This window comes from Lepidochelys kempii, chromosome 6 (assembly GCF_965140265.1).
Source record: "Lepidochelys kempii isolate rLepKem1 chromosome 6, rLepKem1.hap2, whole genome shotgun sequence".
NCBI lineage: Eukaryota > Metazoa > Chordata > Testudines > Cheloniidae > Lepidochelys > Lepidochelys kempii.
The window spans coordinates 70,686,713-70,894,084 of record NC_133261.1 but is presented as its reverse complement, the minus strand read 5'-3'; the positions used below and the strand labels follow the sequence as shown (position 1 = coordinate 70,894,084).

Here is a 207,372-nt window from a genome sequence, read left to right as displayed (position 1 = left end):
ATGTATGAGTTTATGCATTGTCTGTTGGATTGTTGCCATCTTGGTGGAGGCTGCAGCCTCATGGTATGTGGCATGCAATTTAATGTCCATCACATTCATATTTTGGTTACAATTATCTTTTAATCAGAGTTCATTGTACACTAGATGCATGCATCAGTATGTGATGTTTGATTATTACTACCTTCTTTTCTTCAAGCACTTTTGTTGCTTGTGAATAATACATGAGTGTTTACAGAGGTAGATAAATGATCTTGTGTAGAAAACTCAGATTCATGTGTATCATTATAGCTGCTTTTTGATTTTTCAAGTGTGCTCCATCTCCTATTTCATGCTTACGCACACATCATTTAATGTACTCACAGGCAGGGTATTGACTCAACTGTTCTTCGCTAAATGCAGTTTAGTTGTGATCACGGTTTAAAACACATTGTTTTGACAGTGTTATGAAAATTAATTGTCACTGCTTTTATTTTACAGAAGTCTCCTCAGCTGTTTCATTGCACATGCTCTGTGTCAGTCTACTGGATCAGCAGCTAGTCAATGACATATAGGACAGTATAATTATCAAGCTGTCATTTAATTATATACCAGTACACTTAGTAGCTGCATTTGATATTACATGATTGTATAGCAGCTAACCCTCCTGGTGCAGTCCACAGCTTACTGGTATTTTACTCCTTTCCCCTCTTGTGTATATGCATTAAGATATGTTCTTGAAGTAAAATGAACACATACTAGTTGTTGCCATAAGATTCCTGCTTCTCTCACTGTGCTGAACAAGAGCTAAGATGAGGTTGATCAAATTTCACTTTGGGCGGATACCTTCAGCACACACCCACATGAACAGGAAAAGAGAGACGCTGTCGGAGGCTGATGGTCTTCTTCAAACATCACAAGACTGGTCTGACTAATAAGCATGGGCGTAATTATAAACTTAAAGGCCACCATCAAACAAAACATTCATAAAAACAACAGGTGAAGGGCAACGTGCTGATGAAACTGTGAGGAAAGTGAATCTCCTTGATGCTCTATGCTACATTGAGTATAGCAATTCATGAAAGAATACACTTGACAGAGCTGTTTTTAAAAGGCTGGATATTATTTAATTCATGTGATAGGGAGACCAAAACTGAAACAAATGAATTTAATCAATAATGTCATATGATCCTCTTATGAATGGCGAGGATTTTATGGATTTTGTTAACATGGATGCCAGTGAAACAACAGGAGATTTTATAGCTGACAAGGTACTAGGCACTCTAAAGAGAACAGTTGCTGAAAATAGACAGATAGATGAGGAGGAGTTACACTGATTGCCCTATGCACACAGCAGTATCTTTGCATTTTCTCCATAACAGTGAAATGGAGCCAGAAAAGTAGACTAGTCAGTGTGTGGGTAAAACTATTTGACAGAGAGTCAATTCACAGAGCCGACATTCCTGACTTAAACCAGAATTACTGAGGTTTTAAAAGATTATTTAAATGCTCGTTTACTGTGCTGTCATTTTTATTATGGCTTTTAAATGTGTATATTATGTATAGTATTTCATAAAATACCATGAACTGTCCTTTACTTAAAACAAATACCTAGGTCATGACTCAATTGACTCTATTTCCAGGGATGGCTACTTAATTGGAATGAATCAGAATCCACCAAAGCATCCCAAGTTAAACATCTATTGGTCTGGCCAAACTTTAGAAAGCTTTAGCCACTCCCAAGTTGCAGAAGATAGAGCATTCAGGAGGATTAGAGCAACAAGGTGGGTGAGGTAATATTTTTTTACTGGACCAACTTCTGTTGGTGAGAGAGAAGTTTTCAAGCTTACACAGCGCTCTTCTTCAGGTCAGGGAAATGTACTCAGTATCACAGTAAACACAAGGCGGAACATATTGTTTAGCATCGGTAGTTGACACATATTTCAAGGGATCATTCAAGGTAAAGTAACCTGTTAGCACCTTACCAGTCAGAGGGGGGAAAGTGGCAGCGGGGGGAAGCTGGAGGGGAGAAGGATAGTGAGTTATAGATTGTTGTAATAAGCCATAAATCCAGTATTCAGTCCTTGACATTTACTGTCTAGCAAAGTTATGAATTTAAGCTCCCAGGCTCATCTTTCAAAGGAATTGTGCAGGTTTCCTTTGAGGATGAGGGCTGAGAGATCAGATATGGAATGATCACTTTGTGAAAAGTGTTCACCACAGGTGATCGGGTATTTTTGTCTTTATAATTTTTCTGTGTGAGCTCATTCAAAAGTATAGTGATTGTCTGGTTTCACCCACAAAGTTGTTATTGGGGCATTTAGTGCACTGGATAAGGTACATCACATATTGTGACAGGTATGTGTAGAACCCATGGATCTTGAAAGAAGTGTTGAGGGGGTGTTGATCATTGTAGCAGTGGAGATATGTCTGCAGGTTTTTCATCTGTTGTTCTGGCAGGGTCTGGTGCTGCTTTGAGTTAGTGTGTCCTGGTCCATGAGGATGATGATCTTGGAGAGATTGGGGGGTTGTTTGAAAGCCAGAAAAGGGGTTTCAGGAAAGATGTCTTTCAGGAGGATGACTGTGCTTGGGATGGGGACTGGGTCTGAGATTGTTTTCTCCTCCTCACCGCTGCATGCAAGGCCTGAAGAATCAAGTTTTCATTGTTCTGGATGTTGTAATTAGTCAGTTTCAGCAGCTTGTTGAAATCTTGTGCCTTCAGTGAGACCTCCCTTGTCGAATATGGGGAATAGAAACTGGAGACATCAACTTTGCCCAGTTCTATTTCTGATGCACTGCGTTCCACACCTGGGGAATGAAAAAAACAAAAACAATGGGTTTCACTACTGAGGCCCTGTTATACCCTATGGTATAGATCCATTTAATACACTGTGTCAAGAACAGCCCAGAGGGTGCTGACAGATTTAATTGCCAATCCAGTACTTTGATCTCTGGAACATCAGTCTCAAATCTGAAACCTAATGTGATGAGTGAGAGAATGAAGGTGACTGCATTGCTGTCAGCACCTCCTACTGTCCATGGAAAGTCATTTATAGGGGCCTTACAGGGGACTGCATGTCCACCACCCCATCTGGAGAGGAAGAGGTTTCAATGACAGTGAGGAAAAAATAAAACGGGACGTTGAGAGCAGGAAGAAGTAGAAAACTGGTATCTCCAGAAATTATCACAAAAAGAAAAATTGTGATTCATCCAGTAGTTTTGCAACACAAACAACCACCTCCTCAAACAGCCCACAGTATAAAGGACAAACAGCCTCCTCCCATGTCTGCTTCACCCCATAAGAAAAACCTTCCCAACAATCATCTGAAATCAATTTAAAAGATATGCTTTGCACTGCACTCTGAAGGCTGTTAAACTTGGACTTTGGAAGATGTCAACAAGGAGCACTTTTTCTCCAGACCTCAGTTGTGTGTGTAGAACCCACAGCCAGATCCTAAAGTCCTCAAGGTTTTATAAATGAAACCCTACACCTTAAATTTCTCCCACAGTGCACAGGAAGTGAGTACAATTCACAGACCACAGGTATAATGTGCTCACGTGAGCTCACTCCACCAAGCAGATGGCCCACTACATTTTGTACTTGCTGAAGTTTTTGAGTGGTCTGCAAAAGTATCCCTGAGCACAGCACAGTGCATTAGACTGAGCAGGAAATGACAAAGTCATGGATGATGGTCAGAGAAAGGCCACGTCATCTTAGCTAACTACAGACACAAAAAATAGTGGTACATACCCACATTCATATGATTAACATATCCTTTTTCAACATGACACAGTTACCACTACTCCCTCATAATCCATGAGTAGATGACAGTCCAAAAGTATCCTAAAACTGTGAATTGTTGTGGCCAATAGAAGGAGCCGTGGAGATTAGTATAGGAACCAAATTTTGTTTAAGGGGAAAAATTGTGAAGGCATACAATTGTTTTCTATGTCATCACTTGACACTTTATACCAGTTATACAGCAAGGTGAACAAAAAAAAAAATTTTCAAATGCTTAATCAAGTCTAATGATTCTGAATTTGCTCTGGTTTCCGAGTGGTAGCCATGTTAGTCGATATCAGCAAAAACAACGAGGAGTACTTGTGGCACCTTAGAGACTAACAAATTTATTTGGGCATAAGCTTTCGTGGGCTAACACCCACTTCATCAATTCCTTGGATCTATTGCAAACTCTGCTAATCAGTTTCACCTCCTTCTTATCCAGATCCCTGTCGGAGGTAAACCCTGGAAAAACAAGAAAACTGCAGTACCCAAATCTGATGAAAAAAGTTACGTAAAGCTGAGTAACACCAACACATGGAGAGAATACAACCTCAACTGCCTCACCTTTTCCCACAGCTGCCTCAAGTAACTTACATGTTGAACACATGGTTTATACTGAAAGCCTAGCTCTCAGCCATCCAAGACTTAAATAACTTGTGCTGGCATTCCAACTTGTTCAACAAAGGCCTAAAAAACAAGTCATGGAATTAAAAAATATTGTAGAGGTGCCTGAACTTATATTAAACTGAATGTTTTCGTTAACCTTAATGGTAAACTTTTGTGGTCTTGATTTATTTACACTAATACTTGGTGAGATAACACCAAGTTTGAGTCAGACTGAGGTAAATGTGAGACTAAAATAAGGGTGGTTATATGGGACAAATGAGGAGAGCTGGGTGAAATTTTGCAAAGAACCTTTTTTTCAGTGAAAAATTCAGACTATAACACAGAAACATGTCATGAATTCGCATCAAATTCGCTGAATTGTTCATATGGGGGGGGAAGTTTTGATATTTTTGAACGGAAACATTTTGATTCAAAACCATTTTTATTTTAAATGTCCTTTATTTTCATTTTTTAAAATTTTAAAATAAAAAAGCTTGAAATTGAAACAAAACATTTCATTTCAGATGAAACATTTCATTCAGCTTGCTTTTTTTTTTAAAAAAAAAAAACTTTTCAATTTGTCACAAATTTTGAAAAAAATTGGTTTTGGTTGAATCCAAAACCAATTTTTATTTTTGCTTTCTGTGGAATTGCCAGAATTCTGAAAATTTTTGCCCAAACTCTATAAATGAGTGATATTACTGGCTGAAAGTGATCATTTAGAAGTAGTGATGTTGAAAGTAGAAAAAGGGACCCAGCCAAGAGACATGTTTATTAGTATGAAATAAAACACAAAGTTCTAGAGAGTGAGCAGGCTGCTCATGCTCACTGTAATGCAGTGACTGACTGCTGTTTACTTACCAGGTGCTATGTATCTTTGGAAGCTGTCATTCACGAGGGGGAAATAAAGCAGTATGGGAGCACCTGGGTTCTCTGCATCTTCAAACATATAACACTCCTTTAGATTCTTCCTTTCTTCCTCATTCAACACAGGCTTAGGAAATGGGATACCTTGCTCTGAGAAGTACGTAGAGGCCCGGTCCAGAGGCTAGATCACCGCAGAACAGAACATACATTAGAACCAACAACAAGACAAAAGTCAGGACAGGATTGTACTGGTCTGCCAATAGGAATGCAAGTGACTGGAGACACATGGGTTACATTAAACGGGTTGCTGACAATACATTTTACTTTGTTCCTTGGAGGGCTGTCCAAAAATAATCTTACTGCACAAAACAGGAAACGTTTAGTATAGATTGTAAAGACCGTTCAAAATTATACTATTCATTTAAAGACACTAGTGGCCAAGAGAGTTGTAAAACAGGAATTTGACTGGGAACAACACAGCAAGAATTCAAAGGAAAGAATGGTGTTACCAAAGATAATGTCTGCGTTCAATTATAGATGGGTCAGGGAGGTGGCCTGCAGATCTGGTTTAGACTCCGTTTCAGAGTTTGTGTTTGAGGACAAATCAGAAGTAGGACTCTCAGTCAGAATCTGATTCTAATGCACTGAAATCTAGTGAGCTGTTCTCATAAAACAAGTCTGACATTTAAATGGGAACACAAACAAGCATGTGAAGAATTTCTCCATTCATTAAATCACCCTTGGATAACTCAGGAAGTAAATAAATAAAAAAGACCAAATAAAGTTTTATCAACCACATGTGGACTGAAAATGAACATTCAAACCCTAATGGCTGTCAGAGAGGTGAATTTATTCCTTAAAATACAGGACAGGTTTCTGTCATCTCAACCATCACTACCCCTTAGTGTCATGCCACACAATGCCTTAATTAAATGTGGCGCATAGACCATTGTTCCCAAAACAGGGATGCATGCCACTATCTACAAAGTAGTTCAAATTAGATCAAGATTTTTCCTCCTGGAATCACCTTTCTCTTCTAATGTTTAAAAGTAGGAAATTACTAACATTGGCTAATAAAGACTTACAGACAAATGGCCATTACTGAAGAAAACAAAGGAGAAGCTGACCGCTCTTACCATTGTCTGTGATCCTCCACTGTAGTTTAAATGCAGAATGACGTCCACTTTCCTCTCTGGTCTCATAAGTGGTGGGTAACTGGTATCAAAGAAGAATGCAGTATCTACCAGCTCCAGATGCTCTGCAGTGTGTCTCAGTTGATTAGGCAAAGAGTCTAGCATAGTGTCTGAAAGGTAAGTATTTCTTATAAATGAACCACTGCAGGAGCAGATCTGCTACCTCTTGAATTTCAAGGGTCAGAGAGAAAAGAGAAATACAGCTTCCTTCCCTCCCAAGAAATGCACAATTTCTTTTGCTTGTGACAGCTATACCACTATAGCTTGTCCGTAGTTCTCAACATTTTTTGCACTTTGACCCCATGTTACAAGAGGGGAGAGTTTCAGGACCCCACCTCCTATCATTTCGGGACCCATTTTTATCTAGGCATAAAGAAAAGAAAAGCTGTTAAAATCTACCTGGAGCTATGGAACTCCCTTTCCCACTCTCCCAAAGGGCCATGACCCTCAGACTGAGGATCCATGCCTTGACATGGGTCCTCTCTGACATAGATGGTCATTCCATTTCTGGCATCCTCCTATTACTTCACTCTAGTAGCCAGCCTCTCCTAGGTTGAGAAGGCATTCCTTCTGACTGTCCATTCAGTCTCTTCTGTCTGGTCATCAAAATCGATGAATCATGCCAAACCTGAGAGAGCTTTTCCATGTGACCTACAACAAAATGAGTGGGGTCCCACCACACCAATTCCACTAAGCACTTTCAGCCCCAAACAATTCAATAGATGAATTGAATAGTTCTGTTAAAAATTAGCTTCAAGTTTTGCGATTTGGGGTGAAGGGATTAAAAAAATGAAGCTAATTAATTCTCCCTGTCCTATTCAGGAAAAAATAATGCGTGAATTAAACATAAAGCCCATTCAGTTCCCTCCAAGACAAACAGGTTTCCCTCACTAAATTTCAGACCCCCAAATTATCTCAAAGGAAGCCTCTCAAAATTGAGTGGCAGGACTATACCTTTCCATTTAGAAAACTGCTCATGCTGTGTGTACTCATTGTGCATCTGGAAACCCCTTAAGAAACTGTGGTACTTTGATACCGCTGGGCGATCCGTTAAAATATCTCGAAGTGCATTGGAAATGCCTCCTGCAGGAGTGTACATGCAAGTAGCCATCTCATGTGGCCTCTCAGGTAGATCAGGCTCTTCCTCTGAAGAAAGGTGGTAGAAATATCATAAATTATTCATGTTTTCAGGGCAGGTGAACGGGGAGATGTGGAATAGTCTTCTGCAATAGTAGTAATAATAATAATTTATTATTTATATAGTTTTCTAAATATGCACCTAAGGTCTGGATTCAAAGCCTGCTGAAGTCAATGGGAGTCTTTCAACAATGGGATTTAGATCAGGCTCTTCATGCACCTTCAGAATAAGGGCCGAGATTCAAATTAGACAACATTGTCATGATATTCTTTTCCTTGGGGGAAGCAATTGAAAGAACTGGCCCCGATTATTTCATCTCCCTTGATCTGGGTTTTCCGAGGACCCTTCGTGACACAGTTTCACTGCCTGTGGCGTATACTGGATCCTCAGACAGCTTCTGGGTGCTCAGGTAGCAGCAGCAGCCAAGAATACTTTTTCCCGTCTACACTTGGCTCTAAGGATATGACTTTTCTTTTGGATCTGGAGCTCTCTATTGGTACCCATTTTGTCAGCTCAGTACTGGATTATTGTAATGTATCTACATGGGACTACATTTCAAATTGATTCATAAAATTTGTTTAGTACAGAATTTGGCAACCTTGAGCTTAGCAGTCTTTCCGACAGGGGTACATTACTCCTGTGCTCTGCATAGATTACCAATTTATCTTCTGTTTCAATTTAATGTGTTGATTTTAACCCTATAAAGACTAGATTTTAAAAAGTATCTCGGTGTCTAACTCTCATTTCAAAATCTGGCCCCAAATGGCTGTGTTTACCAGAGAGATTGCCAGTTTCTTAATAAGATAATTCTGCAGTGAGATCAGTGGAGACCCTTGAGTTTAACCATGAAGGAGCTGCAGGCAAAGCATGATCGGTAAAGGGCCTTTAACTTTGGAACTTGCTTCCTCCCTTGGTCTAGTAAAGCTGGTGAACACTGCAAAACCTGTCTGTGTCCAAGCTTTTTAGAAGGGAGAATGCTGGGGAGATTGAAGGTTGGTTTAATAGGGGTGGAATCATTATTATTACTATTAGACTGTTGAGTAAGGAATGTTCAAAATTTGTTTTTGGTTTATGTCTGGGATTATTGTTCTCTTTAACATACATGCACACAAAACTGTAGAAGGGCTCATCTGTAAAGGTCCAAATAAAATAGATATCTATACATTACAAAAAATAAAACAACAACATTCAAATCCAGTAGGCCTAATGCCCATATTAATAGTTTCCTGGACCCAGTAAAACTAACATTTCCCTCACCTGCTCTACTTACTCCCACAGAACCCCAACACTAAGGGCAAGTCTACACTTAAAAAGCTGGACCATCACAGCTGTAGCACTTCAGTGAAGGCACTGCTGACACCAACGGGAAAGGGTCTCCTAGTGGCATAGGTACTTCACCTCCACCTTCACAAGAGGTAGTAACTATGTCAACAGGAGAAGCCCTGCCATCAACATAGCGCTGTCTTCACCGGGGGTTATGTCAGTTTAATTGGATAGCTTGGGGGTGGATTTCATATGCTCATGAACAACATAGTTATAATGACAATTCCCTAGCGTAAAACCTGGCTTAGGAAAACTGGGGAAATAGACTGACTTTGTAACATGATCTCAAAGCCAGCAAATGCAGAGAAAAGGGGAGGCAAATTGTAGCATCAAAGACCCCTCATTGAAAATGCCCTGCTATCAGCCCCACCCATTTACACCCAAAGGTGTTAGCTTGTGCAGTCCAGCTGACCTTAGTTGCTGCTGTTTCACACAAGGAATAAGGTAGTGTCCAAGGTAGTCCTGGGAAAATGTTTAGAGTAAAAACCAACATTTTGAATTGTATCCGGAAACAAACTTGGGGGGCTAGCAGAGATTCCAGAACAGAGGCAAAATATGCTTTATGTGGGAAGCACCACTAAGTGCTTTCCTGCACGAACACTAAGTCCAGTAGAGGAAATTCTTCTTCCCAGTCCTTCGAGACTGCCTCATTTTCATTAGGCCCTACACTATGGCAACTCTCCTTCACCTAAAGAGTATCTTATTATTGCTGCTTCAAGATCAACCAAAGAGAGTGCTGCTCCGCAACACCAGGCACGGCTTACCCTTCCCGGTCCTGCCCTGGCCCTGAGACTGAGCACACTGCCAATGTGGGTATAGTGCTCACATCAGATGAGCATGCAGGACCAATCAAAACAAAATGGAAGGAAAAACCAGATGTACCTATTTCAGTCACTCTGTCTTGGGTCCATCTGTGCCAGAAGTCCTCTGAATTGTCAGCTGCATGCCATGCATCCAAGAGATTCTTGGAAAATACACTACTCCACATTCCTATCAAGGGGAAGAGATTTAATAGCAACTTATGAGTCCAAGTGAAGACTGAAGCATTTGTAGTGAACACGACCTTTTGTCCCTCCCCACAAATCTGTTCTAATTTGCTTTCTCATTTCTTTCTAATTTTAACATATAGCCCAGGCTTCTACAACTAGATTCCTGGAGCAGGAAAAGAAGAATGTAAAGCAAGTCTTTCCTGAGGGTACAAAGTCTGCAGATCTTGTATGAGTGAAATTTGCAAAGCTGATTTGCACCCATATTTATAATCACTGCAAATTATCAAAATAAGACACCTCTGAAATTGGACTATCCCCTAGATCCAAATATTGGCACATTCCTCAATCCAGCTTTTGCTCCTCAGCTGTTGGAACTCTGTATTTCAATGAGAGAGATGGTTCAAAATTGGTAAAAACTACACAGGATATTTCAAAGTTGTTTCCACTTCATAGGGTTTGACCTGGAACAATTGCTTTTCTTTTTCCCTGAAATATATCTTTGACAAACTTTGAATTTTAATTTGTCCCCTTTCTCTTCTTTTTCTCCCTTTTTGTCACTGAATGCAATAGAATAAAAAATCTTCAAAGTCAGGGTCTCCCATTCCCAACTTATTTTGTTTTTTTTCCTTTTGCCATTCTGTAACTTTTCCAAAGTGGAAAAAGTCTTGAAAAGTTACAGTGTGGCCAAAGGAAACATAGAAAAGTAAAAAAAGTGTGTGGGGTGAGGGAAGACCCTAGATATCAGTCATTCTACTGAATTCAGTAGCAAACAGAAATGGGAGGGTGGAAAAGTGGGAGGGAACATAGTTCAAAATATTTAGTTTGATAAAAACCCAGAAAATTTAAAATCACCTTTTTTCAAAAGTCTTTATTTTAATAGAAAGGCATTTTAATAAAAAAAAATTCAAATAAAAACTCTCTCTAATCAGCACTAATTCATGGAATCAGCCACAGAGGTTGTCATTAGAGCTCGGTGGGACATAGTTTTCCCATCCAACAAATATTTTTGAAAGTTCACATTTTTTTTCCCATTTCTGAACGTCAAAGATCTAAAAAATATTTACAAACCAAAATTTCAAATTTTCCCCCACTTTAGGTCAATCGAAACATTTTGTTTTGATAATTTTGAAATTTTTCATTTTGATTTCAACTTTTTTCTATTATTAAACTTTCTTTTATTTCCCCCCCACCGAATTAGATTACATTTCAAAACAAAAATCATTCTGAAGCAGAGAACCAGCATGTTTTGTTTAAAAAAAATGACAAAACGCTTTCCCATTTTGACAATTTCCACCTTCCCCCCCCCCCCCCTTGAGTCAGGAAAGTTGTCAAAACTGACCCTTTTTCACAGTTTCAGTTTGGACAAATCAGTATTATTCAATGAAAGCAATTTGTCAAAAAAATTCTGAGGTGCTCTTGTTCTTATCTCTCTAACTGCCAGAAAATGGCAGACTTTCTATATCTCTATTTATTCTCTTTTTTCAAATTTCTGTGGATATATAGTTTTCTTTTATACCTTGCTTCTCCAACTTCTTTCATAACCCCCCTTTGCTACTATATGTTGTTTATTCATGTAACTATTCTTTAAATTCTTGAAGAGCTGTTGGCATACAGTTTGCGTAAAAGACATTACTACTGGGTTTAGATATGCTGCTAGTTATTGGGCTAAATTTTCAATATTATTGTGCTGTATTCCTCAGGGTTATAAATTAACAATAGAACTATGCCCTAAAGGGCTGAACCTCAGAGATTTGGAATATAAAAGTGTGTGATGTTTTCTGCAAACTCAGGTGTTAAAGATGTATAAAATCTCACATCTACTCTGAATCTATCATTTGGAATCACAAGAAAATGAAACCAAGTGCAACTGTTTAGAACTATTAGGAAAATTTAGAATCACATTTAACTTTATCTGCTGCTCATTAAGATATAAAAACATTTTCTTCAGTTGATACTGCACCACTGCTGCCAGTCACAGAACAGTGGCTTGCCAGGCACTGATTTCCATAGCTATTAGTATTCTTATTAGGTAAACACTTTCCCAAGTGAATAAGACACCTTGCATGAAGCAGATCCGAGATTCTGGGAGCTTCTTCATCAGCCGGCCCATGAAGAACTCACTTCCAAAATCCTCTGCACGAATAAAGGCTCCATATTTCAGGAATCCCACCTCATAGGGAGTGAACTCCACCCACTCTGCAAACAGAGTCACAAAAACCTATTTAACTGCAGTGGGTAACTAGTCGTGGTGTTAGCTAGCAGGTAAAGAGAGTTAAAAGTAGAATAAACCTTCTGAGCTTCAGCTTTTCAAGGTGAATTATGTTATAGGAACCACCACTGTTTGTGACTAGCCATTTTTATTTACTATGAGTGCCACTGAAGGACATGGAGAGTGACTTGGGACTTAACAAATGGAGGGGGTAGCTCTGTCCTCAAAATGGACCACACAGTGGCCTTAATTCATTTTCAATTTACATGAGCTTTGTCACTGAAGGCACAAGGTCCACCCAGTTTGGGGGTTGGCAGTTCAAGGAACCCCAAACCCCTCCACGGGGGAGCCTGCAGTCAGTCACCCAAAGTAGCAGAAGAGAAGCATGGCTAGGAGCAATGGGGAGGAGTAATGAGTCAGCATGTCCCCATGGCAGCCTATAGTGACAGGGCTCCTATGCAGCTCCAACTGACAATTGAAGTAGCTCTCCCCTGACAGGACCTGAAGGTGGGCAGCATTGCAAACACTGGGGAGCATCTCCTGGGGCATAGCCACCCTTGCAAAGAGAATGGATGGGAACTGTCAGTGGAATGGGATTAGTGCTCTGTGGATATAAACATTTTATTTCTAATGGGTAAAAGGTATATTTACAATTAATCTGGCAATGGTCAGAACAAACACTCATGTACCAAGTAAATGAGAGAGATACATATAGGGTGATATTTGTCCCCATACAAGGGCCAGCAAGAGGTCTATGCATCACTTCAATCCCATGTACAGCCTCTAAATCAGAATTATGAATGTGTCAAATGAAGACCGAGAATAGCGTAACACCACTTTATTTTCCACTTCCTGTCCATTTCAGATTAATTGATGGAGCAATACTGGATCTGAAAGAGAACATAGATTCAACTTCCTTTTCACCAAGGAAAGGGTTTGTTCCTCCAATGAAAGGGAGACCAGGATGTAATTTGGCTTCTATTCCTTTTGATTTGTCATGCAAAAGAAGCACTGAACTAGTGATAAGTGATCTCCAAAAGGTTCAGAGAATTAGTTTCTTTAAGGGCCTATAAGTTTAGATACGTAACTGAATATCCAGACCTCTGAGGTCTGCAAGTTGTGTCTGGAAATCTCATGAGAATGGGCTCTTACAATATTTCAGCACTCCCTGCTTCCAATTAGGCTGAGGGAGAAATACTGGGAGAACATCTTATTTCATCATAATCCTGCACATTTAACTTCAGGTCCTGGCTAGATCCTAGTGTAGACGTGCACACACAAAAGGAAACACAATAATATATGTACGTTAAAGTATGCAAACTTTGTTAACCCTCCTAATAGGATTGTTTCAGTCACAGGGTGAAAGTTTGGAAGGTTCCTGTGTTATCTAATTGGTTTGTCCAAGCCTAAGTAGGACCTTCTTAGATTTAAACTCAGCTGTAATTCTGGAATATAGTCATTACCTCTAAAATCTTTAGTGGTAATGTTGTCCTTGACATTGAGAGCCAGGTAGATGGGCAGTGGGTTCTGACCCCAATTCACTGCCTGTTGCTGATCTGAGAGTTTATGCTCCTCTTTCTGTTTTTGAAGAAAAAATGGTTAACTGAGAAACAACAAAAATGACACAGGAACCTACTGTAATACTCACTTACAGAATCACAAAGCTCTATTGGGATACTGCAGGTACCGACTCCGGCACACACTGACAGGACTGAACTTTCTGCCAACCCCCACTCCTCCCTCAGGTCAGATCAACAACATAACACACAAGACAACAACTTAACACTAAGATAAGGCTATAGCTCCATGTACTGGTGGAGGTGCTGCCTACACTAATCATTGCACAACTATAACATCTTAGTTCAGAAGTCACTGAAATGTCTGAATTCCCTCCTAGGTTCTCCTCTATGTACTTCACTCACAGGAAGAGAGATTTGGGAAGAAGTCAGGGGCCTCTCAATGGTCTTGGTGAAGGTGGATCCTACTAACCAGCCTACACTCTATTTCAATGTGTGATACTAGAATTTGAAGACTACACAGTATATCTGTAGCATGGCATTTTCATGTATTGTGCAAAAAATAGGAGAGACAATGCTATTTCTACTGTTCTCCTATATTTTAATGTCATCTTTTTAAAATATGATTTTGTCAAGCCACCATGTCAATGACACTCTGCCTAAATTAATTCCAAAGTTTGGGTTTTTTTAGAAAAAGCCAATATTGAGTTACAGTAGAACCTCAGAGTTACGAACACCAGAGTTATGAATTATGTTATGGTTGACTAGTTATGAACTAGTCAACCAAACACCTCATTGGGAACCGGAAGTACACAATCAGACAGCACCAGAGACAAAAATAAAAAAGCAAATACAGTACAATATTGTGTTAAACTAAGAAATAAAGGGATAGCAGACCTTTTCTTCTGCATAGTAAAGTTTCAAAGCTGTATTAAGTTAATGTTTAGTTGTAAACTTTTGAAAGAACCACCATAAAGTTTTGTTCAGAGTTACAAACATTTCAGAGTTATGAACAACCTCTGTTCCCAAGGTGTTCGTAACTCTGGGGTTCTACTGTACCTATAGTGAAAAAAAAAGATCTGAAATGAAGTATATTTTTGAAATGATCTCTCAAAACAGCGAAACAGATTTTTATCAAATTTTATAAAATAACTTCTGGCCCGAGAAGAAGAATGAAAAATGTCACATGAAAAAGGGGCTTGGTTTTGCCCATTTAGTTTGAAAGGGCTTCTTTCACCATTAGTGTGGCAATACCACTGAGATTTTTCAAGCTTTGCTTGTGCACATCTTATGATAACTTTCAAAGTTAGCCACAGAAACACCTGCTTGAGATAAAATCCAAAACCACTGCCACAAGCTGACGAACAGCAATTTTAAAGGTCCTGTAAGTTTAAGGTCTGACAGAGCAATAGATCCACTATATTTTTTTAATGACTGTATTGAACATACAATGTATTTTAATACAGTTGAACCTCACTAACACACACCTTGCTAAATCACACCCCTTATAACCTCCACAAAAATTGACAGTCTTGCTCCAGTTCTCAGCAAAGATTTAATAGCCGATGCTGTAGGGGAACTTCAGGGCACTAAAATTTGTTTTTTGGGTTTTTTTTACAAAATATGTTACAGAACATTTACTAGTATATGCAGTGTTGTTGTGGCTGTGTCAATCCCAGGATATTTGAGAGACAAGGTGGGTGAGGTGAGCTCTGGCTAACTGTCTCACTAACAGAAGTTGGTCCAATAAAAAATATTACCTCAGCCACCTTATCTCTTTAATTTACGAATATACTCTGGATTATTAGCCTATCAGTGGTTCTCAATCTTCTCTATACTGATACTCCTTTTCCACAACAAAAACTTACCCACCCACATCTGAATTCCCCTTTAATTTAGTCAGGATCTAGCCAGGTTGCCCTCTGCCATTTCGCTGCGTGAGAAGGGCAAGAGGGTTGCAACCCTTCAGGTTGTGAATCCCTGTCCTAAATAATTAACCTGAAACCACAGTTGAGAAAATACATGAAAATGCAGTACGTGTTTCATTGCCCTTGATTTGTTATTCTTCTGTTTGTTCATTTATTCACTAAGTCACAAAATTTAGTAACTCACTCTGTATCTCTCTGTCATTAGCATGTGATCGTAAAGTCCTATTCTGTGCATGAGGTATTGATTTGCCATCAATCCAGTGGAATTTCTTTGAGTGAATAACTATAAAGATATTGAATGGCTCTCTCTTCCTAGGGTTTAATTTTCTCCTAATTTTTAGAAAGAGAACATAATCCTTACTGAAAAGAGGGATGTATACAGTACCTCATCATTCAACATGGATTCAATCATGAGCCCCCAGAGATCTATAAAAGATGTCTTGTATCCTGCTTGGGTGCGCTGACTCAGCTCCCTATGATAATTCTTCAGACTTTCCAAGGAAAAAGCACTCATTTTGGATTTGGATGCTTGCTTCCGAGCTTCAATGATTAGCTCCCCTAGATCCTTCTGTGACCAATCATCATCTTCATACAAGTTTGTCATGGTCCTGGGAACAGGAAATACCATGTTAAAGACAACAGCGAATTAGAATTAGGAGACTGTGAAACTCAAAGGATCTATGTGGCAGAGCTTCATGCAACCTTTTTTCAGATTCACTTCACTTAAGCTAACTCACACCATTGATGTTTTGTTTAGAGTTTCAGAGATGAACAAATTCCAAAGCCCAGAGGGAAACTCATCTGACAACACTGGGTTTTGGGTCAAAGATGTGCAAAGCCACATGATTTCCAAGTTTCAACATGGTTTCCACCCAATGCAAAAAAAATTCAGTTGAGGTTCACTGTCAAAACTCAACACAGGTTTGCTTGAAACTTTACCCAGGATTGAGGAAATGTTCACAAATCTCTGGTAAACTCTCCTTGTTTCATCTGGTAATTTTTACTCCACTCCATTCAGAATATATACTGTATGGTAGGCTATCCAGTGACTCCCCACTGATATTCATGAATGGGGTTAGATTACCTAAAACGATCATTATTTTTGCTAGCTGAAATCTAAGTGCCAGGAAAAGAACTATTAGCTAGAAAATAAGAAAAATTTAGGTGAAAATGTTCTGAAGTATCTATAGGAGCCTAAGTCTCATTTTCAAAGGTGACATGGGAGCCTAAATCTCATTGATTTTCAATGAGACTTAAGGTCCCAAGTGCCTAAATCATTTTTTAAAATGGGACTTAGGCAACTTTGAAAATTTTACCCTTAGGCCGTGTCTACAGGAACTGTAGCTGAATAGCTAGGATGCTGTAGCTATGCTGGCATAACGCTGTAGTGTATTTCCAATCAAGATAACCTATTCCTTGAGCACTTCTCTCTCCCCCAGAAGCTTATAGAAGGATCAAATAAAATCTTATAAAATGAGCTCCTTACCATGTTGTCCCAGATGAGCCAGTGATGTATGAAACACAGTCGAGAACATTCAGTTTCTGAAGACCCAAAATGCTGCCATACATGGCTGTCAAAGCTCTTATCCCACCTCCTGTTGTTGTCACAGCCACAACTGGCACCTGTTCAACACACAATGGCAGAAAGTTGGTGACAAACAACACTGAGGAGCATTAATGGTTAAAAAGGAGAAAGATAAACAAAAGGTGAGCAAAAAATAAATCTGATCTGTGAGTGGTTACAGCATTCCCATAAATTGTGGCACAGCAAAATAATACAAGAAGGGCGGCCCTGCATATGCTTCATTCTAAATTGTTTGATACTCTCCTTGCTGCTGAATACAGTGAAGTTCAGATTCTTCCATTGTCAAAGTGGGTTGTTTTTTTAAAAATATGTATGGTAATTGGGGTCAAACTCACAGATCTGGGATTCTCCTAAACAGGGTATTCACCCGGAGGCCAACATAGGAATATAGGATTTGCCAGTCCAGACTAGAACACTGGTCTGTCAAATTTGAGACCTCCTTGGCCTGAACAGGACCTGGAGAGAAGACTTCCTCATGGAATGCCCTTCTCCTGGGCTGAATGGGGGACTGAAGGGGGTAGAACACTCATGTGCCTATTGTCCTGGCCTGGGGAAAGGAGAGAGAAGGATCCCCTAGGTATTGCCTTTCTACACAGGACACACACTACTTTCTCAGTCCCCCTCCAACAGCACATCACTCATTGTAACCAGCACCAACAGTGACTCCCACTGAAAGACCATGAAAGACTCCCCATTGATTTCAGTGGGCTTTGGACCAGGCTTTTGGTACCCAACAGGACTCAGCATTCATCTGGGGCAATACAGGACACAAGATTCTTCTGCCTCAACTACCTCATGGTCCTTCAGATCCTCCTCTAGCCGAAGAACCTTCTTCAGAGCAGCAGCAACCAGTTTCTTCCGATTCTTCAGAAAATTCTGTTCCTCTGTGCACAGGTCAAATCCCAAACGTACATCTAGTTTTCTTGAGCTGTTAAACAGGCCCTGAGTCCTGAAGCCAAGGAAAACCCACAAATTATTATCTGTTGTAGTCAATTTCAAGTCTCTCTCTCTCTCTCTCTCTCTATATATATATATATATAACCTTGGATATGTTTACAGAAAAGACATTCCAACACCTCTGTATAGACAGACTAATGTAAGAAATGAGATAGAGAAAGCAATATGTGCTTAAATTTAATTCAATAAGTGATCAATGGGACTAGAAGCATGTTTAAAGTTAAGCATGGGTTTATGTGCTTTGCTGGATCGGGGCCAAAAAGCTCAGCACCTTGCTGGGTAGAGCCCTAATCTGTGTACCATATAAGAACAAGGCTGTGGGAAGGGAGATGACGCCAGACCAGCCAGTGTGTGTACAGATTTCTAATTGCTAGTTTGACTGGTGCTTCTATGGCATCTAATGAAAGAGTTGCATTAAAATGATTAGCCTATTCGCAATGTGCTGCGTTTCATGACATATTCTCATCTGCTGTTGAAATCAACTACAGGTTATTCTGTTTTGTTAAATGATTGCAGCAAGACATTATTCCCCAGCAAGGAAAGGGAAAAGCTCTGCTGACATTATCCACTTCCAAAGAATAAGTGCCCTTCTCTTGCAATTGACAGATCCCCATGCCTGTATGGAGCTCTACTGATTTCAGTTGGGCCCTGTGGGGATCTATCCACACAGATCCAAAAGCAAGATTGGGACTCTCTTACCATTCTTTTGTCTTCACATGCAAATCAAACGTTCTGGTCTGAAAACCAAGAAAGCAAAAATTATAAGAGTCATCATATTTTTAGGCTTGTGTGTCCTCTCAGCCTTGGGATGAGTTTTACCTGCACCACAATTAGCACTGAAGCCACAGAGCCTGACCATCAATAATTCGAGAAATACAGTTATAGACAGACTCAAAACTAGAGCTGTGCGAATAACTGATTTTTCAGTTTACTGGACAATGCAAAACAAAAAATGGAGGGGGGGAGGGGAATTGTTTCAAATAGACCCGAAATGAATTTTTTTCCAGTTTTTTGGCTAACTGAAAAGTTTTTAAAAATTGTTTTGGATTGAATTAAATGTTACAGTCAATCCAAAATAATACGTTTCACTTCCAAGTTTTTAAATCTTTTTTTACAACTAAAATTGAGGCAAATTTGGAAACAAAAAGTTATTTTGAATTGAAAAAATCAAAAGCCTTTCATTTCAAAAATGTATTTTTCATTTTTTTTTTAATTTATTGCGGGGGAGGATTTCAACTGAAACAACACAGCATATTCAACACAAATTTGTGAAAAGTCTTCATCGACTCAAATCTGTATTTTTCATAAAAAAAGTTTCATCTGAAAAATTTCACACAGTTCTACTCAACACCACTAGTTAATCCTCAGCCTACTATTTTAACTCAATCTTTCCAATGTTTTCAGGCACCTGTACCAGTTTAAAAGACATAAGGCCTCAGCCAGTAATTGCCACCTTTAATTAAACTACGCATATCAATGTATGCTCTAAATACCAGACTAATTAGCCATGGACATGGGTTAATAATGGGCCAGAGCTTCAGCTATTATAAATCAGCGTAGTTCCATTGAGGTCAATGAGACTATGCTAATTTAGGCCATCTGAGATTCCAACCCTCTAGGTGCAAACTGATTTTTTACATTCATTTAGTGTGTGTGTGTGTGTGTGTGTGTGTGTGTGTGTGTGTGTGTGTGTGTGTGGATTTCACTCTGGTTTGTGGTTTTAATTTGAACTCCATTTCTCTTGTCTTCACTGATGAAAAAGGAGGGAGTGGAAGAAGGAAGTAAATCCCTCCCCGAAGCAGGTAGAGTTAAGCTGATGCACAGAGCACAAAGAAATTCTCCTGTTACAGGAAAGTCTGGTAGCACCACCTTCTATTAAGGTTGCCCAAACTTCCCATTATAGACCCTGTGTTTTCAGTTGTTTGTAACTTTGCCAGGTTTTAATGTTTGAGCTAAAAATTTTCCATGCTGGGTTTCTGCCTCAGGATGAATATTTTTGGAAAGCTTCAGACAGTGCGGTTCAGCCATTTCCAGGAATGAGTTTAAGGAAAAATTATTTTTTTTGTTCATGTTAGAAAAATTCTTATAATATTTTCATTGGAAGTTGCAGTGCCCCCATGCTTTGGAGCAGGGACTTGAAATTTGGCTTTTCTGTCAAGGATGTGCCATTTGTTATTCCCATGAAAATGCACCCAAATTTGACTAAATTCTAATTCTGTGAAACAAAAGCCAGACCAAGAAGAAAGACAAAAGTGGGATTTATGGGGGTGGGGGGTGAGACTAGAACTGACTGGGCAAGGATACTGGGACTGGAAGGTGGGCCAGGGGAGACTGGGAGGCAGTGGGACACTCAAACTGACTGATTGCAGGAAGATTGGTTTTGAGGCTCTGAGTGGGTGGAGAATGGGACTGAGAGTTGGGGTGAAGATTGGGACTGGCTAGGCAAGGAGATTGGGATTGAAATGTGAAGACAGGGTGTGGAAAAGAGGGGACTAGGCCATGGACAGGTGGAAAGAGATGGAGGAGAAGGGATCAATCTTGGGGGGAATGGACAGAAGGATCTGTGACCACTAGACATGCTAACCTGCAGAGCTTGGAATGGAACCCAGCATTCCTGAATCTCTAAATTCCTCTGCTCTCAGTAAATATCTGTGAAACCCACTAGCAAAGGGCATGTGTCACATCCCCTTCTAGTGCTGTTCCATATAGAGGATGACAACCATTATTTTTCAGTTTGCCATTTTTAAAACATTGGAAATTACAATTACAAAAAAATCAGTAAAAGAATATTAAGTTTTCACTGTCAACCATTCACAAGTTAGGAAATGCCACAATTAAGGTTACCTGTGCAACCTTAATTTGGCCTTTTGTGCATCCACATTATGATACAGTCTTTAATTTTTGATTAAACTATTTTTCCCCACAGGACCCCTGGTTCATTCAGTGCTCAGAATGGATCTGCTCTGGGGATGCATCTGGGTAGTAAACTAAAGACAACCCCTCTGTGGGACCCCTGTCTCATTTGTTGCAGAAGCTGGAAGTGTAGTGAATGGTGTACAGAAGATTAGAAGATGAGAAAGGATAGTCTCATGGTTAAGGCAGTTGAATGCTGTCCTGAAGAACTGGATTCTAATCCCTGCCTGTTCTACAGAATTCCTATGTGTTGCTGAGCAATTAATTTAAACCAGATTTTTCACAGGTGGTCATGAATTGAGGTCCACCTTAAGACCTTGTGATCTGATTTGCAGAAGTGGGGACACTTTGGACTTCAACTCCACTCTATCTCAGTTCTCCATCTGTAAAATGGGGATAATAATAGCTGTTCCTCTTGCAGGGCTGTTGGGAACATAGGCGCCGACTCCATGGGTGCTCTGGGGCTGGAGCACCCATGGGGAAAAATTAATGGGTGCTCTGCACCCACCGGCAGCCAAGCTCGCTCCCCCCGCCCGCCCCACCTCACCTCACCTCCGCTCCACCTCCTCCCCTGAGCGCACCATGTTCTCGCTCCCCCCGCCCGCCCCACCTCACCTCACCTCCGCTCCACCTCCTCCCCTGAGCGCACCATGTTCCCGGTCCTCCGCCTACCTCCCAGCACTTGCCGCCGGCAAACTAGCAAGCTCTGGGAGGGATGGGGAGGAACAGGAATGTGGCACACTTCGGGGAGGAGGCGGGGCTGGGGCAGGGATTTGGGGAAGGAGTTGGAATGGGGGCAGGGCAGGGGTGGGAGGGGTGGGGCAGAGGTGGAGTTGGGCTGGGGCTGGGGACAGAGCGGGGTCAAGCACCCACCGGCATGATCAGAAGTCAGCGCATATGGTTGGGAGGATAAATTAATCAGTGTTTCTGAAACACTCAGATACTATTATGATGAGTAAGGCTACGTTTTAGACGCGGATATTTTTAGTAAAAGTCATGGACAGATCATGGGCAGTAAACAAAAATTCATGGCCCATGACTTGTACTATACCCCTGACTAAATCTTGGGAGTGCTATGGGTGGGCGTCCCAGAGGGTGAGGGGGGCCACAGGTGCTCGGGGGGCAGTCTAGGGAGCATCGCGAGTGCTGGGGGGAGGTCCAGGGGCACCACGGTTGCTCAGGTGGGAGCAGCCCGGGACCCCCACTGGTGCTGGGGCGGGGGTGTGGTTGGCGGGGCTTGCAGGCTCCCTACCCGGCTTCTTGGAAGTGGCAATATATGCCTCTCTATGCTCCTAGAACTGCAGCCAATGGGAGCTGCGGGGACGGTGCCTGTATGCAGAGGCAGCATGCTGAGCTAGGACATGCAAAGGGGATGTTGCCACTTGCGGGGAGCCCTCTCAAAGTAAGCACCGCACAGAGCCCTCACCCCCTTCCACGCCCCCAACCCCCAGCCCTGAGCCCCCCCACCAAAACTTCTCCTGCTGCTGCTAGGGTGGGCGGGGCGTGGCGTGGCGTGGCCCAAGGTTGCCCCAGCAACGGCCGGTGCAACTGGCCCAGAGGCTGCCTGAGCTGCTCAGACAGCTCCGGAGCCATCCGCACCAGCTGCTGCAGAAGGCACGGAGGTCACAGAAAGTCCATGACCTCCTTGACAAACTTGCAGTCTTAGTGATGAGCACCATACAAAATCCCATGAGGAAATTAATAATTGTGTCTTTGGAGCAGGGTTTGAATAGTGGGGAGTAGATGAGGCCACAAATTTAAAGAGGAGAGATCAAAATATTGAACAACTGCTTATTAAATGAGCACCATCCATCCTGTGAGCTGAATGAGGCAAAGGTCCTGTGGGAAAAAATAGCATGTAGTCATATAATTAAAAATGGTATTATAATGCATCTGCTCAACGGAACTGAACTGAAGTTATACAGGCAATCTTAATTCTGGTATCTCTTAACTTTCCAGTGCTTGACTTTGCAACCTTCATGTTCTTTTAACAAGTGAATGTGTCTGTGTGTAAGCAACAACATGTAAACTGACTGGAGTTTAATGACAATGCAAAGTTATTTCCCTGTAAGTTGAAAGCATCCTGGTTTGGTATTTATTCTATAAAGATTGGTGGGTCAACACTCACCTCTCCTATTGTTACTTTATCTTGAATGGGAAGTGAATTCAGAGCTAGAGTCAGGGACTCACTTTCATCTTGACTTGAGGAAGACTAAAAAGAAAATGGTAGGGGAGGTTAATTGTAATACAACAAGGAGGAAATGGTTAAACATTTTGCCCCCATACTTCCAAGTCCCCAGAAAAGATAAACCAATGAGCTGTGTTCATAAAGGTCTGTAATGATAACGTACCACAGAGAGCTGTCTCATCTTTGGTAGTGCAATGCCCAGCTCTGAGTGATTATACTTGATATAGTGAAATCTGGCAGGAGAAGCAGGACAAAGGTAGGAGCTCAGTGAAAGGTTCTGGGTTCCTTCATAGGATCCTTCCATTGTAAATGCGAATTTTCTTTCTAAACAGGTGACAAAACAAACATTGAACCCATGATTATCACATCTTTAACTAATTTAAAACAACATTTCAGAGTTCTCTACATTAAGTTCATAATGTGGATGCTGCTTAATAAGCCAACAATGTTCCAAGACACCATATAAACCATGTATCCATAATGTTTTATAGCCATAATAAACATTGTCTAGGGGCCCAGTCCTATGAGCACCATCAACTCCCAGTGAAATCAATGAGGGGACTTGGCATCTCTCACAATCAGGCCATAAGGCATTTACACTGTAGAGTACAAGGGAGTTCCATATAAAAGGGATTCATGTAACTGGGAGGATTGCCCTATAAGAGAGTCATATTACACTCCAATACAGAAAAGCTCTTCTACTATACACTACACTCATTTTGACAGCCAGTGGTTTAGGTGACATAAACAATTATACTGATTTATCTGTGCATCTTGACTTCAGTTTTAGTTCCTTTATGAAACAATCTCGTTATATTCTAACGATCTGCACTATAATTCTTGCTTGGAGTGTTAGAGCATTGCAGTAGCAGTTCTTTCACTGCTGGTGAGATACCAGACATTCAAAACCCCTGGTTTCAGTTGATTATAACTTTATCTGGAAATTCCTGTTTCTGGAAGGGTGGGATTTTCAAACCAGCTCAGTGCTGGCATACCTCAGTTCACAGTGAAATCAAAGAGAATCCAACCCTTCATCTACTTGATTATTCTTCAGTTAGCTAGGGAGTGTTAAAACATTTTTAGCTCTTATGCAATGTTTTAGACACTTTTGGCACTCAGAGAATTCAAAAGTTTGTCTGTATAAACTTAAAAATTGGTATTTACAGTAGATAGGTTTGGTTTGGGCCAAACCTCTCCATTCTCTATGAACAACAGGAAAAGTACCACATCAATCCACATATTTAAGACTATATAGGCCAACCATGGAATCCCTAAAAGAATTTTCTCAGTCAAGGAACTTGGCTCTGATCTAGCATGAGAGCAAGTGTCCCTGACTTCAGTGTGAAGATCCACATGCTTACATGTTTTGTTGGATCAGGGACCAACACATGATATTTTAAAAGTTGCATTACAAATCCATAAGGCTATGGATATAGAGGAAACAAAATGGCTATGCACAGCCGAAGATGTGCAATTATCTCAGGTAATATAGAGTATATTTCAGGTCTCAAACTGCTGGTATTTTTGTCTGAAAAGGGCAATTAGAAATTTTTAAATTGAGAAAAGAGCTTTGTTTCTCACCCCACTTACTCCCATCTTCTCTGAACTCAAACACCTGGAGGCATTTCGCTCCAACTCTTGGAATAGATCAGGCATGGAAAATTTCCTCTCCATATATGAATGTTTCAGAAAACCATGAGCATCCGGCAACAGGATGCTGTGATGGAAACTATTCTGTTTAATTAACTACAGTTGGTGTTCAATTGTGAATGCTGTAATACTCCCTATAGGTTGTCTGATCATTTAGAACCTGATCCAAAGCCCATAGGACTCGATGGGAATTTCTCCTTTCCTTTAAAACACCAAATGCCCTTACTGTAATGCATATCAACAAATCACCCCAGAAATGGTAGATACTGTTCTGTTGAAATTTTGCTATAAAATTTTAACCAGTTTCATCCAACTCTACCAGTTAAGGAGGTACTAACCTGTGGATTCCTTCTTTATCCTCCCCTCATCCACCTGAACTTCCAAACAGGAAACTTCACGAGACTGTACCAGAGACAACGAATAAAAGATAGATAAAATGACACAAACAAAACTAAATCTGATTCCCCTGCTAGTCTCTTGCTATCCAGATGGGAAGGAGGTGGGGGTGTTGTGCAGACTGCAAGATCAGCCCCTGGGAGGACTAATTACTCCATGATGCTTTGCAACAGCTTCCAATGAAAGTCTCTGGAGAGACTCGTGTCTAGTCCTCAGCTGAAGGGATGGTGGGTTGAGACTTACTATATGACTTCTAGGATGGGTGTATATGGATGGAGAAAACAGAAGTATCCTCAGGCCTGCACCAAGGAGGCAATAGATTCCCCAGGAAAAAAAAAGAGAGAAAGCTACTGAAATAACAGCTGTAATTGAAAGGACCAGCCACAGAAGAAGCTTTACAGTTATATAGATATATTGCTACCTCATACCAGCCACACTATCGGTAATGGTGTATGGGAAATCTCACAGCTAGTCCAATTTTAGCTTCTCCCAACAGGAGTCACTCTAGATAATGGAGCAGGAACACTGGCTGTGAGGATGCTCACAGCTGTACCACTTCTAGTCTTTGCCATTCGGTGACACTCTGTGGGACTGTGGAGGAGCGCGGCTTGGGGCAGTTCACAGCTCTTCCAGTTTCTCCTAACATGGGAGATGTGCGGGAGAGCGGACTGTCATGTTCACTGATTTTAGAGTAACAGCCGTGTTAGTCTGTATTTGCAAAAAGAAAAGGAGGACTTGTGGCACCTTAGAGACTAATCAATTTATTTGAGCATAAGCTTTCGTGAGCTACAGCTCACTTCATCCGATGCATCCGATGAAGTGAGCTGTAGCTCACGAAAGCTTATGCTCAAATAAATTGGTTAGTCTCTAAAGTGCCACAAGTCCTCCTTTTCTTTTTGTCATGGTCACTGGGATCCAATGCCAGCCTATTTCTCAGAAGAGATTTTGTGTTGGAAGGATAACTGTGGGGCAACTCGTTCTCTGTTCAAAGCAGTATGATGTGCATTACTATACAGTAGAGGAAAGATAATAGAAAATAAAAATTACCACTAATACACCATTGGTAGCAATGTTTTCAGGAAGATCTGGACTAAAAAGAAAGAAATAAATATATTCAGTTCATAACTAGTATTTAAATAATAATTTAAGGACATGAATTGCCATTTTTGTTCTTTATTTGTATTTTGCTTATTTTAATTTTTATGTCACTCTTGGAAGTGTTGGGTCTGACAGCACAGGCTAGCAACAGGAGTAATTCTCAATGTGTGTTCCAGTTTTCCTCATATTCCTGTGAAACTCTAAAGAGATCTGGCTTTTTAAAGCTCCTGCTATTCCAGTACTAGAGCTGTGCTGAGCAGAGACTGCTGATTGTGCGAAAAGAGGGTAGTTTTCAAATGTACATCAAGCTGAATTTGCTGACAGGTAGAAACCACTGAATATACTCCATTGGCCAAAAATATCCACACTTGACTCTGGAGGACCAGAGCTGAAAGGCTAATGAATTAGTCCAACATGTCATAATAAGCATAAGGAGACAATTTTTCCCCATTCACTCTGAACATCAATAGCAAAACTAAATTTAAAACTGAGATATACATGCCCATCTTATTATTTCACAGAAATGGGTTAGAAGCCTTTTTAGTACTTAAATCTGTTTTAAATGCCAAATACAGACCAACTGGTGGGGGAAATCAGCAGACATTCCTGCACTTCCCTCAATTTTCATTTTAGCTTTAAAATTCACCTGGATGCCTAAGTGTGACCTCATTAAAACAACATTGCCAACTATTTCACTACTCAATGCCATTCAGAAACATCCAGCTAATGTACTTGTCCAGTAAGGCTGAACATACACTATCAACTACATCCACATGGGTCTGGCCACGTGGCTTTAGGTGAAAGCAAGTGTACAAATCATGTTCCTTGTTGTTAATTGATCTGATGCCTCTATCAATTATGTTATTTGACAACACTTGGATTTTTCTCACCTGCTCTCCATTGTGAATTCAACCTCTAGCTCTTCCTTTCCCTAAAAATGGAAATGAATTAAGTCATTACATGATTACTCTTCTCCATAAAGATACTGTATAAATCTGACCCCTTGATATGCATAGAACTTCCGCAAAGTAACTTTTCCCTCGTCTTGGTGCAAATGCAATGTGCTTCATTTTCTTCAGTTTCAATCTAATTTATATTATATCCATTATATTATTCTGCTTTCCAGTAGCTGATTTTCCCATTACCAGGAGAGGCTTTTGAAATAAGTCACACCTGTCACTCTCTTTTCCCTCTTTGGGGAATGATGAAGAGAGAGAAATATTTCTGAATGAGCAATAGACAGCTTCACCTGTCTTTGAAAACTTTCCTTACCTTAGCAGCAACAGTACCTAACCTGCTTGGTCACAATACACCACATAAGTCATCAGACATTAAACTTTCCTTTCAACTGACCTTACATTCTACTGACAATAATTTGTCACTTAAGAAAACATGAAATACGGGGCCCAATTTTCTGATATATGTACCCAAATCTGAATTTGGAGACTTAAATTATAAAATTGGCATTAATATTTCTCAGAGCACCCCAGCATAGAATCAGTTTGTATTTACCACAAAGATGTGGATTTAAGTCCTATTTAGACATTCATGTTTGAACATTGGGCTCACAGTACATAACTGCTGCATCAGTTGTTTCTGTGTCAGTGCAAAATAGATCCACAGATCAGAACCACTAGCTCCAACTGCAAAAGAGCCTCTAATGCCATTAGGGGTGAAACTACAGTCTTTGGCTGGTTCAGCCTTGCTATGAAGATCAGCAATAAGACAGACTTGGTCAACAGTGTCAGATTCTCACCAACATCCTTTAAACAACTGTGTGAAGGTGCTTGTCCACACTTTTATTTTAAATACAGAAACAATGTTGTGGTGTCTTACAATGAGGCAAGCTGAGAAGTTGATATGGGGAGATGGCTAATACTGTAAGTACACAGCAAGGAAAAAATAAGTTTGAACATTTACGGGGAAAACTGAGATAAGTGTATCCTTCTTATCAAGTTCTGCCTTTGATTTCAGTCCTCACCTGTGGATTCACCAGAAAGTTCAGCCGAACTGTTTCTCCAAGTTGGATTTTAGATACATCAAAAAAAACAGTGAGGAGATGGTCATCTGGAGTGTGTTCATCTTCATCACAGACTTTCAGCTCCAGGATATTCTAGAAACAAAAGTAAGATAAATCTTAAAAGTGTAGGAAACAGAAGTTCCAGCCCTCACAAGTGGGGAAATGAACTGCAGAATTCATAGAATCATAGACCTTAAGGTCAGAAGGGACCATTTTGATCATCTAGTCTGACCTCCTGCACAACACAGACCACAGAATTTCACCCACCCACTCCTGTAACAAACCCCTAACCTATGTCTGAGCTACTGAAGTCCTCAAACCGTGGTTTAAAGTCTTCAAGGTGCAGAGAATCCTCCAGCAAGTGACCTGTGCCCCATGCTGCAGAGGAAGGCAAAAACCCCCCAAGGCCTCTGCCAATATGCCCTGGAGGAAAATTCCTTCCCGACGCCAAATATGGCAATCAGCTAAACTCTGAGCATGTGAGCAAGACTCACCAGCCAGATACCCAGGAAAGAATTCTCTGTTGTAACTCAGATCCCACCCCAGCTAACATCCCATCACAGGCTATTGGGCATATTTACCGCTAATAGTCAACGATCAATTAATTGCCAAAATTAGGCTATCCCATCATTCCATTTCCTCCATAAACTCATCAAGCTTAGTCTTGAAGCCAGATAGGTCTTTTGCCCCCACTACTCCCCTTGGAAGGCTGTTCCAGAACTTCACTCCTCTGATGGTTAAAAACCTTTGTCTAATTTCAAGTCTAAACTTGCTGGTGGCCAGTTTATATCCATTTGTTCTTGTGTCCACATTGGTACTGAGCTTAAATAATTCCTCTCCCTCCCTGGTATTTATCCCTCTGATATATTTATAGAGAGCAATCATATCTCCCCTCTACCTTCTTTTAGTTAGGCTAAACAAGCCAAGCTCTTTGAGTCTCCTTTCATAAGACAGGTTTTCCATTCCTTGGATCATCCTAATAGCCCTTCTCTGTACCTGTTTCAGTTTGAATTCATCCTTCTTAAACACGGGAGACCAGAACTGCACACAGTATTCCAGATGAGTGCCTTGTATAATGGTACTAACACCTCCTTATCTCTACTGGAAATACCTCGCCTGATGCATCCCAAGACCACATTAGCTTTTTTCACAGCCGTATCACATTGGCGGCTCATAGTCATCCTGTGATCGACCAATACTCCGAGGTTCTTCTCCTCCTCTGTTACTTCCAAGTGATGCGTCCCCAACTTATAATAAAACGTTTTGTTATTAATCCCTAAATGCATGACCTTGCACTTATCACTATTAAATTTCATTCTATTACTATTACTCCAGTTTACAAGGTCATCCAGATGTTCCTGTATGATATCCCCATCCTTCTCTGTATTGGCAATACCTCCCAGCTTTGTGTCATTGGCAAACTTTATTAGCACATTCCCACTTTTTGTGCCAAGGTCAGTAAAAAAAAAAGATTAAATAAGAATGGTCCCAAAACCAATCCCTGAGGAACTCCACTAGTAACCTCCTTCCAGCCTGACAGTTCACCTTTCAGTGTGACCCGTCGTAGTCTCCCCTTTAACCAGTTCCTTAGCCACCTTTCAGTTTTCATGTTGATTCCCATCTTTTCCAATTTAATTAATAATTCCCCATGTGAAACCATATCAAATGCCTTACTGAAATCAAGGTAAATTAGATCCACTGCATTTCCTTTGTCTAAAAAATCTGTTACCTTCTCAAAGAAGGAGATCGGGTTGGTTTGGCACGAAATACCTTTTGTAAAACCATGTTGTATTTTGTCCCAATTACCATTGACCTCAATGTACTTAACTACTTCCTCCTTCAAATTTTTTTCCAAGACCTTGCATATTACAGATGTCAAACTAACAGGCCTGTAGTTATCTGGAACACCTTTTTTCCCTTTCTTAAAAATAGGAACTATGTTAGCAATTCTCCAATCATACGGTACAACCCCTGAGTTTACATTAAAAAAATCTTGCTAATGGGCTTGCAATTTCGTGTGCCAGTTCCTTTAATATACTTGGATGAAGATTAACTGGGCCCCCCGATTTAGTCCCATTAAACTGTTCGAGTTTGGCTTCTACCTCGGATGTGGTAATATCTACCTCCATATCCTCACTCCCATTTGTCAACCTAGCATTATCCCTAACTTCCTCATTAGCCTCATTAAAGACTGAGGCAAAGTATTTGTTTAGATATTAGGCCATGCCTAGTTTATCCTTAACCTCCACTCCATCCTCAGTGTTTAGCGGTCCCACTTCTTCTTTCTTTGTTTTCTTCTTATTTATATGACTATAGAACCTTTTACTATTGGTTTTAATTGCCTTTGCAAGGTCCAAACTCTACATGGCTTTTGGCCTTTCTCACTTTATCCCTACAAGTTCTGACCTCAATAAAGTAGCTTTCCTTGCTAATCCCTCCCATCTTCCACTCCTGGTAGGCTTTCTGCTTTTTCTTGGTCACCTCTCTGAGAAGAATTAAAAGGTGAGTGATAAAATGAGACAGAGAAAACAGGAAAGGGGATGTTTGGCAGTGACCCAGCTGTGAATAAGTATATTTAAAGTCTAAATAAAATATTGCTTTGTTGCCTGCCCACTTTTAGTGTCAAAGGCTAGAAGTGTGGTCAAATAATACTCAGCTACCTTTACATGAATTAAGACATGCAACCTCTACTGAGTTGGCTCAAAGATTTATCTACAGTAATCCCTGCTATCCAAAAAACTATTCTTATCCCCTCTGTGAGAAAGAAATGGAAGATGTAATGTTACATAGTATACATATTATGGTAACCATTATATGGTTATTGCCAGGTATATCCACCCCAAGTACTATAGTGGGGCAGGGAAATTACTGTTAAGCTCCTGGTGATTACAGGATCAATCCATATTTATTTATTTCCAGTAATCAACACTGCAGGTCAGCTGGTGATTATTTTTATACCCAATAAATGTAATAGCTTATAATATAAAACGAACTAGTATAATTACTGCATAATTATATATGCCTTGTGCTCCTGCCTGCTGTGAGATGAAGAGGGAAGCAAAACTGCACAAAAATGTGTGATGGGGCTGTGCAGAGGGGAAAATAGTTACCCTAAATATTCTCCCTTTCTGCAAAACAATATGAGGCTTGCTAACCAGTTCGGAAGTGTAATTCAATTTGCCATCAGCGAGCAATGGTAGCTAGGTGGAGATACGTGTCCTCACATCTTGTACACAAAGGTATAAAAAACTCTCTAGAGGCAGCAAAGTAGCTGAGTAGAAATGTGACATCTTGTGCAATACTAGTTGCTGCTCAAGTGTGGCCACGCATCTTTTCCAGTATAACCAGCCTTTCCACATTACTTTGTTTGGTGTTCATGTGCTATGTGAGTTCTAGTGTGCACAGTTCAACAGCCTAGGCCTTGCAACTCAGCATCCAGGTTGGGCTGAGGGGTTTCCTAGTTTGAGGCTGCGGCACATAGCTGGGATACAAAGCAGCACTTTCATTGCTGTGAAAAGTCTCGTTTTACTATTTCAGAAATGGTCAGGGTGCAAGGGTCATTTGAGGAGTTTGGTTGGCAGGACTAGAGATCTACCAGCCCCTGACAACAAGGAGTTCACGGTGTCTTACCTTGACCTGACTCTGAATCCTGAAGTGGAAGGTTTCATTCCACACTGGGTTTTTGGAGTTCTTGACAGTTTTGGTCCGGGCCTTTTTGACTGAAGCAGTCGGTAGCCATAGGCTCACATAGCAATCAGACTGGGTTACTGTGTAAGAAAGGAACAGATTAAATGGAAATGAAGTAATATACTATATCTAGGGCTAATTTATTTATTGAATTTACTCTATGTATACATGGCGATCTAGATAATTCAGTACACTAAGGTAGCTGATGTTCCATCATGCCTGTCCAATATGGCGCCATTTGCCCCAACCAATTTTCTCTTTTTGCAAAACTATTAGCATTTTTAATTATTGGAAAAATAATGAATGAACTTAAACCTGTTCAAAATGCATAGCTATATTGTACTCTCTACCAAGGAGATAGAGAATCAAGTTTGTATGCTTTGCATTATCTGGGGCTTCAGAAAGGGTTAATAGTCTACAAATCATTGTGTATCAGAAAAGCTCTGCCCTGAACTGGTCTAGGAATCATCTCATGTTTGGCTCTCACTCTGAAGGAGAAAGGAAGGTGTAAGGATCCTCTTTTCTTTCACCAGCCACACGAGAGGATTTCTCCCCGAGTGCTTGCCAGAATTGGGAGGAAATGCATGGGCAGCATGGTCATCTATGCACCATGCCCCGCTCCCAATGTGCTTTGCTCTCTAAGCGGGTGCTCGTCTGGTCAGCCAGCTAGCATATTTTCTGCTGTCAGCAGTGTGTGCTGCTCCTAATCAAAGTAGCAGCATGTACACTTGGCAGTGCACTTCACTAGCCCCCTCTGCAACCATAGGATGCATGATCAGCACCACTATCACCATTCCCCTAAGATCAGGGCAGGATTGTGACTAAGAATCTCCCAATGCCAACTGGCAAGGGGATTACAAAAACTATCCTGGTCCTGGTATGTACATTCTAGTTCACCAACATATATCACGAGAAATCTTAAATGAAAGCCAGGGTCACACTGGTCATTAATATTGTTGTAAAAGGTAAGGAGTTATGTATCTATAGGGAAAATATGTTCCTAAAGTCTGTTTCAGGGCATAGCTGACAAACAGGTTTCCTGCCAAAAGATGCGTATTCACTTGTCTCTGTTGACATTTAAATTAAGTGTTGTAAGCCAACACAATGGAAGCTCAGTTTACATTCAAAGTCAACAGGGGGATGTGAAATCAACAGGGAGGCAGTACACCAGAGAATAGGCTGCAGGGGGTTATTTGATTCTGGGTACAAACAATGAACTCTGGGGGAAATGAGCAGAAGGCAGGAAGACACCACTTTATCCTGCACCTAGGAAGTAATCAGGCAGTACACTTACAAATGGGATCACAAGCTGCCCTGGTTGAAATGCTGCAAAGGTCATTTGGGGTGAGATAAACTTCTTTAGATAGGAGGCTAACCTGTTAAGTTTAGTCTCTAGATATCATATTATGATTTTATTTGATACATAACCTTTTGTTGTACTTTGCAAGTGGCTTTATTAATCTTCATCTTGTTGATTTCAGACCAATTCTCTAATTTGTCAAGGTCCTTTTGAATTCTAATCCTATCCTCCAAAGGGTTTACAACCACTCCCAGGTTGGTGTCATCTGCAAATTGTATAAGATTTCTCTTCATTCCATTGTCCAAGTCATTAATGAAAATATTTACTAGTATCTGATCCAGGACAGATGCCTGGGGGAACCCACTCGACTCTTTCTCCTAGTTTGACAGCAAATCCCTGATAACTACTCTTTGAATACAGTTTTTCAACCAGTTTTGCACACGCTTTATGGTAATTTCCTCTAAACCACATCTCCTTAGTTTGCATATGAGAATGTCATGGGGGCCTCTATCAAAACCCTTACTAAAACCAAGATATATCATGTCTACAGCTTTCCCCTACCCTCTACGAGGCCAGTAATACTGTCAAAGGAGGAAATTAGGTTTGTTTGGCATGATTTGTTCTTGACAAATCCATGCTGGCTATTATTTGTAACCCTATTATCCGCTAGGTGCTTACAAATTGTTTAATGATTTGTTCCAGTATCTTTCCAGATTTGGAAATTAGACTGACTGGTCTGTTGCTCCCTGGTTCCTCTTTCTTCCACTTTTCAAAGATAGGAACTATGCCCTTCTCCAGTCCTCCGGGACCATACCAATTCTCCATGAGTTCTCAAAAGTCATAGCTAACAGCTCCGAGATTCGCAAAAAGAAAAGGAGTACTTGTGGCACCTTAGAGACTAACCAATTTATTTGAGCATGAGCTTTTGTGAGCTACAGCTCACTTCATTCCTTACGTACACTAAGCTGAACTTCATCAGGCCCTGGTGACTTGAATACATTTAATTTATCTAAATATTCTTTAACCTAGTCTTTCCCTATTTTGGTTTGCATTCTTTCCCCCTGGTTGTTAATATTGTGTGTTAGGTATCTGGTTCACAATTAACTTTTTTAGCGTAGACTGAAGCAAAACAGGCATTAAACACTTAATGCTTCTTGACAGCTTTTTGTTGTAAGAGTACAGGATGACTGATTTAGCAAGACAAAGAATCCAATTCTAGATTGATAGAGCTTTCCACAGGTTGGCAAGGAAATGTGTTAGTGCTTGGTATGGTAATTGTGACCGATTCCTGCTCCTTTTGCTTACTGAGTATCCTTTTTTCTTACTAATACATCTGGCTTCACAACTTTCTGCAACGGGAACTCACCAAACTGATGGATTTGCTTCTGCAGGGTCTGTCAGAATGGAGAAGTCTCAGCTTTGAATCTTTATCCCTGCCGGCTCTTGATTTTTGCAAAAAAATTTAAAAATACTATAGAATAGACCCGATCAACATATTTTGCCCATGTTTTGAATTTTTTGGGAAAAAAATTACCACTCCATAAGCTGGTGAATAAAACAGCAATCAAAAAACCCCACCAAAGTCATTGACATTTTTAACATTCTTGAACAGTTTGACTATGTAACATTTGCCTTGGGAACCTGCCATCCTAGGGATGAGTCTAAGTCAGCAAAAGTACACTTTTATAAACCTAGTTTTATTACGGTTTGCATAATTTCATTGTTTGCAATTTTATATTGTCACCTGATTTCCATATGAGTCCAAAAGTGTAGCTGGATGAAATCTGTAAAACTCTGCTATGTGACTGAAAATGTGCCCAAGTTTCAAAGCAGCAGAGTAAGACGAGGGTGCTCTTTTGCATGGCATTGTGTTGGTTTCAATCTGGTTGTTTTAATTAGAGATGGGCTGATGCCACAACCTTCACATCTGGATTTGAATTTGCCCAAAATTCAGGGGTATTTGGTGTGGGGTTTTGCTTCAGTCAGTTATAGAATTATAGGCCAGCTATGAAATTTGGCTTCAGAACTGAGCTCCTTTATAGCTGAGGGATGTTCAGATCCAAGATTTCAGTATGGGATGATTTCTAGCACTACTCTGCTATATCCCGATCATTCCCGAGCACTTTAGCTCCTTCCGGAGCGATGAGGTCCTCTCTACCTGGTAAAAGAATCAAAATTCTTTTTTTGATTGGGTTTATATGCACAGTGCTTTACAAATATGACTTTGGCCCTTTTCACCATCATGACCATCCCAGGTCTTTTCCTAAAAAAGGCCATGTTAAAGCAGCTGTATGCTTGACACAGTCTAAGGGAAGTTGTATATGGATAAGAATAATCCTGTGGCAAAATTATACCCAAGTGTGAATGCATTTTGTTTCAGACAATAGGACACAAAGGTTAAATGTGAATCATAGGGTTACACTGTCCATTGTGCCCCACCCCTAAAACTGTATGAAGTGTACCCTAAAGAAAGAAGGTCTATTACTAATGGATGACTAGCCAGAGGAGACTGCTGCAAGTGGCATGGAGGAAACTGGTCATAAGTACAAATCACTATATATTGTTTATGAAGCTATTTGGAAAACTTTTCCATTTGAAATATACACCCACTCAAGTATTCAAGCTACAGTACAATGGACACACCCAAATCTGGATAAGCTGTGTCTTGTCTTATTTGGTTTTGCTTGTGCCTTTAAACTGTATATTCTATGGGTAGCCCTGACCTTTGGGAATCACAAGGTCAATGGTTTTACTCTTCCTTTCCTCAGTATTTGGAACTTGGAAGTGACAAAGCTATCTTGGGTCTGTTTGGTTTTTTGGTTTTTGTTTGCTGCCCTTTCCCTCATACAGATAGACAGGAAAGTGTAAACCCATTGCTATGGTTTAGCATTTCTGTGTAAGGCTCTTGCATTCTAAACCCTGCTCTGATTCTGATTCCTTCTGTGGTTCTTAGTCAAGTCATGTAACCTCTCTGCCTCAGTTCCCCGTCTGTAAAATGGGAAGAATAATATTTATCTCTCTTCCTCATAGGGGATGAAGGAGGTTGTGATGATGAATATGTCAGTGCTTGTAAAGTCTCACACATCCCAACACCTCCTCCAATGGTCCCAGTAGCTCCCATACCTGAGCTTATTTGGGGAACCAGACCAAGAAAAAAAATTAAATATTGGAAACAGCACAGAGGTTCCAGCACAAGTAGCTAAGCTCCTTATACCCTGCGGCAGGAGACCTGGAAGGGGCAAGGTGAAGCTGTCCTTGCCCCCTTTTTAATGTAAAAGGAGACATTTCATTTTTCAGTAACCCAAAGGATCACTTCATTGACCCTCCCCAAAATTCTCAGTCCAGCCTTGTCTATAGTGGTGTGATCATGCTTGGAGTTTGTGGAGAGCAATATATTGTTTCACAGGCCCACCCAAAAATATTTAGGGGCAGAGTTCTGTTATCTGTGTGGTCTTTACAGGCTACTGTACAGTGTTGTGCATATCTGCAGCTTTATATTCATGATAAACAATAGTAATTACATGTAATAGACGAGGGTCAGGAGATCTAGGTTCTATTCTTAGCTCTACCACAGTCCCTCTGGGTGACTTTAGACAGGTCACTAAACCTCTTTGTATTTCATTTCCCATCTGTAAAATATATCTCATAATACTTTCCTACTTCCCAGGAGTGTCATGAGGCTTAATGCATTCGTGCTTGTGAGGTACTTTGAGATCCTCAGGTGGAAGGCACTATAGACATGCCAAGAATTGCTGTTATTACATTTTCTGCATAGCTTTCTTTTGTATTCTACCATGCTAGATCCAGGAACTCACCAAAAGGAAAAATCAGTTATTCACTCAGCTCTAATCATGGTATATCCAGTCCCTAAAAGTGTGCGTGATGTGTCAGCCCTAGGATCAGTGTTGGGCAATATACTTTATTAGGCTATTAAACAAGTTACTAATTATCTTTTGGTATAGAAGCAGGGCTGGGTCTTAATTGCACGGTACCATCAGAGATCATTACAGCAACATGATCCAAGTCTGAAAATATCACATCAACACATATTGCTCAAGCCAATAATACCAATACTGGAGCAAGGAACCAAGTCTGATGTCCCCATAATAGGTATCACACAGAAACACACCTCATCAAACAAGTAATGATAAATAATAGTACTTGGCACTTTTATATCTTTCATTCAAGGATCTCAAAGCACTTGACATGATAGGTCAACAAACCCCCTTTTTACAGATGGGGAACCCGAGGCAGAGTCATGAATAGAAAACAGGCTTCCATGCTTTTGTATACCCCTGCAAGTAGATATCTGTGCAATGTCACAACACCTCAAGCACAGCGTGCACCGCAGGAAACAATGCCTACCACTCTGGAATCTTATGTTTTTAGAACACTACAACAGTGTACAAGACCAGCATGTAAACTAAAAAAAAAAAAAAAATCAAACATTGGAGGCCATATTTCTTCAAAGATTTCCAGTCACTCTGTAATTTTAAATTGGAGGTGATTCAGCTGCTGATCTAAGACAAACAGCATGGCAACAAATTATTATTATTGATGACCTTAGGCAATAATGTACTGCACACTGTATGAACCAGTACATAATGGTGGACAGCAGGACATTCCCCCAGTATGGCATGGATCAAGTGTAATTATAAAGTATGTATATATATTTCCATTTAATCTTCCATAGTGCTCATTTGCATGGATGCTATAAATAAGCAAATAGTGAATGTGCCTAAACACCCCAAAGTCAACCCATCAGGCCCAAAGGGACTGGTGCACCCAGCCCCTAATCAAGACCATGTGCCATTGTACAACCCCTTGCTTTAAAACCAGATCAGTTTTGTTGTGCCCAGATAACCCCACTCTCGCCCTCTTCCTGCTCCTAATCCCATGTGATCAATGAGCTGACAGAGAAATATTGAAATGTCAGTGACTTGCTGTATAAGTGATGTGCTTACTGCTTGTGGCTGCACACACCCAGTGTCCAAAGTTCACTGCCCTAGGATGATTCAAACAGCATGACAGACAGCTGCATCTTTGCACTACACAACTTTGTGTGCTGTGCGTAAGAGCTGAATGTTAATCCTATAGCTAATATAGTGGGGAACCGTTCGAGGAGCAATAATGTGTACCAGTGTATGCCATTAGTACGGAATCATAGAAATGTTGGTCTGGAAGGGACTTGGAGAAATTCCTCAAGTCCAGCCCCCAGTGCTGAGTCAGGACCAAGTAAACCGAAACCATCCCTGACAGGTGTTTGTCTAGTCTGTTCTTCAAAATCTCCCATGACGGGCATTCCACAACCTCCCTTGGAAGCCCATTCCAGAGCATAACTACCCTTAGAAAGTTTTTCCTAATATCTAACCTAAATCTCCCTTGCTGCAGATTAAGCCCATTATTTTTTGTCCTACCTTCAGGGGACATGGAGAACAACTGATCACCGTCCTCTTTATAAGAGCCCTTAACATATTTGAAGCCTGTTTTCAGGTCTTTTTTCAGGACTAAACATGGCCAGTTTTTTTAACCTTTCCTCATAGGTCAGGTTTTCTAAACTTTTTGTCATTTTTGTTATTCTCCTCTGGACTTTCTCCAATTTGTCCACATCTTTCTTAATGTACTGGACACGGTACTCCAGTTAAGGTCTCATCACTGCCAGTTAGAATACTTTCCATGTCTTCCATAGGACTCTTCTTTTGATACCCTCCAAAATAATGCTAGCGCTTTTTTTTTTCTTTTTTTGTAACTGCATCACACTGTTGTCTCACATTCAATTTGTGATCCACTATAAATCCCGGATCCTTTTCCAGCAGTCGCACCGCCTCGTCAGTTGTTCCCCATGTTGTAGCTGTGCCCCTCATTTCTCCTTCCTAACTGAAGTACTTTTCACTCAGTCTTTACTGAGTTTCATCTTGTTGAATTTAGACCAATTCTCCAATTTGTCAAGGTCCTTTTAAATTCTAATTCTGCTCTCCAAAGTGCTAGCAATCCCACCCGGCTTGGTGTCATCTACAGATTTTATAAGCACACTCTCCATTCCATTATACAAGTCATTAATAAAAATATTGACTAATGCTAGTCCCAGGGCAGACCTCTGCAGGCCCCCAGTAGATAGGCCGTGGCAGTTTGACAGCAAACCACTGATAACTATTCTTTGAGTATGGTCCTTCAAGCAGTTGTGCACCCACCTTATAATAATTTTTCTAAACCATATATCCCTAGTTTGCTTATGAGAATGTCATCTCGGACTCTGTCAAAAGCCTTACTAAAATCAAGATATCTCATGTCTACTGCTGCCCCCCACCCTCCATCCACTGGCCAGTAACCTTGTCAAAGAAGAAAATTAGGTTAGTTTGGCATGATTAGTTCTTGACAAATCCATGCTGGTGATTCCTTATAAACCTGTTGTCCTCTAGGTACTTACAAATTGATTGATCAAAAATTGGTTCAAGTATCTTTTCAGTATCAAAGTTGGGCTGACTTGTCTATAATTCCCTGGTTCCTTTTTGTTCCACTTTTAAAAGATTGGTACTAAGATGCCAGTATACCTATGTTTTGTTTATTATACTGCCAGCAACTGGGTCTCTGATTTTCCTAAATACTCACACCACTGGCAATAACAGCAGTGGTATTTTTGTGATATTTTCTGGGCAATGTTTATAGTGAGGTCTGGAGGGCCAGTGAATCCCATAAGGATTAAAATAATCTGCATTAATATCTAGTTATAAGCAACCAAGCCCCAGACATGGTCTAAAACAAGTTATATGGCTGTAATGTGGGGGCAGAGAGTATCTAGGGCACAGACAATGGGCCAAATTCACAGATGGTCAATGGTGTTGTCAGTTATATATTGGTAAACAGTTGCAAATTGGTATAAATAGGTGTAGCTTACATACCAATGGGACAGTGGAGGGTGTAGCAGGAGAGGGCATGAAGATGCAAGACAAAAAGTCTAAATAAAGACTTCAAATTGTCTTGGACAAAAGCTCTTCTATGCGGAATGAATACTCATTAAAACAACCATAAACAAATAGTGATTATAACTGCAATGTATATACTTGGTGGGAGTGCTAGTGAGCTATTGAGGGACAGGTGGTAGGAAAGGCCTTATTTAACATCTTCATTAAGAATCTGGAAGAAAGAGTAATCAGATGCTATTCTATTGGGAGGAGTTCTAAACACCAGCTGAGACAGATAAATGATACGAAGAGATTAGAAACCTGAGCTGAAAATAACAAAATGAGATTCATCATGGAAAAATGCAGAGTAAAATACCTGGGAAAAAATAACCTTAAATACAGATATTCAGTGGGAGAAAATAGGCTGGAAAGCTCTGATGAATAAAGCCACCTGCAAGTGAAAATGGACTGAACAGGAGAAGTAGCAGTCCCTCACTATCTGGCTCTTGTGCAATGACCTCTGGAACAGTCTGTTCACTTCTGGACACCACATTTCCCAAAAGACACCGACAAACTGAAGGGTGTTCCGAGAAGAGGAACAAAAATGGCAAAAGGGGGCAAGGACTGATTTATGAAGAATGATTTTAAAAGCTAAATACATACAGGTTGGTTCAGCAATAAGTAAGATAGATGTTTTATCTGCAAGTATCCATAGGAGAGAGAATTACTTATGGTCATACACCAGGGTTTAACTTGGATGAATGAGATGAACCTAAGAGAAGAAAATGTAATCTCAATATTAGGAAACTGACACTGTGGAGAAATCTCCACATTGACACTGCGGAGAAATCACGGACAGTGGTGGAGCCTTATCCTTCCAGAATGTCAAAACTAGACCAATCAAAACACTAGGAAAATGTACTGTAGGCAGATGACTTGGTGATCTAATGAAGTCTTCCATCTTTCTATGATTCTATGAAAACTTGTGAGGCTTGTGTTATTTTACATCTTCCTATTAATTTACTTATCCTGCTACACCCTCCCCTTTTGTTTCTTCACAGCATAAGTTACACCCAGCTGCCAACATGTAATTTACATCACCCTTTGTCACCTCTGAATTTGGCCCAAAGGGTTTAAACATTTTTTTTAAAAGACAGACATATTTTAGTGAAAACCTGTTTAATTATAATAGTCTACCAATTTTTATGCATTTCATAGGGGCAGTTGTATTTTTGTCATAAGAGATCCCATTAGTACATACAAATTAGATGCAGTGAATTACAGAAAGCAAATATTACTGAAATTAAATAGCAGTCATTTAGGCCCTGATTCTTCAGCTAGATCCATGCAGGTGAACCCATGGATTTAGTAGGAGCCCTGAGAACTTCAACAAGGCTCTGCACAGGGTCTGTCCTCATCGTTCTAGTTGCAAGATTGGGGCTCAATACAGAAATACTTCACAGAGGATTTTTTCAGGGCAATGTCTGTAGTATTGAGTACTAGGGATGGTGAGTGGGGAGTTCTGTGAATGTGGGCATGGAAGTCAGAATCACAAGTGCCACCATTTTTACTGTCCACATTTCAACCCTGTGGATTAGTCAGTTTTACTCACTCATCAGTAAACACAGATTATCTGCAACTCCTACTTGCAAAATGCTCTCAATACATCTCAAAACATCCTGAATCAGATACCAAAGGATGCCAAACCAATTTGTTTACAGCAGTAGCTTCCTGCATATTAATATCTGCCTCAGAAGAGGTGATGCTTTTTGTTTTCAAAACTTTGTTTCTTTTCCTTCTTGATCTTTTGCACCTTGGAAATTTTTCGCTGGGAGCCCGGTGTTCCCCATTTGAAGGATGTACCCAGTCCACCAAAGCTCTCCTTTCACAAGCATCATTTCAGTGTTGTTTGTGCAACTTCTCATTATTCATGATTTCATCTTGCCACTTTGTGTGAATAATAGCTTAGAGGTGTTGTTGATTAAATGCTTTCAGCATTTATTTGCAGGCAATAACTTGTCTATGTTTCACAGAGTAAGGTAGAAAGGCTGCAGCATGGTAAACACACCTTGTGTCCAATACTGTTTTGGTTCCAGACTCCAGATTGCATTCTGTTATTGTGTGAATATGCCTTTTATATTCAAGCAATGACTTTAACAGGCAGCATGATCTAGTACAATAAGTATAGGACTGGGAACCTGGAACTCCTGACTTCTAATCCTGGCTCTTCCACTGCCGAGTCCTTTATCCAAAGATCTTCTTGAACTAGGAAGGGCAGTAATCCAACTTTAGGCAACTCCCACAAAAAAGAAAATCAGATGTGAGGAAGGGATAAAAAGCATTGGCTTCCCTCCCTGAAGACATTTACGGAAAGGAAAAGAAAAGAGCTGGTGAAGGGGTATGGTAAAGTCAATTTCAGGCAAGTGGCCAGTGCCCATTAGAGGGGAATTGTGTGGAGATAAGGACCCAGAATTAGCTTGACAGGGTGAGATAGTCTTCAGGCCCATAGGCCATTTCAATCTCCTCAAACAGGATTGAGATGGGGGAGGAAGATCCTTTTCTGCTCTGAGAGAGGTCCTGAAGGCTTCTATTCAGACTCCTGCACTGGGCCATTGGGAGAAGGGGCCTGGGAACTCACATAGGAGTCCTCCTCCTTACACTGAGCAACAGGAAAAGGGTCTTCAGGTAAAATTTCATGTTCCTGATTACTTCACTCTCCTTCCACAATGAGAGGGGAATCAGAAGGCTCTTCTTCACATCCATTTGTCAGTGGGGAAGCCTATGGGGACTCAAACAAAACACCAGTATTGGGAAACTAAAACTTCTGGATGGTTGCAATCCTGCATCATTTTATCTGAACCAAGGTAGTTCGGGCTGGTTCATGTAAAGGCATTTTGATTTTAGCCTCTCTATTTAAAATAGATTTACCAATACAAGACAAATCACCCCCTACTGTTTTCTGAAGAAGAGAAATCATCATTGTTCACAGCACTTTCTATTGTACTATGAATCGTATGTATTCTTCAAGAATATGACTAAAGTACTAATTTGCATAGTTATAACCTTCTGGGGCTTCTAGGAGAGTAACTGGGAATAAAAACAATTAGCCAAGTGAGGGCTCAATTATGCCTTGAAGGCACAGACCACACTGGGGGAAGGGCAGTGCCACACTGCCCAGTGGGAACTGCGGGAGGTAGTGTGTCTCCTAAAGAGAATGGTGCCTTTTCACTGAGGGTGACCAGAAAGTCCTGGAGATTGTCATTATGGACAACTCTCATAAATATAAAGGGAAGGGTAACCACCTTGCTGTATACAGTGCTATAAAATCCCTCCTGGCCAGAGGCAAAACCCTTTCACCTGTAAAGGGTTAAGAAGCTAAGATAACCTCGCTGGTACCTGACCAAAATGACCAATGAGAGGACAAGATACTTTCAAATCTGGAGGGTGGGGAACAAAGGGTTTGTCTGTCTGGGTGATGCTTTTGCCGGGAACAGATCAGGAATGGAGCCTTACAACTCCTGTTAAGTTAGTAAGTAATCTAGCTAGAAATGCGTTAGATTTCCTTTTGTTTAATGGTTGGTAAAATAAGCTGTGGTGGATGGAATGTATATTCCTGGTTTTGTGTCTTTTTGTAACTTAAGGTTTTGCCGAGAGGGATTCTCTATGTTTTGAATCTGATTACCCTGTAAGGTATTTACCATCCTGATTTTACAGAGGTGATTCTTTTACCTTTTCTTTAATTACAATTCTTCTTTTAAGAACCTGATTGATTTTTCATTGTTCTTAAGATCCAAGACTTTGGGTCTGTATTCACCTGTACAAATTGGTGAGGATTCTTATCAACCCTTCCCCAGGAAAGGGGGTGTAGGGCTTGGGGGGATATTTTGGGGGAAGATATCTCCAAGTGGGCTCTTTCCCTGTTCTTTGTTTAAAATGCTTGGTGGTGGCAGCATAGGGTTCAAGAACAAGGCAAAGTTTGAACCTTGAGGAAGTTTTTAACCTAAGCTGGTAAGAATAAGCTTAGGGGGTCTTTCATGCAGGTCCCCACATCTGTACCCTAGAGTTCAGAGTGGGGAAGGAACCTTGACAACAACAGAAACTGTCCTCTCAGTACACAAACAAGAAACGTATAAACAAATTTATACCAACTGCTGGACTCTTTGAGAAAACACACAACACACGATACTGGAAGAAATGTGAAATTAAATCTTAGCATTTTTCATTTAGTCATGTAATCTGTCTTAACCTATTTTGAACAACCTATTCTGAGCAGCTTCCATAATAGGAAGGTAAAGCACAAGATGCTGTTTTTATTAAAGCCATGAGTAAATTATTCCTACACATTTGCAGTAAGAAAATCACATAAGAGAAGAGAAAAGTGAATTAGATTCCTTTTCCTTCTCCTCTGGCAAAGTATCATCTATTCTCTTTAAACTAAGGTTATCTCAGAGGGAGGAAACGCCTCTGGGCAGAAACAGAAAGGAACCAGAAAGCTTTGCAAGGTTCCCCTCATTATTTTCCTCTGCATTATTTTGTCAAAGGCTGGGTTTTGCCCCCCTGAGGAAGATACTGGAGGTCTGACCCATAAGTCCTCTAGGATCTACTGTGGACACATGTCTATTCACATGAAGGCCTTGTGCCTCTGCATTGGCTTTGGACTCCCTGAAGCTCTACCGAGGCTTCCTGACATTGTCTCTCCTTGGAAGCCAGAAAGCAAGGGACCCTGAAGCTGGTGCCTCTCCTTCTGACCCCCATCTTCCTTAAAAGGGGTTCCTCAATCCAAAGAGCTTGTCACAGAAAGGGAAATAGTGCCTTTGGCTGTATTGTATTTCACAGTACACAGGAGATGAACATCCCCCCTCTCTACTCATGAATCCCTGGACCTGCAGACACCACTCTGTGCTCTTCAGAGGAATGGGGGTAGGGGGTGGAGAGGGACAGCACTGTGAGGGTGCTTGACCCTTCAACCATCTGCCTGGGGAGAGCCACACACAGAAGTTCCTGTCATGCATGGATCCTAAGGGCAGAGTATGGACTTTGGTTCTCTGGTGTGTTCCAAGGTACTTTTGAATCTGACAGTGCTATATGGTTTCGGTGGGACAAGACATTCTGCCAAAGCTTCTTCTGTACAATATGGTAACTGGATTTTAGAATTTCACTGACAAAGGCTCTTATAATATACAATGTCCTCCAAGTGTACACCTGGGATCTAGGTACAGCATAGGGATTCATCTTTTCTTTTTTGTAATCTGTATGGTGTTTATGTTGCTTAGTTATACACCCAGTATTTTCACATCTATGAAGAAGCTCTGGGAACGGGAGAGATACTCACGCAGGTCAGCCTTCCGCAGATTTTTCATTCTGATAACTTTTACGCTGAGCAAGTTGCAAGGAGAGGGCTCCATCTGTTGAACAATGACAAACAAAAGACATGGAATGAACATACACAGAGAGAGAAATGAAATCCAGAGTAAGCTGAGTCTGCTATTGTGTCATCTTAAATATTTCAATACTAATCACCAAAGAGTTTCTGGATGAAATTCTTCCTTGTGACATATTCAGCTTCTTTCTCTGTGCAGGTTTAGGGCCATGTAGATCTGTGCTGTGCAGATTCTTCCCTTTTTTATTCTGTTAGAGCTAGGGGAGGCTCCACTTTAGAGGTGTGAGGTTATTTATTATAACTTATTCCACTCACTAATTGTCAATAAAAAGAGCTGGGGAGAAAATTGTATTAACCAATCAATATGACAGGTGTGACGTAACATCTTATGATCCAATGACATGGAGACATATGATGGCTCATAAATTTATTTTGTTTTATCAATACCAGTTAATATATATAAAATAAAGATATCAGTTCCACTGATCTGTGCAAATTCAAAGGAAGTCATTTCACATCCACCATAACTTTAACAACAAATTAAATTCCAGCAGACTCTATTACTAACTCACTGAACAGCATTCCTTTTGTTTTGGGTTTTATGTAATCATTCACAGCTAATCTGGTGGATTCCATGCAGAAGAAGCATAGTCTGTATAGGAATGAACAATATGTCTATTCCTTATTAAATCTTAAGTGATATTTTAAATATACTCTATATGGAGCTACAACTGAAAACCACATGGAAACTTCAACTATTTGAAAAATCTGCTGCCTCTCTTTTAGTTGAGCTTCTCCTAAGAAGCATATTGCATATCTTTCAGAGTCTGCAATGTCTGGCAGTTCATACCTAGGTGCAGCAATTCCAGGGACCTCCAAAGCTGAAAGCATTTTAATCTAAAGCTCTGATGCTAGTGGCTGTAAAAACTCATTCTCTGTGGATTGGCACAGAAGGGGGAACTGTAACACACACTAAACAGTGGGCTACACCCAAGTAGAGAATCTCCACAGAAACCATCACATTCTGACATGATGCAACTATTTGCATATTGTACAGTCAACAGGAGCTAATGTAGCAGGACCAAAAATGCTAACATCAATACTGTTGACATTCTGCACCAGAACCTCAGCTGATTCAAATCACCATAACTCCATTGATTTAAATAAAGCTATGCCAACTTACACCCTCTGAGGATCTGGCCCAGAATATTAACTAAAATGGGTCTCAAAGACTCAGACCCCTGTAGAACACAGGAAGTGAAACTGACATCTCTAGAATTCTCTCCCTCAGTATCCTTGGTTGGGCAACTTTTTCTTCAAAGAAGAAGCCAGAAAGAATATTTATCCTGGAAACACAGGGAAATCACTGGAAAACTGAATGGCACTTAACAATCCTGTCAGGAATGTGAGACATAAGGCTGACTTGGGAAAACTCTTATCTTGGGTAGGGATCAGAGAAACATGGCACCTGTCCACAAGCATGGGGGGGTGGAGGGTAGGGTGTTCCGTAAATGAATTTACTTTTAAAGGAATTACGATAGAAAATAATAAAAGTTCCATGCTCCAATCCACACACACACACACACAAAGGAACTTCACAGTGAATAAAGGATAGAGGAAGGGATTCAAAGCAGAAACAAAAGGACATTTCACCTATGAAGCAGGGAATGCTGCTATCACTAATTAGTTGTTCAACTTTTTGGTGATGAGCAAATTCAATCCCACCCTCCACCCCCACTAAAAACACACAGAAACCTAACCTGGTTTGTTCTCCTGGTACTTTTTGCATAAGATCAATTTTTTGCACCGTACTTGTGCACTGATTCATCTGATTTCTATTTACCTTTCACAATGGATTTCTTTGCTTGCTTCCTTTTTAAAGGAAGCAAGAGGAGACAGTGGCAACATTTAAAAGGAAACATCTTTTCAGTTTCAGTTGTTGGTATAAATCATTATTGCAGGGTCACATGTGGACCCCCAAATTTAGAGGCATTTATTAACCCCTTAAGTGTTTTAACCTTTCCCACAGTTCCCCCTGTATATCACCACATGATAATGAAAAACATGAAAATGAAATGCATGAAAAACAGGGTCATTTTTGATTACATAATTTCTTAAACTGTTCCCATCACCACGTCATCTGACTATCTATTTGACATAGAGCTACTGTATTAATTGATCAAGCTGGAGGTATAGAGCAAACACAAAACCCATCCAAGTGCCTTCGTTGCTATGAAAGATGGCATGGTAGGACAAAGGTTTCTCACAGCTGTAGCTAGAGAATAGTAGGTCTGCCTACCATCGATTGCTTCTGTAGTTAAAGCAAAACTCTGAAAGCAGCACAAACTGCAGAAGCTGCGTGCACATCTGAATCTCAAATACTCTTATTTTGTTCTTTCTTACCTGGTACGAACTGGTAGATGACCCCATTGTGATCTTTGATGCATTCAAGTCAGAGGCTAAAGGTGGCCCTTGAGCGTAGGTCGCAGAGCTGACAGTGACTCCCAAAGCAGGTTTATACTCTTTAAACAGGTAGAAGTGAATGAGCAGGTGTTTTATAAACTGACTCAGAGCCCCACCCTTCCATGACTTCCAAAAATTAAGTAAGTCCCATCTCCTTTCTCTCATTAGGTGTGGGAACTGGAAAGATTTCCTTTGTAGGTTTAGTGATTGGCGGGGAAGGGACAATACAGCAAAAAAGGGCCCTATCCTTCCAATTATGGGTGCATAGCATATAAATAATGAATAAGATTTTATATTTATACAACCCCTTTGATTATAAATGATGCCAGAGTGCTTTTCAAAGTAAAAAGTGGGGGGGGGAGGTGCAATGTCATGGTAGTAGACTACTGTAGACCACCAAAACAAGAGGGGATGGAGGATGAGGCATTTCTAGAAGAGAAAACAAAAATAACCAAAACACAATACCTGGTAGTAATGGGGGACTCAAACTACACAGGTATCTGTAGGAAAAATAATATGGCAAAACACAAAATGCCCAATAAGTTTTGATAATGTACTGGGAACAACTTCTGGTTTCAGAAGGTGCAGGAGGTAACCAGAAGGACTGCCATTTTACGCTTAATAGAAAGGAATGCACTGAGAATCTGAAGGTTGAAGGCAATTTGGGTGAAAGTAATCATGAAATGATAAAATTCTTGATCCTAAAGAAAAGAAGGAGAGAAAGCACCAGAACAAAGACAATGGACTTCAAAAAAGCAGAAACTTAGAGAACTGGTAGGTAAGGTCCAATGAGAAGAAAATCTATGGGATAAAGGAGTTCAGAATTGCTGGCAGCTTCTCAAGGAGACAATATTAAAGGTACAACAGCAAACTATCCCACATAAAGTAGAAACATAGACAAAATGCTAAGGAAGAGTACAAAAGAATATAACAAGCATATAGGGACAAAATCAGAAAGGCTAAGGCACAAAAGGAGTTACACCGGGCAAGGGACATGAAAGGAAATAAGGAGAAGTTCTATTCAAAGAAAAATGTAGGTCCTCTACTTAGAGGGAAAGGAGAGCTAATAACGGATGACATTAAGAAGGCTGCTGTATTTAATGCCTATTTTGCTTCAGTCTTCCCTAAAAAAGTAAATTGTGACCAGATACTTAACACAATTATTAACAGCAACAAGGGAGAAAGAATACAAGCCAAAATAGAGAAAGAACAGGTTAAAGAATATTTATATAAGTCAGATGTAGGCAAGTCAGCAGGACCTGATGAAATTCACTCTAGGGTACAAAAAGAACTAGCTGAAGCAATCTCAGAACAGCTAGTGATTATCTTTGGGGACTTATGGGTGAGGTCCCAGAGAACTGGAGAAGGCAAAACATAGTACCTACCTCTAAAATAGGGAACAAAAAGGAACCAGGGAACTATAGGCCAGTCGATCTCACTTCCAGATCTAGAAAGATATTGGAACAAATTATTAAAAAATTAATTTGTAAGCATCTAGAGCTTAATAGGGTTATAAAGAATAGTCCCCATGGATTTATCAAGAACAAATCATGGCAAACCTATCTAATTTCCTTCTTTGATAAGATTACTGGGCTAATGGATAGGGAGGAAGTTGCAGACATGATGTATCTTGATTTTAGTAAGGCTTTTGACACAGTCCCATGTGATATTCTCATAACCAAAATAGGGAAATATGGTCAAGGTGAAATAACTATAAGGTGAGTATAAAACAGGTTGGAAGACTATCTCAAAGAGTAGCTATCAATGGTTCTCTGTCAAACTGGGAGGGCTTATCTGGCAGGGTTCTACAGGGGTCTGTCCTGGGTCCAGTATGTAGTGCGAGGACAGAAACACAAAAACCCATGCTGTAAGCAGGAACTAGGGCACTTCCTAACTAAGACGTTCCTATTTTTATTAAGCTCCTCACTGCAACACATCTGTCTCTTCTCTGGTAATTGCGAAGGACTAGGAACTCTATAACCACTCCACACCTCCCTTTCTTTATATTAAAAGATTAAAGCTTAATTGTACACCAATGGATATACACACAACAATTCAAAATAAACTTCAAATTCTTTAACATTATTTACACTACTATGTCCCTTCATCAGTTGCATTTAAATAGTCTTGAACAGCATTCTAAAGACAAAGTCTTTGAGGGGAATCTGATCTGTCTTCCACACCACGTTATCACTTCTCTTGAGTTTGTGCATGGAGTTCCCCACAGAGGGGGCTCGCTTCCTGATAGAGTACCTGCAGGTCCCAGATCCTCTCTTCATTGTGTTTGGAAAATATTGAAGATGAACCCAATTCCTCCAAAGAAATCCTCTTGGAATCTCCACTAGGTAGGATCTGGGAGTTTCCACCAACTTCTGAACAGTTCCAAATGTCTGGGCACTCTTGAGCCAAACTTTGTTCCCTGGTCTCAGTTCAGGTAGTGCTTTTGTTTCTGTGTGGAACACTAAAGTTTTGTTGTGGCAGGATTTTTATTTCAGCATCCTGTTTTCAAAATTCCTTCAGATCAGGCCATTTAGGTTTACGCTGTATTGGCCCCACATATCAAAGTGTCCTTAGTCATCTTCCTGTCAGAATTCTGCTGGACATGGTCTGGACACAAGCTGAATTGACGGATATGCCAGGGGTACTTTATCGGGGTCCACTGATTTTTGTAGAAGTCTTTTTAAAGTTTTCACTGCTCTCTCTGCCTCCCTGTTGCTCTGTAGGTAATGTGGTCTACTAGTACAATGTTCAAAATCAAAGTCCTATGAAAATGCTAGGAATATTTCAGAGGTAAATTGAGGTTCATTATCAGATATAACTACAGGAACTCCATGTCTTGCAAATATTTTATTTAGTTTCTGTATGACTTGTGCTGATTAAGTCTGTGTAAGTAGAGCCAATTCAATACATCTGGAGCAGTAACTAACTACATAATGTATGTGTGTCCTTTCTAGAAAAACAAATCTGTGGTTTTACACTACCAAGAATGTGCGGTCCTTTCAGAAGCAAGCCATCACTCATTTGAATGTCATTTTGGTCCTACCAATAGGTTTCTTGGAAGTTGACTCCTTCAACCCCACCCTCTTTGGCAGAGTTGAGTCAGTTTCTGGCAAGTGTCATCCTTTAGTTGCTCATTTCTAATTTGCTGAAGTCAGCTGTCAATTCATGCTGGAATTGCTGCAACAACAAAGTAAACATAGATGGACATCTTTCTCTAAAGCCTTTTCTTCTTCCATTCGTAGCTGAACTATTGGGGGTCTAGATAGAGTGTCTGCTGCTTTGAGTGCTCTCCCTAGTACACTCAGTGTTGAAGGACATTTCATCAGATGCAGCTGAAATCTTTGAATCCTAGGTGGAAGATCATCCAGCTTTTGAATCCAATAATGCCACTAAGGGCTTGTTCCTATATTAAAATTCCAGTCAGACAGACATGCAGTGAACCATTCATAGGTGCAAGTGACTGCTACAACTTTCTTTTCCACTCAAGAATATAGCTGCCTGGTTTCTGTGAGGCTTCTCGATATGAACGCAACAGGCCTGCTTTTGTGTGAGTACTGCTCCTGAACCATGTAAAAATACGTCCACTGCTATCATTGTTGAATAGTTTACCAAATATTGTCCCAAAATAGATGGAGATGTCAGTAGTTCTTTTATGTTATTAAATGTGTTTTGTTGTGGGCTAGCCCAGATCCACATATTGTGACCGTTAAAGAAATATCTTAAGATTTCTTGGAAAGAATCTTGCAAAATGATTTGTCATGCCTAGAAACATTTTTGGGTTCAGTATGCCTGAATCCGGCTGAAGTACCTGTTTGCTAATTATGTGTCTGACAAATTTTATCTGCTCCTTTCCAAATTCACATTTCTCATTCAGAGTGAGGCCAGCTTGTTGGACGCATGTCAAAACTGCATGTAATCATTTTTCTCTCTCCTATATACCAACACATCATCTACATAGCAAAGGATGCCAGGCAAACCTGATATGATCTGAGTGATTCTCTTTTGGAAATGTTCTGGTGCTGAAGACATGCCAAATGGAAGATGATTAAAACAGTACCTTCCAAACGGGGTGATGAATGTAGTTAATGGTATTGATTCTTTTGCCTGGGGAATTTGCCAGAAGCATGTTATAGCATCTAACTTTGAGAAGATTTTGGCTTCTGATAACTGAGTTAATGTCTGGTCAACTGTAGGAAGCATGTCTTTCTCTGTACATAGAATCATAGAATATCAGGGTTGGAAGGGACCTCAAGCCAGGGCTTTGTCAAGCCTGACCTTAAAAACTTCTAAGGAAGGAGATTCTACCACCTCCCTAGGTAACGCATTCCAGTGTTTCACCACCCTCCTAGTGAAAAAGTTTTTCCTAATATCCAACCTAAACCTCCCCCACTGCAACTTGAGACCATTACTCCTTGTCCTGTCCTCTTCTACCACTGAGAATAGTCTAGAACCATCCTCTCTGGAACCACCTCTCAGGTAGTTGAAAGCAGCTATCAAATCCCCCCTCATTCTTCTCTTCTGCAGTCTAAACAATCCCAGTTCCCTCAGCCTCTCCTCATAAGTCATGTGTTCCAGACCCCTAATCATTTTTGTTGCCCTTCGCTGGACTCTCTCCAATTTATCCACATCCTTCTTGTAGTGTGGGGCCCAAAACTGGACACAGTACTCCAGATGAGGCCTCACCAATGCCGAATAGAGGGGGACGATCACGTCCCTCGATCTGCTCGCTATGCCCCTACTTATACATCCCAAAATGCCATTGGCCTTCTTGGCAACAAGGGCACACTGCTGACTCATATCCAGCTTCTCGTCCACTGTCACCCCTAGGTCCTTTTCCGCAGAACTGCTGCCTAGCCATTCGGTCCCTAGTCGGTAGCTGTGCATTGGGTTCTTCCGTCCTAAGTGCAGGACCCTACACTTATCCTTATTGAACCTCATCAGATTTCTTTTGGCCCAATCCTCCAATTTGTCAACATGCTTTTATTAAGTTGTGCAAGATCCACATTTGCATTTTGCCATTGTGCTTTCGTATTACAACCATCCCTGCACACCAGTCTCCTATCTGGGAAATAATCCCCATATCTTCCATTCTCTTTAATTTTTCTTTGACTTTCCCTAGCAAAGATATAGGGATATGACATGGGCTGTGAGAGCAAAGGGAGTCAATGATGGAACCAGTTTTATTTTGTACTCTCCTGGCGGCTTTCCTAGGCCTGTGAAAACGTGTGGCTACAACTTCAGTACAACTTGTGTTGTTGTGGTTGTTGTTGGATGTGGGTTTTGGGTTTGTCAAGGTTTCTTCCCCACTCTGAACTCTAGGGTACAGATGTGGGGACCTGCATGAAAACCTCCTAAGCTTACTTTTACCAGCTTAGGTTAAAACTTCCCCAAGGTACAAACTATTTTACCCTTTGCCCTTGGACTTCCACTGCCACCAACAAACTTTATCTGGGTTCCTGAAAAAACATAGTTTGGAAACGTCTTTCCCCCCAAAATCCTCCCAACCCTTGCACCCCACTTCCTGGGGAAGGTTTGGTAAAAATCCTCATCAATTTGCATAGGTGACCACAGACCCAAACCCTTGAATCTTAGAACAATGAAAAAGCATTCAGTTTTCTTACAAGAAGACTTTTAAGAGAAGTAAAAAAGAATCACCTCTGTAAAATCAAGATAGTAAATACCTTACAGGGTAATTAGATTCAAAACATAGAGAATCCCTCTAGGCAAAAACTTTAAGTTACAAAAAAGACACACAGACAGGAATATTCATTCTATTCAGCACAGCTATTTTCTCAGCCATTTAAAGAAATCATAATCTAACACATACCGAGCTAGATTACTTACTAAGTTCTAAGACTCCATTCCTGTTCTGTCCCCGGCCAAAGCATCACACCGACAGACACAGACCCTCTGTTTTTCTCCCTCCTCCCAGCTTTTGAAAGTATTTTGTCTCCTCATTGGTCATTGTACTGGTGCCAGCGAGGTTACCTTTAGCTTCTTAACCCTTTACAGGTGAAAGGATTTTTCCTCTGGCCAGGAGGGATTTTAAAGGTGATTACCCTTCCCTTTATATTTATGACAGGGTTGTTTTTTGTTTCTTTTGTTTTTTTGCCATTAATGCTTTCCAGTTTCTCTGCTTGGTATAGTCCTTGTATTGCCGGCAACCCTAGTACAGGAGTCGTTTGTCCTTGTATTACATATTATTATTATTATTTTCTGCTTTCCCCACTCACTCACCACTCTGTTAGTCTGGATGGAGGGGTCTCTTTTCTTTCCTTTATTCCTTTAGAAAAAGGGATTCACTCATTCCTGACACCATGTAGCATAAGGATATAAACACAAAAAGCCACTCTAAGCAGCAACTCAAAAAATTCCTAATCAGAAAATTACCACATTTATTAAGCACTTCTGGAAAATTAGACTGGTTGGGGTTGTGTTATCTTTTGTTCTGGGAGGAGGGATGGTCCACTCATAACTCAAAATTAAATAAATCCAAAAATGTCAGACTTATTCTACATACTAAACTTCATCAAGGCTAGCAGACAAGACTTAACTTTTTGCACACCAATTTAGTATAATCTTATTAGAGGGGGGTCTCTAAATGTATTAGAACTTCCACAAGAGGTCTGGTGAATGTTACAAGCTCTTCTTTGATTTTTGTCTCCCTTTGCCTTTAAGTTTATCTCAGTGAATTTTCTGAAAAAATCATAATTGTTCCCACCTTCATTCCCACCTGCCAACCTTGTAGGCCGCCAGCCACCAGAGCTCTTCCTTTGAGTTTTGCTCCTGACAGCTTCACCCTCCCATGCACTCCATCTGGAATCACTGCTCTCTGCCTCAGCAGCAGTGCCCTCACTGCCAAAGGGAAGGAAATGGTAGTCCCCCTGCCCTCTGCACATGAACTACAATTGTTTGCCACCATAGTGGCTATTGGAACCAGGGTCCAAACTGAAGCAGTCCTGAAGCTAGCCCTCAGCAGCTCCTGAATAGCTCCTGTGTCCATGTGCTTGCCCTCACGCTGGTACAAGGATGAATTCTGAAAGCTGTGGCGGATACAACATTCCCCAACAGCAACTTTGTCTTGACGGAGTCCCCTCAGAGGCAGCAGGGACTGAATGGTACCGAGATTCTTTCTTCCAGAAGTGAAATCTTCACCCTTTCACAAGGGAACACAGCACTATAGGAAATGCCACACTGGATTCTATTTTCAACAGTGGCCAGTACCTGAAGTTTATGGGGGCATTGTAAAATTGAACTGGATGAGGAAAGAGGTTCTGTTTTGTGGAAGAGTTTGATATTTCAAAATTTGGATTCATTCTGAATGAAAACCAAAAACTTAATCATTCTCCACAAAAGAGAATACAGCCCCAGGGCTGTCCTCCTGTGGGGCTGCCCCAGAGTCACACTGGAAGCACTAAGGTTGCCCTGTCTGTGGCAGTCTCCTGGTGGACTATCCTAGGGCCATAGACCCTGCAAGCACTGGGATTCATGACCCCGAGGCAGTCTGGATGGAGAGCTGAGCTGCCACAAAGTCATGGACCCTGGTGGTCCAAGCTCCCAGGGAGCTTGACAGGTAAGCATCTAGGAAAACGGTCAGGTTTCCAATAGACCCATCAGAAATTCAGCCAGATTGAACCTTCTCCACAAAATGATTCAATTTTGCTGAATCAACAAATTCAGACAAAAAATATTGTAGAAAAATTTTCCCCGTGTAAAACCCCCATATAGTACAATTTTGCAATAGTACGCTTGTGGGAAAAGATCCTTCCTAATTCCAGGCAGTGAGATATTGGCTTGTGCCCTGAAGCATGAGGATTGCTATCCGCATATGTTTATCCTATCTAGTATAACAATGGATGACATTCATAGTATTCACATAAATGTCCAGTCCCTTTCTAACTCATAATAAGCATTTTGTCTCAACAACATCTGTGGGAATGGGCACCACAGGTTATTTGTGAGTTTTGCAAGGTTCCCCTTGCTCTGGTGTTATGAAAAGGATAAATAGGAGCATCCAACTGATCTCTATATTGTACCATTTATTAATTTATATTCCTCTATGATGTGTTCTCTTATTCATCTGCTCCCTAAATTAGAAACGGTGCTAATCTTTCAAATCTCTATTCATAGATGTAACTAAGTATTGAAAGGTAGCTGGCAAAATTATATAATAATAAATGAAGAGCATTCTGCCTATGCCATTGAAATAACTTCAACCTGAATCTTTCTGCAGTCTGTATTCCCCCATATGCAAAGAGTAAAACATGTACCTTCAGTCTGAATGTGTTTTATTTCCAATTAAGAAACAAACAACAAAAGTACATATACAGATTTCCATGAGAGAGTGAGCAACTGTTGCTGACTCTGTTACGTACCGAGTCTGTCCTGAAACACACAATTATGGCTGTCTCACAACCATCCCTGTCGCAGGCAGGGAGACTCCCCTACTTTTAAAGGCGCAGAACACAAAAAAAACAGGATTACATCATACCCTTTCAAATCCATACCTACTGCATAACCACTACAATATGTAAATATTATGGCCCACTTCTCATCCAATATTCAAGTAGTTCCAATTGACTGCCCCCCACTGTTTCTCTGAGCGAACAGACTTGTTTTTTGCCGTACCCAGAAAAGTCTTCTGGGTGAGCTAGAAGTAACCTGTCCATCCTGCCTGAGCATGAGCAAACACTCCCATTCTCACTGTCAGTTCTGACACACTGGCTCTGGGTTGGAAATATATAGCAAGAGTATGAGCCCGTAAGCTGCAGCTAGAAAATGCCTCTGGTTTCCTTAGAGGCTCTGACAAGGCCTTATGGGCACCTCAGTCCTGTTGTCTAGTGCTAGCACTGGCTGCAGGAATAATTCATGATCTAGCCGCTGCAGGATTGTGGAAAGGTCGTCACAAGCAACTGTCAACCCACAAAATGTTTCTAGGATAGGTGAGGGAGAGGAACCACCCAGAGCAGCCCCCTAGAAGACCATTTATATCAAGGGTTGTGGCTACTTACCACCTCCTGAATATCAGGAAGAAGTTGCGGGGCCATCCAGCTCCAAAAGAGGTTAGACTGGTGGGGAGGGGTATTTTAGGCCACTTGGGGAAGGGGAATAAAGGTGTTTCTACCTGACGGCTGGGCAAGTTGAACACTTGGGACCCATATATTTCTAGTCAACGTTTGGTCACACAAACAACATATCTTGAAAATCACTATCAAAGTTGGACTTTCCTAACAATCTGCATGCTGCCTTATGCATGGCACCCTTTGAAAAGATACACCTTGAAGTACTCCTTTAATAATGTCAGATTTCAGAGTAGCAGCCGTGTCAGTCTGTATTCGCAAAAAGAAAAGGCGTACTTGCGGCACCTTAGAGACTAACACATTTATTTGAGCATAAGCTTTCGTGAGCTACAGCTCACTTCATCTAAGGTGCCACAAGTACTCCTTTTCTTTTTGTGAATACAGACTAACATGGCTGCTACTCTGAAACCTGTCATTATGCAAGGAACGGAATTTAGCAGTATGGAGTGGAAATCTATCAACTTCATGAAAAAACTTGTACAGATACAGACAGACATCTTCCTTTCCAAATGCAAACAGATGGAGGCATCCGATGAAGTGAGCTGTAGCTCATGAAAGCTTATGCTCAAATAAATTTGTTAGTCTCTAAAGCACCACAAGTACTCCTTTTCTTTAATAATGTGTTATTTAATAATGTGTGTGGCAGTGAAAATGAGTTGAAACAAAAATTACTGAACCCAGTGGTGTTGTTTATGGACAGTGACGATTTTACAGATTTTATTTAAAGAACGCCAAAGAGTATTCAAACTGAAGTGCTAAGTGCAGCAGAGAGAGCCAACCGAAAAAAACAGACAAGAGACAAATAATCAGATCAATGATGACAGACTCTTCTCCTGTGTGTCCACGACAATGAAATAGTGCCTGAAAAATGGATTCGCTATGTGCTATAAAGACTCCAATTCACAAAGCAGCATTTCTGACAGAAAACAAAGCAGAATTACTGACTTTTTAAAAGGATGATTTAGATACTGTTGTATTTTTGTGTGAGCATGTTAAAATACTTTTTAATGGGTTATGTATTTTATTAACATGGTGAAGTGCACTTCTTCAACTTTAAATGAATGTATCTCTGTGGATAAACTGATAAGGTAAGAAAACCTAAAATTTAACCTTGATAGTGTGAAATTTGGTTGCAACTGAACCAGCTGTAAAGTCTTGGTCATGACATTATTTAGCAAACTCTGTTTATTTGAACTGTCACTTAAATGGAATGAACTGGAGTCCACTGAGGCATCACAATGAGGCTACTACTAGATATATAACATTAGCAAGCCATCAGAAGGCTTTGGTCTCTCTACATAGTAGAAGACACAAGAAATATAATCCCAGGAGATTAAGTCTATTGGATAGTGACTATTTTATTTGCAGTTTCCTCCAGTCCACTACTGTGCGCAAGGCCCGAATAATCAAGTTTTCATTATTCAGGATATTGTAGTCAATCATTTTCACCAGAATGTCAAAATTCTCTTTGCTGAATGAGAGCTCCCTTGTAGTATTTGGGAGCTTGCTGTTTCCTCCGTTCCACTGCTGTGCGCAAGGCCTGAACAATCAAGTTCTCATTATTCAGGATATTATAGTCAGTCATTTTCACCAGATTGTCAAAATTCTCTTCACTGAATGAGAGCTCCCTTGTAGTATATGGGGAAAGGGGACTAGAGACATCAACTTTCCCCTCCTCCATCTCTGTGGGGCTGCGTTCCACACCTAAGAAAAAAATGTTGCAAGTTTTACCAGTGAAACATTATTGCAGTTTGGAGCTTATATCAATTAACAAGGTGATAATTGGCCAGGGAGGGAGATTTCTCTCTAGCGAGATAGTTTGCAAAGTTAATTGCCATAGGGATGTGCAAGTTTCTCTAGCAAAATCAAGTTTTTCAATCTCTACATTACCACTCTCCAGAACTGACAAAAACCATATTGCTGATAGGGTCAGGATAGGGAAGAACCCATTGTAACAACACTTACTACAGGTCAGCCCTATGAGTATCATTTACAGGAGACCTACATGACCTGCATATCTGCTTCCCCAATCTAGAAAGGAAGATGTCTCAATGGTAGTGAGCAAAAACAAAATGGAATACTGAGAGCAGGAGAGAATGTAAAAGACAGGTGGCCACTCAAAAATGAATTATAATCCGTGAATCAATGATGACCCAGCCAACACTGGCTGGCCATACTGAAGGAAAAATGATGACCCATTCAGTGAGAAGATTGTTGATACTGTTGACTAATGTATGCTGGCTAGCATATATACATCTATTAATAATAGGTATTAGTAAGTATTCAGCACAAATAGCATTAAGCACAAATAGCATTAAGCACAAATATTATAGCAGTTATATGGCCTAAATTGGCCTATGATTTTTATATAACGCTGGTCACTTATGCTAAGAATGTCTCATAATACATTGCATCCCCTGAAGTAAGTTTTGGCTTGAGCAATTAAGAAAGCTGTCAAGATCAGGACAGAGGAGTGCTTTACCATAGCAACAGAAAGGGAGTTAGTCTCACAGGCCTGTACTGGAATGTCCCAAAGGAAAGAGAAGACATATGATTTGTCTACCCTAATACAAACCTAGGAGATGCCTTCATGCCTGAAATGCAGGTGTTCAGAACAAAGAGAAAGGGGTACATCATAGTACCAGAAAAACAAGGTAGAAAGCTGATTGGTTAAATCTAGTTCTAGATGATGTACACAGTATCTTTTACTTGTAAACCGTCAGGGTATAAAAATACGGCTCATGGGGTGTAACTTTGGGAGCACACCTTCTGCATAAGGTGAATGTAACACTATTGCACAAGATGGCTTCTCTGAGAGTGGTATCACATAGAACCTATTTCCTGTACTATATTATTATTATTATTATTATTGAGTTATAGCAATAAACCTGACTGACATTGGTTATTTCGTCTCTTGAGTATATTTCATAACAAACCAGAGAGTGGTCAAGCAACTGACTATACAATTTATCAACAATGCTGAAAGAAAAGTTCTCAACCCCTCAAGACCCAAGTGTGTGACACAGGCCTTTAAATGTGTGTAAAAAACCCCCCGTTGATGTCAATGAAGCATGTAGTGGTGGCTGGGCTTTGCTTCAACAATATAGTGTTTCTCATAGCCTCCATTTTAAGGATCTGCATTTTTGATTCAGTTAATTTACATTTATACACAGCAAGACAACACTGTGTGTGAGAGATCAAAATAATTGTGTGGCCAAAATGAGCACTGTGCCTTATAATGATGGATGGTTGAGTGGCATTAACTCAGAGTGAAAATGGTATTTCTTGTCTGTGGAAAGGTTGATCGTATTGAAATGAGAAAGGAGGATACAGCCAGCAGAGTCTCATCAGATATGAAATGTGCAGGACAGGCTGATCAAGGAGATAACGTTACTGTCTGCTGATAACTTACCAGGAGCTTTGTATTTTTTGAAGGTGTCATTTACTAATGGGAAAAAAAGCACTAAAGGAGCTCTTGGACTCTCAGCATCTTCAAACAGATAGCACTCCTTTGGATTTTTCCTGTCTTCCTCACTCATCTCGATTCTGGGGAATGGGATTCCCTGCTCCGAGCAGTACTTCTCAATTAGGTCCAGAGGCTGAATCATCACAGAACAAAGATTTTAGAACTCAAAGAAGGGACAAAGACCAGGATTTCCTGAAACACAGTAACTAATGTTAAACTGCCTTTCAATATCTAAGGGGTTACACAGGAATTCCTATGGGAACACATGAGGATGGAGAAAGACTATATCATAGAATACTGATGTTGCAGTTTATTTTGCTCCCTGTAGCACTTTAAACAAAATGAGAAAGCAGTTACAGTAGTATAGATTCCACAGGCAGCTGAAAACTAAAGTATTAATTTAAATCTACTGCTGAGTAAGAGGATTCCATAAATAGATTTTGAAATGGAACATCAGAGAGAAAAGCAGAAAGAGTGTATGTATCTTTCTAAGATACTAATATGGGCCCCATCACCAAAGTATCTGAGCACCTCACAAGTTTTAATGTATTTAGCTTCACATCACCCCTCTGAGGTAGGGAAGTGCAATTATTCCCATCTTCACAGATCAGAGGATGAAGCACAGAAAAGCTAAGTGACCTGCCCAATGTATCACAAAGTCTGTGGGGAAGCAGGGAATTGAACCTGGACTTCCCAAAGCCTGGGCTAGTGCTCCAACTACCAGTCCATCCTTCATCAGGATAATTTATAACATGAAAAATTAGTTACTGAAAGACCTTGTAGAAATTTGAGTCCAAAGGTATTGAATTGTCCCATCTACCACAGAGTCAGCTGCCAGAAAACCTCAAATCATCTAATCAAAAAGGAAGTAATAGCCATATAATTACATGTAATTTTGTGATGAACACTCTCGCTATTAGAACTAGTCAGAAAACAGAAATTTTTCCTGTAAGCAATTTTGAATGACAAAAAAAAAAATCTTCATCTGAAATGTTTTAGTAAAAAAAAAATTCTGTTTTCTATATAGAAATGTTTGAACTGATTAAAAGTGTTTTTTTTTTGTTTCAAATCAACATTTCAAAATGAAACAATATTTTTCATTTCATTTAGACAACTTCACTCCTATGTGACAATGGAACTCTCCACAATAAGAGCAAAGCTTGTCTGTGCAGGAGATACAACCTTCTCCGGGGTGATCCGAGACAGTGAAATGAACTCCCCCACAAACAGAGGACCCTCCACAAACAGTATGGAAACCTCACCACTTTCTGCTCCAAGTGCAAGAAGAATTTCTTTGATCTTGCCTTCTCTAATATGAATACAAATCAACAGGTACATTTCTTTAACAACCACCACCTACCAAACAAGACACACCATGCACTTCTCCCTCTGGGGATAAAATGAGAGAACAAACAGCATGTGACAGATGTGTAGTCACATTGCTTAATGCAATACTGGAACGCACTCAGATACTATGGTGATGAGCACAGTATGAAAACCTATATAGAATAGAACTTAAAATGTTATTTTGTTTCAAGTTTTTGAGTTTCAGAAACCCAAAATGAAACATTTTAAGTCCAAAATTAAAACTGTCATTTCAAGTCACCATTTTGAAATAAAATGTTGTTTTGTTATGGTTTTTTATCAATCAAAAAGTTGAAATGACACAACTGTGTAAGTTGAAATAAAATGAAAAAATGAGTTTCATTTCAAAATGTTGATTTGTCATCAGAGATTTCATGTAGCAAAATCTAATTTTTGTTGGAATTGACATTTCCCCCCACAAAAAATTCAGTTTCAACAAAACTGCACTTTTTGGTAGGTATATTTTCTTCACAAGAAATTTTCATCAGCCTTAATAACTACTTTTTCTTATTGTGTGCACCTGCCAACTTCTTTTCCTAGTTTTCCTAGAAAATTACTGAGGAACACTGAGAATATCTGCATAAATTATCTTCCGTGAATTTGTTGGAATAGGATAGCTTCATAGATTTCAAGGACAATTGTCATAAACTATTATCTGACCTCCTGCATAACACAGGCTGTAGGACTTCCCTGAATTAAGTCCTGCTTCAAAAATACAATACACAGAATAGAAATATTTTCCAAACACCTCTATTGTTCAGCATTATTATTAACAATTCTACGATTTTGAACTAGTAATGGACCAATGCGTTTGTTAGGATTCCTTGTCTTTCCAATATACTTTTAAAAACTCCTCCTTATTGTCCTTAATTCTGAAGGCCATAGAGTTCTCCCTATCAGATCAGCCATTAATAGACTTAGGAATTAAAACAGAGAATTAGAAGCACAGATAGATTCAATTAAATAGAGAATTTAGGCCACAATGTCTGAAACAAGGAGGTGTGCCATTGTCGAACTAGTAGTGTAAACTAAATGAAGTTTCATTCTTCTGGAATCAATTTCCTCTTCTACTATTGGAAAGTTAGTAATTTTGGCCACAGGTGCCGGCTTCTAATTTTCCCTAGGGGTGCTCAACCCATGCTCAGCCCCAGGTGATGATGGGGCCCACTGCAACCCTTCCCTCAAGGCCCCACCCCATCTCTTCCCTCCCCCGCTCCACCCCCACCGTGCCTCTTCCCCACCTCTTTCCACCCCCTCCTCTGAGCACGCCCCATACCTGCTCCTTCTCCTCCCTCCCAGAGCCTCCTACACGTCACAGAACCGCTGTTCCGCCATGTGCAGGAGGTGCTGGGAGGGAGGGGAGGAGCTGATTGGCGGGGGCCATCGACAGGTGGGAGTGGGAGGGAAGGGGGAGCTTGGCTGCCACTGGGTGCTAAGCACCAGCTAATTTTTCTTCATGGGTACTTCTGCCCTGGAGCACCCACAGAGTAGGTGCCTATGATTTTGGCTACTAAATGCTAAAAGCTTTGAGGCAAATGGCCATAATGGAAAAACCAAAGGATAATTTGACTCTTCTCACCAACGTCTGTGATCCTCCACTGTAATTTAAATGCAGGATGACGTCCACTTTCCTCTGAGGTACCAAGAGTGGTGGGTAACTGGTATTGATAAAAAATCCAGTATCTGCCAGGGATAGAGGGTGCTGTGCTGTTTCAATTAGTTTGTTAGGGCAAGTGTCTATCACCGTGTCTGAAATACAAACATGTCCGGTTATAACTACCATAAGAATAGATGAGCTGCTTTCCTGATGATGATAATAAATGGGTCAAAGAGAAGAAAGGAGATCAAAGAAATGGGTCAAAGAGAAGAAATTCTGCCCCTACCCCATTGCTTTCTTTGGGTGTTGACACATTGTTGTACCACAGCAGTTCAGCCTTGACTTAGAGGAACAAGTCTCTTGTTGTTCATTCCCTTCTTAGACTCCTCACATTGTTTTCAGCCTTTTTGTCTATCTATTTTGCCCTTCCCCCTAACTTTGCAGTCACTGTGCCTGGTGACATGCAACCCAACAAAAAATTAACTAAGACCCACCAAAGCAATTTCATTATGAACATTCAGCCCTGCGCAAGCCAACAGACTGAACTTTAGTTCAAACTTCAGAGCTTAAGGAAGGGGAGGTGGAATTTAAACATGAAATCTACATATTCTCCACAGCATGCAGCTCTCCTTGCTGCATTCCAAACCATCTCAAAATATACCACTGCAAATCATGCTTTATTACTGTGCCTTTCCATGTAGAAAAATGCTCATTCTCCAGGTACTCATTGTGAAACTGGAAGCCCCTTAGGAAATTGGGGAATTCTGCAATTGTTGGGCGCCCTGTTAAGACATCTCGGAAAGCAGTAGAAAGGGCGCCTGCAGGAGTCGACAGGCGAGTCACTGTCTCATGAGGCCTTATGTGTAGAACAGGATCTTCCTCTGCAGAAAGGAGAAAAAAAAATCTAAAATTCTTAGTTTGCCTAGATTAATTTGAGGGAGAGGGTTCTCTGCAGCAATAAAATAAATAATAATAATGCGATCATTCATAAATTGAATTTCTGGCAAATCCATAAAAAGGAGAGCTGCAATAAGCTAAGGCCTCGAGTCCAAATAAAACCAGAGTGGGAGCAGAATGATAAAGAAACCCCACAAAAACCCAGTAAATTAAATGAACTACTACCCACAAATATAACATTAAGTCTACAATTAAAACCAAATATTTTAAACCTAACTAGAATGGTGCCCCATTTGTAATTTGGTGCAGAGGTGCCGAATTTCTGATTTCTCAGGGGGTGCTCAACCCCAGCTCTGCCCCAGACCCCGTCCCCTCTCCACCCCTTTCCCCAAGGCCCCACCCCTCCCCACCTTTTCCCACCCCGTTCCACCCCCTCCACGGAGCATTTCCCACTCTTGCTCCACCTCTTCCTGCCCCCGCTCCCAGCACCTTCTGCCCACTGCTGAACAGCTGATCCACGTTCAGGAGGCACTGGGGAGTAGGGGGAGGAGCAGATCAGCAGGACCTGCCAGCGGGTGGGAGGCACTGGGGGGCAGGGGGAAGAACTGATCAGCAGGGCCCATTGGTGAGTGCTGAGCACCCACTGTTTTTTTTCCTGTGGGTGCTCCAGCCCTGCAGTCCCTATGGAGTTGGCACGTGTGATTTGGTGTATGGTGCAGGGAATAGCATGCAGAGTCAAGGGCCCTCTGTGAAGACATCACTGCTCCCTGAACTTTTGAGGAGGTAACTTGGCAATTACCCTTGAATATTTTTCCTACGTGCTTTGTATCTCCCTTGCTCGAGGCAAAGCAGATCCTTAATCAAGCAAAGAGATTGCTTTAGAACAGGAGAACAATAGAAGATCCTGTTAATACCTTCCCTGCCCTTCCCCCCTCTGACCATGTATGGAAAAACAAAAACAGGTGAATGCGATAAAAAAGATAAGCCACCCACCAATGTCATTTACTCGGTCTCGAGTCCATCTGTACCAGAAGTCCTCTGAATCAAAGGCCAAATTCCAGAAATACATCACGTCGAAGGAAAATATACCACTCCACATGCCTGTAAAGTGGAAGAGATGCAACTGAAACTAATTTGATGAAGTCTTGGAAGCCTTCTAACTGAAAACTGCCTTTTGTCCTACCCCTTGAACATTTCCTTCCAAATTTTATAGACATCTTTGTGGGCATAGTTCCAATACTTCAAACACTTACACATATGCTTAACCTTATTTGCATGAGTATTCCCACTGAAATCAAGTGTTTGCAAGACTGGGGCCTATCTGAGCTACTGTTATAACTACTTCAGCTGTAGGAACTTTAAATGCTAACTAGTTCCAAGTAAAGTCAGACACAGAAAATGTTAAATTGTTAAACTAACTCCATAAGGTCGCAGTTTTCAACTTATCTTCCCATCTCAGCTTTGCAACTTCTTCATATTTCACCAGAAAAACATACGATTTTGTTCCTTTTTTAATACCTCAGTTTCTCTCTCCCTTTGCTATTATTTAATTGAATAACAATATTAGTTCTCTGAAGATTGCATTAAAAAGCTGCTTTGTATTCTACTGTTTCAGAACATTACTGTTCTGTTTAATTATGCTGATGTTTATTAGGCTATGTTTCAATGCTATGTTGCTATATTCATCAGGATTCAAATAAGAGCCAAGTGGAAAAGAATAGAATAAGTCAAAAGATTCTGTTTAATTTTTGGTCAAAATCTTGTTTTGATGAACATTTTCTCACAAGCTATAGTTAAAAGTTAGCAATTGGACTATGCTGCAAAGTACACCCTGGCAGCCCCACCTGAACCTGACTACAAGGGTCGGGTGTGGGTCAGGTCCAATACAAAAACAAGTCAAAACTCTCAGGCTCAGGTCATGTTCGGATTAGGCTTTAAAATTAGGCCCGAGTAGACCTGAGTCTGTAGAGGACAACGCTGTAATGAGAAGAGATCCCGCTTCACATTACCATGCCACGCCTCCTGAACCCAACCCTGCTGCCACTGTGTCTCCTTTCATCCTTCCCTCCCGGGATTGTGCAGCAGCTTCAGGAAGCGAAACTCTTGCCTTCCGCCCTGTAGGCAGTCCCACACTTGGCTCACCTGCACAGGCTCCCCATTGTCTGTGTGGCGGCACCCGCAGGAGGTGGTGCAGGAAGCAGGGAAGCCAGAGCGTGGAGCCGTCACAGATGGGGCATAATGCCAGGGAGCCTGGCAGCCACTAAGAGACAAACAGGAACTGGACCAGGCTCAGGGCAGCTGGAACTAATGCCGAAGGGGGAGAAGCCATGTCTGCTCCAGACAGAGAAACTTTCAAGGTCCCCCAGTGGACACAGTATCCCCCACATGCACTGAGAGATCCTGGGCCCCAGTGGAGATGCTCAGCTCCATAAAAGCTGAAGTGGGGGGGCAAAAAGTGCCAGTGATTGCGAGGCAGCAGGGACTGCAAAGCCAAGCCCAGCCCTGCCAGCCACTGCTCCCCGGTGCCACCTGACCACCCCCCCACCTACCAGCTGGAGGATCTGGAGATCCTGTTGAGTGACCAGGGCCAGCCCTACAAGACCATGTGTGCTTGGTGTGAACAAAGGAGCCAACAGGGCAAGCGAGAGCAGCAGCCACCTCCCCCGCACCCTGCCCATCTGACTGTTGCTCAGCTACTGACACACCCAGCCTGTGCTGCAGTGCACCCCTGCAGCTCCAGCTACTACCACCATCCTCCCCCTGGGCACAGCCACAAGGGGTGCACAAGCTGTTGGCTCTGCAGGCAATGGCCTCACTTGCCCCCTCCCATTCTCTCCCACACCTTCTCCACCCCCATTACACACGAGACCCTTGCAACCCGACCCAAATCCAACAGGACCTAACTACAAAAGTTGGGTTCAGGTCAGGTATGAAAACAACGCAACAATCTCAAGCTTGGGTCAGGTTCAAACTTGTTGTAGTCTGTTCAGTTTCAAGTCAGGCTTTAAAACTGAAAAGGGCTGAATTCCAGGTAACTGAGATATAAAAGGTAGCAAATGCCAATGTTGGACAAATGAACTCAAGTAAAGTTACATAGAATCTAGCAGCTGCCCTATGTTCGTGAGTTGCCTGGTTTCATAGCACAGTTAAACCAAACATACAACAGGTTAAGTTACACTAGGACAATTTAAATTCACATGGAAAATCATTATCTGCTAGTGACATAGGTGATACCATACATAGATTTCTGGAAGGTGATTCCACACCAGTTTCACCGGTGAGAGATCATTTGCTCACCAATGCCTAGTTATATACCCTGCTGTATTCTTATGAGGTTAACATTTGCTCTAGATAATCATCACCTTCCATGAAGCAAATCCGGCTTTCTGGGAACTTCTTCATCAGTCTTCCCATGAAAAATTCACTTCCAAAATCTTGTGAGCGAATAAATGCTCCATATTTCCAGAATCCCACCTCGTAGGGCGTGAACTCCAACCATTCTATAGAGAGAGCAACAAAAAAGGCTTTTACTGCAGTGCCCAGACTGTGGGAAAAGATATACATATCAGATGACTAGAAAAAGATCAAGTGGAATACACCTTCCAGCATCAATTTCTTGGTGTATAATTATAGTTTAAAAACCATACAATTTTGTTACTAGCTATATTTCTAATCAATACTGGTTGCAACGCCGATGAGCTAGAAAGCAATTTTCCTCATATCAGCAGGGGATGGTCCCTCCATTTACGGACTGAGGTCCATTAATACAGCAATTTGGGGGTGGGAAGAGCCTTGGAGCGAACAAAGCCATAAGTACTCAGATATAGTTGTTCATCTATAAAGTTTTATATAGCTCATCTTCCCATTGGACAGCAACTATCAGTAAAGGTTGTAAATACTTTAAGGAAGACAGATGAAACAAAAGAATTTTTAAAGGACCAAGCATCATATCAAGTCTTAGTGGGAACCTGTGCATTCCTGTGTGAGACCTGTTCATGCTCCTCACAGATCAGAACTATACAGCCATGTGACAACGCACGTGATGCTGTGATGTCATCGTCAGATACAACAGACATACATTATAGCTGAGGTAACAGTTATTTCCTCCACTGATAAGAAGCCCAGTACTTCTATTTGCTTTCTCTCCTCTTGACTATTCATACTAAGCAAGCATAGTTAAAATCAATGATAAATGAGATGTATATTTGATTGACATTATATTCAAAGGTTTACAGGTTTATCTGATGAATCCCGGGACTTCCTGATTCTACTAAATGTGTCTAGAAATCTCTCTGTCAAAAGATTTCTGGTACTTCTTGTAGTGAGGATGAACTCTGAACTTGACATATCCTGTGCTACAAATGAACTTTCATTTCCGGTCCAAGTCAGAACTCAAAAGACTAAAGGCATCAAACAAAAGCATTTAACATTTTTTAAAACTGTATCCACAGTTTTTTGAAGGTTAAAAAAAAAGGTTAAAAAAAAAGGTTAGTTTGGGGCTAGGAACAAAGGGTTATAATGTTAGTGGAACTGGTTTATCACACAAAATGAATGAAGATTTCTTAAAATATAAATCACATACTCTAAAATATCACCATTACCTCTAAAATCTTGAGCACTGTAGCTGTTTTTGAGGTTGATAGCCATGTAAATGGGCAGCGGATTCTGGCCCTCACTCATTGCCTGTTGCTGATCCGAGAGTTTATGGTTATCTTTCTGTTTTTGAAGAAAAATAATTAATAGGAAAAAATGGATCTGCATTTGAACTTTTACAATGTAACGTCTGAACTTCAGCCAGGTTTTCTTTTATGCTCTCAACTCATTGGGATGTATACAAATGTTTGTCTAGGCTATTCCAAACTTGCCCAAAGTCCCAGGAACAGCAGCTATTCTTTGATGCTTACATGTTATTAAGAAATGTGATCAGTTTGATTGTGGATTCAAACAAGCACAGAGAGGGAAATTCATGGGAAGAGACAGGTGACTAGAGTGCAGCAGGGACTGGAGCTGTCTAAGTTATGATCATCTTAGGCAGGTTATGCTGTAATATTCCAGATATATATGTGCTCAGGTATGGCATTATAGTGGATCTGATGCATTAAATGTCTTTGCTTGTGAAAAGAAATTACTAGGAAATAACCTATTTTAGTCAGTTTTCAAATACTGTTATTTCTAAACAAAATTTTTTCAACCTTGTTAATGGCACTCATCCTAAGGTGACATTGCCTTAAATTTTTAAAACATTTTGGAGTTATTCCAGCCCCAAATGATTTAATAAATCCATGCTTTACTTCCTTAACTGTTCTAAAATTCTTTAGCAATGCATATAAAACAATAAGACCTGGCCAATATTTGGTGAATATGTTTGACAAATTACACCATTTTCCATCCAAAAAAATGCATTTGCCAAATACTTTTTTAAAAACAGATTCAACTAGCTGCATAGCTGATCAAATACCATTTGGCAAATACATTCCTCAGTGAGTACAAGTGAAATCCATACAACAATACATTCAAGGAATATTCTTTTCTGCAATTCAACTAGCTCTAAAAACAACACTGAAAGAATATAAATAAGACAGTATTACAAACACATACGAAACAAGTGGTCTGTGATGTAACTAGGATTTATGTCACCTTCTTGAAGCCAATTTTACAGTGTTAATTTAGTTTTCAACCAACAATGAATGTTTGAAGATATGCAATGTCCAAATAGGCATCTGAATTACAAAATGAATCCCACGGATTCAGATTTTTAAAAACAAAAAGTGTCAACCTAAGGCTGGCATGTTGGAATTTCTTGGCTCGAGCAGTTTAAGGTTCCATGGTACCCATAGGTCTGCCACATTTTTAAAGTGAGAACAGTGTTTGTATTTGAATATATAGTTGTATCTATCTACAACAAAAGATCCTAACAAATTCTTTGCATCAGTAACCCTACAGTGTTGTTGGATGGGCCTCCCTTTCCAAGTTTATTTTCTGCGCATTCTTAGAGATAGAAGTTCATCAGGGCTCTGAAAAGAATGGTGTAGTCAATACCTCATCATGTAGTATGAATTCAACCATGAGCCCCCACAAGTCTATAAATGACGTGTTGTATCCTTGTTGGCACCGCTCTTTTAGCTCATTGTAATAGTACTTCAGACGGTCCAAGGTAAAACCTTTAATCTTGCATTTGGTCACATGCTTCCGAGCTTTATTGATCGCTTCCTCCAGATACTTCTGTGACCAGTTAGCATCTTCGTACAAGTTTGCCATAGTCCTGAGGAAGGGAGATAGGATGTTAAACAATAAGGGTAGGCCTACACTGGAAATGGAGATACAATTTCCAGCTTGGGCAGACATACTACCACAAACTCTTAGTGAGACAGCCTGCTAAAAACAGTAGTGTAGCTGAGGCTGCATGGACAGTGGGATGGGATAGCTGCCCTGAGTACACACCTAAGGTTTCAGATGGGATTGTTCTCATGGTGGCTAGCCCATCCTGCTGTCTGTGCAGCCATGGCTACGCTGGTAATTTTACTATGCTAAACCTAGCGCAGGTATGTCTACCCAAACTGGAAATTACACCTCCAACTCCACCGTAGGAAGGAATGGTCAGTGTGTATGGCCAGGATGTAAAATCCCACCCCTTCATCTTCCTATCTCCAATCCTAGCTGAAAGACAAGATTCAGTATGATGGATCAAGAGTATAATTGACATAATACAGAAAGGTAATAGATGTTTAAATAAATATACATTCTTAACAATTATTTGAACTCTACTTCTGAGATCTAAGACATATACAGTATCCACTAGGTGGCACAGGCAGTTGGTCAGTGTGACTGCCCACCACTTAGCTTATAGTATTTTTGTTCTCAGTGTATACATAGGGAAATATGTGGGTTTATTTTTTATCTATAAAGTGTCACACAAACAAACAGTGTTATATAAATAATAAATAAATAAATAGTGGCATGCAGAAAGATCAAATACAATTGTTGCTCATGTCCAGCTTACCATGTAGTGCCCGATAAACCAGTGATGTAAGAAATACTGTCCAAGATATTCAATTTCTGAAGACCCAACAGGCTGCCATACATTGCTGTTAATGATCTTGTCCCACCCCCTGTTGTCGTGATTGCCACCACTGGCACCTGCTCAACACACAGAGAAGACAGGTGAAAAACAACTGAACGTCAGAAATAAGAAATGATTTGTATGAAGGATGGAAATGGTAAAGGCATGGATAATACCAATAAAAAATGTCAGTTTGTGAGCAATTACATAATTCATGTTAACTACTTCCATTCCTATCTCCTAACTGAAAGCTCATATTCTGTTGCTTCAGATTTGTTTGTTTCTTTTTATTATACAATTGTTGACTAACTCACTATATTAGAATTCTCCTAACGAGCATCACCTGGAAGTCAGCATAAAAATATAGCCATTGCCCTACCAGAACAGTTAATTAATCCATGATTCTGTCTCTGACACTGGTCAGTGCTTCAGAAAAATGCACAACACCTTATAATAATTGGAATTGTGCAGTACAATATCATGGAGGTGCTTCCTGACCCCAACCTGATCATTACTTGATGTCCTCCTTAATTTACTAAGCCATTTACTTCCATAACATCCTGTGACAGTGAGTTGCATGGCTAATTATATGTTGCGTAGAAAGGTATGTTCATCTGCCTATTTAAATTTGTTACCCTTTAATTTCATCATGTGCTCTGCTGTTCTTTTGTCATGGAAAAGAGTAAATGAGTAGAGCTGGCTGGGAAACAGTTTTCCCGTCCCCCAATAATTTTTGAGAGGGCAAAATTTTTTGCAAATCAGTACCCCACCCTCCCACCCAAAAATCAGATTACATCAATAGAAATATTTTGTTTCAACAATGTCGGTTTTGTTTTGATTTTGACCTTTGCAAAAAAATCGTTAATTTTTTTTAGTGTAACTTGCCTAAAAGTTCAAAATGAAAAGTCATTTTGAACTAAAAAATGAAGTCAGCCAAATATCCCCCTTACAACAGACATATTCCCACCCTGCCTCCATCATACAAACTACCTCCACTCAGCAACCACAGACACTCCTCTAGTGTTTACTGCAAACCTCCTGCCTGACAAGCATTTCCTTGATACAGATGAGCAGTGTACAAAAGGAACCTGTAACTCATGACATCAGGGAACTGTAGAGAGACTACTAGGGCTGTAAAGGCTTACGTCACCTGGCCTGCTCTGCCCCACCTCACTCACCATACTGCTACGACAGTTCCTATGCTCCCAGTCTCTCCTTCCAGAGATCTGGACCTGCCCTTGGCAGGTAACAGGAGGGAGAGGACACCTGCCCTGCATGGTGCTGGGGGTGGAGGTGGGTGGCTGAGACCCAGTACCCTGGACATCCTCAAACTTTTGCCTGGGGATGTGTGGGAGGGAGAAGGTACTGGCAAGCTGTACAACTCCTAGACTCATTTCTCCCGCCAGTGGTCAGCACCTATCCAGGGAGTATCGTCTCTGTTCAAAGCTACCAATAAATGCAGCCTAATATAACTGATTAATCCTGGAGCCACTTGAAAAGCCTTGAAAGCAAATAATCCATTGCTTGCTTCTAAGGCTTCCTGACTACTCGGAAGAACCAGCTGAGCGCAGCACTACCATTGGAAAGAGGGGGACACCCACAATTCAGTTCCACACATACTTCATGGTCCTGCAGGTCCTCCTCTAGCTGGAGCACCTTCTTCACAGTAGCAGCAACATACTTCTTCCTTTTACACAGGAAAACCTGCTCTTCTGTGCACAAGTCAAACCCAAAGCGCACGTCCATGTCTTTTGGCCTGAAACACAAACTACAGCAAACGTCGTCGTCTTTGATTCCCATCCATCAACTCAGCAACGCCAAAAAGTGTATGCACATATATTATCACTTAGGACCTATATAGAGCAGACAATCAATAAACTCCATCATCAGACTTACACGACAGGCTATTTCCATACCTGTATAAAGACTGAGCAATGTAAGAAAGAGGGTGATATTTCTATTACCGGCACATGAGGAGCAACAATGTGGACAAAGGATAGGTCCCAGCATGTTTCAGGTTTCTTGCAAAAGTCACAAAGAAAATTGAGACAATTGGGGCATTTTTCATTTGCAGGGTCATTTTTAAACTCTTAGTATTTTTTCTGTGTCAATCTATTTCTCATCAAACCACCATGAAAAATTCAAATAGCACTCCGAGTTTGCAGTTTCATCTTGTGTTTTTTGCCCTTGCAATGAGGTTGTTTACAAAATAAAGGTTTAGTGTTCCTGTTAAACTGAATTCTGCAACACAACCTTAACTGATACAGCTACCACTGCACCACATGGTCAAATTCTGCCCTCAGTTAACTCATGAAACCCCACTGACTTGTGTGCAGTTGTAGAGGTGTAGTACTGTGTATAATCTACTTCTAGTAGAAAACAGCTGGATAACCCCACTCTGTGTGCACTTCCTACATTGGTAATGAACGAGTATGCTATGCAAGGTCAATGTTCTATTGTAATTTGTTTATATTACATTATCACCCAAAATGCGGTAGGTGTTGCCTCAATATATGCATGGAGAGTTTGCAATCTAAGGCACAGATCCTGCAAGACCTCCCCTCCCAAGTAGACCTCCATGGCCATTCGGGCTAATATAAGTGTCTGTCCTTGCAAACACTTAAGCACATGGACAATTCCAATGAATTTCCTCACATGAGTAAAATTAAGCATGTGCTTAAGTGTTTGCAGAATTGGGAGTTAAAAGACAAAAACACAGATGGTGATTCATATCTGTGTGTTTGTCTTCAAAAATTGCTTCAGGATAGAATGTCAGAATTTCCCAAAAGGCTTTGGTCACATTGCCCTCTGGTGGGTGCAAACTACACAGGATATTAGCTGAAATGATAGTTCATGAGCATGGATGTTTCATGGGCGACTACTATAATTTTCCATTCCCAGCCACTTTTGCAAAGCACACATCATTCACTTACCAAGTTTAATCTTTAAAAACGAAGTCATTTAAATGATTTTCTGAATGTAAAAATGTGTCTGAATGTTTTCAGAATGGTCGGGAAAAAACCCTCAGACCCCCAAAAAGTCCCAAACAGCTGTATCTATTTTCTTCTGACTTTCTAATAAAGTTCACTTCTGGGTTGAGATTAAGCACACAGCTCTTCCTCCTTTCTAGAAAGCGGAAGAGTATAATTCATGTGGTCCTTTTTCTTTGCGAACTACAGTACTGTCAAGACCTGAAAAACATTTTTAAGACTGCAGTGACATATGCTTTACCATGTCTCCTCTGATCAAGTCTGACTGAATAATAGTCTATGAGATATTTCAGTTATAGCCAGATAGGAAACTCTTTTCCATCCTGCAAAAAAATTCAAGATTTTGAAAATTTTTCCCATCTTGAATCAGGATGAAGAGTCAGAATCTCAAAAATTTTCAAAAAACAAAATCTGAAAAAATTTCAGTTGAGGCACTTTGTTTTGATAATTCTGAAACATTTTGTTTAGATTTTTGACCTTTTCAAAAACATTTTTAACAGTACTATAATTAGCTTGAATTTTTAAACAAAAAGACATTTCAGCCTGGAAAACGAATTTTTCATTAAGAAAATGTTGAAATGAAACATTTCAATAATTTCAAACCTTTTTAAAAAAAAATTTCAAGTCAAGAAGTTTGCTGAAACAGAAACTTTTCATGAGAAAGGGTCCATTTCAATTAATTGACATTTTCCAGTGAAACAATGTTTCGTAAAAAATTCCCAACCAGCTCTAATTCCAATATTACATATAATATTAGTTTTACCTAGCAAGATTATCAGTTCATCTGAGGAGAAGGGAAGCATCAGTCAGCGTGTGTTTAAATTTCAGATTGCTGGCTAACCTCTGTTTTATGAGCCCCATGAAAATAATGACCATACTGGCCCAGACTTGCTCATGCAGAGGGAATCTTTGCTTAGCCAGCCACAGAAAGATTTCTCCAAGATAGGAGGCTTCTCCAGTGGTGTAGAGCCATCCTGGCAGTGCCTAAGCCACTCTCTCCCCTTGTCTAGAGCAGAGGGCATGGAAAGGGGAAATGGGGGATCACCAAGAATCCTTGCATCCCAGTGATTCCCAGCCGCCACAACAGCTCCTTCAGGCCATTGACACCTGGGTCTGACCTAGCTTAGAGCAGCACCAGCATTGGGAGACCACATAGGTGACAGTCACCTTTCCACCTTGCCCACACCTTGTGCTGGAAGACCTTCACCTGGACTCCAGAATCTGGCCAATTGTGTGTTATAATACAAACAACGTGTGCTCTTTTATGTTTGGTTGGTTTTTAAAATGCAGTTATTCTCCAAAAAGCAACTGCAGCTATGGCAGCATGGGATTCCATGTTTACTGTTTCAGTGATTCCATATCAAATGTGCTAAGTTTACAAGTAAAAAGTTTTTTCCCTGGCTTCTGGCCCTACAAATGCCTCCCGAAAGTCAAACTGCGTTCTTTTTTTCTTGTGCATCAGACCCAGTAATAAAGGTTCTGTCAGCCAAATTGTGCCTCAGTTACATCAGTGCAACCTCATTATCTTCACATTATGCTTTCAGTGATGCCTGTGCAGACACAACTGGTTGACTCTCAGTTAACATTTCCTTTGATGATGCATGAGAAGCAGTGGAACCTGTCTCACTCTCTCTTGACTATTCTGGGGGTAAAGTGGTGCCCCTCCCCTCCAGTGTCCCCCTGGACCAAAAATGGTGTAGGAAAGATCACCCATACTCTGGGAGTGCTAGGACACAGGCAGTGCCTCCCTTTCCAACCCCAACCAGGCAACCTCAGGGGACAACTGCAGACAGCTGCCAGCCAGAGACTCCAGCTGGTAGGCACAGAAGCTGTCAGCTTTGAAACACTACACATTCCAGTCAAAACTTTCACTGGCTGTTTGCTCTTGCTCCACCTCCCTCCTTGCGAACTCTTCACATGAGTGTCACTCCCACCTGACCCTCTCCTAGTCTGTCTCTCCTCCTCATGCCCTTCCCATTCCTTTTTATTTCCATTGAGCTGATCCCCTCCTAAGAAAACCCATTAAAAAAATCATGGAACTGACATGATGTTTGCTGCCACCACATTGTTCACTCCGCTTGTGTGTGATACCCTTCACGCACTCTGTCTCTGTCTTGTCTATTCAGACAATATTTCTCATTGTTTCCTTGTGCTCTCCCATCTGTCTGTATCCATCTGTCATCTCTTAGACTGAGATTGTAAACTCCTTGGGGCAGGGATTGTCTTTGTCCTAAGTTTGTACAGCACCTAGCTCAGTGGGGTACTTGACCATGACTAAGGCTCCTAGACACTGCGATAATACAATACAATGCATAATTGATTCTGTCAAGTTAGCAAAACCAAAGAGGAGTACACATTACTTTAGTCTCAAAGGTCAGCAGATCTGACTGACAACAAACAGGGAACAGACCTGACAAAAATGTGCCAATTGTACACAGTCACTTTCAACACCGAATCGTACTTTAAATGTTTGCAGAAGCTCTTGACATACTGTAAGTATATTTTTCCCAAAACAAAAAACAAAATAAAACACACACACAGAAGAAGAGGGCAGAGAGTTAAGCTGACAGTCATTAGCACTCTAAGGTTACGCCTATACTATGCAGCTTTTAGCAACACTGCCGACAAAAACTTCCATTCCCAATGAGCGGCATTAGCGTTGTTGGCCGGAGACAAAGCACTGTTCACACCAGCGCTTGTCATCCACAAAACTTTTATCTTTCAGAGGTGTATGTTTTTTAACACCTCTGAAGGACAGAAGTTTCGTCTTTCACTTGCCAGTGTAGATAATGCCTAAGAACCAAGATAAGATATCTTACCAGTCTTTTGCCTTCACATGCAAGTCAAATGTTTTGTCCTGAAAATTAAGAAAGTAGATAAATTACCATCATATTTTTAAACCTTCCTTTCTCTTAGAGTGAGTTTTGCCTGCTCTCCAATTAGCAATGTCTGAAATGTCTAATTATAGCATATGCTCAAATAACTGCAAATGTATTTGCAGATAATGGAAAAATGCAAATGTACAATGGATACGGTAATAAGTGGAATAGTCTCATTCTATTTGGAGGTTTATTGTGGCAGGATGTTAGTAATAGAATGCAATATTAATTGTTAGTTTAATAAAATAGCATGTGTTAGGTATTACTTCTCCCTTTATATTCTATCAATAAATTATGATTGTCTTCAATATAATGAAGAAAATCAACACCGAAGGAACTGTAATTAAAGAATGTATCCTGAAATTTCATTTTATCACCTACAATAATGAAAAGCCATTACCCCCATTTTTTATAAATGCATTCTGATACATGTGTGACAGAGGGATTTGTAGTCTTATAGATCATTTAAGTATAGAATCTTAAGGTTTCAGGTTTCAAATGGTTATCAGGACAAAAAAATTGATTGTTGCTATTTGGTACTTTAATAAGTAGTATGATGATTTTTTGAGCAATTTTTATAAACCTACATAATCAGCTACACTTTGCACTACAATTATCATGTTAATAACTTTCCCGTATTAGTAAAAACTTAAACATAGTTAAAATATTTATTCCAAGAGGTTTGCAGCACTCACCCTTACTATTGTTATTTTCTTTTGCAAAGGGAGTGAATTTAGAGGCAGAGGCAGGGATTCTTCTTTATCTGAGGTCTGCTCAATTAAAAGAAAAGTGGAGATGGTGGTGATTTATCACAAAGAGAAAAGGGCTAACCCTCCCCAAAACACATGAATTAGATGGATGATGTTGTTTACATTCTACTCCAAATGATATTTTCGTTAAGGCTAATGATAACATACAACACAGTAATGCATCTTCTTTGGCAGTGTAACATCCAGTTGTGTTTGTTTATTCTTGACATAGTGGAAAAACACGGAATCTCTATTCCTGAGACTGGAGTCAGCGTCCAATGAAATCTTCTGGGTTTCTTCATAGGATCCTTTGACTGTAAGTGTGAGCTCTTCCTCTGAAGACAAAAGACAGTGAACAAGGAGAACCTTAACTGTAGGTGCCCAGAAACAAACTTTGCATGACTTATACACTGCATTCACTGAGAAGTTCTTTGCATCGTCCTCATAATAGTGGTTGCTTAGTAAATCTAGAGACTGCCCCCAAAAGATTCTAAAATCCCATAACAAATATTCAGGTAAATGAGGATTCAAATAATTCAGTGAGTCACTGAGTAAGTGCTTTAATTGGAGGACTCTAACCAAGATTTAGATTAGAATTTAGATTAGAAGGAATGTCATACTCCTTATAAAAGCCAAAGGTCCTAATTGCAAATCAAATAGAGTGATTTATCAGTGTCTTTCTGTGATAACAGCTCAGTAGCAATGGTGGGGGACAGGGATCAGCATTCATGTCGCACTCCCTGACAATACCTGGCCCAGCCCAGGGAAGCTAATGATCCATCCAGCGGACCAAATTCAGTGATGAATCCTGGTCACGTGCCACCTGAGGCATGTTACACATACAGGAAGAAACAGCAGCAATGGTGGTGTTATAGCTGAAATGATCCTTCCATTCAGTGGTGCCAATTCAGATACTTCTTGGAGATGAGGTGGGGGCAAATTCCACTCCTTCCTCCCCTGGCAGGGATCCCATTCTGGTTCCCACTCTCACAGAGACCCTAGGTCTCCTCAGCCAGAAAGTACCCTGTTTCTTATCCACACAGCTCATGAGCCAGTGCTGCCAGAAGTCAACTTCTCTGCGGACTCCCCTGCACTTCACAGTACAGAAACAGACTTCCCACACACCAGATCGCAACACCCTTTGGCCTGTCTGCTCCTCAATCTGCATCGAGGAGCAGGCAGGTGAAATTTAAGCAGCATTACGAACCCATGTGACAGGTCACAACATCACTCACTGAAATTTGTCCTGGCAACCCCTCTATGTCTATAGAGGGGTGGCCGGGTCAAATTTCAGTGGCGTTGCAGCTACAGCAGTGATCCTGATTGCTTCACAGCAGCCCTTCTGATTTAGTACAGGACCACTGCTTAAAAATGCTTGAGCCATGGCCTCCCCCACTTCACAGCCTATGGAATTTTGAGCAAGAGCAAAACCTTGCACAGACGCTTGCATCCCCACGGAGATGCTGTCACTGTTCTCCTATAGGATCAAGACCTAAGCCTCTATATTTCTTGTCACTTGTAGTTTTCCCCAGAAATTACCTTTCAGACACAAATTTCCGATTCCAGGGCTCAGCAATAGCTAATCAAAGCATTTGGCTTTCCTCCCCCACCCCCCTGCTCCTATTCATGAACTGTCTAACAGGTAATGATTTTTCAAAAATTGTTCAATGTGTAAATCTTGGGAAAGAACCCACCTATTGAAATGTGTACGCAAGGAGTATCAGAGATCCCTGCTACATTAAACAAGACTGATTTTATAAACATGGGCCCCATTCCTGCAATAAGATCTGTTTGTGTGGATCCCCACATCCATGTGTAATCTCATATTTAAATCCTTGAGACACTTTATTTTTGCTCAAACAACTAAAAAAAAAAACCTTTAAAAACCTTTGAATTGGTATGTGCACAGGCCTAAATGAAGTCTACAGATTAGGCCTTATTTGCAGAAATTTAGTTATGAAATAATATTTAAAAGGTCAATGTCAGGTCAAGTCTAGCCCCAAATTTACATTTCGTACATAAAAGGTTCACAAAACCTAAAAACAACAGAAATTTTTCCACAATGTTTTGTTAAAATTTCAGCATAAACAGTATTCTTTGAATAAAGAAAAGGTGGTTGTGAGAGCCAAAATTTTAAATTTTCTGACTGTTGTTTGAGTCTCAAATGTAATGCTATTTTAGTGAGAGGGGTTTTTGGGCCTTTAAAGTATCATATGACAGTCAGTATCACCTACATAATCATAGAAATGTAAATGTAGGATTGGAAGGGACCTCAAGCGGTCATTAAGTCCAGCGCCCTGCATTGAGGCAGGACCATCCCTGACAGGTGTTTGTCCAATCTGTTCTTAACAACCTCCAATGATGGGGATTCCACAACCTCCCTTGGAAGCCTAGTCCAGTGTTTAACTACCCTTATAGCTGGCAAGTGGCTCCTAATATGTAATCTAAATCTCCCAAGGTGCAGATTAAGCCCATTATTTCTTGTCCTACTGTCAGTGAACAGGGAGAACAAATGAACACAGTCCTCTTTATAACAGCCCTTAATAATGGATTATTCATTTTCTAACTTTGATTATAACTACAGAATCATAACATATAAATAGCCAGTTAATGAAGAAATAACCTCACTTGTGGATTGTTGCTTTAGCTTCTTTGCCTGCCCATTAACTTCCAAACAGGAAACTTCACGTGACTGTAACAGAGATGACCAAATAAATGACAAAGAGTGACACAGATGGGGTTCTAAGTGAGTCACCGTGTTCTCCATTAACTCCTCTGGGTGATTAAGCAGTGACAACAAAGGGAATCATATCTAGTCCTTAGATGCAGGGACGGTGACAGTGACATATCGTTTCCATGTTGGGGAGTATAAAGGAGGAGAAAATAGGAGCATCTTACAAGTATGAACAGAAAAGTAATGTAACTCCTCAAGGGAGGGGGAATAATGGAATGGAAAGCTATTCAGATAGGGGTTTGTTTTTTTAGGGAGAATAGCTTGAGAGAAGCTGTTTGTGTGTGTTTTATCACTTTTAATAATTAAGCATTAACTACTTTAGGGAACAGCATAGGAGTAGTGACTAGCAAAATTCTCACGCCTGCATTAGGAGGTGGGAATACTGGGTGCTCACAGCTGCACCACTTTCAGTCTTTGGCAGAAGGTGACTCTGCTAGAATAGCAGAGAGATCCCAGCTATCCCAGTTCCAGGCTGTCTCTCCATAGGAGCGTGTGCTTCGAGCACCGGACAACACGTTTTCCCAGTGCTAGCAGTTGTGTGGGACAGGAAAGATCACAGGAAATAAAAGGATTACCACTAGTACTCCATTAGTAATGATGTTTTCAGGACAGTCCAGACTACAAAACAAAATTAAAAATACAAATGTCATGATTAGTATTATTTAAATGACTCTAAGAGTATCAGACACAGACTTTCCCCCTCAACATTTATATTGCTCATTTACATTTATTTATTTATTTTAACTTATAGATGTCCCAGAAGAGGGAATAGCACTAGAAGCCAGTTCTACCATATGGGTATTATGCAAGTTTCCACACACTTCTTTAACAGTGGAAAAGAGAAGTTGACCTTTAAAGCCCCTGATATTCCAGCCCTGGAACTGTGCCAAGCAGATGCTGTGCGCTGTGTCAGAGCATGCAGCGGTTTCTTACATACTCCATACTAAACCTCTGAAGAGTTTGAGATCATTAAATCGGTCTGAATGGTTCAAACCCAGGCCTCCATAGATGAAAACCTGATGCATTAATCTAAGATTCCATACTAGCACAATGGGGGGAAATTTTTCTATACTCGTTTTAAAGGTGAACAGCAAAATGGAAATGAAACTCAAAATAATGCCAGAGAGAGAGAGAGAGAGAGAGAGAGAAAGTAAAAATTTCCCCCTCTCTGATAAATAAGGCAATTCCTGATCTATTCAAGATATCATATAATGCATCATTCTTTGATATTACAGTTGCAAACTCACATTTCAGCCATGTAACTCATGTTATTAGTGACGTGTGGAACATAGTCATAATAATTTAGAGTCAGATCCTCAAGTTCATGTACATTGTTGCTCTATTGATTTAAATGACTTCCACCAGTTGAGAATCTGGCCGTTAAGTTTTAAATATGTTACCCAATATTCTTTCCTTTATCAGGCTAACTGTTATATGGAGATATATAGGGAACATGAGCAGATAAAATCAGAGATGGATGGTATGTTATTCTGGAGGGTGTGTGGAAATGCCACAACCTGCGCCCTACACATTCACAGTTACACAAAGCCTATTCCAGGAAATGGACACCAAAGCTCCTGATATTTGGTTCCTGTGTTAGTAGTTAAAGTTGTAGTTAGACAGATACTGTCATTACAGTCCTTGTTTCTGGCAGGGGTGAGGAATTATGTTGTGTTTAATAAATACAAGATAAGATGGATTCCTAGCTAGATAAATATGTACTTTTTGAACTCTTTCATAGGAAGACCTGGCCTTCCCATTTTTCAATAGCTGCCACACACAGCTCAGTGGCCTCTTGATTCATGAGCCTACTCTGGACCTGATTCTGTTCTCAGATATGCTACTACAAATCTGGAGTACATGTACTGAAGACCATGAAGTTACAATGGTATAAAACCTGGGTGAGCTCAGGATCAGGCTACAAGTCTGGGTTTTCATGTCACCTGCCTCATCTCCTGAAAATTCCACTGTCCTGTGAACATGGTAAAGCATCCTTTCTAACACTTTATTGGAATAAAGAAACAATTATGAGTCCCAAAGCTACTTTGTCTGTCCCTCTCCTTCACTTTCACTCTACCCAGAACCTTGCTCAGTCCCACATCATGCCTGACTTCCTGCTTCAGATTTAAAGAAACAATATGCATAAAGCTTCAGAAGCCACCATCCCCTGTGCCTGATGCTCTGATTTCCTTCTGCAGGACCCAAAACAGCTAACTAATGTAATCAGCTGCTCTTAGCACCATAGGGGAAACGTCTAGAAATAATATACCAGAGTTAAAGCAACTAAGGACTGTTTATTTACTAAAAACTGCAAAAAACATGCTTTCACCTTTTGCGATAATTATCTTTTAACATTCACATTTTACACAACTTTTTGTACATCTATTTACATTTATTTCTTCTATTTTACATGTTTTTTAAAAAATATTTTCCTTCACATTTCCAAACAAGGGAGGTGGTGTGTGTGACATGAAAGCCTTTGGAGGGGGGCTGAAAGGCCTTCAGTCTTCTAGGAACTGCAGCAGAAGCACCTCCTCAAGTTGGGATATCTGAAAGACAGACAGAAGGAAGAAAAATGTCAGAGGCAACAACCCATTGGGCCCTCGAGGTCCCTACAACCTCTTTATACACTGACAGTACCTTTTGGTTTGCCAGGATCTGCCACAAGTCCTTGCCTGCCCCCTGGTATCAGGGCCTAGGCTATATTAGATCACGGAGAAAGGGAATATTGGCCAACCGAAGCCACCCAGCCAGCCTGGATCCTATCCCTTCAGCACCTCGCACAGGGTTGCCCTGTTTCTGGATCCTACCAGTGGAAACATGAAAGAGAAAGGAAACATGAGTATTGATTAAACACAAAGTTTAATACACAACAAAAATCAACACAAAAGAACCACCTAAATAAAAATGACTTACCTCCTCAGTCACTGCTACCCAGGGGCAAGCAGTTGTCACCCACACACAGGCCTGGGCTATGGGCCCATAGGCAGTTGGGCAATGTATCTGCCATGGCTTGGCTCAGCTGTTGGTGCAAAGGCAGTCTGCAGGTAGGCACATGCACAGCTACTTGGGCTGGTCAGAACCAAAGTATCTGGTTCTTGGACCGTACTATTGGTATTGATACTAAAAAGTGGGGCTCTGCAGGTAGTGGTGTAAGGAGTGGAGGCAGAAGGCTAGCGAGGGTTTTCATCATAGTAACAGAAACCAAACAACCAAAATCTTTTCTTCCCTTTAAATCAAAGTTAATTGGAATGAGTGCATAAAATGATTTTCATGTTGCTGTCTGGTGATGAAATAGTATGGAAAAGTCAAATAAACATTTTTTTAGAAGTCAAAAGGCATATCTTTCCCACTGATGTCACACAGCAGGCCAGACTCGTGAAATCAACAAAGGAAAATGTTAAAGGATCACTGTAATGTGCTGCAACCACCTTTCTGGGCCTGTGATTACACTTTCTAAATAAAGTTATTATTAGAAGATCTTGGTAAGAAAGTAACAGACCCATACAAGTAAGCTTTTCTTAATAGGAATCAACAAGACCTTGATTTAAGCTGGGGAGACAACAGTCAATAATCACATCAGGCAAAATTTCTTTACATGAACGATGATTAAGGCTACGATTATGTCCCGGAGGTCACGGAATCCATGACTTCCATTGACCTCCGTGACGTTTTCTGCCCAGGGGCTGGAGCTCCCAGCCAGTTCTGCCCCCATAGCTCCCAGCTCCCACCCTGGTGGGGGGACCCCAAAGCTGCCCAGACATGGACCCTACGACAGACGGCGGGGGGACTCCCCACAGCTGCTGAGCTCCGGCGGCCAGCCAGCACACCCCGCAACTGTCCAGCAGCAGCAGCCAGGGCCAGCAGCTGGGGGACTCCACAGCTCCCTAGCACCGCAGCAGTGGAGCAACGGGGAGCCCTAGAGCAGCAGTGGGTGCTGAACCCGCCTACCCCTTTTGTCAGGGATATTTTTAGTGAAAGTCAGGGACAGGTCATGGGCTTCTGTGAATTTTTATTTATTGCCCGTGACCTGTCCCTGACTTTTACTAAAAATATCTGGGACAAAAACTTAATCTTGATGATACTTACATTACATGACAAGCTACCATACTCCAGTATGAAAATAAGTTTTGTACATCGTTCCACTCAAGAATCCATTAGAATTTGGAAAGAAAATTCTGTTGGGTCTGAGTATTCCTTAGGAGGCAGCAGACACATGGAGCACATTCCCCATTGCCAAGTTATTACTTTCCAAATTGTTTTTTTTTCTACCAGTTAGAGAGTCTATAACATTCAAGGTTTTACTCACATGTTCTGCAATATGAACTCCACCTCCAGCTCCTCCTGTTCCTGAAAATCAAAAAGAAGTGAATGAAGTCAATATGCAATAACCCTTCCCCATAAGGGTAACTTTGTGGATTGTATGAGCCTGGATCCACAGGTGTACAAGGAGACTGTATCGGCAGGAAAAAATTAGCAAAGGTTACTTTGAAAAAGATCCTTGCGCTCCAGTGGAAAGGAACATCACTGAATGAGGAAGACACATTCTTAACTCTCCTAGCTAACATATCTAGCACCTTACCACAAATGCCATCATTGTTAATTGGACATAAGACATTGGGCAGATCTATTTCCTGCCAAACACCCACCACCCCCACTATATTCTTCTTCTTCTCTGATTCCCATCCATCAGCTAAACCACAATGATTAAGCCAAATGAAGACTTTCCACCACTTTCTGTCTTGTACCAACTTCATGGCTTTCTTCACCTTTAAACCTTTTTGTTCCATGTCTAGTCAACACATCTTCTAGTCTAGTTCCTTGCACTTTGGTATGTATCACCATGTATGGTATCCTTTCCAAGTCCATTCTTGATATGTGTTCAAGCCATCACAGTCATCTTTCTTGAATTTTCTGTAGTAGCATTATTTTTTGCCCTTGCCATTTTCTTATCACTCCACTTTTTATTTTCTGTGGTCTTGAAATTCTTGGTATGCCATTCAGCTTCAGCCAGTTCATATCTTCAGTCAATGACTTTCGTTCATCGGCTTTCCTCATACGCCAGCATTCTGACCCAGGCAGCAGTAATGGCACAATTCTCTCATATATGCTGATTTTCGTTTTTGTGGAAATGTGTTTAGCTTTCCAGATCTTAGCGCTTTCCAAATGCAGGAGCAGTTAGACTGATGCTGCTTCTTCTGTCATCTTCACAAGTCCCATCCTTTGATATTAGTCTTCCAATGTACACACCTTTTTTCAATTGTTCTAATTCTTTGTCTTTGACTTTGATCTTTTCCTCTTGTCTTCCAGTTGCCATAACATTTATCTTCTCTGTGCTGCTCTTCAGTCCAAATTTTCTGCTTTCCTGATCTACCTTGTCAGTTATTCTCTGTAAATCCTCCTTGATCAATGCTATGAGGTCAATATCACCTGGGATTCTAAGATTATTCACTGTCCTCCGATATAACATGACTTCTCCCATTTCATCTCTCAGTTGTACAGCCATTGTTACTTCCATATCAAGTTGAACAAATCTGGTGATAACAAGTCTCACTCCTATGGCCATCTTGAATCATTCTATCAGCTTCTTGTCTACTCTCACTGCACTCATCTACATACTGTAGACCAGGGTAATCAATAGGAGGACCACAGGCCAAATCCTGACTGTTAGACACTTTTGAATGGGCCCCCAAAATCTTTGTATTTACTTATTATCTTTTTTAATTATTATTTTCTCTGGAGTCTGGATCTTGACTATACCTTGACCAAGAAATTTGGACCTTGCCAAAAAATAATTGACTACCCCTGCTGCAGACATTTTCTATCACCTTGATCAACTTTTCAGAGATGCCAGACATTCCCAAGACTTGCCATAACCCTTTCTGGCAAATGCAAGTTTGAAGTTTATAAAGTTGTTGTAACAGGTTTGGTTCCCATAGAATATTCTATTTCTTCAATACCTGTCTTATTACAAAGAGATGATTTATTGTACTCTGTCCCAGTCTAAATCCACAACCTGTTCACCTGCAAGCATCAATTCCACATAGCTCTTCATTCTCTTCTGCAAATCTTGGTGAATGCTTTTCCCAGCACAGTCTTGTCTGTGAATCTTGTTGAATAGTTGGTGCATCATCTTTACTATGTGTTCCTCACCTACTTGCAGCAGCTCTACAATTATATTGTCACTCCCTGGCACCTTTTTGTTTTCAGCTTTCTATCAAAATCTTTTTTTCTTCTTCTAAGAATTCTGGCATCTGCTCTCCCTCATTAGTGCCGGGAAGCTTCCCCAGCACTATTTCATCACCTGTGTTCAGTACGTTGTACAGCTCTTCAGAATAGTCTTTCCCCAGCTATATATACTTTGTAAATTATCAGATAGGAAAATTCTTTGAAATACTGGGCCCAATTTCCAAAACAAAGCACCTAATCTGTATGCTGAAATCATGCCCTGGATTGCTTGAATCAACATGTAGGTGCCTTGGTGCCAATGTGAACATCCAGAGGTGGTATTTGGCTATTCTACTTAGGCTGCTCATGTTTAAACACTGAACTACCCACGTAAAAATGATCAGCTGTTTTTTATACCAGTTTAATCCAAATTGTCTGGAAAGTCTGAGCAAACTAATTCATGGCAAACAAGTTACAACAGAGTAATTCTGAATAGTGCTTTCAGGTGCTCATAATCTCTGCAAAGTTCAACCTTTGCAAGTCAGTGGAGAGATTTTTTCCTAGAAAAAAACAAACCTGACCAACTGTATCAAACCACCCTCAACTTCCACTGGTCAAGAATGTTGAAATTCTGTCCAAACTCTTCATTATAATCATGGCGGAATAAATTTTCAAGCAGATTTTTCCTGTAACAATCTAAGAAAGATTGATAGATGGAGGGGGGCAATCCAATCCACAGGAAGGACCAATAAAACACAGTACAAGAAGATATTTAGAAGGAAAACCACACAAGTGTCTCTTCCTTCAGTTCTCTCTATGATTTCATTGCTCACCTGGGGATTCAACACAAACTTCACACGAACTTTATAGCCAACTTGAAGTTTAGCTATGTCAAAAAGAACTGTGCAGAGTTCATCATCTTTGCTGAATCTGTCTTCATCACAGACTTTCAGCTCCAGAATGTTCTGGGAACAGAAGTAAAGGATTTTATAAATTATATAATTTCAAAGAACCCTGTTAGTAGGAAATCCTTGAGGCTATGCATGTTTAGGCTGTGCAGATAGCGCAAGTAGTAAAAGAAGGACTGGGAGAAATGAGAGAGTAAGACAGAATGGGTGATGACATGTTACGCTTATTCTGCTTTAAAGAAATAAACTGAGTAATAAGGGGGGAGGGATTGTACCCTCAGGCCATATGTATATTTCTCTAGAGTCTGATTCTGGGCCTATGTAACTATAGGGTTCTGAGTGAGAATAAAACATTGAAAAATGACCTAAAATAGTATTTCCATGCTTTAAAATGTCTCTGTTTTTAAGTCTATTATCTTGGTACCTTGTAGGACTAGAAGTTAGTTATGGGCCCCAGTAGGAGACTTAGAAACTTTCCCTTCCAATGGTGTAGGATGTTCACATTTAATCCTGCAGAATTCAAAGATATAGGACTTTACATATTCATAACAATGTTATGGCTAGGAAAGCAGTCACTGGCCCAGGATTGAATTTTGCCTGTCCTAGACCTCAGATGCAGGTAGTTTTCTGGGGGAAGGAGGAGGAAGCATTTTTCAGATAGGTTGACTGGAAAATAAAATGGCTGCACCTTGAAACTGTCCAGGAGTTGGGAATGTTAGAATATGTCCTTGGGGAGATGAATTAATGGGCACAGGACAGGTGAGATATGCACACATCCCGTTAAGGGTCCTTCAAAGAGTTCTAGTAAATGAGTGGGTATTAATTGTAGGGTGAAGTCTAAAGAAATTCTGGCTCAGTTTAGATCTGCAGGACCTATTTGGAGAGGTTCAGATCCCTGACAGGAATGGGGAACTCTCGTGGATCATACCTTAACACGACTGTCAATCCTGTAGGAGAAGGTTTCATTCCAGATTGGATTTTTACAGTTTTTGATTGTTTTGGTCCGGACCCTTTGAGTTGAGGCAGTCGGCAGCCACAGTTCCACATAGCAATCAGACTGGCTTACTGTATAAAAGGAGGTAAATTATAAGTGAAGAGTCTACCCCATGTGCAGTATCACTGAAGGAATTAGTGCATCAGACTCATTTAAAACTTTGTTGACGTGTAAAGAGAGAGAGTATAGTAGTTGATTTCTTCCCAAGTCTTTCTGAGACATGCAGCCCAGAAAGAGGAACAGATAGCACAATAAAGCAGTATATCCCCAAAAAAGAGAAACATCCTTGTGAAGGCATAAGGGATACCATTCCTCTGGGGTCAGCGGCCTGCAGCTGGCTGGCTGATTAGGCCCACCTACTGCACCTGAAAAAGATCTGGAACTTAATTAGCTGACCCTTATAAAAGAGGACAGCAAGAAATAGAGGGTGGACTGCAACACCTTCCAGAAAGCTGAGAGACCAGGAGCCATCTCCCAATGGACTGCTACTCGAGATATGCACTACAGAGAGGTATTGCTCCAGAAATCAAATGGACAGAAGGGAGTGTGTGGCCTTCATTGCTGAGGCTCTGAGGTAAGAGCCAGGAAATATTGGTTACTGAAGTTGCTGGCATGAGAGGGAGAATTGAGGGAGGGACTACTCGGCCTGCACAGAATTTTGAGGGAAGAGTCTGCAAGGTTTTGATTTCTTTGTTAAGTAGGCTTAAATAAAATAGCTAACCCTGCTGGAAACTGCTTCCCTAGATTCCTTCAGAGAGCTCAGACAGAGTTAACCCAGGGAGTGAGCTGACTCAACAAGAGCAAAGTCTGGTCTGGTAAGAGGCAGGTGCTATAAGATAGGTCCCCCAACCGTTTTACAATCCACTAAACACACCTCTAGGCCCTTTTCCTGCTTCTATATATCTAACTAGCTTTTTTTTTAAAACATTTTTAATCAGAAAAATAATTATGTGCAAACACCTCCACATACACATACATTCATATTTACGCAAACCACTAAACTGTGTGTGTGTTAAAGTTGCTTTGCACATAACATACCTTACACAAAACTATAAAAGCAAGGGAATGAAAAGTGAAGGGATCTAACAGTATATATTTTCTACTCCTCCTCCTCCCAGAGAGAGAGACAGACAGACAGACTCCACCACTGGAACAACCATCATATACCACTGACAACACATATCACATGGCTAACTCTGCACTAGTGGGGATGCGAGCCTTCCCGCACTCCCTTCCCCAAACTCAGCACCAGACCTGACTGAAAATTTTTCACCAAAAATTGTTTTAGATAAAAAATGGAAATTTTCAACAAACTAAAACCAAAAATGCTTGGTTTTCATTTGTTAAAAAACAAGAAAATTGTCAATTTTGCAGCAAAAACAAAATTGAGTGATAAATTTTGACAAAAATGGAACTATTTTTCAAAAAGTTTTGTGGGAAATAAAATGCATTTCCTGACCAGCTGTACTCACCACCAAAACCACTATATGCAAACCACACTTCCCTCCTACCATCACTTCTGCACAGATCTGAACAGAATCACCTGCAATGAAAACTCGTTTAAACTCTAGGAGGGGTGTGGGAGAATCCTGCAAGGTATCTTCAGCGAATAGAAACTAAAGGTCAATAATTAACCAATCTGTAAAGATACCATCACAGTGGTCCCTTTTGGCCTTATAATCTATGAATCCTCTAGAGTAACATATAACGTAATTATCACTCAGGTGTGGGAACTAAGGGTGCAGGGAGTACTGCAGCACCCCCAGATTTTATGCAGGGTCCCCGCTGCCATGTATACACACACACACGGGGTCCCAGCTGCCAGTCCTGCACCTGGAACTCTGCTCTTGGCCCCGCCTCAGCCCCCTTACACCTGTCTGAGTCGCCCCCTCTGGGAGACACGGCCTGCTCCTGGCCCCAGCTCGGGGTCAGGGGGGAGGCAGACAGGGGCAAGGGGGCTCACCCCCCACTATTAAAAGTGTTCCAGCACCACTGTTATCACTCTCTCACCTTAACAACACTTAATAATCACTCATCTTGATCTCCGCACAAGACCACACAAGTCAGAAGAGGCCAAGCTAGTGAACACAGGGTTAACCCCTGCATCATGCTCTCATCTTGTAACACTTTGTTGCTGGTATTACATATAATTCTTTTTGTGCCCAAGCTCAGGGTATTTCCCTTCTTTGTCCTTTACAAGATGCTAAAACTTTAGATTATTCCACCTTTAAAACCTGAGAATAAGACGTGCCTGACAGTGGTTTGACAGTTACATTACCAATGAGGCTAGGGTGACCAGAGGGCAAGTGTGAAAAATCAGGACAGGGGTGGGGGGGTAATAGCTACCTAGAAACAGGGATCCGGCCCCGGCCCCTCAGGGCTTTGGAACTGGCCACAGGATTGCCACCCCCATGGCGCAGTGGGCCCCGCTCCAGGAAGCGGCCAGTACCACGTCCCTGAGGCCCCTGGGAAGGGGGGGCAGAGTGCTCCGCGCTGCTCTTGCCTGTGAGTACCTCCCCCAAAGCTCCCATTCCCCAGGAATGGGGATCCGCGGACAGGGGGAGCTTTGGGGGAGGTACCCACAGGCAAGTGCAGAGCGCGGAGCCCTCTGCCCCCACCCCTAGGGGCTGCAGGGATGTGGTGCCGGCCGCTTCCCAGAGCGGTGCCGGCAGGCAGGGAGCCTGCCCTGACCCTAGCGTGCGCTGCTGCCACCCCAGAGATGCTCCAGGTAAGTGGCGCCGGGCCAGAACCCAAACACCTCCTGCACCCCGCTCCCCAACTCCCTGCCGAGCCCCCTGCCTGCACCCCAACCCCCGCCACACCCCCCACTCGCTCCTGCACCCCAACCCTCTGCCTTGAGTCCTCTGCTGCACCCCAACCCCCTGCCCTGAGCCCCCCCCACACTCTGCACCCCTCCCTGCACCACTGCCCTGAGCCCCCTCCCACACTCTGCACCCCCTCCTGCACCCCAACCCCCTTCCCTGAGCCCCCTTGTACACCCCACATCCCTCCTCTGCCCCAACTCCTTGACCTGAGCCCCTTCCTGCACATCACATGCCGCACTCCCTCCCACACCCCTGCCCCAGCCCTACATTCATGGCCCTGCATACAACTTCCCCACCCAGATATGGCCCTCAGGTCAAAAAGTTTGCCCACCCCTGCTATACAAGAAAAAGCCCCCAAAATTGGGACTGTCCCTATAAAATCGGGACATCTGGTCACCCTAAATGAGGCAAGGTGGATAAGGTGATATCTTTTATTGGACCAACTGTGAGTGAAAGAGACAAGCTTTTGAGATTACACTGAGCTCTTCTTCAGGTCTGAGAAATGTACACAGCTAAATAAAAGATGAAACAGATTGTTTAGCATAAGTAGTTAACACATATTTCAAGGGACCATTCAATGTGAAGTGGCTAATTAACACCTCTGCAGTCATAGTGGTTTTGTAGATCATTACAACAGAGACACTGGATTTATGGCTTAAGTCCATGACTTTTTAGTGTCGAGTGGTTGTTTTAACTACTCTTGCTAAACAATCTGTTCCACCTTGTATTTAGCTGCAACATTCTCAGTATATTTTCCAGACCTGAAAAAGAGCTCTGTGTAATTTTGAAAACTTGTCTTTTACCAACAAAAATTGGTCCAGTGAAACAGTGGTTCTCAACCTGGGGGCCACGAGCAGGTTTCAGGGGGGCTGCCAAATAGGGCCAGCGTTAGACTCGCTGGGGACCAGGGCAGAAATCTGAAGCCTTGCCACATGGGGCTGAAGCCCAGGTCCCTGAGCCCTGCCACTCAGGGATGAATCATAGAATCATAGAATATCAGGGTTGGAAGGGACCCCAGAAGGTCATCTAGTCCAACCCCCTGCTCGAAGCAGGACCAATTCCCAGTTAAATCATCCCAGCCAGGGCTTTGTCAAGCCTGACCTTAAAAACCTCTAAGGAAGGAGATTCTACCACCTCCCTAGGTAACGCATTCCAGTGTTTCACCACCCTCTTAGTGAAAAAGTTTTTCCTAATATCCCATCTAAACCTCCCCCACTGCAACTTGAGACCATTACTCCTCGTTCTGTCATCTGCTACCATTGAGAACAGTCTAGAGCCATCCTCTTTGGAACCCCCTTTCAGGTAGTTGAAAGCAGCTATCAAATCCCCCCTCATTCTTCTCTTCTGCAGGCTAAACAATCCCAGCTCCCTCAGCCTCTCCTCATAACTCATGTGTTCCAGACCCCTAATCATTTTTGTTGCCCTTCGCTGGACTCTCTCCAATTTATCCACATCCTTCTTGAAGTGTGGGGCCCAAAACTGGACACAGTACTCCAGATGAGGCCTCACCAATGTCGAATAGAGGGGAACGATCACGTCCCTCGATCTGCTCGCTATGCCCCTACTTATACATCCCAAAATGCCATTGGCCTTCTTGGCAACAAGGGCACACTGCTGACTCATATCCAGCTTCTCGTCCACTGTCACCCCTAGGTCCTTTTCCGCAGAACTGCTGCCTAGCCATTCAGTCCCTAGTCTGTAGCTGTGCATTGGGTTCTTCCGTCCTAAGTGCAGGACGCTGCACTTATCCTTATTGAACCTCATCAGATTTCTTTTGGCCCAATCCTCCAATTTGTCTAGGTCCTTCTGTATCCTATCCCTCCCCTCCAGCGTATCTACCACTCCTCCCAGTTTAGTATCATCTGCAAATTTGCTGAGAGTGCAATCCACACCATCCTCCAGATCATTTATGAAGATATTGAACAAAACCGGCCCCAGGACCGACCCTTGGGGCACTCCACTTGATACCGGCTGCCAACTAGACATGGAGCCATTGATCACTACCCGTTGAGCCCGACAATCTAGCCAGCTTTCTACCCACCTTATAGTGCATTCATCCAGCCCATACTTCCTTAACTTGCTGACAAGAATACTGTGGGAGACCGTGTCAAAAGCTTTGCTAAAGTCAAGAAACAATACATCCACTGCTTTCCCTTCATCCACAGAACCAGTAATCTCATCATAAAAGGCGATTAGATTAGTCAGGCATGACCTTCCCTTGGTGAATCCATGCTGGCTGTTCCTGATCACTTTCCTCTCATGCAAGTGCTTCAGGATTGATTCTTTGAGGACCTGCTCCATGATTTTTCCAGGGACTGAGGTGAGGCTGACTGGCCTGTAGTTCCCAGGATCCTCCTCCTTCCCTTTTTTAAAGATTGGCACTACATTAGCCTTTTTCCAGTCATCCGGGACTTCCCCGGTTCGCCACGAGTTTTCAAAGATAATGGCCAATGGCTCTGCAATCACAGTCACCAATTCCTTCAGCACTCTCGGATGCAACTCGTCCAGCCCCATGGACTTGTGCACGTCCAGCTTTTCTAAATAGTCCCTAACCACCTCTATCTCCACAGACGGCTGGCCATCTCTTCCCCATTTTGTGATGCCCAGCGCAGCAGTCTGGGAGCTGACCTTGTTAGTGAAAACAGAGGCAAGAAAAGCATTGAGTACATTAGCTTTTTCCACATCCTCTGTCACTAGGTTGCCTCCCTCATTCAGTAAGGGGCCCACACATTCCTTGGCTTTCTTCTTGTTGCCAACATACCTGAAGAAACCCTTCTTGTTACTCTTGACATCTCTGGCTAGCTGCAGCTCCAGGTGCGATTTGGCCCTCCTGATATCATTCCTACATGCCCGAGCAATATTTTTATACTCTTCCCTGGTCATATGTCCAACCTTCCACTTCTTGTAAGCTTCTTTTTTATGTTTAAGATCCGCTAGGATTTCACCATTAAGCCAAGCTGGTCGCCTGCCATATTTACTATTCTTTCGACTCATCGGGATGGTTTGTCCCTGTAACCTCAACAGGGATTCCTTGAAATACAGCCAGCTCTCCTGGACTCCTTTCCCCTTCAAGTAAGTCCCCCAGAGGATCCTGGCCATCCGTTCCCTGAGGGAGTCGAAGTCTGCTTTCCTGAAGTCCAGGGTCCGTATCCTGCTGCTTACCTTTCTTCCCTGCGTCAGGATCCTTTGGATCTTAGCTTCACGGGGGCCCCTGGGCAATTGCCCTGCTTGCTGCCCACTAATGCCAGCCCTGGGTTTTATATGCAGAAAATCAATTGTTGTGGCACAGCTGGGCGGTGGAGTTTTTATAGCATGTTGGGCGGGCCTCAGAAAGAAAAAGGTTCAGAACCCCTGCAATAAAAGATATGACCTCACCAACCTTGTCTCTGTAACATGCTGGGCCCCACACAGCTACAACACCCTGCATACTACTTTACCAGTGTCATACTGTGGGTCAGGTAGGAGCAGAAAGCACAGTCACATGTGATTGCAGCAAAGGTTAGCAATAATCAGGAAGTGACCAAGCTAGTCAGCCCTACTTCTGGGTGTATTAATTACGCTCGAATTAACTGAGTGCCTTCTAGCACATGCCAGATCCAAAAACATTCTTCCCAAACCAGGATTATTTAGACTTGTTTATAATCTTAATTTATAACACATATTAATATCAATAAGGCTGAATATAAATTTTAACAGGAGAACATGGTAAACGACCTGAACCTCCCAGTCTACCAACAAGATTATTCTGAGTCATATTCAGCAGGCTCTCTAACAATGTTTTTTTTTCTCGCTTTCTCTCTCTTTGATTTTGGGCTCTCCCTTTTTCTTCCCTTTGTTTTTATATCTGGCATTTTCCTTTTTCTTCTTTTCTTTATTTTACTTCTTTCTTTCTCTACCTTTCCACATTCTGTAGCTCAGGATTCTCTGAAGAACCTGATGCACTACTCAGAAATTCAGGAACAAAGTGACCACACAGATCATTATCTTTTGCATTGTCACATTTACCAATGGCATTTCAATAGGTTTCATTGCAGCCTGGGACTTGGGCCATACAAAACCTGCTCTGAGGAAAAGCAGCTCACACCTCCTGACTTGAGCATCAGCCATCTGCAAGCTCTCCCATTAGCAGGATATTTTTAAACCCAGAGGGGGACCAAATTCTTTGCTGGGAGAGTCAAATTAGTATCCACACAGTGAGCTAACTTTATTTTCCACTTACTACAAGTTCCCTGCTTTCTAAGGCTATCAGTCTTTAATTTGCATCTAAATCCATCACTGATCTATTATCACAATCTTCAGAAAGCTACTTCTCACTAAGATGTATTAGAGGAGAAGATGGATCTGCATTCCCAATCCCAGGACTGCCATGATCAGACAAAGGTAGAACTCCGTTACCACTTCTATTGTGACAGGTTTCAGAGTAACAGCCATGTTAGTCTGTCTTTGCAAAAAGAAAAGGAGTACTTGTGGCACCTTAGAGACTAACCAATTTATTTGAGCATGAGCTTTCATGAGCTACAGCTCACTTCATTGGATGCATACCATGGAAACTGCAGTAGACATTATATACACACAGAGACCATGAAACAATACCCCCTCCCACCCCACTGTCCTGCTGGTAATAGCTTATCTAAAGTGATCATCAAGTTGGGCCATTTCCAGAGCTTGTGTCGAGCCGTGGATTTTGTCATTCTAACCTCTCTGTTTTAACTAACTTTACACCCAAGGTTTAGAAATAAACAAAACTTGGCTGTAAAATTTTGCTGTGCTGGAATAGAATACCTATTCTCTGATAGTGATTGTCAGCCTACAGAAAAAGACAATTCCCTTGTCTCTGCTCTGGGCCCAAATCAAAGCAAAAAACCTCCAACTACTTGGAAACCTGCTTACCAGCAGCCCAACGGGAAAAAAAAATTCCTTTTCAAACCTGTGCTCCTTGTAAAACAAAAAAATCAAAATCCTAAAAAAAAACCCCCTGCCACTTTTGTCTCGAGGCAAATGGGTAGAACACCCCCTCCCTATTTACTTTTAGGGGAAAAAAAAAAAAACCTCTGGGTTGGAAGACTGTGAATTTCCCTGCAGGAGTTAAGTACCCTGCCTCCAGGCAAAGAAAACCTGCAATTCACAAAGATACTCCCCTTTTGTCTCAGCTCTGGCTCCAAAGCAGAGAGAAAACAAGCTGCTTTTCCAGCAGCTCCAAAGGAAAAAAAATTTCCTTTTTAAAATCTGTATTTCTAGTTCAAAAAATCTCAACTCGATCTCAAATTGATTTCAGGTTAATCCCACCACTTTGCGTGCTGGAAATGGCCCAACTTGATGATCACTTTAGATAAGCTATTACCAGCAGGACAGTGGGGTGGGAGGAGGTATTGTTTCATGGTCTCTGTGTGTATATAATGTCTACTGCAGTTTCCACGGTATGCATCCGATGAAGTGAGCTGTAGCTCACGAAAGCTCATGCTCAAATAAATTGGTTAGTCTTTAAGGTGCCACAAGTACTCCTTTTCTTTTCACTTCTATTGTGAAGGTTTCCTCTATGCTATTATCTCTAGTGCTGTGATCAAATAGTCACTGTTCTTTAATTACCTCTGCTGTGGACATCTTCCTTTCTCTGATTCTTCTTCACTGTGCATCACTTCCACCTATTTTTAAGGTCCACACAGTGGCATATAGTGTTCTTTTTCCTGACTCTTATATTATTCAGCTTTGTGGGTGGTGAACCTTTTCCATGCATGTTGCATTTTACCACATCTTCTGCACGTAGCTTTCTCTTTTTTGTTACTGGTCTCGAAAATGTTCTATATGAAGAACTCGGGTGTGTTTTTCTTTGCGTTTATTTTTGAGCTTTGATGTTAAAGGAAATTGCATTAAAATTTGTATTATCTGGTTCCCCCCTTTGAGATTGTTTAGAGTTTACTCAGGTTTCTAAATGAAAAGTATGTCAATCAGTTCTTTACTCTTTCATACACATCTTTCTGATTGGGATTGAGGCCTGATATTTTTTGAAAGAAAATCTGGCATAGTGAGATTTTTTTAATCCTAAAAACCACTGAATCATTTCACCCTTTTAACCCGTTTTGGGTAATCTATTGTCCTCCTTGTTGCAAATATAAATCCATAAGACTAACAAGAATAAAATATATTTTAACATCACAAAAAAATAATTCTTGCAAGTTTGCAGCAACAAAATACGCTAGCACAGACATAAAATAAACATTATTCCTTTTCCTTTCACCCTAGAAAAATTATTGTATGTTAGAATTATTTACCCTAAGATTGTCTCTTTTTGACTCCAGTTAGCTCTCAGATGCTGGAGTCTGATGTTTCTGTGGGTATCCTGTAGCACAAGGTACTGTTTTCTAGCACATAAAATAAATACGGACGATGGTAACTGGATCTAGGATTGAAATCTGACATTACAGTTTATAAGTATGGTAGTCCATGTAGACTGTAGTGTGTCAGGTACCTTATGCTTTTTAAAATCCTAGTTATACTTGGACACCCTTATGGGTACTTGTACTCTGACAGTAAACAGTGTGCTATGGGAGCTCTTGTTGCCTGAGTACATCCCAATGACAATTATACTTTTATTATATACTCTCGTTGCTTTCAAGAGCTATGAAAAACAGCTAGGAACAGTAGAAATACTCACACAAGTCAGCCTTCCGGAGATTTCTCATTCTTATTATTTTTACATGGAGAAAGTTGATAGAAGTTACTTCTCTCTGCACAAGAATGATTAACAAGACAAACATATATTAAGATGTGTATTCATCAATAGACACGCATCTAATATAGAGAAATGAGACACATGATGGTATGGCATGGTACAAAGGCTTTATTGGCCTAAGTTTTCAATAACCACATTACTCAGGAGCAGAAAAGGCATAAGTGAGTTATTGATACTTAGGTCATCCAAAATAAGTGCTAATAAAACCTGTGTATTTTACCATCATTTTCTCAGTATATTTAACAGATTTTTTTTTTAAATCTACTCGAGCTAAAAATGTTAAATTGTATACCCTCTCTACATCTGTGAAACAAATCTTACCTGTTTGTACAGGGCCTAGCACAATGGGGATCCAACCTCATAAGCTTTGGACATCAACACAATATAAGTAATGAAACAGACCCTAGCCTCAGTTTCTCCTCTTTGAGCCGCTCTGACGTTTCAAAGAAGGACAGTTGTCATATGAACACAGCTTGGACTACCCATAGCATAGGTATGTAAAGGCAGCATAGTCCACCCACCCCTCTCCTGCGCACAGAATGTGGAAGAAGGCATGAAGAGGCGGAGTTGAAGCACAATGCACCCTAGCAATTCTCTGGCAGCAGAGCAGTTGCTAGGAAACATGCATAATTTAGAGCAATCCCTTTGCCCCAGCAGGTGAATCAGCTCTACATTTCCTCAGCGTGCCCAAACTCCACTCCACTGCACATTTATCCATAGAGAGCAAGATTCTGTGGCAGCCTGGAGACAGACACCCTTCATGGGGTCCAGAAACCCTACCATCCATACTCCAGTGCAGCAAAATTGAACTGAAAAAATATATATATATCCAAGGTCCTTCATGGCCACAGAAAGAACACTTTCAGTCTTTTTGTAGCAAAATTACAAACTCAAATTAAAATTATTCAAATGACATAGTGGTCTATGCAATGCAGGGTTCAAACTGCCAAATTTAAAAGTACACCATATAGCTTATCGTATATCCCAAAAATTAAAGTATTTAGTGCATCAACAAACATGAATGCCTTAGGGAAACACTGAACAATGTATTACTAATACCAAACATTCAGGACACTATTTATTTACTCATGTTATGATTTACATGATACTTATTCTAATGCATACGTGGAAAACATGGAGGAAAATACTCTGAAAAAAAGGCATACAAGGAAATACTCACATAAGCATATACATCTGTGAGATAGTAAAGGGAAACGAGCTACTCATAGTTAGGGATAACTGGAGCCAGAAAACAATTTAAAAAGTCAGACTTGTTTGACAAAACACCACCTTTTTCACAACTGCAAATGAAAAGGGGTAAGGCAAGATCACTTTCTGCTTGCAGAGCTCAACAAAGATCAAATGGCCTCTGTGCAAACTGAGCACCTCCCAGATCCATCTCTGGCAAAGTGCTGTAGGTGGTGTCTGGCTGTATATTCTATTTATGTCCTTCACTGGCGATCTTGTGGTGCCATGGAAGTTTTGACATCTATGTGATCATTTGCCATGTAGCAGCATTCCTTGGTACATATGCTTCTGTATTTTTTGGTCTTCCATTCAAATAATATTTCTATACCAAGAAAGCCAACAAAACTGATTCATTGCTGTTGGAGGCAATTGCTGGGTTAGGCTTCAAATATCCTCATTTCCAGTCTTGTCCTTCCACTTGATATGGAGCAGTTGATGAAGATAACAAGAATCAAAAACATGAATCCATTGTTCTCCAGCCTTCTTCAGTGCCCATGTTTCACTGCCATACACTGCAGTTAGTATAACTGTGGTTCTATAAATCCACAGCTCGCTGGCAAGTTTAATGACATGGCATCCCCACAGAGACCTCTAAAGGGGCTGAAAGATGGCAGCAGCTTCTGCTATTCAAGTAGCCACATTTTCGAGCATCCTCCAAGCACTGATTGTGACATTGCTTAAATATTTGACAATTGCCACCTGTGCAGTGTCATGCCTGGACAAGTTAATACTGAACTGGTTGTAATCTAGAACTGGAGGCTGCTTGATGGTAATGACCAGTGACTTCTTTTTATCCAGCTTATTAACCAGACCAATGCGCGCTGCTCTTTGCCTAACTAATTCAGCCATCATCTGCAGCGATTCACCAAACTGAGCCTACAAGACAACATCATTGGCATATTTGAGATCTCAAAGCAGAACAACATTCAGCCCATGATGCCACTGTTAGCTCCTTCCTCAAGCTTATCCATCAGCCATTCAATGCCAATATTGCACATGGTAGCAAAGGCTGGGATACTCAGGGCGGCTTTAGACCAGGTTGTTCCACTGTTAACCAGATCTGTACCTTGAGACAGCTTCTGAGAAGATGGATGAGTTTAATAAACCCCATGCAGCACTTTTCAGATTTCCATCAGGCCTTTGATTCAGAGCATCATGCAAGTTCATGGGATCTGATGAGGTGACTCAGCATCCCTGGAAGGTAGATAGAATGGAAAGCTGCGTTCGAGTCAATGGTAGACACACGACATGGTTTTCTATCGCCACAGGAGTTTGGCACGGCTGTGTTCTGTCATCATCATTGTTCAATATTGGCACTGATTTGTTGATGGATAAGAAAGTTGAGGTGAGCTGGTCAAATAATATTGGGCAAAAAATGTACAGGGTTAATAATTTTGCCACATTTTTCAACTAAATTACTTGAGGTAAGGAAGTACTAGTTACTCAGGAAGTATTTACTGACTAGTACTTTTTACAGATAGGGAACTGAGGCATAGAGTTGCTAAGTGACTTGCCCGTGGACACATAGGAAGTCTATGGTGGAGCAGTTTATTGAATGCAGGTCTCTAAAGTCCAAGACTAATGCTCTAACCACAAACAATCGTTCTTCTCTTTATCAATAACCAACAACTTTTCAGTCTTCCGTTAACTCAACAATAACCCTATCATAGGCTAATAAATTTGGACTCCAAAAGCCTCTGAGTTCATTGGTTACAAACACCTCAGCTTTCAGTCTCTGTATTTATTTTGGACATGGCTTACTATCTCATAAACAGGAAGCATGGAGTAATCACGATAATTACTACTGCCAGAATTGCGAAAAAATGAGGTTACAAACGCAGGGCCTGATCATACAGTCATACTTCATGCAGTTGTACCTCACGCAAAAGTCCCATTAATGTCTATGAACCTAATTGTGCAATGCTTACTTACACATTTATTTTCACCAAAGTCAATGGGACTACTCACATGCATAAGTGCTCATGTAAGAGTTGCACAAGTAGGTCCTAGGAGTGTTTTGTTAACTGATGACTCCAGGCTCAGGCCCATGTATTTTGGAGTCCCTCATGAACCCAGAAATTCTGGGATATTATCCTACACTGACAACTACCATTATGATTGTCCTTATCCTAATGACATTTAGTCAACATACCCTGACTGCTTGGTACTGTCAGATATTCCATACACAGATCCCAATAAGTCACCACTTATGAAAATATGGAGAGTGTCTTATGTGAAAAATAAAATGAAACGTGGGAAACATTTCTGCTATATCAAGAGAAAAGGGTAAATACCAAAGTAAAATAGCCTGCCAAACACAATACTTATGACAGAAAAGTATTATTCTTCTCTTCTATATTTCAAGATCTTTTAAAAACAAGAGAGAGAGAGAGAGAGAGAGAGAGAGAGAGAGCGTGCTAGGATGTGTGCTTCTTATTTAAAATATGATTAAAATAGAAGAGTAAAATACATAAAATGTTGATTCTGTGAAATCTGGAGCCCTTCAAGTGCAGACCGCAGGCTCAGCTGTCTGTCTGTCAGGTAAGTTCAACTGCACTTAAAGCACACACCCCGCCCCCCCATTTGCTGCTGTAACATACTTATTTCTCTCCCCTCGGAGCGTCCCCTAATGGGGTTTGATTCGCTACTGCATTAAACAGAAATTCAATTGAGTTACACCAGTATGAAATTGGAGTAACACAGTGATGTATCAGGACCTGTCTTTTGTAAGGCTATGCAGACTACACTGGTTTCAGATTGCAAGAGTTCTTGTGAAACTTTTCTTCACCTCTGATCTGCATAGGCCCATGCTCCAAGTTTCTCACTCTGATGGGTTCAAAATGCAAAGAGAAACTGACCTAGTCATTGCCATGATTCAGATGACTATGTGACAATACAGTGCTAATCTGCATGCTTCACATTCTTTTGACAGGGTGCAGTGCCTTAAGTAGCTGGATAATTATTAATTATTTTGCCTTTCAGCATGAGTGCCATGTTATTTTGGGTCACAACCAACAACTTTCCATCAAATAAATATGTTTTATGTCAGCCACCTGATCTGATTTAAGTATCATCTGTACTAAGCAAAACTGCAGGTTGCCCTCACAATCAAGTTTTAAAGCATGGCACTTCTCTGAAAAGGTAACTGTGTAAAAATGGCACCTTCTTATGTAACAGATCTATTTTGTGTATCCACAGTCACATCTGCCAACTTCAGTGACGAAAATAAGATTTGAACTGCTTTTTATTCCTGAACAGCCAGCACACCGGAGAGAAAAGGAGCTGGATCCTAGTCCATCTTGTGCATCATCAACAGAAACGTTAATACTAAGTTCAAATCAGTTATACCTGTGCAAGTCCCTAGAAGACAGAAGTCATAATTTAAAGACAATGGGATTGTAGGGGTGTCATGAGAGGAAATATTTGGACTACAGATCCATTAATAAGGTGATGAAGTGCATGGAACCCAGCTTGACACTGAGAGCCCAGGCTGGTAGTTAAAATAAATATGTTTTTTTACTTGTACACTGAGCACTCCTGGTTGGGATCACTTGATAGATAATAAACAAGGAACCCCACTGTACCATTTTTAAAGACAGGTTTCAGAGTAGCAGCCGTGTTAGTCTGTATTCGCAAAAAGAAAAGGAGTACTTGTGGCACCTTAGAGACTAACCAATTTATTTGAGTCACTTTTGAGAGAACTCTGCAGTTTAAATCCTCACTGCACTCTTGTATATATACTTCAAACCCAAGAAGTAAAGCACAAAATGATTCCAGATTGCAGATGTTGCCACTAGCAACGGGAGTCACTTCTCCATGAGACAAGGACCAAATCTCCACTTACTCAGGTGAGCTATAAATAGTCTCCAGGGACTCTCACACTGCAACCCCACAGAAACAGGCTCTAGAAGACCAGACTGAGTCTGCCATCACCGATGACCGGAGTGACCACTCCATGCAGTAAGGAACAAAACTCTTCTTCTAAAGACATCTAACACGTAGTCCCCACAGAGTTATCACAGCTGCCAGAAGCAGTGCATCCAGAAGGAATGCACTCACATATTCCCTCAACAATATCACTGCCATCATATCCTCAGTTCCTTGTAACTTGTGCCACAACTTTACTCATCTGCATAGTTTCCAGTACACCAATCTCTCACTGAAACTACTTGGAAGCCTTTTTGTCTGTTCATTTCTTTAATTGTCTTCTCATTGTTAATAGATATGTTGCCTGCCCACTCTTTTGGATCATTTACCATCCTCAGTAATTGGCTAACCTCTTTCTGATCCCATTCTCATTTCTTTTCATTACCATGCTTCTCTCACTCATCTCCTGACTTCTGACCCCAGATCTCCTCCCTTGTCTTGCCTTTTGCTTCTCCCATTCAGTTTTCAAATTTCACCATCCCACCCTATTTGGCAACCGTATTCTTTACTGTAAACTTTCCCCCTTGCTGCCACACATGCTTCTCTCCCAGCTGCCCAGCATCCTCCTCACACTTCCTCCCTTTCTCATCATCACTGATCACGTCTGCCCAAAAGCTGGCCCTTCTGTCATCTCCTCTACTTCTCCATCCTCCTCACCCCATTGACTCCAGTCCTCCAGCCTCTTTCCAAGAAGACCAGTGAAACATTTATTTGTGAGACTTTTCTTCCACATATATGCTGTTAGCCAAAAAACTTCCTCCTTTCTCTATTACCAAATGAATGGATGTGCAGAGTTAAACACTTATGGCAGACACCAATTCCAAATTCCCACCCCAATTTCATGGTAAACTGTCAGGTCAAACTGAGCCCCAAGTTTAGATTTTGTGAAAAATAACTTTTGCTAAAGTTTAAACCAATAGAAATTCTTCTAGGATTCTTTTAAAACCACCAATGGTAATTAATTTAAATTTTTTTTTAAATAAAAATATTTTCTGTAGTGTTTGTAACCCAATTGTTATAGCATGTGGCTAATGCATCAGAGGGAAACTGACTAGAAGCTAAAGAGTAACTGACTGATCTATTTTTGTTATTCACAATGAGGAAAAAACATCAAAAGTACAGACATCAAATATAAACAACAAACAGTAAACCTGTTTCCATTCTTTCCATTTTAAAAAACTGAGGTGCTATTTGGAACACAGGAAAGAAAATGTGGGTTCTAAAAGGGCTTCTAAATTTAACAACCAGCCAAAAGTGGCATGGGTGCTCTGGGGCTGGAGCACCCACAGGGAAAATTTGGTGGGTGCAGAGCACCCACCGGCAGCTCCCCTCCCTGCTCCCAGCCCCAGCTCACCTCCACTCCGCCTCCACCCGTGTGTTACACTCCGTCCTGCTCTGCTTCTCCTCCCCCCCCCCCGGCTTCCCGGGAATCAGCTGTTTGCTGGGGGTGGGGCGCGCAAGGAGGGCCACCCGCGCTGCAGCGGGTAACCCAGGGGCGCAGGGAAACCACTCCCCACCCCAGCTCAACTCCACCTCCCTGTGCATGAGCATGAAGCCGCCGTTTGCTTTTCTGCCCTCCCAGGCTTCCCGCACAAACAGCTGATTCGCAGGAAACTGGGGGGGCGGAGAAGCAGAGCGGGGCGGCGTGTTCAGGGGCGGAGGCAGAGCTGAGGTGAACTGAGGCAGGGCATGGAGCTACTTTTTTTTTTTTTTTTTTAAATTTTCCCCGTGGGTGCTCCAGCCCCGGAGCACCCATGGGGTCGGCACCTAAGGCCCCACTTTTGATGTGATCAGTGAGGGGGAGCAGTTGCTCCCCCTGCCCCCCCAGCTATGCTACCCCGCCCATAGGAGCCAGAGGGACCTGCCAGATGCTTCCCAGGAGCCACCCTAGGTAAGCACCGCCGGGACTCCCCACCTCACCCCCCGGCAGGTCCCTCTGGCTCTTAGGGGTGGGCCAGGGCGGGCACCCACAACAGTGGCCCATGAGACCCTCCTGCCCGGTTCCAGGGGCAGTCAGGAGACAGGAGAGGGGGGTGGATGGGGCAGGGGTCCCGGGGGGCAGGCCATGACCTCCTCATGGGATGGTGAGGGAACCGGTTGTTAAGATTGTGGCAGCTCGTCACTGCCCCCATCCCTCTGTGAGCCTTCTTTCATTTTAAGCATTTTTTTCTCTCAGCGTTCCCTGTCCTATCATTAGCCTCTAAATTCTCCAAGGGGGGGAACAAAGGTTAGGTACACCTAACACCAATAAACACATTTCTGACATGTTCCTTGTAGGGTATGCTTTAAAAAGTTGTATTGTGTAGTGCACTTAAAGTGCTATGCCATAGCACTGCAACTCCAAAAAGCAAGTCAAATAAATTGAAATTAATAAATGAGAGGCTCCCCTTAAACAAATCCTGTCTCTGAAGTGTTGGAGACACAAAGCATGCATGTTCCTGCACCAAAATCAAAACACAGAGAGAGCAAGACATTTTAAAATGAACACAGAATAGATGAACTCGTGCCTAGATGCAATATGACAATGATAGGCACACATTAGAAATATCATAGACAGATAGATTAGACTGGTTAGATCCAACTGTTATACATACAGATATTTCACCCCTAAAGTTAAATTGAATGGTGCTTAGCAAATATGTCACTACTCTTCCCGCCCCAAACCGGATCTCAAACAGATTTTGTTCCTAACATTTTCTTATAATCAGCACTGGACAGCATTTAGTGACATTCCACCTGTTTAGTACCCACCTCTTTCATTTTTTGTCCTGGGATGCTGCTTAGGCCCTGAAAAATCGAGAGCAGAAATGGTTACATTTTAAAAAAATCTTCCATTTCTGCTTTTATTATAATTTCATATTTACAATCCCACGTTAAAACCAAATTTAAAGATACTCAATAAGCCCTCCGAGACCATGATAGTTCCCCACTGCACTGAACAGCAGGTTATTCTGCATAAACTTGTTTTAGTAATGTTGTTAGGCATACAGTTTAGTTACTACAACAACATGCAGTAGGAGGACAACCCTTGCAACTGAGGATACCTGAGGAACAGCAGACTTGCTCTTCCCAGATCCTCCCCACAGTTCAAGCAGAACTCTCGCCACTTCTTCTCATGTGAAACATCTGATTTGGAACCTCAAACAATTTTGTTGAGCTTTGGTGGGGTTTTCCTTACCTGATTGGAACTTGAATTTGATCCCATCACGGTCCCTGTTGCATACAAGTCAGCTGATAACGAGGGCACTTGAGTACTATGTCCCGCACAGCCAGCAGTGATTCCTGTACAGTCTTTACACTGGCAGAAGTGAACAAGCAGGTGTTTTATTAACTGACTCAGAGCCCCACCCCTCTATCATTTCCAAAAATTAAGCAATCTCTTCATCTTTTCCTCAGCCTATTAAGGCAAGTCTACTGAGTTAATGGAAGATGGGAATATTGATTTTGCAGCTGCCTTGATTTACCTTACTGAGGACACTGAGATCAGTGGGGCCTCATCCTCTCAAGTACAGCTTTCTAGCAAATAATAACGAACAATGCAGTACAGTTATACAGAACCTGTAATCCCCAAAGGATATCAGCACACACGGCCAATTAATTTTACAGCACTGAAAAGCATACTGGACACTTTACAGTACAACTATAAAGTCCCTGCCCTGAAACTTACAATCTATGTTAAGATATGACCAGTGGAGATGATAAACAGTAGGGAGGGGACAGGGTGAGGAAGGAAAAGGGTTACAGCAATAAGAACCTACAGCTTCACAGTAGGAATTTGCTGATCTTGTTGGTTCCGTTCAAAGGAATTAATATATTTAAATATAATCCAGCCCAGGAATAGTCCCTGCCAGCACTACACCTGAGAGACACCCTCTGAGGGACGATGGCTTCCCTACGTCCTCCATGCATCAAAGTGTAATAACTAAAGCTACTCAGGAATTTTTCAACAAAATGGTTTTTCAGTCGGAAAATGCCAATTTGTCTAAACCTAAACTTTCCATGGTAATGTGCCAGTTTCAACAGAGCTTTTGTCAGGGAAGGTTTCTCAGATCCAGGATGAAATTGCTGGTCAAAACCAAAGACAAATGGAGCACCCACTCCCCATCCGCAACAGCCTAGTCATTAGGATGCTTGCCTACAACATAGGAGATGCAGGTTCATGTCCCTACTCTGCCTAGTTCACCCTTCCCTCCCCACCTGCTCCAGGATTTTGGAAGCCCATACAAGTAAGTTATAGTTCCCTGCAGGGGCATATAGTTAGTCCAAGTCACAATCTAGCTCAAGCTGACTGTTATTGTTCACTCACTTCTTGAGGGCATCAGAGAAAATCACTTCATAAACTATATACACCACCACTAAAATGCAGTCATCTGTAGGCTGGAGGCTAGCAACCAACAGCACAGCACTTGGGAAGGGATTAGGAGTGGCAATTTTGTCCAAGGACCACCCCTACTCTTACCAAAGTCGTTGGTGTATTTTTAGCATCTATGTAGTGCACACATGATCCCAGTTCATAAATAAGGCTACGTTTATGTCATGGAGGTCATGGAAGTCACAGAATCCGTGACTTCCAGAGACCTCTGTGACATTCTCTGCTTCTCCTCCAGCGGCTGCGGGACTCCAGAACTGGCAGCCAGCGGGGCCCTGGCAGGGTTCTGGTGACAGCAGCAACAGGGGGCCCCCGTGAGGTTCCAGAAATAGGTGACAGACTCCTGAGGGGGCCTTCCTCAGGGTTCCAGTGACGGTGACAGCCTAACGCGGGGGGAGGGGGACACCTCGGGCAAGCAGCTGGGGCTCTCCTATTTTCCTCTTTGGGCAATATCGTCACCCTGCAGTTTCCAGCTGCCGCAGGCAGAGGGGAAATCCCATAGCTCCCAGCCACCAAGGTGGCAGGGGAAACAATGGAGCTTCCATGAATTTTTGTTTATTGCCTGTGACCTGTCAGTGACTTTTACTAACAATAACTATCACAAAATCTTAGCCTTATTCATAAGACCTCATCCCAAACATACACACACAGAGTACTTACTAATAGAGTAATGTCCCTGACTCCACAGTCATACACTACACAGACAGCTACAATCTGGTGCAGACCCAATTTGAAGTATAAAAGCTCTGGATGAAAATCTGAATGTTCAGCCTCTGAAGGACTCCTTAGAAATGTATTTTAAAAGGACACTGAGCATCTGCATCCCAAAGAGAACCAAAACCTCCCCTTATCCCTGTTTCACAACACCTCCCTTAAACAAATCTATGTTAAATGATTATGAATAAATTTGGGTGGAGTACCCGCAATTGAGGTGCATTTTCCTTGTGCATCTTGTAAAACTGGTTTTTCTAGCCTTTGGATGAGGAATATTTCTCTAAAGGAAATTCAAGTCACCATCAGATCTTTCACTGGTAGTCTGTTGGTAGTAAAAATGCCAACAGACTCATTGGACAAACCATTTATCCTGGACCAAAGGGGATATGAGCCTTCTGCCCATGGCACAGACAGAACATATTTATTCCATTCTGACACTCAGAACAGAGATGGTACAGAACAGAGGGAGGGATAGCTCAGTGGTTTGAGCATTGGCCTGCTAAACCCGGGGTTGTGAGTTCAATCCTTGAGGGGATAATTTAGGGATCTGGGGCAAAAATTGGGGATTGGTCCTGCTTCAAGCAGGGGGTTGGACTAGATGGCCTCCTGAGGTCCCTTCCAACCATGATAGTCTATGAACATTTATGTCTTCTCATCTATTTCCCTGCCAATGCAGGAAAGTTTCCTCCATTACATTTTCCTGCACTTTGTTCAGTCTAGTTCTAAAGATCCATGAGATGCTACATTGACCATTTTCCTGGGAGATTATTCAGCAACCTCATCCATTTTACTCTCAGAAAGGGAAAATTTAGGCTGAATGTCAAGAAAACTTTCTTAATTCAAGCCCATTACTCATGCAACCTTTACTCATTCCTAACTAATAATGTCACCTCTTTGTGATAACTCTTTTCAAATATTTGTCGACTATGGCCAGGTCTGTGCTAGGAAATTACATCAGGATAACTATGTCACTCGGATGTAAAAAAATCCACACTCTGAGCAATGCAGGTAAACCAACCTAACCCACAGCATAGACAGCGCTATGTTGACGGGCTTCTCGCGGAGGCGGAGTACCTATGCCAATGGGAAAAGCCCCCCCATCAGCCTACTCGCATCTTCACTGAAGTGCTACAGTGTTTTAATTGTAGACCTATGTACCCCCATTAATCATTGCTTACCCATGCTATACATATATATAGCTTTTTCCATCACAAAATCAAGTCCTCCAAACTCCTGTTCTTATTAGTAGTTCTTCTCTCAATACCCTCTAATTTATCAATAATGTCTGGTGAAGTGGGCCACAACCAAAAGCAATGCTCAGGCACAGGTCATATTAGATCCATGGAGAGAAAGAGAAATAAGACTATTCTCACCAACCCCATGATGCGATGTCCAAGTCAATGCACTCCAGATTTAGTCTAGCCATATTTTGGTGCCATATTGCATTGCAAACTAGTGCCTGCTTTGGTGTCCTCTTCTAGCTCCTAGGTGTCTTCCAGTATTACTGCTCCCAGGTTTCTCCCATATATTGAATATCTGTGTTTCCAAATTACATTTCCCAGACTTGGGTTTTTCCCAAACTCTGTTTTCATTTTGAAATTTTCTTCCCATATATTTAATTTCTCTAGATCTTTTCATGTTCTTTCTGTCCTAAATGGTGTTCACAACTCCTTCCAATCAGGCATCACCTGTAACTTGCACGAATACACTGTTTATTTCCAAATCACTATTGAAAATGATAACTAAAACCAGATCTAACACCAACATGTAGTACCCCGCTAGACACCTAACCCAAAGCTGTTAAACTTTGAATGGTCTTTCAAGCCCATGTTCAATACACATGACAGTGTTCCTATCCAGGTCAATTAAAATTAACCGAGAGGAAGATTTCAGGAGATACTGTATCAAATTGTGAAAATCCAAAAATATGACATAAGCAGCTTTCCCTTCATCTGCTAATATAGTTCTATATATAAGCACTCATGTTTGTCTGGTAACATTTTTCTTTATTAAGGCATATGCTACTTTTAGCTCATGGTCCCATGCTACTTACTGTTTCTAAGGACTAAATTGTGCAATCCTTTCTGATGTTGACGATGAACACTTACTCTGTGAACAGGTGTTCACTGATGTCAGTGATGGTTGTATCATCTAGTTGCAAATGGTTTGTGACTTTGTTATGTTTGTTCCATTATGTCTCTAGGGATATAACTTATAGGATGCCCTCGTTTTTCAAGTGTAAATGTTCCATTTGTTTTTCTCAAGTCTTCTTGTACAAGACCTCCTCAGTTCACCAGGACTTTCCAAACCAATTCTCAGGGGTACACTTAGTAAATCCATGAGCTGATTTCCCTAACATTTGAGGATCCATAAATCAGGACTATGATCTGCTCATATTCAAATTTTTCAAGTATGTAAGATAAAACCAAACTATGGTATAGTGTACACATGTGGGATTTTGCATAGGCGCCAACTCTGTGGATCCTCCGGGGCTGGAGCACCCATGGGGAAAAAATGGTGGGTATTAATTTTTTTAATTGTTCAACAGCCCTAATTTACCTCTATGACCTGAAGAGCAGTAAGGAAAATTTCATATTTCTCTGATGAGCATTTACATATTTTTGTTTTCGTATGTGGGTTGTTACATTTGTATGTGTCTATATTTATCTACATGCAGCTGCATTTGAGGCAATAAATTAATGTGGTATTTGTAATAACAATAATGCCTCTCTTATATAGTGCTTTTCATCAGTATATTTCAGTTGAGTGTAAAAGTGTATGACCTCAGCAGTATATATAAGTACCAAACTGGTTGCAATAATGCCTCACATGTTCAAGTCATCCTACAATTACAGCACATAGCACTTGAGATACTACAAGGTTTTGGCAATGCCACTTTGTGATCATCCAGGGCTATGTAAATGTATGACTAATGGGGATTCCAAACAATGGTATTAGGGCAGGGAACAAGTGCAGCACCTCTGTGCTTAAACATAACCAGAAGGTAGTCAAATATCCAAATATATACAAGTGTTATAAAACCCCACTTAGGTTCCAAAATTAGAACCATGATATTGCCAGAAATAATAAATGTAATATGAAGTGATCAGGGTACTTACCGCACGATATCAAGAGGGTATGATCTGATCTCCAAACCTTACATGCAGTTTATGCTTTTCCAGTCAAAGTAAAGTGGGAAAGACAGCCAAGAAATCAAATGTATTATATACAATGGCAATCTATACAGAGAGATATACATACAATCAAAAGTGCTACCAGGCCTGATCACCCCATCCCACAGAGATGCGTACAAGATAGAGCTAAAGGGGGGTGAAATTGCTCCTGAATTATTCCTTTGGGGGAGAAGGGAGCTGGGAACAAGCTTCAAGGCATGTCTACAAAACCCACGGATCTCAGGAGATTAACAGGGGGCTAGGGACGTCTGCACAGAAGTCCTTCCACCCACCCTGCAACCCTATTCCATGGCAGTGCAGCTCCAACAGAACCACATGGTCAGTGCTTACAGAGAGCTACTGCCCCATGGACCCTCCTGAAATTCACTCTGTACTCCCACCCTATTAAGTCTGCACAACACTACCTTTAGAGGCCAGAGATTTTCCATTAGTATCAGAACAAATGGAAGCTTCCCCTTCCTCAGCAGAACTCTCCTGAACTTCATGTGGTTACCTTGATAAACCACTGGCATTATCAATGTCTGTTGATTTCTGGTATTCAATATTGTAACTGCAAGCAAGAAAGAGCTATGCCTACCACTGCATCCCTAATGCAATCAATGTAGATATGGCTGACTTGAGACCTCAGATTGCCACCAAAAGCTTGTGATTAGTAACTATGGAGAGCTTTTGACACTAGAGACATTTAACTTAACTAGGAGATCTTCAATGGATCTAAAAATCAAAAAAAAGAGTCCTACAAAAAGTGGAAAATAGGTTAAATTACAAAGGATGAATATAAACAAACACAAGTATGTAGGGAGAAAATTAGAAAGGCCAAGGCACAAAATGAGATCAGACTAGCTAGAAACACAAAGGGTAACAAGAAAACATTCAACAAAGACATTAGACACAAGAGGAAGACCAACAACAGGGCAGGCCCTTTACTCAACTAAATGAGGTCCAGGCTATTAGCAGTATCTGAGTGGAGTGGGGAGAGACCCTTGCTGATGAGCTGCTGAACTAGGATTTGTAGGAAGAAAGGCAAGGTACTGAGTAACAGTTTTGAGAATTCAGTTGCATTGAATGATTTATTTTTAAGTACTAGCCTAATTAGAGAATACTTTAGAGTGGTAACAGATTTTCACCTTCAGAGGAGCTGTTGACTAACCTCAGTTAAAAGAGGTGCATGGGCACTTGAATAGTTTTCAGTTGATAAGAAGGATATAGACCTCAGTCCTTCTACTCTCCTCAAGAAGGAACATGATGTATTTTTCTCATCTGAAAATCACCTGGCCCACCAGCTCCAAATACCTGTAATACAAGCTTCATCCCTTCGCAAATGCAATTCTAGACCCAAACTTTGGCCTGGACTGGGGAAGGCTAGCTGCCATCATTTCTGGCTGTCCCCACTCCATGGAATTCTGAGGTTCTCTCTCTCTCTCTCTCTCTGGATGAATGGTCCAAGGTCACCTTAATTTTCTGGGTTCTCTCGTTAGTCAGTGAAAGGTACTTCATACAGCTCTTTCTGTCTTCCCATCTCAATCCTCAGAAGAGAGACACCACCAGCAACACCCTATGGTCCTAGGCAGATTTCAGCAGCATCATACTAATTCCTCTGATGTGGCTGAATCAGTTCACAAAAAATACCAGACAATCAAAGATTAATCCCCATAGTTAACACTGGCAGCCATAAACTAGGAAGATTCCTCATTCCTTTCCTGCAGAAAAGGACCTAGGGGTGACAGTGGACGAGAAGCTGGATATGAGTCAGCAGTGTGCCCTTGTTGCCAAGAAGGCCAATGGCATTTTGGGATGTATAAGTAGGGGCATAGCGAGCAGATCGAGGGACGTGATCGTTCCCCTCTATTCGACATTGGTGAGGCCTCATCTGGAGTACTGTGTCCAGTTTTGGGCCCCACACTACAAGAAGGATGTGGATAAATTGGAGAGAGTCCAGCGAAGGGCAACAAAAATGATTAGGGGTCTAGAATACATGAGTTATGAGGAGAGGCTGAGGGAGCTGGGATTGTTTAGCCTGCAGAAGAGAAGAATGAGGGGGGATTTGATAGCTGCTTTCAACTACCTGAAAGGGGGTTCCAAAGAGGATGGCTCTAGACTGTTCTCAATGGTAGCAGATGACAGAACGAGGAGTAATGGTCTCAAGTTGCAGTGGGGGAGGTTTAGATTGGATATTCGGAAAAACTTTTTCACTAAGAGGGTGGTGAAACACTGGAATGCGTTACCTAGGGAGGTGGTAGAATCTCCTTCCTTAGAGGTTTTTAAGGTCAGGCTTGACAAAGCCCTGGCTGGGATGATTTAACTGGGAATTGGTCCTGCTTCGAGCAGGGGGTTGGACTAGATGACCTTAGATTGGATATTAGGAAAAACTTTTTCACTAAGAGGGTGGTGAAACACTGGAATGCGTTACCTAGGGAGGTGGTAGAATCTCCTTCCTTAGAGGTTTTTAAGGTCAGGCTTGACAAAGCCCTGGCTGGGATGATTTAACTGGGAATTGGTCCTGCTTCGAGCAGGGGGTTGGACTAGATGACCTTCAGGGGTCCCTTCCAACCCTGATATTCTATGATTCTATGATCTCAATCAGTCTGAAAGGCATGTCTCTGATTACATTCCAATTACAGTCCCCTTATAGATTCCTCAGTTTCATGGCCAATCATCTTAATTTCCAGTAAAGGCTAGTTTGTGAGACGTTGGGCAGGTCCCTCCAGGTAGGATTTTCAAAGGCACTCAGCATCGGCCTAACTTTACTTCAATGGGAGCAGAGTTAGGCCAGCACTGGGTGCATTTGAAAATCCTACCCTTTAACTCTGTCAATTCCCCATCTTTAAAATGGTGGCCATAATACTTCCTCCCATCTTTTGTTTCTTTTGTCTAATTAGATTGTGTGCCTTTAGAGGTAGTGAATGCCTCTTATTCTGTATTTGTCACGTCAGTTGGGGTCTTCAGCACTACAGTAGTACAAATAAATAAATAGCAGCAGCAACCCACAGAGAGACAGACAGCAAAAGAAAAAGCCTCTTCCTTCCCAGACAAGAACTCAAATGCAAATTCATTATCAAGAATGCACAGAACAGCCAAGACAGCAAGCTCTGAACCTGATAAGATGGAGGAGTACTTCAGTCTCACACCTGGTGTTGGTTCCATGGTATCAATTCCATGCTCACCCTCTACAGTGTTTCCTTCTGGCATTCCTTGAAGAGGAAGAGAAGACATGGGCATGCTAATTTAGATACTTCTGGCAGTGAAGAAATGTCTCGACTGCTAGCCTAACAGGTCCAACACTCTTAAAGTGGATTCCTCTGCCACATTGTTCTAGCTCATCCTAATTATTCATGGAAATTGCCAAATACAAATAACACCACACCTTGAGTGGGCAAAATACAAGGCCCAGTGCCAAGTGTTGCACCCAGGAAGTGGCGTTATATCAGCACAACATTCCCCATAACGTCTTACTGGTATTATAAAATATACACTTTACTGATCATTATTCTTCAACCCTCCTGTATTGTTTACACTTGCCAGCATCTACATCAAAAGCACAAGAACAACTGTACCCTTCTCCTGTTGTGAGTAAAGATCTTTGGTGTTTGATTCACATTGCAGCTACAAGAAAAGGAGTACTAGTGGCACCTTAGAGACTAACCAATTTATTTGAGCATAAGCTTTCGTGAGCTACAGCTCACTTCATCGGATGCATTCAGTGGAAAATACAGTGAGGAGATTTATATACACACAGAACATGAAAAAATGGGTGTTATCATACACATTGTAAGGAGAGTGATCACTTAAGATGAGCTATTACCAGCAGAAGAGCGGGGGAGGCGGGGGGAGAAAACCTTTCGTAGTGATAATCAAGGTGGGCCATTGCCAGCAGTTAACAGGAACATCTGAGGAGCAGTGGGGGGTTGGGGACGGAAATAAACATGGGGAAATAGTTTTACTTTGTGTAATGACACATCCACTCCCAGTCTCTATTCAAGCCTAAGTTAATTGTATCCAGTTTGCAAATTAATTCCAATTCAGCAGTCTCTCGGAGTCTGTTTCTGAAGTTTTTTTGTTGAAGAATTGCAACTTTTAGGTCTGTAATCGAGTGACCAGAGAGATTGAAGTGTTCTCCGACTGGTTTATGAATGTTATAATTCTTGACGTCTGATTTGTGTCCATTTATTCTTTTACGTAGAGACTGTCCAGTTTGACCAATGTACATGGCAGAGGGGCATTGCTGGCACATGATGGCATATATCACATTGGTAGATGTGCAGGTGAATGAGCCTCTGATAATGTGGCTGATGTGATTAGGCCCTATGATGGTGTCCCCTGAATAGATATGTGGAGACTGTTGGCAATGGGCTTTGTTGCAAGGATAGGTTCCTGGGTTAGTGGTTCTGTTGTGTGGTGTGTGGTTGCTGGTGAGTATTTGCTTCAGGTTGGGGGTTTGTCTGTAGGCAAGGACTGGCCTGTCTCCCAAGACTTGTGAGAGTGATGGGTCATCCTTCAGGATAGGTTGTAGATCCTTGATGCTGCGTTGGAGAGGTTTTAGTTGGGGGCTGAAGGTGATGGCTAGCGGCGTTCTGTTATTATCTTTGTTGGGCCTGTCCTGTTGTAGGTGACTTCTGGGTACTCTTCTGGCTCTGTCAATTTGTTTCTTCACTTCAGCAGGTGGGTATTGTAGTTGTAAGAATGCTTGATAGAGATCTTGTAGGTGTTTGTCTCTGTCTGAGGGGTTGGAGCAAATGCGGTTGTATCGTAGAGCTTGGCTGTAGACAATGGATCGTGTGGTGTGGTCTGGGTGAAAGCTGGAGGCATGTAGGTAGGAATAGCGGTCAGTAGGTTTCCGGTATAGGGTGGTGTTTATGTGACCATCGCTTATTAGCACCATAGTGTCCAGGAAGTGGATCTCTTGTGTGGACTGGTCCAGGCTGAGGCTGATGGTGGGATGGAAATTGTTGAAATCATGGTGGAATTCCTCTAGGGCTTCTTTTCCATGGGTCCAGATGATGAAGATGTCATCAATATAGCGTAAGTACAGTAGGGGCATTAGGGGATGAGAGCTGAGGAAGCGTTGTTCTACGTCAGCCATAAAAATGTTGGCATACTGTGGGGCCATGCGGGTACCCATAGCAGTGCTGCTGATATGAAGGTATACATTGTCCCCAAATGTGAAATAGGTATGGGTGAGGACAAAGTCACAAAGTTCAGCCACCAGGTTTGCCGTGACATTATCGGGGATACTATTCCTGACGGCTTGTAGTCCATCTTTATGTGGAATGTTGGTGTAGAGGGCTTCTACATCCATAGTGGCCAGGATGGTGTTTTCAGGAAGATCACCGATGGACTGTAGTTTCCTCAGGAAGTCACTGGTGTCTCGAAGATAGCTGGGAGTGCTGGTAGCATAGGGCCTGAGGAGGGAATTCCACCATGATTTCAACAATTTCCATCCCACCATCAACCTCAGCCTGGACCAGTCCACACAAGAGATCCACTTCCTGGACACTATGGTGCAATTTCCATTTTTTCATGTTCTGTGTGTATATAAATCTCCTCACTGTATTTTCCACTGAATGCATCCGATGAAGTGAGCTGTAGCTCACGAAAGTTTATGCTCAAATAAATTGGTTAGTCTCTAAGGTGCCACTAGTACTCCTTTTCTTTTTGCGAATACAGACTAACACGGCTGCTACTCTGAAACCTGTCATTGCAGCTTTATAATTGACAATCAGCGTAAAACTCCTCTGGTTCTCTCTTGAGGCTCTAGAGAGGGGGTAGCAGGCAAGGAACTGTTCCATGCTCCCTTGCTTTTCCTGTTGGTGTCTGAGGGCACATACACTCCATGCCTCAGTGTAAGAACAGCCACAGGCTGCTGCTCACATATATGCTCAGCGCTATATCCTCTGCTGGTAGGAGGCTAATTTTTAAAAAAAATAAAACAAAAAAACCCACAGCTATTCAGTCTGCTAACTGGGACTGCGGCTGAAGTGCCTCTCTATACATGGGATTGGATTTTAAATCCTGGGATAGTCCCAATCAAAACAGGTAAATGGCAAGTATGCACATTCTAAGCTGATGAACTATATGTATAAAATAGCTGCTTCCTCTCAGTGCTCTGTGCAACCATTATTTTTCTCTCCTTCACTGTGAGATTCAGCACATCTTCTTCTGCCACCCCCTATGGGTGTGCATGCATATGCACTGTCAATTTTTCCTGTCTACTGATGGCTGGCTCGCTGTCACAGGCATGCTGCAACTTGCAGATTGTTTTTATAGAACATATGGGGGAAGAACAAGATTCATTAAACACCATTCCATGGTCATGTGCTTTGCCTATTCAGTTTGGTAGAGAAGTTCAGGCCAGAACAGATATATATGTGACTGAGTGTGGACACACGTACACACTCCACACCAGTCAGGCAAAGGGAAAAGCTAAGTGTTGGTCTCTCAGAGAAATTAGAGGCTTTGCTGTTGACCTAAAGATCTCCATATCCTCCGAGCACCATGCAAAAGGCTCAATGATTGGATGACTGAGACCATTCTCCTTTGTTAATAGGAGTGGAGACAAAGTAGAGGCAAAATTCCACTTCTGGTGGATTATTGCAGCACACTCTACTTGCACTTACAAAAAGAGAGAAACATACAATTTATTTTTCAAAACCACATGCTAATAGTTTAACTGAATGACTGGGCTGCAATTAAGAATAGTAAAGGTGCTACTGGCAAAATTATAAAAACAATATACAAAGTGCACTCAGCTCATGTCAGCAAAATAGCTAGGTAAGTGATTTCAATTGTTAAAGTCTGTAGTAAAGGATTAATAATGTGATATGCAGATTTGGATGTCCTGATATTGTGGTGATATTCAGACCCCTACATCTAAACACTCTGCTATTATGCCTGTCATAAATATAAAGGGAAGGGTAAACCCCTTTGAAATCCCTCCTGGCCAGGAGAAAGCTCCTCTCACCTGTAAAGGGTTAAGAAGCTAAAGGTAACCTCGCTGGCACCTGACCAAAATGACCAATGAGGAGACAAGATACTTTCAAAAGCTGGGAGGAGGGAGAGAAACAAAGGGTCTGTGTCTGTCGGTATGCTGCTCTTGCCAGGGACAGAACAGGAATGGAGTCTTAGAACTTTTAGTAAGTAATCTAGCTAGGTATGTGTTAGATTATGATTTCTTTAAATGGCTGAGAAAAGAATTGTGCTGAATAGAATAACTATTTCTATCTGTGTATCTTTTTTATAACTTAAGGTTTTGCCTAGAGGGGTTCTCTATGTTTTTGAATCTAATTACCCTGTAAGATATCTACCATCCTGATTTTACAGGGGGGATTTCTTTATTTTTATTTACTTCTATTTTTTATTAAAAGTCTTCTTGTAAAAAACTGAATGCTTTTTCATTGTTCTCAGATCCAAGGGTTTGGGTCTGTGGTCACCTATGCAAATTGGTGAGGCTTTTTATCCAACATTTCCCAGGAAAGGGGGGGTGCAAGTGTTGGGAGGATTGTTCATTGTTCTTAAGATCCAAGGGTCTGGGTCTGTAGTCACCTAGGCAAATTGGTGAGGCTTTTTACCAAACCTTGTCCAGGAAGTGGGGTGCAAGGTTTTGGGAAGTATTTTGGGGGGAAGGACGCGTCCAAACAGCTCTTCCCCAGTAACCAGTATTAGTTTGGTGGTGGTAGCGGCCAGTCCAAGAACAACGGGGGGGAATATTTTGTACCTTGGGGAAGTTTTGACCTAAGCTGGTAAAGATAAGCTTAGGAGGTTTTTTCATGCAGGTCCCCACATCTGTACCCTAGAGTTCAGAGTGGGGGAGGAACCTTGACAATGCCTTCCTGAGCATCTTCCTCCAAAGACCTCTCCCACTTCTTAGGTCATCAATGGAGAGTTTGCTTTATGATTAACACTTTGAGTCTCTCACGGAAGTCATGGAAGTCACAGATTCCGTGACTTTTCGTGACCTCTGTGACTTCTGCAGCAGCCAGCAGCAGCAGTTTGGGTGTGTGGGAGGGGGCTCAGGGCTAGGGTCAGGGAAGTAGGGGTGCGGGGCGGTGCTTACCTCAGGGTGGGGGGCTCCCTCGCTCCCACTGGCATGGAAGTTCAGTTCCTAGGTGGAGGGGCCAGGGGGCTCTGACCCCGCAGCACCCATTGGCTGTGGTTCCTGGCCAATGGGAGCTGCGCAGGCGGTGCTTGTGGCGGGAGCAGCACCTGGCCCCTATGCCACCTAGGAACTGCAGGGACATGCAGGTATGGAGCCTGCCAGCCCCACCAATCCTCCCCCAACCCAGCACCAGCAGCGTTCCCGGGCCACATGCCACTGCCCGCCAGCACCAGCGGGGGTCCCGGGCTGCCCACCGCCCACCTCCCCCCCAGCACCAGCAGGGTCCTGGAGCACCTCCCCTAGCACCCGCAGCGCCTCCCAGACCACCACCCCCCCCAGAGCACCCACAGCCCCCTGCCCAAGTTTTACTTAGGGGTATATAGTAAAAGTCTTGGACAGGTCATGGACCGTGAATTTTCGTTTACTGCCTGTGACCTGTCCATGACTTTTTCTAAAAATACCAGTGATTAAAATGTAGACTTATTTATGATCTACAACCTATTTTGTAATCCTAACATTTCTTCCTTTCCTTCATCTTCCAAAGACCTCCAGGTGTGGTTCCTTCCCCACTTTCCCATCCCAAAAAGATCTTCAGGGAAGTTTGAGGCAACTTCTCTCTCTCCAGTTCTCCAGCACCACAAGCAGAGAACACTCCAGAGTTTCACTATCCACCAGCTAACCCCATTAGTTAAGCTTGAGTGCACGGAACTCAGTAAAAAAATAAGTGAGTTTAAATAACAGTTTAAAATACTGAAATTTTTAATAAGCTTATGCATAGGTGTCTAGTATTTGTACTTCAGCTATCACACAGTGTGTGTTTATATATTCCCCTGAGAAGATCAAATGATTTTATAAACGTCCCCTGGGGAATTAAAATAGACCAGGTATCGAACGAACTTTTCGTTGAAACAAATATTAAAGGCCATGAACACCTCTCTTTGAAATCTGATGATAGAAATAAAATTAAAGCAGAAACAACCAAGCTTGATGTTGTAGCACGAGCGACCCTCATTTATGCAAGAAGTTGGCTTCACAGACTGTATTGCCTTTAATGGCCACGAGCCAAAAGTGGGAGATTTTATAGATGAAGTGTTGCTGGCCTAAGGGGAAGCTATCACAGTGGTACCCTCTGTCACGGAGTCCCTGGGCGATGCTCTGGAACAGGGCCGGCCCACAACATTTTGGCACCTGAGGGGAGCTCAAATGACGCCCCCATGCCCCCTCACTTGGGCCAAAACTTTGAAAGGTCTCAATTCTGCCCTCTTCCTGTTTTACTCCTCACATGGTACTGTTCTGCTACCTACCCCAATAAAGGAGAACAACTTAAAAGGCCTTGTTCAAAAATTTTAAACAACACAACTTTCAAATGCCTGAACAGCAAATGTAACGTTCCTTGTCTGCATAGTAAATACTGGCATTTTTATCTGTTTAAATAATCAAAGTGGTGCTTTCCGTGTCTTCTTGGTTGCAAAGATTTGAACTGATTCCTACTGAAGGTCCACCGTCTGGGCCAGCTCATGCTCTATTGAGATGTTTGCAAGGCCGACCAGCCTCTCTTGTGTCATTGTGGAGCATAGATGTGTTTTTATTAACTTCAGCTTGCAGAAGCTGCGTTCTCCACTGGCAACTGTTACAGGAAGTGTTAGAAGTATTCGCAGAGCAACAAAAGTGTTTGGAAAGAGGATGGTCATCTTATTTGTGCACATATATTCCAGGACAGCCTTTGGAATTGATCCTGCTGAAATATATCTTGAAAAGGGTTTCAGTTCACCACCTAAGTCACTCGCATCAATATCGCGCATGTCATCATAGAATCATAGAATATCAGGGTTGGAAGGGACCCCAGAAGGTCATCTAGTCCAACCCCCTGCTCAAAGCAGGACCAATTCCCAGTTAAATCATCCCAGCCAGGGCTTTGTCAAGCCTGACCTTAAAAACCTCTAAGGAAGGAGATTCTACCACCTCCCTAGGTAACGCATTCCAGTGTTTCACCACCCTCTTAGTGAAAAAGTTTTTCCTAATATCCAATCTAAACCTTCCCCACTGCAACTTGAGACCATTACTCCTCGTTCTGTCATCTGCTACCATTGAGAACAGTCTAGAGCCATCCTCTTTGGAACCCCCTTTCAGGTAGTTGAAAGCAGCTATCAAATCCCCCCTCATTCTTCTCTTCTGCAGGCTAAACAATCCCAGCTCCCTCAGCCTCTCCTCATAACTCATGTGTTCCAGACCCCTAATCATTTTTGTTGCCCTTCGCTGGACTCTCTCCAATTTATCCACATCCTTCTTGAAGTGTGGGGCCCAAAACTGGACACAGTACTCCAGATGAGGCCTCACCAATGTCGAATAGAGGGGAACGATCACATCCCTTGATCTGCTCGCTATGCCCCCAGTTATACATCCCAAAATGCCATTGGCCTTCTTGGCAACAAGGGCACACTGCTGACTCATATCCAGCTTCTCATCCACTGTCACCCCTAGGTCCTTTTCCGCAGAACTGCTGCCTAGCCATTCGGTCCCTAGTCTGTAGCTGTGCATTGGGTTCTTCCGTCCTAAGTGCAGGACCCTGCACTTATCCTTATTGAACCTCATCAGATTTCTTTTGGCCCAATCCTCCAATTTGTCTAGGTCTTTCTGTATCCTATCCCTCCCCTCCAGCGTATCTACCACTCCTCCCAGTTTAGTATCATCCGCAAATTTGCTGAGAGTGCAATCCACACCATCCTCCAGATCATTTATGAAGATATTGAACAAAACCGGCCCCAGGACCGACCCTTGGGGCACTCCACTTGATACCGGCTGCCAACTAGATATGGAGCCATTGATCACTACCCGTTGAGCCCGACAATCTAGCCAGCTTTCTACCCACCTTGTAGTGCATTCATCCAGCCCATACTTCCTTAACTTGCTGACAAGAATACTGTGGGAGACCGTGTCAAAAGCTTTGCTAAAGTCAAGAAACAATACATCCACTGCTTTCCCTTCATCCACAGAACCAGTAATCTCATCATAAAAGGCAATTAGATTAGTCAGGCATGACCTTCCCTTGGTGAATCCATGCTGGCTGTTCCTGATCACTTTCCTCTCATGCAAGTGCTTCAGGATTGATTCTTTGAGGACCTGCTCCATGATTTTTCCAGGGACTGAAGTGAGGCTGACTGGCCTGTAGTTCCCAGGATCCTCCTTCTTCCCTTTTTTAAAGATTGGCACTACATTAGCCTTTTTCCAGTCATCCGGGACTTCCCCGGTTCGCCACGAGTTTTCAAAGATAATGGCCAATGGCTCTGCAATCACAGCCGCCAATTCCTTCAGCACTCTCGGATGCAACTCGTCCGGCCCCATGGACTTGTGCACGTCCAGCTTTTCTAAATAGTCCCTAACCACCTCTGTCTCCACAGAGGGCTGGCCATCTCTTCCCCATTTTGTCATCATGTGTCAACACTGTCTCCAGTGCCCTGCATTGCTGGTGTAGGACTTCTTCAGGTATAGTGAGGAGTTTTGGAATATCATACAACATCCCAAATATACTGCTGTGTTCCTTGAGCTGCATGAAACGTTCTTAAATTGACTGTATTGCACAATCTAGCACCTAGTTAAAGAATTCAACTTTGAATTGTTGTTTGGGGTCTCTTAAGGGATTATCCTGTGCTTTGCAATCAAAATGTCTCTTGACACTGACATTGTCAGTGACTCTTGTATTCTTGAATGGGTGGGAAAATAGCTTCAGTGTGAAGTTCCTCTGCCAACTTCTGTGCACTCTTCAGAACGTTTTGAAATCCCTCATCTGACCGATAAGACTGTAGGTATGACTTTGCTTTGTCCAGCTGTTCCATTGCTCCAGATATTTCAAGGTCAACACCTTGGAGTCTCTTGCTTAGAACATTTATTTCAAACAGTATGTCATGCCACAACACTAAGCCACACAGAAATTTGAAGTTAGGTATGTTTCTGGTGATGCCATTTCCCTCTGCCACTGTTCTCCCACGAACACTTCCTGTCATAGCATTATCCTCCATATGGCAACTATGGCATCATCTATCTTCCCAATTTGGTGTTTGATAGGCTTTAACGCCTCCACTCGACTTTCCCATCGTGTGGCACTCAGTGGTTTCAGTGTGAGAGAGGATGTTCCCAGATGTTGCTTCAAAATTTGCCATCAATGAGTTGATGCAGAGAAAAATACACAGATGCTTTGAATTACATTAAAAAATTCAGCACCCTCACTAGAAGCTGATGCTGCATCACTGACCACCAAGTTCAATGAATGAGAACTGCATGGGACAAAAAAAGCTCGAGGGTTTAACTCTCAGATCCGTGTCTACACTCCTCTGTTCTTTCCTCTCATGTTGGCACCATTATCGTAGCCCTGACCTCTCATGTCAGCTATCGCAATTCCCTTATCTTTTGACTTTTTAAGAAGCACATTTGTCGTACCAGCTCCTGTAGTATCATCAATGTGAATAAATTCTAGAAAATGCTCTCTGACAGTCACCACTGCAAGGACATTTTCACTAGGTTCTGCTGTTGTTACAAAACTCACCATTAAAGCCATTTGTTCCGTATGGCTGATGTCAGGTGTGCAGTGCAGAATAACAGAGTAATAACTTGCTGACTTCAGATCTGCCACAATCTTCTGTTTGACTTTTGTTGCCAGCAACTGTATGATCTCATTTTGAATTCTTTTTCCAAGGTAGTGGTGTGCATACATTTCTTGGGTGGTGACTCTTCTTACATGCTCCTGGAGTACAGCATCAAACTCAGCCATCAGCTCCACAGTTTTAAGGAATTTTCCATTGTTTGGCACATACAGCTGATCTTAAGTGCCATGCAGTGCTAGGTTTTGGGTAGCAAGCATTCTCACAATGGCAATGAACCTTTTCAGAACATTTTGCCAGTAAAGAGACTCTGATGCAATCTTCTCTTGATGCTGATCATCTATGGTGGCCTTTAACCTTAGTCTCATCTCAAGCTCTTTCCACCTATGGAATGCTCTCCGGTGATTTGCTGCCTTCTCATGGCATGCCAGATTTCTAGCCAGATTTTTCCAGTCCTTTGTTCCTGTAGAACCCAATGTGGCTGGAACATTAGACTGAAAGAGTTTGTAACAAAAGCAGCATTCTGAGTTTTTGAGTACATAAGCCATGGCCTCTCCACTTTGTCACCATTGGGGATTTCACGCCAGTAATGTGTTGGATGGAAACTTCTATTTCCATTGTCTTTGGGGAATATGAAGTTTTTCACTTGCTGTGGTCCATGCAGTACAAGGAAGTCCCTCAGACTACTGCTCAAGTGGGTCCACAGTCCTGGATCATCTAGACTTAAGGAACTAAACTCAGCAGCAGCAGCTGTTTCTTGCGCCTCCACCACACTCTTGTCTGATCTACACTTTTCTTCAGGAATGTGCATGGTTACATCCATTTGAGATGGAGATATGGATGCTGCAGTAGATGCCAGGTCACCTGCACTCTGACTAACTGGAAGATCAGGCATCTCCTCACCACTCACATCCTCACTGGGGCAGAAGGCTCACTGTGAACATTTGTGTCTATATAGCTCAGGAGAGATCCTTCCTGCTTAGATAGAAAAGCTTCCTTTGCTTTCTTTCTTTCTTCTGAATGCTGCCCCAGAGGGGATTTTCTTCTTTCATTCATGACTGCTGTTCTGTGCCAGCTATAGTGGCTCTCAACACTCAGTTGAAGGGGACACATAAGCAGGCTGGTAGCAGGGCCTGAGTGAGGGAAGATATCAGCATCTTCAGGGCCTAACTGACTCCTACTATTTCAGTTGACTGCCTGTTCTCCTCAAGTGGGCTCAGGGAAGCAGCAGGAAACAGGAAGCTCCCTGAGAAGCTGGTGTTAATCAGTCCAGGCTCCTGGGATTGCTAGAGAGGTACATAAGAGGCTCCTCGTCCTCTCTCTCTCCCTGCAGCTCCTGCTGCTTTCTGTTATTCCCTCTCACCTTTTCTCCTGCCTGCCTGTTATGTCTCTTGTGCCCTCATTCCTCCAGCACAGCACTCCACCATCTCTGTGCATCTAGAGCAGAGAGAATACATATGCACCAGAAGCAGACACAATTTTCTACACTCTGGGTCCTAGTGGCACCCCTTCTCCCTCCCCCAGTCTGGCACCTGAGGCGACCGCCTGAGTTTGCCTCATGGTAAGGCCAGCCTTGCTCTGCAACTACTCAATATGAGACCAGTCAGGATTCTGGTGTAGCATGCCTCCTCTCTCTGAGCATACTGTCACCAGGGCAAGAAGCTTACACAGCTTCGACCTTCTTGGATCTGACCTCAGAGCATTCAGCATGCCCTTCCACACCGTGCACTTCCCACAATGTGTCTGCCCTGGCGGGGCTCCTGGGGAAGCCAAAGGGCCCTGCACCCCAGCTCCGTAGTCACATGTGACTCTCAGCCAGCCAGTAAAACAGAAGGTTTATTATTCAACAGGAACACAGCGTAGACCAGAACTTGTTAGCACAGAAATCAGTGACTTTCAGCCAAGTCCATCTTGGGGAGTCCTGGGCCAGAAGCCCTGAACTCCCCCTCTTCCAGTCCCCGCAAGCAGACTGCCAGCTTCCAGCAACCTGATCTCAGACACCCCTGTTGCTCCTCCTCCTAGTCTTTGTCTCACTTCCCGGGCAAAGAGTCACCTGGTCGCATCTCCCTCCTCGGTCTCAGGTTCTGAAGGGCACCGGTCATAGCATAGGTGCAGGCAGATGGAGCAGCCTCACCTGCCTCAGAGGTCTCAGCCAAAGTCACACACCCCTATTCCCACCACCGAGGTATTGGTGCAGCACACAGGGAAACTGAGGCACCCAGTATTTATGCAAAACAGTAACACTCACATAGGCTCAACAGTAAGACTCACATGCAACATACCAAGGGAAAATCCCCGTTTCATCACACCCTCACCTACTAATTGTGGGATGAAAAATCCTAGATGTTACCCTTAATTTGCTTAAACCACTTGGATCCATTCTGTAGCTTTGGGAACGTCAGGCAGTCAGATCATATGAGAGAAAATGGTAGTAGCAGAACACAGCAGCAAATTATAGATAACCTAAATGAACAGAAGGATTTAGAAATGAATGGAGCTGACTAATACTATGAACTTATATAGCATCTTTCATTTGACAATCTCAAAGCACTTTATAGAAGCGGATAAATATTATTAACCCCATTTTGCTGATGGGGAAAGTTACCCAGTAGATTATGCTTCTTGACAAGCACAAGTTAGAGGTATTGTGGCAAATTGCCAGCACTACTATGATGGGTCTCGCACTCTCTCTTCTTGTGGTGGGGGGGGTTCAGGGCACCTTTTCTTGCCCCTGAATGGGGGTATTAATTGCCCCACTAGTGTCCTAGAGGAGGGGAGTGGAGAGGAGAGGGAGGGACCCAGGCACGCCCTCTACTCCGAGTCCCAGCCCAGGGGCCCTAGGGATAGCGGTAAACCGCTTGAACTAACAGTTCCTTCCTTTGGGCTACTTCCCTCTCCTGCCCTTCAGCTTGTGGGGCTTCCTGCCCTCCCTCTGCACAAACCAGGTGTCCCTTTAGTTAGGGTCTTGGTCTTCTTAGCCCACCACAGCACTTCTCCAAACTCTCCTCTGCTTCCCTCCAAAATGCTCTCTGCTCCAACACGAAACCACTCTGCTTCAACTCCTCCTCTAGTCTGACTGAAGCAGGGGGGTTTTATCAGGTGACTGGCTTCAGGTGCTCTAATTGGCTTCAGGTGCTCTAATTAATCTACAGGGAATAAGGCTCCCTTCTAACACTCTCCTGCTGCCCTCTGGCCATGCTGTATCACAAAAACAAAAAAGTTTTTTCTAGCAAAAGTGTATTGGTATAAACTCCATGCGTGGCAATATTTGAGGAATAAGGCAAAACTAGAACTTCTGAGACAATCACATGTGCCTTAGGTGTGGTTAATATTGTGCCCGTCACTCAACAAATGCAACAACTCCTCTGCTTTCCTCCACTGACTTCCAATGCCTTTAATAGTAGATTCTTTTAGTGCTAACAGGAAATGGCTATTAGCTATTTATATTCAATAAAATTTTACAGGAAAAAATGCACATTGCAGTTCTTGATATAAATTATTACAAAAATAAGTATTTTTAATGATTTCTTTGATGCACGGGTATAGCAGGGTGGTTGGGTTCTTTTGTTGACTGGCCCTCTTAGCAGGCGTTTGAGCCCTGCAGGGACATTCTGGCAGGTGTGACTCATTAATTCCATCCTGGGTATAAGGCAGGTGAGAGGGGCTCATGGAGCAGGGGGAACTAAGATCTGAGACAAACTACAGGGAAATCCTAGGAATTACTAAATTTAGGAAGAAAGTTAGCCTGAGGTTCTAAGATGCCAATGAAGGCAAAGCCAGGAAAAGGATACATTTGGATTAAATACAATATATGTAGATTTCAGTTCAAAACAGGACTGGAATTGCACCTGTTTACAATGTGTCGCTGTTTAGGGATGTTCAATTAATAGCCCCTCTGAGAAGTTATACTAAGCTCTGTCAAGAGACAGAAGAACACTGAAGGACGAGATAACATACCTGAATTTGGTATTTGATAGATAGCATCCTATTCCAGGCCTGCTTCTCTCCTTAAAGTGCATTTTAGTGCTTGTGAAAGGTGCTGACTTGACAGCGCTGAAAATTAAAGTTCTCCTTTTATCAAAAGATCAGATACAGAAGGGGAATAATAGTAAAGACTAGCCCGTGTTGCCCATTAGTATCTCACATGTGTTGTGCCCAGTTCTAGGTGTCAGTGTGTCGCTCAGTCTCCAGGGGTCTCCAAACTTTTAGAATCGCGCACCCCCAGGGCCAGCTCTGGGGAAGGAAAAAAAGAAAAAAAGAAGAAGAGGAGCTGCTGCCAGCGTGCCGCCGAAGATGGATTGGGGAGAGCCGGGCTGCTGCTGGCATGCCGCCGAAGATGGATTGGGGAGAGCCGGGCTGCTGCTGGCATGCCGCCAAAGACAGAGTGGGGAGAGCCGGGCTCCCGCCGGCGTGCCGCTGAAGAATCAAAGGTCCAGGAGTGATGCTGCTGCCATGCCAGTGGCGCTCCTTGGGTGGCACGCTTCCTGCCGCGCACCCCACTTTGGAGACCACTATTCAGTCCCTAGTCACTCTGCAGAGACTACCAACAAGAGTGTCCTTTGTGGTTTTGTGATGGAGATGCCTGAACACTGTTAAATGGACAGACCACCAACTCATTCCTAGAGACCACCATTAGATAGTAATGATATTTAGCCATTACTGACCTGGGTCAGATTCATCCTGGCCATGTAAGGGCTTGTCTACATGAACACTTAAGTTCATGGCAAGCTGGAGTGTAACTTTACCCCTCTTTAGCCTGCCAGCCAAGCGTCCATGCGGCCCCTGCTACCATGCATTAACAGTTCCCTAATGCACTTTGATCTGCCCCACTTTGAAATGGTAGTAGATTAAAGGGCACTACAGAACTTTTAGCATGTGGTAGCAGGGTCCACACAGGGCACTTAATACATAGCAGGCTAGTGCAGCTTGCTGGGAACTAAATGATCATGTAAACAAGGCCTAGTAGTTAAAAGACCTGCCACTTTTTAATACCTGTGTATGAATATTTAAGCTTGATGTCCAATAACACATTCTGTGTAATCAAAACAGTTTTAAATCTGAGACAGGTGGGGAGCGGGTTCTTGCACATTTACTGAAATGCTGCATCAAGTCACATCACCCTGATAAGAGAACTCTGGGATTCCTCCTTATGGTCATGATAAATAAAATAGGATGTAGGAGAATTCAAGCCCTGAGACATCAATTTCAGTTCCTAGAGCATTTCTTCCATGCTATGGTTGTGTGGAAAGCCTGCAGAATCATGTCTATGTGATTCTGGACATTGAAATTACTCAGCTTCAGCAGTTTGTCAAAGTCATCCTTACAGTAGGCCACATTCAAGAGATTATATGGTGAGCAGCAACCAGCAAGAGGTACCGTTCCCTCTGCCATCTCCCAAGGACTGCGTTCAACCCCTGCAGAAGACCAAAAACCACAGTGATTAGGAAACCAGGGTGACATTCATTATTTATTGATCCCAAAATCCATGAAGGTACCAACCTAACCAGAGTAAAATTTCCTCACAGACATACCATACATTGTTTCCTATAGGAATATCCTATCTGAATGAAGGGGCACACTGATGATTTTCATGAACAACAACATATTTTGCAGAATTCTGTGCATTTGCAGCAGCAGAGATTTCCATTGGCCCTGTCCATTCAGTATTGGAAACATCAGAGGCAAAGAGAAGCAGCAAAAAATCTGGCATTGGCATCTCAAATTTGCAAATAAACCCAGAATGTTTAGATTCTCTTTTGGAAGCCCCAATATTTTCAGTGCTCTGTAGCCTCTATCTGGCTCGTAATCCACCTGGGATGGAGTTGATCACAAATTCCAGCAAGTCCTAGAGCTGCCTTGATCTGAGTAACTTTATTTAAGTAAATAAAATTTATGGATTTTTAACCTCAATTTCTGTAAAATTGGAAACTTCACCCAGTTCTACAATGGATAGGATTGTTACAGTACTATGAGAAACAATGAACTAATCAGTTAAGAATTTGGTTATGCTGCAACGGGAAACGTACCACAACACAGTGGGGAAAAGTTGGTCATGTGGACTGTAGTAAAATTGTAACAGACATGACAGCTGCTAGCCATACTTCACACATGCTGCACATTGGGTGGACACTGTGAACTTCAGTATCAACACACACAAGCCAGCACCTAAGAGGAATATCTATGTAGTTGTCAGAAGCAATAAAGTGACAGCCATTAGAGAACTGTGATGTACAGTACACACTATCCAGAGCCAAATAGTTATAAAATTGGCTCTTTGAGTTGATATTCAACTACCTACCAGGTACTCTGAACTTCCTGAAAGTATCATTCACCAATGGGAAGTGAATTACTATGGGAGCCTTCAGATTCTCTTCATTCAGAAATATGTAGCACTCCTTTGGATTCTTCTTATCTTCTTCGCTCAGCATAATTTTTGGAAAAGGTCTTGCTCACTTTGAACAGTATTTCCCAGTTTGTTCCATAGACTACATCAGCACAGAAGTGGACAATATTAGAACAAACAACAAAATTAAGGCCAACGCAGCCCTCCTGGAATGTAGAAAAATGCCACATTGCACTGGAATAACGGTAGGAATAAATGTAAAGTACAAGATGAGAATAGATATATAAAATGAGAAATAAACAAACAACATATATACCCTTTAAAACATCAGGTTAATAAATACTGAGAAGATTTTTCAAAACAAGTATAACTCAGCCATAGTTAGAAAACAAGAAGCGGTAAAGACTGCTAGTAGAAACATACAAACAGGTAAAATAACTGCTCCTGGCACTGACAGAACTAAGACATTGAGAAACCTGGCCTAAGCTAAAAGAAATTATGTCCCTGTGTTTTATGTGACATGATGAAAAATCACGACTCCCATATTCTATAATTTCACATGCCTTCATATTATTTGCTAGTATTCTAATTTCAAGTACAGACTTAAGTTATATCATGTCAAACTTGGGCATTCAAAGGACCAAGGTAACATTAATGTTGGGTTTTTTAAAATATTATCAGGATTAGAGCTCAGTGAATAGTGAATATATTCTTAAATATTTTACTTATTTTTGTTTTACAAAATCCAGGTACATTGGACCAGCTCTGTAAGCTAAGGAAATATTGGAATAATTGTTAAATTAATTTAACTGGAAAATATTGCGAAATTCTTCAAATTATTTGACACATTTTCTACCAGTTATATTCAGGAGTAATGTTAGTAATTTTATTCAATCCCTTGATAATAATTAGAAAACAGATCATTAGAAAACATTAGATAATTAGAATAGAAATATTAGGTAATAATTAGAAAACAGATAATTAGAAAACAGTTTGAGACACATCATTTGACAAAATAATAATATGGACAGACTTGATTGTTATCTCAATAATAGGGGCCTATCCTGTACTCCTTATGCAGATAAAACTCTGCTCCAGTCAATAAGAATCTTGCATCCATGAAGTTTATGGAATCAGGCCTAAAGAAATATTGCATCTAACTGTTAAACTGGAACACACATCACAATCTCAAATGGTCTGAAAGTGACTTTTTACTGAAGACTTCAAATGCTTTTCCTCTTGGGAGCAACTTTCCAAAATTTTCTCTGCAAGTTTAAAGGACAGAGTCACATTTGACAAGTACCAAACATGACCACACACTCCAACAGCAACAGGCTTCACTTAGAGACTGGCATCAAAGTACTGAAGAGGTTGGCCACCAACTATTCAGCAATCCGATTTGCCACCACAGTCCCTATTCAACTAGCCCTCTGAAAAACAAACGTCTGAGATCTTGTACTTAGTCATCTATAAGACATCACTTGCACCAAGTACTAGCTTGTCTTCAGAACTTACCTCTGTTCTCCTTGACAATATATCATTTAAAAGCTAATATCTTATTACCCTCATTCATTCTCTAAATTTAGTCTACTTTCAGTATGTCAAGGTTCCTTCCCCACTCTGAACTCTAGGGTACAGATGTGGGGACCTGTATGAAAGACCCCCTAAGCTTATTCTTACCAGTTTAGGTTAAAAACTTCCCCAACGTACAAACTTTGCCTTGTCCTTGAACCCTATGCTGCCACCACCAAGTGTGTTAAACAAAGAACAGGGAAAGAGCCCACTTGGAGACATCTTCCCCCCAAAATATCCCCCCAAGCCTTACACCCCCTTTCCTGGGGAAGGCTTGATAAAAAATCCTTACCAATTTGCATAGGTGAACACAGACCCAAACCCTGGGATCTTAAGAACAATGAAAAAGCAATCAGGATCTTAAAAGAAGAATTTTAATTAAAGAAAAAGTAAAAGAATCACCTCTGTAAAATCAGGATGGTAAATACCTTGTCTCCTCATTGGTCATTTTGGTCAAGTGCCAGCGAGGTTATCTTAGCTTCTTAACCCTTTACAAGTGAAAGGGTTTTGCCTCTGGCCAGGAGGGATTTTATAGTTCTGTATACAGAAAGGTGGTTACCCTTCCCTTTATATTTATGACACAGTAGGTGGACTGTTGACTGTCCAGCAGCCAAGAAATGTAACAGATTGCAAAAAGAATTTAAAGCTAAAAACATTTACAGCTCTGACTTTTTTGTCATAGAATTGATGCATTTTTGGTGGCTACATATATGTGTTATATATCTGTCTGGTGCACTATTTTGTTTTTGATTTTTATGGGAGTTTACATAATTGGTGCTGTAGGTCTGTCAGTATTAGATAACAGTCTGTGAGCCATCTTGGTCAGATCACTGTTACAAATGCAAACTTACTCTTACCATCCTTCTGTAATAAAAGGATTATTTTTACCCCAATACTGAAAAGACTACAAACCCAGTGAAATAAAAATTTCACTGGCAGTTTCACATATGTAACAATGGCAATTACTTCTCTGACTACAGAGGAAAAATAGAGGGAGCATCATGATGCAGGAAACTCAGAACACCTGGGGTGTGTTGGGTACCCTCAGAACTTAAATGGTAAGGCAATAGCAGGCTTCGTTTTTACAAGGGATACCTATGATATAAAATGGCAGATTTAAGCATAGGGGCACATTTGGCATGTCAATCTTGGCAGCACCTCAGATATTGGTGGCCACTAGAGATGGAAGGTTTGAAAACAGCCAGTCGAGCAGAAAGATAAATCAAATTGAATAACCTCAAATGCTGTGCTCAAGGAGTAATCAAATGACAGGATGATATCCACATTCCTCTCCTTCCTCAAGAGTGGTGGACAACTGGTATTGATGAAATAGGCAGCATCAGCCAGACACAGGTCATCTTCTGATGTGGTCAGTTGATTAGGGAACAAGTCCAGTTGACAGTCTGAAAGGCAGATATTTCTAGTATTAGTACACCATTTAGAGACAGTGCCTATGATTTTCTTCTCTAGTGGAAGGAAAGGATAACAGAAACAAGTTTTCAGATTCCATATCTGATTACCCTTGAGATGCTGGACCCTCACAGCATCTTAACCCTCCATCCTGAAAGAATCCCTTAAAAGTAAAGGAAGATTTTGATCAGTGTTTTAACCTTTTAGTTCCCCACACTGGTATGCCAGCGACAAAACAACTGAGATTGAAGCCATCCTTTTCTTGGGGAAATCTTGCCACTCCCCCCAATCCTCCCCTACAAAAATGGGGAACTGTGCAAAATCCATGATGGTTTTCTGAAAATATCATGTATCCTATGAAAAGAGATTCCCACAAGAAACATTGAGGGTTTAATTTTCCCTTGGGGGCTGATTGGTAACTAGCTCTCTGTGAGCTGTAGCTCACGAAAGCTCATGCTCAGATAAATTGGTTAGTCTCTAAGGTGCCACAAGTACTCCTTTTCTTTTAGCTCTCTATAATGCATTATGAGAATTAACCTTTCCTGCCTGTTTTACACATCTTTGTACTAAACTTATGGGAATCTGATCTTAAGTATGCCTGGTGTACTTTTACAAATATTTTTTTAAATTTGCTAATGAAATGTCATTCTCCAGCACCAGCCAAAAGGCCAAAACTTGCTCACTGAAAGCATATTAGAACATACCTGAAAGATATTATTTTAACATTCTTGTGGGGGAAGGGACAAGAAAGCAGCTATTTATACAAATTTAGGGGGTTACCACAGTTACATTTCCTATATGGAGAGACACCTGTATTTGAAAGGTGCCCTTGTTGAGAGCAGAGAGTTCTAGCCTCTACAAGGGAGACAGAGAAAGGAGTGTGTTGTAGAAAGTAACTATTTCAAGGAAAGATCACACATACAGATAAGCCTGTTTTCTTATTGCTCAAAAGAGTGCGACAAAAGGGACAAAGAGGGCCACTGTGATTATAAAAAGAGAGCAAAACTATCTACAAAGTTCTAAGCACTTACAGTGGTGGCAGAGATCCCACTAAAATAACTAAGTTAGCATGAAAAAAGGAAAGCAGAAAGCTGTTAATTCATGTTTTTATCTTCACTAGAGATATGGCTTAATAAAGCTAGAAATAGAATAAGCCCAGAGACTCTCATGAATTCACAATTCTTTTACATACTCCAAAGCTATTTGCATAGTTCATTTAGTAGCCAGACTAAAACTTTCAGTAGCCAATTGTGCAGTTTTATCTGCACTGTTACATAGAAGCACCTGTTTAATATGCAAGAATTTGCTAACCAGTTCAAAGCCCCTTCTAGTTTTTGTGCTGGCTTTCCTACCTACTTTGTTCTATGGAACAACCCACTAACATACAGCCCACCTGGCTGGTGATCCCATTATTGACAATGGATATCTGGGTTTTTGTGATCTTATATCATTCCTGTAGACTGATTTTTTATTTTTATTTTTTTTTAAGGATAATCACCTTCTATGTAACAGATCCAGGACTCTGGGTTCTTCGTCATTAGTCGCCCCATGAAAAATTCACTTCCAAAATCTTCTGAGCGAATGAAAGCGGCGTATTTCAGGAATCCAACCTTATAAGGGGAAAATTCACACCATTCTAGAAACACAAAAATGAAATATTTTACCTGATCATGGAAGCAGACAAGAATATATATGGAACAATTCTGACTTCAGACAAAAAGCATAATTTGAAAAAATTTGCTGAAGTCACTTACAGTCCCCTGGGAATTAACTCAAACTACCAGTGTGTTGAGAATCTAACAGCTTCTAAAATTTAGCTCAAGCTGCATTCTCTGTATCCCTGGTACATAAACTACTGAGATCATTTTGCGGCGGGATATGCACCAGTTCCATAGTTTTATGGATTCTCCACATAAGATCTGGGAACTTGTTCCTCCTTGGCAATACATATAATATATTTCAGTACCTGTTGTCCAGCATTACTCTGACAGAGTGGCCCCTGATGTTGCATAGGAAGTGATAGCAAGTGTATCAGACTACTTTGACTTCAAGAATGTTGCTATGGAGAGACATCTCCTGGGGGGGGTCCAATTGCCTTGGGCTGAGAAGACCTCAGAATGGGCATGCCAGCCTAAAAGGGAAACATCTGCGATGATGAAGTTTGTAGGGAGAGAACTTGAAAATGGAACTCCCACAGAGACCTTTTGGGGATCAATCCACAATTGAGGGAGTCAAGGACCCCCTGAGGTATCCACACCTGCTTGGACAGATTGTATTTTTTGGGTGTGTAGACAGACCCAAGCCAGGCTTGAAGACATCAGAAGTGTAGTCTTGCCAGGGGAGCTACAAATGTACAGGCTTCCCTGTGGCCCAAGAATCATAGAAGGTTAGTGTTGGAAGGGACCTCAGGAGGTCATCTAGTCCAACTCCCTGCTTGAAGCAGGACCAATCCCCAATTTTTGCACCAGATCCCTAAATGGCCCCCTCAAGGATTGAACTCACAACCCTCGGTTTAGCAGGCCAATGCTCAAACCACTGAGCTATCCCTCCCTTGGGAGTTGAAGACAAGTCCTTGCTGTAGTTTGTGGGCTCAGCTGCAGTGTGAAAATGAGGCTGGACATTGTAGCAAACCTGTCTATGGGCAGCTACGCGTTGAAGTTGGTGGAAAAGGGAGTGGCCCCAATGAAGTCTCTTTGTTCCATATGTATGAGCATAGACTTCTCCACATGGAGACAGAGGCCCAAGCAGCAGAAGAGGGATGGTGCCTTGATGGTTAATGAATGCACCTCGAGAAAGGACCCATCTTCAGGAGCCAGTCATCCGGCTAAGGGAAGATAATTATTCCCATCTGATGAAGATTCACCGCAGTGGCTGAGAGGATCTTTAAAAACCCTTGGGGTGGTCAAAAGACCGAAGGATGCAATAAGGTATTGATAGTGCTCCTTGTCCATGACAAATCATAGGAAATGTCGTTGAGCAAAGCGCATAGCTAAATGAAGGTATGCGTCCCAGAGGTCCAGGGAAATGAACCAGACCCCCGGATCCAAATATGGAATGATCACTGCCAGGGTTACCACCCTGAACCGTTGACAGAGGAGGAAGTTGTTTAAAGTCCTGAGATTCAGAATCAGTCTCCACCATCCTCTTTTCTTGAGAGCCAGGAAGTATCTAGAGTAAAAACCTTTTTCCACAAATAGTGATGGAATGCATTCAATCATCCCTAAGAGCAGGAGGGATTGTACTTTCTGTCTTAAGAGACCTCTGAAAGAAGGGTCCCTGAAAAGGGATGGGGACGGGGATGGGAGATAGGGAGGGATAGAGCTGAATTGCATAAAATAGCCTGTCAGACTACCTTTAGGCTCCATCTGTCCCAGCTGAGGAGCTCCTAGGAAGATAGGGAGAGGCAGTGTCCATGAGGTTGTTGTGATAACTGGGCCTACAAATATACCTTCATTGAAAGCTCAACTGTAAAACGTGAGCATAAATTCATAAAATGTCACAATAACCTACAGCAACAGATGTTGATGGGAAAAGATGTAAAAGCAAGACAGAAATATTGAATTAGTCCCAACAAAAAGGTCTACTGCTATAACTCAAGGGCTGTGTTGATAAACAAGAAAAGCATGGAACCACAAATCAGTGAACCAAAATTGGTGTGTTGGAAACTAGGCCTAACTGGTGGACAAAATAATGAGAGGATGGGCTATTCCATCCATCACTGCCATTTGCTGTCCTTAAAAAAAAGACATTTCCAGGAGAAAAATTGACGACTGGAGCTAGCTTCACCATCATGGATTCAACCTTCATCATCTCCTGGGACCCTGGGCGTTCATCATCCAATCCTGAGATGATGACAAGACCAGGTAAGAGAGAGAGAGAGCGAGCGCCAGATGACATTGCCATCTCCACCAGCTCTGGCTGAATCCCAACCACCACCTGAGATGTGGGACTGTCTCCTGCCCCCACCTCAAATGTGTCCTTTTCCTACCCTACCTTCTTTCTCCCTTTTCCTACCCTACCTTCTTTCTCCCTTTTTCTTCTGTCTAATAAGTGTCTATAATCCTGTGAGCAGAAAGAAGCAGTTAAAAGTTAAACAGCCCAATGCTGGTACAAGTTTGCCAGATCTCAGCGTGGCAGATAAGACCCTGTACCATGCATGTGTTTTTCCAGAGGAGAGGTTGCAAGTGATAGAAAATTCCGCTTCTGCCTCTGGTGTTGACTATTTTTGCTATTCTTTACTCTCCCCTTGTGTATGTTTGTCTTGTTAGGAAACAGATTGAACTTCGACAACAACTCCTCCAGCCCATCTCATCTTACTGCTCTTTTCCCCAAAGGGACAGTTACTACCATCTTTGATTCCATCAAAAAGACGGTCAAACAAGGGTTTTTTTTCCTTCCCAAAACTCCCTCCAGCTAAAGGAAAAGGGAATAAGGGATGTTGTTAAAATAAAAGCCTTGTTTGCTTTACTTTTCCAATGCTTTAATTGCTTTTCCCTCATTTCTGTATCTTTAATAAAAGGTTACAGGAATGGGTGAGTGAGATTCTGTGGCCTGCAATGTGCAGGAGGTCAGACTAGATGGTTATGTATGGTCCCTTCTGGCCTTAAAGCCTCTGAGTCAAAGGATTTTTAATGATGTGTTTGCCCTGGTGCTAAGGAGGCTGTGGGCTCTATAGCAAACCCCAAACCTTATTTAACACTGTTTAATGTTGGACAGTTTCAGAGTCATCTTAACAGCTTTGACTCTTTGGGCTCATATATTCCATCTAAATTAATACAACAGGGTGGTCAGGAGTTGGTGCAGCATATGATCTGGAAAAGGGGGACTTGGATTCCCCAGGCCTCAAAAAACTCTCCATAAGCAGTAATTTCAGTCTGTCCTCCCTCCGCTTTCTAGATCTGCTTTTGAATCTGAAGCAGACCTTGCACTTGAAGGGGATGTGAATCTCTCCAAGGCAGCGAAGTGGTGCCATGGCACTCTTGATCACAGATTTTGTCAGCAGTATCTGCAGGTCCATGCCTGCGCCCTAGACATCTTTGTGCTCCCTATATACCCTCACACCAAAGCGCAAGGATGTCTAGGGCGCAGGCATGGACCTGCAGACACTGCTGACAAAACATCCTATCAAGAATGCACATATGTACGGACATCCTGACATGGAGCACTGATAGGAGCAATAACTGAAAGAAGTTTGAGCAATGAATTCAATTATTTGAGCCCATTGGTTGTGGATCAGCAGGGGCTGGGAGCGATGTAGAGGCGGTATGCCCAGTCATGCCTTTGGGAAAAAGAGGCATTTCATGTTGCACTGTAACAATTCTTTTGGCCTACTCAGCAGGAGCAATCAGCTTCCAGGGGGGCCTCTTTAGCCCCAGAAGAATAATCAGTTATGATATCGGGCATTTGGTGTAATGGAGGAGGGAGTGACAGTTAAAAAACTGGGTAGCAGAGCAAGGAGCAGTCCTGCAAAAGTCCCCTTAAAGTCCAATGCTCATCCAGCTCTATATTATGCCATGCAGTGCTTTAAGCAAACAACGTATTTCTGTCACAGCACCATTGAGACTAGTGGACTTGCCTGTATCATGCCATCAGGAGTGAAGGTGAATGGTTGGAGGCAAATGTATAAATCCAGGGTATCCATATTCTGAAACATATATTCCCTTCCTCCCTGCTCCAGCCACAGAATTCTATCTAACAAACTTCATGGTCTAGCAGGTCCTCTTCCAACTGGAGAACCTTTTTCAGGGTAGCAGCAACCACCTTCTTCCGCTTCTGCAGGAAATCCTGCTCCTCTGCGCACAGGTCAGACCCCAAGAGCATGTCTAGGTCTTCCTGGCTGAAACAAAGAAAGGGACATGTATGGACAGAGACCAATGTACTATTCAGTGAGGACTGGATCAATTTTTAGCACTTGTAATTAACCTGCAAATGGATAAGCTATTCCCATAAATCAAACAAATCCCATAATTCCTTTGTTGCTCACAGATCATGCCTGTGGTCCTGCATCAGTGCAGGGAGCTGGACTTGACCTCTCAAGGTCCCTTCCAACCCTACATTTCTATGATTCTATGCTCTTCTATCAGTTCAGTTCCATATCTATTCAAATGAAAGAGACATTCCAAATACATACAGATCCAACAGTGATCAACAAGTATCTTGCTGGACAAACAGATGCTCGTCAGCACCAAAGAAGTTTATGTGCCATCTTTCTTCTTCAAAATATTTCAAAGCACTTTTCAAAATAATTAGGTAAGAGGAGTTGCTATTACATGATTAATAATAGTTTATACACAAACTTAGATATTAGAATTTGTATTATTGACAAAGGAAATGTGGACAAGAATGCCAGATTTCCTCACTTCTTCTGAAAAATTACCATTAAACACAAATGTCTCCTTCCAAGGACAGCACATTTCTAATAATACATAACCCACCCACTCTTAGTACTGCACTGTTATGTCACATTTGGTGTGAGCCTAACGTCTGGTGTTGGACTTGTCATGAACTCCTGGTCCAGAGGCAAGCATGAGGGCCAAGTGCACTAGTTACATGGGAAGCAACTTCTTGGTAAGTCAAATTCAGTGGTAGTGTAAATGACAGTTTAAATTACACATGGGATTGAATGTTAGTTGGTCAGAAAACAGATAAATAGAACCATAAAATCAAATAGAGTCATAGAAATGTAAGGCTGAAAGAAACCTAAGAGGTCATCTAGTCCATCCTCCAGTGCTCATGCAGGATTAGGTATACCTAGACTAACCCTAAAAGGTGTTTGTTTAATCTGTTCTTAAAAACTTCCAGTGACAGGATTCCACAGTCCCCCTAGGAAAACCTGTTCAAGTGCTTAACTATCCTTATAATTAGAATATATTTTCTAATTTCCTAATATCTTTTCCTAATATCCAGCCTGAATCTCCCTTGCTACAAACTAAGCCAATTACTTCTTATCCTATGTGGTGGGCCTGGAAAACAATTGATCACCAACCTTTATCAGAACTTTTTACATACTTCAAGATTTATGTCCCACCTCAGCCTTCGCTTCTGTAGAAATAAACATGCCCAATTCTTTCAACCTTTCCTCATAGATAATGTTTTCTAAACCTCTTATCATTTTTGTTGGTCTCCTCTGCACTCCCTCCAATTTGTTCACATCTTCCTAATGACATGGTGGCCAAAATTGGACACAATACTCCATCTGAGGCCTCACCAATGCCAAGTCGGGAGGAACAATTACTTCCTAGGTCTTACATATTACATTCTTGTTAATACATCCAAGAGTGACATTTGCCTTTGTTGCAATATAATCACACTAAGAAACGGAGTACTTGTGGCACCTTAGAGACTAACAAATTTATTTGAGCATAAGCTTTCATGAGCTGCAGCTCACTTCATCGGATGCATTCAGTGGAAAATACAGTGGGGAGATTTATATACATAGAGAACATGAAACAATGGGTGTTACCATACACACTGTAACCAGAGTGATCACTTAAGGTGAGCTATTACCAGCGGAGCGGGGGGGACGACCTTTTGTAGTGATAATCAAGATGGGCCATTTCCAGCAGTTGACAAGAACATCTGAGGAACAGTGGGGGTGGGGGGAATTAAACACGGGGAAATAGTTTTACTTTGTGTAATAACCCATCCATTCCCAGTCTCTATTCAAACCTAAGTTAATTGTATCCAGTTTGCAAATTAAGCCCCACAGTATGCCAACATTTTTATGGCAGACTTAGAACAACGTTTCCTCAGCTCTCGTCCTCTAATGCCCCTACTCTACTTGCGCTACATTCCTGGAAGCAGGGTAGGACCTGCCGCTATTCTTCCATGGGAGCATTTCAGTCCATGCAAAAATAATACAGTTTCTCTTTGGTTAACTCCATGCTCCCATCTTTGCCATTCGCACCTTCCCTCTGGGTAAAAATTTTAAACTACATTTTAGAGAGAATGAGAGTAGCTGAGAAATCAATCAGAAATGTAATTACCACCACTAGGACACCATTCATGATGAGATTTTCCGGTTGGTCCAAGCTGAGGGGGGGAAAAGCACTTTTCACAACTAGTTCAATGTAATACAAACATATGCATCATTCTTATTTTGCTTTTTAGTGTAAAGAGACGTTTTCCATTTCAATAACTTTTTTAAATGTCAACATAAAAATCATTCCATAATGAGTTATGTGCTCATGAAAGATGGTAAGTGTAATTTGGGAGCCTTGCCATTTTAGGGATACAAATCTATCAGGTTAGCCCTGGCCTTCCTAATGCCACTCCCTGTTCTGCTCAATAACAGAGATTGAAGTTTGCATTATTTCACAAAATATCAGCTATCGAAGGCAACCAGCTTAGAAAGAGATGCAGAAGAAAGGATCTTTCTTACAGCAGACTGACTTGGTCATAGGCAAACGGCCTGATTCTTCAGGCACCACAGATGAACAACTCCTACTGGCCTTCATAAGTTTTATGATGCTTATATGCTGGAAAATCAGGCACCAGGTTACTCTGCTACAAGTGTGAGCACAGGTCATAGCAAAAATGCCTATTCGCTAAACGCAGGTGCTCCTCCCTCCTCCCCAGTCATTCCAGTCTCCCCACCATTTCAAACCACCACTTCAGGTAGACATCCATCCCCATCCCTCTTCCAAGCCCCTTCATAGCCCCCAAGTATGCAGTTAGCCTTCTTGGCATCAAGGGCACACTGCTGACTCATATCCAGCTTCTCATCCACTGTAATCCCCAGGTCCTTTTCTGCAGAACTGCTGCTTAGCCAGTCGGCCCCCAGCCTGTAGCAGTGCATGGGATTCTTCCGTCCTATGTACAGGACTCTGCACTTGTCCTTCCTCAACCTCATCAGATTTCTTTTGGCCCGATCCTCCAATTTGTCTAGGTCACTCTGGACCCTATCACTACCCTCCACCGTATCTATCTCTTCCCCCCAGCTTAGTGTCATCCATGAACTTGCTGATAGTGCAATCTATCCCATCGTCCAGATCATTAATAAAGATGATGAACAAAACCGGCCCCAGACTGACCCCTGGGGCACTCCACTTGATATGGCTGCCAACTAGACATCAAGCCGTTGATCACTACCTGTTGAGTCTGACAATCTAGCCAGCTTTCTATCCTCCTTATAGTCCATTCATCCAATCCATACTTTAACTTGCTGGTAATGTTGTGGCCCAACAAACTGTGCAAGATGTGAGGGGACAGTAATCCTCAAGTTCTCACCCTGACTCTGACTCTCTACAGGATGACATCTTGGGCTCATCACTTAACCACTGTAAAATGGGGATAATGCTACTTGCCTACTTCACACAGATTGCAGTGAGGAATTATTTCATTAGTTAACATTTGTGCAGCACTGCTGAATATATACATGCTGAGTATGTGCGTGTACACACACACACACACGAAAACCCATGCTGGTGCCTAAATACAGATTTGGAAGTCTGACTTTAGGGTCCTATTTTTGAAAACTTTGGCCCTAAAGTTTTAGGTGCTGGAGTCCAGGATTTGCAGGAGTTGACAGACCTGGAAAAGTTTACCCTAACAAAGTTTCATGCTTGTACAGTTTACCTTGTAAGTCACTTGATGCAAATATCTGCTCAGTAGCTCGTGCCATCTATATCAGCATGCCTTCCTCTCTTTCTGACTCACAGCTCTTTGAAACATCTGCTTTCAGATGACATTGTGTGTGTCCTATGCCTCTGAGTTAAAAAATAGCAGCACAGGAAGAAACTAACTGCATTATGACAGGTTTCAGAGGAACAGCCGTGTTAGTCTGTATTCGCAAAAAGAAAAGGATTACTTGTGGCACCTTAGAGACTAACCAATTTATTTGAGCATGAGCTTTCGTGAGCTACAGCTCACTTCATCAGATGTTTACCGTGGAAACTGCAGCAGACTTTATATACACACAGAAATCATGAAACAATACCTCCTCCCACCCCACTGTCCTGCTGGTAATAGCTTATCTAAAGTGATCAACAGGTGGGCCATTTCCAGCACAAATCCAGGTATCAAGGTTTTCTCACATCCCCCCCACCCCCATACACACACAAACTCACTCTCCTGCTGGTAATAGCTCATCTAAACTGACCATTCTCCAGGTTTAAATCCAAGTTAAACCAGAACATCTGGGGGGGGGGGTAGGAAAAAACAAGAGGAAACAGGCTACCTTGCATAATGACTTAGCCACTCCCAGTCTCTATTTAAGCCTAAATTAATAGTATCCAATTTGCAAATGAATTCCAATTCAGCAGTTTCTCGCTGGAGTCTGGATTTGTGCTGGAAATGGCCCACCTGTTGATCACTTTAGATAAGCTATTACCAGCAGGACAGTGGGGTGGGAGGAGGTATTGTTTCATGATTTCTGTGTGTATATAAAGTCTGCTGCAGTTTCCACGGTAAACATCTGATGAAGTGAGCTGTAGCTCACGAAAGCTCATGCTCAAATAAATTGGTTAGTCTCTAAGGTGCCACAAGTAATCCTTTTCTAACTGCATTAGTTAACTTTGGGATGTAATTTGTAGGAAAGTTGTATACAATACAAAGTCCCAAAGACTAGAATCAAAATGTTTTCTTAGAGTAAATCTACGTTTGTAGAAAAAGAGACTGGCTAGCTCATTTATAAAATGGGGATAATAATGCTTACCCACCTTTAAAAAAAATCTTGAGAACTACAACTGGAAATCGTTTTGTAAGTGCTACGTACTATCATCATCATCCACTCTGAACCTTACAAACACTCACAAGAATTATACCCTGTAGGGGTAGAGGGCATCTCAGTCATAGGATATACTATACATCAGAGCAACACTACCATTTCATTAGCTTGCCTTTTGGGATAGTGTCAATACCACACGTACAGAGTATACAGCAGCCATGCTAACTTTAGAATCACCAAACTCCACCATCTTGCAGCAGCTGTGTTTTGCTTGGAAATCTCCCATCCATACACCAACCAGTCTTGGTCGTTCTACCTTATGAGATCACATCTGAGGGACATATTGCTTCAGGCCAGCCATAATTCCTTGCACAGGCGGTGTCAGAAAGTGACCTTAACCAGTCAATCATCATCATAATCAGTTCATATTTCCACCCATATTCTCGAACCCAAGCCAAGCAAAGCCGTTCTCCTAAAATTAATAAGTTAAAAGGTCTGTTGATGTTTGCCTAAAATGTGCTAACACACACCTTTGAGACATCCATTTAACTTGTTCTTTCATTTGATGCTGATAGGTTAGGATCAAGCTGTCTCCAAGCCATCTATGTGAAAATAACTATCCATCCGATGAGGTGAGCTGTAGCTCATGAAAGCTTATGCTCTAATAAATTGGTTAGTCTCTAAGGTGCCACAAGTACTCCTTTTCTTTTTACGGATACAGACTAACACGGCTGCTACTCTGAAACCTATCCAACTACAATGATTTTTTAGCTCCCCAGAATTAATAAGAGAAGCAAATGTTAAGATGCTTTCAGTCAGCATCAGATCCACAAGTGTCATATTGACTTGTATTCATGAAATTTAGCATATTCTTTTATCAAGAACTCTTGCATCATAGCATGAATCCAAATTATGTCTGTTACAGAGCCAATCTCCAGGTTGAGCTTAGCCAAATTATTCCAGTCCCTAGGTTTAAGTTCCTCTGTCCTTCTTGAGGTCCTTTTAGTTAGTTTTCTGAATTGTTTGAGGGGTATCTGAGCCCCATATTTGGCTTTTGAAACCCACAACTAAGGAGATGGAGTCCCAATTTGCCAGAAACCTAATACTAAGATAGAACCAAGTGATCTGCTGCTGTGTGAAAGAAATGTGTAGGGGGACGAGGAGAGAGACAAAATAAAGATTAACTAGATTGAAGGCTCCCAAAATCTGCAATTGAGCCCTGCTGTCCCCTCTCTACTTTAAAAAAAAAGTTTTCCTAGTTACGGTTACATATTTTATTGTTCATTTCTTTAATGCACTCATTCAACAAAAAGGAGTACCTCTTTTGCTCTGCACACATCTTGAAATGTTCTAAAAATACAGCTATAATAATGGACTACTACTTCACACTGCTTTGCCCAATAATTAATACATATAATAATCCATTGTGCTTGCTGCAGCCTATGACTGTTTTTCTCACTTATTGGAGAGACAAGGTAGATGAGGTAATGCCTTTTAGTGGACCAACTTCTGTTGGTGAGACAGACAAGCTTGGTCCAATAAAAGATATTCCCTCACCCACCTTGTCTCTTTACTATCCTGGGACCAACATGGCTACAACAACACTTCAGACACTTCTCAATTATTATTTCTAGTACGTATTTGTAACTAAGCCTGTTGAAATGCTCTCAGTGAAACCCAAAACAATGCAAAATTTGCCTGGTTTCACACTATATTACAAACGCAAAATTCAGGCTAGAATTACAGAAAGATTTGTCAGGGCTGGGAAACTACTTAAAAGATTCTGGTTCCAATTCTGAGCAAATCTAAGTTTAGGAGGGTTTTTCTCAGAATCATTCCTAGACTGCTACCCTCTCCCAGGTACAGATCTAGAATACTACCACTGGCCAGAATCAAAACTACTCAGTTGTGTCTTACAGGTCCTTTACTGCGAACAGCATCGCCCTTACCTCGTATAGTTAACGCTGTACTTCTAGAGCAGAAGGCACACGAATTCTGTCACCATTGTCACCATAAAGTTCTGAGTGGGTACAAAATGTCACACGCTGAAGTCCCAGATGGCCTTGAATTTCCTACCATATTTACCTGTGGAGGAAAGAATTATAGCCTATGTTTTCAGAAGTAAATAGTGATTCTAGGTGCCTAACTTGAAATAACTAAGGACCTAATTTTCAGACAGGGTTCCCAACTTTCCAATTTCTTAAAATCAGACAGTCCAGCCCCCAGCCCCACTACTCGCTCGCTCCTCCTTTCCCCCAGGATTCACCTGCCACCTGCAGAGCTGGGCTGGGAGCTGAAGTGGAGGCTGCCTACGAGATGCAGGTAGGAGTCGGCCTTGACTGAGAAGGGGCTGGCATGAGTTGAACCAGGCTGGTGGTGGTGTTTGCAGTCAGCCATCATGGGGAGGGCGGGAGGGGTTGTCAGTCTGTCTGTCTGAACCAGGGCAGACTGGAAGAAATGCCCTTTCCTCCCCGCACTGATTCTGCAGCGGATGGGGGCAGAGGGCAGAGCTGAGGAGCAGAGACAAGGGTGGAAAATAGGATGCAATCCAAACACAATCCAGCGGCGTGGATTGGCACCTTCCTGGCTCACAGCCATGCTCCCCCAGCTCTCTGCAAGTGCTCCGCTGCGGTCACACATGCTGAAGTGGGCACTGCTTTGGGTCCCCCCATTCTGGGGCTCCTGCAGGCAGTAACCAGACTTTGTGTGTCCAGTCAATACTTCTGACCGGACACTGTACAGGTCCTCTTTCAACCAAACTTTCCAGTTAAAAACCAGACACCTGGCAACCCTATTTTCAGAGGATGCGTGCTCAGCATTTTGGTCCTGATTCAGGAAAACACTTGAGCCACACGCTTAACAATCCCTACCCAGAAAAGCACTTCAGTAAATCTGTCTGTCCTGTTGACATCAATCAGGGCCCTTTAAAGTGTCTCAAATTGGGCACCCAAAATCTCTGGTCACTTTTGAAAATCTGGGCCTACATATCTGGAAGGAACTCTCTTGCTCCACAGAAGCAGAGATGATTTGTTTTCTGTTGATTCTTTGCTGGAAATGAAGCAGCTGATAGTTGAGGCAAAGGATAACAATTGATCCTTACTCACCAGGGGGTAGGTGCACTAGCAAAGCAGTTTAAGGGCTCAGAATTTTAAGTTCCATCATGGGAATGCACATTGAAGAGTAGGGATCTGTTATTCTTATTTTCGGGAGAAATGTATTTACAGTTTCATAGTAAGTACTCCTACTTCACAGGCAGAACCTGCTAGCTAAGATGTATCACCCCAGGAACGCAGAGACAGGAGAGTGAACGCAAGTAACATGCATCTGGGAGAGTGTATTGCTTCTGTAGAATTAGGATTATTGTTTTGAAGATACTAAATAACGTATTTGTTAATTTAATTAACTGACATGCTATCTTAAATGACGGTGCCTAACATCAAAAAGGATTTAGGTTATAAAAATATTTCTCTCCCCTCACTTAACCCCTATAGACAAAATATAGTTACCACCCTCTGAGAACATGAATTGCAGATTAGATAATTTTCGGTTGAGCACATTAAGGGTATGTCTACACTATGAAATTAGGTCAAATTTATAGAAGTCGATTTTTTAGAAAGCGATTTTATACAGTCGATTGTGTGTGTCCCCACTTAAGACCATTAAGTTGGTGGAGTGCGTCCACAGTACTGAGGCTAGCGTCAACTTCTGGACCGTTGCACTGTGGGTAGCTATCCCACGGTTCCCGCAGTCTCCGCCGCCCATTGGAATTCTGGGTTGAAATCCCAATGCCTGATGGGGCAAAAAACATTGTCACGGGTGGTTCTGGGTACGTCGTCAGGCCCCCTCCCCTCCCTCCCTCCGTGAAAGCAATGGCAGACAATCGTTTTGCGCCTTTTTTCCTGGGTTACCCAGGCAGACGCCATACCACAGCAAGCATGGAGCCCATTCAGCTCACCATCACCGTTGGTGTCCTGGGTGCTGGCAGACATGGGACTGCGTTGCTACACAGCAGCAGCTCATGGCCTTGTGGCAGCAGACCATCCACGACTGGTAGCCATCCTCATCATCTCTTGGGTGCTCTTGGCCGGCCTCGGTGAGGTCGGTCAGGGCGCCTGGGAAGACATGGGTGCTCCTGGCAGACCTTGGTGAGATCTGTCAGGGGCGTCTGAACATAAATGGGAGTGACTCAGGTCATTCTCTTCTTTAAGTTTTGTCTAATGGAGATTCAGTCCTACCTGGAATAATGGCAGAGGGATAGCTCAGTGGTTTGAGCGTTGGCCTGCTAAACCCAGGGTTGTGAGTTCAATCCTTGAGGAGGCCATTCAGCCTCAGGCTGCTCTCCCAGCCAACAGCACTGTGAGCACCCAGGAGACGATGACAGCTGGCAGTCGTACTGCACTGTCTGCTGGCAAGCACCCAGGAGATGATGACAGCTAACAGTTGTACTGCACTGTCTTCTGCCAGCCTACCCTTTGCTCCTCCCTCCATGAAAGCAACGGCCGACAATTGTTTTGCGCTTTTTTCCATGCGGGTGCCATATTGCGGTCAGCATTGTCAACCACCCGCCGCTTCCACTGCCACTCTGCTCTCCTGCTGACGTTGGATCAACATGGCAGTTATGACCATTCTAAACACCAAGCACATTATCCAGCAGTATATGCAGAACCAGAACCTGCAAAAGCAGGTGAGTAGGCGAAGGCAGCGCGGTGAGGAGAGTGATGAGGACATGGACACAAACTTCTCTCAAACTACAGGGCCCAGCAATTTGGTCATCCTGGTGGCAAGGGGGCAGGCTCATGCCATAGAATGACCGATTCTGGGCGCCGGGAAACAAACACAGACTGGTAGAACTGCATAGTGTTGCAATGGCGGTGAAACTTTTGCATGCATAAGGGCACTTTCATGGAACTTTATGACTTGCTTTCCCCTGCCCTGAAGCACAAGAATACCAAGATGAGAGCAGCCCTCACACTTGAGAAGTGAGTGGCGATAGCCCTCTGGAAGCTTGCAACGCCAGACACCTACCAGTCAGTAGGGAATCAATTTGGAGTGGGCAAATCTACTGTGGGGGCTGCTGTGATCCAAGTAGGCAATGCTATCACTGAGCTGCTGATATCAAAGGTAGTGACTCTGGGAAATGTGCAGGTCATAGTGGATGGCTTTACTGCAATGGGATTCCCTAACTGTGGTGGGGTGATAGACGGAATGCATATCCCTATCTTGGGACCGGACCACCAAGGCAGCCAGTACATAAACCACAAGGGGTATTTTTCAATGGATCACAAGGGACGTTTCACCAACATCAACGTGGGATGGCCGGGAAAGGTACATGACGCTCACATTTTTAGGAACTCTGGTCCATGGGAACGGCTGCAGCAAGGGACTTAGACCAGAAAATAACCATTGGGGATGTTGAAATGCTTATAGTTATCCTTGGGAACCCAGCCTACCCCTTAATGCCGTGGATCATGAAGCCATACACAGGCACCCTGGACAGTAGTCAGGAGCTGTTCAACTATAGGCTGAGCAAGTGCAGAATGGTGGTAGAATGTGCATTTGGACATTTAAAAGCGCGCTGGCGCAGTTTACTGATTCGGTTAGACCTCAGCAAAACCAATATTCCCATCATTATTACCGCTTGCTGTGCACTCCACAATCTCTGTGAGAGTAAGGGGGAGACGTTTATGGCGGGGTGGGAGGTTGAGGCAAATTGCCTGGCTGCTGATTACATGCAGCCAGACACCAGGGCGGTTAGAAGAGCACAGCAGGGGTTGCTGCGCATCAGAGCAGCTTTGAAAACCAGTTTCATGACTGGCCAGGCTACGGTGTCACAGTTCTGTTTGTTTCTCCTTGATTAAAACCCTCCCCCTCTTGTTTCACTCTACTTCCCTGTAAGCCAAGTGACCTCCCCTCCCCACTTTGATCACCGCTTGCAGAGGCAATAAAGTCATTGTTGTTTCAAATTCATGCATTCTTTATTAATTCGTCACACAAATGTGGGAATAACTGCCAAGGTAACCTAGGAGGGGTGGGGGAGAAGGGAAACACCGGGTGGGATGGTGGAGGAGGGGTGGATGGAAGGACAAGGCCACACTGCACTTCAAAACTTATTGAATGCCAGCTTTCTGTTGCTTGGGCAGTCTTCTGGGGTGGAGTGGTTGGGTTCCCAGAGGCCCCCCACTGTGTTCTTGGGCATCTGGATGAGGAGACTATGGAATTTGGGGAGGAGGGCAGTTGGTTACACAGGGGCTGCAGCAGCGGACTGTGCTCCTGCCGCCTTTCCTACACCTCAACCGTACGCCAGAGCATATCAGTTTGATCCTCCAGTAGCCTCAGCATTGCATCCTGCCTCCTGTCCTCGTGCTCGTCCTGTGCTTTCCTGGACTCTGACATTGTCTCCCTCAACACACTGTGCTGGGCTCTTTCAGCATGGGAGGCCTGCATGAGCTCAGAGAACATTTCATTGCGAGTGCAATTTTTCTGGCTTCTAATCTTTGATAGTCTCTGGGATGGAGATGATACACGGAGCGATAAAAAATTTGCAGCTGTGGTAGGGAAAAAAAGGGAGAGTAGTATTTAAAGAGAGACATTTTAGAGAACCTTCCTAACATGTGGGAATGGCTTCAAACAGCAGGACCCTCATTTCACATACCAAGCACCCATTGGGTTGGTCCTTTAAAATGGGTTGGCCATTTAAAAGGATGGGCTGTGGTTTTCGGGTTAACGTGCAGCACAAACCCAACTAACCACACACACACACACACACACACAATTAATTCTCTGGCATGATCACTTCACCCGTCCCCCAACCGCGTGGCTAACAGCGGGGATGATTTCTGTTCAGCCACAGGCAAACAGCCCAGCAGGAATGGCCACCTCTGAATATCCCCTTAATAACATTCCCCTATTTCTACCAGGTGACCATGAATGATATCACTCTCCTGAGGATAAACACAGAGAGATAAAGAACAGATGTTGCTTGAATGCCAGCAAACACCAGGACCATACGCTGCCATGCTTTGTTATGCAATGATTCCAGATTACGTGCTGCTGGCCTGCCATGGTAAAGTGTCCTACCATGGAGGACGGAATAAGGCTGCCCTCCCCAGAAACCTTTTGCAAAGGCTTTGGGAGTACATCCAGGAGAGCTTCACTGAGATGTCCCTGGAGGATTTCCACTCTGTCCTCAGACACATTAACAGACTTTTCCAGTAGCTGTACTGGCCGCAAATGCATCCCAAGTCTTGAGGGAAAATTAATCATTAAACATGCTTGCTTTTAAACCGTGTATTATATTTACAAAGATACACTCACCAGAGGTCCCTTCTCCGCCTTCTAGGTCCGGGAGCCTGCCTTCAGTGGGTTGGGAGGGTACTACATCCAGGGTGAACAACAGTTACTGGCTGTCAGGGAAAATGGTTTCTCCGCTTGCTTGCTGTGCTTCAACCTCCTCCTCCTCCTCTTCCTCGTCCCCAGAATCTGCATCCCTGTTGCATGAGAGTCCATTGATGGAGTCCATGCACAGGGTTGGGGTAGTTCTAGGGGCACCCCCTAGAATGGCATGCAGCTCATCACAGAAGCAGCATGTCTGGGGCTCTGACCTGGAGCGGCCATTTGCCTCTCTGGTAGGCTTGCCTGAGCTCCTTAAGTTTCACATGGCACTGCTGCGGGTCCCTGTTGTAGCCTCTGTCCTTCATGCCCTTGGAGATTTTTTCAAATATTTTGGCATTTCATCTTTTCGAATGGAGTTTGATAGCATGGATTCGTCTCCCCAAACAGCGATCAGATCCAGTACCTCCCGTTCAGTCCATGCTGGAGCTCTTTTGAGATTCTGGGACTGCATGGTCACCTCTGCTGATGAGCTCTGAATGGTCACCTGTGTTGATCAGCTCACCACGCTGGCCAAACAGGAAATGAAATTCAAAAGTCCATTGGGCTTTTTCTGTCTACCTGGCCAGTGCACCTCAGTTGAGTGCTGTCCAGAGCAGTCACAATGGAGCACTCTGGGATAGCTCCCGGAGCACAATACCATTGAATTGCGTCCACGCTACCCCAAATTGGACCCAGCAAGGTTGATTTCAGTGCTCATCCACTCGTCGGGGAGGAGTATAGAAACTGGTTTTAATAGCCCTTAAAGTTGGAAAAAATGGCTTCATAGTGTGGACGGTTGCAGGGCTAAACCAATCTAACGCTGCTAAATCCGGCCTAAACTCGTAGTGTAGACCAGGGCTAACATATAATTATAGGCCAAATATTAAGGAGGTCCTATTGTAGCCAAGAATGTAAGAGAAGAGACATACTGTGCATATTATTGGAGTGAATGACATCTAGTCTGTGTTTATCACATTCTTATGTCTTAAGCCAGAGTAAAGTATCATGAATTATAAAGAGGTGTCAGTTTGAAGAAGCCAGAAGGTATGCTACGCTTTGTCCGTATAGTACTCTGTATACAATAAGGTGACACTGCTTCCCACACATTGATACACCCACTATCATCTACCTCACCAGAATCAGATGGGAGACCTGCTTCATTCTAGGCAAATACTATGTGAATATTTGTTTAATTCAATATACAGAGTGTATGGTTGGTTATTTGCTTCTTTAATCTTAGTTATGTATTTGAATGGGAAGGAAACAAAATTTAATTAGATACCCCATCAACTTGAAAAGTCATATTTCTGCCTCAAAATAATATATACCTACAGTAGTTACCAGTAACACCCAAAGGTAGTAAAAAAAAAGGAAGTTAGTGAAGAAAATATTTCTCTGATTTTTAGTGTACTGTGTGACAGCACGCTATGTACATGCACTGCTATTATAGCAGTGTCAGTCCCAGGATTTTAGAGAGACAAGGTGGGGGAGGTAATATCTTTTATTGGACCAACTTCTGGTGGAGACACAAGCTTTCAAGCGACACAGAGCTCTTCCTCGGGTCTAGGAAAGGTACAGCTAAATACAAGATTGAACAGATAGTTTAGCATAAGTAGTTAGCACATATTCTAAGGAATCATTCAGTGCAAAGTTTTATCACATTCAGTAGTCATAGGACAAAAAGTGGAGTTAGAGGGTTACAATGCTGTTGTAAGGAGACATAAATCCAGTGTCTTTATTAAAACCACGATTTTTAGTGTTTTAGGCTCATCTTTTGAAAGTGCTGTGCAGGTTTCCTTTGAGGATGAGGACTGATATCTCAGCTATACAAAGTGATCACCCACAGGTGATATGCTGTTTTTGTCTTGTATCATTTTCCTGTGCGAGTTCACTCGAGAGCATAGTGCTTGTCTGGTTTCTTGTTACTGGGGCATTTAGTGCACTGGATGAGGTACACTAAATGTTGTGATAAGCATCTGTAGGACCCATGGATCTTGAAAGATGTGTTGTGGGAGCTGTGCATACATACAGTCAGTTTCACTCTTTCTCCTGCATAGTCAATTTCTCCCTGGCTGAAAAAAACCTTTTTAAATGTCAAAGAAACAGAAAGAAACCCTTTGTAACGTATTCAATTTTTTAAGCAAAAGCAAGACATCCTATTTAAAAGGTGCCCTATTAGAAACTGGATTTTTTTTTAAATACTTTAAAAAATTATAGTTGACAGCATCCTTTTAAGGCAGGGCCACCTGAGTTCAGCTAGGGAATTGCAATATAATTATGTGAATACATGTATTGTAAGTTAGGATGCAAGTCACACAAGAGAAAGGGTTTGAGTGACACTGACACTGGGCACTCTGGTTGGCTGACACAAATGTCATCTTGTGCTAGACAAGGATCCCTGGTTTTCAGATGGCTAATATGCTTTATATCACTGAACTACATTCCCCTGTCACTGTATTACTTCTAAGGCTACATCACAACGTGGGTAAAAGTAACTTAAAGGACTTACTGGTACGCCGGAGTCCTGAGCAGGGGGCAGGGCCTCAACCAGAAGAGGCGTAGCCTTTACAGCCTCAGGCCCTTTAAATTGCCAACAGAGCCCCAGGAGCTCCCGCTGCTACCCCAGGCCCTTTAAATCTCCACCAGAGCCCCGAGCCCCAGGGTAGCGGCAGCACCCAGGAGCCCCGGGGGCTTTACATCCACTGGCCCTTTAAATCACCGCCAGAGCCCTGGGCTGCCGTCACTACCCCAGGGCTCCAGCAACTGGGCTCCAGTGGTGATTTAAAGGGCCAGGAGCTCTGGCCGCTGCCAAGAGCCCCAGACCCTTTAAATAGCCAGCCTGGGGAAGCCGGTCTGGTCCAGCACAGAGTACCAGCTCTTGCCGGTACACCATACAATACCGTACCAGCTTATTTTCACCTCTACATCACAACCAAGTTACATTTGTGTTCTCTCACTTTTTAGGAAGCAAGGACAATAATTGCTGATGCCGAGAGGCACCTGCTGTGATATTAGAGCAGACTGCTGCTATCCACCCTGCCGCGGTCTCCGAAGGCTGGTTTAAGTCCCAGCGCTCTACATCTGCAAGTGTAGCCAAGCCCCAACTCACTAGTGCACATGGATCATCTATAAGACCAGCCTCAAAGTAAATTCTACGTATTATTTTGATACATGCAATTTGTGCACGTGGATCTCAGATGGCCACATCCCTTACATATTTATTTCATTGAGGAAAATTAAAGTACACTGTATGCAAATATATAGTTTTAATCAATTAGAACTTAATTACTTTTAATTAAATATTTTATTTTATTAAGCCACATTTCTCAGTAGAAGCAATAGAGATGCAAATTTTTACATTTTAACACAAAAAAATGGTTTTAAGCTACAAGTACCCAACTGCAAAAGCAGCTGGTATCTTTGTCTGTCAGCATTGAGACAATACAAAAACAGCTCAGATTTACTTAAGATTTCCACAACAACAACAATCACCTTCAGCCTGAAGACAAATAAGCCAAATTTTATCCCACAAGGAACATTTTTGAGAAAGAGGCAAGCTAGATCTGCTCTTAGAATGGAATGGCTATTTCAAACTTAACCACAGCTGGACTGCTATTGTTAACCAACGCTCTCTGTTTGCCTTTATATTCAGAACACTCCGGGGATAATCAGTTGTACAAATTACTAGGTTTAGTGATCTCAAAATAATTAGATGAGATTAAATGAATTCAGATTAAAGAGGGGCCAGAACTGTGGAGTATGGATCCAGAATTTACCCAAAGCTCAGATATTTTCTGAATCTGCCGCATCTCCAATTCAGAACACTAATCTATATTTATGGTTTCTGGAGATAGGAAAAGCAGGTGAAGTAAGTACATTTTTTACCACCCACTAAAACATGTTTTCAAAGGAAAAAACTCTAAAGCTAAACAATGCAGAGCTCTGAAGAAAGCTCACACCCTTACTATCAACTGTCTGCACTTCTTGATGCCATACTGACAGGTACTGAATATGGAGCAAAACCCTCTTTCCCCTGAAGGATAGGGATTCTGGAGATTAGTTTACCAGCATTACATATTTATCAATGGAAAAGCATCACTGGCTTAATCCCATTGGTTCACACATTGCACAGGAACACAAGAGCTCAGTAAGAACATACAGACATGCTCATACACAAATATTTTAATGCTATTATTAAAGCTCCATTCATACACTTCACCCAGAAGTGAAGTCCAGCTGATACATACTATATTTGGAGAAGCTATGAAACATAGTTAAGTTATCAGCTGTGTTGGTCATTTGCAGATATCTTAGTCCTTTGGTGTTCCTGTCTGAAGCTTTCGTGTATTCAATGCCCTGCAACCAGTCAATATCCTAAATACAAGGCTGCATCTTATTTCCTTTTGGCATTCTTGAGTACCCTTCTTTTCATGCCCAAATCAAGGGCTTTTAAAATAGCGTCCTTGTTGTTCATAATATTGTAGCAGCTTAATTCCAGCAGCCTATCAAATTCATTGGGTTGATATGTGAAGTTCATAGAATGATAAGGAGATTTTTCTCCTTCAACAGGAAAGTTGCCAAAGGATTTCTCATCTTCCGTCTCACGCTCAACTCCTGCAGACAGAAAATCAGCCAATAACAGTCTTCACAGATCCCCTTAAAAAGATACTCCCATGTTTGTGCAGGAGCAGAAGGAGGTGCTACCATCATGGTTTATCATAAACCTACCCACAAGTTGATGTTCGACCGACCGACCGATCGATCGACTGACCGATCGACCGACCGATCGTCGGCTCCATCGACTCTGCAGATGGCTCTTTTGTCCTGCCACTGGGTGCAGGTAAGGTTCCTGACAAGGTGAAATAGGTGTGTTTGAAGCACTTTAACCAAGTGTGATTTTCAAGCCCTATACTTGGTTCCTATCTCACAGGCAGTGTGAATGATTTTAATTCATAACTTTTTCAGCTACAGAGGGGAACCCAGAGTCCCTTATCCCCAGTACTCTTCAGCTTTGCATTCAAACCTTTGGACAATACAATTCCATATGCCAATGTTGTTACTGTTCATAAAACCAAACACCTCAGGGCCCACAGTCATTATCCTAATACAAAATTTCAGCTTAAACAGACTACAACATTTTAAAAATGAGGCCAAAGCTATGACAGAAGCTCCAACCCCAAGCAACCGAGACACTCTGGTAATGGAGTAAAGAGGGCTACTGAAAACTGGACTAACAGTACACCTGAACAAATACACTCTATATAACAAAAACTACTTTGGAATATTTGAATACATTAAAACAGTTTTAAACAGATGGTCTGTTCCACCAGCTAGAGTAGGGAACGCACAACCTTCATATTTGTGCATTTAATAATATAAATATTTAATCACTTTAAGTAGCATATGTATCATATTTTCTTGAGATATTGAAGATGGATATTTTGGTGGCCAATGTCCAATATATAGTTACTGCTCCCAATGATTCTTCTTGTAGGGCAGGTTTACACTACAAATTTGCAGCTGCATTGCTGAAGCATGTCTGGGGAAGATGTTCTAAGCTGACAGGAGAGAGCTCTCCCACCTCTATAAGCTATGTCAGTGGGAGAAGCTCTTCCACCCACATAGCACAGTCCACATGGGGGTTAAGGTCGGTATAACTATATCACCCACGGGGGTGGATTTTTCACACCCCTCAGTGATGTAGTTATGCTGCAGTACATATGCAGTATGCAAGCCTTAGGTATGCAAGAAGTAAACCTTAGGTAAGTAAGCCTTAGGTTCTTAGCACCTTACAGGATTGAGCCCTAAGCAACTCCCGACTATGGGGCGAAAAATTCTCAGCACCTTGTATAATTGAACCTCTCCTACATACTTCCTTACCTGGTGCCTTGTATTTCTGGAATGTGTTGTTCACCAATGGAAAGTGAAGCACTATGGGAACTTTTGGATTCTGAGGATCCATGAACATATAACACTCCTTGGGCTTCTGCTTATCTGTCTCACTCACAACAATGTGTGGAAAGGGGATTTCCCGTTCTTCACAATACTTCTGAGCCTGATGCAGCACCTGAACTCAGAAGACAAAAGTAAAGTTATTTTCTTTACTGGATAAGATCTAAAAATCAGGTGGTGCCAGATATTCAAAAGTGCTCAGCTCCCATTTAGGCATCTAAATAAAGATGAGATTTTTCAAGTGCACAGCACTCCAAAGTTCCCATTCTGACCTCATGGCCAGATTTACAGAAGAGCTCAAAAGAGTATATGTCTACATAGGGCTTAACACAGTGGGACTTCAACCTCAGCCTCCAGGTACTATTGTAATATAAATGTTATCATCAATGATAACAATGTAGCTGTTTGATTTGGCTATTCCTATCTCTAACCACTAAAAAATAGCCCCCTCCCAAAGCCAGGGACAGAACCCAGGATTCCAGTCTCCAATATTCTATTGCTGTCTAGCCAACAGCTGGGCAACCCACTGGCAAAATGTGTGTCATGTCGCATCCCCCTGTACTGGCTGCTCCACACAGAGAAGAGCAATTATTCCTGTAACTCAAGTAAAGGCTTGTGCTGGGAATGTGAAAATCCAGAGTTCAAACTCTGCTTATGATCCATATGCCAGAGGATTTTTTTATGGCAAGCAATAGAATTAATTTTTTCCATTTTTCTTTTTTTTTTTTTTTATTTAAGTAACACAGTGAGAAAACATCCTTCAAACATGCTTTTTATATTATATATATATATTCAATCTAATAATATATTTAATCTGTGTATTATTGTGTCCCACATTTTGGTCATTTGTCACACATTTTGATTGTTGGTGTCACACACTGGCAGTTTGAGGGATGAGAAATTTGCTTTGAAACTTCTCTTCCTTGTGTTTTTAAATCTATGTCACAGGGCCAGGCCCTCAGAGCCCAGAATGTGCAGGGTCATGTAAAATTTCTAAATGTACATATGTTCATTTAACATGGCATTGTAAGTATAGAAAAAAATGGTTCATCTCATATGGAAATGGTTATTTTTAGACTGATATTTGTCCATCAGGAACTGGACTGAGATCATCAATTTATTTCAGATAAATCACCAAACAGCCAACAGTTGGAAATCTACTGAATTGATCTTGGATTCAAACCAATTATCTACAGATTCATAGATTTTAAAGCCAGAGGGATAAATATGATAATCTAATATGATTATCTATATGATCTAATCTGATAATCTAATCTGGTCTCCTGCATGGTCTAATCTGGTCTCCTGCATAACAGGCCACAAAATTTCACCCAGTAATTTCTGCAGCAAGCCCCAAAACTTGACAAAAGGTTGTATAATGCATTATACCCAGTAATAATTCTCTCAGTCATTGAGATATGTCTAAATAGGGCATTTGACCATTCTGATTTCATCCATTATGTCCTAGGCAGTAGACACATGTCTTTGCCTAATTCTGCTCCGTTTTGTCTCTCACCTCAAATGGAGCTTCCCAAGAGTAGTTGAATGAAAAGATGACATCTACATCTCTCTCTGGCTGAAGCACCAAAGGAAATGGAGAATTGATAGAAAAAACCCCATCTACCAAGTACAGATTGTGTTCCATTGGAGTTAGCTGGTTGGGAAAGGCATCCTGGTGAGTGCCTGAAAGACCCCAAAATCATACTGGTCACTGAAGTACACAAAACACGTCAGTCTAATTTCAGAGAAAAGGTGAAAACCATGTGAGACCCTAAGGAGAAATGTTTAAATACCCTGGAATTACATTAACTGTACTCCCACACCCCAACACCCACCCACCACCAAATCAAACTAAGTTGCCTCCACCCTGGACACTCAGCAAAACAAGACAAATAAAAAAAGACCTATATCTGAGCACCACAGAAAAGCTTATAAGCAACCACCACCACAGGAACCAAACATCTCACGTGCATTAACTATTCTATCATCACAACACCCCTTTAAGGTATGAAAGAGAGATTAAGTGACTTGCCCATAGAGCGTCAGTAGCAGAGCTCAAAACAGAACCCAGATCTCTTTAGTCCTGATCCAGTGCCGTAAGCACAAGCCCATCCTTCCTACTGGGAGAGATAACTTTCCTATATGGCAATTTCCAATACAGTCAAAAGGGATTTGGGATGGTTTTGCTCTGAAGTATATAAGCCCAAGTCTGCTGTCATATACACAAGTACAACCCTGTCATTGTGGTTGCCTGTTTGTAAAGGAAGACTGCATTTGGCCAACAGCGTTTCCATTGGTGGTGTTGGTGATTTTACTCATGGAGATCTGGTTACACAAACCCCAGTGGCAGCAGACAAAATATGTTTTTAACTTGTTTTAGACAACAACTGCATTTTGAGCAGCCTTCTATACTGCCAACTGAATGGTTTGCTCCGAGCAGCATCTTGCCCATTTTATAAGCTTTACAGCAGTATGTACTTGGATAACACATACTTGCATTGTCACTGACTCGTCATCTTTCTCTTCCTAACTGTCCCCAATTCCTCTGACATACAGCCTGGTTTCTCTCTCACAGAATCTTGTTACCCACCTTTCCAGGCCACAAACTCCTTGGCATTGACGTAGTCCCTGTGAAGGTACAGTCCACGCATGAAGTTAATGTTTTCCCCAGCAGAGAAGCGGGACTTAAATACATCTTGAAATAAATGTGAGAAGGCTCCACCTGGCATGACCATTCGCTTTTCTAATTGTGAGGGGTCCAGAGGCTGGCGTCCTTGAGCCTCATCTGCAGAAAGAAACAAACAAATCAGAATTCAGATCTCTGTATCCAAGCTCAAATTTCACAATTCCCTGACCATTTTACCCCGAGTTCAAGATGCCAGCCATTTTATACTGACATTTCCCCTTACAACAGCTGGGATTTTAAACACAACTGCTACTGTCTTCAGCAGGGCTCATGTAGCTAACACCTTAAGCAATATTTTTAAAAAATGACTGGTATTATTAAGCCTCCACCGACAATCAGAGGTGAAAGTAAGTCGGTATGGTCCAGTACGGCATACAGGCAAGAGCCAGTGCGCTGTACCAGACCAGCTTTCCTAGGCGGTGATTTAAAGGGTCTGGGGCTCCTGGCAGCAGCTGGAGCAGGGGCTTTAAATTGCCACCAGAGCCCTGCTGCCAGAGCCCCCAGGTAGCAGAGGCGGCCGATAGTGGCAGCTGGGAGCCCCAGGCCCTTTAAATCACCATCGGAGACCCTGGCCACCGCTGCGACCCCAGGGGCTTCAGCAATTTAAAGGCAATTTAAAGCCGTTATGGTCCAGTATAGCATACTGGTAAGAGTTAGTGCGCCGGACTGGACCAGCTTCCCCCGGAGATGATTTAAAGGGCCTGGGGCTACCGCAGCAGAGCCGCAGGCCCTTTAAATCGCTGCCCAAACCCCGCTGCCAGGGGTAGCAGCAGCAGCCGGGAGCCACCAGGACTCCTTCAGCAATTTAAAGGGCCTGGGGCTCCGCTGCGGGTAGTGGTGGCTGGGAGCACCTGGCCCTTTAAATCACCACCAGAGCCCTTAGCCGCCACTGCTACCCCAGAGCTCTGGCAGTGGGGCTCGGGCAGTGATTTAAAGGGCCCCCGAGCCCTCGGGCTCCCAGTCGCCTCTGCAGGTGGTAGCTCCCGCAGTGATTTAAAGGGCCCAAGGCTCCCAGCCACCACTACCACATCTGGAGCACTGGGCCCTTTAAATCCTGGGGCTCTAAAGGCCACACCTCTTCCGGTTGAGGCCCTGCCCCTTCCGGTCAAAGCCATGCCCCCTGCTCAGGACTCAAGCGTATCAGTAAGTCCTTTAAGTTACTTTCACCCCTGCCTACAATAGAATGTTGAGAAAACAAGACACAATTGGCTCCAACCTTTATACTAGAGTTAAAATCTCTAGTATAAGTGGGGCCCACCCATGTCCCCACTTTGAACACTGCATGGTTTTCATCTGGTGAAGGGGACATAGATAAGTACTTATCTAAACTACAAACATCAGACATATTGCAAGTGCTGCAGGGGACAATTGTGATATTGCCAAATCCTCTGACTCCATAATAGTTGTAGTGTAAATATGTCCAGAATCTGATGCTGTTGTGAAGTTTCAGAAAGTTGTGGTGCTGCCCATTTTCTCTTTTTCTTCATTATACTGGTAAGGAGAACTTATATTATCTCTTGTATTAGAAACTGTATTATCCTTTATCATCTCCACTGTCAATCCCACACATAATGTTCCTATAATCTAAACTAAATGGGCTACCAGTAGACAGTGCTGTTAAGGCCCTCCTAAATTATCTTCTTTTATGTTGTGAGAAGAGGTTACTTCCTTGAATGGAGGAGTTATTTTCAAGGCCCTTTCATACGACTAAGGAAAGCCCAATCTCTGTCTACTGTTTACCTATAGCTTTGATGGCATCTTTCAGAGATTCTAGAAAGCCAACTTTTGAAGAAATCACTTCTTCCCAGATTTCATCTAGATTGGCAGCAAAGGCACTGGCCCATATTCCTGAAAAGGAACAAGGAAAGTATTAATTTAGGTTCCCTAGACGTCTCAGGCACTGAACAGCATGACCAATTTCAATTTCACCATATCAGATATGCATCATATGCAGGACAAAATTGGGATAGGACAGATTATCTTTAATAAAAGTCTTGTTCAGTTAAGAACACAGAGTGTGGTTAAATGCCTAACAGTCTCCAGGGGCAACATCTTATGCAACTGTACAGCTGTTGATATAAGTCACTAACAATTAAATATCTGATTATTCTTAACCCTCTCATCAATGTGCATCAAATTACAGTTGCTATAAAGCACAATAGGAGTGTTTCTAGCAGCATCAGATCTTACCCTGCAGAAAACAAATTCTGGGCTCCAGACACTTCCCAAGCAGCAGCCCATTGAAGAATTCACTGCCAAAGTCTTCTATGCAGATAAAGGCTCCATACTTGTGGCTACCAAACTCATAGGGTGTGAACTCACACCACTCTGTGAAAGGGTTAACCGAGATAATTATCTCACAAATGCACTTGGATAAACATATTCATCCCCTCCTCATTCCCATGAGAATGGCTAAGAGAGAATAATTCAGTTTCTTAATCCATACCAATAATGCCTATGCTGGTAAAGGTTAACCCTCCCAGATAACAATGCTTTAATGCCCTGAGGGGAGATTCTACCACATACATCTTACTTATGGCATGACAGCAATATGATTGACAGGAGATTTATTTAACAGATTCATGGGAATTCACTATTAAGACTTTTCACCAGCATCACAAGTTGATATTTTTTAATGGCGGCAAAAGGGATGAAGAATGAATTTAAAGAAGTATTATCCTGCTACTAACAGAAATAATTAAGTAATGGGATTTTCAAATCAGCCAAACAAAATGTCAATCCATCATATCATCATTCAAAAGTGTGTTGGAGACAAAAACCAAACAAACATCAAATAAAGATGTGCACATGCCCACGGAGAGATACATCCAAAAACAAACCAATATCTTAGCATTATAATTAGGATTGCCAAGTACAATTCAAGAGAAGATGTGCGATTGAACACATCATTACAAATATTGAAAAGGCATGAAAAGTTAGGTATACATAATGGGTGAAACCCTAGCCCCAGTGGAGTCAATGGCAAATCTCCCATTGAGAGTTTAATGGGAACAGGATTTCACCCAGTAAATTCACAGTAGCAAGGATATGAAGGAGAATTTATGTTGCTACCCACAATCATTACTATGCTGCGACAAGATTTGAGACTGGGAACAAGGACATAAATAATTAAAACTGGGGGGAAAATGCTATTTACAGATTTTAGAGGGGGGAAAAACCCACTTTATTTTATACCTGTAAATTCATGGCTACCGACATTGGGCTTCACATTGACAGCTGCATAGATGGGGAAGGGGTTCTGTCCCCACCTGACTGCTGACTGCTGGTCAGACAGCTTCGATGGATCCTGCTGGATATGGCAAGGAAAAGTCATATCACTTTGGTGTTCAGTTTTGCCTTTAAATAGAAGGTTCCTCTTGCCCTCGCAATGCCATGTGACAGATGTGACCAATCACACAGCATGAATAGTGAACTCAGAGGAAATTCTCAAGCAAATTCTTTTTAGTTTTTCATGGGCTTTTTTAAAACCTCATGGAGTAATTTGTCGAACTCATGACATGAGCTCATCTTTCAATATTTCCACAATCCAGAAATTGAAATAATATGAGAAAAAACTAAATCTCACAGTGTTTAGTCCTCATAAATGGCTCCTTTAGGCATCAGGAGAGAGAGAATGAAAAACATAAAAGCAAATACAAAGTACTAGACGCACATACCTACTGAGGAAAATACTGTGGGCCAGGGATTCTGGAGTTCTAATCCTATCTGTCCCTTATTCATCATGTGGCCTTAGACAAGTAATATAACCAATCTGTGTCAGAGCTACGCCATCCGCAAAAAGAGGCAATGCTTATCTATCTCAGAGGTGTTATGAAGATGAGTCAGCTAATGGTTGTAGAGCATTTTGAAAATACAAAATGCTATGTATTTATGATCATCATAGGATAATTACTATAATATTAGCATGGAATAGGTTTATGATTAACATAGGATAATCACGTGGGGCTTTACTCAGTGTTGGATATTATTTAAAGTTTTCATTTCTCCTGTAAAATTCTGTTTATGTCTAGGAGAAGTTTAAAAAGTGTCCCACAAGTCTGAAGAGATAAGTTGCCGGAGGCTTCAAACAGGTTTGTTAAACTCCTATTCTGAAGACAAACCATTCACATCCAGGACTCTCATTACCTTCTGTTGTAAGAAATATTCTATGATAAGGCCCCACAAATCCGTGAGTGTGACCTTCCGTCCTTCTTTCTCCAACAAGATCAGCTGCTGGAAATAATACACCAGTCGTTCAGCAGAAAACGCCCCCACTTTGCTGCTGGTCACGAGTTTCCGAGCAACGCTAATTGCATCCTTGAGGTCTTTGTGGGACCAGTGAGGGTCTTTGTAGAGTTTAGACAAACACCTAGTAAAATGTCCACCAAGGTTTTCAGTCAACAACAAATTATTACACAATATGCCAAATGTCTGGAGAAAGATGACTGCCCTCCCCACATTGTGATTTGAACAGAACTGAAAGTAACATCTCTGTTTTTATTTAAGAACATATTAAATGTATAGTCTATAGCACACCTTGGAATCTTTCCTATTAAACAATTTTATGATAGGTCACAGCTTGGGCCTCAAAACTGCATTCTCTTAAAGTCTTAATATCATATCTCTGTGCACACCCGCAGACTTTCAGTAACAACCTAATTAATTATTAGTATGAAGAAACTTTCCTAAAGCATCGATTACCATGGTCATCTAATGTCTTGGGTTTCCTGTGTGCCCTCTTTTCTTTACCTCAGTATCTCAGACTACTTTAGGCAGAAACACACCCCCTTTACAGCACCTTCCCTCTAACTTAATTCACATTATTTTTAATTAATACCTAGCCATACTTTACATACCTTTCTACAAACCGATATATTTTAATGCTACATGGGCTTGTCCCTTGATTTTTCTGCTACAAACCTGATATCACTAAAACCTCGTTTCTTAGAAAGATGACTTTCAGTGGCAAAGGGATTAGGGCCCCAGAGAGATGGATCTGGCTCAATCAAACTGCAAGTAGTTTGAAACCTTTTGATAAGAATTATGTTAATGAAAATATTGTATGGATTGAAGAAAAATGCTCACTTTAAAAAAAGGCGGGGCAAAGATATTATAACTTACTTTCCTGCTTCTCCTTTTTGTCACTGATTTGGGGGAAGGAGGGAGGCTACTCAGATCCCATCTCTCCCTGTGATCTACTGTCACAATGGAGATCATAAGGGGTGCTTAAGCTGGAGCTCCCTCAATATGAACAACAAGGTGCTTCTGATAGGGCATCCCCTGTGTGGGGCCCTTGATTCTGGAATTTGTCCCCACATGATCTACCAGAGCCCAGATTTCTTAACCTACTGGGCATGCTGCAAAGCTCACCTTTTTCCTCCCTTAGTTAAGGTGGTTGAGAGGGGGTGGACCAAGGTGGGTTTATTTATGGGCAGTCCTCTGGTTATATTTATTCTGTGATTTTTAATTTATGGGAGAGGCACCCAGAACTTGAATGGGCATCTATAGACAAACTTCAGAAATTTGAAGGATAATTAAATAAGGTATCAGGTGAACAACAGAGACTATGGAAATATATGAGCTTATCACTGAATCATCCATGTTGGTAAAAGTAAACTGTGTCAATAGAGTATCATTCCCCAGACTATCCTGACTTGAGTTCTCAGGTCGAAGGACTATGGGGAAAAAGTTCCAGTTACATACCAGGTAGATCCTGAGACTCCAGACATATACATCAGGATATCCAAGAGACCAAGCTGCTGGAGTCCTGATAGATTGCCATAGAAAGCAGTCATGGCTCTCATCCCACCTCCTGATCCCACTACTGCCACTACAGGGATCTACCAGAATAGAAGAATGAAAGGCTATGAAAAACATATGCAATTGAATATACTACATTGCATGCATATGTATTAAATTACACGCGCACACACACACACACACACGGTCATTTGGTTTTAGGTTTCATTTCATGGATTTTCTCATTATAAACAAAAATAAAATATGGGAGGTAGTTAGACAGATAAGTATTCCTATGAAAGGGCTCTGTTGACATTAAAAATCTGAGCCCACTATGTCCAAATCTTCTGCTGATTTAGCCTCTGTAATTTGATCTGGGAGTCTGAGCAGCCATTTTGGACAGAAAACAGGGACTATTAGCAGCTCAGATAGCTTTCTCCTGTTTTTTTCTGGGTTGTTTGTCCCTGTTCTACTACTGTAAATCCAAGCAGTGACTGTGTCTTGCATTCTGAACTGCTTTTTCAAAATCTGTGTGCTTACAATCTATTTTCCATAAAGCTGAGGTTCACTGACAGCACAGTTATCTCCCCCTAAAACTAGTCACAAAGGACAGAGTTCTCTAAAATGGGAATTTCATACCTCATCTTTCTTGGGCTCCTCTGGCAAACCAAGTGTCTTCTTTAGGGCATCAGAAACTATTTTCTTCCTCATGTCCAAAAATTCTCTCTCTCCTTTACAGAGGTCAAAACTGATGCGTACATCAAGATCCTGAGAGCTACTCCCACAAGCAAGAGGAGAGTGAGGGAGAACAAGAATGGCAAAAGAGAGAGATGAACTTTCAGAAAGCCCTTATTACTTGAGACCACCTCTCTGATTTTGTACCCTGCCTCACCAGTTAAGACCAGCTGAGAAAAAATTAAATGCATTTATTTTTCCTTGGTTTTCATTCATACCTGTGTTGCATTCTTGTTTATGTTTTACTAGTATCTGTTTTTAAAGAACCAAGCTGTCCAAGTGATAAGAGCCATAAAAAAAAAGCACAGTTTGTCCCATCTCTGGAACAGTTTTCTCACTTCAGCATTCCAAACCAAACTTCACCCTTCCTTCAAGACCATCTGAAAGGCCTCACATCATGAGGATAGCCTCACAAAAATGAAACTTCCAACCTTGCTCTCTTCCATCAGATAATTAAACATTAAAAACAAAATACAATATTTAAAAAATTGTACCTGACAAGTCTGTTCAATCACCTATACCATTTCTCAGATGATACATGAGGATAAAAACTTTTATACAGCCAAAAAAGCAGAATATACACTCTTTAGATAAATGTATTACAAATCAGGGAACAGATAGAAGCAAGGCATCAGCAAAACAACTAAAGTTAGTTCTGATGTTCTTCCACTTACAAGATTATGCAGTCACTTCACTTTTAAGCTGTATCCCTTCCACAGCCCTGCTTTGCATTTTGCCTTTTTACACCATAAGCTCTTTGAAACAGGGCTGACTCCTTTCATATTTGCTGAACGCTCATGGATCTCAATAGAGGTATTAATAGGTCTAAAAGAATTGTAACAACCTCTCTGAAAAAGGCAGATGTAAACTCTGGTTAGAGGAAAGTCAAACGTTCAACAGGTATATTAAATGTGTCTTAATGACATGATGTGTGGTTTATACTATCTTCAGACCATGCCTAAAACAGGAATCAGCTCTACATTGAAAAAATATAACCTACCAACGACGACACACGCATTGTACTGTTTGGAGCTGAGTGCCAGCTCTCCTGCCCATGAGCCCATACATGCGTTAGTTTGTGGACAAATCCGCATATTATCATTTGAAGCAACTTTTTCAGATTTGACTTCCGTAAGCAACTCTTCAGCACTCAGCCCCAAGTTGGTTATAACTTCAGTTCTTTTTCTGAGCCCACAGATAAAATACGTTTCAAATACAAGGAAAACTGATTCTACAGTAAAGTTACAGTGAACTGATACAACACAAGAAAAAACCCCTCAACACTAGGAACCTTTTTTCACTTGAGACAGTCAGGTAAAATGAACTGTAAGTGTGACTGAGACAGGTAAAACAGTTACCAAGATAGTTTATAAATGAGAACAGTATTTGCTTATCATATGTTCTTTTAGGAATTTCTGGGTATCTGACGCACCTCTCTTCAACCTTCACAGTCAGATCCACACCTTGCCCCTGGAAAAGAAGGAACAATCCTGAACCAAAAAGGAAAGTTTTACAGACAGTCTCACCTGTGAAGCATAAAGAATTCCCACAGCTTATCATAAAAATATTATACAAAATCTATCCAGAAGTAAAGCCAACTCGAAGACAGGCCATGTTATGTTTTCACCATACACAAAGAACAAATGTATGCTTTAGTCAGAGTGACCTTTATTTCAGAGTGGTAGCTGTGTTAGTCTGTATCAGCAAAAACAATGAGGAGTCCTTGTGGCACCTTAGAGACTAACAAACTTATTTGGGCATAAGCTTTCGTGGGCTAAAACCCACTTCATCAGATGCATGGAGTGAAAAATACAGTACGCAGTATAAATATTACAGCACATGAAAAGATGGGTGTTGCCTTACCAAGTGGGGGGGTCAGTGTTAATGAGGCCAATTCAATTAAGGTGGAAGTGGCCTATTCTCAACAGTTGACAAGAAAGTGAATATCAAGAGAGGGAAAATTACTTTTCTAGTGCTAACGAGGCCAATGCAATCAAGGTGGACGTCGCCCATGTCCAACAGTTGACAAGAAGGTAAGAGTATCAGCAGAGGGAAAATTATTTTTTGTAGTGACCAGTCCACTCCCAGTCTTTATTCAGGCCTAATTTGATGGTGTCCAGTTTGCGAATTAATTTCAGTTCTGCAGTTTCTCATTGAAGTCTGGTTTTGAAGTTTTTTTGCTGAAGAATTTCCACTTTTAAGTCTGTTATTGAGTGCCCAGGGAGATTGAAGTGCTCTCCTACTGGTTTTTGAATGTTACAATTCTTGATGTCTGATTTGTTTCCATCTATTCTTTTGCATAGAGACTGTCCGGTTTGGCCAATGTACATGGCAGAGGGGCATTGCTGGCACATGATGGCATATATCACATTGGTAGATTTGCAGGTGAAATAAGCCCGATAGTGTGGCTGATGTGGTTAGGTCCTTATTGTAGATTAAGAAAACATGAAAAGCTAGCAATAAAGTCACCATAAAGGAACACAGCGGTTCCTTGTATATAATGTATAGAATATGTGGGACACTATGATATTGTTGATACCAATATTATAAAATTGCAAGGAATCTGACCAGATACGTCCTGTGAGGTATCTGCCAAAATGTTACCATTTGCCAAGTATGATAATTTTGTTTATGTTTGTATCACCTGTTATTATGTGTTATAGATATGTAGGGTATATCTGTATTTCCAAACTTGTGCTTTGTTTTTGGGTGACACCCCCAGACAGATTGGCATCAGCACTACTTAGCTGTTCGATGGCCCATCAAGGGTCATCAGTTGTACAATGAATCCACTGAAAGGAGCCAGGGAATACACCCTGTGAGTCAGCAGGACTTCTAGGGGCATACCTATGGACAGAGGCTTTAAGGCTTTTCCGTGCCCATGGGCTGTGAAGACACAAAGTACAAGCCACATGGCAAAAGGAATATAAAGGGCAGCTGCATAGTCTGCTTTTTGTCTTCAATCCTGCTTCTTACCTCTGGAGTAACTTTTCCACAAACTGAAGCTCTGAACAAAGGACTGAATGACCCATCCAAGCTGTGGATGTGTTCCAGTGGGATTTTCAAGCCAGAAAACTCACCAATACTGCTAAGAACTTGATATCTGGACTTTAAAGTCTCTGGGTGTATCTAAGTGCTTTATCTTTTAACAAGTCTCTTCTTGTACTTTCCTTTTTCTTTAAAATAAAACTTTAGTTTTAGACACTAAAGGATTGGCTGGCAGGCAGTGCAGTATTTTGGGTAAGATACAACCTAATATTGACCTGGCAATGTGGCTGGCCCTTTGGGGTTTGTATAGTCAGCATAGGCACCAACTCTGTGGATGCTCCGGGGCTGGAGCACCCACGGAGAAAAATTGGTGGGTGCTCTGCACCCACTGGCAGCCAAGCTCCCCGATCCGCCCCAACTCACCTCACCTCCACCTCCTCCCCTGAGCATGCTGCGTCCCTGCTTCTCCTCGCAGCACTTGCTGCCGTGAAACAGCTGTTTCGTGGCGTAACAAGCTCCAGGAGGGAGGGAGGGAGGAGAAGCAGGAACAAGGCACACTCAGGGGAGGAGGCCGGGAAGAGGCGGGGCCAGGGCGGGGATTTGAGAAAGGAGTCCAATGGGGAAGGGGGAGGTGGAGTTGGGGCGGGGACTTTGGGGAAGGGGTTAGAATGGGGGCAGGGCAGGAGCGGAGTTGGTAACTGGAATGCTGGTTAAGGCAATAAATACATGGATTTTGACAAATTTTAACAAAAAGAGCTAATTTAGTTCATTCACATAATCCCATCTTCAGCATGTGAGTCAACATGGCAAAAGGTTTTGAACATGAAAGTTTATATAACAGAGGTTTTCGGACATCACAGCTCATGTGACAGAAGATGCTGGAGGCTCCTCCTAACAGTTCACTGAAGATGACAACACTGTGTGATGAGAAAAACCATCAATGTAACCATAGAGATTATAAGCACAAAAATATAGTCAGTATATATCTTGTGACAGATCCAATAAACCCATGTGTTTGACCTTGCACACCATCTTTGGGTAAAGCTCAATCTCTTCAGATGTGGAGTGTTAAAATATGCTGCTAATGACTCTAAATGGGGCCTTTGTGACTCCCCACTTTGCCACTGCAGCCAGTGAGAAGATATAGGCAACAAAGCTGCAGGGTACACCCATCAGCAAGGGCTGCCTGGTTCCTGCATGGACTTGTACAATGCCCTTCCCTCAGCTATTGAATGGTTAAGACATTTAGACTAATATGCTTGACTTGATTGCCTACGCAGATGCAGCACATTGCTCTTGCAGAGAGCCAAGGGCCCGGAGGAGGGAGTGAGTAAGAGAATGTAAACACGAGACAAGCCACAGCCAGATCGACAGAGGGAGGTTTAGTTGCTGAGCTACCAGATCTGTGCTCAACCAACACTAGCCTCTGTCTCCTCCTCTTAAGAGAGGAACAGGGCTAGGCAAGTGCAACACCAGATCTCTCTTCCAGAGTCCATGGGCATGCAAAATACTTCTTGTGATTGCTCATCTCAAGTCAACATGAACATCTCATTTCTTCCCATCTCCATAAAGAGGTCCTTGACCAGCAAGACCAGACAGAGAAAATGGTGAACTGAATAGGAAAAAAACAGGGTTCAATGAATTTATACATAGTTTTGCTCTGTTTTATTTGATGCTTTAAATTAACCCATGAATTGTAGATGAGATTTCACTCCTTCCTCCTATTTCCCACATTTCAGAGATGACCGCTCCAACTTTACTGTGAGGAAGCAATAACATGCGAGTGACTGCTCATTAGGAGAGACAGACAGTATATAAGGGGTTAGATACCATGGGCTTCCACAGTTGAATCCAGAACATTTACCAGAGCACGTCTGCTCTCTAGCAACCTGTCAGGCAGGCCAAAGTGGATAGGACTTCTGAGCCAAACCGCATTCCAAACCGAAGGTCAAGTAAGTGTGAGAGGACAGGAGTAATTAGTAAAGGGAAAATGAAAGGCACAAAGGGAGAGATAGTGGTAGGCTTATCCCTATCAGTCCCCTCATTCACTCCTACCCTTCACTTCCATTATAATATTGTCCCCCTCTGATTATCCCCTTTAAATTTCTTATTTGCTCTAACAACCAACTTTCTTCTTATGTCCCTTTATTCTCAACCAAAAACCTCTCCTCCCTCAACATTCCCCTTCCTCCATTCCCTATCTCTGACTCATGCATCCCTTTCTCTTCCCTCTTACTGTAGCACATAGCAGCTCCAGTCAGATCCAGGCATCACTATACTAGGGTGGTGTATAAACACATTGTAAAAAACAGTTTATACCCCCAAATTCTTCTGGCTTTAAAAAACCAACACTAACAGAACAGAAAGACAACATAGAACTTAAATGCACAAAGCTTAACTTAGTCCACCATTTCCATGCCCCTAAAAAACCTGTGCATAGAAAGAGAGACTATTACCTTTCCTAGTGGAACGCTAATTTCAACTTCCTGTCCAAGAGGAAGTGTTGCAAGGGGGATTGCTCCCGTCCCTAAGCGTGCAGTGTGCATTTTCAGATCCTCACTCCATCCCTCCTAGGAATTAAAATGCTTGGTTTACATACAGAGAAATGTAACTATTTGTATACATTTATAGAAGCATCCTTCCATCACTCAAGGTGCTGTACACTTGTTATAAAAACATATCACTCAGCTGTGTGCTACTGACTAATACAAAACCATATGTTCACTGTTCAAATGAGTAAAAATGGCTGGTGGTTTTATTACCCAATAACAAAAACTTTATTATGTCTCAGTTCAGGTTGAGCCATGCAATTCAGGAAAAGATGTAACGATAAGATCTCCTTAAAAATCTCACTAACTTTGAAACATTAAAAATTACAAGCTAAAGTTACATAAACAATTCTGACCTACCCAATTCACACCAGTGGACCATTATACAGAAACATTCCCAAAGACCAGCAACTACATAAACTTGTCCTTTGAACCCGGACACATAGTAGTATATGAAGGCCCAATCCTATTTCCACTGAAATCAATGTCCTCTTTCCTTTGACGTTAATAGGAAATTGACTATGCCCTTTTTAACCTTTAATAAACCTATGTAGCTCATCAGCAGGTTGGAACCTTTAGATCCATTGCACAGACCTCTGCCACTTGAGGTAATGGAGTAATTGATAGCAGTAGTAGGTTGTCACCATTTCTACAGCCCAGAAGGGGACACTTTGCCGGTGGGTTTCACAGATATTTGCTGACAGCAGAGGAATGGTGAAACTCAGGAATCTTGGGTTGCATTCCAGGCTCTGGAAGGGAGTTTGCTCTAGTGGGCACAGACACTTCTAACCATTTCCCACCAAGGCTGACCCCTTCCGCCCTGTCTCCTCCAACCTGTCCCTGAACCAGTCCTGTTTCTTCCCCACCCCTGGCTCCTCACCCGAGTCTATTCTTCTCACCTAGCTAGTCCCAGTCTCCATACCCCAGGTTTCTCACTCCAGTACCAGTCTCCTTGCCCAGGAAGACCTAGTCTCAACCCTTCCAGACATTCCATCCCAGTCACCTCCCTCACTCCGAGTCCGAGTCCTCTTGCCCATCCATTCCCAGTTCCCCACCATCCTACCCCTTGTCTCCAGTCTCCTGGCCCAAGCAGTCCTAGTTTCCCCCTCCTCTTCCAATCTGGTGCTTGACACTCCCAAGCCTCCAGTCTCAGTCTTCCTCCCCAGGCTCCTTGTCCAATCTCAGCACCCACCCACCCTGGCTCCATGCACCAATCTCTTTGCCCAGACAGTCCCAGTTCTCCCCTATTCTGGCTCCTTTTCAGATCTGTTCTAGTCCAAATCTCCCCCCAACTCCTCATCCAATCTCAGTTTCCCCAGCCCAACCACTGGCTCTCAGTCCCATCCATTTCCCTCCCTAGCTCCCAGTCTACTTGCCCAGCCAGTCCCACTCCATCCCACTCACAGTTTCCCTCCCTGCCAGCCTCCAGTCCCAGTTCATCCCCTAGGCTCCTTGTTCCAGTCCACTATCCTGCCTACCCCTCACCCCAAAGTTTAGCTCTTGTCCCCTCTACATTTGAGTAAGGTAGCTTCCTCCTCCACACTCGCTAGGCATCAGCAGGAGGGCCATTGAGAGCACAGGAGAGACTGGCTCCTTTGCTCCCACTTCCAGTGCCTGGCCCCAGCACAGTCCACAATTGCAGAGAAGTTCATCTTAGCTCCAAGGTGGGGCATGCCCAATGTGGATGGAATCCTCAGGTAATTCAGCTACAAAGTTTAGCATTTCTCTACTGACCACATACAAACTGCAATTTTTAAGGGCTACTAAATTGGCCAAATTTGGGCAGATTTTCATAGGGATGGTGAAAGAAATATGCCTGACACAAATACCATGCTCCTGCCAAATTTCAAGTCCCTGCTCCAAGGCACGGGGGTGCTAGAGCTTCTCAAAGAAAAGGTCACCCTGGTTGTTGTCTTTTTTAACATGGGCAAAACAACGTATTTTTCCCTAGACACATTCTCAGAAACAGCCCAATCATTTTGGCTGAAATTTTCCAAAATAATTCAGCTTGAGGCAGATATCTGGCAGTAAAATTTCAGCCCAAATGGTTAAAGTTTGGTAAAGTTATAAGCAAATAAACAGCATCTTATAAATGGGAAGTGCTGGGCCATTATAACAATAGTCGGCCCTACCAGCCCCACCCTATAATTATTCGTTGTGTATTCTCACATCTAATAGTTAATATAAATAGTTCCTATTTTAACATAATGGACTTATTTTCATCAACAGGTTTAAGACCTATGTCAACTTTGCCTCTAACACTACTTGTCCAACCGGGGTAGTACATGGAATTATTATGAATGGAATATAAGTCAGGACCTAAGTGTCATTTTCAGGAGTCGAGGACCTGGCTTCACAATGGATTTGCCTGGCTAATGGATTAAGCCTCCGGCAAATGCTGTTTCTCACCTCTAGGACAGTTGTTGTTTGCAGCAGCTCCAAGTGAAGCTCTGGGCTGATTTCTCTGTCTACATGGAAGAGAAACGGGATCTTCCTTCTCTCTTCTGAGTCAGCACTACAGAAAGTGGATGACCGATTCTCAAAGGCCCCTGGCACGGACAACTTGACCTGACAGTTCTCTGAATAAGGAAATGAGAGAGTCAGCCCACACAATTAAGAGCATAAAGACAGAAGAGGAAATCCCTAATATACTACTCTAGATTGCAATCAACTCTCCTCAAGTGACTAATGCCTCAACAAGAATCCCCTCCCAGATGCCAGAACTTCTCACATCCTCCAGAACAAGTTCCACATTGATTCCCCAAAACCCTGCCTGCAATGCTTCACCACTGATCACCTCCAGCTGTCAAACCTATATAAGAAACCATGTAACATTAAGATGGGTTTCCTGGTTTCCAATAGTGGGTCCTGCTCACCCGACCCAATACGGATATGGTGACAGTGCAGGTGTGTGAGCTGTGCCCCCAGCACTGCAGACAGCATTGAGGGACTGCATTAAGTGAAAGGTGGGAATTTTGCTTGGATGGATTTTGGCAGGGAGGGGGGAGTGTTATTTTACAGAATACCTACAGAATTATCCTTGTTTGCCCCAGCTGTCCTCCTCACAATCCCCTTTTGTAGGGATGTCAGTATCTGCCCTTTGCCAGCCAGGTGAACAAAAGGACTGCTAGAAATGAACCAGACAGACCTCCTGAAGGTCCTGTAAAGCCCATATCAATGTTTTTTATACTACACCATAACAAAGGGAAGTGCAGTTCCTCACCATATCCTCTGCCATTCAACCCCTGAATTTGATGGATATGTCAAAGAAAGGACATAGCCATCACAGTTCAGGGCAACTGCACCTGTATTCCCCCCTCACAGTCCCTCAAGTGCACCCATGCTAGGCTCCCAGCTCCTCAACTGTCCTCTCTTGGGCAGAGACCACATTTCTCTCCCTCCGGATCAGAGTGTTTCTAGGCTGCACAGTAATTCCCTGCCTACATTGTGATATCCCCAGGAAGCCAGACTCCATGAACAGGCTAGCATCTGCACTTTGCTTTCTCTTTGAAGGGTATGAATAGCTGTAATTGCCAGCAGTTATAGGTTATCACATGGGCCTTTGTAAGCAAGCACATTTATTCTTAAGGTGAAAGCATTACAGAGAAAACACATTAAAAACCATAAAGGAAACTACATGCATGCTAATAGACTTGCCTGAGATCACCCCTCAACCTCGAGCAAGAGCTCTGTTACTAGTCAGTCCTTCAAACCCCACAAAGGGGTTTTTCTGTGACCACAAGTTCATAACAGCCATGAACAGCTCAGTTTTTCCTTTACACAGCTTGGACCTTTGATCCTGGCCTCATGGAAAAGGTGATCAGCAGACAAAGGCCCACAATAATACATAACATTTGCATTTAACACAATGGACTCCAAAGATTCTTAACTTAATTCAGTAAGGTTTTTCAAGGCTATTGCAGGAAATTGCCATATCTCTTACAAGACCTACCCTGTATTATCCATTTGGTCTTCTCACTTTTATTGATGGAGCCTTGAACACACAGGCAGGGATGAGCCTATGTAAAAAGAATGGGCCATGAGAACTTAACTCTGACTAGGAAATTGTGTTCATTTCCTCACGGACGCTAATGCTAGTCTCTATGATGAGAAGTTACTAGAATAATCCAAGGACAAAAACTCAGGACAGATATGTTCCTGCATCCAGAAGAGCATTTCCCCTAAGCAAGACTCTCCTCGCAGTGCTCAGGGTGACTCTATGGCTTGAGCACCTTCCTCCAACTTTTATTCCTGGTTGCTTCCAACCTAAACTAGTGCCAAATAAAACTGGCCTGGAGAGATTGGCTCCTAAGCTCGTTTGTTACTAAGGGGCACAGGAATGGGAGTGCAGGGATGTGAAGAGGCAGGTGTACCACTACCATCTTCTGTGGAAAGTTATGTGTACCTCAGCACCGGGAGAGGTCCAAAATACTCTCCCCACCACACATACGTTCTCCAGAAACACAGCTTTTCAAAATCTGCCCCACAGCAGATGCGCTGCAATGAAAACGATCACCCCGCTGCCAGACAAAGCAATTTCAAGAAATGCTTCCAGGTGACAGTGTAACATATGGAAAAAGTGGATCAGGTCACCCTTTAGTGGTAAGTCCACTAGAGTATCACAGCCTACTACTGCAACCAGCTAATGGGGTTATTCTTTAGCTCATGTGGTTGAGGTCTCTTCTGTGGTACTTAAAGTCCCAGGTACATGCCCAGCTGACACCCTGTGGGGAAGTGGGAGACATCACTACAATCACAGCCAAAGAGAGCGTCTCTCTGATTTGAGAGAATGAAAGGGGATTTCGGAAAGCAGTGCACCACCAACAGCACAACCCACACTAAATAACAGTCCCCCAGCATGTAAGTAAAAACACATCTTCTGCTCACCACTAGAACTCCATTGGTGATGGACTCAGCGTGGGGAGCTGTGCTGTGGAAATGAAGGGATAATATGAATGAGTTTTGGTTCCTTAGCTACAATCCCCCTTACCTCCCTCTCCCAACTCTCTGCATTGGGGTCTAAACTATGATAGGCTTTTTATAATCTATAATCTGACACTGAAGCAAATGCTTCCTTTATGTCAGACAAAAGTTTTCCACTGTCGGAGAAAAAATAGTATCTTGGTTTTACACAGCTGCTTTGGATTCTCCCACCTTGTCACAGGATAGCCAGAACCCAAGGAGCAAGGATTTGAACAGGATACCAGCCATCCCAGACATATTGCAACGAAACACTGGAATATATACTGTGAAATATCCAGCTGAATTAACCTGCCCTAGACACATCTAGGATACCAAGACTGTGACTTCCTCGGAGCAGTGCTTCAAGAACCCCTTCAAACTGAGGAAGCAGCAGCCTTGTTGGCACGTATAATCGCATCCCCTCACATAGTGAGTACACTGAGATGTACTACAGTGGATTGTAAAGGGTTAATTCAAAACTAGATGTACAGTTAGCAGCACCTGGGGGGAACCTCACCTTTCTTCCAAAGAAAATTCCACATCCAACTCTTCTTTCCCCTCCTTTTCCTTGAAAGAGACCAGACACACAGTGGGTCACCTGAATATTGGAGAGTACATTTCATAGCTCCAGACCCACCCCAATCTCTGGATAGAAATTCAATGCTTGTATAATAAGAGTATAGTAGTAGGAATATACTACCAACCACCTGACCAGGATGGTGACTGAGGGAAGGGGGAAGAATGCCAAAGAAAACCTTCACAGTAGCATTTAACTTCAAAAAAGGGGAACTATACAAAAATGAGGAAGCTATTTACATGAAAATTAAAAGGAACAGTCACATGAGGAAAATGCCTGCAAGCTGCATGGAAGCTTTTTTAAAACACCATAATACAGGTTTAAACTAAATGTTTACCCCAAATAAAAAAAAAAACAGTAAGAGAATCAAAAAATGCCACCATGGCCAAACAACAGCGTAAAAGAGATAGTTAGAGACAAAAAGACATCCTTTAAAAATTGGAAGTCAAATCCTACTGAGGAAAATAGAAATGTGCACATACTCTGGCAAGTCAAATTTAAAAGTATAATTAGGCAAGCCAAAAAAGAATTTGAAGCGCAACTAGTATGACACACAAAAACTGTGGGGAAAAGAAATTAAATACATTAGAAGCAGGAAGTCTGCCAAAAAATCAGTGGGGCCACTGGATGATTGAGGTGCTAAAGGAGCACTCAAGGAAGACAAAGCTGTTGCAGAAAAGCTAAATGAATTCTTTGTGCCAGTCTTCATTTCCCAGGATGTGATGGAGATTCCCACACCTGAGCCATTCTTTTTAAGTGATAAATCTAAGAAACTCTTCCAGATTGAGGTGTCAAAAGAGGTGGTTTTGGAACAAATTGTAAACAGTAATACGTCGCCAGGACCAGATGATATTCACCCAAGAGTTCTGCAGGAATTCAAATATGAAACTGCAGAACTGTGGTATGTAACCTATTGCTTAAATCAGCCTCTGTACCAAATGACTGGAGAATAGCTAATGTAACACAGATTTTTTTAAAAAGGCTCCAGAGGTAACCCAGGTAATTATAGGCCAGTAAGCCTAACTTCAGTACCAGGCCAATTGGTTGAAACTATAGTAAAGAAGAGAATTATTAGATACAGAGATGAACACAATATGTTGAGGAAGAGCCAACGGATTTTGTAAAGGGAAATCCTGTCTCACCAATCTATCAGAATTCATTGAGAGGGTCAACAAACATATGGACAAAGGTGATCCAGTGGATATAGTGTATTTGGACTTTGAGAAAGCCTTTGACAAGGTCCCTCACCAAAGGGTCTTAAGCACCATAAGCAGTCATGGGATAAGAGGGAAGGTCATCCCATGGATCAGTAATGGGTTAAAAGACAAAGCGTAGGAATAAATGGTCAGTTTCACAGTGGAGAGAGGTAAATAGCTGGGTCCCCCAAGGATCTGTACTGAGACCAACTGTACTGCTATTCAACATATTCATCAATGATCTGGAAAAAGGGGTAAAACACTAAGATGGCAAAGTTTGCAGACAATACAAAATTGCTCAAGATAGTTAAGTGCTAAATATACAGAGAAACATTGTGGTTAATAATCTTAAATGGGAGTAAAGTGGAGGCAAAAGCAAGAAGCAAGTACTTCCCTACTAAAAAAACAAGTGATTTTTTAACCCACACACCTTCTGGTGTGTTGTTCTGGCCCATCTAGTGGCACCGAGACCACTTAGAGCAGAGGTGAGCAAACTATGGCCCACGGGCCACATCTGGTCCACGGGACCATCCTACCCAGCCCTTGAGCTCCCGGCCAGGGAGGCCAGCCCCCAGTCCCTCCCCCGCAGCCTCAGCTGGCCGCGTGGTTTGCGCAGTTTGCACCCGCTCACCTCCCAGGCTTTCCAATAAGCCTGTCCTGCCCTCTGAGCGGCATGGTAAGGGGGCAGTGAGGGGAGGGGGGTGATTGGATGGGGCGGAGGTTTGGGGTGGGGGAGGGTGATCAGGAGACAGGGAGCAGGGGGGGTGGATAGGGGGTAGGGTCCTGGGGGGGCAGTTAGGGATGGGGTTCCCAGGAGGGGACAGTCAGGGGACAAGGAGTGTGGGGGGATTGGATGGGTCAGTGGTCCCGGGGTGCCTATCATGGGGCAGGGTGTGGATAGGGGTTGGGGCAGTCAGGGGACAAGGAGCAGGGGAGGTTGGATAGGGCGTGGGGTCCCGGGAGGGGGCAGTCAGTGGACAAGGAGCAGGGGGGGTTGGATGAGTTGGGAGTTCTAAGGGGGGCAGTCAGGGGGCGTGAAGTAGGAGGGTGATAATGGGGGTGGGGGCCAGGCTGTTTGGGGAGGCACCGCCTTCCCTACCTGGCCCTCCATACAGTTTTGCAACCCCGATGTGGCCCTCGGGCCAAAAAGTTTGCCCACCCCTGACTTAGAGAGACAGAGAGATTATTGAGTCTGCTCTACAGCCTTAGCTAAAAAGCAGTTGCCTTTTAGCTCATGCAGTAGAGGCTCATGCACTAAGCTTCCGAGGCCCCAGGTTTGATCCTGATGACCAGGATCTGTCGGTGTCACAAGTGGGGGCTCTGGAGCTTTTAGTGCATGAGCCTCTACTGCATGAGCTAAGCGCCAGTTGGCTCTGGCTAAGGCTGTAGAGCAGACTCATTAATCTCTCTCTCTCTCTAAGTGGTCTCGATGCCACTAGATGGGACAGAACACCACACCCAGGAGGTGTGTAGGTTACACTTTATCATAAGCTCCCAGATAGTCTTTAATCACAGCAGTGCCCTGACAGCACTCAGTCAGCTGAGGTTGCAGCAACAGCTGTGGTGGGGGTTTGTGCTTGTTCTCACCATATAGCAGAGGAGCTCAGATATAACGTGATGGAGGATATGAAGAGCAAACAAAACACAAACTGATTTATATAATCTGGATTCCAAGACAAATGCAGCATCTTATAGTGGAGACCCTTCCAAAAAGTAAAATTATACCCAGTTTCATCAAGGTAATGAGCTCATATGTACCTTAACGGCCATTTCTAACCATAGGTCTTCTGTGCCAATAGTCATGCCTTGGCTTCCCTCTATGGCCTGCACTCCTGCCACCTCAGATCTCCCCAGCTAAAATATGATTAAAGTCTAATCAGTGCTTAGATGGAAGACCTCAAAGAAAAATCTATATACTGCAGGATGTGGTGATGACAATGAAGTCATATTTCCCTCTGGGTCAGTAAGAGTCCAGTATAGTCGAGCGGTGGTGGTTGTTCTACTTAAAGTGCATGTTTTTTGCAAGAGTAGATGTGTTTGTTTCACCCTTCTAGGAAAATTCTGCTTGAATAATTGCATTCTGTCTCCCTGAATTCCTCTCGCAATTACTCCCTCAGGAAAATCAGACTGGTCTCTCAAATGGGCAAAGATTTGATTATAAATGGAGGTTGGGAGAGTACCACCATTCTTCTTCCACCAAACTGAGCCCTGATTACAAATCCAAACCTCATGCTGGGTTTGTGAAACCTGCTGGGCCAATGTATGATTTCATATAGAAACCACAAAGAATTCACTGCTTTCAGGTGAGTTTCATTCTAACCTGGAACTCAAGGACTCTGATCCCACACAGAGCAAAACTGAAAGGAGATTTACAGGAACCCCTGCAAAACAGAACTGCAGAGTTTTGTACAACTTCATTGTTAATCAGTTCACAGGCCTCTAGTTTAGATATCAGCCGATACATTCACCTTTTGCGTGCACTACCTCCTCTGAAGCATTGACAGCCTACAAGGCATAAATCCATGATGTTTCCCAAAAAGGACAGTATAGTGTTTTTTTTAAAAACACCCCAAGAAATCTCCCATACAACCTACTTTGGCAATTGCCTTCTATTTCATGCAGAAATGTGGCAAGGGACGTGGAGGCAATATGGACTTTAAATCTGAATATTTCCCTGAGGAATTTTCACCAGTGACTCAATATCAAACATCACCAATAATTTCTAAGGGTTTGTGTCACATTGTGAGCCCTGGAAGCCAAACAACAGGGTAGTTTGAACACGGGGCTATGGTGGAAGCTTTAAGAGCTAATGCTTCAAAGGAATTCTGGATAAAAAGTAGAACGTAATTATTTAGTGTTATCTCTGAAATGTGATCCAGGACAACTGCATAGGTTGAGATTCATTAGCCACATTATACTCCATTTTGAAAAGGAATATTTATTAAATCAACACTTGCTACATACCTAATGTGGGAAGTAATCCTGGTACAACTACCAGCCTCTTCATCACATGTCAATTACACATCCTACCTGCACTAGTCTTTTCCCCACTGGAAAGTTGGGTAGAAAAGTCTCACCTGGGGATTTAGCACAAATGTGTGATTCAAAGTCTGCCCTGGGGTAATATTCCCCACATCAAAATGAATGGAGGCAGCATGACTCCTCAGCACAATGCCTTTGTCATAGAAGGTGAACTCCACAATATTCTGCAATGAGAGAAGCGAGAAATCTTATCTAAACATCTTATCTTCCACAGTCAAATAAAATCTATCAGCCTAATGTGGAATAAAGGGACATTCTCAATTCATTTGTTATTCTGTCCTTTGTCTTATCATACAATCATAGGACTGGAAGGGACCTCAAGAGGTCATTTAGTCCAGTCCCATGCACTCATGGCAGGACTAAGTATTATCTAGACAATTCCTGACAGGTGTTTGTCTAATCTGCTCTTAAAAATCCCCAATGATGGAGATTCCACAACCTCCCTAAGCAATTTATTCCAGTGCTTAACCATCCTGACAGTTAGGAAGTTTTTCCGAATGTCCAACCTAGACCTCCCTTGCTGCAATTTAAGTCCACTGCTTCTTGGTCTATCCTCAGAGGTTAAGAACAACAATTTTTGTCCCTCCTCCTTGTAACAACCTTTTATGTACTTGAAAACTTATGTCCCCACTCAGTCTTCTCTTTTCCAGACTAAACAAACCCAATTTTTTAAATCTTCCCTCAGAGGTCATGTTTTCAAGATCATTTTTGTTCTTCTCTGGACTTTCTCTAATTTGTCCACATCTTTCTTGAAATGTGGCGCCCAGAACTGGACACAATACTCCAGTTGAGGCCTAATCAGCATGGAGTAAAGTGGAAGAATTACTTCTTGTGTCTTACAACACTCCTGCTAATACATCCCAGAATGATGTTCGCTTTTTTGCAACAGTGTTACACTATTGACTCATATTTAGCTTACAATCCACTCTGACCCCCAGATCCCTTTCTGCAGTACTCCTTCCTAGGCAGGCATTTCCCATTTTGTATGTGGCGCAACTGATTGTTCCTTCCTAAATGGAGTACTTTGCATTTGTCCTTACTGAATTTCATCCTATTTACGTCAAATATTTCTCTAGTTTGTACAATTTGTCCAGGCCATTTTGAATTTTAATCCTATCCTCCAAAGCACTTGCAACCCCTCCCAGCTTGGTATCATCCACAAACTTTATAAGTGTATGCTCTATGCCATTATCTAAATCACTGATTAAGAGACTGAACAGAAGTGATCCCTGCAGGACCCCGCTCATTTTACCCTTCCAGCATGACTCTGAACCACTCTCTTGGAACGGTTTTCCCAACCAGTTTTGCACCCACCTTATAGTATCTCCATCTAGGTTGCATTTATCTAGTTTGTTTATGAGAAGGTCATGCGAGACTGTATCAAAAGCTTCACTAAAGTCAAGATATACCACATCTACTGCTTCCCCCCGCATTCACTACCTTGTCAAAGAAAGCCATCAGGTTGGTTTGACACTATTTGTTCTTGACAAATCCATGCTGACTGTTACTTATCACTTTATTATCTTCTAGATGTTTGCAAATTGATTGCTTATTATTTGCTCCATTATCTTGCCAGGTACAGAAGTTAAGCTGACCAGTCTGTAATTCCACAGGTTGTCCTTATTTCTCTTTTTATAGATTGGCACTATATTTGCCCTTTTCCAGTCTTCTGGAATCTCTCGCGTCTTCCATACCTTTTCAAAGATAATCACTAATGGCTCAGATATCTCTTCAGTCAGATCCTTGAGTATTCTAGGATGCGTTTCATCAGGCCCTGGGGACTTGAAGTCTTCTACCCTTTTATTTTCAAGCAACTAAAACATTTCCCCTCCTAAGTTTGTGTTTTGTGACAAACCTCCACATGGATGCTACTTCTGCTAGCATGTGCTCCAGACTGGAGAATGTGGGACAGCCAATGCACCTAGGGTCTGTATGCATAACACTCTCGCTGAACATATGACACCTGAAGAGGTGAGGTAATCGATAGACACAGCAGGCATCTGTGTGACAAAGAGAGTGGTGGTAGGGACTGGTGCAACCAGATACACAACATATTCTCCCCAGTAACAGACTTGGGGTCTGGAAGGAGTGAAGGAACAGAGCAAGAGGAAGAGGCAGAACGAGAGGAAAAGTAGAGAAGGGGAGAAGACTTGAACAGAAGGCAAGCAACTAGCATAGCCATGTGATGGCAGAAGCACAAGCATAGACAGCAGAGACCCCATTTAGTTCTACTCAATATATTAAGTTGGGAGAAAAAATTCTAAGCTAGACAAGCATTTAAATACTGCAGTACATTCCTGCTAATGGCCAACAGTAATGCTCTGGGGTAGGACACAATCAGGGCCAGCCCAAAACATTTTGGCACCTGTGGCGGGGAGCTCACTTGGGTCAAAACTTTGAAAGGTCTCAATTCTGCCTTCTTCCTGTTCTACTCCTCTCATGGTACTGCTCTGCTACCTACCCCAATAAAGGAGAACTAACAACTTAAAAGACTTTGTTTGAAGTTTTAAGTAACACTTAACTTTCAAATGCCTAAACAGCAAATGTAACTTCTCTTGTCAGCATAGTAAACACTGGCATTTTTATCTGTTTGAATAATCAAAGTGGTGCTTTCCATGCCTTCTTGGTTTCAAAGATTTGAACTGCTTCCTGCTGAAGGTCCATCGTCTGAGCCAACTCGTGCTCTGTTGAGATGGTTGCAAGGCCAACCAGCCTCTCCTGTGCCGTTGTGGAGCGTAGATGTGTTTTTATTAACTTCAGCCTGGAGAAGCTGCGTTCTCCACTCGCAACTGTTACAGGAAGCGTTAGACGTATGTGCAGAGCAACAAAAGCATTTGGAAAGAAGGTGGTCATCTTATTTGTGCACATATATTCCAGGACAACCTTTGGAGTTGATACTGCTCAAATATATCTTGAAAGGACTTTCAGTTCATCACCTAAGCACTTGCATCAATATCGTGCATGTCATCATGTGTCAACACTGTCTCCAGTGCCCTGCATTGCTGGTGTAGGTCTTTCTTCAGGTATAGTGAGGAGTTTTGGAATATCATACAACATCCCAAATATACTGCTGTGTTCCTTGAGCTGCATGAAACATTCAACTGACTGTATTACACAATCTAGCACCTGGTTAAAGAATACAACTTTGAATTGTTGTTTGGGGTCTCTTATGGGATTATCCTGTGCTTTGCAATCAAAATGTCTTTTTCAGTGACTCCTGTGTTCTTGAATGGGTGGGAAAATAGCTTCAGTGTGAAGTTCCTCTGCCAACTTCTGTGCACTCTTCAGAATGTTTTGAAATCCCTCATCTGACTGATAAGACTGTAGGTGTGACTTTGCTTTGTCCAGCTGTTCCATTGCTCCAGATATGTCAAGGTCAACACCTTGGAGTCTCTTGCTTAGAACATTTATTTCAAACAGTATGTCATGCCACAACACTAAGCCACACAGAAATTTGAAGTTAGGTATGTTTCTGGTGATGCCATTTCCCTCTGCCACTGTTCTCCCACGAACACTTCCTGTCATAGCATTATCCTCCATATGGCAACTATGGCATCATCTATCTTCCCAATTTGGTGTTTGATAGGCTTTAACGCCTCCACTTGACTTTCCTATCGTGTGGCACTCAGTGGTTTCAGTGTGAGAGAGGATGTTCCCAGATGTTGCTTCAAAATTTGCCATCAATGAGTTGATGCAGAGAAAAATATACAGATGCTTTGAATTACATTAAAAAATTCAGCACCCTCACTAGAAGCTGATGCTGCATCACTGACCACCAAGTTCAATGAATGAGAACTGCATGGAACAAAAAAAGCTCGAGGGTTTAACTCTCAGATCCGTGTCTACACTCCTCTGTTCTTTCCTCTCATGTTGGCACCATTATCGTAGCCCTGACCTCTCATGTCAGCTATCGCAATTCCCGTATCTTTTGACTTTTTAAGAAGCACATTTGTCGTACCAGCTCCTGTAGTATCATCAATGTGAATAAATTCTAGAAAATGCTCTCTGACAGTCACCATTGCAGGGACATTTTCACTAGGTTCTGCTGTTGTTACAAAACTCACCATTAAAGCCATTTGTTCCGTACGGCTGATGTCAGGTGTGCAGTGCAGAATAACAGAGTAATAACTTGCTGACTTCAGATCTGCCACAATCTTCTGTTTGACTTTTGTTGCCAGCAACTGTATGATCTCATTTTGAATTCTTTTTCCAAGGTAGTGGTGTGCGTACATTTCTTGGGTGGTGACTCTTCTTACATGCTTCTGGAGTACAGCATCAAACTCAGCCATCAGCTCCACAATTTTAAGGAATTTTCCATTGTTTGGCACACACAGCTGATCTTAAGTGCCACGCAGTGCTAGGTTTTGGGTAGCAAGCACTCTCACAATGGCAATGAACCTTTTCAGAACATTTTGCCAGTAAAGAGACTCTGATGCAATCTTCTCTTGATGCTGATCATCTATGGTGGCCTTTAACCTTAGTCTCATCTCAAGCTCTTTCCATCTATGGAATGCTCTCCGGTGATTTGCTGCCTTCTCATGGCATGCCAGATTTCTAGCCAGATTTTTCCAGTCCTTTGTTCCTGTAGAACCCAATGCAGCTGGAACATTGGACTGGAAGAGTTTGCAACAGAAACAGTATGCAGCATTCTGGGGGTTTGAGTACATAAGCCATGGCCTCTCCACTTTGTCACCATTGGGGATTTCACGCCAGTAATGTGTTGGATGGAAACTTCTATTTTCATTGTCTTTGGGGAATATGAAGTTTTTCACTTGCTGTGGCCCATGCAGTACAAGGAAGTCCCTCAGGCTACTGTTCAAGTGGGTCCACAGTCCTGGATCATCTAGACTTAAGGAACTAAACTCAGCAGCAGCAGCTGTTTCTTGCGCCTCCACCACACTCTTGTCTGATCTACACTTTTCTTCAGGAATGTGCATGGTTACATCCATTTGAGATGGAGATATGGATGCTGCAGTAGATGCCAGGTCACCTGCACTCTGACTAACTGGAAGATCAGGCATCTCCTCACCACTCACATCCTCACTGAGGCCAGAAGGCTCACTGTGAACATTTGTGTCCTTCCTGCTTAGATAGAAAAGTTTCCTTTGCTTTCTTTCTTTTTCTGAATGCTGCCCCAGAGGAGTGTTTTCTTCTTTCATTCATGACTGCTGTTCTGTGTCAGCTATAGTGGCTCTCAACACTCAGTTGAAGGGGACACATAAGCAGGCTGGTAGCAGGGTCTGAGTGAGGGATGATATCAGCGCTTTAAGGGCTCAACTGGCTCCTACTACTTCAGTTGACTGCCTGTTCTCCTCAAGTGGGTTCAGGAAAGCAGCAGGAAACAGGAAGCTCCCTGAGAAGCTGGTGTTAATCAGTCCAGGCTCCTGGGGGTGCTAGAGAGGTACATAAGAGGCTCTTCCTCCTCTCTGTCCCTGCAGCTCCTGCTGCTTTCTGTTATTCCCTCTCACCTTTTCTCCTGCCTGCCTGTTATGTCTCTTGTGCCCTCCTTCCTCCAGCACAGCACTCCACCATCTCTGTGCATCTGGAGCAGAGAGAATACATATGCACCAGCAGCAGACAATTTTCTACACTCTGGGTCCTAGTGGCACTCCTCTCCCCGCAAGTCTGGCACCTGAGGTGGCCGCCTCAGTTCGCCTCATGGTAAGGCCAGCCCTGGACACAATGAGCTTATTGGTCGGGGAGAGAATGTCAGACAGTTAGGCAAACACATTAGACAAGAACCAGTTAGCTATCAACCAATATAAGCCAGCATCCCCTGCATTTGATTATGAAAACTTTTCTCAGAGGTCTTGGCCTCCTGTGCTTTGTGAGCAGTTTTGAATGCCATGCAATTCAGTAATCAAGTGATACGTTGTGTCTTAAACAAGTGGTATTATTTAGGAAGGCTCAGGGGTACATAAGTTTTTCAACCTAACTAATGGCTGCTGCCCTAGCAAGTTTGAAAGAACAGGCAGAATTTCAGGCTTCCTGCAGAGTGGCTTCCTACAGAGAAAAGTATTACAGATATTACTGTGCTGTCACTATTTGGCTATCAATAGGAAATTGATTAACTTTTTGGATAGTCTATTGACTTCTTGTCACAGATTATGTTGGTACATCTCTACAACACCTGTCTCAAAACTTCTACACACCAGCCCCGTAGCCAAAGCCTTTCCACAAGGCAGACCAAGTGAGAACTCAATCAGCCAATCCCACATGACATCCTGGTGAGCAACAGCATTCCTACCTTGCCCCCCTTCCTTAAACTCCTGTATGGGAATGCTGAATTTGATACCCCATCTCCAGTTATGCCTTATGGTTCTTTTTTAATGAGGCAGTGGTGTCTAATGATTTGAGCTTTGGATTGGAAACCTGACTTTTAACCCTGGCTTTGTCAGACTTCCAGTGTAGTTTGGGGGAAACCACAACACTTTTGGGCCTCAGTTTTCTCATGTATCCAACAGGAATTTGCTTACCTAACCACACTGAAATCTTGAGAGGATTAGTTCGCACAGCACTTTCAGATGTACAGTTCTATATAAACAATGATATTCCACTTGCAAACACTTTCCTTTGAGAAAACTGCAAAAAGCATAATTTCTTCATCTACCCTGCCTCCATCTCAAGAGTCCTTAAAAGTCACAGCTCCTACTTTTCCCTGCACCACTATTTTTCCAGAGCCTTGTTTTAAATAAAAAAGAAGTCTTCACTGAAATTTACCTCCTACATTTGTCATCAGAAATCACTTCACTGGGAAGTGAAGAGCTTGATAGAGGCAGATCTTGAATCTCTAAATTTTATTTCAGTATGTGTGTGTCTTAGAATAATGACCCTTTGTTTTTTGAATGCTAAGACCCTTCCACTGCGGATGGAGTAGGGTAATCTAGCCAGCTCCATGTCAAAGAAACCCACCTCACCTTCACAGCACTGTGGATCCTGTATTCAAAGGTTTCATTCCACTCTGGATCACTGGAATTATAAACAACCTGTGTTCGAGATGTGACTGGAGATGCAGTTGGAAGATTCAATGCCACATAGCAGTCTGCCTTGGACACTGAAAGGGAGGACAGAAGACTGGCATCAGGAAAACCCTCAACAGGCAACTTCTCTCCTCAGCTCACAGCTAGGGCCCTACCAAATTCACTGTCCATTTTGGTCAATTTCACAGTCATAGGATTTTAAAAATCATAAATTTCATGATTTCAGCTTTTTAAATCTGAAATATCCCAGTGTTGTAATTGTTGGAGTCCCGACTCATAAAGGATTTGGGGGGGGGGGGGTTGATTGCAAGGTTATTGTAGGGGGATTGCAATATTGCTACCCTTCCTTCTGTGCTGTTGCTGATGGTGGCACTGCCTTCAGAGCCGGGCAGCTGGAAAGCTGCAGCTACTGGCTGGGAGCCCAGCTTTGAAGGCAGAGCCACTGCCCGCAGCAGCATACAAGTAAGGATGACATGTTATGATATTTCCACCCTTACTTCTGCGCTGCTGCCTGCAGAGCTGGGCCCTCAGTCAGCAGCCACCACTCTCTGGCTGCCCAGTTCTGAAGTCAGCAAGGCAGAAGTAAGGGTGGCATGGTATGGTATTGCCACCCTTATTTCGGCGCTGCTGCTGGCAGGGCATTGCCTTCAGAGCTGGGTGCCCAACTAACAGCTGCCACTCTCCAGCCACCCAGATCTGAAAGCAGTGTAGAAATCAGGGTGGCAATACCACAAGCCACCTAAAATAAACTTGTGATACACACACACACCCCACAACTCACTTTTGGGTCAGGACACCCAATCTGAGAAATGCTGGTCTCCCCTGTGAAATCTGTATAGTATAGGGTAAAAGCACACACAAGAGTAGATTTCATGATCCGTGATGCGATTTTCATGGCCATGAATTTGGTCGGGCCCTACTCATAGCTTTCTTTGAAAGACAACCCATCATGTCTCATTATCCACTTTCTTTTCAGCGTTTAGTTCGGGCTACTGAATATCAATAACCTAGCGTTCAAAATGGCTGTCAAAACAAACATGTTCCTATGGAGTCAATTCCACTTAAGATGCAAAACGCAGCAAAAGCACCAAAAATTGAGAGTACTGACCTGTAACTGGAAGTTCTTTGAGACGTGTGGCCCTGTCTGTATTCCACACAGGTCCAGAAATTCTAACAAGCAGAGTCCACTGGCCTGCAGATGCACAGGAGCTCACCTCATGCTCCAGACCGAGGGTATAAAAGGTGGTGTGGGCCTCTCTAGTGCCTCTTCGTACCATGAAGACAGCAGCAGAGGGCACGGAGAGCAGGTACTGGAATACACATATGGACCACACATCTGAGAACATTCAGTTACATGTAAGTAACCTCCATTTCTTCTTCAAGTGCTGATCCCTATGTATATTCCACACACGGGTAACTGGCAGGCAGTATTCATCCTGGAGGAGAGTGCGAGGATGCCAGCTGCAAAGATGCTTGAAGTACTGCAGCTCCCACTACTGCACCCTCAGCAGAGGCCTGAACTAGTGTGAATGGAGCTCCAGGTAGCTACTCTGCATATATCCACTATCAGTGCTTCCTGCAGGGATGCTGTAGAGACAGCTTGTGCTTTTGTGAAGTGTGTCCTTATCCCATCAGGCAGAGGGACAAGTGCTAATTGGTAGCACATGATGATGCACCCAGAAATCCATTTAGAGATTCTTTGACAGGATATACTTTGTCCTTGTGACCTCTCTGCTATAGAAAGAAATAGCCTAGGTGATTTTCTGGCAGACTTGGTCCTCTGCAGGTAGCATGACTAGGCATGTCTGACATCCAGGGAATGAAGTCTCCTCTCCTCCACAGAGACACAGGGTTTCAGGAAGAAAATTTGGTAGACATGGAATTCAGAAATAACTTAGGGAAGGAATTTAGGATGGAACAGAAGGGAGACCTTTTGTGTGTGAAAAATAGCATATGGTGGGCCTGCCAGGAGGGTTCCCATCTCGCATCTGGCTGAGGTAACAGCAACTAAAAATGCAACTTTCATGGATAGGTGGGACATGGAGCATGTTGTCAAGGGTTCAAATGGCAGCCTGGTGAGTGCTGATGGGACGAGATAAAGGTCCCATTGAGATGCAGGTTTGACGACTGGCAGAAAAGTTCTAATTAAGCCTTCCATGAATCTCACTATTGTAGGGTGAGTAAAGATGGGAACTCTCTTTACTGGAAGAAGGCAAGCACTGATCCCTACAAAATGGACCTGCAGTTAGCTAATGGAAAGATCTGAGATCTTTAGAAACAGCAGGTAAACTAAAACAACTGGGATATCTCAGAACTTGGAGAAGGCTGCCTATGCTAAGCCCAAGTAGAGAGAAGTATCTCCATTTAGCTAGGTAGCAGGTCCTAGTTGAGTCTTTCCTACTTTGAATAAGAATATCTTGGATGGGTGCCAAGCAAAGACACTCTAGTTCTGATGCCCATCCAAACACCAGGCCATGAGGTGGAGTGGGTCTGGATGGGAGTGTCTGATTCTGCCCCCTTCCTGAGTAAGGAGATCCAGGATGGAGCAGATCCTGAGAGGAGGATGAACTGACATTCTCAGGAGTTCCGGGAACCAAAACTGTCTGGGCCAGTGGGTGTGAGGAGAATGACTCTGGCCCTTTCATGATGGATCTTTCTCAAGACCCATGGTAATGGGAGAACAGGCGGAAAGGCATATTTAAGTTCGTCCGTCCATGACAACAGGAGAGCATTGCCCTGGGAGCCATGATCCGTAGCTCCTCTGGAGCACTATAAGGGAAGCTTCCTGTTTGTTTGGGACATGAAGAGATCCCATTAAGGTGGTCCCCACTGAATGAATCTCTCATTCAGGATGGAGCTGTGTATCTCCCCCTCACAGTCTGCAGAGAAGCGTCTGTTCAGGTTGTCTGGTAAAGAGTATTGAACCCTTGGAAGGTACATGGATTGGATAGTGATGCCATTTCTGGTGCACCCGTTCCAAAGTCTGGCTGCTTCTAGGCAAAGGGGAAGAGATTTTGCTCTGCCCTTGTCATTTATGTAAAAGACCATGGTGATGTTGCCCAATATTACTTGGACATGGAGAGAATAAATGAGCTGGAGAGAAGTCTGCATGCCACACAGTCTGCCCTCAGTTCTAGTAGACTGATGTGCAGTCTGGCCTCGTGAAGGATCCAAATACCTAGTATGGTGTGGTTGTTCAGGTGAGCACCACAACCCATAAGGGATGCATCTATGATGATGATGGTACTAAAAGTGGGAGTGATGAAGGGGGTGCCAACTGTCATTCCATCCAGGTTTGACCACCAAATAAGAAAGGGAATGGTCACTCTCGTGTTGATGTGATCCTTGTCTGGTGCATAGACTGACCAGACCCAGGCCTGTAGGTAGCATAGATGAAGTCTGGCAAATGGTGTTACAAATACATGAGGCCATGTGACCTAGAAGGGAAAGGCACAGTTTGACTGTTATCTTTGGTCAATAAGTAATCTGTGCTATCAGATTGCTTATTAACTGGAATATTTCTGTGGTGAGTATAGCTCTTGTTGAAATGGAGTCCAGTGTCACTCTGATAAAGTTTATCACCAGTGTGGGTGTTCAACCGGACTTTTCTTTATTTATACAGACACCCATCACTACAAGAAGATGGAGCAGGAACAAAGCCACCAACGTGACCTCTTGGCTGGTGCAACCTACTTGGAGCCAACCGTCAAGATACAGGAAAACTGCACTCCGAGAAGAACTCTCAGGTTCTTTTTGCAGTAGGATCAGCTTATCAAAGTTAATTATATAATCCCCACCTCTAAGCACAGTTGTCATAAATACAAAGGGAAGGGTAAACCACTTTAAAATCCCACCTGGCCACAGGAAAAATCCTTTCACCTGTAAAGGGTTAAGAAGCTAAAGGTAACCTCGCTGGCACCTGACCAAAATGACCAATGAGGAGACAAGATACTTTCAAAAGCTGGGAGGAGGGAGAGAAACGAAGGGTCTGTGTCTGTCTATATGCTGCTTTTGCTGGGGATAGAACAGGAATGAAGTCTTAGAACTTTTAGTAAGTAATCTAGCTAGGTATGTGTTAGATTATGATTTCTTTAAATGGCTGAGAAAAGAACTGTGCTGAATAGAATGACTATTTCTGTCTGTGTGTCTTTTTTGTAACTTAAGGTATTGCCTAGAGGGATTCTCTATGTTTTGAATCTAATTACCCTGTAAGGTATCTACCATCCTGATTTTACAGAGGTGATTTCTTTACTTCGATTTACTTCTATTTCTATTTCTATTAAAAGTCTTCTTGTAAGAAAACTGAATGCTTTTTCATTGTTCTCAGATCCAAGGGTTTGGGTCTGTGGTCACCTATGCAAATTGGTGAGGATTTTTACCAAACCTTGCCCAGGAAGTGGGGTGCAGGGGTGGGGAGGATTTTGGGGGGAAAGATGTGTCCAAACTACGTTTCCCAGTAAACCCAGTTAGAGTTTGGTGGTGGCGGTGGATATTCCAAGGACAAAGGATAAAATTAATTTGTACCTTGGGGAAGTTTTAACCTAAGCTGGTAAAAGTAAGGTTAGGAGGTTTTCATGCAGGTCCCCACATCTGTACCCTAGAGTTCAGAGTGGGGGAGGAACCTTGACAACAGTGCACTGAGATACAGGTACAGTTAGATGAACTGGAAGAAAGGCTGTGTTATCCCCATATCTTTCCCCACACACAGCCTACAATTCCTACAGGTGCACCCACAAAAAATAATCACCTTTTCTGTCTGCAGAAACCTGTGTGTGCGCACGCATGTGCATATAAACAGCCATTTCTGCATGGAGATTCAGTAAACATGCAAAGGGGTAGCCAGGTACCCAGTTACCTAATTCGCATGCACAAATGGCTGTTTATATGCATAAATGGTTTTCCAGGCGCAGCAAATGTGCTCATTTTTATAAAGGCAACCATATTTGAAAATCAGGCTAAAGACAAACTCTAGTTAAGAATAACTTTAATTTGAAAATAAAAGCAAAGTTTTCAAAGGGAGTTGACTAAAGGAATTGAACATTGTCACCTAATTTTGTTTAGTTTATTTTTTAAAAAGGTCAGGAGAGGATTAACACAGTATAGAAGGGTTAAAAGTAAAAAGGGCCAGATTCACTTTGCACTCACCCTACTTTTTACACTAGTGACTGTTTACTTTGCTGGAGTTATTCTTCATTTACACCAGCGTCAGAGAAAAAAAAAAATCAAGAGCTACATTTTTTGCCCTACCAATTTTGTCATTTTCAATTTACCAGTTCCTCCATGTTACCAATTTACCTGGAAACTACCATGGCTATTTCACTATTTTCTCTCATCAGCCTCAGTTAAAAAAAATTAAGACTAAAAATTTGTAAAAGTTAATTTAGTGTTTGTGACAGAGGCCAGACAAGTGCTATGGAATCTGAAGTATTCTGTTCACAGAAGAACATTAGTTTGGATAATTTTGGTCAAGGACTTACACAGGTCTGTGCCGTGAATGTTTCTAGCTCTGAGGACTTTCACCGTGAGATTGTAGTACAGGTGCTTGTCATGCTGAAAAGACAATCAACCTGAATGTTAAACTCAGCAACAACTCACCTTAAGAAAACTGCTAATATCAAACAAAAACAGGGGACCAGCCAGCCCACGGGTTGCTTAGCCTAAGAAAACTAAGAACCACTTCAAACTGAGGAAGTGGAAGCTCATCAGGCTAAGCAGAGTAGAATTGGCCTACCTTTCCTTTACCTACTTCAGTAATCTGCCTTTATATCTCAGATTTGCCTACTCATCTTCAGATGTCAGTTGTTTCCATTAAACTGAGGACTATGAACCATGAGAAAGTCCCTGCAAAGGGACAGGAAGTAGTTTATGGTGGTCAGAATATTGCTATATAACCTGAGATTGAAGACTTTATGATGTCTCAGAGAAACATTCTATGAAAATGTTCTTTATATGCTATCCATGAGTGTTGAGCTGCCATGCGCTCATTTTAGAAAAATAACTTCAAAACATTCATTTGCTAATAAATAACACAAATTATTGCACAGACATATCTCAGAGATATAAAACAAGAAATGAAGTGTACACACTTTTTTATTCTAACCTTTACAAGTGTTGCTTGACTTTACTGATTTGAAATGTTTAGAGGCCTTATTTTCACTAGAGGGAAAAAAAGGTGTGTTCTAATCTCGTGTTAATTAACATGTCATAGCTAACAAGATAAAATCCCTGTGAAGGCAAGCTAGTTGGAGCATTAACACATGGTAACAGGTCAAAATAAATGCTGGCAGCGCACTACCATGTGTGGAAACAGCAAACTGCCTTGTCTTCACTAGAATTTTACCTCCTGTTAGCTAGCATGTGTTACCTAACACAAGGTAAGAACATAACTTTTTTCCTTCTGTGGTCACACCTAAAAATTTGAGAACCTGAACAAAACCTTTGACCAAAGCCACAGTGCCTGTATTATTTATTAGATCATTAGCTTGAATCTTATTAACGTAAATGGGGAATTGTTCTGGTAGAGAGAATTTTGTTCATTCATGATTTTACCACCTGTGTGAGGAACCCATATCCAGCACATAACCAAACGCAGTAATCTGGCTCAGTAGCCTTAAGTATTTTGCATCACTGTTTACAGGTATCAGGTTTCAGAGTGGTAGCCGTGTTAGTCTGTATCAGCAAAAAACACAGGAGTATTTGTGGCACCTTAGAGACTAACAAATTTATTTGAGCATAAGCTTTTGTGGGCTAAAACCCACTTCATCAGATGCATGCAGTGGAAAATACAGTAGGAAGATTACACACACACACACAGAACATGAAAAAATGGGTGTTGCCATACCCACATACTCGTTATAGTGGGTATTACAACATCCGTTTCTTCATGTTCTCTGTGTGTGTATATATCTTCCTACTGTATTTTCCACTGCATGCATCCGATGAAGTGGGTTTTAGCCCACAAAAGCTTATGCTCAAAAAAATTTGTTAGTCTCTAAGGTGCCACAAGTACTCCTCCTTCTTTTTGTTTATAGGTATGTAAACTTAAGTGTCAATTAAGCCTGCTCTATACTTGAATAATGAAGCGATAAGAAAAGAGGTAAATAAGTGTTACTCAGTCTCCTCAAAGTTAATTATTCTTCCCCCACCCCCTCTCTGACTGCCACCTGGAACAAGAGGTTTTGGGAAGAAGAATGGGCAAAGTCCAACTACAGTTTATGGTTAATAATGATGTATTTCTAACTTTGTTACGCAAATATTTAAATAAATCTCTTCCATTTTTCTCCCAGAGATTATGAATATTTCTCTCAGGATATGTCTACACTACAAGCTGCAGCACTGCAGTTATGCCTCTGTAGTGCAGACACTGACAACAGCAGGGGTTTTCCGTCGCTGTAGTAAATCCACCCCCTCGAGAGGCTGTAGCTAAGTCGAGGGAAGAATTCCTCCATTGACCTAGTGGTGTCTACATCGGGGTTTAGGTCATCTTAACTACATCTCTCCAGGGTGTGAATTTTTCACACCATTGAGCAATGTAGCAAGGTCAGCCTAAGTTTTAGATGTAGACCAGGCCTCACTCTATATGCTGAAAAGGTCAGAGTTAGGACCTGACCCTGAAAACATACACTGGAAAATGCAGGACTTACTATTGTTAAACCTTCTACTGACATCAGTGGGACCACGCAAACCAATAAGCACTATGCTCAGGCCTGTAGTTTTACACATCTAGTGCAACAGTTGGCAGTTTCTTCATTCAGTAGTTGCAAAATCATATAGCAAAAGAATTGCTAGAGTTTACATTACCTGCCTGTCAGAGAACTCAGTATCTTTCTCCTTAAATAGCACAGCAGCCAGAAGTGGCAGCATTCGGGTTGACACCCGGCTAAGCAGCACAGCACGGAACATGAGAGACTCGGTCCAGGCACTTCCCAAGCCTGAGGTAAATGTAACAGAGAATGAACGGTGTTTAAAACTACTGGGCTGCTCCGAGTTCACTAGCTGGTTCTGTTCTCCCCTCTATACAGCTGTTATTCTAATATCCTTTCCTTGAAAGGACTCACACAGCGCTGCTCCCTCCAGCCATATTTCTTTAATGTTATTTCAAACCTACCTTTTTAAACTAATTATCTGAGGCAGTGACTGGAGACATTTTGAAGAAGTCAGAGCACAGGAACTTCATTTGTATATTCCTAAATGGCCAGTGCCCATTTTAAAAAACATCCCTGCACATTTCTCTGAGTTCTTCGCTGCATGTTTGGTTAGCTTCTTTGCATTAAAGAAATAGTTACATCAAATGTGGGGAAAGATCCCTAGTCCAGGGGAGCAGGTATTAAATTAAGGGCCTCAGACAGACAGCCGGATGTAACAGGAGCCAGGATATCAATGCCTGCCATATAAGCCGGACCAATAGCATATGACAGGGGCCAACTAATAGTCTCTTCCAGCTTCCTGGGTATCTCACCATTATTACACCAAAAGCCTAATTCCTTAATACACTGTGCCATACAACTTCATACTCTCCCTTCAAATGTCTCCAGACATATTTTTTCCTCTTACTTTTCAGTTGCTTACATGCATTCCCCCACTCTTGCTCTTGAGACTGAATTTGCTCCTTCAAACAGTTATATGTACCTAGACTTCATAATAGCTGTACATGACAGAGAAACGATGGTCCAGTGGTTAGGGCTCTAGTCTACAAGATGGGAAACCTGGGCTCTTGTTCCACCACAGACTTCATATGTGACCTGGGGCAAGTCAATTCTCCATCTGTAAAATGTGGATAATATTTTTCTCCTCACAGGGGTGAGGTGAGGACAAATATAATGAAGACTGGGAAGTGCTCAGATACGAGGGCAATTGATAAGATATACCAAAAGTTAAGAAATATAAAGAAGGAACTCACAAGATGTGAGTATCTGCTCATCTCATGACCTTTTACAGTTGCATCACTTATCTTCCCTCCACCCCTTCTCCCACCCTTTGTTTCAAAGTTCATCCCAGGGGATAGGGACCATGTCTTGTCTCCCTATGAAGCACGCCACACATTTTTCTACAGAAATAGTAAGCGATAGGTAAGAATGGGAGGGGCATTAACTTTAACTATGAATTTCCTGATGTGAGCGTTATTGTCATCTCAATGTTATTGATGTGTATTTTTACATTAATTTCCTCATTCTTTTTCCATGCTTTAAAAATAAATCAATTCATGGAAATTACAAAAATGTATTTTGCCTGAGACACTGAAAAGAATCTAAAAAGACATTCTCCTCTCCCATATGCAAACAGAGCTTTGCTGGTGTATAAAAATACTCATTCTAGAGATACAGTATTTAAAGGCTCATTGTGCATACAGTAGGCCATAAAGGCTTCAGAAAAGATGAATATGTATTACAACACACTCATTTTAAAAACGCATATGAAAGTAATGGAAGTGCCTGTCCTGCAAAAAGAATCCGCAAAAGACCCTGAAATTGAAGTCACAGAAGAAATACAAAGTCCTATTGGAAATCCATGAAAAAGTATCTTTGTAGTTAAGGCACAACTTTCAGCTTTAACATACTAGGATCCCTTGAAAATCTTCAGCTGGTTTCTACCAGGCAATTGGTGACTGCTGCTTTACAATCATCATAATCATCTCATTACTACTTTGTGCTCCCCCATTTGTAGCATCCACCCATTGGCATTTTGTCATATACTTAAAGCCTAAGCTCTCTGGGGCAGAGACCTCTTTTTGATATAATGCCTAAAATGACAGGTCCCCAATCCCTGAATGGGATCTCAATATTTCCCATTGTGATGACACCTAAAGATACAATAGTGGCTCTAGCTAGTCAACTAGATTCTGAAACGCTACACTGGACTTTTTGGGCTACTGGTACCTGGGGTTCCTGTTCCTCCAACTGAAGCCAGAGACCAGTTGATGGATTCTAATGTGCCTACTGGAATTTCCACTAGAGATTAGATTCTAATTGTCTGAGGTCAAATGTGACATCACCAGTTATGTGCAAGAAAAACTGCAGTGTGAATGACATTCAGCACATTCATCAACAGTTGAGAGTCCCGGAAGAGTTTGAATATGATCATTCATACTGAATCCCCAAATTATATTAGAAGTTTGATGTGATTGCCAGCACAGACTCATTAAAATAATTTCAAGCACAATGAATGGGTGTTTAGGATTTTTCTTCCAAACTGTGTTAGGCATAAATGTTTTCGGATTGCACATTAAAAGGAAAACAGAAGTACGAGAAGTGGACCTTATTGCTTCTGGAATAAGGATGCTTTTGAAGATAAGGCCCAGGGTAGGCAGTCTAGTGACCTGGATTCCATTCCCAGCTCTGCCAGAGACTCACTTTGTAATGTCAGGCAAGTCAGTTAATAAATTATTAGTATCATGTTATTTGTGATGCAGCAGTGCCTACAGGCACCAATCATAGGTCAGGGCCTCATTATGCTAGGTGCTGTACAGAGAACATTATAAAAAGACAGTCCCTGTCCCCAAAGCTCATAACAGAAATCCATGATGAGACAACCCTAGGATTAAGTCGGACACAGTAACCGTCAAAGTATCACATTTGGTACAACAGAGGCAACACAGAGGTGGTATGGCGGGTCAAGTGCCCTCCCAGATTGGCCTGCGGAGGCAGGGGAAGAGAGGGGCTCTGTACTTCTCTCCCTGCACCTCCCCGCTGACACGTTCACCCCCCTCCCTAGCAGCCAGGTGGGGAGAGAGACAGAGCTACTTCTGCCTGAGCACGCCTGGCTGGGAGGCAGCAGTGGCCTGTTCCCTGCCTGGGTTTGGCTGCCAGGGACAAGGGCTGAGCAGCATGCTAAGGGGAGACAGGGGGCTCCAGATCGCTCCGCCCCTGTCCTCAGCAGCAGGGCCTGAGTGGGGGGCATCCCACTACTACCCCAGCTTCTGGAGACAGGGCCCAAGTGAACCAGAAACATGTCTGGAGGGTGGAGGGGAGAAGAGGCAGCTCCAGTCATCTGTGTGGTACAATAAGCTGCACTCACAGTTAAACCATCAATAAAATGAGAACAATAATACCTATTTACTTCTTCGGGGTGTTTTGAGGAAAAGTTTGTTTATGACTTTAAAGGACTTTGAGATCATTGGACTGAAAATGCTAGAGAAGGGGCAGGACACTGTTTTTGTTCCCCATTGTTTTCCACTGCTCTAAGCAGACCTTGTGCACAACTTTTGATACTTTAAGAACTGATCTTTACACTAGGACTAAAACCACCTTATAGTAAATTCTGCAAGCAGGGCAGAATCATAAGGGAGAATACTGCATGGCACACCAGGGTTGACACACTTGTCCTACACATTTTACACCTGCTCATCCTAAGTAAAAGGTTCATGTGGTTTCCATGTAGTGCCCATTTGTACATAGGATAAAACCATCACAGTTCAGCACATCAGACATTACTGGCACTCTGCGTCCATCTACACGAGCAAGTGTTGCAGGTTAGATGTGAAGAGGAGCATTTTTCTTTCATCATAGCTTATCACCACCTCCCAAATTCAGAAGGACATGTTCCAAAGCAACACCCTTGCAACAAGTTGTAATTTGGTGTTATTTAAAGAAGGATGGTATATCTGTCAGTATAAATGTGATGCATTGATGGACTACAAGAGAAATTTTTCCACACAAATCTAGCAAAAGGAAGAAGGATAATGCTTGGGAAAATTAGTAGATGCAGATTTACAAACTCAAAGGAGGAAAAAATGGACCCAAATGAGAATACCAGACAGGAATCCCCCAATTTTGGACCCACTTCCATAGCTGAATTTTGTGACTGAGGCTCACCTCTACCAACTACAGCAGCACAAGCTTTGTCAACAGAGATCATTTAAGCACAGACAAGTGTTTTAGCTCTCCTTCAACCAGGAATTCGGATATCAAAATGTATGCTAAATTGTTTCCTTTTGCTGGGAATAGTGCAAAAGTTTACTTCACAGAGCATCAAGGGGCCTAGAAGAGAGACTGGAACTTGAAGTGGGGGTGGGAGATCGAGGTCAGATGAGGAATCCACAAGTGAGACCGGAACAAGGAGAGTGGGGATGGAAGATGGATTCGATGAGAAGCCTAGGGAGGTTGGAGGTAGCTGGCTGGACAAGAAACCCAGGGAGGGAATCTGGGATAAAGAGCCAGGGTGGAGAGAAGACTGGGACTCCAATAGAGAGCCCTGAATGGGATATTAGGACTGGCTGGTCAAGGGAGACCAGGATGAGGGGCTTGGGGCGGGAGACTGGAACCATCTACGTGAAGAGATTGGGATGAGCCAACATTGGGCATGGAAAGTGACAGACACAGGCTGGAATGAATGGGGCAGGAGGGTCTATGACCTTAGATACACTCCCCACAGAACTTGGACTATAACCCAAAATTCCTGACTTTCACCATTTGCCTGCTGTCAGCAAGTATCTGTGAAACCCACTGGCAAAGTGTGTGTCTCTTCCCCCTCTAATGCTGGTCTCCACACAGAGGATGACTATCTACTATTGCTATCAGTTACTTGTGATGTGAAGGTTTCAGCCCTGCTGATGACCCATGCTGGAGGACAATCTACACATTTTGCAGTTTGGTTTTAAAACCTAGGAAATTACACACAAACATCTACATTGAAATAACATTCCAGTTGCAAAGCCAATCACTCAGAAGTTAGGAAATACCAGAATGTCCAGACTGTGCTATCTTAATTCACACCCCTTGCGCATATGCATTATGCACGTTCTTTAACTACATCATCACATACTATTTTTTCTACAGACGTCTGTCTCATTCAGTGTACAGGCTGGACAGTGCTCTGGGGATAAATCAAGGTTGTACAGTAAAGCAGTGGTTCTCAACCAGGGCTCCAGGGCCCACTGTGGGGGCCATGAGCAGGTTTCAGGGGGTCCACAAAGCAGGGCCAGCATTAGACTTGCTGGGGCCCAGGGCAGAAAGCCAAAACCCCACCTCCTGGAGCTGAAGCCTGAGCAACTTAGCTTCACAGGGCCACCTGTGGCGTGGGGCCTCGGGCAATTGCCCAGCTTGCTACCCCCTTATGCTGGCCCTGGCTTCTACATGCAGTAAAACAGTTGTTGTGGCACAGATGAGCTGTGGAATTTTTATAGCATGTTGGAGGGGCCTCCGAAAGAAAAAGTTTGAGAACCCCTGCAATAAAGGATGCTATTTCCCCCAGGACCCCTGCCTCATTTGTTGCAGAAGTAGGACCATGTGTACAATTTGCTGATCTGGGACAGGCAAGTCTAAGGCCATCCAAAACTAAAGGTTTGCCCCCTTAGCTAAGAGGGAGGAACCACTAAGCCCAGGCCACAAGTGAGAACATGGGACAACAAATGAAAAAACAGGAACAGGAGTGAGGTCAAAGGTTGAAAAATCAGAGGACCCTGGACAGCATCCACTGCCCTTCAAAGGTGTCTTAGGAGTCAGTGGACGCTGCCCAGAGGAACTCTGCCAGGAAACTTGATTGAACCAGGGAATGAAAACAGATCCCACACTCACAAAGCATCTCCACATCATGCTTCCTCCTCCTGGTGTGATGGACAGCCATCTTAGCAAGTGTAACCCTTCTGCCCGTCGGAGTTGGCAGCAACAAGGGACAGGTTCAATATCTAGGGGATCCATTCCAATAACACAATGCAAACCGGCTCGAGCCCCCACCCAGTGATCTGGGACAAATATATACCACCCTTGCTGGGCGCCTCCAAGAGGCAATACTTCCCCTCTCCCAAGCACATAGTCTGAGTGTAGCAAAAAGCCTTTTAATAACAGAGAGAAACAATGTGGCATTATGTTGGGGAAACACCACCACCAGGATTCATAACACAACCCATGAGCAAAAAAATCCACCCCGAGCAAATTGGGGCATGCCCCTTTCCCTTTGGTTCTTGAGTCCAGCAACCCCAAATCACCCAAAGTCCCAAAAGTCCAATGACCCAAAAGTCTCTGTCCCTGGTCAGGGCAGCCCCAGAGTTCAAAAGTTTATCTGCAGAGCTTTACCTCCCTACCTGGGTGGAGATGGGGGCAGGGGTAAGAGGCACCTTACATGATCCGAAGCTGACTGCCCCACAGCTCCATAGGCCTTCGCTCCGCTCCGCCAGCCGCCCCACGAACTCCTTCACTCGGCCCCGCTCCACGGCCCACAAGCAGCTCCCACCGTCCCACGAACTGTTCCACCAGACAGTCCACAAGGCACTCCAGCCGTCCCGCAAACTGCTCCACAATATATCTTCAGGCTCCCCCACTACTTAACACAACGCTCAGTGATTTCAGCTCTTAGTCAGTTCAGCTCTTTGGTGAATTCAGCTTGTAGTAGGGGAGCCCCAGTGCTGGTGCACTGTTAGCCCAAAGTGAGCTCAGCAGCCTGTAACTAGACTTCTAATGAAATCAAAATTAGCTCTGATATTCCACAGTGGAGAGAGGAGGAAGTGCAATTAGCATGTAAGGCCCTCACCAAGGGGCCCATACCACCAAGTATTAATACTTGTCCCCAGCCTCTCTCAATTCACAGAGTTTTTGAACCCATGACCCTTTCCTAGCAAGTGCTACTTAGTTGATGGTGAGTCCCTCCATCATAACAAAAGGCCACGTACAGTTCCAAGCACAGTTCCCATAAGCAGGGTAATAACAATTTATTCTTTCTGCCCCAATAACAGAGACACTAGGGATCCCACAGCAGCCAAAGTGACCATTTGGGCAGCTATGGCCTCATTCTAGGCGGGGTGGGTGTGCCTATGCAAATGAGATCAGCCCCTGAAGTTCTTTTCCACAACTTGCCACACCTCACCACCAGATGTCAGGGTGGAGCTCATCCTGACACTGCTTACACAAGTGCCAGGAGGAGGTCCCACAGCTTTGTGAGGCCATGGACTGAATGTGCCTAAATCAGGAGGTGCAGGGAAAAGTGCAGCTAGAATCTCAGTAAGAGGTTCTGGAGGAACCAGAAGAGGGGCTTCAACCTGACACATCCTACATACACGTATGCTAGCATCTCCCTCTTGCCACAAAAGGGACAGGTGTCAGGGGAATTCATGAACCGCACCAAGTATATGCCTGTGCTCTTGGTCACATGGAGGAACTGCCAACTAATATCCCCGGTGGGCCCTGGGACCAGAGCAGGGTAGACTGGCGCACCAGAGTCCCTCACCTTCCTCAGGTGGCAGCAGGTCCCACCACATGGTGTCAGGATGGGATACAAGTTTTAGCATAAAGCCTGTTTGTTAGCCTGGGATAGAATTTTGGGTTTGACTTTTTGATACTCTTATATCTTATACTAATATGTGTGGACAAAGGGATTCTTACTAAAGACAAAGACACTGTAAATGTTGCTTTTGCCTAAACCAGATGGGTTTGTTAGCATAATGGAAATAGAGAAGAGCAGTTAAAGTGTTACTGGGCATGGTGGGAATGTAATATATGAGCACACATTTAAAGACTGCCTCAACTCCTTATCTCAAGGCAAGGTCAAGCAACCAGTTAGGAGGGGCAAGGGGAGTTGCTGGGGGGAGGAGAGGGAGGCATAAGAAACACTAAAAGCTGAAGAAAGGCCTGGCCTTGGCCAGAGCACAACCTCACTCCTTATCCCTCCCATGGGGTACAAAATGGGTGGGACGAAGTCCCCAGCTCACGACCCTCCAAAATGGAACAGGACCATAAATTGTAAGGGGTGTGACTAGGGGCGTGCACTGAAGGTGTATTTGGGCCTGCTAAGGAGGAGGAGGGGGGAAACAGGGAATGGGGAATTGGGAATGGGAGGTGGGAAGGGGGACATGGAATAAAGGCTTTGTGGTGTCAGAGCTGGGAACAGAACACTGAGAAACAGCCTCTGCCGGTGTGTAGAGCTATGGATACGTTTGCTTGGAACTAACGTCAAACATGGAATTGCCTACACTTCGGACCTCTGGTCTTCTGCTTTCTGTCTGTGTGACAAGAACCAGGGGAGAGGGTGAAGGAAAAGCCCCCTAACAACAACGGCAAGGAAGTGGATGGTATGAAGCAAGATCACAGTTCAAAGGCAGACCAGCTGGATGTTGGGCAGCTGGCTTAAGTGGCCTGTTGAGGGTGGCCAGAGAGGCTGGCAGGGCAGAGGCCCAATGGTGAGTTCTAGAATCGTGGGCAGGGAGCAGCCACTCACAGGACCTGCTCAAAGAAGGCAAGAGGCAAGGCTGCCCTCACCTCCTGGAGCACACTACAGGGGACATGCAAGGTGGGCAGCCCTATGCACTGACCGAGAGCCGCAGGGCCCACCCTGTTGCTTAGTTCAATGCTGGCTTAGATCATTGGATTCTATCCCTGCTTCAGTCACAGAATTCTGATGCTGGGCAAGTCACTTCAACCGAACTATGCACAGGTGGTCACAAATTGTTTCTCTCCTCTCCTGGATGCCTGACTTGAAACCCCAGGGTCTGATTTGCAGAAGTGCTGAACACTCACAGCCGCAACTGTAGTCAATAGGGGCTGTCCTTTGAACATTAGATAGATAGATAGATAGATATAGATAGGTATATATAGTGCTAAGTTCTCTAAAAAATCAGGTCCCTAGGCATCTCAAATGAGGCACCCAATTTAGTGGACACTTTTGATTTTAATCTCTGTGCCTCAGCTCCCCACCTGTAAAATGAGGATAACAGTAGCCTTCACCTGACAGAGGTGTTATGAAGATAAATCAAATAATGTTTTTGAAGCACTCTGATACTTCAGTGACAACCACCATAAAAAAAAGCCCATGAGGAAATTCATTGTCTTCACAACAGGGTTTGAATATTGTGCAGTAAATAAGATCGGATGTCACTCATTGAATAACGAGAAAAGAAAATATTGAATAGCAGCTCATTAAATGAGCACCATCCATCCAATGCACTGAATGAAGCAGGGGTCCTGTGAGAAAAAAATGGAATGAGATCATGTAATTAAAGACTATTATAATGCATACCTACAAGGGGGCCAAATTAAGATTTCACAGGCAACCTTAATTCAGTCATTTCTTAACTTTTGAGCGCTTGTCTTTACAACCTTAGTATTCCTTTAACTTATTCATAGATATTAAGGTCAGAAGGCACCATTATGATCATCTAGTCTGACCTCCTGCACAACGCAGGCCACAGAATCTCACCCACCCACTCCTGTGAAAAACCTCACCTATGTCTGAACTATTGAAGTCTTCAAATTGTGGTTTAAAGACTTCAAGGAGCAGAGAACCATCCAGCAAGTGACCCGTGACCCATGCTACAGAGGAAGGCAAAAAACCTCCAGGGCCGCTTCCAATCTGCGCTGGAGGAAAATTCCTTCCCGACCCCAAATATGGCGATCAGCTAAACCCTGAGCATATGGGCAAGATTCACCAGCTAGATACTACAGAAAATTCTTTTCTGGGTAACTCAGATCCCACCCCATCCAACATCCCATCACAGGCCATTGGGCCTATTTACCATGAATATTTAAAGATCAATTAATTGCCAAAATCATCTTATCCCATCATACCATCTCCTCCATAAACTTATGAGTCTGATCTTAAAGCCAGATAGGTCTTTTGCCCTCACTGCTTCCCTTGGAAGGGTATTCCAAAACTTCACTCCTCTATTGTGTATGTGTGTATACATATACACAAATAGTCTGAAATAATCAAAAAATTAATACAATATATTAAAACAGTTGTTGCTGTGAGTTTGATGAAACAAACACGCAAAGGATCCCATCCCAACAGCTTTGTTCTAATTAGCAAGGACCAGTAGTGACAGATTAAGGGCCCATCAACAAATGAGTGCCCAAATAAAATGGCTTTCCATACCCTGCTTCCTACAGTCTGATTTCCTACCTTGGTCCCTAGATCTACCAAAGCTGTTTATCTTCCACTGCTGTAAAGAAGGTAAAGTGCATACAGAAAGGGAAAGAGATAGTGTTGCTAGCTCAAAGCCATTCCCAGACAGTTAAAAAAAATGGGATTTT

At 42.4% G+C, this 207,372-nt stretch overlaps 3 protein-coding genes across 3 annotated transcripts; all 3 read right to left on the bottom strand.

Annotated features, from left to right (window-relative positions):
- Positions 1–2,545: 2,545 nt before the first annotated feature.
- Positions 2,546–48,036, bottom strand: LOC140913610 (cytosolic phospholipase A2 epsilon-like). Its single transcript, XM_073350337.1, is given in 20 exon segments — positions 2,546–2,784; positions 5,228–5,414; positions 6,370–6,536; positions 7,381–7,572; positions 9,770–9,877; positions 11,935–12,072; positions 13,549–13,663; positions 15,916–16,138; positions 17,017–17,153; positions 17,908–18,043; positions 18,772–18,809; positions 23,114–23,210; positions 23,344–23,497; positions 25,162–25,225; positions 26,267–26,309; positions 27,208–27,248; positions 28,299–28,430; positions 31,968–32,104; positions 45,559–45,631; positions 48,010–48,036. Coding segments are annotated over 20 exon segments (2,448 nt in total).
- Positions 48,037–58,468: 10,432 nt separating this feature from the next.
- On the bottom strand, positions 58,469–146,581 carry LOC140913609 (cytosolic phospholipase A2 epsilon-like). Its single transcript, XM_073350336.1, has 26 exons — positions 146,559–146,581; positions 139,676–139,811; positions 137,995–138,037; positions 135,474–135,611; positions 133,802–134,031; positions 106,865–106,984; positions 100,459–100,635; positions 98,434–98,506; positions 88,891–89,027; positions 87,888–88,019; positions 85,196–85,236; positions 81,462–81,504; positions 80,776–80,844; positions 78,324–78,485; positions 78,099–78,176; positions 77,344–77,381; positions 73,155–73,290; positions 71,475–71,611; positions 70,514–70,736; positions 69,076–69,190; positions 67,837–67,974; positions 65,468–65,575; positions 64,267–64,458; positions 63,560–63,729; positions 60,562–60,748; positions 58,469–58,853 (listed from the first exon to the last, which is right to left on the bottom strand). The coding sequence occupies exons 1-26, from the start codon at positions 146,579–146,581 to the stop codon at positions 58,606–58,608; spliced, it is 3,294 nt and encodes a 1,097-aa protein (XP_073206437.1). The 3' UTR covers positions 58,469–58,605.
- Positions 146,582–156,405: 9,824 nt separating this feature from the next.
- Positions 156,406–197,320, bottom strand: LOC140913608 (cytosolic phospholipase A2 zeta-like). Its single transcript, XM_073350335.1, has 20 exons — positions 197,219–197,320; positions 194,896–194,968; positions 189,356–189,492; positions 182,474–182,602; positions 178,141–178,181; positions 177,549–177,591; positions 176,614–176,680; positions 175,071–175,240; positions 172,569–172,682; positions 168,557–168,594; positions 167,029–167,164; positions 166,354–166,490; positions 164,797–165,019; positions 163,846–163,960; positions 162,841–162,978; positions 162,391–162,498; positions 160,555–160,749; positions 159,481–159,647; positions 157,893–158,079; positions 156,406–156,626 (listed from the first exon to the last, which is right to left on the bottom strand). Exons 1-20 carry the CDS (start codon positions 197,318–197,320, stop codon positions 156,406–156,408), a joined length of 2,541 nt encoding a protein of 846 aa, XP_073206436.1.
- Positions 197,321–207,372: the final 10,052 nt, after the last annotated feature.

Coding starts and splice junctions, on each gene's coding strand:
- LOC140913609 (XM_073350336.1), bottom strand. CDS start 146,581: ATGCTGTTCGCAGTAAAGGACCT. Junction 139,812..146,558: donor CTGTTCGCAGTAAAGGACCT/GTAAGACACAAC, acceptor TCTTTGTTTCAG/CCAGGAAGACCTAGACATGC. Junction 81,505..85,195: donor GAGTTCATATTGCAGAACAT/GTGAGTAAAACC, acceptor TTTGTTTTGTAG/TCTGGACTGTCCTGAAAACA.
- LOC140913608 (XM_073350335.1), bottom strand. CDS start 197,320: ATGTTCCGTGCTGTGCTGCTTAGCCGGGTGTCAACCCGAATGCTGCCA. Junction 172,683..175,070: donor AAACAACAACTGTCCTAGAG/GTGAGAAACAGC, acceptor TTTAATTCCTAG/GAGGGATGGAGTGAGGATCT. Junction 167,165..168,556: donor ACTGTGAAGGTTGAAGAGAG/GTGCGTCAGATA, acceptor TTGTGGGAGTAG/CTCTCAGGATCTTGATGTAC.